Below are 288,358 nucleotides of genomic sequence, written 5' to 3'. Positions count from 1 at the left end.
TATTCTCAGCTGTATAAATCCTGTGTGTTTCCAGTGATGTGTACTAATCCAAAGTGCGTACTAATTCAGCAAAAAGGGGACATGGTACGTCTATGGAACAGACTGATAAATATGCCAGAACACAGAATCACTAAAAAAGTGTTTGACTGGGAAGGTCACATAACTATTCGTGGGCTAGAGAATTCGTATAATTTTTTTGTGAAACTGATTTGCAGTATATATTCAGGAACAAATTACCATGTGGTATTAACCAAATAAAGGACAAGCTTTTTCTGATCCAGAAGGAAAAATGGGCAGCTGATATATGGTTTAAACCTAAACTTAGAACATCAAAGAGAACTACACATCTAATCAAAGAGAACTACACATCAAACCAAACCAAATGTCCACCTGAACCAAATAAAAAGCCAAAGGTCAGTTTGTGCAGCACAACCCAGATCCGGAACCCTCCCTCTGGCTATAAAGACGGGTAGATTTAACAGAGTGCCTGAATAGGAGAGAATTTGCCTACTGTGTGATCTTGGGGATAATTGTATATGCGTATAATTTGTAAAATGTTATTTTCTTTTGAGTATGAAAATGGTATTGTGTTTAGTAGTGTCTTGTAAGCCCATGTTGGCTGGGCACCGGTAGGTGTATGACACTTAAATAAATAATATCAATCAATCAATCATCCTTTCCCACATCAAAAAATACTATAGTGTATTATGGTAGGAATACTATAGTATTCACTGTAGTGTTTGTGTGGACGTTACTGTAGTATTTACAGTTTACTATAGTATAAATACTGTAGTAAGAAAATAGTAGTATATACTATAGTAATTCCTGTAGTGTTTTAGCGGACTGTAGTATACTGTAGCATTTACTGTAGTGTTTTTGTTTTATTATCTTTGACATAGAAGTGTGTGGGGGGGGGACGACACAATACAGTGCATTCTGAAAATATTCAGACCGCTTAACTTTTTCCACATTTTGTTTCATTACAGCCTTATTCTAAAATTGATTAAATAAAACATTTCCCTCATCAATCTACACACAATACCCCATGATGACAAAGCTAAAACTGTTTTATTTTTTTTATTTTTGCACATTTATAAAAAATGAAAAACATAAATACCTTATTTACATAAGTATTCAGACCCTTTGCTATGCGACTCGAAATTGTGCTCCGGTGCATCCTGTTTCCATTGATCATCCTTGAGATGTTTCTACAACTTGATTGGAGTCTACCTGTGGTAAATTAAATTGATTGGACATGATTTGGAATGGCACACACCTGTCTATATAAGGTCCCACAGTTGACAGTGCATGTCAGAGCAAAAACCAAGCCATGAGGTCGAAGGAATTGTCCGTAGAGCTACGAGACAGGATTGTGTCGAGGCACAGATCTGGGGAAGGGTAGTGTAGTGTATTAAGATTATGACTTTGATAAGGTTTCAAGTGGAACCTGAGAGGATGTTTATTTAGTTTCAAAGAGAGCCGTTTTTAGGGTGACGCCCCATAGAAGACAGGGGATTGGACAGTAGAGCAACCCATATTTTGGGGAATATTATAAATACTGGGTTTGAACAAAGAACGTTAGAGCGGCCATTGCAATTTGGGAAACACTGCTCTCCGGGTGATCTAGACATCTGTACACTTATGCTGAAATCTTGTGATATGAATAAAACTTATGATCAAAGTTCAGTATAAGCGGACTCCTTTGTTACAGCATTATTAGCAACATTGACTCGACACTACAGTAGCAAAACATTTCTGTAGCATTGAAGGTCCCCAAGTCAAATCAAATTGTGTTTGTCACGTGCTGAATACAACAGGTGTAGACCTTACAATGAAATGCTTACTTACAAGCCCTTAACCAACAATGCAGTTTTAAGAAAGAATACCTGGAGAAAAAAATGAAATAAAAGTAACAAATAATTAAAGAGCAGCAGTAAAATAACAATAGCGAGGCTATATACAGGGGGTACCGGTACCGAGTCAATGTGCGGGGGCACCGGTTAGTCGAGGTAATTGAGGTAATATGTACATGTAGGTAGAGTTATTAAAGTGACCATGCATAGATAATAAACAGAGAGTAGCAGCAGCGTAAAAGAGGGGGGGGGGGGGGGGGGGGCATTTGATTAGAAGCCTCTTGGACCTAGACTTGGCGCTCCGGTACAGCTTGCCATGCGGTAGCAGAGAGAACAGTGTATGACTAGGGTGGCTGGAGTCTTTGACAATTTGTAGGACCTTCCTCTGACACCGCCTGGTATAGAGGTCCTGGATGGCAGGAAGCTTGGCCCCAGTGACGTACTGGGCCGTACACACTACCCTCTGTAGTGCCTTGCGGTCAGAGGCTGAGCAGTTCCCATACCAGACAGTGATGCAACCAGTCAGGATGCACTTGATGGTGCAGCTGTAGAACCTTTTGAGGATCTGAGGACCCATGCCAAATCTTTTCAGTCTCGCTCGGAGTTTGCCAAAAGGCACCTAAAGGACTCGCAGACCATGATAAATTGATTCTCTTGTCAGATTAAACCAAGATTGAACTCTTTGGCCTGAATGCCAAGCGTCACATCTGGAGGAAACCATCCACCACTCATCACCTGGCCAATACCATCCCTACGGTGAAGCATGCTGGAGGCAGCATCATGCTGTGGGGATGTTTTTCAGTGGCAGGGACTGCGAGGATTGAGGGAAAGATGAACGGAGCAAAGTACAGACAGATCCTTGATGAAAACCTGCTCCAGAGCGCTCAGGTCCTCAGACTGGTGTGAAGGTTCACCTTCCAACAGGACAACGACCCTTAGCACACATCCAAGACAACGCAGGAGTGGCTTCGGGACAAGTCACTGAATGTCCTTGAGTGACCCAGCCAGAGCCCGGACTCGAACCCAATCGAACATCTCTGGGAGACCTGAAAATAACTGTACAGCGACGCTTCCCAACGTAACAAAATGTGGAAAAAGTGAAGAGGTCTGAATGCTTTCCGAATGCACTTTGTAGTCTATACTTGGCATGTCGGTTTCTTACTTACGGGTGGCACAAATTGGGATATTGGGAAGGGGAATGGGCAGGGTATATGCAAATTAAATACTGTAGTATTTACTATGGTTAAAAAATATATAGTGTTTTTGCAGACTGTACTGTTTTTGCTGTATTTCTGTAGTATTTCCTGTTGTGTTTTTGTGTGGATAATACAGTATTATTTACTATAGTATTCTACAGTATACTACAACATTCTATACTAAGTACTACACATACTCAAATATTTTGAGAATGACACAAGTATTGGTCTTCACAAAGTTCGCTGCTTCAGTGTTATGAGATATTTTTGTCAGATGTTACTATGGTATAATATAATATAATAATATAATAATAATAATAACTAATAATAACTTCAGTATAATAATAACTTCAGTATAATAAGTATACTGAAGTATAATTACAAGCATTCCATAAGTGTCAAATGCTTTTATTGACAATTACATTAATCTTATGCAAAGAGTCATTTTTATTTATTGTTTTGTCTCTTGACCACAAGTTCTCAATGGGATTAAGGTCTGGGGAGTTTCCTGGCCATGGAGCCAAAATGTTGATGTTTTGTTCCCCGAGCCACTTAGTTATCACTTTTGCCTTATGGCAAGGTGCTCCATCATGCTGGAAAAAGCATTGGTCGTCACCAAACTGTTCTTGGATGGTTGGGAGAAGTTGCTCTCGGAGGATGTGTTGGTACCATTCTTTATTCATGGATGTGTTCTTAGGCAAAATTGTGAGTGAGCCCACTCCCTTGGCTGAGAAGCAACCCCACACATTAATGGTCTCAGGATGCTTTACTGTTGGCATGACACAGGACTGATGGTAGCGCTCACCTTGTCTTCTCCGAACAAGGTGTTTTCCGGATGCCCCAAACAATCGGAAAGGGGATTCATCAGAGAAAATGACTTTACCCTAGTCCTCAGCAGTCCAATCCCTGTACCTTTTGTAGAATATCAGTCTGTCCCTGATGTTTTTCCTGGAGAGAAGTGGCTTCTTTGCGGCCCTTCTTGACACCAGGCCATCCTCCAAAAGTCTTCGCCTCACTGTGCGTGCAGATGCACTCACACTTGCCTGCTGCCATTCCTGAGCAAGCTCTGCACTGGTGGTGCCCCGATCCCGCAGCTGAATTAACTTTAAGAGACGGTCCTGGCGCTTGCTGGACTTTCTTGGGCGCCCTGACGCCTTCTTCACAACAATTGAACCTCTCTCCTTGAAGTTGTTGATGATCCGATAAATGGTTGATTTAGGTGCAATATTTCTAGCAGCAATATCCTTGCCTGTGAAGCCCTTTTTGTGCAAAGCAATGATGACAGCATATGTTTCCTTGCAGGTAACCATGGTTAACAGAGGAAGAACAATGATTTCAAGCACCACCCTCCTTTTAAAGCTTCCAGTCTGTTATTCTAACTCAATCAGCATGACAGAGTGATCTCCAGCCTTGTCCTCGTCAACACTCTCACCTGTGTTAACAAGAGAATCACTGACATGATGGCAGCTGGTCCTTTTGTGGCAGGGCTGAAATGCAGTGGAATTTTTTTGGGGGGATTAAGTTCATTTTCATGGCAAAGTGGTACTTTGCAATTCATTGCAAATCATCTGATCACTTTTCATGACATTCTGGAGTATATGCAAATTCCATCATCAAAACTGAGGCAGCAGATTTTGTGAAAATTAGTATTTGTGTCATTCTCAAAACTTTGACCACAACTGTACATTGTGTAGTATAGTATTCTACAGTTACTACAGTTTACTACAGTATTCTATAGTAAGTACTCTAGTATTCTATAGTAAAGTGTAGTACTGACTTATGTTTATTGTTGTTTGCACCTTTTGTGCAGTTGCATTGTTATGTTAATTAGGCGATCTCTATGTGTATGTGACACAAGCTGATGTGGATGCGGTGTTGGAGTCAGGCGCAGGACACAGAAGCTCAGTCAAAACGACTTTACTAGTCAACAAGACAATACAAAATAACAGGCCTCAAACACTGGAGGCGAGCGATTACGCATACAGTGCGTAAATACACTATAAACACGAGAACAAATACCATACATCAACGGACAGGTGGACAATCACACATAACTGCAAACAAAACTAAAGGAAACTTATAGGTGACCTAATCAATACATAACACGAAACAGGTGCACTAACAAGACAAGACCAAACAAACATCGAGACATCAAGCGGTAGTAGCTAGTACTCCGGGGACGACGAACGCCGAAGCCTGCCCGAGCAAGGAGGAGGAGCAGTCTCGGCGGAATTCGTGACAGTACCCCCCCCCCTTGACGCGCGGCTCCAGCCGTGCGCTGACCCCGGGCTCGGGGACGGCCAGGAGGACGCGGAGCAGGGCGCGTGGGATGACTACGGTGGAACTCAGTCAGGAGGGAGGGATCTAAAATGTCCCTCCTAGGCACCCAGCACCGTTCCTCCGGGCCGTACCCCTCCCACTCCACGAGATATTGTAGACCCCCCATCCGACGTCTCGAATCCACGATGGACCGGACCGAGTATGCCGGAGCCCCCTCGATGTCCAGTGGGGGCGGAGGAGTCTCTCTTATCTCATTGTCCTGGAGTGGACCAGCTACCACCGGCCTGAGGAGAGACACATGGAACGAGGGGTTAATGTGATAATCATTAGGCAGTTGTAACTTGTAGCAAACCTCGTTCAATCTCCTCAGGACTTTAAATGGCCCCACAAACCGCCGACCCAGCTTCCGGCAGGGCAGGCGAAGGGGCAGGTTTCGAGTCGAGAGCCAGACTCGATCTCCAGGTGCGTATACTGGACCCTCACTGCGGTGGAGATCGGCACTCGCCTTCTGCCGACGGATGGCCCGCTGCAGATGGGCGTGTGCAGCGTTCCACGTCTCCTCCGAGCGCCGAAACCACTCATCCACCGCAGGAGCCTCGATCTGGCTCTGATGCCATGGTGCCAGAACCGGCTGATACCCTAACACACACTGGAAAGGGGTCAGGTTAGTAGAGGAGTGGCGAAGAGAGTTCTGAGCCATCTCTGCCCAGGGGATATACCCCGACCACTCCTCCTGCCGGCCCTGGCAATATGATATCAGAAACCTACCCACATCCTGGTTCACTCTCTCCACCTGCCCATTACTCTCAGGGTAGAACCAAGAGGTAAGGCTAACCGAGACCCCCAAGCGTTCCATGAACACCCTCCAGACTCTAGAGGTGAATTGGGGACCCCGATCAGACACTATATCCTCGGGAACCCCGTAGTGCCGGAAGACGTGGGTAAACAAAGCCTCAGCAGTCTGTAGGGCAGTAGGGAGACCCGGCATTGGGATGAGACGACAGGCCTTAGAGAACCGATCCACAATGACCAGAATAGTGGTATTCCCCTGAGAGAGGGGAAGGTCCGTAACAAAGTCCACCGAGAGGTGAGACCACGGCCGTTGTGGAACGGGCAGGGGTTGTAACTTCCCCCTGGGCAGGTGTCTAGGAGCCTTACACTGAGCGCACACCGAGCAGGAGGAGACATAAACCCTCACGTCCCTAGCCAATGTTGGCCACCAGTACTTAACACTAAGGCAGTGCACTGTCCGGCCAATACCTGGATGTCCAGAGGAGGGTGACGTATGAGCCCAATAAATGAGACGATCACGGACCTCGAGCGGCACGTACGTCCGACCCACTGGACACTCTGGGGGAGTAGGGTCGGTGCGTAACGCCCGCTCAATTTCCGTATCGACCTCCCATACCACCGGTGCCACCAGACAAGAATCCGGCAGTATGGGAGTGGGCTCAATGGCCCTCTCCTCTGTGTCATACCGCCTGGACAGGGCATCTGCCTTACCGTTCTGGGACCCTGGGATGTAGGTTATCTTAAAGACGAACCGGGTCAGAAACATGTTCCACCTAGCCTGACGAGGGTTCAATCTCCTAGCTGCCCGGATGTACTCCAGGTTACGGTGATCAGTCAGAATGAGAAAGGGGTGTTGAGCCCCCTCAAGCCAATGCCTCCACACCTTTAGAGCTTGAACCACGGCTAACAGCTCCCTGTCCCCTACGTCATAATTACGTTCCGCCGGGCTGAGCTTTTTAGAATAAAAAGCGCAGGGACGGAGCTTAAGAGGCGTGCCTGAGCGTTGCGACAGTACTGCCCCAATCCCGGCCTCTGACGCGTCCACCTCTACCTGGAATGCTAAAGCGGGGTCCGGGTGCGCTAGCACCGGAGCCGAAGTGAACAGGTCCTTCAGTTTACCAAACGCCCTGTCCGCTTCAGCCGACCACTGCAAACGCACCGGGCCCCCCTTCAGCAGGGAAGTAATGGGAGCTGCTACCTGTCCAAAATCCCGGATAAACCTCCGGTAGTAATTGGCAAACCCCAAAAACTGCTGCACCTCTTTAACAGTGGTTGGGGTTTGCCAGTTGCGCACGGCTGACACACGGTCAATCTCCATCTTCACCCCTGACGCGGACAACCGATGACCGAAGAAGGAGATGGACTCCTGGAAAAACAGACATTTCTCTGCCTTGACATACAAGTCATGCTCCAACAGCCTACCCAACACTCGGCGCACCAGGGCTACATGCTCGGCTCGTGTAGAAGAGTACACTAGGATGTCGTCAATGTACACTACCACACCCTGCCCATGCAGGTCCCGGAAGATCTCGTCCACAAATGATTGGAAGACTGAAGGAGCATTCATTAACCCGTATGGCATGACGAGATACTCATAATGACCTGAGGTGGTACTAAATGCCGTCTTCCATTCATCTCCCTCCCTAATGCGCACCAAATTATAGGCGCTCCTGAGATCCAGTTCTGTGAAGAAACGCGCTCCGCGTAATGATTCAATCATACTCGCAATCAGAGGAAGAGGGTAACTGTATTTAACCGTGATCTGATTGAGACTACGATAATCAATACACGGGCGCAACCCTCCATCCTTCTTCTTCACAAAAAAGAAACTCGAGGACGCAGGGGAAGTGGAGGACCGTATGTATCCTTGTCTCAGGGACTCGGCTATGTATGTCTCCATAGCCGCCGTCTCCTCTTGAGACAGAGGATACACATGGCTCCGCGGGAGTGCCGCACCTGTCTGGAGGTTTATCGCACAATCTCCCTGTCTATGAGGTGGCAATCGCGTCGCCCTAGTCTTGCTGAACACGAGTGCCAAATCCTCATACTCAGGGGGAATGTGCATTGCGGGCACTTGGTTCGGACTCTCCACTGTGGTCGCCCCAACGGAAACACCTAAACATCGCCCAACACACTGGTCAGACCACTCCTTGAGAGCCCTCTGTTGCCACGAAATGGTGGGGTCATGGGTGATTAACCAAGGAAGCCCCAGCACCACGGGATACGCAGGAGAGTCGATCAGGTACAACTGAATGATCTCCTCATGACCCCCCTGCGTCTTCATCTTTAGTGGCGCTGTGACCTCCCTAATCAACCCAGATCCCAACGGGCGGCTATCTAGGGCATGGACAGGGAAGGGTGCATCAACGGGCAGGAGGGGAATCTCTAACTTAATACAAAATTTCCGATCAATAAAATTCCCAGCTGCGCCTGAATCGACTAGCGCCTTATGCTGGGAATGAGATGCAACCTGAGGAAATACCAGAGTATACACAAGTGAACAACAGAGAGCTCTGGGTGAGTGGGGCGCCTACTCACCTGGAATGACTCCCCAGTGCGTGACCTGTTGCCCCGACTCCCTGGAGACCCTCCCCAGCACCTAGCCGCAGTGTGTCCTCCACAGCCACAGTTGGTGCAGGGGACGGCCCCCCTCGAGCTCTCTCTCCTCCTCTCTCTAGTGCCAGCACCCCCGAGCTCCATAGGGCTAGGCTCGGAGATGCTGGGGGATGGAATGGACGGCCCCAACTCGGGACGTCCGCGGGTGGCCAGCAGGGTATCCAGACGGATGGACATGTCCACCAGCTGGTCGAAGGATAGAGTGGTGTCCCTGCAGGCCAGCTCTCGTCGAACGTCCTCACGTAGGCTACACCGATAGTGGTCGATGAGGGCCCTCTCATTCCACCCCGCATCCGCCGCTAGAGTCCGGAAATCCAGGGCGAACTCCTGTGCGCTCCTCTTCCCCTGTCGGAGGTGGAACAGATGCTCCCCCGCCGCTTTACCCTCAGGAGGGTGATCAAACACAGCCCTGAAGTGGCGGGAGAACTCCGCGTAGCTGATGGTGGCGGCGTCTATTCCGCTCCATTGCCTTGCCGAAGAGACAGGAGATGAGGGCGGAAACGCTCTCGTATCCCGAGGGCGCCGGGTGTATGGTGGCCAGGTAGAGTTCCACCTGAAGGAGGAACCCCTGACACCCGGCTGCGGTGCCATCATACGCCCTCGGGAGCGAGAGCCGAATCCCACTGGACTCCGGAGCTGGTCTGGTGGGGCTGGCCGATGGTGGTGGTAAGGTAGGAGGAGGTGTGGGCACGCCTCCCCTTTCCCATCGGCGCAGGGTGTTCATCACCTCTTGCATGGCGGAGCCGCTGCTCCTGCTGACTCCAAAGTATTGGTGTGTGATTCTGTCACAAGCTGATGTGGATGCGGTGTTGGAGTCAGGCGCAGGACACAGAAGCTCAGTCAAAACGACTTTACTAGTCAACAAGACAATACAAAATAACGGGCCTCAAACACTGGAGGCGAGCGATTACGCATACAGTGCGTAAATACACTATAAACACGAGAACAAATACCATACATCAACGGACAGGTGGACAATCACACATAACTGCAAACAAAACTAAAGGAAACTTATAGGTGACCTAATCAATACATAACACGAAACAGGTGCACTAACAAGACAAGACCAAACAAACATTGAGACATCAAGCGGTTGTAGCTAGTACTCCGGGGACGATGAACGCCGAAGCCTGCCCGAGCAAGGAGGAGGAGCAGTCTCGGCGGAATTCGTGACAGTATGCTTGCTACTTTGTTGGTTTAATATTTTTTTATTGTATATATCTTCACTAGCATTTCTGTCTGTCTCTTGTGAATTTTGCTGTTATATGTTTACTATATATTTTTTTCTTATTGGACTTGCCACAGCTGAATTTCCCTATTCTAAGGTGGTCCACAGCGCCAAGGGGGACATCTGGATGACATCACTTTCTCGCCAGGCTGCCTGCTCTCGTCTACTTCAGAAGCACTGGAGACCACGCCCCCACACCCATCAGGTATGTCATGATGTCACTCAGGGTGCATCTCGATAGTCTTAAATGGTCTCCTTGTTTTCGCTCCTTCATTGTAATCTGAAAACATTCCCACTGGGAACTGATTTTTGCTTGTCTTTCACATTATGAAAGAAAGGAGAAGCGAGAGAGAACTTCGGAAGACCATTGGGACTAAGAGTGCATCCCAAGTGGCACCCTACTATGTAGGGAATAGGGTGTCGTTTCAGACGCAACATCAGTCATGGTATTTCCGTGCATAAATGACTGAGTGAACCAGCATATAAAGAATTGCTTGGTCTCCATTCAGATGACATTTCCTCTGCATTCTTCCTGTTCTTTACGAGCCAACCTTTGAGAAACGCAAGAAAGAGACAACAACGAGTACTGATTTAGCACCATTGTCACCGCGGTGCATAGCAGCTATAATTGCCCTGTCCAATTTATAGCTCCACCGTTGTATTGGGTGCCGGAGAGGAGGGGAGAAGAGGAGAGGGAGAGAAGAGGGGGGTTTTGAAGGGATGGGGAAAGCTTTGTGTGTGTGTGTGTGGCCTCTTTAAGGGACCCCCAGTCATCTGCTGGGCTGAGCTGTAGAGGCCTTGTAGACAATAGTCATGTTGTGTGCTTCTCTCTCTCTCTCTCTCTCTCTCTCTCTCTCTCTCTCGCTCTCTGTCTCCATCTTTCACTCTCTGTCTCTCTCTCTAGGACTTGCTCACAGCCACGAATGTGAATGAGAATGCAACCTAACATGCTGTGAGACTCCCAACAGGCAGGAGCATTAATGAGTCCACATTGCTTTAATGGGGTCTCAGCTAAGTGGGAGTCAGAGGGAGTCCGTGGGAGTCAGTGTGAATATGAGTATGTTGGTAATGATATGTTGATATCCAGCTAACAATATGAGATCTAACTCTCCCGCTGTGCAAACCTTGCTCTCGCTTCTGACAGTTGTTGTGTGTTTGCATTTGATGAAATGTTACACTTGTTTTCTGATTATCAGTGGGAGTTTGTGCAGAGGAGCAGTGATTCACAAAAATGTTGTGTTATGACATCACCTAAAGCTTTGAGAAGTTTCTGGGGACCCACCAAGAAAACCAAACCACGAATGGAACCATATTCAAAAGTAGTGTACTACACTACCAGTCAAAAGTTTTAGAACACCTACTCATTCAAGGGTTTTTCTTTATTTTTTACTATTTTCTACAATGTAGAATAATAGTGAAGATATCAAAACTATGAAATAACACATATGGAATCATGTAGTAACCTAAAAAGTGTTAAACAAATCAAAATACATTTTACATTTCAGATTCTTCAAATAGCCACCCTTTGCCTTGATAACAACTTTGCACACTCTTGGCATTCTCTCAACCAGCTTCACCTGGAATGCTTTTCCAACAGTCATGAAGGAGTTCCCACATATGCTGAGCACTTGTTGGCTGCTTTTCCTTCACTCTGCCGTCCGACTCATCCCAAACCATCTCAATTTGGTTGAGGTCGGGGGATTGTGGAGGCCAGGTCATCTGATGCAGCACTCCATCACTCTCCTTCTTGGTAAAATAGTCCTTACACAGCCTGGAGGTGTGTTGGGTCATTGTCCTGTTGAAAAACAAATGACGCCTCCTCCTCCATGCTTTACAGTGGGGAATACACATGCAGAGATCATCTGTTCACCCACACCGCGTCTCACAAAGACACGGCGGTTAGAACCAAAAATCTCCAATTTGGACTCCAGACCAAAGGACAAATTTCCACCAGTCTAATGTCCATTGCTCGTGTTTCTTGGCCCAAGCAAGTCTCTTCTTATTATTGGTGTCCTTTAGTAGTGGTTTCTTTGCAGCAATTCGACCATGAAGGCCTGATTCACACAGTCTTCTCTGAACAGATGATGTTGAGATGTGTCTGTTACTTGAACTCTGTGAAGCATTTATTTGGGCTGCAATTTCTGAAAGCTGGTAACTCTAATGAACTTGTCCTCTGCAGCAGAGGTAACTCTGGGTCTTCCATTCCTGTGGCGGTCCTCATGAGAACCACTTTCATCATTGCTCTTGATGGTTTTTGCGACTGCACTTGAATAAACTTTCAAAGTTCTTGAAATGTTCCGTATTGACTGACCTTCATGTCTTAAAGTAATGATAGACTGTCTTTCTCTTTGCTTATTTGAGCTGTTCTTGCCATAACATGGACTTGGTCTTTTACCAAATAGGGCTATCTTCTGTATACTCCCCCCTACCTTGTCACAACACAACTGATTTGCTCAAATGCATTAAAAAGGAAATAAATTCCACAAATTAACTTTTAACAAGGCACACTTGTTAATTGAAGTGCATTCCAGGTGACTATCTCATGAAGCTGGTTGAGAGAATGCCAAGAGTGTGCAAAGCTGTCATCAAGGCAAAGGGTGGCTATTTGAATAATCTCAAATCTCAAATATATTTTGATCTGTTTAACACTTTTTTGGTTACTGCATGATTCCATATGTGTTATTTTATAGTTTTGATGTCTTCACTATTATTCTACAATGTAGAAAATAGTAAAAATAAAGAAAAACTGTTGAATGAGTAGGTGTTCTAAAACATTTGACCGGTAGTGTACATAGGGCAGCGTTGCCTAACCCTACAGGACGGTAGCTTTCCAGGAACAGATTTCGGCAGCCCTGACAAAGGAATAGGATGCCATTTGGAATGCACCCCCATGTCTCGAGCCAAAATTACATCTTTAGCAATGACCCCAAGAGGAACTGGCCAGGATCCACCCTTTGTCCCGACCCATTGTTTAAGTAGCCCTGCAATGGAGAGACAGAGACCCATTCCAAAATGGCTCTGACGCCTGGACATAGTTGAGAAAATGGCTCTCATTTCTCTTACAATAAATATTATTTTAGGCCAGAACAATGGCAGTATACTTTAACCCTCTCATTGGACTTTTTGTGATAAAAACATACACTGGAAAATGTTCTTAAATGGTTATTCCTCAGCTCTTAAGGTTCCTTGGAGAACTCTTGCCTGATAAAGATCCTTTGAGTTAAGTGGGGGTTCTTGACCTGGAATCTAGAGTTCTTCAGAATTCTAAAACGTTCTTGAAATGTAGGGCAGCCTGCAGATGTGTCCCTTTCATAACACACAGTAAATTGGCCACTGTTAACTAGTGTAGATCTTTCAGTGAAACTTTTCTAGCGTTGATTCTGGAGTTAAATGAACACTGTAAAGAGTAAAATTAACACTGTGGTGTAAAATAACCTGAGTGTTGGTGTTAATAATCAGAGTTGAACCAAAAGCACGACCATCATTACAGTATCATATTTCCCAGCATGCTCTGTTGCAGGTTAGTTTGTTTCAATATCTATGTTTTTGCAAGTACATTCATTGATTAATTAATCTACAAATACAAATAAATACATTCTAAACTATTCCAATCTGTTAGTTGGACTTATTGCACCCACTACTGAAATGGTTGTTCCAGTTTAGATGCTTTAAGTAGTCTCATATCTTAGTCTTTCCAACCCTGGCAGTCATTCTGAATGCATGTTGCGGGTGAATAAAAATTCTAAATGTTGTATATCCCCACTCTGGCTGGATTCCAATAAGAATCACACATCACTTTGCAAGCCAGCATAATGTGATTTACAGGCCTGATGTGTAGTGATGTTACATTTGATACTGGAGCTCCGAGACGTCGAAATTGCAAAGCAGTGTGCTGATGCCTGTATCACTTTATCAGAAGCAAGTGCTCAATGACTTCCGAAGCTTCATTTCGTTGAACAACCACCTGATTGGTTTGGTATTGGTTTCAGTAGAAGACAAAAAGGCTAAGCTGCACACGCGGTCCGGCGTGTGGGACGTCATCTATAATCATTTGGCTGCTTTAAATGATTTTGACCAGCAGGTGCCACTAGTGTACACTGTGTTGATCAAAGCCTTGAGTAATTAACCAATTTTCGACACAGTTTGCTGGATAGCGTCAATGCTTCAGGATGCTTTGTTTCCCCATCACTACGGATGTGGCCTTAATGAGTGCATTAAAACTAGGCCCTCAAAATAATTTAATTTGAATGACAACATATTCACTTAGGATCTTACTTGGTGAAGGCCACAGGACTGAAAATGAATTAAAACAACAACCATGTATGTCACTAGCAAACACAGTCATGGGTGGTAAAATTCACTCGAAAGGCACCCTGGGAAATATGCAATTAAGGTTCAACACCCTACAGCAGGGCTATTCAATTCCGGTGTTATGATACTGATTATTTGTCGCCACAGATGGTTTGTTTACGTTTTTGTGGCAACAATTGACAACTGTAGCATTGTATCTAAGCCTAACCCTAACATTCTCCTAACATGCTACGTTAATTCACCTAACATGCCATTTTAATTATCCTAACCTGGCATGTTAGTTATCCTAACCTGCTATGTAAACAAATCATGTGACGACAAATCATCAGTATCACCACATCGGTCTTGGAGGGCCGAAACATTACTTGGATTTTTGTATGGATCTTCAAAGAAAATACAAAATGTTCCCCTTTGGCATTGCGCTGAAGAACCTTATTTGGTTCCAACTTGAACCTTTTTTTTAAGAGTGTACTAGATTATATTTCTTGGTCATTGACAGCACTAGAAAGGGAATAAGGACTGTTAGCACTGCATAAACGTGTAATATAGTCCGATTAGCACAACATATTCAAATACCTAATAAAATAAAATGAGATACAAACAATTGAGAGGAGGGGAAGAGCAAACAGAGAAATACAGATGGTTTGCGTACTTGCATTAGAAGACGAGGCCGCTCGTCCTTCCTCTATCATTACCCCGACATTATTATTCCATTTGGAACGAGTCAAACCCAAGGACGGCAGTCTCACAATCTCCGAGATCAATTACAAAATAAATCAGAACAGCAGTCACGTTGTTCACCATGCAAGCAAGGTCAAAGTGGCATTCTCTCTTCTTCCTTTTTAATCAATTTCTATGATTAATGAAATGCGGTTTAACTTTATTTCTCATTCTTCCTCCCCTCCTTCCTCAGGAAGAAAGTGATAGCATCAGAAAAGTTGCTCTGGATAAGACCATCTGCTAAATGACTAAAATGTAAATAAATAAAATGTATATGTAGAATTCATGCCTTTCATGAGATGCTACTGAATGAGTATGTCCGAAATGGCACTCTATTCCCTATATAGTGTACCATTACTATTTTTTTGTTTGTTTATTAACTCTTTTAAAATTATTTTTCATTAAAAAAAATAAAAAATTGGGGGGGATGGATCAGCTTAATATTGCAGATAGATTGTATCTTCTATCAATGTAATTGTCTGCATCACTTCCAATCCCCCATGTTTTTTATATATATACTCCCCTTTATTACTTTTCAACCCCGTCATCCTTTCCCTACTTGGAGTAAATTAGTGAACAACAATGCCCAGGCCTCTACTTCCGGTCTATACTTACTATCTACACCTTATGGACAGAGTTATTTTTACAATAATTATATTATATATATATATATATATATATATAATTATTTTTTTGCTCCTGAACTTCTTCTACTCTCAACCTCTCCGATCATTTTCATGATGTCCATCCGGTTTGCTTCTATATGCCATATCTTTCTAACTGTGCTCTTTCCCAAAAGCTCCCAACATACAACCTATATACTTATTATGGACACAGTATGCTTACATTATTATCTATCTTTGTTATTATTTGTTGTTATTTGTTATTAGTCCCATCCTTCAACTCTATTCAACACCTCCCATTTATCTCTTAACACCATCCATATAGGATTTCTATTTGCCATATATATTTCAACCGTACTGTGATGTTTTACAAAAGTTCTGAACCTTTCTATTCTCATTGCTTCTACAGATTGTGAATTAAAAATAAACATTTTTGCTAAAAGTATTATTATATTATTGATTGATTGACTATGACTTTTCAGATCACCCAGTAATGCTATCTGCAAGGTTAGCTCCAGGTAAATATTGCAATCCTTTAGCCATTCCTGGACCTGTGTCCAAAAACAAGCTACAAATGGACAGAACCAAAACAAATGATCTAATGATTCGGTCTCTTCACAGCAAAATCTGCAGAGCTGGGAAGATTGTATCCCCCATATAAATAACATTCTATTGGTAGCAAGAATTTTATATAATAATTTAAATTGAAAGATTCTGAATCCGGTGTCGTTTTGCGTATCAGTTCATAAACACTATGCCATGGGATCGGTACGTCAAAAATCTCTTCCCAACTATTTTGTACCATTTCTTACCATGGTGCCATTTGGTATGTACAGTAGCTTATGATATATAATGATATGTAAAACCCATGTAAAAAATGATGGAGGACGGGCCTTTTGTTGATGAAGACGGGTGATGAAAGACAATCTATTCAGGTGAGAGGGAATGGGTCAAAGTCATGTAGGAGAAACATAATCAGACAGCAGTGTGAAGGCTGGCGTTTACCGTGACAATGAGTCAGTACTGTAACAGGTCATTACCGTAACATTATTGCGGGTCATTACTGTAACAGGTCATTACCGTAACATCATTGAGAGTCATTACTGTAACAGGTCATTGTTGAGGCGAGTCTTGACAGCATATTACCCTAATCTAGGATTGGTTTCACAGACATGTCGAGTCTGTAATGGCCTCTCTTAAAGTCAAGATGAAGTGCAAAGCCATGTGTGTCTGTGTCTGTGTGTGACTATGTGTGTCACTGTGCACGCAGCACCGACCCTAGCCTTTTGAGTGCCCTAAGCGAGTTTTGGTTGGTAGCCCCCCCCCCCCCCCATTTAGCAATTTTACCCATTTTGCCAAGAGTTATGCCATGTTAATGATATCTGCATAACAAAATCAATGGGGGCCCCCTAGAGGTCAGTGCCCCTGGGCACATGTCCTGCGTCCCCTGTCGGTATTCGGCCATGATTACTACAAATTTAGATAGCTGGCTAGACTAACTCACCAATAAAGAAATTGTTAGCTGGCATGGCTAATTGAGTGACTGTCAGTGACTGACATAACAAGAGAAAAAAAACTAAATTTCGAAATTGCACCTTGTGCATTCTACCTCTCAACAGTAAATTGAGACCCCGAGCGGGCGCCCTAAGTGACGCTTATGCCTGGAGCCGGCCCTGTGCGCACGCTTGTGCTCTGGTACTCTTTCATCTGAAAATGTCATCATGTAATCATTGATTGTTATGATATTGTGGAATGAAATAGCAGGAATGCCCTGAAGCACCCTGTAATTATAATGTCACCCCTTTCTTTGTCCTCTCGATACCATCACTTCTCATGTGAACATTCAGACTAAAGCCTGAGGCCAGTTTACTGAGTGTGTGTGTTTGTCTGTGTGTGCGTGCGTGCGTGCATACAAGTGTGTATGTACGCGTGCATGTGTGTATGCGTGTGTGTCTACATTCATTTTATGTGAATCCTCCGCATTAGGCAAGTGAATCAGGAATGGAGAGTGCTTGATGTTTCAAAGGCACTGGATGTGGTTGCTCTGTGATGGTGATGAGTCATGTTGTAACACACAGCCTACCAAACAATAAACACAGATTCCACAGACTCTACTACTCCCCAACCCACCAGGTGGCGATGTCCTACGCATGGTGAGTATAGGGTTGAAGGGCAGTGGGTCATTGCAGTACCTGTGTACGGTGTCCATATTAGGACAGCCTCAGTGAAAAGTGGGGTAGGCACTAGACAATTTAGTACAGGCTCCTGAGCTGTCATATCCCATAATGATCACCATATTAAAGTCCATTAATCCTCAATTTAATCTGCACTAACGTTCAGTCTTTGATACAGAGTGTGGGAGAGATGGAGGAAGAGGTGAATAGTGGAATAAACTAGTCTTGCTTCGCTGTTATGGTAGAACATATCAGACCTGGGTTAAAAAACGATTTGAAATCTTTAAAATATTTGAGTGTTTTCTCCATCCTGCTGGGAGTGCCAAGTGGTTTGCAGTTCTGGGACTATTCTGTTTGGTCCATTAAGGCAGGAATGCTCAATAAAGCACATACACAGTATTTTAAATGATATCATACCATTTGAACCCAGGTCTGGAACATACAAGTACAATATATGGCACTGGTCAATAGTAGAGGGAATAGGGTGCCATTTGGGATGCATCCCATGTCACTGTGGTGGTAGCAGGTTCCTTTGGGTCCTGTGCACCTGAAGAAGGGGAACAAAGGATTAGGGGGAATTTATGGGGGATGTATCCCCCTTTCTTTGCTTTAATTGCTGGGACCACCCCTCTTCATCACGCCTCATCTCCCTCTCTAATATTCCCAAACCCCAAGTCTGACCCCGCTGGAATGCCTGGCTCCCAAACAGCCTAATTTCCAGCACCACGCCCCCTCCTTCTGATACAATGCCTAACTGCTCCCTCCTTTTGTCCTTCTAAGACATTGACTGAAAGAGATGCTAATGTATCATTCAGAAAGGCTGCTTACTTTCGAGGGCTTACTTTTATATATACAATGTTAATTATTGTATTTTTAGGTCTCTTTGCTCGTCTTGAATCCTGGCTATCTGGTTAAGCTCTTAGGAAGGGCTTGCTTGACTAAGTTGTGTGCATGGCGATTTGACTGTTTTGAACTCTGCTACATGTGATTCGCCCTGCATTATGAAGTCAAAGTTTGGATCATGCAGAGATGAGGTCCTGTTTCTTTACTTTACTGCCATCTCACAGCTGTTTATCTAGTGTGTGTGTGTGGTGTGTGTGTGTGGTGTGTGTGTGTGCGATAATTGCTTGGGCTTAAGACCAGAGCCAAAACAGAATCCACAGGGAATTTGCACAGCTGTTGTTTATGCACTGGATAAGACTTTTAGTTGTGTCACTGTCCTTTGTCCAGTCTGGCCCTGCTTATTACCCTAGTCTCCTGGCTGCATGTTGTAGCATGATCCATAACACGATACAGTACTAATGTGTCCCAAATGGCACCCTATTCCCTATGTAGTGCACTACTTTTGACCAGGGCGCATAGGGCTCTCGTCAAAAGTACTTCACTATATAGGGAGTAGGGTTCCATTTGGACATATGCCCAAGTGCTTGGCAGCCTGACCTTAAATACCCCCTCTCAATTGAGTGGTGCTTCACTCTACTAACGCCTGACCCCTGACCTCTACTCCTCTACAAGATGTATGGGGAAGCTGATGCATGCCAACATCATGTTAACTACACAGACCCTGACACTGCTGCAGCAGCTTCCCCTGGCTTTCATGTGCAAGCCATTCAATGCTATATAATATACTGAACAAAAAAAAACGCAACATGTAAAGTGTTGGTCCCATGTTTCATGAGCTGAAATAAAAGATCCCAGAAATGTTCCATACGCACAAAAAGCTTGTTTCTCTCATTTTGTGCACAAATTTGTTTACATTAGTGAGCATTTCTCCTTTGCCATGATAATCCATCCACCTAACAGGTGTGGCATATCAAGAAGCTTATTAAGCAGCATTCAACACAATGCCACAGATGTCTGAAGTTTTTAGGGAATGTGCAATTGGCAAGCTGACTACTGGAATTGTTACCAGATAATTGCCAGAGTTGTTACCAGATAATTGAATGTTAATTTCTCTACCATAAGCCACCTCCAATGTCGTTTTAGAGAATTTGGCAGTACGTCCAACCGGCCTCACGACCGCAGACCACGTGTAACCACGCCAGCCCAGGACCTCCACATCCGGCTTCTTCACCTGCGGGATCGTCTGAGACATGCCACCCGGACAGCTGATGAAACTGTGGGCTTGCACAAATGAATAATTTCTGCACAAACTGTCAGAAACCGTCTCAGGGAAGCTCATCTGCGTGCTCGTCATTCTCACCAGGGTCTTGACCTGACTACAGTTGGGCGTCGTAACAGACTTCAGTGGGCAAATGCTCACCTTCGATGGCCACTGGTACACTGGAGAAGGGTGCTCTTCACGGATGAATCCCGGTTTCAACTGTACCGTGCAGACGGCGTGTATGGCGTTGTGTGGGCGAGTGGTTTGCTGATGTCAACATTGTGAACAGAGTGCCCCATGGTGGCGGTGGGGTTATGGTATGGGCAGGCATAAGCTACGGACAATGAACACAATTGCATTTTATCGATGGCAATTGAAATGCACAGAGATACCCTATGAGATCCTTAGGCCCATTGTTGTGCCATCACCTCATGTTTCAGCATGATAATGCACGGCCCCATGTCGCAAGGATCTGTACACAATTCCTGGAAGCTGAAAATGTCCCAGTTCTTCCATGGCCTCCATCATTTTTAGTTATTTAGTTATATGAACTGTAACTCAGTAAAATCTTTTAAATTGTTGGATGTTGCGTTTATATTTTTGTTCAATGTAGATTGATCTTGTGTAATGCCCAATAAATGGCCTCTCACTTTATCAGTGTCTGTCTGTCTGACTGTCTGTCTCTGTCTGTCTGTCTGTCTGTCTGTCTGTCTGTCTGTCTGTCTGTCTGTCTGTCTGTCTGTCTGTCTGTCTGTCTGTCTGTCTGTCTGTCTGTCTGTCTGTCTGTCTGTCTGTCTGTCTGTCTGTCTGTCTGTCTGTCTGTCTGTCTGTCTGTCTGTCTGTCTGTCTGTCTGTCTGTCTGTCTGTCTGTCTGTCTGTCTGTCTGTCTGTCTGTCTGTCTGTCTGTCTGTCTGTCTGTCTGTCTGTCTGTCTGTCTGTCTGTCTGTCTGTCTGTCTGTCTGTCTCATGCTTTTATTTTGTATTAAAGTGTGTGTGTTGTCCCTAAGGCTGTTGTCTACAGTGTGAGAATGACTAGTGTTTCCATCCAGACATGAGCTGTGACTTCATAGACAACTGTGGTATGAAAAATAAATAACTAAATGTATGCACTCACTAACTGTAAGTCGCTCTGGATAAGAGCGTCTGCTAAATGACTAAAATGTAAATGTAAATGTGGTGACGGCACCGACGAAAAGGATTGTGGGACCTCCTGCTCCTTCGAGCACGTTCGCTGTGGTTGGAAACGCACACTTGCCAACAACGTTGATTGGACGTTGGGCGTGGGCTCGGTCCAGAATAATGAGCATGGTCGTTTATTAGTATTTTTTTTCTGCAATTTCTGTGTTATAGTCCAGGCGATATGTTCATAAAAGCATGAAACTTTTGGGGCTCTGAATATTTTGGGGCTCTGAACAATTGGAAAAACCTCCCTGGCCGTGGCGGCGATTTTTCTATTGAGACATAATTGGACAATGTAATTTCCATAAAATCTGCTGAACCGAACATGATAACATTGGATTAGAGTCCAATGACGTGCTTGGATAGATTTGAGGAAATTAATAAACGTGACCTTTTTTACATTCCCTTCCTGCTCTGCCAATACATGAAAACTCATATCCCAGAATTTGATGAGATAGTTGGATCACATAACCCATCAAATAATATTGTACACCATATTTAAATAATATACTTATCAGAATAATGTGATATTTCTTGCCTCAGGGTAGAGTATTGATAATAAAAATAACATGAGTTGTATTTATGAATCTTTGTCTGAAATGGAAATTCATAACTACTTTACAGCAGCTTTGATAAAGAACTACATTTGAACAGAATAAACCCTATGGACGCATCCCAAATGACACCCTATTCCCTATATACAGTGAGGGAAAAAGGTATTTGATCCCCTGCTGATTTTGTAAGTTTGCCCACTGACAAAGAAATGATCAGTCTATCATTTTGTGAGAGACAGAATAAGAAAGACAGAATAACAACAAAAAGATCCAGAAAAACGCATGTCAAAAATGTTATAAATTGATTTGCGATTTAATGAGGGAAATAAGTATTTGACCCCCTCTCAATCAGAAAGATTTCTGGCTCCCAGGTGTCTTTTATACAGGTAACGAGCTGAGATTAGGAGCACACTCTTAAAGGGAGTGCTCCTAATCTCAGCTTGTTACCTGTATAAAAGACACCTGTTCACAGCAGCAATCAATCAATCAGATTCCAAACTCTCCACCATGGCCAAGACCAAAGAGCTCTCCAAGGATGTCAGGGACATGATTGTAGACCTACACAAGGCTGGAATGGGCTGCAAGACCATCGCCAAGCAGCTTGGTGAGAAGGTGACAACAGTTGGTGCGATTATTCGCAAATGGAAGAAACACAAAATAACTGTCAATCTCCCTCTGACTGGGGCTCCATACAAGATCTCACCTCGTGGAGTTGCAATGATCATGAGAGCGGTGAGGAATCAGTTCAGAACTACACGGGAGGATCTTGTCAATGATCTCAAGGCAGCTGGAACCATAGTCACAAAGAAAACAATTGGTAACACACTACGCCGTGAAGGACTGAAATCCTGCAGCGCCCGCAAGGTCCCCCTGCTCAAGAAAGCACATATACAGGCCCGTCTGAAGTTTGCCAATGAACATCTGAATGATTCAGAGGAGAACTGGGTGAAAATGTTGTGGTCAGATGAGACCAAAATCGAGCTCTTTGGCATCAACTCAACTCACCGTGTTCGGAGGAGGAGGAATGCTGCCTATGACCCCAAGAACACCATCCTGACCGTCAAACACGGAGGTGGAAACATTATGCTTTGGGGGTGTTTTTCTGCTAAGGCGACAGGACAACTTCACCGCATCAAAGGGACGATAGACGGGCCCATGTACCGTCAAATCTTGGGTGAGACCCTCCTTCCCTCAGCCAGGGCATTGAAAATGGGTCGTGGATGGCTATTCCAGCATGACAATGACCCAAAACACACGGCCAAGGCAACAAAGGAGTGGCCAACTACAAGAAATGTCTGACCTCTGTGATTTTCAACAAGGGTTTTGCCACCAAGTACTAAGTCATGTTTTGCAGAGGGGTCAAATACTTATTTCCCTCAATAAAATGCAAATCAATTCATAAAATGTTTGACATGCGTTTTTCTGGATTTTTTGGTTGTTATTCTGTCTCTCACTGTTCAAATAAACCTACCATTAAAATGATAGACTGATCATGTCTTTGTCAGTGGGCAAACGTACAAAATCAGCAGGAGATCAAATACTTTTGACCCTCACTGTTGTGCATTGCACTATACACTACCGGTCAAAAGTTTTAGAACACCTACTCATTCAAGGGTTTTTCTTTATTTTTACTATTTTCTACAATGTAGAATAATAGTGAAGATATCAAAACTATGAAATAACACCTATGGAATTATGTAGTAACCAAAAAAGTGTTAAACATATCAAAATACATTTTACATTTGAGATTCTTCAAATAGCCACCTTTTACCTTGATAACAACTTTGCTCACTCTTGGCATTCTCTCAACCAGCTTCTCCTGGAATGATTTTCCAACAGTCTTGAAGGAGGTCCCACATATGCTGAGCACTTGTTGGCTGCTTTTCCTTCACTCGTCCGACTCATCCCAAACCATCTCAATTTGGCTGAGGTTGGGGGATTGTGGAGGCCAGGTCATCTGATGCAGCACTCCATCACTCTCCTTCTTGGTAAAATAGTCCTTACAAAGCCTGGAGGTGTGTTGGGTCATTGTCCTGTTGAAAAACAAATGATAGTCCCACTAAGCCCAAACCAGGTGGGATGGCGTATTGCTGCAGAATGCAGTGGTAGCCATGCTGGTTAAGTGTGCCTTGAATTCTAAATAAATCACAGACAGTGTCACCAGCAAAGCACCCCCACACCATAACACCTCCTCCTCCATGCTTTACGGTGGGGAATACACATGCGGAGATCATCTGTTCACTCACACCGCGTCTCACAAAACACAGCGGTTAGAACCAAAAATCTCAAATTTGGACAAATTTCCACCTGTCTAATGTCCATGGCTCGTGTTTCTTGGGCCAAGCAAGTCTCTTCTTATTATTGGTGTCCTTCAGTAGTGGTTTCTTTGCAGCAATTTACCATGAAGGCCTGATTCACACAGTCTCCTCTGAACAGTTGATTTTGAGATGTGTCTGTTACTTGAACTCTGTGAAGCATTTATTTGGGCTGCAATTTCTGAGGCTGGTAACTCTAATGAACTTATCCTCTGCAGCAGAGGTAACTCTAGGTCTTCCATTCCTGTGGCGGTCCTCATGAGAACCACTTTCATCATTGCTCTTGATGGTTTTTGCGACTGCACTTGAATCAACTTTCAAAGTTCTTGAAATGTTTCGTATTGACTGACCTTCATGTCTTAAATTAATGATGGACTGTCATTTCTCTTTGCTTTTTTGAGCTGTTCTAGCCATAATATGGACTTGGTCTTTTACCAAATAGGGCTATCATCTGTATACTCCCCCCTACCTTGTCACAACACAACTGATTGGCTCAAATGCATTAAGGAGGAAATCAATTCCACAAAATAACTTTTAACAAGGCACACTTTAACAAGACACTTTCCAGGTGACTACCTCATGAAACTGGTTGAGAAAATTGGTTGAGTGTGCAAAGCTGTCATCAAGGCAAAGGGTGGCTATTTGAACAATCTCAAATATAAAATATTTTTTGATTTGTTTAACACTTTTTTGGTTACTACGTGATTCCATATGTGTTATTTTATAGTTTTGATATATTCACTATTATTCCACAATGTAGAAAATAGTAAAAACTAAGAAAAACCGTTGAATGAGTAGGTGTTCTAAAACATTTGACCTGTAGTGTACAGTGCATTCGGAAAGTATTCAGAACCCTTCGCTTTTACCACATTTTGTTACGTTACAGCCTTCTGAAATGGATCTACACACAATACCCCATAATGACTAAACAAAAACAGGTTATGTGAGTTGAAATTGAGCTCAGGTGCATCCTGTTTCCATTGATCATCCTTCAGATGTTTCTACAACTTGATTGGAGTCCACTTGTGGTAAATTCAATTGATTCTGACACCTGTCTATATAAGGTCCCACAGTTGACAGTGAATGCCTGAGCAAAAACCAAGCCTTGAGGTTGAAGGAGTTGTCTGTAGAGCTCCGAGACAGGATTGTGTCGAGACACAGATCTGGGGAAGGGTACCAAAAAATATCTGCAGCATTGAAGATCCCCAAAATCACAGGACAACGACCCTAAGCACACAGCCAAGACAATGCAGGAGTGGCTTCGGGACAAGTCTATGAATGTCCTTGAGTGGCCCAGCCTGAAGCCGGACTTGACCAGATCGAACATCTCTGGCCATCCAACCTGACAGAGCTTGAGAGGATCTGCAGAGAAGGATGTGAGAAACTCCCCAAATACAGGTGTGCCAAGCTTGTAGCGTCATACCCAAAAATGTATAAAAACCTGTTTTTGCTTTGTCATTATGGGGTATTGTGTGTAGATTGATGAGGAAAAAAACAATTTAATCAATTTTAGAATAAGGCTGTAACGTAACAAAAATGTGGAAAAAGTCAAGGGGTCTGAATATTTTCAGAATGCACGGTATAGGGAATAGGATAGGACTCCATTAGGGACACATCTCCTTTGATCTATCACTTAGACAAGATGTTGAATGACCATTAATCTGCAGTATCTTGAGAAGCTTTTGAATTGACCCACCTATATGAATTATTGGACTCTTCCAGTCTGTAGATTGGGGGTTAATTCTAGAAGTTTTAGATCACTGGTTCATGTTCCTTTGCTTTATTTTCTTACTTTGGTTGTTTGATCATTGACTCGTGAAACTTTTTCTGTGCCCTCTGAAATGGCACCCACCCGGGGGCACCTGTGGCAGTGATTACACTGCCACCCACTGACCCCTCTCCCTCGCACCCCTATGACCTCACTGTAATTTGTCGCCAGCAGCAAGAGCAGACTGAGGAGGCGGCTATCAATCTGCCTCACACCTCCCTCTCTGTCTGTCCGTCTTTCTCTGTCTCTCTCTTTCTCTCGCTCTCCCAGGTCATTTTGTCTATCTGGAGGCCGATACAGTGGGATTGAAAGGTGATAAGGCTCACATGAAGAGCTCTGTGTGGAAGGACTCCAGTGGCACCTGCAACCTCACCTTCTGGTACTCATTTCCCACAAAAGCATCAGGCAATAGGTAAAGGTATGGAACATTAGTTATTTTCGGTACAGTATGTTGAGGTATGGACAAATGGAATAGAGATTGGGCAATTCCATAGACTGGTCCCAGATCTGTTTGTGCTCTTGCCAACTCTAACATGTTTGGCATGACAATGAGTGACAAGGAGTTGGCATGATAGCACCAACAGACTGACACAGGCTAGCAATTACATTGAATACAGCAGGAAATACAGTAGCTCTGTTTCCAATCAAGAGCATAGGGTGTCCACAGGATATCAGTAAAAAAAGTTAGCACATGCCATTTTACTGATGCACAGCCAATTAGGAGTCACTGCCATGGTTACCCTATTCTGTATACAGTGCATTTGGAAAGTATTCAGACCCCTTCACTTTCTCCACATTCTGTTACGTTACAGCCGTATTCTAAAATAGATTAAATTGTTTTTTTTCCCCCTCATCAATCTACAAACAATACCCCATAGTGACAATGCAACAACAGGTTTTTAGTTTATTTTTACAAAAATAAATAATAATAACTGAATAGATAAGTATTGCGACCCTTTACTCAGTATTTTGTTGAAGCACCTTTGGCAGCGATTACAGCCACGAGTCTTCTTGGGTATGACGCTACAATCTTGGCACACCTGTATTTGGGGAGTTTCTCCTATTCTTCTCTTTTATTTTTATTTTATTTTTTATTTCACCTTTATTTAACCAGGTAAGCCAGTTGAGAACAAGTTCTCATTTACAACTGCGACCTGGCCAAGATAAAGCAAAGCAGTGCGATTAAAACAACAACAACAACAGAGTTACATATGGGATAAACAAAACGTACAGTCAAAAACACAATAGAAAATCTATATACAGTGTTTGCAAATGTAGTACGTTATGGAGGTAAGGCAATAAATAGGCCATAGTGCAAAATAATTACAATATAGTATTAACACTGGAGTGATAGATGTGCAGAAGATGATGTGCAAATAGAGATACTGGGGTGCAAATGAGCAATATAAATAACAATATGGGGATGAGGTAGTTGGGTGGGCTAATTACAGATGGGCTGTGTACAGGTGCAGTGATCGGTAAGCTGCTCTGACAACTGATGCTTAAAGTTAGTGAGGGAGATAAGAGTCTCCAGCTTCAGAGATTTTTGCAGATCCTCTCAAGCTCTGTCAGGTTGGATGGGGAGCATCGCTGCACAGCTATTTTCAGGTCTCTTCAGAGATGTTCGATCGGGTTCAAGTCCGGATTCTGGCTGGGCCACTCAAGCACATTCAGAGACTTGTCCAGAAGCAATTCTGGTGGGAAGCTGCCATAGACCACCAAGTGCTAACAGTCAGTATCTGGATAACGTGTGAAATGCTTGATAATGTATGTGATATCAATAGAGAGGTATACTTTCTGGGTGATTTTAAATATTGACTGGCGTTCATCAGGCTGCCCACTCAAGAGAAAGCTTCAAACTGTAACCAGTGCCTGGAACCTGGTTCAGGTTATCAGTCAACCTACCAGGGTGGTTACAAACAGTACAGGAATTAAATCTACATGTATTGATCATATCTTTACTAATGCTGCAGAGATTTGTTTGAAAGCAGTATCCAAATCCATTGGATGTAGTGATCACAATATAGTAGCCATATCTAGGAAAACCAAAGTTCCAAAGGCTGGGCCTAATATTGTGTATAAGAGGTCATACAATACATTTTGTAGTGATTCCTATGTTGTTCATGTAAAGAATATATGTTGGTCCGTGGTGTGTAATGAGGAGCAAACAGACACTGCACTTGACACTGTGATGGGTGATTTGAAGGAGTCAGGCGCAGGAGGATAAATCACAGAATAGCAGGATTTATTCCAGAATACAGAGTACTCAGTAAAGCGTCAAAAACAGTCCAGTGCGCAAAACAGTCGCACTAGAACCTACAAGGCAACAAGGGGAAAATAACCTGGCGATACAAAATACAAGGAGCTCCACCGAGCTTCACTCTCCTCACAATAAACAATCACACACAAAGCTAAGGACGCAGAGGGACCATTCATACAGGTACTGATGAGGGGATATGAACCAGGTGTGTGTAATAAACAAGACAAAACAAATGGAATGATGAGATGAGGAGCGACAGTGGCTAGAAGGCCGGTGACGACGAACACCGAAGCCTGCCCGAACAAGGAGAGGAGGCAGCCTCGGAGGAAGTCGTGACAGACACATTTATGAAATTGCTTATTCCAGTTACTAATAAGCATGTACACATTAAGAAAATGACTGAAAAACTGTTAAATCCCTGTGGATTTATGAGGAATTGAAAAATAGTATGGTTGAGAGGGATGAGGCAAAAGGAATGGCAAATAAGGTGACTATCTGAATAAAAATAAGAAGAAACAACACTATGAAACAAGGATAAATGACATAACAAATGATAGTAAAAAGCATTGGAGCACCTTAAATGACATTTTGGGAAAAAAGGCAAACTCAGCTCCATCATTCATTGAATCAGATGGCTCATTTATCACAAAACCAACTGATATTACCAACTACGTTAATAATGTTTTCATTGGCAAGATTAGCAAATGTAGGCATGACATGCCAGCAACAATTGCTGACACTACATATCGAAGTATATCTGACCAAATAATGAAAGACAAGCATTGTAATTTTGAATTCCGTAAAGTGAGTGTGGAAAAGGTGAAACAATTATTGACAAGCCACCATCTGACAACTTGGATGGAAAATTGCTGAGGATAATAATGAACGATATTGCCACTCCTATTCGCCATATTTTCAATTTAAGCCTACTAGAATGTGTGTGCCCCCAGGCTTGGAGGGAAGCAAAAGTCATTCTGCTACCTAAGAATAGTAAAGCCCCCTTTACTGGCTCAAATATCAGAACAATTAGCCTGTTGCCAACCCTTAGCATTGTGTTTGACCAGATACAATGCTATTTTACTGTAAACAAACTTTCAGCATGCTTATAGAGAAGGACATTCAATAAGCACAGCACTTACACAAATGACTGATGATCAGTTGAGAGAAATTGATGATAAAAAGATTGTGGGGGCTGTTTTGTTAGACTTCAGTACGGCTTTTGACATTATCGATCATAGTCTGCTGCTGGAAAAACGTATGTGTTATGGCTTTACACCCCCTGCTATAATGTGGATAAAGAGTTACTTGTCTAACAGAACACAGAAGGTGTTCTTTAATGGAAACCTCTCAAACATAATCCAGGTAGAATCAGGAATTCCCCAGGGCAGCTGTCTAGGCCCCTTGTTTTTTTCCATCTTTACTAATGACATGCCACTGGCTTTGAGTAAAGCCAGTGTTTCTATGTATGCGGTTGACTCAACACTATACACGACAGCTATTACAGCAACTGAAATAACTGCAACACTTAACAAAGAGTTGCAGTTAGTTTCGGAATGGGTGGTAAGGAATAAGTTAGTCCTGAATATTTCCAAAACTAAAAGCATTGTATGGGGGTCAAATCATTCACTAAACCCTAAACCTCAACTACATCTCGTAATGAATAATGTGGAAATTGAGCAAGTTGAGGAGACTAGACTTTACTTCTTCACTCCTTGCTTTTGCAAGAGGTGTTGACAAGCTGAATGTACTGAGCTCTCTGCTTAAACTACTATCACACAGCTCGGAAACCCATGCATACCCCACAAGATATGCCACCAGAGGTCTCTTCACAGTCCCCAAGTCCAGAACAGACTATGGGAGGCGCATAGTACTACATAGAGCCATGACTACATGGAACTCTATTCCACATCAGGTAACTGATGCAAGCAGTATAATCAGATTTTAAAAAACAGGGAAAAATATACCTTATGGAACAACGGGGACTGTGAAGAGACACACACAAGGGTATAGACACATGCATACACACACATTGTGATATTGTTGTATGGTGGTATTAAACATTTTGTATTGTAGATAGGTAGTGGTGTAATAATGTCATATGATGTACTGTATTATATTTTGTTTTATATGTAATGTAAGTGCTTTAATATGTTTGAACCCCAGGACGAGTAGTTGCTGCCTTGGCAGCAGCTAATTGGGATCCCTAATAAATACAAATACAAATCATGTCCAATCAATTGAATTTACCACAGGTGGACTCCAATCAAGTTGTAGAAACATCTCAAGGATGATCCCAGCTAACAAGGAACGTAACTGAGACATTTGTAACGTTCCCTTTAAGTCTTCCAGAGGTACTGAATGTCATAGCCCGTTTGGGACATTATAGGCAAATTCATAACGTTTCTAATAAGTATTATAGATGTTATAAATATCAGGTCGCTATACAGACATCATGGGAACATTAAAAATGTTCCTTGGTAGTCAATGAAAGGTTCTGAATATCATGTTATTTTAGAGAGCTATGGTTTGTCTTCATATAACGTTAAAATCGGAATGATAGAAATACATTTTGGAACATCGTCTGTAAGTTTCACAATAACGTTATCATGACTTATGTGGGGACTAAAATAACTTGGTGGTCACATCCTGGAACGTAATTTTGTTAGCTGGGATCAATGGAAACAGGAGGGACCTGAGCTCAATTTTGAGTCTCATAGCAAAGGGTATGAATACTTATGTAAATAAGGTATTTCTGTTTTTTATATTTAATACATGTCTAAAAAAACGTTTTTCGCTTCGTCATTATGGGGTATTGTGTGTAGATTGATGAGGATTTTTTATTTATTTAATACATTTTTGAATAAGGTAGTAACGTAACAAAATGTGGAAAAAGTGAAGGGGTCTGAATACTTTACGAATGCACTGTAATGCACTACTTTTGACCTGACCCCCATGGGCCCTTGTTAAAAGTGGTTCACTACAAAGGGAATAGGGTGCCAGGTACTGTAATGTCATATTAGAGCTGCTGTCCTTTTGCCATGTTCCCTGTAATTTTTGGAGGGTCAAGGCAGACACCTGTCACTCTCCGTGCCAGTGCTCCACAGCCTGGAAATCTGAAGGGGGGCAGAGACGAGGGGGGACGGAGGGTGTGAGGGTTGTGTTTCACTATGATATGTTGGATAAAATAATTAAGACAGACACAAATGTCAAGGTCAATAGCCTTGTTCAAGCATTGTTCAAGTCCCTGCACAAGGAGTCCGGGGAACAGCCCAGCTAGTCGATTACCTATCAACTAGACTCCGTAACATCATCCTTTTCAATAGAAAGTGCAAACATAACGGCACAAAATTAAGTTCTTAACTGTCAAGTCATAACAATTGAAAAAAGCATTACATTTTCTTTTTACTTCAGGTGTCATATTCCTCTTTTTTCCTCCTCTTTAAAAATAAATAAATATAAACAGAGGCCAGGTTAACACAGTCCCTTGCTTACAGAGTATGCCTGTCCGGTGGCTTGCACAGCCGACCCACCCGTGAGTAAGTATTGGCTCTGACAGGGGTAGGATTAGGGCCAGGAGCTGGAGAGCTTGGTGGGGTAGAAGCATCACCTTCAGTTGGCTCATGTCTCAGTTCTGCGCCCCTTGCCCTTATGCCTGGACTGTGATCCAGCTCATCTCTGTGAGAGTCTGGCGTGTTCTGGTTTGTTGTCTGCTCTGCTACGCACAGATCCACCCGATTGCGACGATAGAGGGAGCCACCAACATCCACCAGGTAAGAACGTGGTGCAACTCTCTATAGACACGTGCCCAGCCTCCAAAGTCCTGTGTGGTCTCCCGCCAGCGGTTTCATCCTTATCGTTTCACCCACCTCCAGCCCTGGTAGGTCTCGAGCAGTCCGGTCATAGAAGCACTTAGCGAGCTGCTTTCTGTGGTGCAGTTAGTCCGTGACGCCAACCATGACGCAGGGTTCAAGTAGCTTGTTAGCTACGAGGATGGTAGTCTTCAGACGTCTGGACAGAAGGCATTGTGCTGGGCTGCTGTCCATGTTTTCAGTGGGTGTGTTCCTCCACTGTAAGATAGCTTTCCAGGGGTTGTTGCTGTCACGCAAGGCCCTGCTTAACAGGTTTTTTACTATCTTGACAGCTGACTCTGCTTTGCCATTTGCCTTTAGGTGTCTTGGAGAGGAGATCACGTGGTCAAACTCCCATTCTGAGGCGAAACGCTTGAATTGTGGGCCATTGTCCGTGATGACCTTGTCAGGCTGTCCTTGCCTTGCAAACTGCACCTTGCAGTGTCTCTGCAGACAAGTCAGGGAGCAGTTACATTTCCCAAAAGTCAGAGTAGTGATCAACAATGAGAAGATAGTCCTTTTGTCTGTGGCTGAATAAGTCCATGCTGAAGATTTGCCAGGCCCTTGTGGGCAGTTCGTGTGACATCATGGTTTCCTTTTGCTGTTCATGAGCGTACTCGTTGCATGTGGTACAGCTGCTGACAAAGTCTTTAATTTCTGATTGCATGTTTGGCCAGTATAATGTTTCACGTGCCTAGTGGTAGCATGCGTCACCTCCAACATGACTGGAGTGTATGCGAGTAAGCATCTCTGGACGTAGTGATTTGGGGATACCTTCTGACCTCTGAACAAGATGCCATTTTGCAGACTGATGTCATCTCGAAAGGTCCAGTATTCTCTCACTGTGAAAGGTGTCTGCTCTTTCAGGTACGGCCAACCTGTGAGAACCATGGACTTCAGTGACTGGAGGTGTTCGTCCTTTTCAGTGTGTTGCCTGATCTGGGCTAGGCGGTGATCTATGACGTTTAAGTAGTCTGCCTGATTGATCTGTTGAACATCTTGTTGTTCCTGCTGTAGCGAACAGATGGCATGTCGCTGATTGGCAGTGCCTCCGCCTGTACATTGTGCTATTGCCCTGCTCAGTGTGTCGCTGATGTACATCTCTGGTCCTGGCTTGTAGACGACCTTCAGGCTGTAGTTTTGCAGAGTCAAAAGCATGCTTTGAAGCCTCTTGGGCGTGTTGAGGAGATATTTACTGAATATGGCAATGAGTGGTTTGTGGTCAGTTTCAGCGGTGACCTGCTCTTGACCATATACAGTTGAAGTCGGAAGTTTACATACACTTAGGTTGGAGTCATTCAAACTCGTTTTTCAGCCACTCCACACATTTCTTGTAAACAAACTATTGTTTTGGCAAGTCGGTTAGGACATCTACTTTGTCCATGACACAAACAATTGTTTACAGACAGATTATTTCACTTATAATTCACTGTATCACAATTCCAGTGGATCAGAAGTTTACATACACTAAGTTGACTGTGCCTTTAAACAGCTTGGAAAATTCCAGAAAATGATATCATGGCTTTAGAAGCTTCTGATAGGCTAATTGACATCATTTGAGTCAATTGGAGGTGTACCTGTGGATGTATTTCAAGGCCTACCTTCAAACTCAGTGCCTCTTTGCTCGACATCATGGGAAAATCAAATTAAATCAGCCAAGACCTCTGAATTTTTTTTTGTAGACCTCCACAATTCTGGTTCATCCTTGGGAGCAATTTCCAAATGCCTGAAGGTACCACGTTCTTCTCTACAAACAATAGCAAGCAAGTACAAACACTATGGGACCACGCAGCCATCATACCGCTCAGTAAGGAGACACGTTCTGTCTCCTAGAGATGAATGTACTTTAGTGTGAAAAGTGCAAATCAATCCCAGAACAACAGCAAAGGACCTTGTGAAGATGCTGGAGGAAACAGGTTCAAAGGTATCTACAGTGGGGAGAACAAGTATTTGATACACTGCCAATTTTGCAGGTTTTCCTACTTACAAAGCATGTAGAGGTCTGTAATTGTTATCATAGGTACACTTCAACTGTGAGAGACGGAATCTAAAACATAAATCCAGAAAATCACATTGTATGATTTTTAAGTAATTAATTTGCAATTTATTGCATGACATAAGTATTTGATCACCTACCAACCAGTAAGAATTCCGGCTCTCACAGACCTGTTAGTTTTTCTTTAAGAAGCCCTCCTGTTCTCCACTCATTACCTGAATTAACTGCACCTGTTTGAACTCGTTACCTGTATAAAAGACACCTGTCCACACACTCAATCAAACAGACTCCAACCTCTCCACAATGGCCAAGACCAGAGAGCTGTGTAAGGACATCAGGGATACAATTGTAGACCTGCACAAGGCTGGGATGGGCTACAGGACAATAGGCAAGCAGCTTGGTGAGAAGGCAACAACTGTTGGTGCAATTATTAGAAAATGGAAGAATTTCAAGATGACGGTCAATCACCCTCGGTCTGGGGCTCCATGCAAGATCTCACCTCGTGGGGCATCAATGATCATGAGGAAGGTGAGGGATCAGCCCAGAACTACACGGCAGGACCTGGTCAATGACCTGAAGAGAGCTGGGACCACAGTCTCAAAGAAAACCATTAGTAACACACTACGTCGTCATGGATTAAAATCCTGCAGCGCACGCAAGATCCCCCTGCTCAAGCCAGCGCATGTCCAGGCCCGTCTGAAGTTTGCCAATGACCATCTGGATGATCCAGAGGAGGAATGGGAGAAGGTCATGTGGTCTGATGAGACAAAAATAGAGCTTTTTGGTCTAAACTCCACTCGCCGTGTTTGGAGGAAGAAGAAGGATGAGTACAACCCCAAGAACACCATCCCAACCGTGAAGCATGGAGGTGGAAACATCATTCTTTGGGGATGCTTTTCTGCAAATGGGACAGGACAACTGCACCGTATTGAGGAGAGGATGGATGGGGCCATGTATCGCGAGATCTTGGCCAACAACCTCCTTCCCTCAGTAAGAGCATTGAAGATGGGTCGTGGCTGGTTCTTCCAGCATGACAACGACCCGAAACACAAAGCCAGGGCAACTAAGGAGTGGCTCCGTAAGAAGCATCTCAAGGTCCTGGAGTGGCCTAGTCAGTCTCCAGACCTGAACCCAATAGAACATCTTTGGAGGGAGCTGAAAGTCCGTATTGCCCAGTGACAGCCCTATAACCTGAAGGATCTGGAGAAGGTCTATATGGAGGAGTGGGCCAAAATCCCTGCTGCATTGTGTGCAAACCTGGTCAAGACCTACAGGAAACGTATGATGTCTGTAATTGCAAACAAAGGTTTCTGTACCAAATATTAAGTTCTGCTTTTGTGATGTATCAAATACTTATGTCATGCAATAAAATGCAAATGAATTACTTAAAAATCATACAATGTGATTTTCTGGATTTTTGTTTTAGATTCCGTCTCTCACAGTTGAAGTGTACCTATGATAAAAAATTACAGACCTCTACATGCTTTGTAAGTAGGAAAACCTGCAAAATCGGCAGTGTATCAAATACTTGTTCTCCCCACTGTATTTCCACAGTAAAACGAGTCCTATATCGACATAACCTGAAAGGCCGCTCAGCAAGGAAGATGCTACTGCTCCAAAACCGCCATAAAAAAGCCAGAGTACAGTTTGCAACTGCACATGGGGACAAAGATCGTACTTTTTTGAGAAATGTCCTCTGGTCTGATGAAACAAAAATAGAACTGTTTGGCCATAATGACCATCATTATGTTTGGAGGAAAAAAGGGGATCCTTGCAACCGTGAAGCACGGGGGTGGCAGCATCATGCTGTCTGGGTGCTTTGCTGCAGGAGGGACTGGTGCACTTCACAAAATAGATGGCATCATGAGGAAGGAAAATGATGTGGATATATTGAAGCAACATCTCAAGACATCAGTCAGGAAGTTAAAGCTTGGTCTTCCAAATGGACAATGACCCCAAGCATACGTCCAAAGTTGTGACAAAATGGCTTAAGGACAACAAAGTCAAGGTATTGGAATGGCCATCACAAAGCCCTGACCTCAATCCTATAGAAAATGTGTGGACAGAACTGAAAAAGCGTGTGCGAGCAAGGAGGCTTACGAACCTGAGCTCTGTCAGGAGGAATGGGCCAACATTCACCCAACTTATTGTGGGAAGCTTGTGGAAGGCTACCCGAAACGTTTGACCCAAGTTAAACAATTTAAAGGCAATGCTACCAAATACTAATTGAGTGTATGTAAACTTCTGACCCACTGGGAATGTGTTGAAAGTAATAAAAGCTGAAATAAATCATTCTCTCTACTATTATTATGACATTTCACATTCTTAAAATAAAGTGGTGATCCTAACTGACCTAAGAAAGGGAATCTTTACTAGGATTAAATGTCAGGAATTGTGAAAAACTGAGTTTAAATGTATTTGGCTAAGGTGTATGTAAACTTTCGACTTCAACTGTAAGTAGAGATGGAAGCGCTGGCAGGAGAAGACGATTCTGAGGCACTCTTTCTCAATTTGTGCATGGTTTTGTTCGGTGGGGGTAAGCGCTCTCGAGGCAAACGCAACAGGCTTGCCATCCTGCATAAGGCAGCATCCAAGTCCACTTTGGCTGGAGTCACTCTGGATTGTAACAGGCTTTGTAACGTCGTAGTAGTGCAACACTGGCACGGATGAAGCCAGAGATTTCATCTCCTGCACTGCGGCCTCATGTTTGGGTAACCAGTGCCATGGTGTGTCTTAGTCCAGCATCTGGCGCAGAGGCTCACAGACTGCTGATAGGTGTGGCGTGAACTTTGCAAGATAGTTCGCAAAGCCGATGAGACGCTGTACTCCTTTTTGCATCAGACGGGTTTGACATGTCGAGGATCACTCTGACTTTGTCTGGGTCTGGCTTCAGGCCTTTGGCCGAGAGAATGTGGCCATGGAAGTGGATGTCTTTCACCTTGAACTGCAGCTTCTTCAGGCCATCGGCAGCGCTCCATCAGTTACAGGAGCTTCACATCGTGGTCGCGTTCTGTTTCTTCGTCTTTGTCACCACAGCCTACAATCAGTACATCATCAGCGATGGGTTCAATGCCCTTGAGCCCAGCCAGTAACTCGTCCTGCTTGCGTTGGTATACCTCAGGCGCCACTGAGACACCAAACGGGAGCTTGAGCCAGCGTTTCCGACCCCAGGGGGTCCAGAAGGTAGTCATGAAGCTGCTTTCTTCGTCCAGCTTGAATTGAAGGAATGCATCTCGGTGTCCACCAAGGTGAAAATCCTGGCCTTGGGAAGCTTGTAGAGGACAGTGTCGGCATGATGTAGTGGGAGCGTTTCAGTGCTTGGTTCAGATGCTCTGGGTCGATGCAGACCCTCAGCTTCTCTGTTTTTTTCACTATGACCATATTGCTGATCCAGTCAGTTGGTTCAGTCACAGATGTCTTGTGGCCATCGGCCTTATACTTGTCCAGCTGGGCCTTCACAGCCACTTTCATTGCAATGGGAACATTGTGAGGAGCACACTGGACTGGAGTGACTCTCTCATCCAATTCAAAGTGTACCTCCCCAGGTAATAATAATATAATAATAATATGCCATTTAGCAGACGCTTTTATCCAAAGCGACTTACAGTCATGCGTGCATACATTTTTGTGTATGGGTGGTCCCGGGGATCGAACCCACTACCTTGGCGTTGCAAGCGCCGTGCTCTACCAGCTGAGCTACAGAGGACCACAAACTGATTCAACGGGACTGTCGAATACATCGTCATATCTGCTGAGTAGTTGTTCTTTGGACAGGGGTCCATGCTGGACACGCTCCACGATGTGCAGGTCATTTGGTACGGTGAACTGCATCAGTCCCAGGCGTTCACATGTAGAGCCTGAGAGAAGAGGATGTTGACTGGTTTTCACGATCTCAAACTCCAGCTTGTGTTTGTGTCCCTGAATAGCACATTCGGTCTCAAAGATGCCCATAGAGCTCATTAGCTTTCCTGAGTACAGCTTTAGTTTAGTATCGCTAGGCAAGAGATGTGTGTCAGGTACCAGATTGATTTTGTCTTTGTAGCTCATTACATTGCACGTAGCAGCAGAATCCAGTTGACATTGTTGCAGCTTGTTGTGTAATCGTAGTGTCACAAACCATTTCTTCCCTCCTGAGTGTACAGCCCCAATGGATTCATGCATGTAAATGTCACTTTCACTGTTCTGCTCTGAACACTGAGTGACATCATCAACACAGTGAATCTTGCCCTCACTCACCCTTTTGAGACACACTTTTGCAAAGTGATTATTAGTTCCACAAGCTCTGCATGGTTTTCCGTAGGCAGGGCAGTGCTCTTTGCCTCGTGCGTGTGCATTTCCACATTATTTGCATGCTTTGGGGCTGTCTGTGTTCACCGTTCGTGGTGAATTACTCTACCTCGGTTGGTTTTGTCTGAATGTCTGCCTGGCAACAGCGTGAACAGTATCAGCGTCGGTACGTGGGGCTTCGATTTCCATTGCTCTCATTCTCATATCAGTGACTTCGGCAGTGCGGCACATTTCAATGGCAGTTACTAATGTTAAGGCTCTCTCTCTTAGTAGACGCCGGCACGTGTCCTCATTTGCAATTCCGAGTACTATTTTGTCATGAATCATGGATCTTTCAATCCCCTGTATTCACAAGTAGCAGATCTTTCTTTCAAACGGGTTACAAAGTTGTGTACTGACTCACCCTCTTCCTGTTTGCAGCTTCCAAAAAACTGCTCGTAAATGACGTTCATGGCAGGTTTGAAGTAATTCTCCAATGCATCCAGTATGGCCTTTGCATCACACTGTTGTCGTGCTGTGAGGGTGAGATTGTGCCGGTAGATATGCCTGCATTTGCTGCCCATTAAGCTCCTCAGAGTTGCCGCTTGGACCTCGTTGGGTTTCTTACGTAGACCGGTCGCCAGCGCATAGTCCTCGAATTCATCCCTGAAGTTGTCCCAATTAGTATTCCAGTCCACTGTGAGAACCATGGGATTTGGTGGCTAAATGTTCACTGCCATAGCGATGGAATTTGAGATCTCTTTGCCTTCAGCCATCGAGGTAGGTAGTGATGCTAGCTAGCCAGCTAACAACAAGTTAATCAGTGTTATGACTAACGTTAGCAGTAGGAAACGGCGTGTGTTCGTATATGGAACGTAACTGCACCTATACTGTACTTAGCTACAAAAATAACAAACGTGTGGTTTTCGAGCCACTTCTGATACCATGTTTCAGTATGATGTTGGATAAAATAATAAAGACAGACACAAATGTTAAGGTCAATAGCCTTGTTCAAGCATTGTACAAGTCCCTACACACGGAGTCTGGGAAACAGCCCAGCTAGTCGATTATCTATCAGCTAGACTCAGTAACAGGTTGTCCCGGACCAGGGCAGACCCACCCCACCATCTGGGCTGAGCTGCCAGCTCCTCTTTTAAGCTCAACCCCCGCAATTTTGTTTTTTTGACTTTGTGTTTGTTTAACTTGCAAGTTGTTGCTACGTGTTTCCCTAACCCTTATTCTAAACCTAACCATAATCTCAGCAAGCAGTTGGTTATGAACAGATAGTTTGTTGATAGTATGACCATCTGTAGAGCATCTACAGATGGACTACCCGGACTACCCAAATAAAGTGTGACCTGGCAGAGTTCTCTAATTTCTTGCTCTGCATGGTTTTTTATTCTCAAACATGATTAAACTTGGCGTACACATGTTGCTCCCTGTGTGTGTGTGAGAAACTGTCACCTCTATCACTGTGTTTGTATGAAAGGTGAGGACCAATGACATGTTTTTTCAGATTCGTGTGGGTAGTAGCTGGAATACAGGCCATGCATGTTGAGCACACACACACATACTGCTCTGTGTGTTAGCGTACACATGTGGTTTGGTTCCCTGTATGTGTGTGAACTTGCACACACAGCAGGAACCATTCTGTGCAATTTGCAAAGCAGGTCAGGAAGCGATGTGAATTCCAGCAAAGCCTCTTATTCCTCTTCTAGCCGTGAGGGGTAGTATCCCACCTACAGGAATTAGCATTTCATTAAGCTTCCCCTGATAAAAGAGGCGAATGTTATGCTAATTACCCTGATAATGCCTTATTCAAGAGGATGGGCTGCTAGCACAAGCTAGACTAACAGAACTCATGGTGAGTGTGTGAGAAGGATAGCTACAGGCAATGAGAGTAGGGTTGCGTTCCAAATGGCACCCTATTCCTTATATAGTGCCTGGTCAAAAGTAGTTCACTATTTAGGGAGTAGAGTGCATTTGAGACGCAATTTGGGAGTCCAACCCATTACAGCCTGAATCTAACTGTGTGCCTTGTCAGAGGTTGGTTGCTGAGGGGATGGTTGTTAAAAAATCATCTAAACCCCACAGCATCCATTTTAGCTCTCAATGGTGTCATCTCTATGATGTCACTGGATGACTATAATAAGCAAAGATAACAGAATTGTAGGCTATTCTCTGTTTTCACAGAAATATGTCTTGCATCATAAAGAACACATTACAGGACATAGAAACCAGCAACAGACACCATACAAAAACATATGAGAACAGGGGTTTGTACAGGGTGCAGTAACTAAAAACAAGTGATTAAAATAAGTATTCACATCACAGATCAGGAATCACATATGGGGCTGTAAAGTGCAGTAGTGCAGTTCCATGTATGAAGGTGATATGCTACATTATTCTCATTTTACTACCCTACTCATTTAACTGAGCTGCATTGATAAGATGTTGAGCCCACCACACATTTGATTGGCCTCATAGGATTATTTTTCCACATTATTGAGACAGTTATGAAATGACAGAGGGGAAGACAGGCAGTAACAGATTGAAGACTTGGAATGGGGATAAAACCCTAGTCTCTGATGTGGAGAGGAGTATACAGTGCATTCTGAAAGTATTCAGACCCCTTGACTTTTAACACATTTTGTTATGTTACAGCCTTATTCTAAAATGCATTAAGTTATAAATTTTTCCCTCATCAATCTACACACAATATCCCATAATGACAAAGCGGAAAAAAATAGATACCTTATTTACATAAGTATTCAGACCCTTTGCTATGAGACTCGAAATTGAGCTCAGGTGCGTCCTGTTTCCATTGATCATCCTTGAGATGTTTCTACAACTTGATTGGATTGGACATGATTTGGAAAGGCACACACCTGTGTATATATAACGGTCCCACAGTTGACAGTGCATGTCAGAGCAAAAACCAAGCCATGAGGTCGAAGGAATTGTCCGTAGAGCTCCAAGACAGGATTGTGTCGAGGCACAGATCAGGGGAAGGGCACCAAAAAATGTCTGCAGCATTGAAGGTCCCCAAGAACACTGTGGCCTCCATCATCCTTAAATGGAAGAAGTTAGGAACCACCTAGACTCTTCCTAGAGCTGGCTGCCTGGCCAAAATGAGCAATTGGGGGAGAAGGGCCTTGGTCAGGGAGGTGACCAAGAACCCGATGGTCACTCTGACAGAGCTCCAGAGTTCCTCTGTGGAAATGGGAGAACCTTCCAGAAGGACAACCATCTCTGCAACACTCCAACAATCAGGCCTTTATGGTAGAGTGGGCTGACGGAAGCCACTCCTCAGTAAAAGGCACATGACAGCCCGCTTGGAGTTTGCCAAAAGGCACCTACAGGACTCTCAGACCATGAGAAACAAGATTCTCTGGTCTGATGAAACCAAGATTGAACTCTTTGGCCTGAATGTCTGGAGGAAACCTGGCACCATCCCTACGGTGAAGCATTATGGTGGCAGCATCATGCTGTGGGGATGCTTTTCAGTGGCAGGGACTGGGAGACTTGTCAGGATCTAGGGAAAGAAGAACGGAGCAAATTACAGAGAGATCCTTGATGACACTGCTTCAGAGCGCTCATGACCTCAGACTGGGGCGAAGGTTCACCTTCCAACAGGACAACGACCCTAAGCACACAGCCAAGAAAACGCAGGAGTGGCTTCGGGACAAGTCTCTGAATGTCCTTGAGTGGCCCAGCCAGAGCCCAGTTTGAACCCGGTCAAACATCTCTGGAGAGACTTGAAAATAGCTGTGAAGTAACGATCCCCATCCAACCTGACAGAGCTTGAGAAGATATGCAGAGAAGGATGGGAGAAACTCCTCAAATACCGGTGTGTCAAGCTTGTCGAGTCATACCCCAAAATACTTGAGACTGTAATCGCTGCCAAAGGTGCTTCAACAAAGTACTGAGTAAAGGGTCTGAATACTTATGCAAATGTGATATTTCCAGTTTTTTTTATACATTTGCAAAAATATCTAAAAACCTGTTTTTGCTTTGTCATTATGGGGTATTGTGTGTAGATTAATGAGGGAAGAAAATGATTTAATCAGCTTTAGAATAAGGCTGTAACGTAACAAAATGTGGAAAATGTCAAGGGGTCTGAATACTTTCCGAATTCACTGTATGTCTAAGGCGGGAGCATTAATGCTTAGACCACAGACTCTGCACAGTTGGACCTGGAATTTGACTCCAACCCACTGATTGTTTGATTGACTGTCTGATTTTGAGTGGCAGACTGACATGCAGGATCTCAGGAGATGTGTTGATTACTTTACATATTGCCCTCTTTCATATAGATGGAACATGACCTTTCTGAAAGGTCACTGTCACGATGGAGATGAGGAGACAAAGTGTCACACACGAGTTCTAAGGTCACACTACAATCAGATCAGAGTGAGAGCAAAAGTTAATCATCAACAATTGTTTACAGACATTTTATTTCACTTAAAATTCACTATCACAATTCCAGTGGGTCAGAAGTTTACATACACTAAGTTGACTGTGACTTTAAACAGCTTGGACATTTCCAGAAAATGATGTAATGTCTTTAGAAGCTTCTGATAGGCTAATTGACATAATTTGAGTCAATTGGAGGTGTACCTGTGGATGTATTTCAAGGCCTACCTTCAAACTCAGTGCCTCTTTGCTTGACATAATGGGAAAATCAAAAGAAATCAGCCAAGACCTCAGAAAAAAGATTGTAGACATCCACAAGCCTGGTTCATCCTTGGGAGCAAATTTCCAAACGCCTGAAGGTACCACGTTCATCTGTACAAACAATAGTACGCAAGTATAAACACCATGGGGCCACGCAGCCGTCATACCGCTCAGGAAGGAGACGCATTCTGTCTCCTAGAGATGAATGTACTTTGGTGAGAAAAGTGCAAATCCATCCCAGAACAACAGCAAAGGACCTTGCGAAGATGCTGGAGGAAACAGGTACAACAGTGTCTATATCCGCAGAAAAAAGGGGTCCTATATCGACATAACCTGAAAGGCCACTCAGCAAAGAAGAAGCGACTGCTCCAAAACCGCCATAAAAAAGCCAGACTACGGTTTGCAACTGCACATGGGGACAAAGATCGTACTTTTTGGAGTAATGTCCTCTGGTCTGATGAAACAAAAATAGAACTGTTTGGCCATAATGACCATCATTATGTTTGGAGGAAAAAGGGGGTCTCTTGCAAGCCGAAGTACATCATCCCAACCGTGAAGTACGGGGGTGGCAGCATCATGCTGTGGGGGTGCTTTGCTGCAGGAGGGACTGGTGCACTTCACAAAATAGATGGCATGATGAGGAAGGGAAATTATGTGGATATATTGAAGCAACATCAAGACATCAGTCAGGAAGTTAAAGCTTGGTCACAAATAGGTCTTCCAAATGGACAAAGACCCCAAGCATACTTCCAAAGTTGTAGCAAAATGCCTTTACGACAACAAACTCAAGGTATTGGAGTGGCCATCACAAAGCCCTGACCTCAATCCTATAGAAAATCTGTGGGCAGAGCTGAAAAAGCGTGTGCGAGCAAGGAGGTCTGCAAACCTGACTCAGTTACACCAGCTCTGTCAGGAGGAATGGACCAAAATTCACCCAATTTATTGTGGGAAGCTTGTGGAAGGCTACCCGGAACGTTTGACCCAAGTTAAACAATTTAAAGGCAATGCTACCAAATACTAATTGAGTGTATGTAAACTTCTGACTTCCTGGGAATGTGATGAAAGAAATAAAAGCTTAAATAAATCATTCTCTCTACTATTATTCTGACATTTCACATTCTTAAAATAAAGTGGTGATGCTAACTGACCTAAGACAGGGAATTTTTACTAGGATTAAATGTCAGGAATTGTGAAAAACTGAGTTTAAATGTATTTGGCTAAGGTGTATTTAAATGTCCTTCAACTGTACCTCTTGCCACTGTGTTTGTATGAAGAAAGAGGACCAAGGACTGCTCTGTTGAGATTCAAATGTGGCCGACCATCTCTTTTCGGTCTTATATTCCAAAATTTGAAATTGTGTTTTTTGATATTGGATAAAAGTACAGACTCAGCTTCAAAATGGCATATCACACACTGTAGTTGGAGGAAACATGGATAAGTAATACTGCTTTCAAAGTTAATACATTTATAATCCCATTTAGGAGAAAAGGCATTCAAACATTTTGCTGTGATTTTCACACTTGCTCTACATTAATCCTTGGGAAACATATTTTAAAAAAGGAATACTTTCACCAAATTGCCAAAATGGATTCTCTGAACATTACCTCACCAAGTTCCCCCATTTAGGCAAACCATTAACAGTATTACATTGCCTATTGTTGAGTAATAAATGCTCTTTGTTTACGCCATTTTGCATAGTTCACATCCTCTAAAGCCTTTGACACACCCATCTCAAAGAATTCACATTCTAAAATGCTAAAATGCTAAAGCAGTGAGGTAGTGCTTAGTGCCTTAAAAAAAACACAAATATTTAATCATTAAAATACTTTATTAACTTCAAGTGCTAAAGGAAAAACTTAACACACAAACACATAAAGGCTTAGGTAAAAAACTATCTAGACCTATATCATAAGATCCTTTGAGTGACTTTGGTTCCCGGTCATGTTATGATATGAACAAAGGAATCTAGCATATTTCTGTCCTGCCTCCTGATCATCTCAAAAATATTTTTTGTTGTTGTATTTTACCCCTCGTTCGTGGTATCCAATTGGTAGTTACAGTCTTCGTCCCATTGCTGCAACCCCCGAAGGTCGAAGAGTCGTGCGTCCTCCGAAATACAACCCAACCGAGCCGCACTGCTTCTTGACACAGTGCCCGCTTAACCCGGAAGCCAGCCGCACCAATATGTCGGAGGAAACACTGTACACCTGGCGACCGAGTCAGCGTGCACTGCGCCCGGCCCGCCACAGGGCACACTAGTGCGTGATGGGACAAGGACATCCCTGCTGGCCAAACCCTCCCTACCCTGGACCAATTGTGCGCCGCCTTGTGGGTCTCCCGGTCGCGGCCGGCAGCGACAGAGCCAGAGCCTGGACTCGAACCAGGATCTCTAGTGGCACAGCTAGCACTGCGATGCAGAGCCTTAGACCACTGTGCCACTCGGGAGGCCCTCAAAAATATGTTTGTCAGGTTGTGTCCAGTCTGGGGGATGCTTTCACATCTCTGGGGGGGAAGAACATCAACATTGCACAGCAGCTGAAACCTGTTTCCATCTGAGTGAAAGCTCCTTGGCCACAACAACACCAGGCTCCAGACAATTAAAGCTGTAAAGGAGGAAAGCAGACTAAAATAGACAAGACATTATTAAAACTTTGCATACCAGAAATAACATTAATTGACCCCAAGTTCAAGCAATAACCTCAAAGTACAAAGACAAAATACCCGAAGTGTTTCTTGTTCACCCTCAATCATCTCCTTGTACAGGTTTATGCTGAAAGACAAATTCCAGAAAAATAAGTTAAAACATTAATTAATCTCCTATAGCTTGTTTTGCCTGTTGACTGCTACAGCTGTACTAAAATGCCCTGTACACACTCAACCTGCTTCCAGCCAAACAATGGCAATGCAGACACTGCAAGATAACTAGCTAGATTTAGCAAACATTTAGCTCCATAATTACCAACTGGCTAGATGTAAATAGTATTCATCTAGCTAGCTAGCTATTTGAACTGGCAAAAACCTACCTCAATCTATAATCCAATATCCAGCTATTTCGTTATTATTTCATCATGGCTAGCTAGCTAGGCAACATAGCATGTGTCCCTATCACTTAACATGGGGTTTGATTAGCTTGCTAATAGATTAGCATTCACACCACAGTGGCTATTTTCGGTAGCTAGCTAGCTAGTTAAACATGACAAACTGACAAACATGAAAAGGATTATCATATCATGCATGGCATAGCACATTAGCAATCAACATTAACAGCAAAATGCAACTGGCCAGTTCAGCTAGCTAGCTGGCTATAATGTTACCAGTAACTGTGTAGTAAGTTAGCTATACGGTGAGAGAAAAAAGTATTTGATCCCCTGCTGATTTTGTACGTTTGCCCACTGACAAAGACATGATCAGTCTATAATTTTAATGGTAGGTTTATTTGAACAGTGAGAGACAGAATAACAACAACAAAATCCAGAAAAACCCATGTAAAAAATGATCTAAATTGATTTGCATTTTAATGATTGAAATAAGTATTTGACCCCTCTTCAAAACATGACTTAGTACTTGGTGGCAAAACCCTTGTTGGCAATCACAGAGGTCAGACGTTTCTTGAAGTTGGCCACCAGGTTTGCACACATCTCAGGAGGGATTTTGTCCCACTCCTCTTTGCAGATCTTCTCCAAGTCATTAAGGTTTCGAGGCTGACGTTTGGCAACTCGAACCTTCAGCTCCCTCCACAGATTTTCTATGGGATTAAGGTCTGGAGACTGGCTAGGCCACTCCAGGACCTTAATGTGCTTCTTCTTGAGCCACTCCTTTGTTGCCTTGGCCGTGTTTTGGGTCATTGTCATGCTGGAATACCCATCCATGACCCATTTTCAATGCCCTGGCTGAGGGAAGGAGGTTCTCACCCAAGGTTTGACGGTACATGGCCCTGTCCATCGTCCCTTTGATGTGGTGAAGTTGTCCTGTCCCCTTATCAGAAAAACACCCCCAAAGCATAATGTTTCCAACACCATGTTTGACGGTGGGGATGGTGTTCTTGGGGTCATAGAAAGCATTCCTCCTCCTCCAAACACGCTGAGTTGAGTTGATGCCAAAGAGCTCGATTTTGGTCTCATCTGACCACAACACTTTCACCCAGTTCTCCTCTGAATCATTCAGATGTTCATTGGCAAACTTCATACGGGCCTGTATATGTGCTTTCTTGAGCAGGGGGACCTTGTGGGCGCTGCAGGATTTCAGTCCTTCACGGCGTACTGTGTTACCAATTGATTTCTTGGTGACTATGGTCCCAGCTGCCTTGAGATCATTGACAAGATCCTCCCGTGTAGTTCTGGGCTGATTCCTCACCGTTCTCATGATCATTGCAACTCCACGAGGTGAGATCTTGTATGGAGCCCCAGGCCGAGGGAGATTGACAGGTCTTTTGTGTTTCTTCCATTTGTGAATAATCGCACCAACTGTTGTCACCAAGCTGCTTGGCGATGGTCTTGTAGCCCATTCCAGCCTTGTGTAGGTCTAGAATCTTGTCCCTGACATCCTTGGAGAGCTCTTTGGTCTTGGCCATGGTGGAGAGTTTGGAATCTGATTGAGTGATTGCTTCTGTGGACAGATATCTTTTATACAGGTAACAAACTGAGATTAGGAGCACTCCCTTTAAGAGTGTGCTCCTAATCTCAGCTCGTTACCTGTATAAAAGACACCTGGGAGCCAGAAATCTTCCTGATTGAGAGGGTTTCAAATACTTAATTCCCTCATTAAAATGCAAATCAATTTTTAAAAAAATTTGACATGCGTTTTTCTGGAATTTTTTGTTGTTATTCTGTCTCTCACTGTTCAAATAAACCTACCATTAAAATTATAGACTGATCATTTGTTTGTCAGTGGGCAAACATACCAAATCAGCAGGGGATCAAATACTTTTTTCCCTCACTGTATATCTAACAAAAGCTATCGATCAACATTACTTTTTGAAACAGTTAAGATAAAAATGTATTCACATGTGGCTATCTTGGAATTTTAACTGCAGACTCTTACCTGTGTATGGATTATGATGATTCAAGGCAGACTGAAACACTTTCAAAATAATCCTTCCCACTCGGCTTCAACCTGTCCAGATTGATTTTGCCACAGAAGACGGAGCTGTGTTGTTACCAGCAGCTGAAGCTACACTTTGTCCATGATGAAGATATGAGTAAATCCAATGGATCTTTCTAATATCAGCGGTAGCAGACAGCATGATGTGCCATTTTGTCACGATCGTCTGAAGGAGGAGACCAATGCGCAGCGTTGCGAGTGAACATGATGACTTTATTAACTTAAAGCAACCACGAAGAAAACAACAAATGACGATACGTGAAGTTCTAAACTGAAATACGACTAACAGCAACAAAGAAACAATAACCCACAACACAAAGGAGAAAACACACAGAATATATATGGCTCCCAATCAGAGATAACGAGCCGACAGCTGACACTCGTTACCTCTGATTGGGAGTCATCGACCAATCACCACATGACACAAACAAAATGAAACTCACCCATCCCCAACACCACCAAATGAAATACACCCAAACACAAGAAAATGAACAACCCTGGCTCAATATAAACGTCCATAGAGCCAGAGTGTTACAGTACCCCCCCCTAAAGGTGCGAACTCCGGGCGCACCAACATCAGGACTAGGGGAGGGTCTGGGTGGGCGTCTGTCCATGGTGGCGGCTCTGGCCCCGGTCGTGATCCCCACCCCACCACAGTCACAACCTGCTTCGGTAGCCTCCTCCCAATGACCACCCTCCACCTAACCCCACCTGGACTAAGGGGCAACCCCGGACTAAGGGGCAGCATCGGCCTAAGGGGCAGCACCGGGATAAGGGGCAGCACCGGGATAAGGGGCAGCACCGGGACAAGGGGCAGCACCGGACTACGGGGCAGTACCGGACTAAAGGGCAGTACAGGACTAAGGGGCAGCACCGGGCTAAGGGGCAGTACCGGACTACGGGGCAGCACCGGGCTAAGGGGCGGCACCGGACTCAGGGGCAGCACCGGACTAAGGGGCAGCACCGGGCTAAAGGGCAGCACCGGACTAAGGGGCAGCACCGGACTAAGGGGCAGTACCGGACTACGGGGCAGCACCGGGCTAGATGGCGGATCCTGGCTGGCTGGCTCTGGCGGATCCTGGCGGGACGGCTCTGGCGGATCCTGGCGGGACGTCTCTGGCGGATCCTGGCGGGACGGCTCTGGCGGATCCAGGCTGGACGGCTCTGGCGGATCCTGGCGGGACGGCTCTGGCGGATCCTGGCTGGACGGCTCTGGCGGATCCTGGCTGGACGGCTCTGGCGGATCCTGGCTGGACGGCTCTGGCGGATCCTGGCTGGACGGCTCTGGCGGATCCTGGCTGGACGTCTCTGGCGGATCCTGGCGGGACGTCTCTGGCGGATCCTGGCGGGACGGCTCTGGCGGATCCAGGCTGGACGGCTCTGGCGGATCCTGGCGGGACGGCTCTGGCGGATCCTGGCTGGACGGCTCTGGCGGATCCTGGCTGGACGGCTCTGGCGGATCCTGGCTGGACGGCTCTGGCGGATCCTGGCTGGACAGCTCTGGCGGATCCTGGCTGGACGGCTCTGGCGGATCCTGGCTGGACGGCTCTGGCGGATCCTGGCTGGACGGCTCTGGCGGATCCTGGCTGGCTGACGGGTCTGGCTGCTCATGGCTGGCTGACGGATCTGGCTGCTCATGGCTGGCTGACGGATCTGGCTGCTCATGGCTGACTGACGGATCTGGCTGCTCATGGCTGGCTGACGGGTCTGGCTGCTCATGGCTGGCTGACGGATCTGGCTGCTCATGGCTGGCTGATGGACCTGGCTGCTCATGGCTGGCTGACGGGTCTGGCTGCTCATGGCTGGCTGACGGATCTGGCTGCTCATGGCTGGCTGACGGGTCTGGCTGCTCATGGCTGGCTGACGGATCTGGCTGCTCATGGCTGACTGACGGATCTGGCTGCTCATGGCTGACTGACGGATCTGGCTGCTCATGGCTGGCTGACGGGTCTGGCTGCTCATGGCTGGCTGACGGGTCTGGCTGCTCATGGCTGGCTGACGGATCTGGCTGCTCATGGCTGGCTGACGGGTCTGGCTGCTCATGGCTGGCTGACGGATCTGGCTGCTCATGGCTGGCTGATGGTGCTGGCTGGGAGACTGGCGGTGGAGGCGGACCCCAGCCTCGGATTGCAGTCATCACCTCCAGCAGGGCGGCTCCCATCTGCAGGATTTGCTCTTTCTGGTCCCGAACCCGAGCTTCCAGTCTAGTATGGGCTGCGTCGGCTCCTGCTGATTCCATAGCAGGTGTCTGATTCTGTCTGGCGGACGGCTCTGAAGGCTCATGGCAGACGGACGGCTTTGCAGGCTCAGTACAGACGGGCGGCTTATGCAGCGCTTGGCAGACGGGCCGTTCAGACGCCCTAGGGCAGACGGCAGACTCTGGCCGGCTGGCGACGCACATCGTGGACCTGGTGCGTGGAGTAGGAACAGACCGGTCCGTACCGGGAACACCCACCACTGGCCTTAACTGGGGATCAAGAACGGACCGGACCAGACTGGGAACACACTTCAGTCTCTCATGCCGTGCCACAACAACTTCCCTCCCTCTACTCGCCAATGGCTCCCGTAATCCGATAGCCTTCTCTCCAGCTCTACCTGTGGCAGCCTCCTGCTGCCCAGGCGCCCAAGCCATGTGCCCCCCCCCAAAATTTTTTTGGGGAGTCACCACGGGCTTCCAGCCTCGACTCCGCGCTTCCTCTTCATACCACCTCCTCTCGGCTGCAGCTGCCTCCAGCTCTTCACGAGGGCGGTGATATTCCTCCTCATACCACCTCCTCTCGGCTGCAGCTGTCTCCAGCTCTTCACGAGGGCGGTGATATTCCTCCGGTTGTGCCCAAGGACCCTTTCCAGCCCGAATCTCCTCCCAAGTCCAAAAATCCTTAGGAGGCGTCCATAAATCCTGCGTAGGTAGGTCCTGTTGCCGCTTGTTACGCCGCTTGGTCCTCTTGAGGTGGGTTATTCTGTCACGATCGTCTGAAGGAGGAGACCAATGCGCAGCGTTGCGAGTGAACATGATGACTTTATTAACTTAAAGCAACCACGAAGAAAACAACAAATGACGATACGTGAAGTTCTAAACTGAAATACGACTAACAGCAACAAAGAAACAATAACCCACAACACAAAGGAGAAAACACACAGAATATATATGGCTCCCAATCAGAGATAACGAGCCGACAGCTGACACTCGTTACCTCTGATTGGGAGTCATCGACCAATCACCACATGACACAAACAAAATGAAACTCACCCATCCCCAACACCACCAAATGAAATACACCCAAACACAAGAAAATGAACAACCCTGGCTCAATATAAACGTCCATAGAGCCAGAGTGTTACACATTTGACAGAGGCCTTGCGTGACAGAATGGACTCTCTTTCTCGTGAATGTCCCAGCCCCCTCATTATCTCAACCAATCATGGCTAGGCAAGATTCTGGACTTTTTCCATGTCTTCGTGATTTCATATTTACAGATTACATATGAGTTTGTTATTATGGCAAATAAAAGTTCACATGTTCAATACGTTTTTTACATTCAAATGTCGTCCGTCATACGCCCAGCTTTCTGAAACAGGTCACAAATGTGGATTGTAGCCAAGGCATGTAAATCAGCATATAGGCCATGCATGTTGAGAGGATATGTATATACACACACACACACACACACAAACACACACAGACAGACAGACAGACCATTCTGAAGGACAGTGTAAATACAATATCAACAGAGAGGCAGTCTGTCTTCAAAGGTGTTTGCAGAACAAAGGGAACTGTAATTGACTCAGGAGTCATTGATAGGTAGGGAGGGAGGACTGCATGTACCTGGCTTTACTCACTAAACACCTATCCTCTGATGTTAACTTTTACTCAATTGAGCTGTCTATCAGCTTGGGAACTTCTGAGTCATGTCATGATCACACTTGTTACCACTCTAGCAATGGCTCAGCCCATTGGGAGGTAACAGAAATACTTTAGGCAGTCTGTGACACTGGGCCCGTCCCAAATGGCACCCTACATGTAGTGCACTACTTTTGACCTCCTGAACAATCTTTTTGCCCATGCTGGCACTGCAGACGGATATATCCGTTAATACAGACTATTAAAGTCCCAATGCACTTCTCTAGTGAGATTATATATATATATATTTTTTTATATATACTCTACCGTTCAAAAGCTTGGGGTCACTTAGAAATTTCCTTGTTTTCGAAAGAAAAGCAAACAATTTTTGTTCATTAAAATAACATCAATTTGATCAGAAATACAGTGTAGACATTGCTAATGTTGTAAATGGCTATTGTAGCTGGAAACGGCAGATTTTTTATGGAATATCTACATAGGCGTACAGAGGCCCATTATCAGCAACCATCAGTCCTTTGTTCCAATGGCACGTTGTGTTTGCTAATCCAAGTTTATCATTTTAAAAGGCTAATTGATCGTTAGAAAACCCTTTTGCAATTATGTAGCACAGCTGAAAACTGTTGTGCTGATTAAAGAAGCAATAAAACTGGCCTTCTTGAGACTAGTTGAGTATCTGGAGCATCAGCAATTGTGGGTTCGATTACAGGATCAAAATGGCCAGAAACAAATAACTTTCTTCTGAAACTCGTCAGTCTATTCTTGTTCTGAGAAATAAAGGCTATTCCATGCGAGAAATTGCCAAGAAACTGAAGATTCCATACAACGCTGTGTACTACTCCCTTCACAGAACAGCGCAAACTGGCTCTAACCAGAATAGAAAGAGGAGTGGGAGGCCCCGGAGCAAGAGGACAAATACATTAGAGTGTCTAGTTTGAAAGAGGCACCTCACAGGACCTCAACTGGCAGCTTCATTAAATAGTACCTGCAAAACACCAGTCTAAACATCAACAGTGAAGAGGCGACTCCGGGATGCTGACCTTCTAGGCAGAGTAGCAAAGAAAAAGCCATATCTCAGACTGCCCATCTTAATCTTTTCTTTTTATTGGCCAGTCTGAGATATGGCTTTTTCTTTGCAACTCTGCCTAGAAGGTCAGGATCCCGGAGTCGCCTCTTCAGTTGTCAGTTTTGGTGTCCACGGGTCTGGTCTTGACTAATCGTATCTTCATTATATGTCCAATAGGCCACAAGTTATACAATGTTTGAATGATATGTCTTTTGCTGGTGAAAAAACTGAGCTGATGTCTTTTGAGACGTGTGTGTGTGTGCACGCGTCCGCGCGTAGATGCTGTGTTTACACAGGCAAGCCAATTCTGATCTTTTTTTCACTAATTGATGTATAAAATCTGATGTGATTGATCAAAAGACCAATTAGTGGAAACAATTTCAGAATTTGGCTGCCTGTATAAACGCAGCCATAGTAACACATCTGCCTCCACATTACTTTATTCATAGACCTTACTTCTCAAACACAGAATAGAAAAAAAACATAATGCACTCTGATTTGAAGGTGAGCCGACAGCCAAACAGCGGCCCCATGAAATGAAAAGGCCATGAATATAAATTGGATTTCACCTTACCAGGACATTCAATATAATAGTAAGACATAGGGGAGATTTCAATGGAATATTTATTTTAATGGCGATTACAACTTTCCCTGTCCGTTTAGGCTCCTGCGATTATCATCAAATGTAAATGTAAAGCCTGCCTCATTATGCGAAAGTGGATTCACGGGTTTCGCTGTGGAGAGTGTGAACTCTTTCAAATAAACTCTGAAATTGATCTGATAAGTGCCTCAATTGATATCGAATTGAGGCATCAAATATGAACTATGCCAGTATGATCCACTCATCAGCTGCCATGCCGAGACTCGTTTTATGGATGGAGCTCCCTTCCTATATCACACACATAAATCTAGATCAATCCTGTGGTAAGACTGGCTATTAATCTATGTTTTACCCTTGCAGTAACAAGATTATTTCTAGCAAGGACTTCTTTGGCATATAGTAGGCTGGTGGAGAGAAAACAGACTGTACATGGCTCACTCTAGGGTGCATTTGAATATGCTTTTAAACTTCAGGGTACAAAATGACATTACCTGTCATCTGTTTTGAGTAGATTAGGTCCAGGCTCTTTCATTGCAGTGGCTATGAAAACAGAGGTAACCTTTTAGGTAACCTTTTGGTAACCCAAGAAGCTACAGTAAACTGCTGTTTTGTGACTATACTGTAGCTCAGTGTTTTTGTATGAGCTTACCTCTGTCCTTGCACTGACCATAAGTAACATATCATAGGTGAGACATGTATATTTAATGAATGGCCAGCGAGAGCCTAACCACAAGATAATCACACCAAACAACCAAAACAACCCCAAACAACCTCAAAAAGGTACCCCAAACAAGCCCAAACAAGCCCAAAAAATTACCCCAAACAATCATAAACAGTTACCCCCTCAAATCGCCCCCCCCCCCCAAGCAGGTAACCCAAACAATCCCAAATATCTACAAACATGTACCCCAAACAACCACTAACAACCTCAAACAACCACAAACGACCCCAAACATGTACCCCAAATGACCCCAAACAGGTAGCCGAAACAACCCCAAACAACCAAAAACAACCCCAAACAGGTCCCCCAATCAAAAACATCTATATTCCATCTGTCTCAATCAGGGACGACAATTCAGTCCATACCACTTCCTTCTCACTCGTGTTCCAATTAGTCCATGATTACGTGGTTTGGCAGCAGACTGGGAGGTGATATATTGTGTGTTTGCTTCAGTCCAACATTTCTGCTGCCTTAAAGGGGTAATCTGGGATTGGTACATGCATTTTGTTGTTTTAAGTGGAGTGACCACTTTGTGTTTTAAATACCAGATTGTCCCTTTAATTGAAGCGCGACAAAGAAATAAGCACATAAGCAGAAAAGAGGTGCCAGAGTAGGCGTACAAGTGTCTTTTTATTAGACCCGATTGGACAACTGAATGGCTGAATCAAAATGATTATTTCTTGTTTCTCTCCTTATCTACAATTTAATGAATTATGACAGAAAAACTAGGGCCCAGAGCTGTTCCTGAACACATGACCCATTTATACCCTATAGGGCCTGGTTTTCACACACACACACACACATTTGTTTTAATATCCTTGTGGGGACCAAACAATTGATTCCCATTAAAAAATGTTTTTACCAAACCCTAACCCTTAACCTAAACCTAACCCCACTTGTCCGAAATGTCATTGTTTTACTATCCTCGTGAGGACTTCTGGTCCCCATAAGGATAGTAAAACACACACACAGTCAGGATAAACTCTGGTCCCTAAGCTAACATCAGCATGTTTCTGTCATGAATCCCGCTTCCTGAGTCTGTTTCTGCCTGTGTTGCCTGTTTTCTGTCCTGGAGTCTGTTTCCGTGAGGTTTCTGAACGCACCCTGTCTGGTTGCCGGCGACGAAGCTAGGCGGGAGATCTCTCTATTACCCGCACCTGCATCTCATCAGCTATCTGCACAGCTGGTCCTGATCATCCCCTCTCCACTTCATAAGCTTTGACCTGACATCCATTCCCTGCCGGATCGTTAGCCATGAACAGTATGTTGTGTCAGCGTATCAGCCTCAAAGTTACTAGAGTTAGTTTTGTTGTTCTGTACTTTTTGCTTGCCGTGTACTTACCTTCGTTTACTCTGTCTCCAGTCATTCTCCCGGAACATTCACCCCACCCCTGCCTGGTCGTCGGTGGCTTCTGTGACATCATTGGCTTGCCTATTCACTCCCACCAACTCACCTCCGCTGCCCGCTCCGTCTCCTGGATTATTCTGCTCCCACATTTGAATCTGTAAATAAATACTCACCTTCGTTCTACTCACCTTGTCCTGGTCTGCTTCTGGGTACTGCTTTAGAGAATCGTGACATTTTCATGACATTTTGCCCAATATTACTGGGGAAGTGTCTCTGCAACTCCACAGCATTACGTTCAAAACCTTGCAGTGAGAATCTGGCCTTTGTAATTGCAACCACATGTTCTGCACTCTTTAACATGTGATTGAATGATACTTAGCTCTTTATCATTATATTACAGGATAATTAGCAGTGCTGTAGCTTTTCATACAAGTCACTTATGAATTACATATACAGTATATAGGCTATGGAATAACCATATTAGGACACGCTCAGTAGGAGTGCCTAATATGGACACCTTACCAATGTATGCCATGGAACATTATGATTGACCTCTCATCTCTGACCCCTCCACCTCTCCACAGACAGAGAAAAATGGGTTGATGGAGGGTGGAACAAGACTGGGAACTAGGGGGGAGGAGTGGAACCCGGCCGATGGTTCTTCTGCGGAAGCTTAGGAACTTGGAGGTGATCTTTGAGGGGATCCGCTCCAGAGACATGAGTGGAGGGGCTGCTCTTGATGACCTGTAGTTCACAGACTGCGATCCCAGTAAGTGGCCCCATACACCCACAACCTATATACAGGTCCTATGGTGTCCATATTAGGACAGCCTCAGTCTCAGCAAGAGTTGTGTCAGTCTCATCAGGACTTGTCACATCGTATATATACACTGAGTATACCAAACATTAGGAATACCTTCCTAATATTGAGTTGCAGAACAGCCTCAATTCATCGGGGCATGGACTCTACAAGGTGTTTAAAGTGTTCCACAGGGATGCTGGCCCATGTTGACCGCAATGCTTCTCACAGTTGTGTCAAGTTGGCTGGATGGCCTTTGGGTGGTGGACCATTGTTGATACACACGGGAAACTGTTGAGTGTGAAGAACCGAGCAGCGTTGCAGTACTTGCACAAACCGGTGCGCCTGGCACCTACTACCATACCCCATTCAAAGGCACTTAAATCTTTGGTCTTGCCCATTCACCCTCTGAATGGCACACACAATCCATGTCTCAATTGTCTCAAGGCTTAAAAATCCTTCTTTAACCGGTCTCCTCCCCTTCATCTACACTGATTGAAGTGGATTTAACAAGTGACATCAATAAGGGATCATAGCTTTCACCTGGATTTACCTGGTCAGTCTGTCATGGAAAGAGCATTGTTTTGTATACTCAGTGTATCTTGTATTGATCAGTTTCTTATGTGCTAATACACACATGTCAGGGGTATACTGTATATCTTTCATGGCAATATCCTATCTGGATTGGATTTGTTATTCCTTGTACTAGGAGTTAGTCCTAGAGTTACTCTTAGTACGGACACTGTTCTGTACTGGACTCCTTCTTCCGTAGGGTGATTGTTTTCAGACAGTCTCTTGTCTTGTCTTTGAAGATGTTCTGGACACGGAACATGACTCTAAAAACCATTACACCAAGAATCAGGGATTAAATTGTGAAATGTACAAGTTCATTTTAAGTGAACTGAAGTTAATTGGCTAATTCCTGCAAAGCTCTCGGGATCCTCTGACAATATGGAAATAAATATATAATTCCCTCGCATGAAAAGAAATTGAATTTGAATTCATTTCAAGTCATGTCAGTTTCTATGCCTTGAAATTGGAGCTGAACCCATGGAAATCTGTAGAGAAAAGAATCAAAATCCTGGAATAGCACCTGTTTGAATAACGTGTATTAAAGAGATTCAAGTACTCCAGCAGCATTTAAATGTGCATCTCTTTTTGAGTTAGCTCTATCATTAACCTTCCAGTTGACTTTTGAGCACACAACAATTTAGCACCTTTGAGTGGAAATGCTTGTGCTGCTCTTCCTCAGTCAAAAACTGGCTTATTAAATTGTTTGCGACACTGACAGTCTAACACCAGCTGCTGTGTGAGGAATATGAGCCATTGATCGCTAACACCACACCACACGCAAACAGGCACGCACACACACATATCAAAACAGCTTAATTTTCTTAGATCCATTCTGTTATTTTGTAGCCTAGTCCTGATATGCTATCAGAGTTAATAAATAATCTAATATCTAGATTCATGTCTGGTTAGAATTGTGTGTTGGGTGCCTCTTAGTTGAAAGGGTTCCCAGAATATGGCTTGTATTCATTAGTGCACACCGTTGCAAAACAGTTTCAGCTGAAAAATGAAAACAAGCGTTTCTTATTGGACAGATTCAGGTGGGTCCCTCCCTGTTTCAGCTAGTTTGATTAAGTTTGGTTCCTACTGAATACATCCCTGTTGTATTTACTGTAATGCCAGAGCCTTCTATTTAGAGGCTCTTCCACAGACAGGTGTCCCACATTAGATCAACCTTACATTAAGCAGGGGCTGGCAGAGGGCCTTGCAGTGTGTGCAACTGGCCAGACCCCTGCAATGCCCACCTCCAACACACACACACACACACACACACACATTTTCATCAAACAAGCTTTATTACAGGTTTTCTCAATCATGTACAAGCAATTTTGGGATCAGTGTTGAAACATATCTATAGCAGAACAGCAATGATCAAATGCTCAAATATATTTACAGATCATTTTCCATCAATCAATCAAATTGATTTATATAGCCCTTTTTACATCAGCAGATGTCACAAAGTGCTATACAGAAACCCAGCCTAAAACCCCAAACAGCAAGCAATGCAGATGTAGAAGCACGATGGCTAGGAAAAACTCCCTGGAAAGGCAGGAACCTAGGAAGAAACCTAGCTAGAGAGGAACCAGGCTCTGAGGGGTGGCCAGTCCTCTTCTGGCTGTGCCGGATTATAAGAGTACATGGCCATTAAGGCCAGATTGTTCTTCAAGGTGTTCAAACGTTCATAGATGACCAGCAGGGTCAAATAATGATCACAGTGGTTGTAGAGGGTGCAACAGGTCAGTACCTCAGGAGTAAATGTCACTTGGCTTTTCATAGCTGAGCATTCAGAGGTCGAGACAGCAGGTGCGGGAGAGAGAGAGAAAGAGAGTCGAAAACAGCAGGTCCGGGACAAGGTACCACGTCCGGTGAACAGGTCAGGGTTCCATAGCCGCAGGCAGAACAGTTGAAACTGGAGCAGCAGCACGACCAGGTGGACTGGGGACAGCCAGGAGTCATCAGGCCAGGTACTCCTGCACTCTAAAAATTAGGGGTTCAACAAGGGTTCTTCAAAGAACCTTTGGGTTCTTGGCACTGAAAATTGCACCCAAAAGGTTCCTCCGAGAACCCCATAGGAGGTGGGGTTCATCGAGGAACCTCCTTAGTTGGTGGGGGTTCTTGCAGGAACCTAACTGCCCAACTGAAACATTTGGATTGGAATTTGAAAAGACAGCAGGTGCATGCACTTAACTGAAAAATGGGGTAAGGTTTGTCCCTTGTATGATCTAAATTCATATTGTTTTCTGATGACACTATCCATCTTTTCATATTCGTGCAAATCTTTCTAAAACAGAAAATTGACACAATTCAATGGATATCAATCAACAAAGAGAAAAGAATATGTACTGTAGGCTATAAGAATATGTTGAAGGCTAGCTGTATTGGATGCAGACGAATGAATTGTTCACTTTTGTGTCTGTAGGTATACAGACGAGGAGGCATACAAAGGTATGTCAATTCGTATTGGTATGTTGTGCAATTAATATCCCATTGGCCTCTGCATTATGAACAAGGTATGTGTATGAAAACCGTTATTAAAACATTTTTATTCATTCATATTTACCACAAAATCCAAGGTATGAATACTTTTGTGTGCATGTTTTGTTAATCGTCTGTGTAACTACTATTTTTTGGATTCACAGATGTCATGCTCCCTACACCTCTGACGAATATAACAGGAAACCTGTTCGATCACCATGCACTGCAAATCATTATGGCTATGGATATGGAGAACATCAACACATCAACATGCCAGACGATATACCCTTTAGACTTGTGGCTCTGCTGGGAGTTTTTCCTCATATTTTGATTTTTTTATTCTGCTTTGCTACTAAAATCATTATTCTGCTTTGCTACTAGGGTCATTGTCCTGCTGGAAGGTGAACCTCCGTCCCAGTCTCAAATCTCTGGAAGACTGAAACAAGTTTCCCTCAATAATTTCCCTGTATTTAGCGCCATCCATCATTTCTTAACTTCTGACCAGTTTCCCAGTCCCTGCCGATGAAAAACATCCCCACATCATGATGCTGCCACCACCATGCTTCACTGTGGGGATGGTGTTCTCGGGGAGATGAGAGGTGTTGGGTTTGCGCCAGACATAGCATTTTCCTTGATGGCCAAAAAGCTCAATTTTAGTCTCATCTGACCAGAGTACCTTCTTCCATATGTTTGGGGAGTCTCCCACATGCCGTTTGGCGAACACCAAATGTGTATGCTTATATTTTTCTATAAGCAATGACTTTTTTCTGGCCACTCTTCCGTAAAGCCTAATAGCTCTGTGGAGTGTACGGCTTAAAGTGGTCCTATGGACAGATACTCCAATCTTCGCTGTGGAGCTTTGCAGCTCCTTCAGGGTTATCTTTGGTCTCTTTGTTGCCTCTCTGATTAATGCCCTCCTTGCCTGGTCCGTGAGTTTTGGTGGGCGGCCCTCTCTTGGCAGGTTTGTTGTGGTGCCATATTCTTTCAATTTTTTAAATAATGGATTTAATGCTCCGTGGGATGTTCAAAGTTTCTGATATTTTTTTATAACCCAACCCTGATCTGTACTTCTCCACAACTTTGTCCCTGACCTGTTGGAGAGCTCCTTGGTCTTCATGGTGTCGCTTGCTTGGTGGTGTCCCTTGCTTAGTGGTGTTGCAGACTCTGTGGCCTTTCAGAACAGGTGTATATATACTGAGATCATGTAACACTTAGATTGCACACAGGTGGACTTTATTTAACTAATTACGTGACTTCTGAAGGTAATTGGTTGCACCAGGTCTTATTTAGGGGCTTCATAGCAAAGGGGGTGAATACATATGCATGCACCACTTTTCCGTTATTTATTTTTTAGAATTTGTTGAAACAAGTCATATTTTTCATTTCACTTCACCAATTTGGACTATTTTGTGTATGTCCATTACATGAAATCCAAATAAAAATCAATTTCAAATACAGGTTGTAATGCAACAAAATAGGAAAAACGCCAAGAGGGATGAATACTTTTGCAAGGCACTGTAAATTCACACAGGACACCAGATAAGACAGGAGAATAACACCAGATATAACAGACTGCTCCCTGGCACATACACTCTAAAAAGTAAAGGTTCCTGGAGGATCCTTTAGGCGTTCTTCAAATTGAAACTGTGGGGGAACCCCTTTAAGTTCTTCGAAGAACCCTATAAAAGCGTTCTTCAAAGAACACCTTTTAATGGATCCTCAAATAACCTTTTGAATAACCTTTTGGGGTTCATTTTTGAACTACCCCCCGTCCCCTATTATTATTAATTAATAATATTAATAATAATACACATAACAATAACAACAATAACACAATATTTTAGTTGTCAGTGTTTATTATGATTTTAGTGGCAAAGCAGAATAAAAAAATCCAAATGTGAGGTCAACTCCCAGCACACCCCCAAGTCCAATGTGTATTTCCTCTGGCGTGTTGATGTTAATGTATTGATGTTCTCCCTTACCATAGCCATAATGATTTTGCAGTGTATGGCGATCAAACAGGTTTCCTGTTATATTCATCAGAGGTGTAGGGAGGGTGAAGTCTGTGAATCCAAAAAAATGTAATTATACAGATGTTTAACAAAACATGCACACAACAGTATTCATACCTTGGTTTTTGTGGTAAATGTGAATGACAAAAACTGTTTTGATAATGGTTTTCATACACATACCTTGTCCATAATGTAGAGGCCTATGGGATTTTCATTGAATAGGTAAGGGAGGAGGATGGTACATGTGATCAGCATAACATACCAATACCAATTGACATACCTTTGTATGCCTCCTCGTCTGTATACCAGCAGACACAGACACAAAAGTGAGCAGTTCATTCATCTGCACCCAATAAAGCTAGCCGTCAACATATTCTTATAGCATACATATTCTTACCTCTTTGTTGATTGATATCCATTGAATTATGTCAATTTTCTGTTTTAGAAAGATTTGCACAAATATGAAAAGATCGATGGTATCATCATAAAACAATATCAATTTAGATCATACAAGGGACAAACCTTACCTTCAATTGAGGAGATCTTTAAACATTTAGTTAAGTGCCTGCACCTGCTATCCTTTCAAAACCAAATGTTTCAGTTGGGCAGTTAGGTTCCTGCAAGAACCCCCACCAACTAAGGAGGTTCCTCGATGAACCCCACCTCCTATGGGGTTCTTGGAAGAACCTTTTGGGGGCAATTTTCAGTGCCAAGAACCCAAAGGTTCTTCAAAGAACTTTAAGGATCTTAGAAGAACCCTTGTTGAACCCCTCTGCATCCAGTTTGAAGGAAGTTGCTAACGAGCGTTATTGCAATCACTAACGCTAGATAGCATTGGCTCACGAAACTACTTTCATACTGGACACAAAGACATAAAAATGGTACCCCTTTAACCCCAACTTTAATCCCAAACCCCTAACCCTAAACTTAAACGTAAACCAAACTCCTAAACCTAACCCTAATTCCAACTCTAATTGTAACCCTTAACCTAACGCCTAAGCCTAAAATTGACTTTTTCCTTGTGGGGACCGGCAAAATTGGCAAAATTGTCTGGTCCCGACAAGGATAGTAAAACCAAAAACACACACACACACACACACACACACACACACACAGGCATGTGCACAGATAGGAGTCTACCTGTGCTGAGCACATGCACCTTTGCCCTCCTACTCACCCTTTTGGGTATAATAAAACATTTTGTATACCGTTTTTTGGTTGTTCTTCCCGCAAGTGTGTGTGCGTTTGTGTGTATTCCTGGTGCAGTGGTGCCACCATCCTGTGCAGTGGTCACAGACTTTGTTTGCCAGTGCATCGAGTCCCACCTGGTGTGTGACAGCAAGGCCGACTGTGCAGACGAGACATACAGTATGAGGTGGACTATGGTGAGTAGAGCTGGGGAGTACTTAACTTAATACGGTTACATATGGCTTGCTCTCACAAAAGTTCTCTCTCTCTCTCTCTCTCTCTGTCTCTCTTGTCTCTCTGTGTCTGTCAGTCTGTCTCTCTCTCTCCCTCTTTCTCCCCATCTCTCTCTCTCCCTCTTTCTCCCAGTCTCCCCAATCTCTCTCTCTCTCTCTCTCTCTCTCTCTCTCTCTCTCTCTCTCTCTCTCTCTCTCTCTCTCTCCTAGGCCACATAGTACCAGGTTCCTGTAACTTTTACATGCCAGAGGACATGTGGGAGGAGACCTGCCAGCTGACTCAGGACCCTGATAATAACCTTGACTGGAGGATTGGCCAGACGAGTCACCCTTGAAACTGGACCCCCCACTGACCACAGCCCTGGTCAGTACTACCCTCCTTGGACCTTGAGGTTTTACTGACCACATGGTCTGAACAGAATAGAATATAGCCAGGGCCCTGAGTTGTTCCTGACCAAATGATGAGAAAAAATGGTCTGTAACTAACAGATCACATGCCCAGGGAAAGCTTGTGTCCTTTACCACTACAGTAATGAGATTGACCAAAATGGTACCCTATTCCCTATATAGTGCACTACTTTTGAAAAGGGTCCTATGTTCCCCGGTCAAAATAGTGCCCTACAAAGGGAATAGGGTGCTATTTGGGACATCCCATGGCAATAAGAGGATTTCCACACAGGAAATTCCGGCGTTCTTCAGTTTATTGGTAATCTTAAGGGGTTATTTACAGCTGTTTGGTTTGTGTGGTGTTAAAAACATGGCTGCTAGTGTTGGGCTGGAAGAGAGTGTGTGCATTTGTGTGTCTATGTGCCTCTCTGTGTCTGTCTGTGTGTGTTTGTGTGCTTGCTCTCAAACCAAGTAGAAAGCCGATCATTACACCATTATCTGATGTATTATATCGCAACAAATTGACCCATGAACTTTAGGACAATTGTTGTAATTGTGGAACACATCTATCCAGAATGTCTAGCATATTGTGTCCACACACTATGCCCTATATAGTGCACTACCTTTGACCACAGCCATATGGGCCCTGGTCAAACATAGTGCACTATAGAGGGAGTAGGATGCCCTTTGGGACGTAGCCAGAGTGTGTGTCCCTGTGACTGGCCACCCAGCTCATTGATCGTGGAGATGAATGTGGACACCAGGGAGTACATTGTGTCACAGGCAGACCTTATGATCTCACTGGGGAGACAGATCGATGGACCTAGCCAGCCAGATCGCTCTCTCTCTCACACACACACACACACACACACACACACACACACACACACACACACACACACACACACACACACAGTGCTTATGGACTCTACAATAGAGAATAGAGAGAATACAAAATAATGGTGATGGTGTAGGGGACTGAGGAGCCACACAGTGGAGTGGCTGCAATGATTATAAAGACAGACTTTTTTATTTTTTTATTTTTTTATTTCACCTTTATTTAATATTTTACATTTACGTCATTTAGCAGACGCTCTTATCCAGAGTGACTTACATTTACAACTGCGACCTGGCCAAGATAAAGCAAAGCAGTGCGATAAAAACAACAACACAGAGTTACATATGGACACAATCAATTCCTAATCACGCATTAGCTGCTTTACTGTTGCGCATAAAAGCTGATTAAAAGTTTAGAAAACATAATAAAAACCAGCATACAGGTCTTTTCTAGAATGAAGGAGACAGGGATGAGGAATAAAGGACTGCGTAAGATTCCGGACCATTCTCCAGGGAGATACAGTATTCCGGGTGAGAATATTGTGGTGTGTGAATCACCACACATTGAGATGCCCCCAAATCCCCTCTAGCTCATGTGGAAAACGTCCACTTTGTTCTGGCGTGGCCTCAGTGGCCTCAGTCTCAGTCTAAGAGAGTAAGCCAAGCAGAATAATCTTCTTAGCACTGCATAGCTGCAGGGAACAGGCTCATAGAGAGGAACAATGGGTGCATCCCAAATAGCACCCTATTCCCTACATAGTGCACTGATCAAAAGTAGTGGTTACTGTACTACCAAATGAATTTTGCTCTGCCCAGAGTACCCCTGATGTACCCCTCATGTGCATTTTACCAGTAAGCCTATGGTCTCATGTGTCTTCTCAAGTACCCCCTGTGGATAGGCCAAGTACCCCCAGGGGTCCTAGTACCCCTGGTTGGGAACCACTGATGTAGGGAATAGGGTGCCATTTGGGAAGCATCCACTGTCTTCATAAATGCCTTGTCTTAGGTGTTCCTAGACTGTTTCACATTTAGGGCACAGAGATTTTCCTGCCCATGTCACTTCACCAGAAAATCATCTCGGTCCTTGTTAGAACCTATAGGCCTATGTAACCAAGTTGGATTGGTAACCTCCCTCTTTAGCTTAAAATGCTACCACCCAAGCCACCGAAATCCTAGCTTTTCGGTGGAATAGCTGGCTAAGGCATTGTCAAGAGGGCTGTCATGTGTGTTTACGAGACAGAGGATGCAAGATCAAGGACCGATAATGACTTGTGAGCGAGGAAGATATACGGTGAGGCCACAATACATTTGACAAGACACAAGACATTTGAGTTGACTCGCTACTGGAGAAATGACTAGATAATATGTGTCGACATATTTCTATCCATGATCCACAGGTGGAGAAGGGAAGTTTCTGTACGTGCACTCTGCCACAGAAAGGGAAGATGACATCGCCAAGGTTATGACGCGGAACCCATTCCCAGCCAGTATTGGCCTGTGTCACCTACAATTCTGCATGGATCAGACAGGATGGGGACATTAAACGTAGGAAGAAACCTTAAAGGGAAAGTTCAGTATTTTGCAACGTAAAGTTAGATGGTTCCGCCATCACGTCCATCGATTTTTTGCTAGCTGTTTAAAGAAAACCGAACCATGGATTACAGTTTCTCCTGGCCCATAGACTACATTCAGGGTGAGGAACCATCTAACATTAAGTTGTAAAATCCTGAACTTCCCCTTTAAGTCATGTCCTAATAAATAACTTAAGTCTTGAGATGTGCATCCTTGTACTCCACACTGTGTGGTTTCCTTGTTAAGTCACAGCTAAGTGACATTTACAGTGCTGAAATCTTGTGGTGTGTCACTCAGGTCTACATGGTCAGCCCGAGTGGGACCCGCCTGCTGATGTGGGCCGCCAGCAGTAACCATGGCGATCGGTGTTCCTACGCCAGTGTGATCCTGTCCAACACGGCCCCCTTCAGAGTGACCTCCAGGCAGAAGTGGGGGGTGACGTGTAGACTGACATCGCCCTAGATGACATCTCCTTTACCACTGAGTGTGTGGTGGGAGGTAAGCCACTTTCACAGGTTCTCTCTCTCACTCTCTTCCCAAACCTCTCCCGAATTGACTCCTCTATTTTCATTCCTCTCCCCTTCCGTTCTCTCATTCTCTTCCCTCTGCTCCTTTATTCTCCTCTTCCCAATTGTACATCCCTGCCATTTCCTTGAATGATCACATCTCTCTCTCACTCATCCCTCCTCCCTCCCTCCCTCCCTCCCTCCCTCCCTCCCTCCCTCCCTCCCTCCAGTAGGGGAGAAAAGCAATTACATTTGTATTGTGTTGTTTTCACACTCCCCCCGTCTCCCCTTCCTTCTCTACCTACTGTAGGTTTTTCCACGTCCTCTCCTCTCAGCTGTTTACAGCCACCTCTCCCATGGTTTGCATCCTAAATGCGTCCTATTCTCTACATAGTACTTTTGAGTTTAGGTTATATTTCTCTTCAAGCAGCGTATGTGCATATGTACCGCGTGCGTACACACACATACTGTACATGTGTTCGTTCCCCCAGATCCCGTGACCCAGAGCCTCTAACCGTTGGCGGTAATATAATACCATTAGCATAGTAGGCCTATAATGTAACTGTTACACCAAAAACACCTCCTCATTTCTAATGAGATTTTAGGATGGTTTAAGCTGAATCGTCACATTGTTTTTCTCATGCGCCAAAACTCAACAGAGCGCGCCACTAGGAAGGATATATGCTTTGATTGAAGCAAAATACAAGAAAGGCAATAGTTTGTTAACACCATCTGCTCTGATTCGCTCATGAAATAGTAATTTAAGAAGATCTAAATGATTGAGTTTGAGATCAATTAAATGATTGGCATGGAGATGCAGTTTGGACGTATCACCGGAAAACCTTGAAGAATGATCATTCACGATTGACAGTGATGATGGCCTGTTTTGAAAATGTTGTAGCCTATGCATAACTATTTGAGGGCATAAAAAATTTACAATTTTCTTGAGACACAATTGTGTGGGTATAGGCAGACGTTGCAATTAGAGGATGCATTTTATGCATATTCTATAATGATAGGCTGGCTATTCAATTAGCTACATCTTTCAGTACAAACTTTGAGGAAATTGGTGCTCCCTCACCTAAAAGAATAGCACTATACCACTGATCAGGCCCCATCAAAAGTGTGCACTGCGAAGGGAATAGGGTGTCATTTGGGACGCAAACCTGGTCTGTGCTTCATTCAACTGGCTCTGGTTGATGAGAGAGTGATGTTGTTGAAACACATGTTTGGTCTTGTTGCAGAATGCCCTCTGAGATACTGTCTGCATCATGGAGAGTGGTATGTGGAGCATCATGGGCCAATTTGCACGTGAGTATAAATACAGCAAACATGCATTCACATGGACACACTCACCACATAACCCCCTGCCACACAACCCCCCGCCACACAACCCCCCACCACAAAACCCCCCACCACACAACCCCCCGCCACACAACCCCCCACCACACAACCCCCGCCACACAACCCCCCGCCACATAACAGACTGTGCAGTTCTGTGCCATTGCATGCTATGCTTTAGTATGGAGTCAGAGACCCCAGCATGTAGTGATGCCTGGGGGACTATGTATGTCAGAGGTTCAGACTTTGAACTAGGATCAGATCATGTTGGTCCTCTGGTCAGGATCCTCTGGGAAGCTGGACCAAGGAAAGCCCAGCCTACAGACAAGGTCAACCTGCCACAGAGACCATCCGGAATGAGAATAACACAAGCAGTGTGTTTTGTCCAAGACTGTGTGTTTTGCATTAGAACATCCCATGGCAGCGCATTAATACCCCAAAATCTAGCCATGATATTGAGCAGATGACGTATTGGAAGAGAAGTACTGGATAAAATTGGCTTAAGATAATGTAATTTTCTCCAAGACAGTGCCAGGGAGAAGTCCCCTTGATTACCCAACCGATGTGTCTGAATGCAACTCCTTGTTCTGTTTACTGGTACTGTCCATGTAGGATTCTCTCCACATAAGGACATTGTTTTCCATTGACGAGGTGCATGTATACTAACTTTCCTCCAAGCCTTTGTTCATTCACTGTGCTTCAGTGTGGAATGAGTGTGTGTAGGATTTGTTTGTGTTCCTCTGTGTTAGCTGCAGTCAGGAAGTACATTGTCCCAGGGGCGTATCTTCTCAAATGTTTTTTCCATTCCATGCTTTTTATGTTTCCCCTCCCATCTTTGTTCTACATGTTGTTCAGCTTGGCTCAGTCTGTCCAATGTCTGACAGCTTGGCTCAGTCTGTCCAATGTATGTTTGAATCCAATTAGACTGAAACATTCACTAACCAGAGGTACAGAGTGGAAGACCAAGCGTGTACTGAACAGGGGTATGTTGTAAATAGCGCCTTAGGTGTGACCGGATGATGGACGACATCGAGCGGCTGCAGAAGGACATTCGCCGGCTATCCAATGAATTGAAGCAGAAGGAGAGTCTCGTTGACGAGTTCACCAATGTGGCTTTAGCTTAGCCCAGGCTAAACATATCTTGGCGCTGAATATCTCTTTCACCCATGGTGGTGGAGAGTTGGGCGAAGTCGATCTGTCTCACTTCTCGGAACTGTGGCTTGTTCAACTCCACTTCACCACAAAGACTTGGCTGAGATGGTTAGGCGAAAGGGCCCGAGGGAGTCGCGACCTGGGCGGTCCTTTCCTGCCTTGGAGGATCCACTCCGCCTGGCAAACATCTTTGCACCGCTGGAAGCCCGCTCTGGTCCTGGAGACTCCGATGCCAGGCAAGTGATCGCCAATGTCAAACAACAGAGCAACAACATCAGTCACTCTACCCATGTCCACCCGTCAGGTCCCCCTTCAGCTGGCAGCCAGACCATGAAACCTGTCCCCAAGAGGGGACTGTCTCACCGCCGGACTTCAAGACTTCGGACCACTGAGGCAATGGAGACCCTTGTTGTCCCCTGCGATACCCCCACTTCTAGCAACAACGTTCCTCACTGCACCATGTACCCGGAAATCCATGACCTCCCCCTCCCAAGATAGCCATTGTTGGGAGTTCCATTGTAGACATTCTGCTTCCCTGGTGCCAGAGTGTGTGACATCACTCAGGTGCTTATGGTCATTCTAGACCAAAACCCAGGGCTGCACACGGTGGTTGTGCATGCTGGTACAAATTACATCAAACTGCGGCAATTAACTGAGTTGAGAAGGGACATTGAATACCTGAGAGACAGGCTATTGTCTACAGGCAAGCAAATTGTTTTTTCTGGCCCTATCCAAACACATGGTCATGGAATTTATCGCTTCTCCAGGCTATTTGCACTGGACTCGTGGAGGAAATCAGGATTTTATTGACAACTTTGATCTGTTTTGGGAGCGACCTCAGTTCCTAAAAAGAGACGGCCTGCACCCGAACAGGAAAGGAGCTTGGATGCTGAGTGCTAATATTGGAAAGGTACGAAAAAAGTGATGGGATATCAGTCCTTGATCAAAACAGGTAACCCTCACTGAGGCATAGACCAAATGGCACAGTTATAAGCAATCTTGTATCTATACCATTTCTAGCCAACCCCAAGGCCATTTCATATAAAGGGTTACCTACTGATCATATCATATCCATCTGATCTGAAATCTCGCAGCTGTGGTCTTGGACTGATTCATGTAAATGTCAGAAGTTTGATTTCGAAAATTGATCTTATTGTATTTCTGGCTACTCAAACTAACAGACATTTTGATAATTACTGAGACTTAGAAAAGTATGTGCGAGACTCTGATGTGTCTCTAAATGGATATAATGTTTATAGATCTGACAGAGCTGGGGTGTTGCCATATTCATAAAGAACAACTTGAATGTCTTGTCCTAAATGTAGGCCTTGGTAATAATGCCCAACTAAACAGTGGGAGTTTATCGCCCTCCCTTGGCCCTCCCAATTGCTCTTAGCAAATTGTCTGACTTGCTATCTAACTATACTCATTCTGAATTATTAATATTGAGTGATCTTAACCAGGATTGGTTGATGCCTGTATCAGATTTTACTCATCTAACAATTAAATCAACACACCCCAACTTAAAACACATGGGAAAATCTACTCTTTTGGATATACTGTAATTCTGGCAAACACCCCTCATAAGTATACAGCCAATGGAATCTTTGCTAACAAGCTCAGTGACCATTGTCCCATTGCCTCCATTAGAAATACTAAGCTACCTAAATCGTGTCCACGCATTATAACAAAGAGGCATTTTAGACAATCGACAAAAATGACATTTGTAGTGCTTTTAATATCCATTTTGCTTCAGCTGGCCATCTATTTGAAAGAATTGTTTCTGAAAATACCTCAAGCTCCACTAGAGGGAGTCCTTTATTCACCTCTAAACAGATAGCAGAGAATGATGCACTTCCAGGCACTCACTCTTAATTATTTTATTTATTTTTACCATTTTATGCCAATGATTTCATGCCGAGTGGCGCAGCGGTCTGAGGCACTGCATCTCAGTGCTTGAGGCATCACTACAGACCCCCTGGTTCGATTTCCAGACTGTATCACAACCGGCTGTGATTGGGAGTCCCATAGGGCGGCGCACAATTGGCCCAGCGTCGTGCGGGTTTGGCCGGTGTAGGCCGTCATTGTAAATAATATATTTTTCTTAACTGACTTGTCTAGTTAAAGAAAGGTAAAAAAAATTACAATAATTAAAATAAAAGATAAATAAAATAATAATAATACATAAAAAAAATGCCTTGCAAAAAATGTATGTTACAAAATCAACAGGAACTGATTAGCTTCATCCGTTTCTACTGTAAGCTTTCTGCCCCACTCATTGTAGAAGATTTGACCCACATATTTTATTTAACAATTGCTTCTGGTGCTATCCCTAAGATCTCGAAGGCGGCACATGTCCTCCCCCTTTACAAAGGTGGCGATCCTTCTGACCTAGATAACTACCGCCTAATCTCTAAACTATCTTGCCTTGCAAAAATATTAGAATCACTGGCAAACTATCAGCTAATAACTATTTTAACTTCACATTATATTCTTAATGTTTACCAGTCTGGTTTTAGATCTGGACATAGCACTGTTTCAGCAGCTATGCTTGTCTTAAATGATATATTAAATTGCTTAGATCTGTTGGATTCTAGCATGAAATATACTTATTCATGTTACCGTTCTAGAATTTATTGATTACTTTATATGTATAAGGAATGTATATGTTAGGGGTCAAGGAAGGGTAAAGAGGAACTTTGTGTGTAGAAAGTTACTGACTGATATGGAAAGTTACTGAGTGAGAATAGGAGAAGTGCAAAAAGTTTATTTTCTGTTCAAATAGGTTATTGTTGAATATTAATGTTACTTAGGAGGAATGCAAAGGGCAACAGTCTAGTTTCAGATCTTGATAAGGCAGGCCAGTTGCTGTGGAACCAGGACCATGAGGGATGTGGAACTCAACTTGAGATGAGGTCAACAGTTGAAAAGAGAAGATACTGCTGGAAGTGGGGCCACAGGGGCCCACATCAAAGAACATCTGATTACAGTCCTATCTCACTCGTACACACTCACTTCCACGCTCATGAGGATCCTAGACTTAGGCAAGGCCATGACAATACCAGTAAGAGGAACCTACTGTGTCTCTGCCTAACATCAAAGAAGGATTGGTTATCTTAGACATGCAAAGAGATGACTCCACCTAGTTGGAAGGTATAAAGATGTGCTTGTGTGACTTGTATGTTGCCTTTGCAGCTGTATGACTCAGTGGGTTGAATAAACTTGGTTTGAGATTTTTCTAGTCGTTTTTACTCTGTTTTCAGAACCTAACAGATCATAGGAATCACTAAGCTGCCATATTTATAGATCTATCCAAGGCCTTTGATACTGTCGACCATCCCCATCTCATTTAAATGTTGTCTGAAATAGGCCTAAACCGGGCATCTTGCAAGTGGTTTGGGAACTATCTGTCAGACTTACCACTATATTACTAATGGTGTCCCGCAGGGGTCGATTTTTGGACCTGTCTTTACTATTTATATACATAATATTGGTCTATCATCTGTAACATTCATCTGTATGCAGATGACACTGTTATGTACGCTATTGCCCCTACGGCTGACCAGGCTATGTTATAGATGCAATCTGATTTTGTTGCCTTGCAGAAAGTCCTTGTTGATTTAAAATTGGTACTTAATGCAGGAAAAATATTACATATTTATGCATTGGATGGTTCTTTCATCGATCAGGTTCCCGCCTATAAATATCTGGGCTTTTGGATTAACAATAAATGTACTTTTAAAAAACATACGGATGAGCTAGTTAAGAAGCTTAGATGTAAGGTAGGCCTATTTTATTTGATCAAAATAGATCATGCCTCTCCCTAAACAGCAAGAAAAAGATTGTACAGTCAACTTTCCTGCCAGATCTTTAGTATGGTGAAACCATTTACCAGAATGCAGCAGCTACTGCTCTTAAACCTTTGGATGCTGTCTACCATAGCGCCCTTCACTTTATCACAGGTGACAGTTTTAATACGCATCACTGCATCTTGTATCAAAAGGTTGCCTGGTCCTCATTAATGTCCCATAGGTTACTTCATTATATTTACAGCTCTACTACACAAGCTTCCGACTTACCTAACTTCATTGTTGAAGAATTAAAACATTAATTACAAAACACGTTCACAGGGTTGGTTAACTCTTGAGGCTCCTTTGAGTTTTAATGCGCCCAACTTCTGGAACAGTTTGCAGATCTCATTAAAATGTGGATGCACTCACTAACTGTAAGTCGCTCTGGATAAGAGCGTCTGCTAAATGACTAAAATGTAAATGTAATGTTCTGGTGCCGCTCAGACAGTTTAGAGTGTTAATTGAGGATCTAGTAGCTGAGAAATGTAACTTGTTTATGATTGTGTTTTTGCTTTTTGCGTATTTTTGTTTAATTTAACATGTATTTAAATAGTGTAGTATGAAAGTGTATATTGTATCTCGATGTGTATTGTGTGCACAGAGCTCACCTGGAATTGGGATCCTCTGTCTCAGTGTTGACTCCCTTTTAAAATAAAGGTTAAAACAAAAAAAAATGATACGTGATTTATTAACCCTTACCTTTCCAGGTGCCAGGATGGTTGGACAGGCAATCCCCGTTGTGAAGTTTTCCGGAATCAGGAGGGAATAAGCAAGAAATCCATGAATCCTCCAACTGGGATTTCAGGAAAACCTGGGCGCTTTGGGAAACTTACCAGAATGTTCCATCCTTTATGTACTATAAGACTATATTGTACTATATTGAATATAAATCCATAGGTTTGTCTCTCCTATAGAGGCTATGTATGCTTGCATAGCCATTGGACTGGCCCTGCTGATTCTTGGTATTACTGTCTGTATCCTGTTTGTATTCCTAAAGAGACACTCCTTGATGTAAGTCAGTGGTTAGGATGTTGATGAAGGTGATGCTGGTGATGATGCTGGGGAGGATGACGATGGTGAGGATGACGATGATGGTGATGATGCGAATGATGATGAAGGTGATGAAGATCAAGATGATTTCATGAAGTCTTGGACATCAAAAGTACTGTTATTCCAATCAAACACCTGTTACTGAGAAATACAATACTAATCTGATTACTTTGTGCTTCCACAGCAGACCTGCCCTGAAGGATTTTGGGGTAATGGATAACCCAGGCTTTAATTGGAGGACAGAGAATAGCACACCCCCTTCTCTGTCCAATACAAATCAAGCTTCTATGTAAAATGGATCATTCTAAAGGCATACGTTGTAGAATTCATTAGACACACATGTAATTAATGTGTGGATGGATGACATCTGTCTCGGACATTATTGTGATTGTGGTCATTGAATATCTGCATACCCCTTCACCTCAGCTCCTTCAATTATGTTCTGTGTGTGTGTACGCATGCGCACAATAATTCTCTCCTCTACCCCCACTGAGAAGGTACCCTGCAGGGAGTAGATACCATCAGAGCAATTTCACTCAGGAGATGGCTGTCATTTTCTGAAGTGTGTTTATATTGGTGTGTGCATGTGTGTGTGTGTGTACTGAGTGTTTAGCGGTAGTAAAAGCAAGAGTGATTGAGAGCCAACACTTTCACAGTGCTGATGATGGGGGTCAGCGACCTGTGTGTGTGTGCATGCTAGCTAGCGTGTATGCGTGAATCTCTGTCTATGTGTGTGTGCATGTGTGTGTGCGGGAGGGGGTTGATTGTTGCTATCAGGTGTTGAGGCACAGTATGTGTGGTGCATCAGCCTCTCCATCGTGCAGACTATAACAGGCTACAACACAGAGGGTACTTCAATAACACAGGCTTCACACAGCGATCCACACACCAACACTCACTTACCACAGAGAAGTGGACAGAAGACTATGGTTGCCTCCCAAACGGTGCACTTTTGCTGCGTTCCTCTATTTTTTAATCCCATGTTTTCTTTCATGGTAATCACGCTATCTCTCATCTATTTCTCTCCCTCCAGCTTCCCACCCTGGATGTGAAGCCCGGAAGTTGTCCTCAACTTAACCCCAGGAAGAGGGATGGTCCTGGGCTTGCCATCAGTGTCTATCCCTGGAGGAGGGAAGCAGAGGTAGGCCTCTAGCACCTGTTGACCCTGGTCAGTCGTCTACCTGCCTGCCTGCCTGTCTGCCTGCCTGCCTATCTGTCTCCCTGCCTGTCTGTCTGTCTGTCACGTTGTAATATTGTTACTGTGTGTTCTACACCAGGGTCCAGTCCGGAAGGATGCCAAACAGTCCTTCCCCAACCCTCTGTACCAGTACCCCTCCACTGCCAATGGGGCTGAGGCAAGGACGACATAGCTCTCAAAGAAAGAAATATGAATCAGATATCAGATCACTTCAGTTGGTGGCAGGTGTTTAGCTTCATGTGCTTTAATCTTGAATTGTTTGCTTTGGCTTTATATGAAGTATGTGTGGGTTTTGGTACAGGGGAGGGAAATTGAAGTTTTGAAAGCCTTGTGCAATTTCTGACTCCTTTCCAATCTTGAAAATGATGTCTCCACCCCATTCATAACACATGACCAAAAGCTCTGCCAATTTCACAGTGCCAGGGCATTCTGGCTGGAAATGACAGAGATATCAGTAGATAGCAGAAATGGCATTGGCATTCAGTTCAGTGATCCACCCTTCTAGATTGTTTACTGTGTATTGTACTGTTGTAAATCATCACACAGTATTCAAACTCCATCTGTTCTGCATGGTATAGTGTGCATCCCAAATGGCATAGGACTCTGACCATAGGGCTCCGGTCAAAAGTAGTGCACGATGTACACAGTAAAAAATAAAAATATATAGTTGAGTCAACTTAAAAGGTAACCAGCTGCAACACAATTTTTAGTTTACTCAAGTTAGGGGCATGAACGTTCTGTAAATGTTTTATTTAAAGTCCTCTCACCTGGTTAAATAAAGGTGAAATCTTAAAGATTTAAGGATATCATGAACTGAACTATACATTTTAAGTTGGATGAACTATAATAAACATGCTTGCTCAACTATGAAAATGATGAGTTGATGTTTTACCTTTGACTCGTCTCCAGTTTCAGTGATGATCCAATTATTGGACCAGACAGTGTTTTTTCTTTTTAAACCTGTCCTGACATACCACAGCCCAACAATCTCACTAATGGTTAGAGCGAATACTCTTACTTTTTTGCTATATCTAGTTTAATGCATCATATTTTAGCCTCAGAAATATGTTTAATTGTAAACTGGTCTCTCAGCTATTTACATTGTAAATGCACACTTCAATATTTAAGTTCACACAACATTGTTTTTCAAAATTCAGCTAGAGTATTCCATATCCCAATATCCCAATTTCAAGTCCAGCCAACTTAGATATTTAAGCTATATGGACTTTTTAAAGTTGCATTTTTACAGTGTAGGGAATAGGGTGCCATTGGCTTAGTTTTAGGATGGAAAATGCCCCCTGTCCACCGATGGGTCGTGGTGTCAAAGGCACTGGCACTGTTTTACTGTTGTTTTGTTTCGTGTTTACCAGTGCTGCTGCTACACACACTTTTGTTGTATTGGTCATCCTCTTGTCCCGTTGTATGTCTGTGTGTCTGTGTGCCTGCCTGTCTGTCTGTCCCTCTACACTGTATTTCCTTTCATGCTCCACTGTAGATTGCCGACATTCCATTCAGGTACTGCCAAACCAATAGTCTCAAGGGCACCTCTCTTTCTCTTTCTTTCTCTCTCTCTCTCTCTCTCTCTCTCTCTCTCTCTCTCTCTCTCTCTCTCTCTCTTTAGCCCTCTCTCTCTCACTCTCCCCCCTTTCACAATTACAAATAAACACCAGCTCAGCCCTTTCTCAGATGCTGCTGTTGGTTGATGATGTTTGCATTTGTTTCGTCCCACTGACATTTGACCTAACAAAACAACACAAACACCCCCCCCCCCCCCCCCCCCCCTCACATGATACTCAGCTGACTGGGAATGTGCAGCCATCTGGCTTTCTCCTTTCTCTCTCTGCCTTTTTTTTGTCCTGTGCTTCCCAGTGTCAGTCAGTCAGTCCGTCAGCTTCTGGAAGCGTGGTTATTCATTACTGTGCTGAATAGGAGAGAGGAGTGCTGCTGGAACCATGCTGCAGCAAGAGAAGCATGCAAAGCCATTGTCCGCTTGTTGACGGCTCTTTGTAAAGCAACACTAGTCAGCCTTTTTTTAAATGGGGCTATTGTTGTTCCAATTATGTTGGCAATGGAGTGAAACTAAAAGGTCATTGTTTTATTTATGCCCTTGCTCCGATACACATGCGGAATGGAACCGATTTCTAACCCCAGAAGCGGATTATAAATGATAACTTGGCTGTGTTGTACCTCTTAGCGAAATGAAGCAGAACATAATTGGATTTACCATCGCTGCATTAGTATAACTGTATAAATGGCTTGAGGGTGGCCTGGGGTGGTGGTCTAAGTCATTGCCTCTGGAGCACATGTACAATGTACTGCTGCCAGTGTGGTTTCGAATCCAGCACACTCTCCTATCTTTCACCTCTATCTCTATCCAATAAACATGAAAAAATACAGGAGGAATATGGGAAAAAATGACTTGAGTCGACAGCCATCAGAGAGACACCTGTTGTGTGTTCTTTACCCATTCTGGGCTGGAGACCTGTTGCCACTCAGTACATTACAGGCATGTCCTTCTCTAACTGTTTTCACTATGTTCGGAGTTGGTCCTCCCAGAGTTGGTCCTCTCACAACTCCAACCTGATTTTGTACACATTGTCCCTCATCTTCAACTGTGAGCCTAAGACACAGTGAAGATGGTCCAATAACAGCATTCAGGCCTAGGGTTACGTCCCCAATGGCACCCTTTCCATATACTGAAGTGCATTACTTTTGACCAGGAACCATAGGGGAATAGGGTTCCATTTGGGACGCACCCTTATAGTATCAGTATGCAGTAAATATAGATGCTTATCTGCCCAGGGGGTGTCCTTTGACCGTTCTTCACTTCTAAAGGTCCTGGTAAGACTCTGCAGGTCTTCGCTGCAGAAACTACTATATGAAGAGAAGAAAGCACTAGAAAGAGAATGCTACAGGGCTGCTTTTGATTGGAGCTCCCACTGTCTCTATCTACAAGACAGCACAAGGAATATAAAACGAGAACGAATGGCCAGGTTTCAGTCAGTACATTTTTAGGCGCTTTTTAACTGCCTCCAACAATGGATCGTAAAAGTTAATCATGCCTTCAAATGTGAATCGCTTTCTGTGATGTGCATAAACAATTACAATCCATTTCAGCGTGCCCTAAATATTGACACGGCTACGATGGTCCGCTGCACTCTCCCATTGTCCCTCGCTGCTTGATTAACTCTCTAAATAAAACACAAATAAGTCGATATACAGTATCTTCAGCCATTCCTTAATTAACGTGATTTTTAGATTTGCCGTGGTCTACCGTTCGCTGTTTTTTCAGAGGGTCCCACAAATGAGGCCTGACAGAGTGATTGAGTGGTGGGGTAATGGTCCTTTTATTTAGTTGTGCATTTATTAGACATTAAATTAGATTACTGGCCAAAGATCAATAAGACAGATGCCACAATGTGCGGCTCATTCAGTAGACCTATTGTTGTCAAATGGAATAAGGATACCATGAATGAGAATGACTTCCTATGTAATCAATTTAAAGTTTCTATCTCTACTCAAACGAGCCGAAGCGAGCTCAAACGAGCCCCAACTTGTGTTGAATGAATATTCCCTGTAGTAAGGCGGAAAAGCTAAGTAGGTCTTAGTGTTGTGGAAACCTCCATGTTTTTTTTACTGCTGATGGTGTCAGAAGTTGGGACGCTCATGAACAACCCCTGAACGCCACCCTGAGGAGCAGGCATATAGAGTTTGGGTGTTACAGGGATTCCTTTAAAAAAAAAATAATGTCATTTCATCACACTTTGTTTATTTCAAAGACTTCTCAGATAAATTCTAGCCCCGAGCAGAAGTTAATGGAGTGAGTCACTGATCTCCCTGATGTCGGAGAAAAGGAGAGAGAGCAAATAGGTTACAGGGGATGGAGAGAAAGAAAGGAGAAAGAGAGAAAGGCCAGTGGTATGATACGTGAGAGACAAAGAGGAAGAGGTGGAACAAAAAGAATGACCTAGAACCACACTGATCCATCAGTGTATTCTTCATTCTGGAACACAACGTTGGAGCGACTGTGACTGTCGCATCTCAACCATCCTGGGATGATTTAGCTACTTGAAAAGAGAAGTGATTTACAAAGTGATGAGAAAAAGAAAAAGGAGCGAGGGGGGAGAAAAGGAGAAGTGCTCACTCATCAGCAGGGAACGATAGTGCCTTTTGGGTTGAGCAGGCAGGCAGGCAGGCGTCTTCGCAACCAAGCGTTGGCCTGGGCAGCCACATTGACGAGGCCTAGATCCCATTATAGGTAGGCTACTGAGTGAAGTCACTCCTGGTATTAGAAAACATAATCTGATCTCAATCAGCTTAATGGCCTAAATACTGTATGTCCAATTTCTCATTTATTCTGGGTGAATATATTTCAAACAAACTGATGCTTATTTTGGTGATGTGATGTGTTCTGGATATGTAGCCCTTGTATGTGTAAGTGACTGCATGTTGGAATACTGTACATTTACAATGTAGCAGACTCTCTTATCCAGAGCGATTTACATGAGCAATTAGGGTTAAGTGCCTTACTCAAGGGCACATCGTCAGATTTTTTCACCTAGTCGGCCCTTAAGGTTACTGGCCCAATACTCTTAACCACTAGGCTACTGTAGAGGGGTGAGTTTCCCAAAACGTATACAGATCATCTTTAGCACTAAAATGATCTTACGTCCATTGGTAGGCATTGAACAAGGGGTTTGATCTTAATGCTAAAGATGATATTCATGTTTTTTTGGGAACTCACCACAGTACTGTAAATAACATGGCTCTAGGGTGAAGTCTCCCCTATGTACAGATCTAGGATCAGCTTTCCCTGCCCTAATCCTAAACATTATTTACCTGTGTTACCCAGAAATGGTTACCCAGAAATGAAATGGCTGCATTGGACTTTTAACCATTAGTGGGAAAAATACAAAACTGACCAAAGTTCATCATCTAGGGGCAAAATCACCCTACACCGAATGTAGGCATTTCAAAGCTGTGAGAGAGAGGATCTGAAAGTAACCTGGTCAGGAGTTCTGAGTTGACATGCACCACTCCCCTCAGCTCCAGGACTCTTACCTGTCACAGACACTTACAGAGCTTGGCACAGATCATTAGCCCCATTCACTTAATGCAGCCTTTCAGAGATAAATCCCCTTAGCACTGCTGCACTCGCTTTGCTGGCAGTCACTCATTGAGCCAGTTTACCTGCTGTGCAGCACAGTTAGATGTGGAAGTATAGATCAGCGATGTCCAGTCCTGTCATTGGTTGGTTTAGGGTGGCCTCTGGAAAATGGTGGGTGAAATGACAATGCACATGAATGGGGTAGTGTGTCATTTCAAAGAACATCTAAGTGAAAACATATAACTGAAAAATCTGTCGATGTGCCCTTGAGCTAGGCACTTAACCCTTATTGCTCCTGTAAGTCGCTCTGGATAAGAGTGTCTGCTAAATGACTAAAATGTAAATGGGAATATAGGATGACTTGCAGGCTACAATATTATACAGCATGAAAATAATGTATGTTTCACTTTACATAATTTAACTGTGGCCTAATGACTCATATGGAGAGCTTACTATAAAAGGGTGTGTGGGGAATCATGACCCGCCTAAATTATTATTTCCATGTACCGGTAAGCCTCCCAAATCACATGTAAAAGGAGCCCTTTATGAAAAAAAAATGATTTGCTCTCCATCATGCTTTTCCATGACTGCAGTAGCCTACAGTCGCACAGCCCTCTGAAATCCCATGGTGAAAATGTCTTCATTGGAAATATTCTGTGGTCCAACTTGTCCTTCCTGAATAGAATCCGAGCCAAGTACAGGGGGAGAAAAAGACGGAGAGTTCTAAGACATGGCGCACTGCCATTTTAAACCAAAAGGCTCACATGAGGCCTCTGGCAAAGGCAGGAAACAAGGCTTTCCAACCCTGCTGCCAGACACAAGTTACTGTAATAATGGCTGCCTGTTTTTTAAAAGGTGAAACGACAAACTCCTGAGGAATACAACCTTGCCCCTTGATTACAGCACAACTGCTGCTGAGATTGAAAGAAGTCCTGCTGAGAATGAGGCTGTCCTTATATGGACACCGTAAAGGTCTATATTTTATGGTGATCTGTATTGTTACCTTGAAAAGCCTAAATGTTATTGAATGATTTCCTCATGATTTATTGGAAGGGGTTGAACATATATTTGTCCTGACCTTTTTTTTTTGGGCCACTTGTTCCCCAAAAGAGGGTGCCATTACCGTCCAATCAGCTGCTAAACAGGTCCTACCTGTACCACCAAACAATAGAGGTGTGCATGGTTGGCTTAATCTAGACTGTTATGACAAAATATGTTGACACAAAATAATTATAGAAATGCATGCAAGTATTTATGAAAATACCAATTTTAAACAATCCAATGTCAGAACATTAGGCTAGGTCATTAGGAGCGTGCAACGTGAGCGTGCAAGCACAGCCCTTCTTCTTCGATGGGGTTTAACGGCGGTTGGCATCCAATGTTAATGGTGCATTACCGCCACCAGCTGGATGGGGTATTGAATAAGATACAAAAAAATCTTTGCGGGAAAGGGGGAAAACGTCATCATACAAAATAAAACACATCAACTAAGAGAACCCATCCCACTTCTTCAATCACAGTCCACTCCAAAATACATCCCTACACAGGATTTCTTGCACGGCCTCGACTGTGAAATCACGAAGACCCAAAAAACGTTCAGCGGCATTTACAATGATGCCAATTTTCTTAGACTTCTTCTCCACTTGTGCAGTACAGTTTATGACTATTGCAATAAATAATACAAAGTCCACCTTTTTAACATATTGCATTTCACTATCCCTCAGTTGATGAGAAACCTTCACTGGTCAAGGTGGTTCTACTACCATTGCTTCTTCCCCGCCACTTATTCCTTCCAGTCTTCTCACCGCCTCCAGATAGGAGACACGATAGACACTCCTTACCCTTGCCACCTCATTCTCCCTCAACCTAACAGGGCACTCCAGGAATTCAGGCGCATGTTCACCTCCACAGTTGCAGCATTTCCTTTCATCTGGCATACAATACTCTTCCCTTATTATTTGACCATGCTTGTCACTTATGAACATTTTTGAACATCTTGGCATGGTTCTGTTATAATCTCCACCCGGCACAGCCAGAAGAGGACTGGCCACCCCTCATAGCCTGGTTCCTCTCTAGGTTTCTTCCTAGGTTTTCGCCTTTCTAGGGAGTTTTTCCTAGCCACCGTGCTTCTACACCTGCATTACTAGCTGTTTGGGGTTTTAGGCTGGGTTTCTGTACAGCACTTCGAGATATTAGCTGATGTAAGAAGGGCTATATAAAATAAAATTGATTGATTGATTGATTGATTCTGCACACACTTGACACATTACCAAATATTTTACATTGATGACACTGAAGGGGCTTGTGCACAAAAGCTCTTACAGGGTATCTCATGAATCCTAACTTGATATGAGAAGGGAGAGACTCTTCATCAAAGAACACTAGCATGGATAAGTGAATTTATTTTCTCCGTCCACCATACAGGTCAGTCGACGTGCACCAACCACTCCATCGATGTCTTCAGTTATATCCTCTTCCTTTATTTCTTGAGCCACCCCAGAAATAACCCCCTTGATAGGCGCCCTGCTATGAAAATCCATACAAGAAAAGGTTACTTGTTTGTTTTTGTGTCATTTAGCAGACACTCTTATCCAGAGCAACTTACAGTTAGTTAGTGCATACATGTTTTATTTTTCTTCATATTGGCCCCCCGTGGGAATCGAACCCACATCCCTGGCGTTGCAAACGCCATGCTCTACCAACTGAGCTACATGGTCCACTCTGATTTTTTGTTGTTGTCTTAAAACACAATTCTTCTGCTCCGCAGACACACAAAAAATCGAAATAAGACCACTTCTTGTGACTCTCACCGACACTTTCCTCCAACACATTCCAGATTTTCCTGGAGACGTTAAACGGATTTCCCAAGTAGCATTGATCCAAAACCCTCACTAAAAACTAGTCTAGTGGTTTCCTACTTTCCACCACAGCTTTACTTCTATTGCTTCCCTTTTTCCTAGCCACTGTAACTCTCATTCTCACTTTCTGTACTATTAGCTTCACCCGACTCACTAGCAGTTTCAAACTAAACCTCAGTTTCCGCCATCGTCTTCTTCTTCTTCTTCTTCTTCTTCTTCTTCTTCTTCTTCTTCTTCTTCTTCTTCTTCTTCTTCTTCTTCTTCTTCTTCTTCTTCTTCTTCTTCTTCTTCCACCCAAGCACAACCCACTGGGCACAGACATCAATCAGAGAGGAAGAGGCGAAGCGAGAAGGGTAAAGGCGGCTGCGTGCTTCCCAACCGAAACAGTTCGGTACAGTTTGTGCAAACATTATGACAACATTTTGTGAAGTTTTTGTTCATTTTGGAGTTAGGTTTTGTCGGCTGTTCGGGCACACAAAATTGTTTTTTTGAAGTTCGGAAGCTGAAGTCTACACGCCTTCCTCAGTGACTGGTCAACTGTAGGAGTGACACGAGTTCTGCTTTTTGTCGATTCAGCCCGAAACTCCGTGTGGATTCAACATGGCGAACGACAACTTTGAGCATCGATTGACCGAGGAGGTACAAAAGTACCTTCACTAGCCATGTATTATATAAAGACCAGCATGTAAATGCCAATTCATGGAGAGAGATTGCGGTGACGCTGGGGTACGGGTTCATATGGGGTAGGGTTCATGACAAGTTTGTCAAGGCAAAGAAAAGAAACAAGCATTGGAACACTGAAAGCATCATGCCGTCTTCACCAAAGGATGGGGTATGTTGTTGTATTTTCTATTGTAGTCGACGAAAAGAGTAGCCATGTTTTGCTAACAACAGCTAGCGGTAGCTACTTGGCTAGCTAGTGGCTAGCTAGCCAAGAAGCATACTCGTGCAGGGAAAGCAAGCCAACCAACTAAACTCTTTACAGCTTTCAATCAAACATAATTTTGTCATAGAAAGAAAATCATAAGCTTCCCACATTGGTACAGAGGGGAAAAAAGTATTTAGTCAGCCACCAATTGTGCATGTTCTCCCACTTAAAAATATGAGAGAGGCTTGTAATTTTCATCATAGGTACACGTCAACTATGACAGACAAATTGAGAAAAGAAAATCCAGTAAATCACATTGTAGGATTTTTAATGAATTTATTTGCAAATTATGGTGGAAAATAAGTATTTGGTCACCTACAAACAAGCAAGATTTCTGGCTCTCACAGACCTGTAACTTCTTCTTTAAGAGGCTCCTCTGTCCTCCACTCGTTACCTGTATTAATGGTACCTGTTTGAACTTGTTATCAGTATAAAAGACACCTGTCCACAACCTCAAACAGTCACACTCCAAACTCCACTATGGCCAAGACCAAAGAGCTGTCAAAGGACACCAGAAACAAAATTGTAGACCTGCACCAGGCTGGGAAGACTACATCTGCAATAGGTAAGCAGCTTGGTTTGAAGAAATCAACTGTGGGAGCAATTATTAGGAAATGGAAGACATACAAGACCACTGATAATCTCCCTCGATCTGGGGCTCCACGCAAGATCTCACCCCGTGGGGTCAAAATGATCACAAGAACGGTGAGCAAAAATCCCAGAACCACACGGGGGGACCTAGTGAATGACCTGCAGAGAGCTGGGACCAAAGTAACAAAGCCTACCATCAGTAACACACTACACCGCCAGGGACTCAAATCCTGCAGTGCCAGACGTGTCCCCCCTGCTTAAGCCAGTCCAGGCCCGTCTGAAGTTTGCTAGATTGCATGTGGATGATCCAGAAGAGGATTGGGAGAATGTCATATGGTGAGATGAAACCAAAATAAAACTTTTTGGTAAAAACTCAACTCGTCGTGTTTGGAGGACAAAGAATGCTGAGTTGCATCCAAAGAACACCATACCTACTGTGAAGCATGGGGGTGGAAACATCATGCTTTGGGGCTGTTTTTCTGCAAAGGGACCAGGACGACTGATCCGTGTAAAGGAAATAATGAATGGGGCCATGTATCGTGAGATTTTGAGTGAAAATCTCCTTCCATCAGCAAGGGCATTGAAGATGAAACGTGGCTGGGTCTTTCAGCATGACAATGATCCCAAACACACCGCCCGGGCAACGAAGGAGTGGCTTCGTAAGAAGCATTTCAAGGTCCTGGAGTGGCCTAGCCAGTCTCCAGATCTCAACCCGATAGAAAATCTTTGGAGGGAGTTGAAAGTCTGTGTTGCCCAGCGACAGCCCCAAAACATCACTAATCTAGAGGAGATCTGCATGGAGGAATGGGCCAAAATACCAGCAACAGTGTGTGAAAACCTTGTGAAGACTTACAGAAAACATTTGACCTGTGTCATTGCCAACAAAGGGTATATAACAAAGTATTGTGAAACTTTTGTTATTGACCAAATACTTATTTGCCACCATAATTTGCAAATAAATTCATAAAAAATCCTACAATGTGATTTTCTGGAGAAAAAAAATCTCATTTTGTCTGTCATAGATGACGTGTACCTATGATGAAAATTACAGGCCTCTCTCATCTTTTTAAGTGGGAGAACTTGCACAATTGGTGGCTGACTAAATACTTTTTTTCCCCACTGTAGCTAGCTCTTTTTTATTTAAAAAAAGTTGTTTTAAAGTCTCCTTTACCATTTACAACAAGAAGATTAACAGTCATGTGGCATCTTGGTCACCATAGCAACAGTTGACAGTTGGCAGTTGAGGAAATGTCTGCCAGGCAGTTTAGCTAGCTAGTTCAAGTATTGCTAATATTACTATTTTTTTTACAGGTAAGGAGTCAGAGAAACATATTAAAACTACAACAAATGTTTATATGAACATGTTAGGGGTAGCATAGTAATTGTTTTATGTGTTGTGTTTGCAGAATATTTTTTTATGAGTAAGTTGACTAGCTTAGAAGAAAAAGAACAAAAAAAACGTTTTTAACTTTTGCTTCCATGGAAAGTGACAAATGAGGTTTGATATCCCTCTTGCTATGTCTCTTTAGTACTGTTGTCAAATGTTAAGCTATAAGTATTTTGAAACGGATGGTGATAGATTAGATTTTTTGAATGACTAGGCTAATGGCTTCCTGGCTAGCACTTGACGGCGGTAACCAAGTCACATGACCAATCATGACCTTTCATGTAAATAAGGAAGTGATTGCGTTTAAATATTAAAGAGGGATTTAAAACACTCGGTTTTCCAAATTGCATACTTGCGCTCTCCCGTTCTTTCAAGGGTGATATTCCAAGAACACCTGAGAGAGCATACCGTCTAATATAGGAGAACGCAGAGTGCTTAAAATCCGATAAATTTGTAATGTACAGTACTTAAATAGACCTCTAACCTAAATAAGAAACTGCATCATCACGCAACTGGTGTCAACAAAGCTAGCTTTTATGCTAGCTAGCTACGTCTGTTTACATTGTAGCCAATGTAGCAGTGTGAGCAACTAATGCTAACAATTCAGTGAACAACTGAATTAGAAATCACTGGCAACTTTAATAAATGGAACACTAGTCACTTTAATCATGTTTACATATCTTGCATTACTCATCTCATATGTACAGTGCCTTGCAAAAGTATTCATCCTCCTTGGCGTTTTTCCTATTTTTTTTTGCATTACAACCTGTAATTTAAATGGATTTTTATTTGGATTTCATGTAATGGACATACACAAAATAGTCCAAATTGGTTAAGTGAAATGAAAAAAATAACTTGTTTCAAAAAATTCTAAAAAATAAATAACGGAAAAGTGGTGCGTGCATTTGTATTCACCCCCTTTGCTATAAAGCCGCTAAATAAGATATGGTGCAAACAATTACCTTCAGAAGTTACATAATTAGTTAAATAAAGTCCACCTGTGTGCAATCTAAGTGTCACATGATCTGTCACATGATCTCAGTATATATACACCTGTTCTGCAACACCACTAAGCAAGGGGCACCACCAAGCAAGCGGCACCATGAAGACCAAGGAGCTCTCCAAACAGGTCATTGACAAAGTTGTGGAGAAGTACAGATCACGGTTGGGTTATAAAAAAATATCAGAAACTTTGAACATCCCACGGAGCACCATTAAATCCATTATTAAAAAAATTGAAAGAATATGGCACCACAACAAACCTGCCAAGAGAGGGCCGCCCACCAAAACCCACGGACCAGGCAAGGAGAGCATTAATCAGAGAGGCAACAAAGAGACCAAAGATAACCCTGAAGGAGCTGCAAAGCTCCACAGCGGAGATTGGAGTATCTGTCCATAGGACCACTTTAAGCTGTACACTCCACAGAGCTGGGCTTTATGGAAGAATGGCCAGAAAGAAGCCATTGCTTAAAGAAGAAAATAAGCAAAAACGCCAAAAGGCATGTGGGAGACTCCCCAAACATATGGAAGAAGGTACTCTGGTAAGATGAGACTAAAATTGAGCTTTTTGGCCATCAAGGAAAACGCTATGTCTGGCGCAAACCCAACACCTCTCATCACCCCGAGAACACCATCCCCACAGTGAAGCATGGTGGTGGCAGCATCATGCTTTGGGGATGTTTTTCATCGGCAGGGACTGGGAAACTGGTCAGAATTGAAGGAATGATGGATGGCGCTAAATACAGGGAAATTATTGAGGGAAACCTGTTTCAGTCTTCCAGAGATTTGAGACTGGAACGGAGGTTCACCTTCCAGCAGGACAATGACCCTAAGCATACTGCTAAAGCAACACTCGAGTGGTGACCCGATCCTGCAGGTTCATGCTCTACAACGTTTGCAGAGAACGACCCTACCTTACACAGAAAGCGGCACAGGTCCTAATCCAGGCACTTGTCATCTACCGTCTGGATTACTGCAACTCGCTGTTGGCAGGGCTCCCTGCCTGTGCCATTAAACCCCTACAACTTATCCAGAACGCCGCAGCCCGTCTGGTGTTCAACCTTCCCAAGTTCTCTCATGTCACCCCGTTCCTCCGCACACTCCACTGGCTTCCAGTTGAAGCTCGCATCTACTACAAGACCATGGTGCTTGCCTAAGGAGCTGTGAGGGGAACGGCACCTCCTTACCTTCAGGCTCTGATCAGACCCTACACCCAAACGAGGGCACTATGTTCATCCACCTCTGGCCTGCTAGCTCCCCTACCTCTACAGAAGCACAGTTCCCGCTCAGCCCAGTCAAATCTATTTGCTGCTCTGGCACCCCAATGGTGGAACAAGCTCCCCCACGACGCCAGGACAGCGGAGTCACTGACCACCTTGACACTTGAAACCCTACCTCTTTAAGGAATACCTGGAATAGTATAAAGTAATCCTTCTACCCCCCCTCCCCCACCCCACCATAAAAAAATAAGAAAAAAAGTGGTTGTCCCACTTGCTACCATAAGTTGAATGCACCAATTTGTAAGTCGCTCTGGATAAGAGCGTCTGCTAAATGATGAAAATGTAAATGTAAATGTTTAAGGGGAAACATTTAAATGTCTTGGAATGGCCTAGTCAAAGCCCAGACCTCAATCCAATTTAATCTGTGGTATGATTTAAAGATTGCTGTATACCAGCGGAACCCATCCAACTTGAAGGAGCTGGATCAGTTTTGCCTTGAAGAATGGCCAGAAATCCCAGTGGCTAGATGTGCCAAGCTTATAGAGACATACCCCCAAGAGACTTGCAGCTGTAATTACTGCAAAAGATGGCTCTACAAAGTATTGACTTTGGGGGGGGTGAATAGTTATGCACGCTCAAGTTCTGGTTTTTTGTCTTATTTCTTTGTTTCACAAAAAAATATATTTTGCATCTTCAAAGTGGTAGGAATGTTGTGTAAGCCAAATGATACAAACCCCCCAAAAATCAATTTTAATTCCAGGTTGTGAGGCAACATGTCACGTTCGTTAAGGAACGGGTCAGACCAAGGCGCAGCGTGATATGCCAACATGTTTATTAAACGAATAAACACAACGACAAAACAATAAACTAACGATACGTGACGTCCTAAGGTACACACAACAAACCTCACACGGAACAAGATCCCACAACCCACTAGTGCCAATAGGCTGCCTAAGTATGGTCCCCAATCAGAGACAACGAGCGACAGCTGCCTCTGATTGGGAACCACACCGGCCAACATAGATCTAGAAAACCAACATAGAAATACACAACATAGAACATACACACCCTGACTCAACATATACGAGTCCCCTGAGTCAGGGCATGATAGTACCCCCCCCCCCCCCCCCCCCCCCCCCCCAAAGGTGCGGACTCCGACCACGCAACATAAACATAACAGGGTAGGGGCCGGGTGGGCAATTCCGCCTCGGAGGCAGATCCGGCTCCGGACGTGATGACCTCTTACTCTCCGCCTCCCTGTTGCGCCCACTCCTTCCTCCCAAGAAGTACCAAGCCCTGTCTGGACCCTGGTTTGGGAGACCCCGAACCTGGAGAGGGGCTGACGTCTGGGTCTGGACTGGAACCGCTGACTGGAGCTGAACCCGACGACGGTGGGGCGAACTGCTCTGGCTCCGGAGTAGAGCCGCTGACCGGAGCTGGATCAGGCACCGGTGGAGCGGACTGCTCTGGCTCCGGAGTGGAGCCGCTGACCGGAGCTGGACTAGACCCCAGTGGAGCGGATTGCTCTGGCTCCGGAGTGGAGCAGCTGACCGGAGCTGAACTGGGCACCGGTGGAGCGGACTGCTCTAGCTCCGGAGTGGATCCGCTGACCGGAGCTGGACTGGACCCCGGTGGAGCGGATTGCTCTGGCTCCGGAGTGGAGCAGCTAACCGGAGCTGGATCAGGCACCGGTGGAGCGGCCGTGCCGGACTGGACACACGCACCACTGGTCTGGTGCGAGGAGCAGGCACGGGCCGGACCGGACTAGGAACACGCACCACTGGCTTGATGCGAGTTCAGGAATGGGCCGGGCTGGCAACGCGCACCACTGGCTTGGTGCAAGGAGCAGGAACAGGCCGGGCCGGACTGGCGACGCGCACCACTGGCTTGATGCGAGGGGCAGGAACAGGCCGGGCCGGGCTGGCGACGCGCACCACTGGCTTGGTGCGAGGGGCAGGAACAGGCCGGGCCGGGCTGGCGACGCGCACCACTGGCTTGGTGCGAGGGGCAGGAACAGGCCGGACCGGGCTGGCGACGCGCACCACTGACTTGGTGCGAGGGGCAGGAACAGGCCGGACCGGGCTGGCGACGCGCACCACTGACTTGGTGCGAGGGGCAGGAACAGGCCGGACCGGGCTGGCGACGCGCACCACTGACTTGGTGCGAGGGGCAGGAACAGGCCGGACCGGGCTGGCGACGCGCACCACTGAGTTGGTGCGAGGGACAGGAACAGGCCGGGCCGGGCTGGCGACGCGCACCACTGGCTTGGTGCGAGGGGCAGGAACAGGCCGGGCCGGGCTGGCGACGCGCACCACTGGCTTGGTGCGAGGGACAGGAACAGGCCGGACCGGGCTGGCGACGCACACCACTGGCTTGGTGCAAGGGACAGGAACAGGCCGGGCTGGCGACGCGCACCACTGGCTATGTGCGAGGGGCAGGAACGGGCCGGGGCCGTACTGGGAACACACATCACTGGCTTAGTGCGGGGAGCAGGAACGGGCCGGACCGGACTGGCGACACGCACCACTTGCTTGGTGCGAGGAGCGGGACTGGGTTCCTTTATTAACCCCCGCTCCTTCTGCTGCCTAACCAGCTCCTCTCGCCGTGCCTCTACACCTTCCTTCTGCTCCCTCTGAACCAATGGCCCCCGTAATCTGGTGGCCTCCTCTCCTAACCAGCAGATCCGCCCTGTCGCGGCCTCCTGCAGCCTCGTCGTCCACACCGTGTGCCCCCCAAAAAATGTTTTCGGGGATTGCCTCTCCACCCTGATCAGGGCCTCCCTCTTTCTTGCCAGATCCTCTCTCATCTCCTGCCAAGTCCATCCTCTCTGCTCCTCCTCGGCACACTGCTTGGTCCATGTCTGGTGGGATCTTCTGTCACGTTCGTTAAGGAACGGGTCAGACCAAGGCGCAGCGTGATATGCCAACATGTTTATTAAACAAATAAACACAACGACAAAACAATAAACTAACGATACGTGACGTCCTAAGGTACACACAACAAACCTCACACGGAACAAGATCCCACAACCCACTAGTGCCAATAGGCTGCCTAAGTATGGTACCCAATCAGAGACAACGAGCGACAGCTGCCTCTGATTGGGAACCACACCGGCCAACATAGATCTAGACATACTAGAAAACCAACATAGAAATACACAACATAGAACATACACACCCTGACTCAACATATACGTGTCCCCTGAGTCAGGGCGTGACACAACAAAATTGGAAAAAAGCCAAGGGGGTGAATACTTTCGCAAGCCACTGTATTTACTGTATTCTATACTATTCTACTGTATCTTAGTCAATGCCGCTCTGACATTGCTTGGCCATTTATTTATTTATATATTCTTAATTCCATTACTTTAGTTTGATTTGTGTGTATTGGGTACAGTATATGTTGTGAAATTGTTAGAGATTACTTGTTAGATATTACTACACTGTCGGAGCTAGATACACAAGGATTTCACTACACCCGCAATAACATCCGCTAAACACGTGTATGTGACCAATACATTTGATTTGATTTGACCAACTATCACCAAGTTGACCATTGCAGACATTCATTTCCCTTCACACCAATACACATAAGCTGTTCATGTGATGTCACCATTACTCTCACTCCTGTTAGAAAATATGCTTTTCCCATATTTATTAAAAATCTCATATTTTCTTTCTCCTAGGAATCATCTTTTATGCAGTGCTGGTGAAATCGACAATCAAACACGTCAGTTGTTGCTTCATTGGATAATAAAATTGCCATTCAATCTGATATCTTGTGCAATCTGTCCAATCTTTTGTAAGAAAGTGGGTTGTCCTACATTACATTTTCTGAAGGATGAGGAAAGAATCCAGCAGGTTGTCCTACGGGAAAATGGCCCTACAGTATATTCCACAGGATTTTGGGGCCAATTTGGTGTAGGACAATTCCTGCATGTAGTCCTTCAGGAAAAAATACTTCAGGATTTATTTGAGGACTATCTGCAGGATTCCTGCAGGATTGTTTTCCTGAAGAACTAACTGCATGATTCCTACAGGAAGTGTCCTACAGGAAAGTGGCCCCGAAAATCCTGTGGTATATCCTACAGGATAGTTTTCCTGAAGGACTACATGCATGATTCCTATAGGATCCTGCAGGAATTGTCCTACAGGAAAGTGGCCCCTAAAATCCTGTGGGATATCCTGCAGGACTTTTTTGTATGGGGCACTTTGGAGACTGGAAGGGCAAAGGGGGATGAGCTCTGCCCAGGTAGATCCCAATCTGTGCATGTGCCTCTTGGCTGAACATGGTGTGCAACATCCTAAATATGAAAATGGTGGTGGAAAATTATGTTTTCTCGCCTTATCGCCATTAAAGATAGTTAACGAGGAAAATGATGCACTTGCAGCCTGAATGGATGATGCTTTATGTATGAGCCGGTCCACGGCGGACACGAGTGTATTAACGGGGATGACTAGACAATTGTGCAGATCTAGCGTCCATGCACTATGGGCTGTCTAGGCTACATATAGTATAGGGTGTTTTCAACAAAGATGTTATGGTTGGTTGTAAAAAAAACTTTAAAAAACTGTCTCATAGTGTAATAAGTTATTGTCTGTCTTTTGTCACAGAAAAGTCCATTATTATCCAGTAAGTTGTGGGTAACATATTCCAGCTGCATCTGCCACGGTATTGTTGCTAAACTGGTGGTTTGCACTGACTGTAAAAAGCAAAATACTTTTGGTGGTGTTGGATTGGTGACGAGGGAGCCAGGGCATCTCACCATCCTCTCTGAAAACCCAACTCAAATTGCACCTCTTCTTTCCCGGGTAGGAATGAGACCTATGTGTGTGGAGCTGGGATGACCCCAATATTCTGAACCGTGTTGCTTTTTTGGTGGTGGCCCGGGACCTTGTTGGACCGACGAGTGTATGCGCGCATTCACGCAAACCTTCACTCACTCACGCACGCACACAAACACACACACACAAACAAACAAAACACCACACATCATATTCGGCGTCTGCAAACCAACGAACAGCGCAGACAGGTTTTGCTCCGCAAAAGGCTCTCTTGCAGACTACACTCGAGGAGAGTTACGGAGTGGAGTCTATGTTTTGGATCACCTACGATTTTTGGTGTATGAAAAAAAATTACATTCTAAAAAGAGGAGCAGTGCAATCAATCGTGGATCTCGGATATGGCAGGTGTGAAGACATTCGACCTTGTTGTTGGAGTTGTTTTAGTTTTTCTGTCTTTTGGAAATGCGTTTCAAGTGCCCGGAGGGGACCTGACGAACGGTAAGACCCCAGACTACCTCTTATATTTGCACCATGAAGATCTCTCCATATTTAATGATAACAAAATAAAACACTATGCATGATGTCTTGTATAGAGAAACGTTTACAATGCTTTATTTATTATTAAGTGTGGTGTGGTGTGGTGTAATACGGTGCAATGCTGCAATCACTTTCACGGTGTACAATAATGAAACTAGGTTTGTAGTAGACGTATTTACCGTATCTTTTACTGCCTTTATAACTGTCAAATAATAATTTGTGTGGTGACTAAATACAAACTATAGGCTACATGGTTTTCATTATTGCTGTGATATTGTGGTTATAACGGTTTGTGCGCTCCTGAGTGAGGGTTGCTGAGGTTCGTGGTGTGTGTGCGTGCGTGCGTGTACTGCGCGCTCCCGCGCTTATGAGGGGGATATTGAAGGCTGGTGGTTTTGGATGTGTGCACGGCTATTGTTCTACACTATTTCTATTTCAGCGATCGAGCCAGGCTATGTCGGAGACTTTATGATAGGCTATGTCAGATAATTTATTATCCTTACTATAAAAATGTGTATAACACAGTCTGTCCCAACGTGTTATCATACTTTTATTAATATAAGGGAATATAGTAAGAGGTGTTGAATGTGTTTTTTCTCGGTTTTCTTTATTATCACATTTAATGTTTTAAATATATTAGTTGTGATTTTGTGAATCATTAACTACTTGATGAACATGGCCATATATTTTTACATTTTAGTCATTTAGCAGACACTCTTATCCAGAGCGACTTACAGTTAGGTAGTGAGTGCATACATTTTTATTTTTTATTTTTCATACATATAGGGTAGGATTTCTGAAAATCAAATGAGAAAGATCATGTTTTGCATTTTGACTTAGCTTTGGCATTCTATAAATCAAACAGCCTGCATTCTTTGACCCAACTATTAACATTCTTTAAGAAATACGATTTTCTCCATGACAGGAAAGAACAAAGATATGATTTGGCAGTGGTGTGCCCCTTCAACCATCTGATTGAGTTTGTCTCTCTGTCAGTGCATGTACTGTCTACCAGGGCCTTGTTTTATCTGATCTGGGACCAGTCTTAAGTAGAATTATCAAAAGCTCACATTCAATCTAGAGAACTCTGTGCCTTTCAGAGGTAAGCTGTGGATTAAAGTGTCACACTGTTTCTGAAGAGGTTATGGAATAAAATAATTCCCATTCTCATCCATTCCAACCACCGCCCGTTTTTCCTCAAATGCAGCAAAGTTCTCCAACCTCAACTGTTATTAGCAAACACATGGACAGGGACCCAGCTGTCAACCTCTAAAAGGCTTGGAGAGATTCATAACTTACATTTGAGTCATTTAGCAGACGCTCTTATCCAGAGCGACTTACAGTTAGTGAGTGGATACATTTTCATACTGGCCCCCCGTGGGAAACGAACCCACAACCCTGCCGTTGCAAGCGCCATGCTCTACCAACTGAGCTACACGGGACCTTCAGAGGAGATCTTTCCAGGTGCACCTCTCTCTGCCTCTGTTCTATATAGGGCATTATTTTTAGAGTAGCTGTCCAGTGAGGTGCGTCCCTTGTCATAGCATTAACTGACCATATTTATGGTGAGTAGTGCCTCTCTCCTTTCCTAGATAGTACATTATTAATAGACAGGAAGTAAAGGACAAGAAATACCCTAACGAACGTCAGCCGTGCTGTTGGTGTGTGTGAGCCCAAAGGTTGTTCACTCTGAAGTTCATTGGGTATCTGGGACCTTGTTGTGTATAACTCACTGTGGAGACTGACTCACCCGCTCTGGTTCTCTCATTGGCCAGCATCCACAGCAGCAGAGGACAGGGAAAAGTTACATATTTTGATGCCTATAGCCACACCCCCACACACAGTCTTTATAACTAACTTTGTGGGGATACACAATTCAGTCCCATTCAAAATCAAATTTTCCCTAAACCTAACCTTAACCCTAACCTTAACCCCAAAACCTAACCCTAACCCTAAACATAACCCTAGCTCCTAACCCTAACCCTAGCTGCTAACCCTAAACCTAATTTGAACCCTAACACTAATTCAAACCTTACCCTAAACCCCCTAGAAATAACAAATGTTCACATTTTGTTTGTTTACTATTCTTGTATAGTTAAACACGTCCACGTGCACGCACACACACACGCTCACACACGCACACACGCACACACGCTTCCTCTCATAGTTATAAATGAGAGGAGCTGTGGCTTACATCTGGACGGCATTAGAAGATCTCATGGGCTAAACACATTGCTTTTAAACATTCCCGCCATGTGACTACTCTGGGTGATGCCAGGGGCACGCTCACACACTGATGAGAACAGAATATGGAGGTTTGATTTCAGGGTGATGTTGGGGTTAATTCTCACTCTGGTTCTCTCTCAGAGAGAGAAACTGTATAGGCCACTTAGCGTGTGCTGCTCCAGTCAGTCTTGATCTGCTCGCTAACGATGCGGTCTGATTTAAAAGCTTGCGTTGAGGACTGTTAATGTGCTAAGATTGTGGTTGTGTGTGGAATGCCATGGGAAAGGGGAGAGCTCTGTTGTATGGGTTTCAGGCACAGTGCTGTGCTGTACTGTTCTACACTGTGCTATGCAGAGTTTCATGGGTTCTCAGGTAGCGAGTGACTTAACCAGGACAGGCAGTTATCCACGTCCCTAGCTCTGGGGACCCTGCTTCTCATCCATCATAATGGCTGCCTTCGCTCTCACACACACTGACACACACAGATACAAGCCACGCATGTACGCACATAGACATAGAGTTGATGCAGTGGTTTCTTAGCAGCGCCACACTCAAACTTCAAAAGGCTGAGTTTGACCTTCAAGGCTAATACAGCCTATCTGACTTGTCTGGTGAAGTGTCGGGCTGTGTGTGGGTGTCAGAGGAAGACCCTCAAAATTGTCAAAGACTCCAGCCACCCTAGTCATAGACTGTTCTCTCTGCTACCGCACGGCAAGCGGTACCGGAGTGCCAAGTCTAGGTCCAAAAGATTCTCAACAGCTTCTACCCCCAAGCCATAAGACTCCTGAACAGCTAATCATGGCTACCCAAACTATTTACACTGCCCCCCCACCCCCACCCCCACCCCCACCCCATCTTTTTACGCTGCTGCTACTCTGTTAATTATTTATGCATAGTCACTTTAACTCTACCCACATGTACATATTACCTCAACTACCTCAACTAGCCAGTGCCCCCGCACATTGACTCTGCACCGGTACCCCCTGTATATATAGCCTCCCTACTGTTATTTTATTTGACTTCTTCTCTTTTTTTCTCAACACTTTTTTGTTGTTGTTTTATTTTACTTTTTTTATTAAAAAATAAATGCATTGTTGGTTAAGGGCTGTACGTAAGCATTTCACTGTAATGTCTACACCTGTTGTATTTGCCGCATGTGGCCAATTTGATTTGATTTTATTTGATTTGAAGTCTTACTGGCAAAATGGTCCACAAAAGAGCTCTGTCTGTCTGTTCTGAAAGATGAAACAGTGTTAAGTCAGAAAGAGGAGAAGTGCAGGAAGTTTATAAGCCTTCTAGGAAGGAATTCCATTCTCTCTCTCTCTCTCTCTCTCTCTCTCTCTCTCTCTCTCTCTCTCTCTCTCTCTCTCTCTCTCTCTCTCTCTCTCTCTCTCTCTCTCTCTCTCTCTCTCTCTGTCTGTCTGTGACACTGCACATTCTAACTGGTCAGAATGAAAGTCTCTTTAGTGGCTCTCTGAATTACCTCCTGAAAGAAGCTTCCATGAATGGACGGTGGATGACGGGGTTGTGGTGTGGTATGAGGGGGTGGTGGTTGGTGTTGGTCATGGTCTTGCTCTATACGTGGTGACAAGTCCTCTATGCCACACAGGACCGGGATGGTACGGTCCCGTACCACAACACGGCAACACCAGGCTCTTGTGTTAGTCACGCCTCAGATCCTGTCATCTCGGGTCCACCCCTTTGCTCTGTGAAGGACCCTTATACAGGGGGTAGAGGGTAGGGGGCATGGGGTAGAGGATAGAGGGTAAAGCCAGAAAGAGAGGGGTGAGAGGGGCTCAATAGGCACTGAGACAAAGCAAAGAGGCCAATAGTTAATGAAACCCGGTGCAGTTAAGCTGCTCTTTATGTACAGCCATTGTCTTTCATGCTGTTTTCAAGCTCTTTCATGTCCATCTCTTCCCTTTGTCTCGCACACTCATTGGGGCTTTTAGCTTTTCTTAGCTTTTTCTTAGAAAAAGTAATCACTCTCAGTGGGGTATGTTTTGTGCTTTTGTATTGTGTGTATTAGATTAAAGGTCCAATGCAGCCGTTTTATCTCAATATCAAATCATTTCTGGCTAACAATTAAGTACCTTACTGTGATGGTTTTCAAATAAAATGGTCAAAAAGAAAATAGCTTCTTAGCAAAGAGCAATTTCTCAGGCAATGATTGTGCTAGGACTGTCTGGGAGTGGTCTGAGTTGGGAGTGGAAAACTGAAAACTAGCTGTTGTCAGAGTGGTTTGGAACTCTCTTTCTTATTGGTCTATTTAACTAATTTCACCATGGAAAGGCCAAAGCTCCATTCCACCAAGACAGGCAGAATTTCTGGCAGTCTTCAAACAGCTCTTACACTAAAAGAACATCATCATAATTTTCACAATTTCACAGTATTATTCCAACCTCATAGTGTGGAAATATATATAAAACACAGGAGAATCACGTTTTTGACTGCGCTGGGCCTATTTAAGCACTTTATTAGGCCCCCTATAAAAGTTTGAGAAAGCAGGAATTGGTGGATTGGTGTTGGCTATACGTGACTTTTACTGAATAACATGCATCTGAATGGGCTTAACTGAGTGCTCTGTTAAGATAACTGAATAGGGAGAATTCAATTTACCATGCATGATAAACCCTTTAATAAACAGCCCAGCAGGGTAGGCTTATCATAGTCTATGACAACTGATCTCAGACCAGCGTCTGAACCAGAGATTAATCCACAGGTGGAGCCTTATCTGTTGTCTGGCTGTCCCAGCAGCTGTACAATGCTTCCGTTGGCTGAGCTGGAGAGTTTTAACAAGAAAGATAAATGTGTTTCTGAGAGGGAGGGATTTTCACCAGGCTTCCTTTGCCTGCAGGGCAGGGGTGAGTGTGTGATGATTAAGGAGGAGAGGAGATTTGGGGAGAGTGCACTCCCTTACTTCTCCCCCCCTCTTTTGCTTTTTGTCATGGGCTGGCAAGGGTTCTAGTGTAGAGGGGTGATAGAGTGAGTTAGGGATGGTAGTATGCAAGACCACCTGGTAATAGTATGGGCTATGAAGGGATGTATGTTACACCTGTATAGTCGGTTCTGTGTAAGGAAGGTTCACACTAAATCATGTAAGATTGCATGTTGTCGTTCTCGGTTATCAACACAACCACGGGAAGAATCTGAGCTCTCAAATACCTCATAGCTGCTGGAAATGTCAGTTAGGATAGAAACAGCACCTGATCAGTCATCGCTGTTGCAAGAAAACTGCCACATTTTGAACATACAATAATGAAACTTCAGGAGCGATTTTGAATAAATGTTCTTGGTCCTACAGTCATTACATGTTCAGTCTACATAAAGGGGAGTTACTGCTAATGTAAAAAAATAAGTATTTCTTCCGACAGTGACACATTGCCAAGGTTCAGGAAGAGAGGATGGAGACAACGTCTTAAAGCAGCCAGTCACAGAGGGATTAAAGAGTAAAGCCCTAAAACATTATACACTTCAGCAAGTGTCACGAGTTTCACTGAGTTACCCAACCTAAGAGTCAGCACAGCAGACTGTTGGGTTTTACAAGAACAGAGAGAGCTGCTCGCTGCCTCAGAGGAACTGGCTACCTGTATATAGCAGTCAGTTATGCCATGTGTGATCTACTCTGTCTACTCTGTATCAGTGGTCCCCGTTGGGTAACAGCAGTTAGCGCGCTGCATCAATGAGGTAATGGAGTGGAACACAGATGGGACGCCACAATATTTGTTATGTTTGTGTGTTCTCTCTCTCTCTCTCTCTCTCTCTCTCTCTCTCTCTCTCTCTCTCTCTCTCTCTCTCTCTCTCTGTGTTTGGTGTGTGTATTGAGTGTTCACAGTCCCCAGCGAGTGTGGAGTGCTGAAGACCCCCCTCTGGGTGTGTCGAAGGAGGGCCACAGGCCTTCAGGGGCCTTTCAGTGTGTCCAGGCATGCTGAACGGAAGACAAAGAGCCAGGGGAGGACCCTCTCACCCTAGCCTGTCAGCAGGCTTCATGTCCCCAGCCCAGCAGGAGCAGTGGCTCCCCTTTGTACCAGACCAGACTGTGTCACTCACTGGGGCTAACAACATGCTGCTAAATGCCTATGTAGCATGTGTGTGTGTGTTCGGGGAGGGGGGTGTGTGGTTAATGTGTGTTTGTGTGTGTGTGTGTGTAAGAGAGGGAGTGTTTCTCTAGGTGTGTGTTTGTCATTCACTCATATTTCCTTTTCCTCTCTCTCTCTTTTTCTCTTTTTCTTTTTTTTTGCACTGAGAAAGTTTTCTGTAAAGTTCAACAGGAACCTGTCTCCTGATCCAATGCCAACCACATCCAGATCAGTTTATTGAGTTTTAATAAAGCACTCTGGACATGACATGCAGCTTGCCAGCTTCTCACTTACAATTGTTCTACTGTTGATGCTGTAATGTACTCATTGATATTTGTGTCTGGTAAAGATGTTTTGAACGGTCTGCAAGCAGAATTATGGGATTCCCTCGCTTGAGTGCAACAACAGAGTCTTTGTTTCTGTGCCTGGAAAGAGACTGTGTCGCTGTCCAAATGTCTCTCCCTCTCCCAAACAAACTCAACCATGCCCTGCATCAACAACAGTCAATTAAGTGTCTTGGGATAAAAGAAAATACTTCACATTACTACAAGTACATTTTGGGTCAGAAATGGGGAGGACAGATCATGACTTTGAGTTGAAATCAAATTGTGTAAATCATGTAAATTGTGTTGAGTTCATTTTAAGGAGTACTAAATGCTGCAGAAATAAATTAGCTCTGATTTATTGGCGGGCTGCCTCAGCCGGAGAAACAGAGAAAGTGCCGCAGAACATGTGTATGTGTATGTGGGAAAGCAAGAGGAAAACATTGTTCGGTCATTTGTTTTTACTAATAGGCTGAATGACTGATGGGGCGGCTCTACCATTACAAAAAAATAACATGTAAGAAAAAACGAATGTGGTTTTCAGATACATGAACACACATGTATAAACAAATCACATGTGAAAAATGTAATGTGGAAATATATATACTGTATATATACAGTACCAGTCAAAAGTTTGGACACACCTACTCATTCAAGGGTTTTTCTTTATTTGTACTATTTTCTACATTGTTGAATAATAGTGAAGGCATCAAAACTATGAAATAACACATATGGAATCATGTAGTAACCAAAAAAGTGTTAAACAAATCAAAATATATTTTACATTTGAGATTCTTCAAATAGCCACCCTTTGCCATGATGACAGCTTTGCACACACTTGGCATACTCTCAACCAGCTTCACCTGGAATGCTTTTACAACAGTCTTGAAGGAGTTCCCACATATGCTGAGCACTTGTTGGCTGCTTTTCCTTCACTCTGCGGTCCGACTCATCCCAAACCGTCTCAATTGGGTTGAGGTCGGGGGATTGTGGAGGCCAGGTCATCTGATGCAGCACTCCATCACTCTCCTTTTTTGGTAAAATAGCCCTTGCACAGCCTGGAGGTGTGTTGGGTCATGGTCCTGTTGAAAATTAATTTATAGTCCCACTAAACCCAAACCAGCATACATGCATACTGACGCCACACATACACTCACACACACACAAAAACTTTCACACTCACCACATGCGCTGCTGCTACTGTTTATTATCTATCCTGTTGCCTAGTCACTTTACCCCTACCTATATGTACATAGCTACCTCAATTACCTCTTACCCCTGCACATCGAATCGGTACTGGAACTCCCTGTATATAGCCATGTTATTCTTTACTCATTATCTTTATTCGTTATTTACTGTGTTTTTATTCCTTGTGTCATTATTTATATATTTTTTATCTTTAACTCCTCATTGTTGGAAAAGGATCCGTAAGTAAGCATTTCACTGTTAGTCTACACCTGTTGTTTACTAAGCATGTGACAAATACAATTTTATTTTATTTGATCGACTTGCATACAAACATGAGCCAGCGAGCTAGTATTATAAACTTGTGGAAACTGACAAGCACGATTAGAGGAACCGCTTGACTTTCTCTTTTAGCAAGCTAGGTTTTTTTATTTTGTCTAAATTTGCACTAAGAATCTCACTAGATTTTCACTTGGTCAAAACAATTACATTTTACACTGAACAAAAATATAAACTCAACAGGTAAAGTGAGGAGGATTTCTGTCTGTAATAAAGCCCTTTTGTGGGGAAAAACTCATTCTGATTGGCTGGGCCTGGCACCGCAATGCCCTCCAAGGCCCACCCATGGCTGCACCCCTGCCCAGTCATGTGAAATCCATAGATTAGGGCCTATTGAATTAATTTCAATTGACTGATTTCCTTATTTGAACTGTAACTCAGTAAAATCTTTGAAATTGTTTGCTTGTTGCGTTTATATTTTTGTTCAGTATACATCTAAATGACCAGAAAACTCTTCACAGTTTAGTTAACATGTTATCTCTAGATTCTGAAAACGTAACCATGCGTACAAACCGGAAACAGGATAAAGAAATAAGGAGACACAGAGCGCTTCTCTGTTCTTTTCACTGGGCTTATTTTCCTGCAGTGAAATGACCAAATCACCTTCTTGTGGTCTCATGGGTGGAATATAATTAATTGTTGTTTTCAAACATAATTTTTTTAAGCACCGGAAATCCAGTGTTTCTATGTCTTACGTTTTTGTTATATTTCAGTCTTCTGTGTTGTATATAAAGTGTAATATTGGGATGAAAACTCAAAATTGAATACATTTCAACTCTATATCTGACATGGTATAGGTGTCTTCTTTTTTTTAAGGCCATAAACATGTGTGAGGTGTATACCTTTTTTTCAAAGTAGATTTTTTTAAGACGACCAAGAAACATTCTGTGTGACTGATTTAGCATTTTAACTATTATATTCAGGTAGGCTAAGTAACGTTTTTACAGAATGACATTACAGAATTAGCAATTACACATGTGGAAACATTGCTACTGCAACATGCTAACATCACCTTTTTTACGTGAGGAGAATATCACTATTTCACTATTTCTGTACAGTTACATATCGGGATATTATTTTTGAAGCTATATAATGTCGTTTTGACAATATCGCAATATTTTATTTTGTACCTGCACCAAAACTCCAGCAGTTTTCCTTCATAGCTTGTTCTCCATCTTATTTTTAAATAATGAGCCAATTAGTTTTAAGCACTTTTATTTCCATGACTGATCAAAACTAATTTTCTCATGGCTCTCTCTTGTCCCTCTGCAGCAGACATATAGTGAGCAATATGTTTGGAAAATCGAATCGCAGTAAAATCACTGTATCGAATCGCAATACATACTGTATAGAATCGTGAGAATCGCAATACATATCGTATCGGCACCTAAGTATTGTGATAATATCATATCGTGAGGTCCCTGGCAATTCCCAGCCCTAGTCATTTATTTATTTATTATTTATTATACATTTAGCAGACGTTCTTATCCAGAGCGACTTACAGTCATAGAGCCTTGTTTTCACGTTTTGTACTGTAACGATAGCTCAAATCAAATCAAATTGTATTTGTCACATGCCTCGTAAACAACAGGTGTAGACTAACAGTGAAATGCTTACTTACGGATCCTTTTCCAACAATGAGGAGTTCAAGATAAAAAATATATAAATAATGACACGAGGAATAAAAACACAGTAAATAACGAATAAAGATAATGAGTAAAGAATAACATGGCTATATACAGGGAGTTCCAGTACCGATTCGATGTGCAGGGGTAAGAGGTAATTGAGGTAGCTATGTACATACAGGTAGGGGTAGAGTAACTAGGCAACAGGATAGATAATAAACAGTAGCAGCAGCGCATGTGGTGAGTGTGAAAGTTTTTGTGTGTGTGTGAGTGTGTGTGTGTGTGTGTGTGTGTGTGTGTGTGTGTGTGGCATCAGTATGCATGTGTGAAGGTGTGCGTATGTAGTGTGTGTGTGTATGTGTGTGTTGGGGTGTCAGTGTAAGTATGTGTGAGTGTGTGGAAGGGTTTCCGTTATGAAAATTTGGCGCCAGACAACGTGACTGACAAGATTTTAATTTACCAGACATTTGAGAAATTTACCGGACATCCATATGCATTGGGTGCGTAACACATTACGGCGTCCACCCAGGGTGCTCAAAATTACATTTAGATTATTGTAATTCACCTTAACAGAATAGAAATTAGCATTTTTTGAAAAGCAAAACATTGCCTGCTATAAATCATAAATGAACATATATAAAAAGATATAATAAAAATGATGCCTAGAAGAACAAGTCGCCTACACAGTAATAAAAGACAACTTCAAAATATAATATTTGTATAATATAATTTGCGAACGATGAACATTTTAATTATTAAATAACAAAACATGGCTGTCTACGAACACCAGGGCCGGCTGGTCATGGCTAGAAGGGGTTCCAGCTTTTGTCACATTCACATCAGATTTGACTTTTCGTAGCAGGTTAGGAGAATTTACGCAGCAGGTTAGGATAATTAATGTAGCAGGTTAGGAGAATTAGGTTAAGGTTAGGAAAAGGGTTAGGGCTAGCTAAAATGCAAAGAAAATAAACCTTTGACGATAATTTGACATGACCCGGATGACCGCCCCAATCCCCATTCACGCTGGGATTCAGCACCACAGTAGTGGAAAGAGGACATTCTAGGTGGGCTCAAAATGAATAAATTATAAAACTGATGTTGGACAATCAAATGTGTTATGTAAATAAACAAAATTCGTTAAGGCTGGTTCATTGAAAGAAAGCTTATTTTACAAAGTTCCTGTGAAACGAGTCCCGCACCATGCATTTATGAAAGCACTTGTTTCCAAAGCTGAAATTATATCTCACTCTTTTCACAGTTCTACTGGATGATGTTAATAAATCTTTTGTTTCTTGTCAATTGAACTATCGTGGGGTTGTGAGTCGTGTCATGTGTGATATACGTGGCTTATTAATAACTCTGTTTCCTACTATAGGCAGTTGACTGCCTAGTGATTGCAACATTGTAACTCTCCGATGTGAATAGTTGGCAACAATGTTTTGTTTCCAAGTGCAGCTGAATAAGCTCAACTGAAATGCACCAATTGTGCGTGATACACATCATTACTCTACTCTAGTCTAGCAATCCATTCCAAATCTTTATACTTACATGACACAGGGGCGGCATATGTTGATCTTACCTAGGGCGGCAGCAGAACTGTCAGGACCGGGCCTGAAAAACACAATACTTTGCCTCTAATTTCCTTGCGTTTGCGGTGGACCTTGGCCTGCTCAAAGGAAGCCGCTGCTGTTGGGAGGTCAAAACTGTCCAACTCCTTGGAGCAGCTTGCGATGCGCATCAGCTTTGTTACCTTGTCCTAAAGAAGGCACGATCTTGAGGCCGTTACTCTGTTTTGGAGAAAGAATCCCCTCTCGGCGGGCACACTGAAAACGGGTATAATCAACACAATCTTCTGCAATTTTGTCCAGTCGGGTTACACTTAGTTGAAGTCCCTTATGAGGACCATCTTTTGCATGATTTAAAATAGAAACATACACACTTGAGGATTTATTAGCATATGAAGTATATTTCCCTATGAAGTTGGAGCACATAGACTGGTATTTCCACCAATGATTAAAAAGCATTATCCAGTGTGTGTGCATAGAAAGTTAGTGTGTGTATGTGCGTGCATGCATGCGTGTGTGTGTGACAGGTAGCGACTGGCAGGCAGCTCTGCCCAGGTAACCGAAGACTCTGTTAATCCGCTGGAATGCCCCGTGGCGTGTCTGAGAGTTAATCGTGTTCTCTTGAAAGAGCCTTCGTTCCAATAGGCACCCTATTCCCTATATAGTGCACTACTTTAGGGCTCTGGTCAAAAGTAGTGCACTCTATAGGGAATACGGTGCAATTTGGCAGACAGCCTTTGTACAGTCTAAGACAAACAAACCAACACCCCTCTTGATTTTGAGCCATAGTTTGTGGTGGAGTGCACACAGTGCAGAGACTTTTCATAATAAATTGGCTGGTCTGTGTGAGAAAAGTTGGTTGTGAAAACGTTGGTTGTTTTTCCTCGTAGCTAGCAGCTTTATTTGCCTCAGGTAATTGATGTTGTCAGCCTTGGGCATTTACTGTTGAATATGTGACCGACCACCTCTTTTCAGTCTTATTTAGCAAAATTTGAAATAGTGTTTTTTACACACCCTCTTAAGCCTTACCCCCACCCATCTCTTTAAGGATTCACATGTGAGGCCATGTGCTAAACAGAGTGAGTAAGGTAGTGTAGTTCACGTTCAAATACAATAGATGGCCGTAATCATCCCCAGACACACCTGGCTAACTTGATGGGTCATGTAATCATCTGACAAATTTGAGTCTTTTTTTTTTTTTGACATGTAGCTAGCTAGCTAAACAATTAACCATAATCCCAACACAAATGGATTGTCATAGCTAGTCACCACGCATGAAATACTGTAGTATGGAGCGAGTTTCCCAAAGGCTGGATCGTCGGCCTTCTCGCCCGCTCCAATTTCGCTCCAATTGTGCTCCAGTAGCGCTCACTTCACGAGCTCAGGGCATGCCCGGCACAGCATGCATTTGTAGTCTACTTGTGTGCTGCTATAGCCCCTTGCTTTAGCTACTGTCATCTAGTATGATAAATATTTTCATAAAGAAACTGATAAAACACACAGGTGAAAAATCAAGGTGACTTACAAAGATGAGGACGACCAAGAGCATGAGAAAGAGAATCATTGTGGAATCTGAAAAGACAGGTATCCCGAAAGCATGATGGTGTCCTTACTACGTGCACATGCTAATAGGAAGGAACGAGGTGGGTAGCTAGCTAAGTGTGTCATTGTAGCAAAGTATTTATAAACAAAAAATCAAATCTCTTAAAGGTTTTGTTCATTTTCATTCTATTATCTATATAATAGGCCATCATTGATTTTGGCCTTATAGGCCTGGCATATTGTACTGTAGATGGTGCCTAATAAGGCATTTTTCGTTTAATTTGTATTTAATTCTAAGTAAGTCACAGCCTATATGTGTAATTTATAGACTATAACGATTTAATACAACAAAATGTTGTTTAAATGCTGAGCGCTTAATGTTCCTGCCAGCCTAGTGTGTCGCACACGCAAATGCTTAACAATGTATTTATTTGTAGGCTATAGCCTTGAAATAATTGAAATAATATAGCTGAAATCATTTTTTTTGTTCCTTCTTAGGCTCCCTGTCTGGCTCCTGACCTATATAGAGTGTTTATGTGCTGCTTTATACGACATGTAGCTTATTTGAAATTATGAGCGCATCTTACAGTCACCTTTCCCTGTTTCATCTTAAAATACTTTTCATTCAAATCATATGGTTTGGTTTCAATACTTCAAAACCAAATGGTAGGTCCAGGTAGTCACAAAAATAGAAAAATAGGAGTTGTTGGAAAGGACGTGGAGTGCCGGAGCGGTGTGCATGAGCGATGAGCGGGATTTCTGACCGTTCAGCTCAGCTCACATACTCTGAGCCATATGCATGGATGAACGCTTCCTGGCAGACTGGATCCCCTTTAACTAAGTAAGACGTCACTCCGGCACACACTGATCGTGTGCAGTGCCATAAGAATCATCAGATCTTTCTCCCTCTCTGTCACAGATACAATCAAATGTCAGAATTTTCTCCATCTCCTTCTCATACTCTGCTTCCACCAGGCATTCCACTGATTTCAAAACTCGGTCAACTTCTTCCTTGACAACAAACACTGTTGCTCGCCGTTTCTTCCCCATCACTGTCATCGGAAGATTCTACAATTTCTGGTTCAATTAAAATGTTTTTACTTAAGTCAGAGATTTCCTCATCGTCTGATTCATTTTCATAGTCAGAAAGAGTAAGCATGGCACGATTGTCCTCTAGAAAGTAGTCCCTCACAATTTTTTCCCACTGATCTTTGTCAATAGCGCCTGCTAAATTAAGGGTAGCAATGTTGTTGAGAGCATTAGCAACACTTTTGCAGTTCTCCATGGCTGCTATATCTTTCAAAAATGCCACGGTAGCAAGGATTATCTACACATACTGAGTAGCTCATGTTATAGACAGAAGCATTCTATATGGCAGACCAAGCCGAACTCATCTCTTGGCATGTCCAGCCCAATCATTATCTCAGCCAATCATGGCTAGCGGGAAGATTCCTGTCTTTTTCCGTGGCTAAACCAACTTTTCTGTGGCTATACCATTTTATTCGTATTTACAGATGGCATACAAGTTTGTTATTAAGGCACATGAAAGTTCAAATTTTGCAGAAGGCATTTCTGTCAAAAACTGCATTTTGATAAAAATATGTTCAAATGCCTCTCCTGTGAAGTAGTGACATACAGTGGGGAAAAAAAGTATTTAGTCAGCCACCAATTGTGCAAGTTCTCCCACTTAAAAAGATGAGAGAGGCCTGTAATTTTCATCATAGGTACACGTCAACTATGACAGACAAATTGAGAAGAAAAAAATCCAGAAAATCACATTGTAGGATTTTTAATGAATTTATTTGCAAATTATGGTGGAAAATAAGTATTTGGTCACCTACAAACAAGCAAGATTTCTGGCTCTCACAGACCTGTAACTTCTTCTTTAAGAGGCTCCTCTGTCCTCCACTCGTTACCTGTATTAATTGCACCTGTTTGAACTTGTTATCAGTATAAAAGACACCTGTCCACAACCTCAAACAGTCACACTCCAAACTCCACTATGGCCAAGACCAAAGAGCTGTCAAAGGACACCAGAAACAAAATTGTAGACCTGCACCAGGCTGGGAAGACTGAATCTGCAATAGGTAAGCAGCTTGGTTTGAAGAAATCAACTGTGGGAGCAATTATTAGGAAATGGAAGACATACAAGACCACTGATAATCTCCCTCGATGTGGGGCTCCACGCAAGATCTCACCCTGTGGGGTCAAAATGATCACAAGAACGGTGAGCAAAAATCCCAGAACCACACGGGGGGACCTAGTGAATGACCTGCAGAGAGCTGGGAACAAAGTAACAAAGCCTACCATCAGTAACACACTACGCCGCCAGGGACTCAAATCCTGCAGTGCCAGACGTGTCCCCCTGCTTAAGCCAGTACATGTCCAGGCCCGTCTGAAGTTTGCTAGAGTGCATTTGGATGATCCAGAAGAGGATTGGGAGAATGTCATATGGTCAAATGAAACCAAAATATAACTTTTTGGTGAAAACTCAACTCGTCGTGTTTGGAGGACAAAGAATGCTGAGTTGCATCCAAAGAACACCATACCTACTGTGAAGCATGGGTGTGGAAACATCATGCTTTGGGGCTGTTTTTCTGCAAAGGGACCAGGACGACTGATCCGTGTAAAGGAAAGAATGAATGGGGCCATGTATTGTGAGATTTTGAGTGAAAACCTCCTTCCATCAGCAAGGGCATTGAAGATGAAACTTGGCTGGGTCTTTCAGCATGACAATGATCCCAAACACACCGCCTGGGCAACGAAGGAGTGGCTTCGTAAGAAGCATTTCAAGGTCCTGGAGTGGCCTAGCCAGTCTCCAGATCTCAACCCCATAGAAATTCTTTGGAGGGAGTTGAAAGTCTGTGTTGCCCAGATCTGCATGGATTTTTTTTTCTCATTTTGTCTGTCATAGTTGACGTGTACAGGCCTCTCTCATCTTTTTAAGTGGGAGAACTTGCACAATTGGTGGCTGACTAAATACTTTTTTCCCCCACTGAATGCCTAGCTTCCTGAAACAGGTCACATATTAGAAGAGAGCTGTTCAAGCGCAGTGTATTTTCTAAGCACTATAAAGGATGAGGATGTCATAGGAGTAGCCCTGTGTGCTAGGCCTTCATATGAATAGAATGTTGGTGCATTCTGTACATTCTAAGTCCATTCATTATGTCTTCGTCTCGAAAAGTGCACTACTTTTGACCCAAGCCCTATAGTGCACAATGTCGGGAATCGGGTGCCATTTGGCACACACACTATGTGTCAGTTCTGTTGTTGTAATATCCCTCTGTCTATTTCAAGTTGATTTTAAATGTGTTCTCAGGTGGTGGTGAGCCAACAATACTCCTAATTGACTCTCATTAACTGTCTTTTATCTACTCGACCCCAGATGACACTAATTGTGACGGAGAGTAAATTAATCCTGGCAGATTAATTAGGAATTCATTATTCATGCCATTACACACCAGTAATTGATGCACACTCCTCCAATGAAGGGATCACGACAGGTTGCAAACGTGACGTCACTCAACCATCAGAACTGACTGGTCTGTAGGCTGTGAGGGAAAGGAAGCATCTAAGTGGTGGCTGGTGGGTGGAGATATCGGAGGACGGGCTCATTGTAATGGCTGAAATGGAACGGCATCAAAAACATCAGACGTGGTTTCCTTATTTTTGATAGCGTTCCATTCAATCTTCAATCCATTCCAGCCATTATTATTAGCCATCCTCCCTCCCTCATCCCCACCAGCCTCCTCTGATCTGTCCCTCTAGGTAAGTCAGCCCTACATGCACCCATCAGATGAGCTGACCTGGCTGCTTCCTGTTATTGGTCCCTATGGGGACAGAGGATGACTCGTCTTTCAAATCATCCACCAGATATTGATGAAGTGTCCGCCTGACTCTCTCTCTCCCTCTTCTCTCCCTTCTGATAGCACAGATTGGTAAAGTAGCCAAGGTGCCAAAGCAATGTGCATTATCATGGCTCTGGCGTTGTGAGCTGCCAACCAAACTCCAGGAAGAGTAGCTGCTGCCTCGGCACCAGCTAATGGGATATCGTAATAAATACAAATACAAAAACAAATCTCAGCTACTTTATAAAAAAAATCAATAAATCAAAGCTAGTGGGGGGATTTAATCCGAGATCTGTCAGTCTATCAATTTCTCCTCTGTTTAGTTGTTTTTGCCCGATCTTTGAAGAGCAGCCGATAGACCTATTGGAGGCGGCGGTCAAACAGCAAGCATTTGATCCAAAGAGCTTTCTGCTCCTTGATGTATGCTTTACATGTCTTTTTTATTGATGTTGACTTTTAAAAAAATCAACAAAATGACAGGGTGAGAAGAGGAGAAAGAACAAAAATGCATTATTTGACATTCTTTTTTGCCTTTCCCTGTCAGTGAAGTGTTTTGCATATAAAAGTGTATGCTTTCTAAGCAAATGAGCGATTCTCTTTGATATCGACAACAAAATACCCGCTGTGGAAGCTATTTCCCTTTTTCTGTACCCCCAAAAATACCCGCATGCAGAGAAGTGATTTTTCTGGGCGCATTTTCCTCAATGAGTTGTTTCGGAGATGGGCCCAAACTAGAGCCTAGAGAGAAACACAGAGCCACATGCTGAGGGAAAGACTGTTTTATTGTCTGCACATTATCTCTGTTAGTAATTATGATTCAACAAACTGAATGGATGAACACACAGAGGTCAGTCTCCCTCACTCGGATGGCATTGACAGACTGTGTGTGTGTGGGTGTGGGTGTGCGCGTACGTGCATTTGTGACCAACCGCCTCGATTCGGTCTTATGAGTGAGTAGTTTAGTAAACAACCTAAGATTTCAAGACTAATAATTGTAAAAGTAGTAGCCTACAATAATGAAAACTCCAGCTAAAAATACACTTTATCTAGTCCTTGACCTACATCCTAATCTGACTTTGGTGCAGGTCATGTTGTTCTTCACATTACCGTCTCTGGTAAACACACACTATATCAAATCAAATCTAAGTTTATTTGTCACATGCACAGGATACAGAAGGTATAAACAGTACAGTGAAATGGTTACTTGCATAGTAGCAATATCACAAACAGAAAGTGTCCAGATAAAAATATTTTATAAAATGTAATAATTATTAGATCACGCTTACCCAACACACTTGTCTAAATTGATGGGTAATGTGAAGGAAATGCTATAACCACCCCACACCCACATCTAGCTAAGTGGATGGGTCACTATTTTCTACACATGTTCATGAAATACAATAGATGGCCATAATCACACCCAGACACACCTGTCTAACTTGATTGTTCATGTAATCATCTGGCGAAGTAGAGTTTTTGTTTAGACATGTAGCTAGCTAGCTAGCTAAACAATGAACCAGTAATAATCCGAACTCATACTACTACCAATACAAACATTGTCATAGCTGTAGCTAGCTAACATTAGGCTATAACTAGAAAGGCAAATGGATTTCTGATTCAAATAATATTACTACACAGATCATACACGTAAGTTAGCTAGCGAGCCAGCAAGCTAGCATTTGCTAACTAATGAACAGTACGCTTTAACTTGCAATGAAAATTACTTTCTGACACAATTAGAAACGTATAATATCTGAAAATGTAGCTAGACTCTTAACTGTATACATGGATGAACGCTTCACAGCCGACTGGAACCATTTAACTCTGTTTTGTTTGTAGCTACATCTTGTTTGGCCAGCGTTGTGTCAAGTCACTCCGGTTCACACTGACGTGGCATGTGCAGAAAGTATCATTTTCTCCAACTGATCTGTCGATACTGCCTGCTAAATTCAGGGCATCAATGTTGTTGAGAAAAGTGGCAAAACTTTTGTAGTTCTCGATGGCTAACGTTCTATCTTTCACAAACGGTGCAATAGAAAGGATTATCAACACATACTGAGCAGCTCACGTTATAGACAGAAACATGCTACATGGCAGACTACTCCAAACCTCTCTCCCGGCATGTCCAGCCCATCCATTATCTCAGCTAATCATGGCTAGCGGGAAGGTTCCTGTCTTTTTCCGTGGCTAAACTAACTAGGCTCGTAATCTTTTTTTTTATTTTTTGAATTTACAGATGGAATACAAGTTTGTTATTAAGGCACATGAAAGTTCACATGTTCCAGAAGGCATTTCTGCCCCAAAACGCATTCTGATAAAAAATTTATGTTTACGTTGAAATGCCTCTCCTGTGAAGTAGTGACGTGCCACATATGCCTAGTTTCCTGAAACTAGTCACATTTGTGTGCATGCGCGTGTCTGTACGTGTGTGTGCATACGTGCATTTGTGTGTGTTCTTGCTTATGAGAGAGAGCGACAGAGAATATTGAGCAGTCAATCTACGCTTAGACAACCACACCTGCTAAGTATTGACGCTGTTTCTCCTAACTGGTAAACTGATGGGACAGATGAGTTATTTTGGGATAATTCTTTAGAGCGATAGAGAGAGATGGATAAAGATGAGAGGGAGAAGACAGATGGTGAGAGAAAGAGATGAGAAAGCAGAGAGAGAGAGAGAAAGAGAGAAAAGGAGAAAAGGAGACTAATCGAAGAGAAACCACTGTGATAGGGGTGCTATCTCCCAATGTGTTCTCCTATCTGTGTCCCAAATGGCACAATATTCTCTATATGGTGCACTAATTTTGACCACTTTGTAGGGAATAGGGTGCCGTTTGGGATGGGCCCTCAATGATTTGACCTTGTGACACCTCTGATTCCATCTGTATGATCCTAAATAAGAGGGCCATGGTGTCACAGTCACATTCACAGTCCCGCTATACACACACCCATTCCGCAACAGTCACTCAATATCCTTGGATCAGTATTTCCATATAGAGCCTGGATCGTATTTATCAATTCAAAGGTAAAGGTAGCAAAACGGAAAACAAAAACAAGCATTTCTTATTGGACACAGTCAGGTAGTCCCTCCCTATTTCGGCCCATCTGCTTCGGTTTCATTCGTAGTGAATACGACCAGATTCAACCATGGATATTAATCAACTTACTTCAGCCCACACATCTGCAGTTAAGTTAAACCCAATGGGGTGCCCGGCCAGCCCCACTAGTTCCATTCCTTGGCTCTCCACTGTCTGAATGTGATTAGTTAGCCCACGTTCTGTTTCTGCATTAACGTTCCTGTGTCACGTGATTAGAGGTTGGCCACTCCTGCTGTTCTCTCTGTATTGACCGGGCCAGTGTGTGTGTGTGTGTGTCTGTGTGTGTGTGTGTCTGTGTGTGTGGATGGATGGATGGCTTGCTGGGGATGTGTTCTTCATGAGCTGGATGTTGGAGGAGTCATCTACTGCTGAGAACAGGGGCTGTATTGTACGGTAGACAGCGGCCTCAGTGGAGCTGCCTTACATCCAGACACAAATGGCTTTCCTCAGATGTGAACAGCATGGGGAAATACAAGAGAAATACAGGATCAAGTGCCAGATGATCAATAATAATAATAATAATCAAATCGAATCAAATTGTATTTTCCACATGCGCCGAATACAACAGGTGTAGACATTACAGTGAAATGCTTACTTACAAGCCCTTAACCAACAATGCAGTTTTTAAGAAAAGAAAAAAAGAGTGTTGAGTAAAAAATTAAAGAGCAGCAGTAAAATAAGATAACAGTAGGGAGGCTATATACAGGGGGTACCGGTGCAGAGTCAATGTGCGGGGGCACCGGTTAGTCGAGATAATTGAGGTAATATGTACGTGTGGGTAGAGTTAAAGTGACTATGCATAAATAATAAACAGAGTAGCAGCAGCGTAAAAGAGGGGGTTAGGGTGGGGTGGGGCGCAATGCAAATAGTCTGGGTAGCCATGATTAGCTGTTCAGGAGTCTTATGGCTTGGGGGTAGAAGCTGTTAAGAAGCATTTTGGACCTAGAATTGGCGCTCCGGTACAGCTTGCCGTGCGGTAGCAGAGAGAGTCTATGACTAGGGTGGCTGGAGTCTTTGATAATTGTTAGGGCCTTCCTCTGACACCGCCTGGTATAGAGGTCCTGGATGGCAGGAAGCTTGGCCCCAGTGATGTACTGGGCCGTACGCACTACCCTCTGTAGTTCCTTGCGGTCGGAGCCCGAGCAGTTGCTATACCAGGCAGTGATGCAACCAGTCAGGATGCTCTCAATGGTGCAGCTGTATAACTTTTTGAGGATCTGAGGACCCATGCAAAATCTTTTCAGTCTCCTGAGGGGGAATAGGCTCTGTCGTGCCCTCTTCACGACTGTCTTGGTATGTTTGGACCATGATAGTTTGTTGGTGATGTGGACACCAAGGAACTTGAATATCTCAACCTGTTCCACTACAGCCCCATTTTTTTCCTGTAGTCCACAATCATCTCCTTTGTCTTGATCATGTTGAGGTAGAGGTTGTTATCCTGGCACCACAGGGCCAGGTCTCTGACCTCCTCCCAATAGGCTGTCTCATCGTTGTCGGTGATCAGGCCTACCACTGTTGTGTCGTTGGCAAACTTAATGATGGTGTTGGAGTCGTGCCTGGCCATGCAGTCATGGGTGAACAGGGAGTACAGGAGGGGACTGAGCACGCACCCCTGAGGGGCCCCTGTGTTGAGGATCAGCGGGACAGATGTGTTACCTATTTCTGTCTATTTTTCTCTCTCAATCGTCCCCCCCTCCCCCTCCCTCTCCATCCCCCTCTCTCTCCCTCTGGTTAATTGGACATCTATCTGTTTTATCACTCTGACTCTGAATATCATTTTCACTCTCCCCCTCTCACTATTTCCTTGTCCCGTGTGTCTAATGTTAGCTAGGCTTGTGACAGGTTAGTCTTTGGAGAGAGTGGGGACGGCGTGTGTGTGCCTGTCACTGGTGCTCCACTCTTCCTGAACTGTTCTGAGTGCAGTTGACACAACTTTACTGGTCTGTCCTTCACCTTCTGACTGACTCACTGTGGCTCCCAGCCGTGATGAAGATCCCAGAAATCAATACAATGCTGATAACATCAAGTTCTGGAAGAAAGAGTAAACCAATCAATAGCCACACTAAACATCAACAACATGAAATCCCCACTGCACCGCCACCAATATCACACCTAACATTTTTTGGAGGCATACAGAAATCGATACCATCACTGATGAGTTGTTGGACTGAACTTTCTCACGTCATCATATCACAACGCTCTATTTAGCCTTCCAGACGACCGAAGAAAGCCAGGTGTGCGTCCCAAATGGCACCCTATTTCCTATGGGCCCTGGTCAAAAGTAGTGCAGAATAAATGGAATATGGTGCCATTTGGGAAGCACTCCAGAACTTGAGTCATCCATGGACTAAATCCCCAATGTTCAGTCAGTCAGCCCTAGAGGACAATGGATCAGTATTTGGAGCATGCAGGTGTCATAGAGTGTGGCTGCATCACCTAAACTGGCTATGGGGCTTTTATGGGATATTATTCACTGTGTTGGACACAGTGGCGTGCGTGACTCTGCAAGTGTTCTGGAGATGAATGTGCAGCAAAACACTGCTCTCCTTCTCCCTCAGTGTCTGTCAGAAACGGACTAGCCATAGGGCAGTTCGGGAAAATGGCAGATGGGCTGGTCCATCTTTAGCACAGTGGGCTTGTCTTAATTGAGGGTTTTGCGCAAAATCATTATTTGGATAATAATGGAGGCCTTGAGGGAGAAAATGGTCCAGCGTGTTAGAAATGCCAGGGCCTATTTCTGGTACCATTCCGCCCCTGGTGTCTATATTCTGTGTAGGACAAAAGCATTTCTCATTGGCTTTAATGTAGAGAGAGTGTTCATGTCCCCAATATACTCTTTGACCACTCTCCCTAGGCAATGGAAGACCCAAATCCAGCTCCCTGACACCACAGCCCCCAGGGCACATTCATCTCCCAGTTACCCCGAGAACCAACACATTACAGCATGGACACAAGGCATTGGTCAAATACCCCATTGACCAATAGGCAAACATATTACTGCCAGCAAAGACACAAGGCATTGGTCAAATATTCCACCTACCAGTAGACAAACACATTACTCCCTGGGGCTCCACCTTCAAACTCTTAAATGTATTACTGATCAGCCATAGGATCTCAGACACAAACATGAATGACCAGCAGAAAATGTAGGTACCATTGCAGGTATGATGGAACACAATCTAGCTATTACTAGATTTAAATGGCAATCTGGGCAATCTGGGATTCAAGTCCTTTATGAGGTTTACAGTAAACCTTTTTCACTCATGTTGTTTTTCACTCATGGTTGTATGTTTGGAGATGGACCATGCCAAGTGTGAACATGAGGTCTAGAATGTAGATTATTGTTTTTCCACACATTGTTAGTGCCTGCTGTAACCACAGGGTTTAGAGCGATGCAGCCATGGAGCACTCACTTGGCATATGTTAGCATTTAAAAAAAATGATTTAATCGCAGAGACTGCTTTGTCTATGAGGTAACCTGGAATGGCATTTTTACATTCTTGCTTTTTTCAAAGAGACATAAACTAATGTTTAATACAGTGTTCTGTATTTGAAGTGGGGTATTAAAACGCTTTAAAAGCTTATAAGGTCACAGGACACTTTGAGGTAATTTCAGTGCAGTTCGGATGACTGTCTCTGCGTCCCAAATAGCACTCTGTAGTGCACTACTTTTGACCAGAGCACTATGGGTTCTGGTCAAAAGTAATGCACTATATTGGGGATAGGGTGCCATTTGGGATCCAGCCTCTGTCTATGCAGCCTATGTCTATGTAGACGTAAAGCAACATGTGATGGCTGGAAGTGGATAGCAGGCTAGCAGGCTAAGGGTTAGCCATCTGTTCCAGTTATGACCATATCTGGTGGTTTTAGAGCCGTGCCAAGGGTCTGTGACCCCTGTCTCTGATGTGTTTGCTATGACTAGCTGTATTTTACTGTAATGTACCACAGGGTGCTAAATCACTAGAGCCAATGGGGGGCGTGGATGAGGAAACAGGGCCAATGACACAGCTCCCCTCACCATCTCATCTCTCCAGACCCATGGTGTGCGTGCATGCATTTGTTTGTGTGTGTGTGTGTTTGTGTCCTGTGGCAGATTCACAGTGACAGGCCCCTGCCTAGACATGACAGGCGACACATGAAGCCTGATATGAGGGCACAATTCCACTGACAGGCAGGTAATGAAGGGGGCCTCGGCTCCCCTGACACTGCGGCTGTCCCGCTACGTGCCAGCGCTAAAACGGATTGCAGGGTGATTGACGGTGATAATATGACCCTGTCTGTCACAGACCTCTTTCTACCTTGGACATTGGATTTCTGATAGCTTTTTCCTGGTCACGGGTTATTAGCTAGCATTACCCATGGACTTCATATGTCTTAATGACCTATGTTTTAAGGTCTTGCTTAAGATATGCAAGTTATGGAAACACAATGTTGTCACAATATTTCAGCCCAACTCCTTGAGATTGAGTTGGTAGTCTCGCTGCTAGGTTTGCAAAATGCTGGTAGCTTGGTTGGAGGATTCCTGATTTCCTGCTTATTCACTCAATCCTTTCAACTGGGATTTCTGGAAAAACTGGGAATTTTTGAAAAGTTACCGGAATTTTGTAACCCTACTGGCTGCACTGGGCTGTTGCTCAATGTAATTATTGGAATAGGCAGGTGCAAATTCATGCGTCAGGCAATTATTTGAGTTCCGTTTTGTTTTGGATACACCTGGAGGTTCCCACTTCCCAATAGTCAGGTGTCTCCAGTGTTATTGGAAAATCCCTGCATTCTCTATGAATGAGAGAGGGGATGGCGAGATGGAGGGATGTGGATTCCGGTCAGGACTACACAGCTGTGTTAAGGAAAACAGGTTTAGCCTTGCAAAAGAGGACAATAAACAGAAAGAAACAGAGAAAAAGAGAGAGGGATGGAGGGAGGGAGGGAGGGGAGAGTGAGAGGGCCATAAGGACAGGGCCGGTGAGGAATAACCAGAAGGTTTGATGCAGTCGACCCTCAGGTCAAACAGCTGTACCCTACACCACTACTCCCGCACCCCTCCTCCCACTCCACCCACATCTTTCTGACCCCCCTTACCCAAGGTCAGACTCATAACCATTCATTTTTTAAAAAGCCTTTCATGAACTAACACTCCCACTTAACATCCACTCCACCCCCTTCACTTCCCTGTGTTAGGTTCTCAGGTACAGACCCAGATGGAAAACGATAAAAGCTCAAACCCGATTTATTCACCCAACTGGATGCTTCAGCTGAATAGCATAGCATACAAGCACAGTCACAAAAGCATATTTTTATACCTTCCGGACTAGGCGGAGTTAATCACCTTGTATGTCTCAACTAAACACAGTCGGTCTCTGTTGCTGGGCAGAATTAGGTCTGCTCCTCTTTGTTGTCTTTGTCGTGGCACAGCCAGAACGTTAGAACTGTCTCCAATGGTTGACACCTGGTTTGACTTCCTCTTGCAACTGTTCAGCTCAGACATATGTTCCAAATGCAGACCCAGAAAAGCATCCTGTTCTACTTCTCTTGGTGTACACAACAGGAAAGCAACTTAGACAGATCACGAGTTATTAAACCCCCAGTCACAGCAACCTAAACCATAACAGAATAATCCCTAGAGCAACATTATTATAATTACTGATGCCCAAACAGCTCTGGGGAGATGGCAGCAGCTGTTATACAATAGGGTGTGATTGTGCTTATATGATCAGATGTGGTCGTGTGGTAAAGTTTTATATTAGGAATGGTAGAGGGATTCAAGGTATAGTATTTAGATATAGGCTGTGGCTCGAAAGGCACCCTATTCACCCCCCCCCCCCCCCCCATGAAACAGGTTTCCCTCAAGAATGTCCCTGTATTTAGCGCCATCCATCATTCCTTCAATTCTGACCAGTTTCCCAGTCCCTGCCGATGAAAAACATCCCCACATCATGATGCTGCCACCACCATGCTTCACTGTGGGGATGGTGTTCTCGGGGTGATGAGAGGTGTTGGGTTTGCGCCAGACATAGCGTTTTCCTTGATGGCCAAAAAGCTCAATTTTAGTCTCATCTGACCAGATTACCTTCTTCCATATGTTTGGGGAGTCTCTCACATGCCTTTTGACAAACACCAAACGTGTTCACTTATTTTTTTCTTTAAGCAATGTCTTTTTTCTGGTCACTCTTCTGTAAAGCCCAGCTCTGTGGAGTGTACGGCTTAAAGTAGTGCTATGGACAGATACTCCAATCTCCGCTGTGGAGCTTTGCAGCTCCTTCAGGGTTATCTTTGGTCTCTTTGTTGCCTCTCTGATAAATGCCCTCCTTGCCTGGTCCGTGAGTTTTGGTGGGCAGCCCTCTCTTGGCAGGTTTGTTGTGGTGCCATATTATTTCAATTTTATAATAATGGATTTAATGGTGCTCCGTGGGATGTTCAAGGTTTATGATATTTTTTTATAACCCAATCCTGATCTGTACTTCTCCACAACTTTGTCCCTGACCTGTTTGGAGAGCTCCTTGGTCTTCATGGTGCTGCTTGCTTGGTGGTGCTCCTTGCTTAGTGGTGTTGCAGACTCTGGGGCCTTTCAGAACAGGTGTATATATACTGAGATCATGTGACACTTAGATTGCACACAGGTGGACTTTATTTAACTAATTATGTGACTTTTGAAGGTAATTGGTTGCACCAGATCTTATTTAGGGGCTTCATAGCAAAGGGGGTTAATACATATCCACGCACCACTTTTCCGTTATTGATTTTTTAGAATTTCTTCACCAATTTGGAATATTTTGTGTATGTCCATTACATGAAATCCAAATAAAAATCCATTTAAATTACAGGTTGTAATGCAACAAAATAGGAAAAACGCCAAGGGGGATGAATACTTTTGCAAGGCACTGTATATTAGCATATTAGCATATGGGTTATATGCGTCTGCTGGTATGGTGTGGCTATCTTTGAATGCTTCAACGTTATTTTCTTAAACTCTTTAGGGACTACCGTGATGTGTCCAAAGAACAAATTTGGATTGAATCAGACTTTTAGTCTATGAGAAGAAAATAATCATAAAAAATCTTAATCATTAGTGTTACAATGTATTTGATGACCCTAAAAAGTGTCAAGTTGATAGGCCAATCTGGAGTGGATTTACAAAGGATTTACTTACATACCAAATTGGTATTCAAAGGTTTTCTAAAATGTCCAAGATGGAGGACAATCTATCCTGACTGACCTTATGGGTCCTTGAGGCACATTTGTTCAGCATGAAGAAAGACGCCTACATACAATGTTTCAAGTCTCTGGGTCAAACGGGGCGACGGATATGAGGGTTTAAGTGATACTGCTTAAAACAGCGCCCCCTATAGGCCAATCAGTGCCATTATTTTTGACCAAGTTACTCATGGCCTGTCATTTCTGTGTGCCAAATTAGACAAAAAGTTACCAATCTATGATTTACTTATTTGACCATGAACCCCTAAAATAACCTGTTCCTTCTCTTCTTAGAGAAACACCAATTACCAGAGTTTACTGCAGGACGTGTGACATTAAATTAAACATAGTCAATTTTGTCTTTGATGCAATTAAAATGTCTGTAGATGCATCTATGCGTCTATTCTTGCTGTTGAGGATGACAAGTGTTATTTGAATACTCAGTACTGTTATGTTGGCTCTTTTTCTCAAGTGTCAGTGTATAGTGTGGTTTCATTCTCTCACGCAGCAAAGAACTCCGATATTTTTACCCTGAACTGCTTTCGGCATTGATTTTCCTTCATGCTGATGGGATGGAATTCAAGGCAATATCCAGTAGGAGCAAACATTTTAAATGGGCCTAACTTCAAATATAAATAAATATTTGTTCGACTTGATAGAAAATCTGTGAAAATGAACTCTGCTAATTAAATCACAACAATTTTCCAATTTGGAGTAAATCCAAGATGGAGTCTCTAGTTGCTTTCCTTGCCAGCCTATAATGGTATGCTAATGCTATAACCACTTGATAAATCATAAAATACTTTTAATTTGTCTTCCTGTTTTGAAGGACAATTCCATTTTGTGAACTTACTATGGAATAGCTATTAATCTAGGGAAGCATGTGAGTTGATATATCAACACAAAAGAATGGCTATCATTTAATTGGCTACCCTTTCCCTATTGGTCTCTTGTCTGATGAGCACCTCATATGCTATACTGTAGGACTCTACGGTTGAGTCCCAAATGGCAATCTATTCCCATATACAGTGGGGGAAAAAAGTATATAGTCAGCCACCAATTGTGCAAGTTCTCCCACTTAAAAAGATGAGAGAGGCCTGTAATTTTCATCATAGGTACACGTCAACTATGACAGACAAAATGAGAAAAAAAAATCCAGAAAATCACATTGTAGGATTATTAATGAATTTATTTGCAAATTATGGTGGAAAATAAGTATTTGGTCAATAACAAAAGTTTCTCAATACTTTGTTATATACCCTTTGTTGGCAATGACACAGGTCAAATGTTTTCTGTAAGTCTTCACAAGGTTTTCACACACTGTTGCTGGTATTTTGGCCCATTCCTCCATGCAGATCTCCTCTAGAGCAGTGATGTTTTGGGGCTGTCGCTGGGCAACACAGACTTTCAACTCCCTCCAAAGATTTTCTATGGGGTTGAGATCTGGAGACTGGCTAGGCCACTCCAGGACCTTGAAATGCTTCTTACGAAGCCACTCCTTCGTTGCCCAGGCGGTGTGTTTGGGATCATTGTCATGCTGAAAGACCCAGCCACGTTTCACCTTCAATGCCCTTGCTGATGGAAGGAGGTTTTCATTCAAAATCTCACGATACATGGCCCCATTCATTCTTTCCTTTACACGGATCAGTCGTCCTGGTCCCTTTGCAGAAAAACAGCCCCAAAGCATGATGTTTCCACCCCCATGCTTCACAGTAGGTATGGTGTTCTTTGGATGCAACTCAGCATTCTTTGTCCTCCAAACACAACGAGTTGAGTTTTTACCAAAAAGTTCTATTTTGGTTTCATCTGACCATATGACATTCTCCCAATCCTCTTCTGGATCATCCAAATGCACTCTAGCAAACTTCAGACGGGCCTGGACATGTACTGGCTTAAGCAGGGGGACACATCTTGCACTGCAGGATTTGAGTCCCTGGCGGCGTAGTGTGTTACTGATGGTAGGCTTTGTTACTTTGGTCCCAGCTCTCTGCAGGTCATTCACTAGGTCCCCCCGTGTGGTTCTGGGATTTTTGCTCACCGTTCTTGTGATCATTTTGACCCCACGGGGTGAGATCTTGCGTGGAGCCCCAGATCGAGGGAGATTATCAGTGGTCTTGTATGTCTTCCATTTCCTAATAATTGCTCCCACAGTTGATTTCTTCAAACCAAGCTGCTTACCTATTGCAGATTCAGTCTTCCCAGCCTGGTGCAGGTCTACAATTTTGTTTCTGGTGTCCTTTGACAGCTCTTTGGTCTTGGCCATAGTGGAGTTTGGAGTGTGACTGTTTGAGGTTGTGGACAGGTGTCTTTTATACTGATAACAAGTTCAAACAGGTGCCATTAATACAGGTAACGAGTGGAGGACAGAGGAGCCTCTTAAAGAAGAAGTTACAGGTCTGTGAGAGCCAGAAATCTCGCTTGTTTGTAGGTGACCAAATACTTATTTTCCACCATAATTAGCAAATAAATTCATTAAAAATCATACAATGTGATTTTCTGGAGAAAAAAAATCTCAATTTGTCTGTCATAGTTGACGTGTACCTTTGATGAAAATTACAGGCCTCTCTCATCTTTTTAAGTGGGACAACTTGCACAGTTGGTGGCTGACTAAATACTTTTTTTCCCCCACTGTAAGCTCTGGTCAAAATGACTACATAGGGTATAGGGTGCCATTTGGGACACAGGTTACATATCAGACCGCTCTCTCAGTCCTGGCTGCCTCACAGAAGGTGTAGAGGGAGCAAAGCTCATATATCTAACTTTCCTCTGTGTTTCCTCTGTTGTTGACTTGTGTCCACGGCTGTCTCTCCTTTTTTTCTTCTCCCCAGAGACAAGTAGGCAAGCAGGCTAGAGCAGAAGCCTGTAATATCCCCTGCATCTTCAGGTAGCTTCAGGTCTCTCTCTCCCTCTCTCTCTCTGCCAGCTATTCACACACCGCCTCGGCCCCAGTCATATCCCCCCCTGGGGATTTTCTTCCCACATCCCTCCATATCTCTTACTGATTTCTTCCCTCTCTCGCTCTCTCTTTCATCATAACCTACTGGTGGCAGAGGCACATTGTCGGGACAATGCCGTTTGAAAGCCTGTGTCAGTGCAGTGACATTTTAGACTGCATTTGGTGCCTTATTTGTGATACACTCCAGATATACCTGTGACAGATGATCCACAATGAGGTCAGAGGGAGGTTGAGTTGAAAGGGGAGAATGTCAGAGATGTTTTTTTACGGCAAACTGCACTGCTGTTGCTACTACATTACTCCATTTTGTAATGTTTTATTAATATACTCCAGCCTCTGTATGCATTTACCTCTCAATATAGTTGGCAACTCCAAAGTGGAGGAGAGGGGAGGGGCTATTCATTTGAGTGGTACCACTACCTTTCCTTCTATTCTCTCCTGGCCGGCTGGCAGCCACGGATGTGTCTGAGAGGCCTGTGAGTTTGATCAATGGAGCCAGGGCCGGTTCCAGGCAGAAGTGACATAAGCGGTCGCTTAGGGCCCCCGGTTGGGCCATAACATTTCAAAACAATGCATTCTAAAATAAAATTGCACACACGCCTCGTAAGCTCGACTTTGGTGAGTTCAGGCCATAAGAATAGTAGAATTTCAAAATTTGGTTATGGATCAGCAGTTTTTCTCTTGTTATGTCAGTCATTGACAGCCACTGACAGTTACTCAATTAGCCATGTCAGCTAACATTTTTTAGATTGGTAGTTAGTCTAGCCAGCTATCTAAACTTGTAGTAATCATGGCCGAATACCGACTGGGCACGCAGGGCAAATGCCCATGGGCTCTGACCTCCAGGGGGCCCCCATTGATTTTATTAGTTATTCTCACTCAGATATCATATTAACATGGCATAAGTAATTACAAAATGTGTAGAACTGCAGGGAATTAACTGTAAAACTGCAAAAATTATCTGAGCTCCATGGCAAAATGTGTAGAATTGCAGAAAAAATTTAAATCTGCAACATTTTCTCTACACTCCATGGCAAAATGTGTTGAATTGCAGGAAATGAACTTTAAAACGTACATTTTTCTCTCCACAATCAAGAGGAGGGCCACTAAAATGTTTTCTGCTAGGTGGGGGGCTCCCCAACCAAATCTAGCTTAGGGCCCCCAAAAGGCTAGAGCTGGCCTTGAATGGAGCCCAGAGCGGCAGAGCCAGGGCCAAGGAGCTGATGGCAGAGAGCCCGGCGGCATGGCGCCGATGTGACACACATATTATCCCCATCAGCTCTGGAGCCTTGAGAGGTGATTGATGGGGGATGGGGTGTGTGGGTGCCAAGGAACATCCATCTCCCTAGAAGTGCTCCCCCCAGCACTCCCAGCTCTACCTTTTCTTGAAAATCTGAATGAAAGATAGAAGAGAAGGCGAGCGCGTGCTCTGAAGAGGATCGTTTTGGAGAGAAGGAATACTGGAATATAAAACCATTTACATTCTAGCCTCGTGGATTCTAGCCTACCCGGCTGTGTTTGTTCGCCTGACTGTCTATTTCTATTAAAGATTCCATCAGCTCAGTAGGCTGTGCTCCGGCGTAAGACGGATGGTGCCATCACTCCTGAAGTATGCGATTGCCTCCAGCAAGTCCTCTCCAGGGGTCCACCATTTCTGTGTCTACAGTATAACTGATTTCACCGGTATTACTACACTTTGGACTTCAAAGTAAATCTCAGCTTTGTTAGAAAATACACTCAAGAAAAACTATTATACAATAATTATCATAGTGATTCAGAAGTAAAAATCTAAACAAAATAATATGCCTCACCAACATTAGACAACTATAGAGAAAAACCCTCAAATTGCTGAAATAAGTAAATAACTAAAATAACAGTGCAAATATCACTCTTTTGTAAGTGCGGAGATGTATTATAGGTAATGAGGGGACTTCTGAGAATGCTACAGACTTTGTGGCACAGCAGAAAGATCAGCGTATTCCAAATCCAGAGATGTGAATTCAAATCGAAGGTGGGGTCATATTTCAAAGTTAGCACTAAGTGATCATGTCAAATGTAATCATATTGATTAAAGATATTTACACTATTTTAGCTGAACAGCTTACCATAAAATGACCCATATAGTGCCTTGCAAAAGTATTCATCCCCCTTGGCGTTTTTCCAATTTTGTTGCATTACAACCTGTAATTTAAATGGATTTTTATTTGGATTTCATATAATGAACATACAAAAAATATTCCAAATTGGTGAAGTGAAATAAAAAAATAACTAAATTACGGAAAAGTGGTGCGTGCATATGTATTCACCCCCTTTGCTATGAAGCCCCGAAATAAGATCTGGTGTAACCAATTACCTTCAAAAGTCACATAATTAGTTAAATAAAGTCCACCTGTGTGCAATATAAGTGTCACATGATCTGTCACATGATCTCAGTATATATATACGCCTGTTCTGAAAGGCCCCAGAGTCTGCAACACCACTAAGCAAGGGGCACCACCAAGCAAGTGTAACCATGAAGAACAAGGAGCTCTCCAAACAGGTCAGGGACAAAGTTGTGGAGAAGTACAGATCAGGGTTGGGTTTAAAAAAATATCAGAAACTTTGAACATCCCACGGAGCACCATTAAATCCATTATTAAAAAAATGAAATAATATGACACCACAACAAACCTGCAAAGAGAGGGCTGCCCACCAAAACTCACGGACCAGGCAAGGAGGGCATTAATCAGAGAGGCAACAAAGAGACCAAAGATAACCCTGAAGGAGCTGCACAGCGGAGGTTGGAGTATCTGTCCATAGGACCACTTTAAGCCGTACACTCCACAGAGCTGGGCTTTACGGAAGAGTGGCCAGAAAAAAGCCATTGCTTAAAGAAAAAAATAAGCAAACACGTTTGGTGTTTTTGCGAAAAGGCATGTGAGAGACTCCCCAAACAAATGGAAGAAGGTACTCTGGTCAGATGAGACTAAAATTGAGCTTTTTGGCCATCAAGGAAAACGCTATGTCTGGCGCAAACCCAACACCTCTCATCACCCCGAGAACACCATCCCCACAGTGAAGCATGGTGGTGGCAGCATCATGATGTGGGGATTTTTATTTTTTTATTTTTTATTTCACCTTTATTTAACCAGGTAAGCCAGTTGAGAACAAGTTCTCATTTACAACTGCGACCTGGCCAAGATAAAGCAAAGCAGTGCGATAAAAACAACACAGAGTTACATATGGGGTAAAAAAACATAAAGTCAAAAATACAACAGAAAATATATATACAGTGTGTGCAAATGTAGCAAGTTATGGAGGTAAGGCAATAAATAGGCTATAGTGCAAAATAATTACAATAGTATTAACACTGGAATGCTAGATGTGCAAGAGATTATGTGCAAATAGAGATTCTGGGGTGCAAAAGAGCAAAATAAATAACAATATAGGGATGAGGTAGTTGGGTGGGCTAATTTCAGATGGGCTGTGTACAGGTGCAGTGATCGGTAAGGTGCTCTGACAACTGATGCTTAAAGTTAGTGAGGGAGATAAGAGTCTCCAGCTTCAGAGATTTTTGCAATTCGTTCCAGTCATTGGCAGCAGAGAACTGGAAGGAATGGCGGCCAAAGGAGGTGTTGGCTTTGGGAATGACCAGTGAGATATACCTGCTGGAGCGCAGACTACGGGTGGGTGCTGCTATGCTTTGGGAGTGACCAATGAGCTAAGATAAGGCGGGGATTTGCCTAGCAGTGATTTATAGATGGCCTGGAGCCAGTGGGTTTGATGACGAACATGTAGTGAGGACCAGCCAACAAGAGCGTACAGGTCACAGTGGTGGGTAGCGTATGGGGCTTTGGAGACAAAACGGATGGCACTGTGATAGACTACATCCAATTTGCTGAGTAGAGTGTTGGAAGCTATTTTGTAAATGACATCGATGTTTTTCATCGGCAGGTACTGGGAAACTGGTCAGAATTGAAGGAATGATGGATGGCGCTAAATACAGGGACATTCTTGAGGGAAACCTGTTTCAGTCTTCCAGAGATTTGAGACTGGGACGGAGGTTCACCTTCCAGCAGGATAATGACCCTAAGCATACTGCTAAAGCAACAGTCGAGTGGTTTAAGGGGAAACATTTAAATGTTTTGGAATGGCCTAGTCAACGCCCAGACCTCAATCCAATTGAGAATATGTGGTATGACTTAAAGATTGCTGTACACCAGCGGAACCCATCCAACTTGAAGGAGCTGAAGCAATTTTGCCTTGAAGAATGAGCAAAAATCCCAGTGGCTAGATGTGCCAAGCTTATAGAGACATACCCCAAGAGACTTGCAGATGTAATTGCTGCAAAAGGTGGCTCTACAAAGTATTGACTTTGGGTGGGTGAATAGTTATGCACGCTCAATATTTTTTTTTTTGTCTTATTTCTTGTTTGTTTCACAAAAAAAATTATTTTGCATCTTCAAAGTGGTAGGCATGATGTGTAAATCAATTATTAATTGCAGTTTGTAAGGCAACAAAATAGGAAGAATGCCAAGGGGGATGAATACTTTCGCAAGCCACTGTACCATTTCATTACTCCCCTTACAAACAAAAACATGTGAAATTTCATTTTCACATGTGTAATAGCTGTTTTCACATATTTGGGCTGAAATTTGAAATGCAACTGTCATATGCGGAATTGCATTTTCACATGTGAAAATCGAATTTACACTATCACGTGAAAACTTTCACATGGAAAATCTAACTCTCAAATGTGGAATTGCATTCACATATGAAAATTGAATTTGCAGTTTTTCATTTTGAAATGTTGCTTCCCCATGTTGCCACATTTACTTCACATGAGATCATGTTTTCACCAGGGTGGGAAATTAACTTTTTTTTCCTCCAGCCATTGTGGCAGGTAGATTTAAAAAATCTACGAGCCACTCAGATTTCATACCAGGCAAAATATTTATTGCGCAAAATTATACAACAACTAACCCCCACCCCCACACAAAGTAAAAACCTGGATGAGCATGCTTTCGACTAGTAAGAAGTAATGGGGTATATTGCTTAAATTCATTTCATTTTTGTGACCTGCGTCTTTTAACCAATGTATATTAAAATAAATCATTTAATTCTGCAACTGAACATCAAGAATCAACAAAGTGCCTACCCTGCCACACAATGTTAAGTAATATGGCTTATTTATTATAATAGTTCAGGGCTCTACACTGACATTTCTTACAGTAGTTGTAGTACTTGATGTACTTGATGTGCTCCTAAGTAGTAGTGTAGAGGCACACTAATACATCTAGGAGAACAATTAAAGTATTTGAGTGTTTTAATGATAAGAAATTACTCCAAGTTTTTAGGAGTGATCCATGGATTTAAAAAGAAAAAACAGTTCCCAAATGATCTGTGTGATCACCCGCCAACATGGCTGGTGAAATTGACATTCTTACCCGCCAATGACAAAATCTACCCGCATTTGTCGGGTGGCGGGTCTTAATTTCCAACCCTGGTTTTCACATATGCTCAAATGTTTTCACATGTGTAGTTTCATACTTATCAGATGTTGCTTTTACATGTTGTCACATTAACTTCACATAAGATCACATGTGAAATTCCTGTGGGAGACCTGACTCAGGCAGCAACACGTGTTGGACTGGCTAATTTGAACTCCTCCATCATGGTGTTGACACAACTTCATTATGTGGAGAAAATAAACAAACACTCATGTCAACCTGCCTTCAGTACTCAGGCTTCGATAAGGCAGATAAGGCCGTGTCAGCACATCACTAACATCACTGACGTGTGTGGCATGTCCTTTGCCCTTGTGCTTATTATGCGTACACTGGCCACCACTGGCCCCTCTTTATAGCTGCCGTCTATGCGGCTGCTGTTGTTTTTGTCTCTCTTAGCTGAGGTAGCTAGCAGGTCCCCACCAAATGTGATCATGACACACAGCAGGTTCTAAATACCAAAACCAACAGTGAACCAACTATATTAATTCGGGAACAGGTCGAAACACAAATGAAACATTCATGGACATTAAGCTATATAACTGTTGCTAGCAGTTTGTCCTGGGAGATTAACATTGGGTTGTTATTTTACCTGATCATGATCTGCTTTTTAGCTGGTTCTTTGTAGAATGTTTTTCCAGATCATACAAAAATCGTGTGTTTCTCTACTCTGACGATTAATCGAAAGATAAAAAGGGAAACCAAGTTAGTTTTTAGTTAGTTTTCTCTGATTAATGCCTCCTCGTTCATCTTTCAAGCAACCACATGGGGTTGTAGCTTCGTGAAAACCAATAAAGAGATGGGAGATGCAGAACTTTTATAGATAACCAAGTTCTATTTTAGGATTTGGCATTGCAAACGCTCGTTCACACGCGCGAGCAGAGTGGATGAAATGATTGATTAACATGTATGTGTACAGTTATCTTGCAACACTCGCGCGCACAACGTGGCCGATGTAGTCAGGGTGTAAGGGAGACCATTGGTCAGTAAGATATAGCAAATTGTGAATCCTGATTAGTCTTGTACTATCCTTACAAACGTAGGCAATTTTAATTTAGCTAAGGTCTACAGCTCTGCATATATTAAAGGGCAATTCCCCCACTTTTCAACCTCGTATTTATCATCTCCAGCACCAAACCAGTGCCTACTTATGTGAAAACGGAGTTTCTATGATCTGTGGTTAAAAAGATAAGAAAGGTAAAACACAGTGATGAAAAAAAAAAATGGATGATGTAATCGGGTAGAATTTCTTAACAGTATTTTTTTCTACAAAACATATAAATGTGCCGTTTTCACATATGTTGACACTGGTATTGTGCTGGAGATAATGAAATCAGTTTAAAAAGTGGTGGAGTTGCCCTTTAATGTTGGCATTCCAATTACAGGAAAGTGTGCAAACAAAGTGAAAATTGGGATTTGCATAAATCGCTGACTGAATGAGGCTGATGTCGGTTTGAAGCTTGTTTTTTGTTTGTGACGTGAAACTGAAAATATATTTTTCTCTGTGTTTGGAACATTAATTAGAGATGGTGGAAACAGGAGCGCTTTGTATTTCAGTTTAATTAACCTTTTACTGTGAGTGAGTCAAGGAGTCATGAGAAAATCGATGTATTATTCAAACGACAATGCAGATATGGACAGGGCCCATTTCCTGCTGTCTCACAGTGAAGGGAAGCACGGTGAAATGTATGTCAGTATGGTTTAGTAGGGTCCTGTGTGGCTCAGTCGGTAGAGCATGGCACTTGCACCACCAGGATCGTAGCTTTGATTCCTGCTGGGGAAATTTACGAAAATGTATGACTGTAAGTCACTTTGGATAAAAGCATCTGATTAATGCATGATATTATATTATTATATTAAGTCTTCCTGTGAAACAAAAGGCACTTTTACAGTTTCCTGTCTGACCTGATCTATACTGTTTTCCCAAAGTTAATTCATTGACTGGTGTCTCTAACTGTAAAGTTCCCGGGAATACATTGCTGCTTTCCTATTGACCATGTTCAGTTTTGTTTGGAGAGTGACTGAACTGGATGCAATTATAGAGTCCATGTGAGTGGGATGTGGCTTTCTATCACAGTTTGTCAACAGACTGGTGAAATTCCACCAAAGGCTGGCTTTGGGTGCTTGACCTGGGAGACTTATCCACACTTTGTGTGTGTGTGTGTGTGTTTGTTGGTTTGTTCGTGTACTCTCCACATACAGGGCACAGTGTTTGGAAATACTTGATGCTTGTGTCTATTTTAGCTATCTTAGCTTATTGCTTCATCTGATGAAGGTATTATGTCTCAACTTAATTAAACAGATTATGAGGAATTTCATTAATAGAATCATGACCAGGTTTCTATGTGAAAATGGAACTGGCCACCCACTGGCACCAAGAGAGAATAACCCATCAAAAAAATCTATTAGTATTGACTGTGAAAAGGGAAGAGACAACCCTGAATAAACGCTGTGGGATTTAAGAGGCAGAAGCCTAGCTTGATCCAGGATTTTCCCCTAGCTGTAGGCTTGGTATAAGCTGGCTCTCCGTGTGTCTGTCTGTCACTGGGTTAGCTACTGGGAGCTCCGTGGCTTACTGAGAGATGGAAGCTGTCCAATTAAAGGAAAATACAGCTCAATTTCTTTTTCATTAGTCCGCTGTTGATACAGATATTGCATGTCAGCAGTCAATTATAGGATTTTCTTGATGATGTGTTTTGCATCATATGATGCATTTAGCATCTTCATGATGTTGTGGCAAATGACAATCTGCTTCTTGAAAGTCCAAGTGCCCTCACTGGGCCTTGGAACAACTGGCAAAACACACTGAGTCAATCAATCACCAGATACACACAGACACACACAGAGACACAGACACACACAAGCACACACACACACACACACACACACACACACACACACACACACACACACACACACACACACGACCAAACATCAATAGACTAACCGTTTTTAATGTAATAATTAGATATACCACTATGATAACATATCAAACTTGACTGCTCAATAGTTTTCTCACATTCTAACAATGGAGGGTAATGAAAAGGTTGGGCTCATGATCTTGTTCCAACTCCTGTGCTGTAGAGACGTGGGAACAGAGTCCATCTCTGGTTCTCAGGTAGATAGAATCTGTCCCTACCTGCTCTCTCACTCTAATGATCTTTATCTTAGTTAACGTAACTTCCATCAATGATGGGAATGTGTGATCTTAGTTCCCACAATGTCTCACAGTGATGGGAAAAGCAGAAGAGGGAGGAGAAATACATGCGTACACAAACACACATTAATACACACACCAACATGCACACTATCACATGCATGCACGCACACACATATAGGTGAAAGCTTAGGGGATGAAGCGACAGGTATTATCTGTGAAGTGGCGTGTCTGAATGAGAAGAGAAGAGTGAGGTCACTCAAATGAGCGATGTAGTGCTTTTATGTGAAAAGTGTGAAAAGATTGTGTGACAATGTTTGTCTTGCTTTGTCAGCAGCGAATTACAAAGACACTACGTGTGCTCATTATACTGTAGTGAATAGCGATGTGGTGTAATGTTTTACAGTTGGTGTGTAATTCTTACTTATACATTGCCTGCCAGACCTGTTCTCTCATGGTATAATTATTAAAGTGCCCCAAGGCCATGGAGCAGACCTGTTGGGTACCTCAGCTTCTGAGTTGAAATGTGGAATGAGAACCAGCACTCTGTCACACACACATGAATGCACACACACGCATACACACACACGCATACACACACACACACACACACACACACACACACACACACACACACACACACACACACACACACACACACACACACACACACACACACACACACACACACACACACACACACACACACACACACACACAGAGAACCAGTACTCTGTCCTGTACTCTATCACTCAATATGAGCCAGACACAGCAGCAGCATTACTTCATGGATGCCTGACCAGAATGTGGAATTCCACAAGCCCTCTGTCCCTCAAACTGTACAGTACTGACACCCAGGAATACACTTACACTTGTTGTTCTCCACCACATCCCTCTCTCTTTATCTGTTTCTTCTTTCTTTCACTCTTTCTTTCTGTCTTTCTTATGCTCTCTCTCTGACTACATGGAACTCTATTCCACATCAAGTAACTCAAGCGAGCAGTAAAAAAAAAATGTGGATTTAAAAAACAGATAAAACTACACCTTATAAAACTTACGGACTATGAAGAGACACACACAGGCACACGCATACACACACACGCTAACACACGCACTCTACACACACATACATTGTAATGTTGCAGTATTGTTGTATTGTGGTATTATACATTTTGTATTGTAGATATGTAGTGGTAAAGTAGCGGTGTAATAATGTGTAGTATGATGTACTGTTTTATTGTTTTTGTGATGTAATTGCCTTATTCTTGTTTGGACCCCAGAAGAGTGCAGCAGCTAATGGCGATACTTAATAAATACAAATATGCACACACACACACACACACACACACACACACACACACGCCACACACACCAGCTCCCCACACCCTCACATCCACACACCCAAACAGACTGTGACAGACCTCTTCATTGGATCAGAGTTTCCCCGGACACAGCGGACCAGAGTGTGAAAGCAACATTACTCTTGATCTAATGAGTCTCCTCCCAGCTCTTGCATGGATGTAATTAACACTTTGGACGGGTGGAGATTGTTTTCTATTTATGCCACGTTTTTCTCGCCCCTTTCTTACACTCGGCATGCGACACACTACAGTTATTTACGACAGCCCCAAACATGTTACAAGACTATTGGGAATACTTTGTTTCACTTTTAATCTTTTTATATGGACTGCATAATCGAATGTCACTCTTGATATATCCAGTCAGGTCCATAATTATTGGCACCCTTGATAAAGCTATATTGTATGCTCATACATTATAGCTCAGTATTTGTATTATTTATTTTATAGTATTTTTTGCTCATCTTTATCAAGGGGTGCCAATAGTTATGGACCTGACTGTGTATGCACCACTATTTCCTATTCCATATGGGCCCAGGTCAAAAGTAGTGCACTACATAGGGAATAGGGTACCATTTACAGGTGCTGTTTGCCCCAGGAGGACTACTAATTTGTCCATGTCTTCTCTCTGGGGTAATAACAGGTCTGTGTTTTAGGATAGAAACAGTCAAAGGACATGTTTGAACAGGTAAGCTAGCACAGCACTTTCTTCTGTATAATTACAGAGGCTGGAAGGAGTGTGCATGGCTCCCATGTCTGTGTTATTCTTAAAGTTCCTGTTTTTGTCTCCACACCTTGTGGAACAGACAAATCGGACGCGTCTACAGCATAAAACAATTATTTTCTCAGAGAACACAAACTATGGCTAATCTGAACTACTGTAAGATTCATATGCATTATAATCAAAGCCAGTAGTATAATTATAATCAACGGTGAGAACTGCATTACCCTTTCTGCACAATATCAGCTCTAACTGATTAAACTAACTGAGAGTTGGCTGTGAAGAGTGTTATCAGAGAGAGTACAGAGTAAGTCTGTGAAGGAGCTGTGACAGCCCCCTTACCTCATCTATCATCTCATATTTCATGTGAGATCAGGTCAGCCATTTTCACTAAAACTCTCTTTATGAACACATTAGTCAAATACTCTCTCTGCTTACCTTTCCACTGCCTCTGTTTAGATTGACCATGGCTGCTAAGTACGTTCATCTCTAGGAGACAGAACGCTTCTCCTTCCTGAGCGGTATGACGGCTGCGTGGTCCCATGGGGTTTATACTTGCGTACTATTGTTTGTACAGATGAATGTGGATTAACCAGACTTGTGGAGGTCTACAATTTCTTTTGATTTTCCCATGATGTCAAGCAAAGAGTCACTGAGTTTGAAGGTAGGCCTTGAAATACATCCACAGGTTCACCTCCAATTGACTCAAATGATGTCAATTAGGCTATCAGAAGCTTCTAAAGCCATGACATAATTTCCTGGAATTTTCAACGCTGTTTAAAGGCACAGTCAGCTTAGTGTATGTAAACTTCTGACCCACTGGAATTGTGATACAGTGAATTATAAGTGAAATAATCTGTCTGTGAACAATTGTTGGAAAAAGTACTTGTGTCATGCACAAAGTAGATGTCCTAACCGACTTGCCAAAACTATAGTTTGTTAACAAGAAATGTGTGGAGTGGTTGAAAAACAAGTTTTAATGACTCCAACCTAAGTGTATGTAAACTTCCGACTTTAACTGTATATAGGGAATTGCGTGCTATTTTTTACGCACTATGTTTTCCCTCTGTTTTCCTCTCGTTGTTTCCTTCACTCTGTGTCAGTATGTCCCTTGCACTTGGGTAGCGATTAGTGCTTTTTGAAAGAAATGGAATTCAAATAATTAATGAGTTGTTTAAAAACCGAAAAATAAACGAAATATCGGTTAATCGCTCAGCACTGTACTTGGGTGACCCTGTATGTTCTCATCAGGTGAGATGTTCTGCTCTGACTTGTGTAAGAGCATCAGGTCAAACCTGTGTGTCTGACAGCCCATCTGGCCCTGTGCGCATATCTGAGACAGGGTTTAAGTTCTCTTGACACAGAGCACAGGCCATTTTCACTGTTTGCCTCAGGCCATCTTTCCTCTCCTCCCTCCCCATCTCACTCTTTGGAAATAAACATCCAAACAGTCACCCACTGCTTTTAACTTCTATGCAATTATTTAACTTTATATAGTATTCGTTTTATTTCTACCAAGCAACGGCAGTGTCTGCACTCTGTGCCACGCTGGTTTTTCTGATGTGTTTTATGGATTTGTGGCCTGTAGTATAGTGTTGATCTTGTGAATCGATATCCTGGATGAGCAATGCCAGACAGACCCATGAGGAGACTCCAAAACCATACTCATAAAATACTTCAAACCTTTCTGTCACGCTCTTCTCCCTCATCACTTCTCCCCTGTCGGTTAGACAGAAAAGGTCTGTCCTTTTTTTTTTTTGCCGCATTTTCTCCACCTCTCACTCCTGCCTCTCCCGCTATCTCTCCCTCGCTCCCCTCTCTCTCTCACTCCCTGACCCAGCCTTAAGGGCCAAGCTCACTGTTTGTTTTCTTCAGGAGATTAATGAAGATTAATAAATCAAGTAGGTCTTGAAAACTCAAGCATGTGATCCAGTGTGATCACCCGGCTCTCCTGTTGTGCTCAGAAACATTAAGGAGGACAAAAGGGGGGAAGGTAGGGGAAGGTTGTTTTGCTTTTTACATCATCATCTTTTCTGGCTTTTCTGGCTCATGTTTCTACCTTTGCGGCTCAAGGCTGAGGTTATTTGCTGACATATCCCAGGCTCCAGCTGTGTCTGTGGATGGTGACAGAGCACTCTTGACAACACCACCCACTGAATGATCACTAATGAGGGGAACCTGCCGGAACAATCATAGAAATAATTGTAATTTACTCCCATTAAATTGGAATCATAATATCCTGAGTGGCACAGTGTAAAAGTATCCTGAGTGGCACAGTGGTCTAAGGCACTGCATCACAGTGCTAACTGTGCCACTAGAGATCCTGGTTTGAATCCAGGTTCTGTTGCAGCCGGCCGCGACCGGGAGACTCATGGGCGGCGCACAATTGGCCCAGCGTCGTCCAGGGTAGGGGAGGGAATGGCCGGCAGGGATGTAGCTCAGTTGATAGAGCATGGCGTTTGCAACGCCAGGGTTGTGGGTTCGATTCCCACGGGGGGCCAGTATGAAAAAAAGAATATATGTATTCACTAACTGTAAGTCGCTCTGGATAAGAGCGTCTGCTAAATGACAAAAAAATATATATATATATTTTAAGCCTCGTAATTTCAAATTATTTCACATTGTTTGCATCCCATTACGTGTGATTTCTCTGACTAGGTGTTCACCTTTTGCTGTTTTTCTCAAAAATAGTTTTCAGTGGAAAGCACATACTAAACTGTGGGAGATCCCAGGGGGACACTCCCTTGGGTTTTCTGACCTCAATGAGACTTCCTGATAGCCTGGTCAAGCAGACTGACCGCTGTGCTCACAAGATCAGTAGACCTTGTACCCAGAAGGTTGTTTATAGTGTCTTATAGGATGCTATGGCCCACCTCAGATAGGTGCTTATATGGCCAGGGTTTCTGTGGATACCCAAGGGCCCCAGGGTGGTGTCTTCAGGGTGCTTGGCAGGGGCTCCTGCTACATTGATGGAGCAGCTTTCAGTGGGAGAAGGGTTGAAAAGACACCCCTGAAAAAGAGAGTTAGACACAGCTTAGGAAACCAATGGAGCCTTTATGCCAAAAGGCTTCCCTCCAACACGCACTACTCCATCACACACACACACACACACACACACACACACACACACACACACACACACACACACACACAACACACAGCATTCCCCTCTCCAGTATCGGCCAGCCTTGTACGGAAGTGTCCTGTCAGTGCCATTGAGTCAAATAGACAGCCAGAGAAAGGGGTCAACCAGAAGCACCCAAATACCCAAACAGAATGAAAAGAAGGGGTGCAGACAACGCCTTTACACCGTGATTTTATGATCTCCTAAATGTCCTTGAAAGCTTTAGGTTAAACCGAATTACAGTTCTCCTGGTGTTTGTGGATTAGTCGTGTTGACAGGCGTGAGTCTGGCGAGCAGAGCCGCTCTTGAGAGTCACAGCGAAGGTATTCAGGGCATTCAGTGGGAATGAAAGAGGAACGGAGGGGAAAGATCTCACACAAAAGCTAAAGGAACACACTCATCCAGGGTGGAGCCTCGTCCTGCTGCGAACTTATTTGGGGTGTTCCTCAGGGGTCCGTACTTTCCACTCTGAAATGTCTAACACAGAGCATGGAGTCTCTCCTTGACAATGAGAGTTCTCTGACCCTAAACCAGTTGGGAGAATTATAGAGCCATTACAGAGAGAGTGATGAACAGACCAGAGGGCAGTTGTTTTTTCTTCATGGTGACTCAGAGAGAGAGATTCTGGGAAAAGCACAACGCATTTATTCAGGGTATCCATTTTCCAGTCATGGTGTGTTCTGAAGTATCCTCTTTTGCCAACTTTCCACCATATACATTCAAGTGTCTAATAAAGATCCTTTGGAGGGTGAGAGACAATGTATGTGTTCCTGGAATGTATAGGTTCCCCTTGGATCAGAATATACAGCACCTGTTGACAGGAAATCTCACAGCCATACATTGTCTCGGTAGCTATGGTAACTAATGAACTTGAGTTGGTCGGAGGCGACAGGGAGAGGGAGATGGAGAGTGGGGGCTTGAGAGCAAGAGAGGGAGAATGAGTGAATGCTTGGCTACAGGAGCAGTGTTAGACACCTAAGAACAAGATCATTGAGATCTGCATAGCAATTAGCAGCATGCTACGTGCTCCAAACAGACATCGCTGCCTAGACTCCATAATGAGAGGAGTGTTTTAGCAATGTGATCAGCATTCAAATTCCTTTAATTAAAGTACGTCTGGAAAGAGTTGTCGAACTGTATTGATAGTGTGACCTGTGGTTTGAAATGATTATGATTACAGGGGTCAATATACGGTTCAGTTAAGCCAGTATATGTATAGTACTGTACTGTACATTGGACTTGTGCTCTGTGTAGTGTTCTCAGGAATTCTTGCAGTTCTTGCAGCAAGTGTGTGCCTGGTTGTGCGTTGTGTGTGTGTGTGCGTGTGTGAGAGAGAGAGAGAGAGAAAAAGAGAGACAGAGAGTTGGTTAGTTAGTCTCCCTGTTCTTGTCTGTGCAGCAACTGGTCTCTGGGCTGTTTTCTCTGTGGATGCTCATTACAGAGTGAATCTGTCAGCCTCCACTTTGGGCGCATTAGCACTAGCACTCCCATCTCCCTACTCCTGCTCTCCTGGGGAACACTACTGGTCTATCTGGGGCCCAGAGAGAGAGGAGGAGGATGGAGGGGAGAGATGAGGAGGGGAGAGAGAGGAAGACAGAGAGACAGAGAGAGAGGAGCAGAGAGAGAGAAGGGGAAAGAGAGAGAGAGGCAAACACCCGCTTTTAATTAAGCCCAAGCACCTCTGTCATGAGAGAGAGAGAGAGAGAGAGAGAGAGAGAGAGAGAGAGAGAGAGAGAGAGAGAGAGAGAGAGAGAGAGAGGGGGAGAGAGAGAGAGAGCGAGAGAGAGAGAGAAAGGGGGAGAAAGAAACAGCGGTCTGTTGTGTGTTAATACAGTTAACCTCATTAGCATAGCTGGAATGACATTAATGGTCAGGCAGGCAGTCTTCGAACCAACGACAGGTCTGGGAACTTACATTTTAACTGGGAAAGTGATTAAAAGGACAAACCTGGGCTAGGCTCTAGTGATAATCTGCCTTATGTCATGTGTGTGTGTGCCTGTGCGTATCTGTGTGCCTGTGTGTGTGTGCGTGCGTATCTGTGTGCCTGTGTGTGTGTGCGTGTGTCCTGTCCTCACTGTGACCTGTTTGAACACAGGGAACTGACTGCCACCTGCAGAGAGAAAGCTGTCAGTCGGCACAGCAGTCTGGAACTGTAATCAAGTGTCTGTGTCTAAAAACACTGTTCCTTCTCTCATGTCATCAGTTTACCACCTCAGTGTATTAGGGATGATGGGGTATGACAATCGGCCCTGGGATTTCTCTCAGCACATGACCTAACCAGCAAAAACTCGCCAGCTATAACTCGGGCCCAGAGTTTTTCCAGACCAGAGTTTGTTGAGGTCAGGTCACATCGTCAGGAACAACTCCAGGTCCTCGTGTGACTATGGGCCTCTGGTGTGTCTAAAATATGCTGAGTCACTGCTTCACTGCTAATATGCATCTAATTCATCCAAAGTAGTATAATTTCTCCCTAAAGCAATGAGGAATAGTCCGTTGAGATAGTGAGTTATGAGAGTGGCAGACGATTAATGACCAGACCAGAGTTTTGGCTCCACCACTGGACCACTGCCTTATTGACCATAAAAATATTATTGTTCTATGTAATTATGCTGCTACGATCCACTGGTGTACAATATAGCCTGTTTCTCATTCCAGTCTGACTACTTAAAAAAAGGTCAATAGTTGAGAATGTCTTACAAACTATATTGAGGAGAGAGCAGAATTACTGCGTTATTAAAGGAGTTTATATTGTAATCACCTTTTCCATTTCAGAGGCAAGGAACATTTTGGATATTATCATAAATGGCTCATGGCTTTTAAATCTATGATCTTTTAATGTAATTATTTTAATATAAATTTTTTAAATGTAATTTTTGTATTTCTTTTATCTGCTGCTTCTGCAAAAGTTAATGGGGATCCCCCCCCAAAAAATATATATATACACTGCTCAAAAAAATAAAGGGAACACTTAAACAACACATCCTAGATCTGAATGAATGAAATAATCTTATTAAAGACTTTTTTCTTTACATAGTTGAATGTGCTGACAACAAAATCACACACAAATTATCAATGGATATCAAAGTCACCCTCAAAATTAAAGTGGAAAACCACACTACAGGCTGATCCAACTTTGATGTAATGTCCTTAAAACAAGTCAAAATGAGGCTCAGTAGTGTGTGTGGCCTCCACGTGCCTGTATGACCTCCCTACAACGCCTGGGCATGCTCCTGATGAGGTGGCGGATGGTCTCCTGAGGGATCTCCTCCCAGACCTGGACTAAAGCATCTGCCAACTCCTAGACAGTCTGTGGTGCAACGTGGCGGTGGTGGATGGAGCAAGACATGATGTCCCAGATGTGCTCAATTGGATTCAGGTCTGGGGAACGGGCGGGCCAGTCCATAGCATCAATGCCTTCCTCTTGCAGGAACTGCTGACACACTCCAGCCACATGAGGTCTAGCATTGTCTTGCATTAGGAGAAACCCAGGGCCAACCACACCAGCATATGGTCTCACAAGGGGTCTGAGGATCTCATCTCGGTACCTAATGGCAGTCAGGCTACCTCTGGCGAGCACATGGAGGGCTGTGCGGCACACCCAAAGAAATGCCACCCCACACCATGACTGACACACCGCCAAACCGGTCATGCTGGAGGATGTTGCAGGCAGCAGAACGTTCTCCACGGCGTCTCCAGACTCTGTCACGTCTGTCACATGTGCTCAGTGTGAATCTGCTTTCATCTGTGAAGAGCACAGGGTGCCAGTGGCGAATTTGCCAATCTTGGTGTTCTCTGGCAAATGCCAAACGTCCTGCACGGTGTTGGGCTGTAAGCACAACCCCCACCTGTGGACGTCGGGCCCTCATACCACCCTCAAGGAGTCTGTTTCTGACCGTTTGAGCAGACACATGCACATTTGTGGCCTGCTGGAGGTCATTTTGCAGGGCTCTGGCAGTGCTCCTCCTGCTCCTCCTTGCACAAAGGCGGTAGCGGTCCTGCTGCTGGGTTGTTGCCCTCCTACGGCCTCCTCCACGTGTCAAGATGTACTGGCCTGTCTCCTGGTAGCGCCTCCATGCTCTGGACACTACGCTGACAGACACAGCAAACCTTCTTGCCACAGCTCGCATTGATGTGCCATCCTGGATGAGCTGCACTACCTGAGCCACTTGTGTGGGTTGTAGACTCCGTCTCATGCTACCACTAGAGTGAAAGCACTGCCAGCATTCAAAAGTGACCAAAACATCTGCCAGGAAGCATAGGAACTGAGAAGTGGTCTGTGGTCACCACCTGCAGAACCACTTCTTTATTGGGGGTGTCTTGCTAATTGTCTATAATTTCCACCTGTTGTCTATTCCATTTGCACAACAGCATGTGAAATGTATTGTCAATCAGTGTTGCTTCCTAAGTGGACAGTTTTATTTCACAGAAGTGTGATTGACTTGGAGTTACATTGTGTTGTTTAAGTGTTCCCTTTATTTTTTTGAGCAGTGTATATACCTATGTCACTGCAACAAGCCTGTTCCTCCTACTGTATCGCTTGTACTCATCTCTCCTCTTCCTCTCTCTCTGTGCGCCCCAGGGGTCTCCTACTCCTACGTGCAAGGGCAGCCTCTGGCTAAGGAGGACGTGGCGGTGGACGTGAAGCTGTACAGTCACCGGTGGAGGAGGTGGCTGTCCCCAGAACAGCCACGTAACATGGACAGCAACAGGGCCAGCCAGGACCAGGATCAGCAGGACCAAGAGCAGGGTCAGGACCAGGGTCAAGACCAACCTGATGGGGGCTTCCCAGACCTGCTCTCAGCAGAGGACAGCCAGGACACTGACAACAGCTCCCAGATAGAGGTACAGTACATCAACAGTGTTTATCCGACCATTACTCAGGCAAAGAGGCAAGGAGGGCCCCCTACATACCTCTGTTGCCCCCTGCCAAAAAAGTGGTTAAATTGTTTTGTGTTTTTATAGATTTTTCCCACACAAGACAAACATGAACACCAACAAACAAACGTTTGAATTGAACGTTTGGTGTTTGTAGCACTGAATGTTTCTTCATGGGGCCTGGTGTTCCGCCAAGGAAAAGCTATTTAGGGGAAACACTTGGGCGCACAGAGTGAACACCTCAGATAACCCTCTGAGACAGAAAGGAAGAATGTCAGAATTTCTCTGTGAGGTTTCTATTAGAATATGAACACAGGCTAAACTGTCTTTGTTCCTTAATCCCCTTCAATCTAAAACTATTCCTAAACATATTCCCAGAGGAGAGAAAATAGACCTCCCTAGAACAGAGTGATTACATTGTGATGATGAAAAACAGGACTAGGGTTTTGGCAGATGAATACTTAATATCTAATTAACGCCCAGCACATCCCCCGGGTAGATATTCATCATAAACTTCTTTGTGCGGACTGAGGGTGCACCTCAGAGAGAGACCAGGCAACGTCAGAAATGGCACCCTATATATCTACAAAGTGCACTACTTTTGACTAGAGCCCTATGGGGCCTGGCTAAAACTAGTACACTATATAGTGCCATTTGGGATGAAGACCAGAACAACAGATGAATTTAGACCTCATTGACCTTCTCGACAGTCACAGTCACAAACGATGGAGATTAATTGCTGACTCTTGGTCTGTGTCACTGTGTCCCCATGAAACTAAATGAAAGGCCTGGGTCCCTTGTTATTGTGCCTACTAGCCCAGCTCAGCGCTGCAGCCTAGCGCTCAGGCGTTTAGTCATAACGATGGCGGCGGCGCATCTGGTCCAGACAGATCGTTAAGTCTCCCAATGCCTTCTAATCATCTCAGGTCTACAGCCCCAGCGTCGCTTCGTGTGATAACAGACGACACTTTGATCACACACATGCATGCATGCACACACACACAAATGCACCCACACACACATATACAAACACATGCATGCACATACACACACACACACACACACACTCCCTCCCTGTTTTTTTCCTCCTCCCTGGCCTCATTTGTTGTTGCGTTGAGTGTCTGGGACAGCGGTGGTTTTTAACACAAACACCCCGTCATTTCCTCTGTCATGTCGCCCCCACCACCATACAGCCTCCCTCCCCCTTCACCCCACCCCCCCTTCCAATATACCTCCCTCTCTTCAAGAGGAAGGCTAAAGTATTTTAATAAGAGGCTGCTGACACCTTCATTCCTTCCGGCCCAGCGCTGGTCTGACTAACAATACACACTCGGCAAAAACTGATTGAATCAATGTTGTTTCCACATAGTTTCAACCCAAAAAATCAGTGTGATGACGTTGAATCAACTGATTAGATTTGCATAAAGTTGTCAACGTATACGAATATCGTCTTTTTTTCACCCAACTGTTAACCTAAATCTAATGACATGGTGAATTTTTTTGTTGATTTCACTTTAAATTCACTTTATGTACTAAATGTAAATCAAAACTAGACGCTGAACTGACTTCTGAGATATGACCAGGAGGAGGAAAGTATGGTGTCTTTAGTAAAGGAGGGGAGGAATAGAGTGAGCATTCATCATGATAGATGGAAATATATTTTCGCTAATGACTGCAGGAGTCCGGCATAGCTTGGCTACACTACACTACACTAGAGCCATTCTGTATGAACTTAAGCATAAATCAGCCTTTCACTCTGTAACACTCAAACACACTCACATCTCGCTGTCTAGCACATTCGTTCACTGAGGTAAGTGATTGTACCCACAGGTAAATGTCTTCCTGGAAAATATTTCTCTAACACTTTGCTGAAATGCTTGGAACAATCTCCCAGCACGGCAATACATCTGTTAGTCAGAATCTCTTAGAGATGACAGAGACATTCTCCTTTGAGCCTTGGATCACTGCAACCGATCAAACGACCAGATAATGTGTGTGTGTGTGTGTGCGTGTGTGTGCGTGCGTGTGTGCGTGCGTGTGAGTGTGTATAAAATGTGTCCTCAGGTAAACCCAATGATGTTCAGGCGTACTACAAAGCGTTGGAACGAGCTAACATTAAAACAATTGGAATTAACTTCGTAATCCAGGTTTTCTATATGTCGTTATCAATAAAACGTCACAATACAGTGCAGAAAATTCGATTTGACTGCTGGGGGGCAAGGAGACCCACAGCTCCGCCAAAACCATTGAAAACTACGTGCTGTATTTTTCAAGGGATTGTTAAACAAATGTTATATCTATTTGGTTTTAGTATCATCACCTCTTGAAGAGGATAGTCAGAACTACACATTTCCGATTATTCCACATTTAGCTATCATCAGAGTTATACAGCAAGTAACTGCATGCTTTTCATGATCAGTAAACATCAATTTATCATGTATTTTCAGATACGTGAGGGTAGCCATATCCATTTGGCATGTAGCTAGCTAGCTAAGCAAACATGTGTCATTTAGCTTGCTTCATCAGAGATTAGGCTTTTGTAAAGTTGTCAGTCGGACTACTCTCATCACCACTATAGATGGCAAGCAAATCAAACAATATTTTGATATAACCATCTAGTTTATTCCCTGAACGTTAGATTGTTAACTAGCTATATTGACGTGATCTGTTATTAGCTAATGTTAGCTAGCCAATTTGATGTGGTCCATCAATCAATGTAGCCTATCATGTCTGTCAGCAGCAACCATGATTAAACACTTAAAACAATGTTGAAAAGGGGACAATGTTAGCTAACTTCGCTAGGTAGGCCTACGTTAGATGGAGAAAAAAGTAAATTTGGTCTACTTACCACTATGTGTAGTCAACTGTATAAAGTTTCTACCAGTAGTTTGTAAAGTAAACATTATCAGCAAATGCGCTCTTCTGCTGCTTGAAAGGCAGAGCCCACAAAGGCCCACAAAGGATGGGAAATTAACCTAAACCACACATACTTGTCAGGTATAGTTCACTTCTATTTTATATCACTCAAATATCCAATTATTGGTGGCCAATATTGAGAGATATCGTGAGGCTGCCCTACGTATCTGAAAATACATGTTAAATTGATGTTTACTGATCATGAAAAGCATGCAGTTACTTGCTGTATAACTCTGATGATAGAGTGAACTGTGCGCAATTGTTTTGCATGGAATAATTTGACATTTGTAGTTCTGACTATGCTCAATAGGGGATGATATTAAAACCAAGTCATTATAACATTTATTTAACAATCCCTTGAAAATACATGTGTAGTTCTCACTATGGTCTTCAAGGGATTGTTAAACTAATGTTATAACTATTACAACCAAATAGTTAACATTTATTTAACAATCCCTTGAAAACACAACGCAGTTGTCAGTCGTTTTATAATAATAATAATAATAATATGCCATTTAGCAGACGCTTTTATCCAAAGCGACTTACAGTCATGCGTGCATACATTTTTGTGTATGGGTGGTCCCGGGGATCGAACCCACTACCTTGGCGTTACAAGCGCCGTGCTCTACCAGCTGAGCTACAGAGGACCACGTTTTAGTGGAGCTGGGGTTCTCCTTGCCCCCGAACAGGCAAATCGAACGCTCTGCACCCTATTGTGACGTTTTATTGATATCGACATATTGATTGTGTGACGAATTTGGGAGTTGGAAAGGCTTAGCAGCCATGTGTTTGTTGTGGTGTTGTTGTTTTGACTGGTGATATTGCTGTAGCGTCGTTAACAAGGTGAATGTGGTGGTGATGATTATCACAATGACAATGCCATGTTAAATTCCACATGACATTATCAAAGACTGGAGCAGCTCATCAGTAGTACTAAACAGCAGCATGTCAACAAACAGACACACGGACAAGTCTCAGTATTAATATAATACCACTCATTGGATGTTAGATTATCTCTTATTGCCAGAAACCTTAGTTAGTTTATTTAAACGTATAAACTTCTTCCACTACCATAACATTTTGGGGGGTGATTATTGTTTTAATGTACACTGCCGGTCAAAAGTTTTAGAACACCTACTCATTCAAGGGTTTTTCTTTATTTTTACTATTTTCTACATAATAGAATAATAGTGAAGACATCAAAACTGTGAACTAACACATATGGAATCATGTAGTGACCAAAAAAGTGGTAAGCAAATCAAAATATATTTTATATTTGAGATTCTTCAAATAGCCACCCTTCGCCTTGATGACAGCTTTGCACACACTTGGTATTCTCTCAACCAGCTTCACCTGGAATGCTTTTCCAACAGTCTCGAAGGAGTTCCCACATATGCTGAGCACTTGTTGGCTGCTTTTCCTTCACTCTGTGGTCCGACTCATCCCAAACCATCTAATTATGGTTGAGGTCGGGGGATTGTGGAGGCCAGGTCATCTGATGCAGCACTCCATCACTCTCCTTCTTGGTAAAATAGCCCTTACACAGCCTGGAGGTGTGTTGGGTCATTGTCCTGTTGAAAAACAAATGATAGTCCCACTAAGCCCAAACCAGATGGGATGGCGTTTCGCTGCAGAATGCTCTGGTAGCCATGCTGGTTAAGTGCGCCTTGAATTCTAAATAAACCACAGGCAGTGTCACCAGCAAAACACCCCCACACCATAACACCTCCTCCTCCATGCTTTATAATGGGAAATAAACATGCAGAGATCATCCGTTCACCCACACCGCATCTCACAAAGACACGGTGGTTGGAACCAAAAATCTCAAATTTGGACTCCAGACCAAAGAACACATTTCCACCAGTCTAATGTCCATTGCTCATATTTCTTGGCCCAAGCAAGTCTCTTCTTATTATCAGTGTGCTTTAGTAGTGGTTTCTTTGCAGCAATTTGACCATGAAGGCCTGATTCACACAGTCTCCTCTGAACAGTTGATGTTGAGATGTGTCTGTGACTCTACTCTGTGAAGCATTTATTTGGGCTGCAATTTCTGAGGCTGGTAACTCTAATTAACTTATCCTCTGCAGCAGAGGTAACTCTGGGTCTTCCATTCCTGTGGCGGTCCTCATGAGAGCCAGTTTCATCATAGCGCTTGATGGTTTTTGCGACGGCACTTGAAGAAACTTTCAAAGTTCTTGATATTTTCCATATTGACTGACCTTGATGTTTTAAAGTAATGATGGACTGTCGTTTCTCTTTGCTTATTTGAGCTGTTCTTGCCATAATATGGACTTGGTCTTCTCCCAAATAGGGCTATCTTCTGTAATCAAATCAAATCAAATCAAATGTTATTTGTCACATACACGTGTTTAGCAGATGTTATTGCGGGTGTAGCGAAATGCTTGTACTTCTAACTCCGACAGTGCAGTAATATCTAACAAGTAATATCTAACAATTTCACAACATATACCCAATACACACAAATCTAGTAAGGAATGGAATTTAAGAATATATACATATATGGTCAAGCAATGACAGAGCGGCATGGACTAAGATACAGTAGAATATTATAGAATAGAATACAGTATATACATTTGAGATGAGTAATGCAAGATATGTAAACGTTATTAAAGTGACTAGTGTTCCATTTCTTAAAGTGGCCAGTGATTTCAATATGCAGCAGCAGCCTCTAATGTGCTAGTGATGGCTATTTAACAGTCTGATGGCCTTGAGATAGAATCTGTTTTTCATTCTCTTGGTCCCAGCTTTGATGCACCTGTACTGACCTCGCCTTCTGGATGATAGCGGGGTGAACAGGCAGTGGCTCGGGTGGTTGATGTCCTTGATGATCTTTTTCGCCTCCCTGTGACATCGGGTGTTGTAGGTGTCTTGGAGGGTGGGTATTTTGCCCCTGGTAATTAGTTCGGCGGACTGCACCACCCTCTGGAGAGCCCTGCGTACCAGGCGGTGATACAGCCCAACAGGATGCTCTCAATTGTGCATCTGTAAAAGTTTATTCAGCATCCTGAGGTTGAAGAGGCTCTGTTGCGCCTTCTTCACCACACTGTCTGCGTTGGTGGAAAATGTCAGTTTGTCAGTGATGTGTACGCCAAGGAACTTGAAGCTTTCCACCTTCTCCACTGCGGTCCCATCGATGTGGATAGGGGGGTGCACCTTCTGCTGTTTCCTGAATTCCACGATCATCTCCTTTGTTTTGTTGACGTTGAGTGAGAGGTTATTTTCCTGGCACCACAATCCCAGAGCCCTCACCTCCTCCCTGTAGGCGGTCTCGTCATTGTTGGTAATCAAGCCTACTACTGTTGTGTTGTCTGCAAACTTGATGATTGAGTTGGAGGCGTGCTTGACCACGCAGTCATGGGTGAACAGGGAGTACAGGAGGGGGCTGAGAACGCACCCTTGCGGGGCCCCTGTTTTGAGGATCAGCGAAGTGGAGATGTTGCTTCCTACCTTCACCATCTAGGGGCGGCCCGTCAGGAAGTCCAGCACCCAGTTGCACAGGGCGGGGTTCAGACCCAGGGCCTCGAGCTTATTGATGAGCTTGGAGGGTACTATGGTGTTGAATGCTGAGCTATATATCTGTAAACACACCAGCCAGCTGGTCTGCGCATGCTCTGAGGACATGGCTAGGGATGCCGTCTTGGCCGGCAGCCTTGCGGGGGTTAACATGCTTAGATGTCTTACTCACGTCTGCCACGGAGAAGGAGAGGCCACAGTCCTTGGTAGTGGGCCTCGTTGGTGGCACTGTGTTATCCTCAAAGCGTGCGAAGAAGGTGTTTAGCTCGTCTGGAAGCGAGACGTCGGTGTCGGTGACGTGACTGGTTTTCCTTTTGTAGTCCGTGATTGTCTGTAGACCCTGCCACATACGTCTCGTGTCTGAGCCGTTGAATTGCGACTCCACTTTGTCTCTATACTGATGTTTTGCCAGTTTAATTGCCTTGCGGAATGAGTAGTAAAAAAAATTGTATTCTGCCATATTCCCAGTCACCTTGCCATGGTTAAATGCGGTGGTTCGCGCTTTCAGTTTTGTGCGAATGCTGCCATCTATCCACGGTTTCTGGTTAGGGTAGGTTTTAATAGTCACAGTGGGCACAACATCACCTATACATTTCCTGATAAACTCAGTCACCGTTTCAGTGTATTTGTCTAAATTATTTTTCGCAAGCTACCCGGAACATATCCCAGTCTGCGTGATCAAAACAATCTTGAAGCGTGGATTCTGATTGGTCAGACCAGCGTTGAATAGTCCTTTGCACGGGTACTTCCTGTTTGAGTTTCTGCCTATAGGAATTGAGGAGCATGCTCAATCGTGGTCAGATTTGCCGAAAGGAGGGCGGGGGGAGGGCCTTATAACCATTCCGGAAGTTCGAATAGCAATGGTAGAGGATTTTAGCAGCGCGAGTACAACAGTCGATATGTTGATAGAACTTCGGCAGCCTAGTCCTCAAATTTGCTTTGTTAAAATCCCCAGCTACAATAAATGCAGCCTCAGGATATGTGGCTTCCAGTTTGCATAAAGTCCAGTGAAGTTATTTGAGGGCCGTCGTGGTATCGGCTTGAGGGGGGATATACACGGCTGTGACTATAACCAAAGAAAATTATCTTGGGAGATAATACGGTCGGCATTTGATTGTGAGGTATTCTAGGTCGGGTAAACCAAAGGACATGAGTTCCTGTATGTTACTACAATTACACCATGAGTCGCTAATCATGAAACACACACCTCCGCCCTTCTGCTTCCCGGAGAGATATTTATTCCTGTCTGTGCGATGAACTGAGAACCCATCTGGCTGGACCGATTTCGACAGAATATCCCAAGAGAGCCATGTTTCCGTGAAACAAAGTATGTTACAGGCCTTGATGTCTCTCTGGAAAGAAATCCTTGCCCGGAGCATGTCGACCTTGTTAACCAGAGACTGAACATTAGCAAGCAGTATACTTGGAAGCGGTGGGTGGTGTGTGCGCCTCCTAAGTTGAACCAGCAGGCCGCTCCGAGTGCCTCTCCTCTGCCGCCGATGTTTTGGGTCAGCCACTGGAATCAGTTCAGTTGCCCTGGGAGAACAAACAAAGGACCAGCTTCGGGAAAGTCGTATTCCTGGTCGTAATGCTGGATACCGCCGCTGGTTACCGCCGCTCTGATATCCAATAGTTTTTCCCGGCTGTATGTAATGATACTAAACACTTTATGAGCTAATAATGTAAAAAATAATACAAAAAAAATAAAAATACCGCAAAGTTTCCTAAGAGCTAGTCGTGAGGTCGCCATCTTCGTCGGCGCCAGGATGTATACCCCCCTACCTTGTCACAACACAACTGATTGGCTCAAATGCATTAAGAAGGAAAGAAACTCCACAAATTAACTTTTAAGAAGGCACACCTGTTAATTGAAATGCATTCCAGGTGACTACCTCATGAAGCTGGTTGAGAGAATGCCAAGAGTGTGCAAAGCTGTCATCAAGGCAAATGGTGGCTATTTGAAGATATAATATATTCTGAACACTTTTTTGATTTTATGATTCCATGTGTTATTTCATAGTTTTGATGTCTTCACTATTATTCTACAATGTAGAAATTAGTAAAAAATAAAGAAAAACCCTTGAATGAGTAGGTGTTCTAAAACTTTTGACCGGAAGTGTATGTGTTGTGATGTTAAATGCAATTTAAATAATGTTTGATTTGCTTTGATTTGAAGCAAGCGCACAATTTCTCTTCACTAAAATGACACTTTCTAGTTCTATACTGTTCCGTTATATCTTACTGGCACACAGTATAGTGAAGGCCAAGACCATAAAACCCAGTTCAAACTATTACAACTATACATCCTTCTACCTGTCATGTTTCCTCCTCTGAACTGAATGTCTGTGTATGGCCAAATAAATCAAGGAAGTGTTCAAGTTTTTAGTATGCCTCAGTGGTTAAGTATCAGATATTGTGCTATAAGTATCAGAGTTACTAGGAGCATGCAGTTCACTGTATATGTTCTGTTTCTGTGATGATGAGATTGTTTGTGTCAAATTTGCACTCACTGTGTTGTTAGCGTAGCCTCTTTCGCTGCAGAGGGAGTTGTTTGATGAAGTGCTGCTATTTGTTGTCTGTCCAACCAGGGTCATGTTCATGAATGCACATCTTAGCTAAACATTTTGTAATGGAAAACAAGTGTTTCTTTTTGGAGGAATTCAGGTAGGCCCCTCCCCGTTTTGGCCCGCGTGGTGAATACGACGCTGGTCTGTGCTGTCTGTCTGATTGCTCAAAATAATCCAGTGGAGGTTTGCATTATTACATTCTCCATGTCTGTTTAGTTGGAGGTAGAGAGAAAGGGAAAGCAATCCCTCCGGGAATATAGTGAGGAGGTCAGAGACCTGGCTGTGTGGTGCCAGGATAACAACCTCTCCCTCAACGTGATCAAGACAAAGGAGATGATTGTGGACTACAGGGGAAAAAAGAGGACTGAGCACGCCCCCATTCTCATCGACGGGGCTGTAGTGGAACAGGTTGAGAGCTTCAAGTTCCTTGGTGTCCACATCACCAACAAACTATCATGGTCCAAACACACCAAGACAGTCGTGAAGAGGGCACGACAAAGCCTATTCCCCCTCAGGAGACTGAAAAGATTTGGCATGGGTCCTCAGATCCTCAAAAAGTTATACAGCTGCACAATCGAGAGCATCCTGACTGGTTGCATCACCGCCTGGTATGGCAACTGCTCGGCCTCCGACCGCAAGGCGCTAAAGAGGGTAGTGCGTACGGCCCAGTACATCACTGTGGCCAAGCTTTCTGCCATCCAGGACCTATATACTGCTACTCGCTGTCTATTATCTATGTATTGTCACTTTACCCCTACCTACATGTACAACATACATACACATACACATATACATACATATATACAGTGAGGGAAAAAAGTATTTGATCCCCTGCTGATTTTTTACGTTTGCCCCACTGACAAAGAAATGATCAGTCTATAATTTTCATGGTAGGTTTATTTGAACAGTGAGAGACAGAATAACAACAACAACAAATCCAGAAAAACGCATGTAAAAAATTGTATAAATTGATTTGCATTTTAATGAGGGAAATAAGTGTTTGACCCCCTCTCAATCAGAAAGATTTCTGGCTCCCAGGTGTCTTTTATACAGGTAACGAGCTGAGATTAGGAGCACACTCTTAAAGGGAGTGCTCCTAATCTCAGTTTGTTACCTGTATAAAAGACACCTGTCCACAGAAGCAATCAATCAATCAGATTCCAAACTCTCCACCATGGCAAAAGAGCTCTGCAAGGATGTCAGGGAAAATATTGTAGACCTACACAAGGCTGGAATGGGCTACAAGACCATCGCCAAGCAGCTTGGTGAGAAGTTGACAACAGTTGGTGCGATTATTCGCAAATGGAAGAAACACAAAAGAACTGTCAATCTCCCTCGGCCTGCGGCTCCATGCAAGATCTCACCTCGTGGAGTTGCAATGATCATGACAACGGTGAGGAATCAGCCCAGAACTACACGGGAGGATCTTGTCAATGATCTCAAGGCAGCTGGGACAATAGTCACCAAGAAAACAATTGGTAACACACTACGCCGTGAAGGACTGAAATCCTTCAGCGCCCGCAAGGTCCCCCTGCTCAAGAAAGCACATATTCAGGGCCGTCTGAAGTTTGCCAATGAAGATCTGAATGATTCAGAGGAGAACTGGGTGAAAATGTTGTGGTCAGATGAGACCAAAATCGAGCTCTTTGGCATCAACTCAACTCGCCGTGTTTGGAGGAGGAGGATTGCTGCCTATGACCCCAAGAACACCATCCCCACCGTCAAACATGGAGGTGGAAACATTATGCTTTGCGGGTGTTTTTCTGCTAAGGGGACAGGACAACACCGCATCAAAGGGACGATGGATGGGGCCATGTACCGTCAAATCTTGGGTGAGAACCTCCTTCCCTCAGCCAGGGCATTGAAAATGGGTCGTGGATGGGTATTCCAGCATGACAATGACCCAAAACACATGGCCAAGGCAACAAAGGAGTGGCTCAAGAAGAGGCACATTAAGGTCCTGGACTGGCCTAGCCAGTCTCCAGACCTTAATCCCATAGAAAATCTATGGAGGGAGCTGAAGGTTCAAGTTGCCAAACATCAGCCTCGAAACCTTAATGACTTGAAGAAGATCTGCAAAGAGGAGTGGAACAAAATCCCTCCTGAGATGTGTGCAAACCTGGTGGCCAACTACAAGAAACGTTTGACCTCTGTGATTGCCAACAAGGGTTTTGCCACCAATTACTAAGTCATGTTTTGCAGAGGGGTCAAATACTTATTTCCCTCATTAAAATGCAAATCAATTTATAACATTTTTGACATGCATTTTTCTAGATTTTTTTGTTGTTATTCTGTATCACACTGTTCAAATAAACCTACCATTAAAATTATAGACTGATCATGTCTTTGTCAGTGGGCAAACTTACAAAATCAGCAGGGGATCAAATACTTTTTTCCCTCACTGTATATACATACAAATCCTTTAAAAATATATATATTTCCCTTTATTACTTTCCAACCCCACCATCCCTTCCCTAATTGGAGTAAACTACTGAACAACAATGCTTAGGCCTCTACTTCATGCTTATACATACTATATACATTTTATGGACACAGTCAATAATTCTATTTTGTTTGTTTTTACTCCTGAACTTCATCATTTTCATGATGTCCATTTGGTATGCTTCTATATGTGTGTTGGTATTCTTTCTAACTGTGCTCTTTCACAAAAGCTCAAAATATGTAACCTAAATACTTATTATTGAATATTTTTTACATTTTAGTCATTTAGCAGACGCTCTTATCCCGAGCAACTTACAGTTTTTTTGTGTGTTTTTTTTCATACTGGCCCCCCGTGGGAAATGAACCCACATCCCTGCCAGCCAAACCCTCCCCTACCTTGGATGACGCTGGACCAATTGTGCTCCGCCCATGGGTCTCCCGGTCACGGCCGGCTGCGACAGCGCCTGGACTCGAAACAGGATCTCTAGTGGCACAGCTAGCACTGCGATGCAGCGCCTTAGACCACTGCGCCACTCGGGAGTCAGACACAGCATGGACACAGCATGTCTTACACTAGTTATCTTGTTGTTATTAGTTGTTGTTATTAGTCCCATCCTTCAGCTCCATGAAACACCTCCCATCTATCTCTTAACACCATTCATATTGGATTTCTATTTGCCACATCTTTTTTAACTGTACTGTGATGTTTTACAAAAGTTCTGAACCTTTCTATTCTCATTGTTTCTACAGTTTGTGAATTGAAAATAAACATTTTTGCTAAAAGTATTATTATATTATTGATCGATTGACTATGACTTTTCAGATCACCCAGTAGTGCTATCTGCAGGGTCAGCTCCATGCAAATATTGCAATCCTTCAGCCATTCCTGGACCTGTGTCCAGAAACAAGCTACAAATGGACAGTACCAAAACAAATGATCTAATGATTCTGTCTCTTCACAGCCAAATCTGCAGAGCTGGGAAGATTGTATCCCCCATACAAATAACATTCTATTGGTAGCAAGGATTTTATATAATAATTTTAATTGAAAAATTCTAAGTTTTGCATACGGCGTCATTTTGCGTATCAGTTCATAAACACTATGCCATGGAATCGGTACATCAAAAATCTCTTCCCAACTATTTTGCAATCTATATGGGACGGCTGTCAATCTTTTGGTCCTTAAATGAAACTGGTAAACTTTTTTATTTATCACAATTTTGTTAAACCAAGTATGTTCTATAATTCAAGGCCGACAGACAAGTTCCTTACTTTTTCCTCCTTCCACTTTCCTCTTCCATTTTTGTGGTAATGCTGCAATTATTTGGTTGTAATTTTGGGTAGAGCAGACATTTCCATATGTTTTTGTTAGCTGTATGTGCGACATAACTCCACCATTCCTACCGATAATATCATTTACGAAGATTATACCTTTTTTTTTTTCTCAAAAAATATCTATTTTTAATCAATTAGTATATTTGAGTTTAACCACAATATTTTTTGCAATATTTGTTCTGTCATTTCTGGAGAATTAAATTGAAATTGCAACCAACTTTCTATGGCTTGTTTTAGAAATAGTGATATTTGGGAGATGATTTCCTTTTCAAATACCTGAAAGTGAGGGGAAAAGTCCCTTCTTGAACATTGGGTGAGACAATCTTACTAGTTTTCTAGAGAACCAGTTCGGATTTAAGTATAATATTTGTATGACTGAAGCTTTTAGTGATAGGTCTAATGCTTTAATATTTAATCATTTCTGTCCTCCGAATTCATATTCATTATATAAATAGGCCCGTTTAATTTTGTCTAGCTTGCCTTTCCAAATAAAATTGAAAAAAAATTTCTCATATAATTTAAAAAACTGTTCGCTAGGCGTAGGCAAGACCATAAGCAAATAGGTTGACTGGGATAATACTAAAGAGTTAATCAGGGTGATTTTTCCACAAATTGACAGGTATTTACCTTTCCATGGTAGCAAGATCTTATTTATTTTTGCTAACTTTCTATTCAAATTTATTGGAGTGAGATCCTCTATGAAGCTGTGGAGGGATTCAAGTTGTGGATTTAAAAGAAAACATGAATCATCAGCATAAAATGACACCTTTGTTTTTAAGCCCTGGATTTCTAATTCCATGATATTATTGTTGGATCTGATTTTAATAGCTAACATCTCGATGTCAATAATAAATAGATATGCCGATAGTGGACAACCTTGTCTAACTCCTCTTGACAGTTTAAAACTTTCTGAGAAATAGCCATTATTTACTATTTTACACCTAGGGTTACTATACATGATGTTAACCCAATTTATAAGAGATTGTCCAAAATTGAAATGCTCCAGGCATTTATATATAAACCCCAGTCGGACTTTATCAAATGTCTTTTCGAAGTCTGCTATGAATAGTAGGCCTGGTTTCCCAGATTTTTCATAGTGTTCTATTGTTTCCAGTACTTGTGTCACGATCGTCGAAGGAGGAGGACCAAGGCGCAGCGTGATACTCGTACATCTTGCTTTATTAAGTGTACACACGATAAACAAAACAACAAAAGATACGTGAAGTCCAACGGTACTAACACAAACCAACACGGAACAAGATCCCACAAACACTGTGGGAAAACTGGCTGCTCAAGTCTGGTTCCCAATCAGAGACAACAAGCAACAGCTGATACTCGTTGCCTCTGATTGAGAACCACACTGGCCAGCATAGAAACACAATACTAGAAATACGACATAGAACAAAAACACATAGACTCTACACACCCTGGCTCAACATATTAGAGTCCCCAGAGCCAGGGTGTGACAACTTGCCTTATATTATCTCCAATGTATCGCCCATGTAAAAAACCTTTCTGATTAGAATGAATAATGTCCGACAATACCTTTTTAATTCTATGCGCTATACATTTTGCTAGAATTTTCACAACACTGAAGTGTAAGGGGCCGCCAATTTGGAATGGATCTTTATATTTTCAACTTGTATCCTGTTTCAGTAATAATGAAATCAGACCTTCTTCTTGAGTGTCTGATAATCTACCATTTACATAGGAGTGGTTAAAGCATGCTAATAAATGTCCTCTGAGTATATCAAAAAAGGTTTGGTATACCTCGACTGGTATGCCATCCAACCATGGAGTTTTCCCGGACTTAAAGTCTTTAATTGCATCCAGAAGTTCCTCCTCTGTAATTTCACCTTCACATGAGTCTTTCATTATGGCTGTTAATTTTACATTATCAATAGAAAAAACATCTCTACAATTTGCTTCAGTAAGAGGAGATGGAGGTGACTGAAACGAAAACATATGCTTAAAGTACTTTGTTTCCTCCTTCAAAATATAATTTGGTGAATGATGGGTGACTCCATCATTTGTAACCAGTTTCAATAAATTATTTTTGGTAGCATTCCTATGTTGAAGATTAAAAAATAATTTGGTGCATTTTTCCCCATATTCCATCCAGTTTGCTTTATTTTTATAATATATTACACTTGATCTTTCTATCTTGAACTGCATTGTTGGTTAAGGGCTTGCAAGTAAGCATTTCAAAGTAAGGTCTACACCTGTTGAATTCGGCGCATATGAAAAATAAAGTTTGATTTGAAGATAGGCCTAACTTTTGAAAGTACCATTCTCAGATTCCTAATGACTTCTCAGATAAAATTATTTGCAAACAGGGACAGTTTCGTTGCAAACAAGACACACTGATTTGGCAATGGAGAAATATGATAAGATGAACACATAGGCCTATCTCGCTGTCCATTCTTAGCCTGTAATTTCGATAATTTGTGTTGTATTAAAAAGGATTCTGCTAATATATAATAACATTTTTATAAATGGCAATTTTTTCTTGGACCTGCAAATACGATGATAGATTCACGCAATGCATTTACTATAAAGGATATCTTTCCACCCCTACTCTTGTCCACGGTGGTCTGTGAACTCACAACCTTCTGGCCACCTGCCCTGTGCTCTATCAAAATTCCTGCATTCCCATGTAATGTTAACAGGATGAAAACAGTTCCTAAAACTGCATATTTAAGGCTCTGGTCTGGCCAAGAAGTGAGGGCAAACATTCTCTGCTATCCATTTTCTTTTCATTATTATTTTTGGTATAGGGGATGGTCACATGATTTTTTAAATAATTTAATAATAATAATATATAAAAAAAATTCAAGCGTTCAGATAGGGTTTAGGTAAAATATATTTTGCTGAAGGCAGGACCATCCATTTTTAATTTCAGAGGGGTCAAATTTTCTCCATGTAACCCTTATTATAAATAACATTCACTCCCTTAGTTCCCTTGGGACAATTTCACAGTTCAGGTAGGGACAATTCTCCTCATCTACAGTTGAAGTCGGAAGTTTACATACACTTAGGTTGGAGTCATTAAAACTAGTTTTTCAACCACTCCACAAATTTCTTGTTAACAAACTATAGTAATTTTTCCAACAATTGTTTACAGATAGATTATTTCACTTATAATTCACTGTATCACAATTCCAGTGGGTCAGAAGTTTACATACACTAAGTTGACTGTGCCTTTAAACAGCTTGGAAAATTCCAGAAAATTATGTCATAGTCTTAGAAGCTTCTGAAAGGCCTACCTTCAAACTCAGTGCCTCTTTGCTTGACATCATGGGAAAATCAAAAGAAATCAGCCAAGACCTCAGAAAAAGAATTGTAGACCTCCACAAGTCTGGTTCATCCTTGGGAGCAATTTCCAAACGCCTGAAGGTACCACGTTCATCTGTACAAACAATAGTATGCAAGTATAAACACCATGGGACCACACAGCCGTCATACCGCTCAGGAAGGAGACGCATTCTGTCTCCTAGAGATGAACGTACTTTGGTGAGAAAAGTGCAAATCAATCCCAGAACAACAGCAAAGGACCTTGTGAAGATGCTGGAGAAAACAGGTACAAAAGTATCTATATCCACAGTAAAACGAGTCCTATATCGACATAACCTGAAAGGCCACTCAGCAAGGAAGAAGCCACTGCTCCAAAACCGCCATAAAAAAGCCAGGCTACGGTTTGCAACTGCACATGGGGACAAAGATCGTACTTTTTGGAGAAATGTCCTCTGGTCTGATGAAACAAAAATAGAACTGTTTGGCCATAATGACCATCGTTATGTTTGGAGGAAAAAGGGGATAGCTTGCAAGCCGAAGAACACCATCCCAACAATGAAGCACGGGGTGGCAGCATCATGCTGTGGGGGTGCTTTGCTGCAGGAGGGACTGGTGCACTTCACAAAATAGATGGCATCATGGGGAAGGAAAATTATGTGGATATATTAAAGCAACATCTCAAGACATCAGTCAGGAAATTAAAGCTTGGTCGCAAATGGGTCTTCCAAATGGACAATGACCCCAAGCATACTTCCAAATGGCTTAAGGACAACAAAGTCAAGGTATTGGAGTGGCCATCACAAAGCCCTGACCTCAATCCTATAGAAAATGTGTGGGCAGAACTGAAAAGGCGTGTGCTTTGTAGGAGGCCTGCAAACCTGACTCAGTTACACACAGCTCTGTCAGGAGGAATGGGCCAAAATTCACCCAACTTATTGTGGGAAGCTTGTGGAAGGCTACCCGAAACTTTTGGCCCAATTTAAACAATTTAAAGGTAATACTACCAAATACTAATTGAGTGTATGTAAACTTCTGACCCACTGGGAATGTGATGAAATAAATAAAAGCTGAAATAAATCATTCTCTCTACTATTATTCTGACATTTCACATTCTTAAAATAAAGTGGTGATCCTAACTGACCTAAGACAGGGAATTTTTACTATAATTAAATGTCAGGAATTGTGGAAAAACTGAGTTTAAATGTATTTGGCTAAGGTGTATGTAAACTTCCGACTTCAACTGTATGTGTCCTTAAGTAAACTCTAGTCAGCATTCCAAATGGCACCCTATTCCCTTTTCAGTGCACTACTTTTGACCGGGGCTCTGATCAGAAGTAGTGCACTACATAGGGAATAGGGTGCCATTTGGGACGCACCCCTGACCTAGAAGCTGCTAAGCGAGGAGGCTCCAAACCACATGTTTATCTGCAGCACAGAGAAACCCTAAACCTCGGAACACTAGAGCTCTTCAATAACAACACTCTGTATGAGGGTGGGTGTAGGCCATAGACTAGAGGCTACTTTGGTGTTGCTGAGAAAGAACACCTCTCTCTTTTTTCCCACACATTATTTGTTCCTCCTTATGACATTCTTTGGTTTCCTTTTGATGCATTTTTTACATATTTTACAGGCTAACAAGAGTCAGCCTTGCGACAGCTTGAGTTCGTTTATAAAACAAGAAAATAAGAGACTCAAACACAAGGTGTGACTTTCTATCCATGTGTTTCACGATTTCATGTTTACCGTTGTGCTACCTATATTTTGTTGACCCGTATTTTCTTTCATACATGGATGTGTTCAGATCAGCAAGCCCTACCGGCTTCGTTAGTAAGCAAGTGCAACCCCCTCAGCTCCAAGCAATGCTGTTGGATTTCACCAAACACCACTAAAGCTGCTCCAATGGGGAGGGGATGATGCAGAGTGATGAATAATGGATATAATGGATCATAGATATTATCAGCCAATGTGAGAGCGAGAGACACACATGAGTAATGTCTTTCCTTTTAAAGAGCAGATGGTTACCAGGGCCTCTGATGTGTGTGTTTGTGTGTGTGTGTGTGTGTTTGTGTGTGTGCGTGTGATAGAAGAGATACAGGGACTCGTATACTGCATACTGTAGAGTAGGGAAAGATCTTATGATTTTAAAAATTCCATTCTTTCATTGAATGACGAGACGAGTTGTTTTTCCTGTACTTTTCTTAGTCAGTAATGCCACACCGATGTGATAGACGCTTCATTGTGACATGATAAAGTCATTAAAACTATTTACTTCAGCTGTATTGCCTTGCTCTTTTCCCAATTAAAGCAGAAGCGTTATTCTTTGTAAGAGCTGTAGGGAGATATCATGGTGCAAAATAGTTCAAATCTGTGAAGAAATACTGTAAAACTCATAATCTGACAGTGTGATTTATTTGGACACTTTTTTTAAACAATGTGCGTTAGTGAAATGTGATTATTTACCTAGAGTTTAGTAAATGGAGAAATGCATTAGTAGTGACCTTTATATAATGCACATTGCTGAAGAAAAATGACAAATTTAATCACACTGCCTGATTATAATCTAAGCTTTATTTATACAGCACATTAAGACATGGATACAACACAATGTGCTTCACATGAAAAAACAAATAGAAAACAATGAAAAAAATAAATAATTTACTACAGAACAAACATAAGAGGATAAAAAACAAAAGAATGACAATAGGCTTTGGGATAGTTAAAAGGCCAGTGCCAGAGGACCTGATGGACCTACTGGGTACATAACTTAAAAGCATTTCTGACATGTATTGGGTTGCACAATTGTGGATTGATTTGAAAACCAATAGAATAATCTTAAAATGTATTGGAAAACTCACAGGCAGCCAGTGCAGAGACCTTAAAGACGGTAATGTAATGTGTGCTTTCCATCAATGCTGTGCTTTCTGATAATGCTGCCAAGGGGTAACATATATAAACTGAACAGATCCGGACCCAAAATCAAACCTTGTGGAACGTCACATGTGATATGTATTTTCTCTAAGTTATGTTCACAAAGGGTGACAAAAAACTCTCGACCGGTTAAGTAGGTCCTACACCAACAGGTAACAAGCTGAGATTAGGAGCACACTCTTAAATGGAGTGCTCCTAATCTCAGCTTGTTACCTTTATAAAAGACACCTGTCCACAGAAGCAATCAATCAATCAGATTCCAAACTCTCCACCATGGCCAAGACCAAAGAGCTCTCCAAGGATGTCAGGGACAAGATTGTAGATCTACACAAGGCTGGAATGGGCTACAAGACCATCGCCAAGCAGCTTGGTGAGAAGGTGACAACAGTTGGTGCGATTATTCGCAAATGGAAGAAACACAAAATAACTGTCAATCTCCCTCGGCCTGGGGCTCCATGCAAGATCTCACCTTGTGGAGTTGCAATGATCATGAGAATGGTGAGGAATCAGCCCAGAACTACACGGGAGGATCTTGTCAATGATCTCAAGGCAGCTGGGACCATAGTCACCAAGAAAACAATTGGTAACACACTACGCTGTGAAGGACTGAAATCCTGCAGCGCCCGCAAGGTCCCCCTGCTCAAGAAAGCACATATACACGCCCGTCTGAAGTTTGCCAATGAACATCTGAATGATTCAGAGGAGAACTGGGTGAAAGTGTTGTGGTCAGATGAGACCAAAATCGAGCTCTTTGGCATCAACTCAACTCGCCGTGTTTGGAGGAGGAGGAATGCTGTCTATGACCCCAAGAACACCATCCCCACCGTTAAACATGGAGGTGGAAAATTATGCTTTGGGGGTGTTTTTCTGCTAAGGGGACAGGACAACTTCACCGCATGGACGGGGCCATGTACCGTCAAATCTTGGGTGAGAACCTCCTTCCCTCAGCCAGGGCATTGAAAATGGGTCATGGATGGGTATTCCAGCATGACAATGACCCAAAACACACGGCCAAGGCAACAAAGGAGTGGCTCAAGAAGAAGCACATTAAGATCCTGGAGTGGCCTAGCCAGTCTCCAGACCTTAATCCCATAGAAAATCTGTGGATGGAGCTGAAGGTTTGCGTTGCCAAACATCAGCCTCGAAACCTTAATGACTTGGAGAAGATCTGCAAAGAGGAGTGGGACAAAATCCCTCCTGAGATGTGTGCAAACCTGGTGGCCAACTACAAGAAACGTCTGACCTCTGTGATTGGGTTTTGCCACCAAGTACTAAGTCATGTTTTTCAGAGGGGTCAAATACTTATTTCTCATTGAAATGCAAATAAATTCATAACATTTTTGACATGCGTTTTTCTGGATTTTTTGTTGTTATTCTGTCTCTCACTGTTCAAATAAACCTACCATTAAAATTATAGACTGATCATCTTTGTCAGTGGGCAAACGTACAAAATCAGCAGCGGATCAAATACTTTTTCCCCTCACTGTATATATTTTCTTCGTCTTCTTTCCATCTTGTATCTGGGCTGTGATGGACAGAGTAGGAAATGTATTCAGGTTTGACTGACAGGGTTACGATCTCTCTCTCCTTTCCCTCTCCCATCATCCATCCATCTTCCAGTCACCTCACCTCAACTCATTCCTTCCAACCCACACTTCCTTCCTTCCTCTTCTCCTTCTATCTGTCAGCCTGCGGGCATAGATAATAGAACAGACAGTTCATAGGAATTCTGGTTAAAATGAATGGGTCAAATGCTCCGCCATCTTTCCTAGGACCTACTGAACCTATTCCCATACACCCCCTCTATGTACCCCCCCCCCCCCCCGTGCCTCTGCTCTCTGACCTTTGCACCCAGCGTCCCTCTTTGCCTCCCCCTGACACCCAGCTGGAGGATGGCAGCCTTCCCAACTCTCTGATCCCTCCACCCCAGGGAAGGGGAGGGGAAACTGGGGCGAGAACAGCCAGCTGGCCCCCTCTCACCTCCAAGGAGTTCCTCCCTCCATCCGTCCTCTCCTCCTCTCCAAAGATGGCCTGAAATAGCCAACACATCTTGTGCTGATTAGTCGGAAACGTATCAAGGCTCTGTATGTGTCTAGCAGTACTCGTATTATTTTGTTTTACAAGCGTCCTTGTTTCCGAACCCCCAAAACGAATCTGCTGAGTAAGCCTGACTGGCTGCTACAGGGTGTTTGTTTTCCTAACGAGCTTTGTCTGCACGTGTCGCTCGCAAATGCGATTCAACGTCTTTGGTGACGTGTCTTTAAGGTCGACCAATTAATCAAAAGCAATATCCCATCTGTGATGCCTAGCTTGAATTAAGAGGTTTTAATATGTATTAATCACACCAGGGCTAAGTAAAGCCTGAACACTCTCACTATTCTATTGTATTGTATTCAATGAATTTCTATTCTACACTCTAGTATTACATCATGGGTTGTATTGAGGCCAACACATCTTTCAGATTACTGTTCTCCAAGGAAAATAATATGAAGTGTTTAGAGTTGAGAGTTATTGATGTTGGTTTAATTCATGTAGTGTTTGTCTCACAGGTCTTTGACTAGCCCACCTCAGTGAAACACACACACGCACACACCACAATGTTTATATTATCAGAGGAAGCACACAGCTCAGCGTGTCCTACTTATCAGTCTGATAAGTTGAAAAACCTCCTCTCACTCGCCAAGCAACACAATTGAGCAACTTCCAAAGCTGCTGAATATTATCGTTCTTCAACCCACAATAACAAAGTACAAAGTAGAGATTCAGCACATTTTCTAAGATGTTATCATTTGGAGAGAGCAGTTACGGTGTCTTTGTAAACAACGTTTCACCTGTCTATAGTCTAAACCGTCTTGTTACGTCCCAAAGGGCACCCTATTCCATTTATATTACACTACTTTTGGCCAGGGCTGATAGGGAATATTTTGTATTAGGGGGTTACGAGAGGCCCAGAGAAGACGTCCCATTAAAAAACTTTCTACCAGCTGTTAGAGGTTCTGGCCCAAATGACACCATATCCCCTATATGGGGCCTGGCCAAAAGTAGTGCACTATATAAATAATAGTGTGCCATTTGAGGCGCAGGCAGAGATAGGGGTCCAGTGCAGGGCGTTCGGCTTACTCCATACCGGAAACAGTAAAAGGAGTCGTGCAGCGTCGACATCAACACATCGCTCGTAAAAGCTCTCATGAATGTGCCTTTTGCACTCCATTAGCCTATGGGCCAGGCTTTTACGAGTGCAGGAAGTCATGCTTTCTGGCTGTCCTAATTTGATTAGCAGCCATTACGACCACTGAGTGAAGAAGCCTACAGAACACACACACACACACACACACACACACACAGGCCTATACAATATAATTGTTCCAAGGTATCAAGGATACCAATACAGTTCTACAGTTTTAACTCAATTACTGTAAATGGTAGTCACACACAACTGTAACTGTTATCATTTCAGACTAGTCTTCCATGTTTTATGCAGATAATATTCAAAAGCCATGCAAGCCATGCAAGCCTACACAACCTTATTGTTCCATAGACAGTACCTGTCAACAAAAGTAATGTTCATTGAAAAGCTGAATTATCCAAATGAGATGTAGGAATAACTTCCTGTAAATGAATGCTGTATAATAATACTATTGCATGGTTGTTGAGTGGTAGTCTATATGAATGTTATATGTACTGCACAATAAAACCATTCAGAGGTTGTTGACTTGCATAGTTGCTATTCATTTAATGTATTCTGCACAATAACACTACATCCAGAGATTGTTGAGTGGAAGTCTATATTCAATTCAACTTTGTAAAGAATTTCTCTGGGTTTGGAAATTGCCTCGGACATAATGTGTGCAGAGGAGAGATTTGATTTAGTCTGATAGGGTCTGAGCTGCAAAGGGAGAGAGAGTGGAGGGGGGTAGAGAGAGAGAGAGAGAGGGAGAGAGCAAGAAAGAGAGAGCGGGAGAGAGAGAGAGAGAGAGAGAGAGAGAGAGAGAGAGGGGGAAAGAAAGAAAGATGTTCCTGTCTGGCTAGAGAATGTCGCGTCATAAAGCTGAGTTAATGCACACGGCGGAGAAGAGGCTCTATTTAAATAAGTCACCCTGAGCACAGGGTTACGTTCACTCTCATTCACTCCTATCACTCTCTACCTAACCATGTTTTAGCGCTCTGCCTTTCATAAATCCCACACTACGAGCAACAACTCTCGTGTTTTACTATCTTGCTATCGACAAATGGTCACTTATTTATTCGATGCTTTTGTTTTGTTCCAATAGAACTTCTATAGACCGTCTGTAAAGGGACACTAAATAAAGTGTAACAAATCAGTGCTTTTGTTTTCTGTCCAACAGGAGGACACAGATCACAACTACTACACATCAAAGACCTACGGCCCCACGGACCCCATGAGCAAGGACTTGTGGGTAAACGTTGACCAGATGGACAAGGAGAAGGTGAAGATCCATGGCATCCTGTCCAACACTCACAGGCAAGCTGCGGTAAGACAACCTTCCTCTCAGATTCTGATTAAAAGTGTAGACAACTGGAAGTTGTATAATATGATATAGACTGGCATCATTTGGACATGTTTTGGGGCATTGGTCAGACTCTGCAGTGGGAGATGCAAGCCTGCAACAGTAGGGTGAAGTTACCCCTAGACGCTGATCTTGGGTCAGTTTCGCATTCCCCTACTAAGGGTTAAGGGATTGGGGGGAGATCCTAGATCTGTACCTAGGGAAAACTTCACTCCGGCGCACACTACCTCTGCACGAACAGTGTGAGGTGCATTCTGCTGAGGTCTCCCAGCCGCTTTGGGCTTTGCATCACAGGGCCTTGTACAGTCAGGAGACAGAGAAAAGGGTGGCATGACAAGAGGAAGGAGGGAGGAGGGTGGATGAAGTGACTTAGAAAAACGTACCTGGGTTAAACAATGGAACAATGGCCCTACCACAACGAGTAAAGACACAAAATGAAGTTATACATTGTGTATTCTCCCCATCCACCTTCAATTACATTTACATTTTTGTCATTTAGCAGACGCTCTTATCCAGAGCGACTTACAGTTAGTGAGTGCATACATTTAATTCTTTATACTGGCCCCCTGTGGGAAACAAACCCACAACCCTGGCGTTGCAAACGCCATGCTCTACCAACTGAGCTACATCCCTGCCGGCCATTCCCTCCCCTACCCTGGACGACGCTGTAAAAATTGTGCGCCGCCCCATGGGTCTCCCGGTCGTGGCCGGCTACGACAGAGCCTGGATTCGAACCAGGATCTCTAGTGGCACAGCTAGCACTGCGATGCAGTGCCTTAGACCACTGCGCCACTCGGGAGACGAGTGGCGCAGTGGCGCACTAGATGATGGATTGAACCATACAAACTGGGGCACGGTTCCCCTTTTAACTGCTTTTCTTCTTCTTCCACAGTGAAAGAAGAGAGGAATTGGGAAGTTTTCTCATTTTGTGTCCCAAATGGCATCCTCTTCCCTACATAGTGCACTACTTTTGAACTATGGGCCCTGGTTAAAAGTAGTGCACTACATAGGGAATAGGGTGTCATTTGGGACATACAGTATGCTCAGACTTTGGATGTGTCCAGAGAATCAATATATTTATGCTGGATATAAATGCTCCCCTCTTTCCCTCCTTTCTGTTATTCGAAAGTGAATGGTCATTGAGGCAGGAGAGAAGAGGAGAGTGAGAGAAACAGGCTAAACTGAGCGCTACATCATATCAGACACGGGCCATTTGGCCTGAGGATAGTAGTGCCAGCCAGCCCAGCCGGCTGTACCCCATTCAGTCAAACAAGGACCTTCCCTGAGCAGGGGACACACAGAGGATGTATCCCAAATGGCACCCTATTCCCTATGTAGTGCACTACTTTTGTCCAGAGCCCATAGGTCAAACGTAGTGCACTATATAGGAAATAGGGTGCCATTTGGGACACACACACAGAGGTCACCATGAGGGGACTAGGGGTGGCAGAAATGTGTCTCAGTGTGTCTCAGTGTTAGTAGTGTTAATTTCTGGCACTGTGCTGTGCCAGTCCCAGCGCGTTGGAATACCCACATAGCATAATCAGCCAATATGCTCGTAAAACCAGCAAGGTCAACTTCATCAAAATAAAGCGGAGAAGCTAGGCTGTAGAATGACTGTGTTTAGTCATGGTAATTGCTGTGGTGGGCCACAGCATTACTCCCCCTGGTTTGATCATGGATCATGTAGCTGTGTTTACCATGGAGTTATGCTCTCCACTCTCTATCATACACAGCATATGCTATAGAAACAACATGCATACAGTGCCTTGCAAAAGTCGGTGCGTGCATATGTATTCACCCCCTTTGCAATGAAGCCCCGAAATAAGATCTGGTGTAACCAATTACCTTCAAAAGTCACATAATTAGTTAAATAAAGTCCACCTGTGTGCAATTTAAGTGTCACATGATCTGTCACATGATCTCAACATATATACACCTGTTATGAAAGGCCCCAGAGTCTGCAACACCACTAAGCAAGTGGCACCACCAAGCAAGTGGCACCATGAAGACCAAGGAGCACTCCATACAGGTCAGGGATAAAGTTGTGGATAAGTACAGATCAGGGTTGGGTTATAAAAAAAATATCAGAAACTTTGAACATGCCACGAAGCACCATTAAATCCATGGAAGGAATATGGCACCACAATAAACCTGCCAAGAGAGGGCCGCCCACCAAAACTCGCAGACCAGGCAAGGAGGGCATTAATCAGAGAGGCAACCAAGAAAACAAAGATAACCCTGAAGGAGCTGCAAAGCTCCACAGCTGAGATTGGAGTATCTGTCCATAGGATCACTTTAAGCCGTACACTCCACAGAGCTGGGCTTTACAGAAGAGTGGGCAGAAAAAAGCCATTGCTTAAAGAAAAAAATAAGCAAACATGTTTGGTGTTCGCCAAACGGGCATGTTGTGTAAATCAAATGATACAAACTCCCAAAAAATAAATTTTAATTCCAGGTTGTAAGGCAACAAATTAGGAAAAATGCCAAGGGGGGTGAATACTTTCGCAAGCCACTGTACGTCCCAAATGACACCCTATTTCCTACAAAGTGCACTACTTTTGACCAGAGTGGGCCCTGATAAAAAGTGTTGTAAACATTCAGCTTGTCACTATAATCAATTCAGTTACTCTATCTGACACAGTAATAGTCCCAACAATGTGCTAGAGTGTAAAATCCAACTAACATATGAATTCAGAAATCAATAAATGTTATACCTTATTAGGAACATACTTTTGTCAGCTCATTCAGTCTTTTTTTGCTTGTTGTTATCCCCCCAATAATTGGTAGTTGGTCAGGAACATTTTAGTACTAATCTTGTTTTGAACTGAAAATGTTTGTGCACATTTAATTTCACTCTGTGGGGAAACATGTTTCATCAAACTTGATGAAAGTCTATGAAACTCATAAATGCTTTCTTTTCATAACCACAATGGTGTATTTTATCCTGCTTAAAAACAATTCACAACTTGGCTTGTGTTCAAATTTATAGTCAACTACCCCAAGGACTGAAAAAGGTGGAACTTACTTAGGAATCCTCTTTCCTGATTGCCTGAGTTCCTCTTTGTTTACACATTCTTTCTCTATCTAAGACTGAAGTTTAATCCTAGTGAGTATTTTTCTGTCTTATCGTAGTTGTCTTTTTTGGAGCTCTCTTTCTGACCTGAGTCATCTGTGGGTTTTTTTCATGCAGAGAGTAAATCTGTCCTTCGACTTCCCCTTCTATGGACATTTCCTGCGTGATCTCACCGTGGCAACTGGTGGTAAGTGAACAACCTCTTCCTGAGCTACAGTGTTAATGTGATTGAGGGAGATGGATTTGATGCTAGCAGAGGTGAAAGTGTGTGTGTGTGTGTGTGTGTGTGTGTGTGTGTGTGTGTGTGTGTGTGTGTGTGTGTGTGTGTGTGTGTGTGTGTGTGTGTGTGTGCTTGGCTTTTATTTGTTAGCAGTCTGGCTTATCATTGGAATTATACATAGCATATTATTATTATTAACCTTTATTTCAACAGGGAAGTCATATTGAGACAAAAGTCTCTTTTGTAAATGAGCCCTGCACAATACAAAAACGAACACATCAATAGGCAAGTATAAATACACATAAATATATACAGTATACACATTAAATACACATTAAGATACAAAACACAGTCAAATAAAACAAACATTCTTCATTATAAAAATCCTCAGTCAGCTGTCTGAATTGCCCTAGGGACACCAAAGCATCCAATCAAAACGTATTTTGGAGATTATTCCAAACATAGGGTGCAAGGAAGTTAAAGGCTGATTTACCTCCTAACTCTGTACACACCAAAGTAGTCTCCAGAGTTAACCAACCCTGTGAACAGCCATTCACTTATTGTTCCAGGGCTGAGAAGAGTATGTAATGAGGTTAGAGAAATCATTCTCTGGTGGACAGAAGCATTTATTCTGGCGAGACTGTGGAGTATGGTGTGGATGCGTGCTTGTGTCTTCGATTCTGTATTTGTATTAACTGTTTGTGTCACTGCTGTTTGTGTTTTTGTCTGAGATGCTGTGTGTATGTGATTGAGATCAGAGTGCAAAGAAGTACAAAGGGTCAAACAGAAGGTTATTTATCTTGCCTCGTCTCAGTCTGTCGACTGGGAAGTTACTGCCAGCCCAGTCAAATGAACTGAGGGAGGTTTGAAAACCCTCGTCTGACACAGACCGCACTACAAAACCATTAACCATTAACCCTCAGCACAAGTCCTCCAGGAAGTTGGTACAAAACCACCTACAACACTCAGCATCTGTGGCCAGCCTGTTAGACTTCGGGGGGAAACCACCACCACTCTCAGTCCCCAAACACTCAGCAATACCAACCACTCCTGGGTTGCATCCCAAATGGCACCATATTCCCAACATAGTGCACTACTTTTGACCAGGACCCACAGGGGCGCGTTGGAAGAAAAAACCAGACCAGGGTTTGGACTTGGAAAATGACCTGCACTGCCAAGTGCTGTAGTAATAACCTATTGATATACAGTACCAGTCAAAAGTTTGGACACACCTACTCATTCAACGGTTTTTCTTTATTTTTACTATTTTCTACATTGTAGAATAATAGTGAAGACATCAAAACTATGAAATAACACATATGGAATCATGTAGTAACCAAAAAAGTATTAAACATATAATAAAATATATTTTAGATTTTAGATTCTTCAAATAGCCACCATTTGCCTTGATGACAGCTTTGCACACTCTTGGCATTCTCTCAACCAGCTTCATGAGGTACTCACCTGGAATGCATTTCAATTAACAGGTGTGCCTTGTTAAAAGTTAATTTGTGGAATTTCTTTCCTTCTTAATGCATTTGAGCCAATCAGTTGTGTTGTGACAAGGTAGGGGTGGTATACATAAGATAGCCCTATTTGGTAAAAGACTGAGTCCATATTATGGCAAGAACAGCTCAAATAAGCAAAGAGAAATGACAGTCCATCATTACTTTAAGACATGAAGGTCAGTCAATATGGAACATTTCAAGAACTTTGAAAGTTTCTTCAAGTGCAGTTGCAAAAACCATCAAGCGCTATGATGAAACTGGCTCTCATGAGGACCGCCATAGGAATGGAAGACCCAGAGTTCCATATGTGTTATTTCATAGTTTTGATGTCTTCACTATTATTATACAATGTAGAAAATAGTAAAAATAAAGAAAAACCCTTGAATGAGTAGGTGTGTCCAAACTTTTGACTGGTACTGTACATGTGAATTAGGAGTGATATGAACACGTGTGTGTGTGTGTGTGTGTGTGTGTGTGTGTGTGTGTGTAACAGAGCGAGTCAGACACATTAGAAAAGTGTGTGTTAGTAAATGTTCCAACAGCACTAGGGAGGAGGGAGGAGGAGGAGTATTTTCCACCGAGAATGAGGGTGAAACCACAACATCTTTAGTGGCTATTATCACATCAAAGAGTCATGCTTAAACCATACCCATCTATTCCAGCAGTGTCTGCTCACATTAAACAGTTTTAATAATGGTAGAAATATAAATCAGCATCATCATCATTATGATTATTATCATCACCATCATCATCATCATCCGAATATATAATTTTCCTGATTTATTAATGACCTTTATAGGACAAATTACTTTTATTGGGCAAAGTTAATGTTCTTCCCTAGCTACAGTATATTCCACTACCTCAGAGCTAGCCTGTCAAATAAAATAAAAATGAAGCTTTATTTAACTGTAAAACATGGAACTGCCAGAACAGTGTTGTAGTGATGAGAGGGAGGCGTCCGAAATGGAACCTTATTCCCTATATAATGAACTACTTTTGACCAGAGTCCATACTGTAGGTCTCTGGTCAAAAGTAGTGCACTATAAAGGGAAACGGGTGCCATATGGGAAACAGACAGAGGCTGTTAGCAGCTAGCAGCTAGCCCAGAAGAGATAAAGAGTCCCTGCATTCCTTCAGACAGAGACGGCGTGATGGAGGAGAGGAGGAATGGCTATCATCCCACTGCAGGACCCAGAGCTCTGCCTCTGTAAATCCCAGCTCAAACACCTTTGTTTCAGCGTCTAACCGTCCCTTCATCCCCCTCTCCATCCACTACTGTTCCCCTCTCCTCATCCATCTCCCAACCTATCAATCCATTTAGCTAGCCTTTTCCCCCTTCCGGCCCTACCCTTCTTCAACCGTATACATCTCTCCATTGTAATCGTGTTATCCTCCTGTGAATGTTAACCTTTCTGTCAGTGTGGCATGGTGTAGGTCTATGGGTGGAGACATCCTATTTTGTTGAATTACAACTTGTAATTTAAATAGATTTTTATTTGGATTTCATGTAATTTACATACGCAAAAGTGAAGTGAAGTGAAATGAAAAAAAGAACTTGTTTCAAAAAATTCAAAAAAATAAATAACGGAAAAGTGGTGTGTGCATATGTATTCACCCCCTTTGCTATGAAACCCCTAAATAAGATCTGGTGCAACCAATTACCTTCAGAAGTAACATAATTTGTTAAGTAAAGTCCACCTGTGTGCAATCTAAGTGTCACATGATCTGTCACATGATCTCAGTATATATACAGTGGGGGAAAAAAGTATTTAGTCAGCCACCAATTGTGCAAGTTCTCCCACTTAAAAAGATGAGAGAGGCCTGTAATTTTCATCATAGGTACACGTCAACTATGACAGACAAAATGAGAGAAAAAAATCCAGAAAATCACATTGTAGGATTTTTTATGAATTTATTTGCAAATTATGGAGGAAAATAAGTATTTGGTCAATAACAAAAGTTTCTCAATACTTTGTTATATACCCTTTGTTGGCAATGACACAGGTCAAACGTTTTCTGTAAGTCTTCACAAGGTTTTCACACACTGTTGCTGGTATTTTGACCCATTCCTCCATGCAGATCTCCTCTAGAGCAGTGATGTTTTGGGGCTGTCGCTGGACAACACGGACTTTCAACTCCCTCCAAAGATTTTCTATGGGGTTGAGATCTGGAGACTGGCTAGGCCACTCCAGGACCTTGAAATGCTTCTTACGAAGCCACTCCTTCGTTGCCCGGGCGGTGTGTTTGGGATCATTGTCATGCTGAAAGACCCAGCCACGTTTCATCTTCAATGCCCTTGCTGATGGAAGGAGGTTTTCACTCAAAATCTCACGATACATGGCCCCATTCATTCTTTCCTTTAAACGGATCAGTCGTCCTGGTCCCTTTGCAGAAAAACAGCTCCAAAGCATGATGTTTCCACCCCCATGCTTCACAGTAGGTATGGTGTTCTTTGGATGCAACTCAGTATTTTTTGACCTCCAAACACGACATTCTCCCAATCCTCTTCTGGATCATCCAAATGCACTCTAGCAAACTTCAGACGGGCCTGGACATGTACTGGCTTAAGCAGGGGGACACGTCTGGCACTGCAGGATTTGAGTCCCTGGCGCCGTAGTGTGTTACTGATGGTAGGCTTTGTTACTTTGGTCCCAGCTCTCTGCAGGTCATTCACTAGGTCCCCCCGTGTGGTTCTGGGATTTTTGCTCACCGTTCTTGTGATCATTTTGACCCCACAGGGTGAGATCTTACGTGGAGCCCCAGATCGAGGGAGATTATCAGTGGTCTTGTATGTCTTCCACTTCCTAATAATTGCTTCCACAGTTGATTTCTTCAAACCAAGCTGCTTACCTATTGCAGATTCAGTCTTCCCAGCCTGGTACAGGTCTACAATTTTGTTTCTGGTGTCCTTTGACAGCTCTTTGGTCTTGGCCATAGTGGAGTTTGGAGTGTGACTGTTTGAGGTTGTGGACAGGTGTCTTTTATACTGATAACAAGTTCAAACAGGTGCCATTAATACAGGTAACGAGTGGAGGACAGAGGAGCCTCTTAAAGAAGAAGTTACAGGTCTGTGAGAGCCAGAAATCTTGCTTGTTTGTAGGTGACCAAATACTTATTTTCCACCATAATTTGCAAATAAATTCATTAAAAATCCTACAATGTGATTTTCTGGATTTTCTTTTCTCAATTTGTCAGTCATAGTTGACGTGTACCTATGATGAAAATGACAGGCCTCTCTTATCTTTTTAAGTGGGAGAACGTGCACAATTGGTGGCTGACTAAATACTTTTTTCCCCCACTGTATCTCTTAACACCATTCATATTGGATTTCTATTTGCCACATCTTTTTTAACTGTACTGTGATGTTTTACAAAAGTTCTGAACCTTTCTATTCTCATTGTTTCTACAGTTTGTGAATTGAAAATAAACATTTTTGCTAAAAGTATTATTATATTATTGATCGATTGGCTATGACTTTTCAGATCACCCAGTAGTGCTATCTGCAGGGTCAGCTCCATGCAAATATTGCAATCCTTCAGCCATTCCTGGACCTGTGTCCAGAAACAAGCTACAAATGGACAGTACCAAAACAAATGATCTAATGATTCTGTCTCTTCACAGCCAAATCTGCAGAGCTGGGAAGATTGTATCCCCCATACAAATAACATTCTATTGGTAGCAAGGATTTTATATAATAATTTAAATTGAAAAATTCTAAGTTTTGCATACGGCGTCATTTTGCGTATCAGTTCATAAACACTATGCCATGGAATCGGTACATCAAAAATCTCTTCCCAACTATTTTGCAATCTATATGGACGGCTGTCAATCTTTTGGTCCTTAAATGAAACTGGTAAACTTTTTTATTTATCACAATTTTGTTAAACCAAGTATGTTCTATAATTCAAGGCCGACAGACAAGTTCCTTACTTTTTCCTTCTTCCACTTTCCTCTTCCATTTTTGTGGTAATGCTGCAATTATTTGGTTGTAATTTTGGGTAGAGCAGACATTTCCATATGTTTTTGTTAGCTGTATGTGCGACATAACTCCACCATTCCTACCGATAATATCATTTACGAAGATTATACCTTTTTTTTTCCTCAAAAAATATATATTTTTAATCAATTAGTATATTTGAGTTTAACCACAATATTTGTTGCAATATTTGTTCTGTCATTTCTGGAGGATTAAATTGAAATTGCAACCAACTTTCTATGGCTTGTTTTAGAAATAGTGATATTTGGGAGATGATTTCCTTTTCAAATACCTGAAAGTGAGGGGAAAAGTCCCTTCTTGAACATTGGGTGAGACAATCTTACTAGTTTTCTAGAGAACCAGTTCGGATTTAAGTATAATATTTGTATGACTGAAGCTTTTAGTGATAGGTCTAATGCTTTAATATTTAATCATTTCTGTCCTCCGAATTCATATTCATTATATAAATAGGCCCGTTTAATTTTGTCTAGCTTGTCTTTCCAAATAAAATTGAATTTTTTTTTCTCATATTATTTAAAAAACTGTTCGCTAGGCGTAGGCAAGACCATAAGCAAATAGGTTGACTGGGATAATACTAAAGAGTTAATCAGGGTGATTTTTCCACAAATTGACAGGTATTTACCTTTCCATGGTAGCAAGATCTTATTTATTTTTGCTAACTTTCTATTCAAATTCATTGGAGTGAGATCCTCTATGAAGCTGTGGAGGGATTCAAGTTGTGGATTTAAAAGAAAACATGAATCATCAGCATAAAATGACACCTTTGTTTTTAAGCCCTGGATTTCTAATTCCATAATATTATTGTTGGATCTGATTTTAATAGCTAACATCTCGATGTCAATAATAAATAGATATGCCGATAGTGGACAACCTTGTCTAACTCCTCTTGACAGTTTAAAACTTTCTGAGAAATAGCCATTATTTACTATTTTACACCTAGGGTTACTATACATGATGTTAACCCAATTTAATTTAAAATTGAAATGCTCCAGGCATTTATATATAAACCCCAGTCGGACTTTATCAAATGTCTTTTCGAAGTCTGCTATGAATAGTAGGCCTGGTTTCCCAGATTTTTCATAGTGTTCTATTGTTTCCAGTACTTGTGTCACGATCGTCGAAGGAGGAGGACCAAGGCGCAGCGTGATACTCGTACATCTTGCTTTATTAAGTGTACACACGATAAACAAAACAACAAAAGATACGTGAAGTCCAACGGTACTAACACAAACCAACACGGAACAAGATCCCACAAACACTGTGGGAAAACTGGCTGCTCAAGTCTGGTTCCCAATCAGAGACAACAAGCAACAGCTGATACTCGTTGCCTCTGATTGAGAACCACACTGGCCAGCATAGAAACACAATACTAGAAATACGACATAGAACAAAAACACATAGACTCTACACACCCTGGCTCAACATATTAGAGTCCCCAGAGCCAGGGTGTGACAACTTGCCTTATATTATCTCCAATGTATCGCCCATGTAAAAAACCTTTCTGATTAGAATGAATAATGTCCGACAATACCTTTTTAATTCTATGCGCTATACATTTTGCTAGAATTTTTGCATCACAACACTGAAGTGTAAGGGGCCGCCAATTTGGAATGGATCTTTATATTTTCAACTTGTATCCTGTTTCAGTAATAATGAAATCAGACCTTCTTCTTGAGTGTCTGATAATCTACCATTTACATAGGAGTGGTTAAAGCATGCTAATAAATGTCCTCTGAGTATATCAAAAAAGGTTTGGTATACCTCGACTGGTATGCCATCCAACCATGGAGTTTTCCCGGACTTAAAGTCTTTAATTGCATCCAGAAGTTCCTCCTCTGTAATTTCACCTTCACATGAGTCTTTCATTATGGCTGTTAATTTTACATTATCAATAGAAAAAACATCTCTACAATTTGCTTCAGTAAGAGGAGATGGAGGTGACTGAAACGAAAACATATGCTTAAAGTACTTTGTTTCCTCCTTCAAAATATAATTTGGTGAATGATGGGTGACTCCATCATTTGTAACCAGTTTCAATAAATAATTTTTGGTAGCATTCCTATGTTGAAGATTAAAAAATAATTTGGTGCATTTTGTCCCATATTCCATCCAGTTTGCTTTATTTTTATAATATATTACACTTGATCTTTCTATCTTGAACTGCATTGTTGGTTAAGGGCTTGCAAGTAAGCATTTCAAAGTAAGGTCTACACCTGTTGAATTCGGCGCATATGAAAAATAAAGTTTGATTTGAAGATAGGCCTAACTTTTGAAAGTACCATTCTCAGATTCCTAATGACTTCTCAGATAAAATTATTTGCAAACAGGGACAGTTTCGTTGCAAACAAGACACACTGATTTGGCAATGGAGAAATATGATAAGATGAACACATAGGCCTATCTCGCTGTCCATTCTTAGCCTGTAATTTCGATAATTTGTGTTGTATTAAAAAGGATTCTGCTAATATATAATAACATTTTTATAAATGGCAATTTTTTCTTGGACCTGCAAATACGATGATAGATTCACGCAATGCATTTGTGATTTTCTGGAGAAAAAAAAGCTCATTTTGTCTGTCATAGTTGACGTGTACCTATGATGAAAATTACAGGCCTCTCTCATCTTTTTAAGTGGGAGAACTTGAACAATTGGTGGCTGACTAAATACTTTTTTTTCCCACTGTACACCTCTTCTGAAAGGCCCCAGAGTCTGCAACACCACTAAGCAAGGGGCACCACCAAGCAAGCGGCACCATGAAGACCAAGGAGCTCTCCAAACATGTCAGGGACAAAGTTGTGGAGAAGTACAGATCAGGGTTGTGTTATAAAAAAATATCAAAAACTTTTAACATCCCACGGAGCACCATTAAATCCATTATTAAAAAAATGAAAGAATATGGCACCACAACAAACCTGCCAAGAGAGGGCCGCCCACCAAAACTCATGGACCAGGCAAAGAGGGCATTAATCAGAGAGGCAACAAACAGACCAAAGATAACCCTGAAAGAGCTGCAAAGCTCCACAGCAGAGATTGGAGTATCTGTCCATAGGACCACTTTAAGCCGTACACTCCACAGAGCTGGGCTTTACGGAAGAGTGGCCAGAAAAAAGCCATTGCTTAAAGACAGAAATAAGCAAACACGTTTAGTGTTCGCCAAAAGGCATGTGGGAGACTCCCCAAACATATGGAAGAAGGTAATCTGGTCAGATGAGACTGAAATTGAGCTATTTGGCCATCAAGGAAAATGCTATGTCTGGCACAAACCCAACACCTCTCATCACCCCGAGGTGGTGAGCATGGTGGTGGTAGCATCATGCTGTGGGGATGTTTTTCATCAGCAGGGACTGGGAAACTGGTCAGAATTGAAGGAATGATGGATGGCGCTTAATACAGGGAAATTCTTGAGGGAAACCTGTTTCAGTCTTCCAGAGATTTGAGACTGGGACGGAGGTTCACCTTCCAGCAGGACAATGACCCTAAGCATACTGCAGAAGCAACACTCGAGTGGTTTAAGGGGAAACATTTAAATGTCTTTTAATGGCCTAGTCAAAGCCCAGACCTCAATCCAATTGAGAATCTGTGGTATTCCTTAAAGATTGCTGTACACCAGCGGAACCCATTCAACTTGAAGGAGCTTGAGCAGTTTTTCCTTGAAGAATGGCCAAAAATCCCAGTGGCTATATGTGCCAAGCTTGTAGAGACATACCCCAAGATACCTGAAGCTGTAATTGCTGCAAAAGTATTTAATTGGGGGGGGGGGTGAATAGTTATGCACGCTCATGTTTTCTGTTGTGTAAAATAAATGATACAAAACCCCCCAAAATTCGTTTTAATTCCAGGTTGTAAGGCAACAAAATAGGAAAAATGCCAAGGGGGGTGAATACTTTCGCAAGCCACTGTATGGTCCTGCCTGCAGCCAGATAGTGGAGAGGACTGGGTCAGTACAGGGGGTTTCAGAGTAGAGCTGTGTCCAAGTCATCCAATTGACAAACACACTGAGGATAGAGACCTGACACATTGAAACAAATCACATGACAATACAAACCAAAGTGACAGAAGAAGTGGTGTCGTGACATGATGTGTTGCTTCAACACTTAGATATGAGTCACCTAATAACAGAAGTAACAAAAGAGGTGGTGTTGTGACATAAAGTGTTGCTAGTGCTGTCAGGGCCAAGCATTTAGCAGTGTCTGGCGGTTGGAGGTTGTAGCGGTAAAGACAGGCACTGTCTGTCAGAAAATGTGTTCCAAATGGCCCTTTCCTATATAATGCACTACTTTTGACCAGAGCTCTATGGGCCCTGGTCAAAGGTAGCGCACTATCTATGGCATTGGTGCCCAGAACTTCTTTCTAGTAGACCGCATAAAGTTTTTCAAAATGTATGCACTAAAAATAAATATTTTGGCAATTCACAGCTTTACCATCGAGTCTGCTTAAAAATAATGAGGTCTACAGTTCTGAACCACCGTATCCTTTGCTTACAGGTTAGCTTCTTTGTTGAATATTACTGCACAGCCAAAATAAATAAAAAACTGCTTAATTGACATAAAATTGGACCAACCCGCGGCACTATAGTTGCTACATTTGTTTTCCAAACTGTCGCTACCATAGCAACCGTCTGCAGTTAGTACGTTTACATTTCCACTCTTGCGAGACCTCTAACAGACCTGTAACAGAATATTCTTTGTTGTTCCAGTGGTAGTTGTTTTTTTACAGTTTTTTTCTATGAAGTAGCGGTTACATTTTTAATATGAGTGCTGGACCAAGCAGCAAGAAACCAAAAATCTACCACTTTCAGAGTGAGTGTGAGGAAGATAATTTTTTCACCACAACAAATTCAAAATGTGTGTCTGATCTACCATTCAAACGTAGCTCTTGCTAAGAAGGGAAATGTCAAGAGGCATTTCAAAACTGTTCACAAGAAATATGAAAGGGACTTTGCAGCTAAAAGGGAACTACGTAAGAGAAAAGTAAAAGAGTTGAAGTCTCAACTAGCTGCCCAACAATCGATCTTTACAAAGCCCAGCTCAAAATCAAAGGCAGCCACGATTGCATCATTCCGGGTGAGTCGCATTCTAGCAAATCTCAAGAAATGGAAAAAGAGGCCTTTTTAGAGGCAGCAGAATCATTGTTTGATGATTTCAAATATACATCAGGAATAATTTCCGCTATTAAGGATGTTCAGCTATCCAAAAATACTGTCACAAGGCACTGTGAAATGATGGATGAGGATTTGAGGGAGCATCTTATAAAATAAATAAATTAGTGCGTGTTCTTTTCACTTTATTTTGACAAGTCGACAGACATGATCGACACATCTCAGTTGTGCATTTTCATCAGAATGGTGTTTGAAGATATGACTGCCAAAGAGTAACTGCTCAAAATCATATAGTTGAAAGGAAAAACTCGAGGGGAGGACATGTTTGTGGCATTCAAGGACTTTATTAATAGCACTCAGTTACCCATTTACAAACTTGTGTCCATAACTACAGATGGAGCACCAGCCATGACTGGCCGCATCAATGGGTGTATTGCCCTTTGCAAAAGTCATTTCCTCAATGATCACTGCATAATCCATCAACAGGCCTTGTGTGGTAAGATGCTGAATATGAAAGATGTCATGGATATCGTGCTCAGAATCGTGAATTCGATTCGGGCCAGAAATCTGCAGGTCTCAACTGGAATAAAGTGAAGCTGAACACACAGACCTCTTGCAACACACGGATGTTAGGTGGCTTAGTAGAGGTCAATTCCTGCAGAGATTTAGGGATCTGTTATTTGAAATCAGTTAGTTTCTGGCCTCAAAAGATGCCGGATATGAGCAGTTGGAAGACAAAGTGTGGCTGTTAGATTTCGCTTTTTTGACTGACGACGTAACTGTCCAGCTAAATGAGCTCAATTTAGAGCTACAAGGAAAATACAAAAATATTGTTGAAATGATTAACTCTGTGACAGCTTCTGAACTGCTGTCCTCACAATTGCAGCAACACGAACTGAGGAATTTCAAAAATATGATGTCAGAGCTCAAAAGTCAGGGAAAAGCCCCTGCACTTTGTGACTGTGATCGATATGTTGAACAGGTGAACAACATTATCGCAGACTTTGACCGACGCTTTCAAGACTTTGTGATCCTGGAACCTGTGGTAACATTTGTGTGCTTTCCGTTTGGTGTGGAAGTTGATGTTGACGAAATTGCGAAAAAAATTGCATCATTGTTTCACGTGGAGACATCAGCTGTCGAGAGTGAAATTTTGACTCTGCAAAGCGACCTCCAGGTTGGAAAAAGTAGATCCTATGTAACTAAAGTCTGGTCACCCCTGATTTCGGGAATAGGGTGTCATTTGAGACACAGCCAGAGTGGTGATATGTGATCTGATCCCTCTGTAACCCCAGCTGTCAGAGAGAGCCAGGGTAGAAATGCAGCTGTGTGATGTCTTTACTAGGCCAGCACCCCTGAAAAACCAGCACATATGGACACACATTTCACCCTCAATGCCGGATTCCTCTGTACACGCGTATCGGGTTTGTCGTATCTGTTTTTCTCCAGGCACACTTTGGTTAAAGACTTTGTTTCAGGGGGATGCCACAGGGCTGATGTAGAAGCTCGCCACAGAAGCCCCCAGAGGAGTGTGTGGGATGCAGTGGAATAACAAGGCAGCCAGTAAACACACACACACTCTCAAACAGTAAACACACACACTCAAATCCTCTTCCACTCACACACACTTGCACACTAACAGGCACACAGAGGAAGGAGAGAGCGACACAGAGGAAGCAGAGAGACACAAGGTGGTCACTCGGTATGGACCCACTGGGCACAGACATCAATTCAACGTCTATTCCACGTTGGTTCGGCGTAACTTCATTGAAATGACGTGGAAACAACGTTGATGTGCCCAGTGGTGAGACAGTAGTGAGACCAGTTGTTTCTCCTCTCTTCCTGTCTGCCTATGCTACCATAGGCCTTCTCCATGCGTGTCATAAGCCCCTGTCATTATTATTACTCAGGCACAATGAGGGCAGCCACTCTCCTAATTGAAGAGGTGGTTTTCTCTGCCGCTGTTTGGAGATAAGATAAGGTAATGGCCAGATACGCGGCAGATGCTTGAGGCAGACATATGTGTGTGTGTGTGCGTACGTACGTGTGTGCATGTGTTCCTTCTATCCTGGCTGCTCGCTACTCCAGACAGCTGTTTTAAACTCTGAAATCTCTCCAGAACTAAACATAAGCTCAGTATGGAGAAACAACTGGGTTGTTTGGACAGAATGTCCAATAAAGTAGAGTGGCTGGTCAAGAGATTCTGGTAATGCTTCATATATTCCTCCGGTATATACAGAACAGTACTCCCTGATACCAGAACATATAAATAGGTCTGAAAATGGAACAATCTCTCATTGTTTCACCTCTCCCCCCTCTCTTACCCCTTCTCTCTATCTGGCATTGTCTCTGTGGCTCTCCATCTCTCTCTTACTCTCTCTTTCTCTCTTGTTCTTTCTCTCTCTCTCCCTCTATCCCGCTCTCTCCCCCTCTCTCTCTGTCTTCCCCCTCTCCATCTCTCACACTCCCTCTTTATCTCTTTTTCATTCGGCTACCAATTGTCCTGGCTGAATCATTCCTCTTCTACTGTCCAGTCCCCCTCCTTAAAGGGATGGCCGTAATGAATTTGACTGCCAGGTAGCCTAGTGATTAGAGTGTTGGGTCCCTGAGCCAGCAAGGTTGAAAAATCTGCTGTTCTGCCCTTGAGCAAGGCAGTTATCCCCACAACAACTGCTCCCTGGGCGCCGATGATGTCGATCAAAGCAGCCCGCCTGCACCTCTCTGATTCAGAGAGGTTGGGTTAAATTCAGAAGACATATTTCAGTTGAATACATTCAGTTGCGCAACTGACTAGGTATTCCGCTTCCCTATTGAATGGCTCTCTCTCTCTCTGGGTGTTTGTTCTTAAGTGTATTGAGAGACTGACTGATTTCCTCCAGGCTGTCAGATGGCTGTTTTTGTGTTTGCAATAGATTGTTAGAAAAGTCTCTCTCATTTACCCAGAGAAGCAGGCACAGAGCCAAAAGTCTCCCAACAGCTTGCATTTAACATAGAGGCGTGTGTGTACGTGCGTGTGTGTGTGTGTTTGTGTGTGTCCCTGATGGTTTTTGTGTGGCTATGATGTAGGCCTGCACTTTACTTCTTAGTCTGGGCCCCTCTGTGCTGTTTCAAGATAGAATAAAATACAATAAATAAAAATGAATGGTGGGGGAAACAAGGTGTGGCGTAGAAAAGGAAAGTTAGATAAGGTACATATTTAGGCCGCTGTTGGGTAAACACTAGAGCTGATGGAATGCAATGATTGAGTGTCAAACTCCCCAGTGTGTTGTGAGAGAGAGAGAGAGAGAGAGAGAGAGAGAGAGAGAGAGAGAGAGAGAGAGAGAGAGAGAGAGAGAGAGAGAGAGAGAGAGAGAGAGAGAGAGAGAGAGAGAGAGAGAGAGAGAGAGAGAGATAAAGAGAAAGAGAAAGAGAAAGAGAAAGAGAAAGAGAAAGAGAAAGAGAGAGAGAGACAGAGACAGAGAGAAAGCAATCATTCAAGAGCAGTTAGATGAAAGGATAAGGCTAGGTAGGCCACCATAGCCCCCCTCCCCTCCCCTCTCAATCTCCTCTCTCTCCTCTCCTTGAATGTCTGGCTCTCTCTCTCACCCCACCCTCACCCATGTTTACATAGTAGACCCACAGGTATGCCAACTGGAGACAAACACTGGCCAGGTAGACTCAACTTCCCTTCCTCCCCTTCTCCTTCTATCCCCCCTTCCTCCCTTCTTCCATGGACAGGTAGAATCAACTCCCCTTCCTCCTCCCCTCCTCCTTCTATCCTCCTGTTCTCCCAAATTTCCACAGCTCTGAGCTCTGCTGACTGCACTGGATGGGGGCACACACACATACACACACAGGTCCTTAAGGACAGGATTGATTCCTCACTGGGAGGGGCCGTGCTCTTGTCCTCTGTCGGGATGTGTTTTTTATACAGCCCATCTGCTGTTGGTGAAGACATATGATGACACAAAATGGCGGCGAATTGACTGCAGCTACGTGTGACCTTTCAAGAATGCTGTTTTGCTATTTTTTGCAGTTTTTCTCAGTGGTTTTTACTGTCAACTTTTCAGTCTCAAATCTATTTTCTAATTTTTACCCCCCTGATTTCCTTATTTTGTAGTGATTGATGGCATTAGTGTTCTATGAAGGCATACAAGGCAAGAAGGAAAGGGAAGATGAGGACATGCAGCCATTTAGATTTGATTTAATACATTTTCACAGCCGCTGGCTTTGCTATACTTCTCTGTCACAAAATAAATAAAGGTTGTTTGTTTCTGGCATCATCAATGTTAATGTACCCCTCTATGTAAATAATATTTCCTTAAGACGAATAGCCAGTACCTTTTGTTTCACAGGGGTACATTAATAACAATGGCAACTGACTGATAAGCAGTAAATGATGCAGGTCTACTTTGCATTGATTGAGTATGGTGAGGTATGCCTCTTCATTAGCAGCAAATGGTGTGTTAACTCTAACACAGTGGAAGTCTCAACCAATTGTTCACCCGTTTTGGAATACCTGACGGTCAAATGCCGACCCTTCTACCTTCCGAGAGAGTTTTCAGCTGTTATCGTGACTGCTGTATATATTCCACCTCAAGACAAGAAAAACAACAAGCTGGCACGTAACGAACTGTACGAGGCTATAAACAAGCAGGAAACCATGCACCCGGAGGCTGCTTTTCTCGTTCCGCATCATTAAGACAAGTAATGCCCAAATTCCATCAACATGTCTCCATCGCCACTAGGGGCAATAAAGACCACTGTTAGTTTACCCACAAGCAAGCATACAAGGACCTCCATCGTCCCCCCTTCGGCAAATCAGATCATGACACTATACTCCTGTTACCTGTCAACAAGCAGAAGCTCAAACAGGCAGTACCCGTGACGTGTTCCGGAGACAAATGGTCCTCCGAATCGGAGGCAATGCTAAAAGACTGCTTTGCAAGCGCTGACTGGAATATGTTTCAGGACTCCGCCAATAGCATCGACGACTTAACAACCTCCGTCACCGGCTTCATTAGGAAATGCAACGTTGACGGTTCGCTGCTTCCCCAATCAAAAGCCTTGGATTAACACAGAGGTTGGCGCTAAGCTAAAGGACAGGGCTACCGTACACAGGGCTATCGCAGCCAACCCTGAGGCTACAGCCGAGGACACAAACAAGTACAAGAAGTCCTGCTACAACAACTGCAGAGCCGTCAAACAAGCAAAAGGACAATATAGGAACAAGGTGGAATCCTTTTACACAGGCTCCGATGCCCGCCGCATGTAGCAGGGGTTACATTACGGATTACAAAGGAAGACCCAGCCTTGATCCGCCCAACGATGCCTCTCTACCAGACGAACTCAATGCATTTTATGCACGTTTTGACAAAAACAATACAGAGCTGTGCATGAGGGCCCCCGCCGACCCAGAGGACAACATCACCTCCGCCACGCTGACCCTCAACACCGGGGCCCCACAGGGGTGTGTGCTTAGTCCCTTCCAGTACTCCCTATTCACCCACGACTGCGTGGCCACACACGACTCCATCATCAAGTTTGCTGACACCACGACGGTGGTAGGCCTGATCACTGGCGACGATGAGACAGCCTACAGGGAGGAGGACAGTGACATGGCAGTGTGGTGCCGAAACAACAACCTCTCCCTCAATGTCAGTAAGACCAAGGAGCTGATCGTGGACTACAGAAAACGGGGAAAAGGGGATTCACATCGATGGGGCTGTAGTGTAGCGGGTCGAGAGCTTCAAGTTCCTCAATGTCCATATCACTGAGGAATTATAATTGTCCCCACACACGCACAGTGTCGTGAAGAAGGCGCAACAGTGCCTCTTCTCCCTCAGGAGGTTGAAAATATTTGGCATGGGACCTCAAAAAGTGTGCTTATATTTGTCCTATTTCACGTGTGAATTGGAAATGTGTTTTTGCCATATCCCAACTCTCCCTGAGACACCCGTGGAGAGTGGGGTCACGACCAGGGTCTGCCATTATCAACGGCAACCCTGGAGCAATTAGGGTTATGTGCCTTGCTCAATTCGAACTGGTGACCTTTTGGTTACTGGGCCAACGTCTAACTGCTAGACTAACTGCTAGTGTGTGTGCGTGTGTGCGTCTGGTTTGAGTGTCAGGCAGAGAAGGAAGCGTCGCCTGGGAACATGACATGACATGACATTGACATGCTGATTGTTGTGTTGTGGTGACTGTTGTATTTAATTAGTCATATCTGCTGTATGTTTCTCCCTCTCTCAGGGTTCATCTACACAGGGGACGTGGTCCACAGGATGCTGACGGCCACCCAGTACATCGCCCCCCTCATGGCCAACTTTGACCCTAGTGTCTCCAGGAACTCAACCGTCATCTACTTCGACAATGGTACATGGCATTCAATGTATTTTCTCTATGTCTTTCTTCATATTGTAGCAACCACAGCTACAAAATCCCACTTCTGACACCAATAGAGAAAATGTATGGTGTAGACAGATGCAAACCTGAAACCATATGACTCTCAAAGACAAGCTAGCACAGTACGAATTGTGCTAGCTTGTCTACCGGGTGGCCCAAAAACATGATATATCTTAGCCACACCCCTACTAAGCCACGCCTCCACTCCAGGGTTCCTCCAGGAACCCCTCAATTAACCAAAGGTGCAAATATGAACCAGTGACTAGCAATGGTTCCTTGAGGAACTTCAGGGGTTCCTTGATGATCTCCAGGGTTCCTCGAGTCACCACTAATTCTAAGAGTGTAAGCAGTTGCATAGATGTGTTTTCAAACTTTTCAAACCTTTCAAACCCATGCAGTCATCGTCCCTCTGTCGACTAGTACACTCTTTTCCCAGTGTGTCGAAAAAAGATTTGTTTTACCTAGCTGTCTGCAGCATATACTGTAAGCCATTTAGTGAAGGGAGCCCCAGATAGCTTGGCTGGTTTCCCTCTGAACAAAATGCATTTGAAGTAAGCTCAGGACTTCTACTAGGCTTACCTTATAACGTTAACTGGTGGCGCTTGCACAGCCAGTTGGCAACTAAAGAGTAGCCACTTCACTCTCCTCTACTTTCCCTCCTCCCATCTTCCTATACCTCTCTCTACCTTTATACCGCTTCACTTCACCCTCAATTGCTCCATCTCTGCCTCCCCATCCAAAACGTAGTCAAAGGAGAGTAGTGTTGCATTCCCAGCCCCCTGTACACAGCCAGGAGCCCTTCTCAATTAGATAGAGCATTCAGACCAGACAGGGTGTGCCTTGGTCAAAAGGAGTGCACTATATAGGAAATAGGGTGCCATTTGGGATGCAGTTACTGTCACAGACATATCCTGCCCCTGTCCTCTCTACATCCAGCATACAGCTCTATGCCCTGGTCAGGCCATTGAGAATCCTGCAGCATCAGCCCCATGCAGAAGCCTTCTGGAGGCCAGATGTGGATTATTATGGGGTTTCCTGTAGCACTAGAATCCAGTACTCCTAGCTGTCAGCAGAGAAACTAAATCTCCACTTTACTTTGGATGGAGAGAGGGGCTCTGGCTGTGTGAAGGAAAAATGGATTACTTGTGTTAACAAACCTTTATTGCTCTGGCTCTCTGCCAAATGACTGGCTGGTTGCACAGGAGAACGAAGGCATCATTTTCACGTCCAAAGGCTCTCAGAAGTCCACACTAAATCAAAACAGCATAGAGATGAACATGAGGCCTGCACTCGGGGGTACCTAGTACAGTACAGTGCCATGAGTTCCATGTGAGCTTCGTCCTGGTTGTTCAAAAATACTTTAAAGCAGCCTGTTATATCGTTTTGTTTATTGGAATACACTAGGCCTACATGTATCTTTATAATAAAAAAAGGTTTAACTGATCTCCCTGTAGAGTCTATGGTAACAGGGAAGACACATGTCGCAACTCATTTTGGCTACCCTGGGTGCCTCAGGCAATGTTAGAAACTTAAGGAGCCTTCCCTCCCTTTGGTCTCCCTGATTCTTATCTAACAGATCTCTATGTAGTTCTATGTGGTTCGGAAAGGTTCTTAGTCTGGTTCTATGTGGTCCTGTATGGTCCTGTGTGTTTCTAAGGGGTTCTGTGTGGCGCTGTGTGGTTCTATGTGGTTTTATGTGGTTCTGTGTGGCCCTGTGTGGTTCTATGTGATTCAGTGTGGTTCTATGTAGCCCTGTGTAGTTCTGTATGGTCCTCTGTGGTTCTACATCAGGAGCACTCAAGTACTATTTGAGACGGTCCGGGCGCACAAATTTCCAAGGTTCAGATGGATAATGTAATTTATCGGCGTAGTAACAAACCCCCACCTCACAACCCATGTGACCCCAAACTGTTCACACCCCTCTTGTTGGCGGGGATAAAATTTTGCAGTTTTAAAGCTAATTTCCCACAATTCTACACACTTTGCTTGGGGCAGAGACTTTTTTTTCTCTTTTAAAGCTAATTTCCTGCAATTCTATGCATTCTTCCATGTCTTATGTGTGTTTATATGATACCAGAGGTCGAAGCCCGACCAAGTTGTTTTATTGTTTTGGGGAGGGGGGACCTGCGGATCCGGTCCGCGGTCCGCCAGTTGAGTATGGAGGTTCTACATGGTTCTATGTGGTCCTGTGTGGTTGTCTATAGCTGTGACCGTGTCCCTCTCTCTCTCTCTCTCTCTCTCTTTCTCTTTCAGGCACTGCTCTGGTGGTCCAGTGGGATCATGTCCACCTGCAGGACAACTACAACCTGGGCAGCTTCACCTTCCAGGCCACACTGCACAGAGACGGCAGGATCGTATTTGCCTACAAAGAGGTCAGTCTCTCTCGCTCTGTTCCTCTCTAGGCTATATCTCCCCCTCGCTTTCTCTATTTCTGCTCCTCTCTCTCTTTCCCTCTCTCACTCTCTTTTAAACTCTGACTGCAAATCTCTCTGTTTAACTCCCATAGGGCTGTAGGAGTGACATGGCGTCACACCTAGCTCGTGAGAAGTAGGGAATTCTTCACACTCACCCTGCTCTCTCTCTCTCTCTCTCTCTCTCTCTCTCTCTCTCTCTCTCTCTCTCTCTCTCTCTCTCTCTCTCTCTCTCTCTCTCTCTCTCTCTCCTCACCCTCACTTCCTCTTGGTGACAGATTATTATTATTTCATTCTCTCCTTGATTGAGTTGATCAATTAAGCTCTGTGCTCTTCAACCTCTGTTTTCACTCAGGGCAAGATGTGACGCTACCGTGATCTTCCCATTCTGCTTCCATATGTTTAATATGGTTAATAACAGTCTAACTCGTGTCGCAAGTTTTGGATCACTGCAACATCTCTGCATGTGAGAGAGATTATGTTTACTAGATACTGTGACGGTGCCGATTAAAATGTCAAAATGTGAAGGGGGAGAAAAATTAACCGAATGAAAGAAAGAGTGGAATCAAGAGTGACTTCTCTGTCAGATACATTTATAAATGTGTTAGGCCGCAATTACGGAATCCATTAAATGAAATTATTACATCTATCATACATCGATCATAATCACAAGCCCCAGAAAAGTTATCTTTCAAAATAGGTATTTTTTGAGTTTTTTCTCTCTTCCATTTCAATCAGGGAGTACTTCTCTTTAACGCCACTCTTCCACTCCACTTCACCTCGATGTAAAGACAAACCTCACTGCGGCTTTTACTTCACTTACTTACTTATTTATTTCACTTACTTTCGCCACACTATAACTGTCTCTCTCCAAGGATCTCAACATTCTCAAGTTTGAGCCCGCCAGACTTGTTTTGCCGAGTTATTAATTTGCGCCTCCATTTTTATGGATTTCCTGGGAGATTAGTCCATTTTAACAAGCTCTTTGTTCTTGCCAGTAAATGAATTCCCATTGTGTGTAGGCTGCTTCACAAATGGCAACCTATTCCCTATATAGTGCACTACTTTTGACCAGGAATAGATTGTCATTTGGGAAAGATTTACCCCTCCATCAGCATCAGGAACTGTCAGCCCTCTGTCTGGTTTAGCTCTGTTTGGGTCTGTTTGGGTCCTACTCCCAGCAGGCTCAGTCAGATGGACATTCATCACCAGCCACCACACCTGTCTATCTCCCTCCTCTCTCTCTTCCAGATCCCCATCGAGGTGGCCCACATCAGCTCCGTCAATCACCCGGTGAAGGTGGGCCTCTCCGATGCCTTTGTGGTGGTCCACAGGATCCAGCAGATTCCCAGTAAGTCACGATGATGCAGAGAGTGCACTGCGTCACTGCACACAGATACACACACACACACACAATGACTCCCTGCGTCACAACACACCAGTAGTGGCCGGTGTCACTTTGGATTGGAGGACAGGGTCATTGTAATGACTGGAATGGAATAAATGGAACGGTACCAAACACATGAATTCCATTCCAGCGATTACTATGAGCCGTCCTCCCCTCACCATCCTCTCATACACCATCACAAGCAAGTTCAACTTTTGGTATTTTTCTCTTCTCAAGTCTAGCAGTTCAAGCTTTCGCTGCAGCCTCTCCAACAAAGTTTTTAACTCACAGAAAGGGTATGAGTATGGGCACAGTTCCAGATTTGTCTCTTTGCAAGAGGTTCCTTCCAATTTAGGCCAAATAAAGTCAATAGAACGTAGAGCAAAGACGAGAAACTCAGAGTATTTTCTTCCACTGCTAGACACCCTCAGGAGCTTTAAATTCAAGTCTGCGAAAATAATGAGTTATCAAAAACGATGTATTCATTAGTTTAATTGCGTGTGTTGATGATTTGTTCATAGGACTTGGCGTTTGAAGAATCTATTTTTTCCACTTAACGTTTTATAGCTAGTTATTTATCCAACAATTTCATTTTTTTTTTGGGGTGACTTTAAGAAAAAACACATGAATTTCACATGTGAAGTTAATGTGATAACACGTGAGCACGCAAAACTATGATCTCGTTAAATACATTTGACAACATGTAATACCATGAAACTACACATGACAACATTTGAAAGTTTTCCACATGTAAAAATGCAATTCCACATGTGAGAGTTAGATTTTCACAAGTGTGGTTTTTCATAAAGGTCACCCTATTCCCTACATAGTCCACTACATTTTACCAGAGCCCTATGGGCACTACATAGGGAATAGGGTGCCATTTGGGACATAGCCTAGAAGAAAGGGTTTAGGTGTTGTTATAAGGGGGAATTCAAACCTGCTGCTCAGCTGCACTGTGAGTGTTGAGCTTCCGTGGTTGTTGATTCTCTCTACTTCTCTGAAGACTGTGGGTGTAGGGGTGCTCTGGTTACAGTAGCTACAGTAGCTCTCCCATAACACTCTTGTTGACACTATTGAGGGTCCTTAGGCCTCCAAATAACTTATCTACCGTCTTTGATGCAGCCTCTGTAACATTCAGCTCAGCTGGATGAAAACAGACACCTCGGCTACATCACAAATGACACCCTATAACCTATATAGTGCACTACTTTTGACCAGAGCCCAGTGCACTGTGTAGGGAATAGGGTGCCTCAGCTCTCCTACTGCAGGTAGGGAGGGAGACACAAAGGCCTGTCTGGGGGAGGGAAGGGAGGAGAGAGAGGAATGCAGGGATGAGTGTTAAACATGAAAGATGACACCCAGGACGGTGTGTGTTTAGAACTCCCTCAGGAAGCCCTACTGTTGTAAACTGAAAGACTGCCTGCCTGAAACACTAACATGTTGAGTCAGCTTCCTCACAAACTTTTACTGGGATCACTTCTTTACTTAAGGGACATACAGTGAGGGAAAAAAGTATTTGATCCCCTGCTGATTTTATAAGTTTGCCCACTGACAAAGAAATGATCAGTCTATCATTTTAATGGTAGGTTTATTTTAACAGTGAGAGGCAGAATAACAACAAAAAAATCCAGAAAAACGCATTTCAAAAATGTTATAAATTGATTTGCATTTTAATGAGGGAAATAAGTATTTGACCCCCTCTCAATCAGAAAGATTTCTGGCTCCCAGGTGTCTTTTATACAGGTAACGAGCTGAGATTAGGAGCACACTCTTAAAGGGAGTGCTCCTAATCTCAGCTTGTTACCTGTATAAAAGACACCTGTCCACAGAAGCAATCAATCAATCAGATTCTAAACTCTCCACCATGGCCAAGACCAAAGAGCTCTCCAAGGATGTCAGGGAGAAGATGTACTCCCGAGTGGCGCAGTGGTCTAAGGCACTGCATCGCAGTGCTAGCTGTGCCACTAGAGATCCTGGTTCGAATCTAGGCTCTGTCGTAGCCGGCCGTGACCGGGAGACCCATGGGGCGGTGCACAATTGGCCCAGCGTCGTCCAGAGTAGGGGAGGGAATGGCCGGCAGGGATGTAGATCAGTTGGTAGTGCATGGCGTTTGCAATGCCAGGGTTGTGGGTTTGATTCCCATTAACTGTAAGTCGTTCTGGATAAGAGCGTCTGCTAAATGACTAAAATGTAATGTAATTGTAGACCTACACAAGGCTGGAATGGGCTGCAAGACCATCACCAAGCAGCTTGGTGAGAAGGTGACAACAGTTGGTGTGATTATTCGCAAATGGAAGAAACAAAAAATAACTGTCAATCTCCCTCGGCCTGGGGCTCCATGAGAGATCTCACCTCGTGGTGTTGCAATGATCAGAACTACACGGGAGGATCTTGTGTCAAGGCAGCTGGGACCATAGCCACCAAGAAAACAATTGGTAACACACTACGCCGTGAAGGACTGAAATCCTGCAGCGCCTGCAAGGTCCCCCTGCTCAAGAAAGCACATATACAGGCCCGTCTGAAGTTTGCCAATGAACATCTGAATGATTCAGAAGTGTTGTGGTCAGATGAGACCAAAATTGAGCTCTTTGGCATCAACTCAACTCGCCGTGTTTGGAGGAGGGGGAATGCTGCCTATGACCCCAAGAACACTGTCAAACATGGAGGTGGAAACATTATGCTTTGGGGGTGTTTTTCTGCTAAGGGGACAGGACAACTTCACCGCATCAAAGGGACGATGGACGGGACCATGTACCGTCAAATCTTGGGTGAGAACCTCCTTCCCTCAGCCAGGGCATTGAAAATGGGTCGTGGATGGGTATTCCAGCATGACAATGACCCAAAACATACGGCCAAGGCAACAAAGGAGTGGCTCACACCACAAACAATCACCCACATGCTCTTAAGGAAATTGTGAATGTCATGGATACATTAGAACTAGTAGATATATGGAGGCTTAAATATACTGATCTAGTGAGATATACATGGCGGAGATTGAATCAAGCTAGTCGTCTTGACTTCTTTCTTATCTCATTCTCGTTGGCACCAAAAGTTTAAAAAAGTGTTGATAGAGGACAGAATGCGGTCGGACCATCATATAATAGGCATATACATTACTCTTACTGAATTTCCACGTGGGCGAGGATATTGGAAATTTAATCAAAGCTTATTGGATGATATTTATTTATAATTAGAACAAAGGAATTTATAACTGACTTTTCCAACATAACATAGGTACAGCGAATCCCCTTATTGTATGGGACACCTTTAAATGTGCCTTTAGAGGCCATGCAATTCAGTACTCATCTCGAAAACAAAAGCAATTTAGGTCAAAATAGTTTATACTAACAAAGGAAATAGAAAGTCTAACAGAACAGATAGATGGCAATAAAAACTGTAACATAGAGGCTCAGAATAAATTAGAGGAAAAACAAAAAGAAATGGAGAAACTTATTCAAGAAAGATCAAGTGTAATATATTATAAAAATGAAGCAAACTGGATGGAATATGGGGAAAAATGCACAAAATTATTTTTTAATCTTCAACATAGGAATGCTACCAAAAATAACTTAATGAAACTGGTTACAATTGACGGAGTCACCCATAATTCACCAAATGATATTTTGAAGGAAGAAACAAAGTACTTTAAGCATATGTTTTCCTTTCAGTCGCCTCCATCTCCTCTAACTGAAGCTAATTGTAGAGATTTTTTTTCTATTGACAATGTCAAATTAACAGCCACACAGAAAGACTCATGTGAAGGTGAAATTACAGAGGAGGAACTTCTGGATGCAATTAAAGACTTTAAGTCTGGGAAAACTCCAGGGTTGGATGGCATACCAGTCGAGGTATACCAAACCTTTTTTGATATACTAAGAGGACCGTTATTAGCATGTTTTAACCACTCCTATGTAAATGGTAGATTATCTGACACTCAAGAAGAAGGTCTGATCTCATTATTACTGAAACAGGATACAAGTGGAAAATATAAAGATCCAGTCCATTTACAAAATTGGAGGCCCCTTACACTTCAGTGTTGTGATGCAAAAATTCTAGCAAAATGTATAACGCATAGAATTAAAAAGGTATTGTCGGATATTATTCATTCTAATCAGACAGGTTTTTTACATGGAAGATACATTGGAGATAATATAAGGCAAGTATTGGAAACAATAGAACACCATGGAAAATATGGGAAACCAGGCCTGCTATTCATAGCAGACTTCAAAAAGGCATTTGATAAAGTTCGACTGGGGTTTATATATAAATGCCTGGAGCATTTCAATTTTGGAGAATCTCTTATAAAATGGGTCAAAATCATGTATAGTAACCCTAGGTGTAAAATAGTAAATAATGGCTATTTCTCAGAAAGTTTTAAACTGTCAAAAGGAGTGAAACAAGGTTGTCCACTATCGGCATATCTATTTATTGTGGCCATCGAGATGTTAGCTATTAAAATCAGATCCAATAATAATATCAGAGGATTAGAAATCCAGGGCTTAAAAACAAAGGTGTCATTGTACGCTGATGATTCATGTTTTCTTTTAAATCCACAACTAGAATCCCTCCACTTCAATACATTTTAATAGAAAGTTAGCAAAAATAGATAAGATCTTACTACCATGGAAAGGGAAATACCTGTCAATTTGTGGAAAAATCACCCTGATTAACTCTTTAGTATTATCCCAGTTTAACTATTTGCTTATGGTCTTGCCTACGGCTAGCGAACAGTTTTTTAAATTATATGAGAAAAAAAATATTAAATTTTATTTGGAACGGCAAGCCAGACAAAATTAAAAGGGCATATTTATATAATGAATATGAATTCGGAGGACAGAAATTATTAAATATTAAAGCATTAGACCTATCACTAAAAGCTTCAGTCATACAAAAGTTATACTTAAATCCGAACTGGTTCTCAAGCAAATTAGTAAGATTGTCTCACCCAATGTTCAAGAAAGGCCTTTTTCCCTTTATTCAGATTACAACAACTCATTTTGTCACGATCGAGGTAAGGAGTAGACCAATACGCAGCGTGTTGAGCGAACATGATAGACTTTATTATACTAACGCACAAAAACCAAAACAATAGACGACTCGTGAAGTCCACAGTAACAATGACCGTAAAGGAACAAAAACCCACAAACCCAAAGTGAAACACAGACAGTTAAATATGGCTCCCAATCAGAGACAACCAGCAAACAGCTGACACTCGTTGCCTCTGATTGGGAGTCACTCAGTCACACATAGAAATGAACACAACAGAAATACCAACATAGAAATACACCCAATGAATGAACACACCCTGGCTCAACATAATGAGTCCCAGAACCAGGGTGTGACAGTACCCCCCCCTAAAGGCGCGGACTGCGACCGCGCCTCAACTAAACAAAACAGGGGAGGGCTGGGCGGGCATACCTCCTCGGCGGCGGTTCTGGCTCCGGCCTTGACCACCACCCTCCAATAAACCCCCCATAGTGCCCCTGGTCCAGTCTGTCGACTCGCACCCCTGGCTTGGTGCGTGGAGGAGGAACGGGCCTTACCAGGCTGACTTCTCGCACCCCTGGCTTAGTGCGAGTGGCAGGAACAGGCCGGACCGGGCTGGCGACGCGCACCGTAGGTTTGGTGCGAGTGGCAGGAACAGGCCGGGTCGGGCTGGCGACGCGCACCGTAGGTTTGGTGCGAGTGGCAGGAACAGGCCGGGTCGGGCTGGCGACGCGCACCGTAGGTTTGGTGCGAGTGGCAGGAACAGGCCGGGTCGGGCTGGCGACGCGCACTGTAGACTTGGTGCGGGTGGCAGGAACAGGCCGGGTCGGGCTGGCGACGCGCACCGTAGACTTGGTGCGGGTGGCAGGAACAGGCCGGACCGGGCTGACGACGCACCCCGTAGGCTTGGTGCGTGAAGCAGGGACAGGCCGGGCTGGGCTGACGACGCACACCGTAGGCTTGGTGCGTGGAGCAGGGACAGGCCGGACAGGGCTGGCGACGCACCCCGTAGGCTTGGTGCGTGGAGCAGGGACAGGCCGGGCTGGGCTGACGATGCACACCGTAGGCTTGGTGCGTGGAGCAGGGACAGGCCGGACAGGGCTGGCGACGCACACCGTAGGCTTGGTGCGTGGAGCAGGGACAGGCCGGGCTGGGCTGACGACGCACACCGTAGGCTTGGTGCGTGGAGCGGGAACAGGCCGGGCTGGGCTGTCGACGCACACCATAGGCTTGTTGCGTGGAGCAGGGACAGGCCGGACTGGGCTGGCGACGCACACCGTAGGCTTGGTGCGTGGAGCAGGGACAGGCCGGGCTGGGCTGGCGACGCACACCGTAGGCTTGGTGCGTGGAGCAGGGACAGGCCGGACTGGGCTGGCGACGCACACCGTAGGCTTGGTGCGTGGAGCAGGGACAGGCCGGGCTGGGCTGGCGACGCACACCGTAGGCTTGTTGCGTGGAGCAGGGACAGGCCGGACCGTACTGGGAACACACACCACTGGCTTTAAACGGGGATCAGGAACGGGCCGGACCGGACTGGCAATACACCTCAGTACCTCTCGCCGTGCCTCTACGACTTCCTTCCCTCCTCTCGCCAATGGCTCCCGTAACCCGGTGGACTTCTCTCCTCGTCTCCTATTTCGCCCTGTGGCAGCCTCCTGCTGCCCAGTCGCCCACGCCGTGTGCCCCCCCCTAAAAAATTATTGGGGGTGCCTCCCGTCCGTCCGACGATGGCACTGCTGACGCCGCTGCTCCTCTCCTGCCTGGGTCTCCCCCTTCATAGCCCTCCGGTACCGGACGGCCTCCTCCTCGGTAATCTGCCCCCAACCGAGGAGGACATCCACCAGCGTCACCTCCTGCGTGTGTTCCTGGACACGCTGCTTGGTCGTTGTATGGTGGGTTTTTCTGTCACGATCGAGGTAAGGAGTAGACCAATACGCAGCGTGTTGAGCGAACATGATAGACTTTATTATACTAACGCACAAAAACCAAAACAATAGACGACTCGTGAAGTCCACAGTAACAATGACCGTAAAGGAACAAAAACCCACAAACCCAAAGTGAAACACAGACAGTTAAATATGGCTCCCAATCAGAGACAACCAGCAAACAGCTGACACTCGTTGCCTCTGATTGGGAGTCACTCAGTCACACATAGAAATGAACACAACAGAAATACCAACATAGAAATACACCCAATGAATGAACACACCCTGGCTCAACATAATGAGTCCCAGAACCAGGGTGTGACACATTTGCAGTTATTTGAAAAGGAAATAATCTCCCAAATATCACTATTTCTAAAACAAGCCATAGAAAGTTGGTTGCAATTTCAATTTAATCCTCCAGAAACGACAGAACAAATAATGCAACAAATATTGTGGTTAAATTCTAATATACTAATTGACAAAAAAAACTTTATTTTTGGACAGAATGTTTAAAAAAGGTATAATCTTCGTAAATTATATCATCGGTAGGACTGGTGGAGTTGTGTCGCACATGCAGCTAACAAAAACATATGGAAATGTCTGCTCTACCCAAAATTACAACCAAATAATTGCAGCCTTACTGCAAAAGTGGAAGAGGAAAGTGGAAGGGGGAGAAAGTAAGGAACTTGTCTGTCGGCCTTGCATTAAAGAACATAATTGGTTAAGGAAAACTGTGATAAATAAAAAAGTATATCAGTTTCACTTAAGGACCAAAGGATTGACAGCCGTCCCATATAGATTGCAAAATAGTTGGGAAGAGATTTTTGACGTACCGATCCCATGGCATAGTGTTTATGAACTGACATGCAAAACGACACCGGATTCAAAAATTAGAATCTTTCAATTTAAATTATTATATAAAATTCATGCTACCAATAGAATGTTATTTATATGGCGGATACAATCTTCCCAGCTCTGCAGATTTAGCTGTGAAGAGACAGAATCATTAGATCACTTGTTTTGGTTTCTGTCCATTTGTAGCTTGTTTTTGGACACAGGTCCAGGAATGGCTAAAGGATTGCAATATTTACCTGGAGTTAACCTTGCAGATAGCATTACTGGGTGATCTGAAAAGTCATAGTCAATCGATCAATAATATAATAATACTTTTAGCAAAAATGTTTATTTTTAATTCACAATCTGTAGAAGCACTGAGAATAGAAAGGTTCAGAACTTTTGTAAAACATCACAGTACGGTTGAAATATATATGGCAAATAGAAATCCTATATGGATGGTGTTAAGAGATAGATGGGAGGTATTGAATAGAGTTAAAGGATGGGACTAATAACAAATAACAACAAATAATAACAAAGATAGCTAATAATGTAAGCATACTGTGTCAATAATAAGTATATAGGTTGTATGTTGGGAGCTTTTGGGAAAGAGCACAGTTAGAAAGATATGGCATATAGAAGCAAACCGGATGGACATCATGAAAATGATCAGAGAGGTTGAGAGTATAACAAGTTCAGGAGCAAAAAATAATAAAAAATAAAATATATATAATAGAATTATTGTAAAATTAACTGTGTCCATAAGGTGTAGATAGTAAGTATAGACCGGAAGTAGAGGCCTGGGCATTGTTGTTCACTAATTTACTCCAAGTAGGGAAAGGATGGCGGGGTTGAAAAGTAATAAAGGGGACTATATATATAAAAAACATGGGGGCTTGGAAGTGATGCAGACAATTACATTGATAGAAGATACAGATATCTGCAATATTAAGCTGATACCAGAGAGGCCCCTGCTTTGGAAGTGATAATAATATACTGTAATATAATAATAACATACTAGTTAATGAAAAGATGAAGGACCAGGAAATGGCCTAGAAACAGGTTGTCAGTTGTGAAGATTGTGACTGTCCCTGTTTGACAGTTTCCATCAATCAATTAATCAATCAATCACATTTATTTATAAAGCCCTTTTTACATCAGTAGATGTCACAAAGGGCTATACAGAAACCCAGCCTAAAATATCAAACAGCAAGCAATGCAGATGTAGAAGCACGGTGGCTAGGAAAAACTCCCATGAAAGGCAGAAACCTAGGAAGAAACCTAGAGAGGAACCAGGCTCTGAGGGGTGGCCAGTCCTCTTCTGGCTGTGCCGGGTGGAGATTATAAGAGTAAACAGCAGGTCCAAGGGACAAGGTAGCGCGTCCGGTGAACAGGTCAGCGTTCCTTAGCCGCAGGCAGAACAGTTGAAACTGGAGCTGCAGCACGACCAGGTGGACTGGGGACAGCCAGGAGTCATCAGGCCAGGTAGACCTGAGCCATGATCCTAGGGAGAGAGAGAGAATTAGAGGGAGCATACTTAAATTCACACAGGACACCAGATAAGAGGAGAATTACACCAGATATAACAGACTGACCCTAGCCCCCCGGCACATGGACTATTGCAGCATAGATACTGGAGACTGAGATGCATGTCTGCATGCATAGAAAAAAACGTTGTTTGATATACCTGTGGAACACATTTTTATAATATATTTAATATACCTAGTGAATGGTGGCGAATGTGATATGTCTATAGAGGAGAGGAGAGGAGAGGAGAGGAGAGGAGAGGAGAGGAGAGGAGAGGAGAGGAGAGGAGAGGAGAGGAGAGGAGAGGAGAGGAGAGGAGAGGAGAGGAGAGGAGAGGAGAGGAGAGGAGAGGAGAGGAGAGGAGAGGAGAGAGCAGGTTGACTGTCGGTGGGTGAGCATGGAAAAGGTGATATTTGTGATATGTCTGTGTCTGTCTGGAGAGAAAGGTCATGATTAGCATCTTTTGGCCTCTGTCGGTCAAAAGGGCGGTGGCGTGTTTACACGTGTATTTGTTTGCTTTACAACTGCACAGGACCAAGACAAAAAATCTAAACTGAAATTGAGATTTTACACTTTAAAGAAAAAAAAATGGCCTGGACTACATCATTCAAAATACTAATTAATTTGGTTGGAGGCAATGCTTTGCCTTTACTGCGTAGTTTATCTCTCCTGTGGTAAGCTGCAGGTACCTACAGGGTAAAAAGCTTGCGAGGTGTGAGCATGGCCATTAAGTTTTTGGCTAGAAAGTCCAAGCTGCTTGATAAGGACTCCATGAGAGTGCTAGCCACTGCCCTCATTCAATGCCATTTTGACTACACTAGTACTTCCTGGTTTTGGGGCTTATCTAAGGTTCAGAAGGGGAAGCTCCAGATAGCCCAGAATAAGCTGATCAGGTTAGTATTGAAGGTGAGTCCACATACTCACATCGGCAGGAGCTGCTTTCAGGAACTCAACTGGCTGCCTGTTGAGGCTAGGGTGTCCCAGATTAGACTGGGTTTGGTTTACAGGAGTATTTATGGTTCTGCGCCCAGATATCTAACTGATTAATTTCCCCATGTTTGGGTTGCACACAATCACAGCACCAGATCACCTTAGACAGGTTCAGGAGTAATGCTGGGAAAGGTACTTTCTTGCATACTGGAGCCTCAGAGTGGAATGTGTTGCCTCTGCCCATAAAAACGACATCCTCTCTGGGCAGCTTTAAAAATTAAGTAAAAAACCGTTTGATGTCTTCTGTGCCCATATGAATGTACCCTATGATGTAACTGCTATGATGAGATTGGTGTTCTTCTTCTTTGTTTTTATGTTTTATTATCTCGTTGTCATACTGTGTTCAACCATGTTGGATCTTGCCTAGCCATCATGTCTCAAGCGGACCACAATGGAAATAAGTCCCAGACTTTATTGTGTGTTATCCTCGATGATTTTCAGGTTTTATGTGTGTTTTTTTTTTTTTTATGGTCGAATTAGTAAACTAAACTAAAGTCTTGTCAGGATGTCTCCTATATGGCACCCTATTCCCTTTATACTGCACTACTTTTGACCAGGGCTCTGGTCAAAAGTAGTACACTATATAGAGAATAAGGTGCTACTGATCTGGTCCACTGGACATTAGGTAGAATAGATCCTTCTGCGGTATCGATTGCCCTGACCCAGGGTTCATCCAGCTCTGAGACTGGGCCCGTAGGGCTCTGGGCAAAAGTAGTGCGCTATATAGGGGATAGGACGCCATGTGGGATGCACACTAAATCTGCAGCAGCACTGGTTCAGATGGCTACTTTGAGCTGAATTCCTGCTGTGATATCCCAATCCCCACCACTGCATAGAACTCATGTGTCATTCTCTGGCAAAACATGTCTTATGTCTTTTGAAATGTAAATCAACTTTTTGAGGAATGCTTATTCTTTTAGACACAGGTAGTATTGAGCATGTCTAAAAGCTTCACTGCTGATACTTTTAGTGTTAATGACTGTACATGGAAATTGTATTTTAAGTCCTCTCTTATATTTTAATAAAGTTATGTATTTAGACTTGAGTGATTGCTTGGTGGCTTTAAGCTCCAGGTCTCAGAGCGTAACATAGGTTGCGTCCCAAATGGCACCCTATTCCCTTATAGAGTGCACTTCTTTAAGAAGAGCCTAGGAATCTGGAGGGCTGAGTAATCAGTGTTGAGGAGGGAACTCATTTGAGTCAATAAGTGTTTCTGCTGCCAATTACCGCGTACTGGCCTGAGCACACACAGCTAGCACAGCCGGAGAGGATCCCTCTAACCCTCTCCTTTAGCCACGCTCACGCTCAAGTTGTGAAATTAAATATCTTACATTGCTAGCTAGCTATCTCCAGGCCATGGCGTTTGGGTCTGGCCTGTGCTGCACTGGCGGCAGTAGGGGGAAGATATGTGTGTACAGGCGAGATATTTAGCAGGTCAGGTGCTAGGGTTTTATTTAGCCACCCCCGGGCTGGGCAGCCAGACTCCCAGTCACCCTCATGCATTATTCTGATGAGGTTATTAAAACTAGAAGTGCCTCAGTCGTTTTATTACCCTCTGCCTGCTGACGTGCCCTCTTAAGTCTTATCAGACTGTGTTTTCTTTTGCTAATTCAACGTGGTAGCTGCGGTACAATAGCAGGCCAACAATTAGCTCACCTCATTACTATACAGGCAGAGCTCAGCTTGAGGTCCTTGCATTTTCATCATATCCATTCATTTTGTGATATTGCTGAATTTCCAGGTCCAATGTCTGTATTTGTATTGTATTTTGGGGTGATTGCGTAGATTTCAGGGAAGAGATTTTGGAAGTAATTTGCTCAAAGCTAGAGATCTCGCCGTGTGGTGGTGAGGATTCTGAATTAATGAGATGGTGAAATGAAAGCTGCATGATTGTTATTTTGATGGCAGGAAATACACTGGCACGGAATTATAGCTTTTATACCCCATCGGCTAAGTGAATAGGAATAGAATAGGGCGTTGACCTCACTGTCAGGGTCTTATGTGATATTCTGTTCTAGCCAGTAATTATTATTATCACAGTGCTGTTGGAACAGTGTGAGTAATTAAAATCTATTATTTTCTTCCTCCCGGCAGATTTGGACACTGTGCTACAGGGCACACAGGCTACTGGCAATGAAGCACAATTTAGATTACCTCATCGGTTTTCAACTCATTGCACAAGGTCTCCATATCACATTTCCATTGATTCTCATCCAACTTGCAAGGGTGAATGAATAAGAAATAATTTTCTTGGCTGGTATTCAGATTTTTATAATAGATCATTGTTATAAAGGAGCCACATGTACTGTACACTCTTAGAAAAAAAGGTGCTATCTGGAACCTGTCCCCATAGGAGAACCCTTTTTAGTTCCAGGTAGAACCCTTTTGGTTCTAGGTAGAACCCTTTTGAGTTCCATGTAGAACCCTTTCCACAGAGGGTTCTACATGGAACCCCAAAGAGTTATACCTGGAACCAAAAAGGGTTCTCCTATAGGGACAGCCGAATAACCCTTTTCAAACCCTTTTTTCTAAGAGTGTAAGTGTGTACCAGACCAGTAGCCTATTTTTCATTGTATTTTCTATCTGGTGAGATATTGACTGGGCCAGTGCATTATTTCGCCTGAGTGTGCTTTTAATTAGATTATGGCCTAATTGACCCTTGTGTGCATAATTGATGTCACACTTCTGCAAAGCTCCTTTTGTTTGATGTATTGGAGCAGGGCAGCTAAATCCTCATTACAGCTTGTTGATGCTCAGGCTGAGACAGCCTGTAATTGCTGTGAGTTAAAGCTTCCTCCCTCCCAGGCTATGGGGTGAAGTTTTCCTGAGGTGCAGATCTAGGATCTGTTATCCCTCCCCCAATCCTAATCCTTAACTGTTTGAGGGAAAATCCAAGATCAGCGTCTAGGGGCAACTTAACCAACTCCTCCCAGCGTCTGAGGAAAATCGAGCCAGGCCACAGAGTCTGGACAACCTGTCCACAGAGGAGCATCCCCAGGCAGGCAGACAGAGAGAGACCTCCCCCCTTCTCTGGCCCATCCATGCTATCATTACATACTTTATAATCCCACTGCCTGGGGCTAGAGGAAGCCAGCCATTCGGGAGGCAAGGAGGGGGTTGTTTTTCAGACTAAAACCAGCCGGTACAGTAACTAGCTAAACTTACTGTACTGTATCTTGCCTTGGTCAGATGTTTTTGATGCCGAAACAAAGCAAGAAACACACACAGTGACTGTTTTCCACAAATTCTAATAGGGCATAATGTCTCTATAGTTCTGTATTCTCACATGTATTAGAATAATGAATACTCATGGGCTGTGTCTCAAATGACACCTTATTCCCTATATAGTGCACTGCTTTTGACCACAGCCTTAAGGGCCCTGGTCAAAAGTAGCCCAGCTAGCGCATAACGTTCTGAGAACGATCTTGGTGAGAGGGTGGTTGTCCTATGGTTATTTTGCATACAACCTTTCCACAACATTCTGGGAATGGTGCAGGATTGTTACTTGATTTTGTAACATTCTGAGCACATTTAAGAAACTTAACAAAAAAACATTGTTTTCTTGGTATTTCATTACTTTAACAGAACGTTTCCTAAAAGTTCAAACATGGTTACATTTAATTACATTTTAGGTAATGTTCTAGGAATGTTCTCCAAATGGTTTGACATTGGGAATGTTCTCGAATTGTTCAGAGAACTTTAAGAAACAAGTATATCAGCATAAGGTTTCCTACAGGTTTCTCTGCATCTGCAGATGGATAACATCGTAAGACAGAGAATAGAACAGGGGATTTAGTGGTTTTAACATTACATTGGCAGTATCTGAATGCACACAAAAGGATAAATGGCTGTGTATTCAATACACGGCGCTGTGTATTGAATTGATATTTTCTAGCTTATTTCTAAAGCAAATGCATGTACTATAGAAAATGTAATATATCGAACAATGTCATATGGCTTTATTCAATAATTATTCTCACTGATGTACGTACATTTACTGTATAAACGTCCCATTGTATTCCAGGAATTTCAGTCACTTAACATTGATTTAACCACACCAGGTAAATTACTAGAATTAAGGAATAAACTGTCAAGGGGTCTGAATACTTTCTGAATGCACTGTATTTATATAAGGCATAGCTCTACCATTGTAATCTCATAAATGTAACAGCCGTATTCTAAAATGGATTAAATATTTTATTTTTCTCATCAATCTACACACAATAACCTAGAATGACAAAGCAAAAACAGGTTTTTAGAATTGTTTGCAAATTTATTATAAATAAAAACAGAAATACTTTATTTGCATAAGTATTCAGACCCTTTGCTATGAGACTCGAAATTGAGCTCAGGTGCATCCTGTTTCCATTGATCATCCTTGAGATGTTTCTACAACTTGATTGGAGTCCACCTGTGGTAAATTAAATTGATTGGACATGATTTGGAAAGGCAAACACCTGTCTATATAAGGTCCCACAGTTGACAGTGCATGTCAGAGCAAAAACCAAGCCATGAGGTCGAAGAAATTGTCCGTAGAGGGTTGAGACAGGATTGTGTCGAGGCATAGATCTGGGGAAGATTACCAAAAACTTTCTACAGCATTGAAGGTCCCCAAGAACACAGTGGCCTCCATCATACTTAAATGGAAGAAGTTTGGAACCACCAAGACTCTTCCTAGAGCTGGCTGCCCGGCCAAACTGAACAAGCGGGGGAGAAGGGCCTTGGTCAGGGAGGTGACCAAGAACATGATGGTCACTCTGACAGAGCTCTAGAGTTCCTCTGTGGAGATGGGATAACCTTCCAGAAGGACAACCATCTCTGCAGCACTCCACCAATCAGGCCTTTATGGTAGAGTGACCAGACGGAAGCCACTCCTCAGTAAAAGGCATATGACAGCCCGCTTGAAGTTTGCCAAAAGGCACCTAAAGGACTCTCAGACCATGAGAAACAAGATTATCTAGTCTGATGAAACCATGATTGAACTCTTTGGCCTGAATGCCAAGTGTCACATCTGGAGGAAACCTGATACCATCCCTACGGTGAAGCAGCCAAGACAATGCAGGAGTGGCTTCGGGACAAGTCTCTGAATGTCCTTGAGAGGCCCAGCCAAAGCCCGGACTTGAACCCGATCGAACAATTCTGGAGACCTGAAAATAGCTTTGCAGCGACACTCCCCATCCAACCTCATAGAGCTTGAGAGGATCTACAGAGAAGAATGCGAGAAACTCCCCAAATACAGGTGTGCCAAGCTTGTAGCGTCATACACAAGAAGACTCAAGGCTGTAATCGCTGCCAAAGGTGCTTCAACAAAATACTGAGTAAAGGGTCTGAATACTTATGTAAATGTGATATTTCAGTTGTTTATTTGCAAAAATGTCTAAAAACCTGTTTTTGCTTTGTCATTATGGGGTATTGTGTGTCGATTGATGGGTGAAAAAAAAACTATTTAATCCATTTTAGAATAAGGCTGTAACGTAACAAAATGTGGAAAAAGTCAAGGGGTCTGAATATTTTCCGAATGCACTGTATATAATATTTTGATCCTTTCTCCCAGTGCATAGTGTAGTGCAATGCCAGGGGGAGATGCATGGACTGCAAAACCAAGTGGGCCATTTTACAGTGGGATTGAAAAAGCATTTGAGTTATAGGGTCCAGGGAGGGACTTCTGAGAGTCAATGATGGATCTAATCAATCTCTCCATCTTACCTTGCCTGGTGACTGCTGCAGCAGATGACTCTAGTCACTGGGCTGCGTCCCAAACGACACCCTATTCTCTACATAGTGCACTACTTTTGTAATGCACTATATAGGGAATATGGTGCCATTTGGGACGTATCCTGGAGGAACTAGGTGCTTTCAACAGGGACTCTGATTGATATCAGCTCTAGTGGGACATTGCTGCCCACCCCATTGCCAAGTGGCAGGCTTTCTGTTGGACACAAACAGAGAGAAATAAATACAAATTAATTAATGCTGTGGTAGCTCTCGTCCCTTATGGCCTGATTCTGCCTCTCCGTTCTCTCCTTATTTCTCTCTCTCGCTCCTTTCTTTGGGGACCATTTGTCCTAGTTTCAGCTCTCTGAGGAAGATTTGTGACAGGTGTTTTCTCTCTCCCTCACCACATCCAGATGTTCGTCGGAGAACGATCTATGAGTACCATCGTGTGGAGCTGACAAAGACCAAAATCACCAACTCCACAGCAGTGGAGATGACACCTCTACCAAGTAAGATGGATTCCTCTAAATAGACTTGGCTCATGATATGATATGTGATAATGACAACACAAGTAGGCCCCGTGAACTAGTCTAGATTCTAGACCTAGTCATAGGTGAAATATAGAGGGGTCTGTTCAATGTCTGCCTAATAGACATTTGCTCAGACTGTATCCCATCATTTCAGGGACATCTGTGTGTCAAAACTGCTCTCTTTTAGAAGGATCTGTTTGCATTAGCAAACTACAACATTCTAGCTATCCACATATGGATTTCTATGTTGGTGTTTAAACTTGTTCAGAGCTCTGGGCCCATATGCGTCTCAGAGTTGGTTTGCTAATTTAGCATCAGTTGCTTAGCCTTTTAGATCACAATGAATAAGATAACATGGACAGGGGAAACCTGATCCTAGATCAGCACTTCTATTCTGAAATGCTTGATACATATGGCCCTTGTTTTGCATTATCAACTACAACATTCTAAGTTGAATTTTTACTTGTTGAGAGCTCTGGACCAGTGTTGTGAGTCAGTAGACATGGGTGTGTTGTGATGTGTGTGTTGTAACATGTGTGTGTTGTGAAGTGTGTTTTGTGATGTGTGTGTTGTGACGTGTGTGTTGTGACGCGCGTGTGTGTGTGTTGTAACGTGTGTGTATCGTGTTCCCTCCTTAGCGTGTCTCCAGTTCACCAGCTGTAGCAGCTGCATCTCCTCCCAGATCAACTTCAACTGCAGCTGGTGCCACCTCCTTCGCAGGTCAGACACCTGACCTACATCTATATCCCTTTTGTCTTTGTCTCCGTCTCAAATGGCAACCTACTACCTATATAGTGAGCCCTGGGCCCTGGTCCAAAGGAATGCGTGTATGGAATATGGTGCCATTTGAGACGCAGCCCATGTCTTTTTCACTCTTCCATCCAACACTATACCTTTCTGTTTATCTTCCCCTCGATCTCCACCGCTCGCTCAGTCCCTCTGTACCCCCTCTCCCTCCTTCCAATGTTGCAATTACCTCCGGTCACTCAGTACCTCTGACATGTTAGCTAGCTACTGAGTGTGAGGTGTATGTATCGCATCTGGCTATCAAATGGAGTCTGACCCTTCCCTTCCCAGTGGACTATTCCCTCTGAGCCCTGTTACTGCATCCGGAATGGCAACCTATTCCCTGCGCTCCTTTTGACAATAATTCCTGGTCAAAATGATAGTGCACTATAAAGGGAATTAGGTGCCAGTTGGGACGAAACCAGTGAGTCCTGGTGATGCTCTGTTGTTTTCCCTTCTTGATGGTGTGCAAAGGAAAGGGAGGAATAGCATGATCAGCAGAGAGAGCGAAAAGCATGATATTCCACCCATTACTCTTGTTTTTGCGACCTAGACATCCACTCTCTTACACCTACTCTGTCTTTCGCCTCTCTCTCTCTCTCTCCCTCTTCTCTTTCACACCCTCGCACAAAAAGTTTAATATTGGAAACAGTGTAGAATGTTATTGCACAGATGGGGTATTTCCTGCCTTGTGTGAGATGTGAAGGATGTACGTTTGGACAACGTTGTGGGAGTGTTGTTGGGGTGTTGTTTAAGCGTTGGACCCAAGTTACAAGCCATTAGTTATCAAGTGCACTGAAAAGTTTGGGCCTCAGTTCTTGGAAAATGTCTGCTGAAATGATTTGCTCAGTTTGACTACTATTACTCCCCTCCTCGTATGTCTCTACACTTTGGCCACTTCCTAAATGGCACCCTATTCCCTACATAGTGCACTACTTTTGGAAAAAGTGTGCCATTTGGGATGAAGCCTTTAAGTGGCTAATGCATCCATTATTGAATGACCCCACAGTTATTTTAGACTTCTCCTAAATTAAGTGTATATATGATATGTGCCGTACACGCACCAGGGCTTCTGGGATTTGTGAGGTGCCAAAATGTCAGGGTTGAGCCTTTTCCTCTCCTCTGTTTCCTCTCTCCATCCAAATATACTACTACTACTAATAATAATAATAATACAGTCATGTGTGCATACATTTTACTTACTGGTGGCTGGGCCTGGGAATCGGCCTGGGAATCGGCCTGGGAATCGACCCGTGATCCTGGCGCTGTGAGCGCAATGCTCTACCAACTGAGTCATACAGGACCACAATGGGTCATCTATTTGTATTCTGTATCCCACAGAGCTGCGGAGAAAGTATACACCTGAATTATAATGATCTAAATATGCTGCATTTTAATGAGATATAAACGTGCGCGTGCTGCATCACACGGTTGGGGCTCGCTCCATCCTTTATATCCTTCAACAACAAACTTCCATTGAAAAGGCAAATGAATGCACATTTTAAAGAAGCTAATTTAAATGCATTGCAGCATTGTTGGGCCATGGGTTAATGAAAGAAAGACACCTATGATTGTAGAGAACGGCTGTAATGTTCTCTCTCTCTCTATCTCTCTCTGTGCCAAGAGTGTAATCATGGTCTCACCATTCCTACACACTCTGATAAGTAGCTATGTTGACCCTGTGAGCTCTAGCTTGATCTAGCTCGCCCAGCTTGCATAGGAATTGAAAAACTGAATGGTTGAAGGAGATGGGAGAAAAGAAGTGGCTAATAAGTCTGGCTGAACATCTGACTGGCTGACTCACTGCAAATTTAGAAATTATGTGACTAAACACAACAAAATGAAGAAGAAACTGTATTTTGAAGCCAAGATCAATAATATAAAGAATGATGGAAAAAAACCTTGGAGTACTTTAAATGAAATTATGGGCAGAAATACAAATTCAGCTCCATCTTTCAACGAATCAGATGGCTTATTGGTCACAAAACCATTTGATGTTGCCAATTATTTTAATGATTACTTCATTGGCAAAGTGGGCAAACTTACGTAGGAAATGCCAACAACAAACAGTGAGCCATCGTATTTATGCATTAAAAAAACTAATGATGAAAGAAAAGCATTGTACATTTGAATTTTGTAAAGTTAGTGTGCGAGAGCTGGAGAAATTATTGTTATCGATCAATAATAACAAACCTCCTGGCATTGACAACTTAGATGGAAAGATGGAAAGCTACTGAGGATGGTAGCTGACTCTATAGCCACTCTTATATGTCATATCTTTAATCTGAGCCTAGAGGAAAGTGTTAGTCCTCAGCCCTGGAGGTAAGCCAAAGTCATTCCGCTACCCAAGAATGGTAAAGTGGCAGCTTGCTGCCATCTCTTAGCAAACTGTTGGAAAGAAATTGTGTTTGACCAAATAAAAATGCTATTTCTCTGTAAACAAATTATACTGAACAAAAATATAAATGCAACATGCAACAATTTCAAAGATTTTACTGAGTTACAGTTCACATGAGGAAATCAGTCAATTGGAATAAATTCATTAGTTGAGGAGATTAAAATACTTGGTGTTACCTTAGATTGTAAACTGTCATGGTCAAAACATATTGATTCAATAGTTGTAAATATGGGGAGAGGTCTGTCCGTGATAAAGAGATGCTATGCGTTTTTGACACCACACTCCACAAAGCAAGTCCTGCAGTTTGATCTTATCTTGATTATTGTCCAGTCATATGGTAGCGCTGCAAAGAAAGACCTAGTTAAGCTGCAACTGGCCCAAAACAGAGTGGCACGTTTTGCTCTTCATTGTAATCAGATAATTTGCATGCCAGTCTCTCTTGGCTAAGAGTTGAGGGAAGACTGACTGGATCGCTTCTTGTTTGTTGGAAATTCCAAATTGTTTGCATAGTCAACTTAGACATAGAACTGACACACACACACTTACCCCACCAGACATACCACCAGGGGTCTTTTCACAGTCCCCAGGTCCAGAACAAATTCAAGGATACGTACAGTATTATACAGAGCCATGATTGCATGGAACTCCCTTCCATCTCATATAGCACAAGTCAACAGCAAACCTGGTTTAAAAAAAACAAATAAAGCAAAACCTCACGGCACAACGTCTCTTCCCCATGTGACCTAATTTTTGTGTGTATGTACTAACATGTACTGTATGTGTAACTGATAGATGCAAACACACACTACATGTTAATGTTTTTAAATGTATGTAAATTGTAAAGTATTTTGTCTGTAATGTCTTTTTAATTATGTGTCGGACCCCAGTAAGACTAGCTGTCACCATTGGCGTCGGCTAATGGGGATCCTAATTTAAAAAATAGTCATATTAAGTCTCAAACCTCTAGTAGGGAATCCTCGTATTGTCAACAAATATAGCCAATGGCCCATGGACCAAATATCTATGAATTCACCACCACTACGCTGTAAAAAGTGGGATAACGGTTTTGTTAATCTGAAGTGCTTTTACTGATTGGAATGATTGAAAATTGTTCAACCTCTTCAATTTGTCTGAAATCAAATAACACATTTGACAGATCGATGTGATTTTTTAAATTGAATGAAAGCTTGCTTTCAACACTTCATGCGCATACCCATTGAATAGCCTTGGGGGCAATGTAGCGGCGGCAGCCTGTCAGAAGAGTTGGAGGCGTGGCATATTGGGAGCGTGGCTTTCAATTTGTTATTTTTGCCCCACCCAGGAGTGTGAATAATAATAATAATAATAATAATAATGTCATTCCAGTTAATGTGGTCTATTGTATTTCATTATTCAAACTTTTGTAAGTGTATATCATATTAAATTACCTGATAATGTTAAGATATCATAACCAAGCATTGGCTATTGTGGCTGCTAAATTTGAAAGTTTTGTGTAAAGAATATGTTTGGAAAATTATTTCAACTTATTTGTCATTTTTATAATGACAAAAATAGATTTTAAGTTGGTTCAATAACTTGAAATAATATTTCCAAACACAGCCTTTTTGCCACAACTTAGGAAGTATGCTTGGGGTCATTGGCCATTTGGAAGACCCATTTGCGACCAACCTTTAACTTCCTGACTGATTCGGGTAGCCTTCCACAAGCTTCCCGCAATAAGTTGGGTACATTTTGGCCCATTACTCCTGACAGAGCTGTTGTAACTGAGTCAGGTTTGTTGGCCTCCTTGCTCGCACATGCTTTTTCAGTTCTGCCCACAAACTTTCTATAAGATTGAGGTCAGGGCTTTGTGATGGCCACTCCAATACCTTGACTTTGTTGTCCTTAGGCCATTTTGCCACAACTTTGGAAGTATGCTTGGGGTCATTGTCCATTTGGAAGACCCATTTGCGACCAAGCTTTAACTTCCTGACTGATGTGTTGAGATGTTGCTTCAATATATCCACATAATTTTCTTTCCTCATGATGCCATCTATTTTGTGAAGTGCACCAGTCCCTTCTGCAGCAAAGCACCCCCACAGCATGATGCTGCCACCCCCGTGCAGCATCATGGGATGTTGTTCTTCGGCTTGCAAGCCACACCCTTTTTCCTCCAAACATAACGATGGTCATTATGGCCAAACAGTTCTATTTTTGTTTCATCAGACCAGAGGATATTTCTCCAAAAAGTACGATCTTTGTCCCCATGTGCAGTTGCAAACCGTAGTCTGGCTTTTTTATGGCAGTTTCGGAGCAGTGGCTTCTTCCTTGCTGAGCGGCCTTTCAGGTTATGTCGATATAGGACTCGTTTTACTGTGGATATAGATACTTTTGTACCTGTTTCCTACAGCATCTTCACAAGGTCCTTTGCTGTTGTTCTGGGATTGATTTGCACTTTTCGCACCAAAGTACATTAATCTCTAGGAAACAGAACTCCTTCCTGAGCAGTATGATGGCTGCGTGGTCCCATGGTGTTTATACTTGCGTACTATTGTTTGTACAGATGAACGTGGTACCTTCAGGCATTTGGAAATTGCTCCCAAGGATGAACCAGACTTGTGGAGGTCTACAATTGTTTTTCTGAGGTCTTGGCTGATTTCTTTTGATTTTCCCATGATGTCAAGCAAAGAGGCACTGAGTTTGAAGGTAGGCCTTGAAATACATCCATAGGTACACCTCCAATTGACTCAAATTATGTCAATTAGCCTATCAGAAGCATTTAAAGCCATTACATCATTTTCTGGAATTTCCCAAGCTGTTTAAAGGCACAGTCAACTTAGTGTATGTAAACTTCTGACCCACTGCAATTGTGATACAGTGAATTATAAGTGAAATAATTTGTCTGTAAACAATTGTTGGAAAAAGTACTTGTGTCATGCACAAAGTAGATGTCCTAACCAACTTGCCAAAACTATAGTTTGTTAACAAAACATTTGTGGAGTGGTTGAAAAACGAGTTTTAATGACTCCAACCTAAGTGTATGTAAACTTCCGACTTCAACTGTACATAAGGGCAATACCAAAAGAAGTGATCTCGTGATTCTGTTTCTTCATAGCAAAATCTGCTGAGCTGAGATGGTTGTATGCCCCATATACATAACATTCTGTTTGTGGCAAGAATTTTGTATAATAATTTAAATTATTAATATTATTTATTTCAAAAAAGTTTTGAATCACGCATTGTTTTGCGTATCAGTTCATAACACCATGTGTCACGGAATCTGCACATCGAAAGTCTCTTCCCAACTATTTTGCAACCTGTACGGCGCCACGGTCAGCAGTTTGGACCTCAAGTAAAACTTACAGTGAGGGAAAAAAGTATTTGATCCCCTGCTGATTTTGTACGTTTGCCCACTGACAAAGAAATGATCAGTCTATAATTTTAATGGTATGTTTATTTGAACAGTGAGAGACAGAATAACAACAAAAAAATCCAGAAAAAGTCATGTAAAAAATGTTATAAATTGATTTGCATTTTAATGAGGGAAATAAGTATTTGACCCCCTCTCAATCAGAAAGATTTCTGGCTCCCAGGTGTATTTTATACAGGTACCGAGCTGAGATTAGAGCACACTCTTAAAGGGAGTGCTCCTAATTTCATTTTGTTACCTGTATAAAAGACACCTGTCCACAGAAGCAATCAATCAATCAGATTCCAAACTCTCCACCATGGCCAAGACCAAAAAGCTCTCCAAGGATGTCAGGGACAAGATTGTAGACCTACACAAGGCTGGAATGGGCTACAAGACAATCGCCAAGCAGCTTGGTGAGAAGGTGACAACAGTTGGTGCGATTATTCGCAAATGGAAGAAACACAAAAGTCCTGTCAATCTCCCTCGGCCTGGGGCTCCATGAAAGATCTCACCTTGTGGAGTTGCAATGATCATGAGAATGGTGAGGAATCAGCCCAGAACTACACGGGATGATCTTGTCAATGATCTCAAGGCAGCTGGGACCATAGTCACCAAGAAAACAATTGGTAACACACTACGCCGTGAAGGACTGAAATCCTGCAGCGCCCGCAAGGTCCCCCTGCTCAAGAAAGCACATATACAGGGCCGTCTGAAGTTTGCCAATTAACATCTGAATGATTCAGAGGAGAACTGGGTGAAAGTGTTGTGGTCAGATGAGACCAAAATTGAGCTCTTTGGCATCAACTCAACTCGCCGTGTTTGGAGGAGGAGGAATTCTGCCTATGACCCCAAGAACACCATCCCCACCATCAAACATGGAGGTGGAAACATTATGCTTTGGGGGTGTTTTTCTGCTAAGGGGACAAGACAACTTCACCGCATCAAAGGGACGATGGACGGGGCCATGTACCATCAAATCCTTCCCTCAGCCAGGGCATTGAAAATGGGTCGTGGATGGGTATTCCAGCATGACAATGACCCAAAACACACGACCAAGGCAACAAAGGAGTGGCTCAAGAAGAAGCACATTAAGGTCCTGGAGTGGCCTAGCCTGTCTCCAGATCTTAATCCCATAGAAAATCTGTGGAGGGAGCTGAAGGTTCGAGTTGCCAAACGTCAGCCTCGAAACCTTAATGACTTGGAGAAGATCTGCAAAGAGGAGTGGAACAAAATCCCTCCTGAGATGTGTGCAAACCTGATGGCCAACTACAAGAAACGGCTGACCTCTGTGATTGCCAACAAGGGTTTTGCCACCAAGTACTAAGTTATGTTCTGCAGAGGGGTCAAATACTTATTTCCCTCATTAAAATGCAAATCAATTTAGAACATTTTTGACATGCGTTTTTCTGGATTTTGTCTTTGTCAGTGGGCAAACGTACAAAATCAGCAGGGGATCAAATACTTTTTTCCCTCACGATATGTTATTATTATTATTTTATTTTATTGGCCAATTTTGGTCTTTAATAAAGGGCAGACAAACTAGTACCCTACCTTCTCCCCCTTCCACTTGCCTCCTCCATTTTTGCAGTAATGCTGCAATCAGTTGGTTGAAATTTTGGAAAGAGCAAACATTTCCATATGTATGTTTTTTAACTGCACATATCACATAACTCCACCTTTCCTATTCACAATATCATTGACAATGATAGTTCCATAAAAAATGTTTTTTTTTAAATCAATTAGTGTATTTGAATTTAACCATATTATTTGTTGTAATATTTGTTCTCTCTTTTCTGGAGGAGGAAACTGGAATTGCAACCACCTTTGTATGGCTCATTTTAGAAAGGGTGATATTTTGAAAAAGGTTCCATTTTCAATTAACTGAAAGGGCCATTTTTTAACAAGGGGTGAGCCATTCTGACTAATCTACTGGAGAACCAGTTCGGGTTTAAGTAACCAACTTCATTTCTTGATCTACAGGGAATTTATTTAATTGTTTGTAACCCAATTTCATGAATTTGGGTAGGTAATCTGAACAGAAAAAAATAAATAATTGGTTGTATTGACATTAAATACTAGTTTGTATTTATTCTTTATTAGGTTTAACCAAAGGGGAAAAGTAAGTTGAGTGTTGAAAGAAATAGGTTGCAGTTTTAAATATAGGTTTGGTAATAATCAAATAAAACATTTGGCATTGAATCGTATACACTGAGTGTACAAAACATTAGGAACATGTGCTCTTTCCATGAACAACTGACCAGGTGAATCCAGGTGAAATCTATGATCCCTTATTGATGTCACTTGTTGAATCCACTTCAATCTGTATAGATGAAGGGGAGGAGACAGGATTTTTATGCCTTGAGACAATTGAGACATGGATTGTGTATGTGTGCCATTCAGAGGGTGAATGGGCAAGACAAAGGATTTGTGCCTTTGAACGGGGTATGGTAGTAGGTGCCAGGCGCTCCGGTTTGTGTCAAGAACTGCAACGCAGCTCAACAGTTTCCCATGTGTATCAACAATGGTCCACCACCCAAAGGACATCCAGCCAACTTGACACAACTGTGGGAAGCATTGGAGTCAACATGGGCCAATATCCCTGTGCAAAGCTTTGACACCTTCTAGAGTCCATGCCCCAACGAATTGAGGCTGTTCTGAGGGCAAAAGGGGAGGTGTTCCTCATGTTTTGTACTCTTAGTGTATTAGGTTTCAACAAATGTCGTTTTTTTCAATTGAGAAAACCTAACTCATTTACTTGTAACCAGTTGAGGTAATTTTCTGGGGTTGATCCAAAGAGTCATTTTTTAGTGTTGAAGAGAAACCATTGAGTCTTTTAAACCCAATAAAGAAATACATCCTCTCTACCGTGAAAGAGGCAGGGGAAATGAGAAGAGCAAACAAAAATCTTCCCCAGATGTTTACATTTCTATTCAAATGAGGCAGCTCAACCCATTTATTATTAGCAGTGCGGTGGCTGAGTGGATGTTGGAAGGAAGGTCTGGAATGCGTTCCAAATGGCACCCTATATAGTGCCCTACTTTTGACCAGGACCCATAGGGGAAAGGGTTGCCATTTGGGACGCAGTTGGTCTCCGAGGCTGGATGGCATTGAGGTAAAACCTAAATGGGAAAGGTTCAGGAGGGACTGGTCGGATCTGTGTTTTTGTGATATCCTGTCTCCGACTCTCCCTCTCTTCTTCCGCGTCTCTTGGGAAAACAGAGGAAAAAAGAGGTTGATTAACTGGAGGAATCTGTCTCGACTGATTGGACAGATGAGACAGAGTTTTACCAGCAAAAATTGTGAAATCTGTGGAGCGTGGGCTGATTAGAGAGCAGAGAGAGATGGAAATGGACTCCTCTTCTTCCTCCACACGGAGAGCATTACCATAATAATATCCACCATGCAGGGCTAATGGTAGTTATAGGACCTGATGAGAATAAGGATGGAGGATAACTCGGCCTGTCTGCCAGCCTGTATGGCAGTGGTAGCTTGTGGGCGGAGATATGTAATAAATTAAATGGTATCAAACATATGGAAACCATGTTTGGTGTGTTTAAGTACCTTTCCATCCATTCCATTCCAGCCATTATGAGCCCGTAATCTGATATCTCCGCCAACCAGCCATCACTGCTCCATGTCGATTAGAGATTTGGTGGGTTTATGCTATTGTGTTTGTAGTCTTGCTTCATTGTTAGTGGGTCATAGAGGGGCAGGTTTTTTGTGAGGTGCATGAGATTGGTTTAGCATTTGTTTAACACCTCCGCCATTGGTGATATGAGCGAGCAGACGTCTTTCTCTGACTTCAGAGTATCAGGCAGATGGAGAAAACATACTGCGACGAGAGAGAGAGAGAGAGAGAGAGAGAGAGAGAGAGAGAGAGAGAGAGAGAGAGAGAGAGAACAACATTCCCTCTGTGTCAAAGCAGAAAATATGTCCCTCAAAATCCAGTGAATGAACATCTAAATAATGTCGGAGAGGGCTTACAGAATAGAGAGGAGAAGAAAAGAGAGAGTGACAGGGAAGAAAACCGAGATAAGGAAGGAGGAGATATGAGTCATTATGATCTGTGAACAAGAGGAAGAATGAGCAGTTGCTCCTGATCAAAGGCTAGCCCACAGAGTTTATTAGTTGCCTCGGGTTGGGTGGCATGACACAGTCATTACCCATTTCCCCTCACCCCTCTCTCCCCATTTCTTTTCACCCCCTCCACCAACCCCTGTACTCTGAGCAGTTTGAGCCAGTGAACTTCCTCTTCACAAATCCCCCCCATATTCTAATAATCATGGGCCGTTCCCCCTTTGAACTTACTGTATTTTGGACTCCCAGACTGAGAGATGTGGGGGGTCTGAGTGGATTATTTTGGTTTCATGGAACATCTGCAGATCTACAGAGCTAGATGTATCTGTTAGCATAATTGATGTTTTAGAGATTTATCCAATCCATTTTTGATTGTGGTTGATCCTTTTAGTGATGCATGTCTAGTGTTCATGTTCCTAAGCTCTTTCTGAATATCCGCTCCTCTGGTTTCAGGTGTTCCAGTGGGTTCGACCGCCATCGGCAGGACTGGGTGGATAACAGCTGTCCTGATGAGGTGAATATCATCCTGGCTGATGGAAATGACTAGCTATCTAATATGAATAGCGAGTGATTGGGGATATCGTGGCATGTGTGTGTGCGTGCATGTGTGCATGCGTGTATATCGGCTGTACTGTTTTTCTATGTGGCTGCCAGGATGACGGATGCTCTGGTCTGCTACATGCAGGGGGAGAGGGATGCCTCAGTTACTCCTATCGCATCTTCTGCTCTCTCTCTCACACACACACACACACAAACACACACATTCTTATATGAAAAGTACCAGTATTCCTACGTTGCTTGACAAAAATGACTCTTGTATTCTGTTTTGCAGACCAAGGACAAAAGCTGTGATATCATCAACACCACACAACTCTATCCATTCACCACCACGTTAGTTGCCAAGACAACAGGCCAGAGCAGAAGCAGAGGAGAGACCACCACAGCCGGAGCCTCCTCGTCCACATCCCAACCCCCAACCAGCGTCCCCACTGAAGGTAAGACAACTAACATATGCCCCAAAGCAAACTCCAACCAGTGTCTTGAGTACTGGTAGCACCCAGAGTCCTGGACAGGTAACATGTTCAGGAAGAACTGGGTGTTGCTCAGTTGGCACAAAACAAAGAATTAAACAATAATACGTACATGAGGCTAGGGCTGGGCGGTATACTGTATTGATGCACAGACAGGTTTGGGTTTCTACTCAACCTTCTATAACGGTAGTTTGGTTTGTTAAATGTGATATGCAACTCCGGCGCGTGTAATGTCTGTTTTTATAGTTTACGCTGTTTGCTACTTGACTCATCTTTCTCCCTCTCCTCTTGCTGTATGCCGCTAACTACACCAAGCCCCGCCCCGTCACTCAAGCAGAGAGAAGCTGCTCGACCACAGAGTCAAGAGCACTTTCTTGCCGTTCACTCTGCAGTCTGCATGGTCAGATGGATGCAACAAGATGTTGGTGACATGCTTCTTTCCACAAGCATTCTGCAATTACACTATTAGTTTGTATATCTTACAGTCTGCGAGTTTGTATTTTCTTAGCAAGTTGATGCTAAAATAAATTGTGTTAGCCGCTGATGCTAATCAATCGCTAGTTAGCTGGCTAACTAGCTTGCTAAATGTACTAAGAGTCAGAGCAAACATAGCTAGCTAGCTAATACAGCCTGGTACCTGTGCTGGTGTAAGCCTAGATAAGCATGTTGTTTGTGCAACAGTATCTTCTAAATCAGAGAGGAATAGGTGAAGCATAAATATGTTAGCTAGCTAGCTACATGAGGTATGAAAACATGTAATGTAAGATCTAATTAGGGTCACCTTAAAACACTGACCAACACTTTGGTTCCTACCCTGTCAAGAATTCCTCCCTGGCTTACTAATTCATTGTCATGTCAAACAACAATGTATTCAAGGGGCTGCCCACGATATTCCAACTATAGAATTAGAATAATAATTATATTTCCATGATTGGATTGAAACCGTATAAAACAATCAGAATGGAGAAAGACCCATTGAAATCACTTATAATGTATGTGTTGCCACCCTAGGGTCATGAACTACTCATGAAGCATATTTAGAACTTGTATTATTCAAAACCATAAACTACCATCAAATACCATCAGAAATTTGACAAATATTGTTATATGATATTTTGGCTATAACGCCTAGTCCTACATAAGGCCATATGTTATGACATTTATATCATTGCTGTGACGTGGTTATAGCCACGAGGTAAAGCCGAGTGGCGAAGAACACCACAGCCATGATAAAACTGTCATAACACATGGAGTCAAGTGTATTATTGTTTTTATACAACAGTTTACCAGCACTTGTTGTCAAGTGCACTGGTTGTCAAGTGCAATTTTAGGCGTTCTCTGGTCGTTCGTTCTTTTCGTATTGAGTGCCATGTAATGCAACACTACCCAAGCACTGGTTGATAGTTCCAAAACTTTGCAGATTGCTATGGCAAAAAAAGAATGTTGCAATGGAGGCTCTTCCCCCCTTGCTAGCTAGCCGACTACACAGCTAACACAATCACTTCAGACTGAAGCTGGAAAGACAGCAAACTACATTTCGTTTCAGTCATTTAGCAGACGCTCTTATCCAGAGCGACTTACAATTAGTAACTAGATGCATTTCGTTTTGTTTTACCAATTTTCTATTTCTTTGTACACTGAACAAAAATATAAACGCAACATGCAACAATTTCTAAGATTTTATTGAGTTACAGTTCATATAAGGAAATAAGTCAATTGAAATAAATTCATTAGGCCTTAATCTATGGATTTCACATGACTGGGAATACAGATATGCATCTGTTGGTCACAGACACCTTAAAAAAAAGGTAAGGGCGTGGATCAGAAAACCAGTCAGTATCTGGTGTGACCACCATTTTCCTAATGCTGCACGACACATCTCCTCAGCATAGAGTTGATCAGGCTGTTGATTGTGGCCTGTGGAATGTTTTCCCACTCCTGTTCAATAGCTGTTCAAAGTTGCTGGATATTGGCGGGAACTGGAACATGCTGTCGTACACGTCGACCCAGAGCATCATGTCTGGTGAGTATGCAGGCCATGGAAGAACTGGGAAATGTTCAGCTTCCAGAAATTGTGTACAGATCCTTGCGACTTTGGGCTGTGCATTATCATGCTGAAACATGATAATGCACAGGGCAATGGTGGCGGATGAATGGCACAACAATGGGCCTCAGGATCTCGTCAAGGTATCTCTGTGCATTCAAATTGCCATCAATAAATGGAATTGTGTTCATTGTCTGTAACCTATGCCTGCCCATACCATAACCCCACCGCCACCATGGGGCACTCTGTTCACAACGTTGACATCTTCAAACCGCTCGCTCACACAACGCCATACATGCTGTCTGCCATCTGCCCGGTACAGTTGAAACCGGGATTCATCCGTGAAGAGCACACTTCTCCAGCATGCCAGTGGCCATCGAAGGTGAGCATTTGACCACTGAAGTTGGTTACCACGCCAAACTGCAGTCAGGTCAAGACTCTGGTGAGGATGACGAGCACACAGATGAGCTTCCCTGAGATGGTTTCTGACAGTTTGTGCAGAAATTCTTTGTTTGTGCAAACCCACAGTTTCATCAGCTGTCCGGGTGGCTTGTCTCAGGCCATCCCGCAGGTAAAGAAGCCGAATGTGGAGGTCCCGGGCTGTGCTTACACGTGGTCTGCAGTTGAGAGGCCGGTTGGACGTACTGCCAAATTCTCTAAAATGACGTTGGAGGCAGCTTATGGTAGAGAAATGAACATTGTCAGGTGGATGGATTATCTTGGCAAAGGAAAAACGCTCACTAACAGGGATGTAAACAAATTTGTGCACAACATTCGAGAGAAATAAGCTTTTTGTGCGTATGGAACATTTCAGAGACTTTACATGTTGCGTTCATATTTTTGTTCAACACATGACCAAAAGTATGTGGACACATGCTTGTCGAACATCTCATTCCATTAATATGGAGTTGGTCCCCCATTTGCTGCTATAACAGCCTCCACTATTCTGGGAAGGCTTTCCACTAGATGTTGGAACATTGCTGCAGGGACTTGCTTCCATTCAGCCACAAGAGCATTAGTGAGGTCAGGCACTGATGTTGGGTGATTAGGCCTGGCTTGCAGTCGGCAGTCCAATACATCCCAAAGGTGTCCGATGGGGTTGAGTTCCACTTCACAATAACAGCACTTCCAGTTGACCGGGGCAGCTCTAGTAGGGCAGAAATTTGACGAACTGACTTGTTGGAAAGGTGGCATTCTATGACAGTGCCACGTTGAAAGTCACTGAGCACTTCAGTAAGGCCATTCTACTGCCAATGTTTGTCTATGGAGATTGCATGGCTGTGCACTCGATTTTATACACCCGTCAGCAACGAGTGTGGCTGAAATAGCCGAATCCACTAATTTGAAATGGTGTCCATATACTTTTGTACATACAGTGATAGTCTGAATACTAATGGCAATATGGTATTTCTATATTTAATACATTTGCAAAATGTCAAACCTGTTTGCGCTTTGTCATTATGGAGTATTGTGTGTAGATTGATGAGGATTTGTATTTATTTAATCCAATTTAGAATAAGGCTGTAACGTAACAAAATGTGGAAAAAGTCAAGGGGTCTGAATACTTTCCGAATGCACTGTATGTATGGTGTATATCCATAAAAATTATGCTGATTCATGATTTAGACTGGCTGAGAAAAGCTGCCTGTCTGTCTCATCCCGACTCCCGACACGTTCATTACTATGGGACACAGTGTCGATCGAATTTCAATATTGCAACAATGTTGCAAATGTCTGAGATAATGTCTAGATGCTTTTTACAGTGGAGATCAGGTTTATAAGTTGCATGGCAGGGCAGATGAGACAGTGGACCTGTAAAGTAGTAGTAGTAGTAGTAGTAGTAGTAGTGGTAGTGGTAGTGGTAGTGGTAGTGGTAGTGGTAGTGGTAGTAGTAGTAGTAGTAGTAGTAGTAGTAGTAGTAGTAGTAGTAGTAGTGCGTTGCTAGGTAACAACATAAACAATGGCACTTTTTATGAATGTGCTGGCCATGTGTATGTTGTCTACTATATCCTGGGCAGGATAGACTCTAACAATGGGAATTCGAAACCACCCGTTGTATAAAACGAACATCAATGGAGTCACACTAACTGAAATTGTCCAATGAGAAATGCTTGTTTTCATTTTTCCGCTGCAAAATGTTTTGCTACAGTGATTCCTAATGAACACAACCCTGACACTATCTTCGAACAGAAGGATTTGCTAAGAAGTCTTGACGGATGTGTTGTTGTGACGTTAAGTAAAACAAAGTACCCAGTACATTTCCTGTAAAAGTTCAGGTGCTTCATTACAAATCATGTATATCTTCTCCGCCTCTTTCGCTATTTCTTCGGTAATAAAACTATCCAGATTGTTTTCCTTGAGCACCAAATGCACTCTAGATGGCAACAAATGATGCAAGTGTTTTACCAAACTAAACAATGCAGATTGAATTAGGACAAAATCTCTCAAATCTTAAAGAGATGCATCCACACAGAACCATAATCGTGTTCAGTCCTTTTGGCTGGTTATCCATCTTTTATCAAATCAAATCAAATTGTATTTGTCACATACACGTGTTTAGCAGATGTTATTGCGGGTGTAGCGAAATGCTTGTGCTTCTAGCTCCGATAGTGCAGTAATATCTAACAAGTAATATCTAACAATTTCACAACATATACCCAATACACACAAATCTAAGTAAGGAATGGAATAAGAATATATACATATATGTACAAACAATGATAGAGCAGCACTAAGATACAGTAGAATATTATAGAATACAGTATTTACATATGAGATGAGTAATGCAAGATATGTAAACATTATTAAAGTGACTAGTGTTCCATTTCTTAAAGTGGCCAGTGATTTCTATAGACAGCAGCAGCCTCTAATGTGCTAGTGATGGATATTTAACAGTCTGATGGCCTTGAGATAGAAGCAGTTTTTCAGTCTCTCGGTCCCAGCTTTGATGCACCTGTACTGACCTCGCCTTCTGGATGATAGCGGGGTGAACAGGCAATGGCTCGGGTGGTTGATGTCCTTGATGATCTTTTTGGCCTTCCTGTGACATCGGGTGCTGTAGGTGTCCTGGAGGGCGGGTAGTTTGCCCCTGGTAATGCGTTCGGCAGACCACACCACCCTCTGGAGAGCCATGCGGTTGCGGGCGGTGCAGTTGCCGTACCAGGCGGTGATACAGCCCGACAGCATGCTCTCAATTGTGCATCTGTAAAGGTTTGTGAGGGTTTTAGGTGCCAAGCCAAATTTCTTCAGCCTCCTGGGGTTGAAGAGGCTCTGTTGCGCCTTCTTCACCACACCGTCTGAGTGGGTGGACCATTTCAGTTTGTCAGTGATGTGTACGCCAAGGAACTTGAAGCTTTCCACCTTCTCCACTGCGGTCCCGTCGATGTGGATAGGGGGGTGCACCCTCTGCTGTTTCCTGAAGTCCACGATCATCTCCTTTGTTTTGTTGACGTTGAGTGAGAGGTTATTTTCCTGGCACCACACTCCCAGAGCCCTCACCTCCTCCCTGTAGGCTGTCTCGTCATTGTTGGTTATCAAGCCTACTACTGTTGTGTCGTCTGCAAAGTTGATGATTGAGTTGGAGGCATGCTTGGCCACACAGTCATGGGTGAACAGGGAGTACAGGAGGGGGCTGAGCACGCACCCTTGTGGGGCCCCAGTGTTGAGGATCAGCGAAGTGGAGGTGTTGTTTCCTACCTTCACCACCTGGGGGTGGCCCGTCAGAAAGTCCAGGATCCAGTTAGTTGCACAGGGTGGGGGTCAGACCCAGGGCCTCGAGCTTAATGATGAGCTTGGAGGGTACTATGGTGTTGAATGCTGAGCTATAGTCAATGAACAGCATTCTTACATAGGTATTCCTCTTCTCCAGATGGGATAGGGCAGTGTGCAGTGTGATGGCGATTGCATCATCTGTGGATCTATTGGGGCGGTAAGCAAATTGAAGTGAGTCTAGGGTGACAGGTAAGGTAGAGGTGATATGATCCTTGACTAGTCTCTCAAAGCACTTCATGATGACAGAGGTGAGTGCTACAGGGCGATAGTCATTTAGTTCAGTTACCTTTGCTTTCTTGGGTATGACAAGTCTTTTTTTTTTTACAGACTTTTTAATGATTGATTAGTTGCTGATACACGTGTTCAGTTATCAGGCATGTGCTGCTTGCAACCAGTGGCAGCGCTAGGTATAAGGCCTACTGGAGAAAAAAAGAGCTGGGTCCTTCTGCTGATGTCAGGGGAAACGTTGAAGTTGTCCTCCCCCAGAGAAACTGGAGCTACTTAGAGCTGAAAATGCATCCCAAATGGCACCATATTCCCTATATAGTGCACTACTATCGACCAAGCCCCATCGGGACTAGGGTGCTATTTGGGGCGCAACCTGAATTGATTACAGCTATTTATACTTAATTTCCCTGACGTCAAGGGAAATTAAGACATCAAGCCATGTATGTATTGAAACAAACCGCTAATTCATCTTCATCAGCTTAACATATTACCCACACACGGTACTGACTCAAATATATTAGATGTCTGTAATTCACTTCAACTGTACCATTCATCTTCCCGATGAAAAGTAATATGTTCAACTTAATGTCCCTGTCACTATGTGTACAATCACATTATGCACTTTAATCATGACTAAAAGCCTATGCAGGGTGTATTTTCTGCCCGGAAACTGGTACATCCCGAGGTTGATAATTGACTAATGTGTTATGGGTTGGGATGCCTGGGAGATACACAAAGCCTATACTGTGCTAATGGACTATTCATGATCTCAAGTATCCACTCTTGTTAACACCCAAGAGAAAGAGGTGTTGACAGCTAGTTCTGTCTAATTCATTATAATATGTAACAGCTTGCATGGTTTATGCGTTCGGATGACTATTATAGAAATGCAACATTGTAGGAATATGCAACCACAAGGAGGAAGGTTAGATTGACGTAGGCTGTGTCCCAAATGACACCCCATACATTCATAATGGCACCCTATACATGCATATGGCACCCTATACATACATATGGCACCCTATACATGCATATGGCACCCTATACATGCATATGGCACCCTATACATACATATGGCACCCTATACATGCATATGGCACCCTATACATACATATGGCACCCTATACATGCATATGGCACCCTATACATACAGTGGGGGAAAAAAGTATTTAGTCAGCCACCAATTGTGCAAGTTCCCCCACTTAAAAAGATGAGAGAGGCCTGTAATTTTCATCATAGGTACACATCAACTATGACACACAAAATGAGAAAAAAAAATCCAGAAAATCACATTGTAGGATTTTTAATGAATTTATTTGCAAATTATGGTGGAAAATAAGTATTTGGTCAATAACAAAAGTTTCTCAATACTTTGTTATATACCCTTTGTTGGCAATGACACAGGTCAAAGTTTTCTGTAAGTCTTCACAAGGTTTTCACACACTGTTGCTGGTATTTTGGCCCATTCCTCCATGCAGATCTCCTCTAGAGCAGTGATGTTTTGGGGCTGTCACTGGGCAACACGGACTTTCAACTCCCTCCAAAGATTTTCTATGGGGTTGAGATCTGGAGACTGGCTAGGCCACTCCAGGACCTTGAAATGCTTCTTACGAAGCCACTCATTCGTTGCCCGGGCGGTGTGTTTGGGATCATTGTCATGCTGAAAGACCCAGCCACATTTCATCTTCAATGCCCTTGCTGATGGAAGGAGGTTTTCACTCAAAATCTCACGATACATGGCCCCATTCATTCTTTCCTTTACACGGATCAGTCGTCCTGGTCCCTTTGCAGAAAAACAGCCCCAAAGCATGATGTTTCCACCCCCATGCTTCACAGTAGGTATGGTGTTCTTTGGATGCAGCTCAGCATTCTTTGTCCTCCAAACACGACAGGTTGAGTTTTTACCAAAAAGTTATATTTTGGTTTCATCTGACCATATGACATTCTCCCAATCCTCTTCTGGATCATCCAAATGCACTCATCATCCAAATGCACTCTAGCAAACTTCAGACGGGCCTGGACATGTACTGGCTTAAGCAGGGGGACACGTCTCGCACTGCAGGATTTGAGTCCCTGGCGGCGTAGTGTGTTACTGATGGTAGGCTTTGTTACTTTGGTCCCAGCTCTCTGCAGGTCATTCACTAGGTCCCCCCGTGTGGTTCTGGGATTTTTGCTCACCATTCTTGTGATCATTTTGACCCCACGGGTTGAGATCTTGCGTGGAGCCCCAGATCGAGGGAGATTATCAGTGGTCTTGTATGTCTTCCATTTCCTAATAATTGCTCCCACAGTTGATTTCTTCAAACCAAGCTGCTTACCTATTGCAGATTCAGTCTTCCCAGCCTGGTGCAGGTCTACAATTTTGTTTCTGGTGTCCTTTGACAGCTCTTTGGTCTTGGCCATAGTGGGGTTTGGAGTGTGACTGTTTGAGGTTGTGGACAGGTGTCTTTTATACTAATAACAAGTTCAAACAGGTGCCATTAATACAGGTAACGAGTGGAGGACAGAGGAGCCTCTTAAAGAAGAAGTTACAGGTCTGTGAGAGACAGAAATCTTGCTTGTTTGTAGGTGACCAAATACTTATTTTCAACCATAATTTGCAAATAAATTCATTAAAAATCCTACAATGTGATTTTCTGGATTTTTTTTCCTCAATTCGTCTGTCATAGTTGATGTGTACCTATGATGAAAATTACAGGCCTCTCTCATCTTTTTAAGTGGGAGAACTTGCACAATTGGTGGCTGACTAAATACTTTTTTTCCCCACTGTACATATGGCACCCTATACAAACATTTATACACTCTCAGAAAAAAAGGTTATGTCTAGAACCTTAAACGGTTCTTAGACTGTCCCTATAGGAGAACCCTTTGAATAACTATTTTTGGTTGCAGGTAGAACCCTTTTTGGTTCCAGGTAGAACCCTTTTGGGTTCCATGTAGAACCCTTTCTACAGAGGATTCTACATGGAACTCAAAAGGGTTCTACTTGGAACCAAAAAGGGTTCTACCTGGAGCCAAAAAGGGTTCTCCTATGGGGACAGCCAAAGAACCCTTTTGGAACCCTTTTTTCTAAGAGTGTAGCAGTGTAATGCAGAGTGGTAAAGCAGAAGAATTCAGTGCGCTCTCTGACATTAATAATAGTTCATATGGTAAGGTGCTCTTTGGTTTCCCAGACTTGTGGAATTGATGAAGAAATGAAGGCTAAACCTGTAGACAGACTAAATTTTTTGTAATTGCAGTGGTGTTTAAAGGTGGTTGGAGTGGTGAGTTACAGTAGGGGTTCTGCCTGTGGGTTGTGGGTTAGATGGTTCTAGATCCAGCTCCAGTCGGTGATGATCTCTAAAGCAGATGCCCAAGGTTTTGGCTCTCAGTACCTCACACTACACAAACTCCAATGATGTCCAGCTCTACTTTTCACTGTTCTAAAGTAATCATTTTAGGATTTTCTCCTAGGATTCTGTATGGCTTTCCACTGTGAGGGCAGGGTTTCATTTCATGGATGTGAGGGCAGGGTTTCATTTCATGGATGTGAGGGCGGGTTTCATTACATGGATGTGAGGGCAGGGTTTCATTTCATGGATGTGAGGGCAGGGTTTCATTTCATGGATGTGAGGGCAGGGCTTCATTTCATGGATGTGAGGGCAGGGTTTCATTTCATGGATGTGAGGGCAGGGTTTCATTTCATTCTCCTAATCTCTGTCTTATATTTAGTGTTTCAGTCCTTGACCTTTTCCCTCTTATGCTCTTCTTGGTAGGTATAACTTCTCTCAGCCAATGTTAAAGAGGCAATCTGGGATTCAAAAAACAACAAAGCTCATGAGGCATCTATAAGTTATATTCTTCAAAAATCAATCGCTATACATCATTAATTTAAAGATCCCAAAATGGATGTACCAATCCCAGTTTGCCCCTTTAAAGACCTTCCATCAGTGAGGTGGTGATATGAACACAGATGCCTTGAATGTTGGAGAGAGGTGGAGAGGAGTGTGAGAGAGGTCCAGCTGAGAGACGAAACAAACCCCAACGATCCTGGAGGTCAGACATGCTGAGGAGCAGGGGTGTGAGCTGTGAACAGATGCCGTGTGTGTGTGTGTGTGTTAGCATGAAAAGCCTTTCATGCTAAAAGGAGATCTGTTTGTCTGTGGTATGTACACACAGAAAGAGCCTCACACTTCCTGACACCACCCCAGTCTCCTCAGCTGTAGAGGTCAGGGTCAAGTCAGACTGGATACTGGGAGGCAATGGTGGGGTGTGGGCAGCTCAGAGGCCCATGCTATTGGCAAAAAGTGAGGGGAGAGAGAGAGAGAGAGAGAGAGAGAGAGAGAGAGAGAGAGAGAGAGAGAGAGAGAGAGAGAGAGAGAGAGAGAGAGAGAGAGAGAGAGAGAGAGAGAGAGAGAGAGAGAGAGAGAGAGAGAGAGAGAGAACCCAAAATGGAAATCTCTATCTCTCTCTCTTCCCTCTCCTGTTCTCCCCCCCCCCCCCCACTTCCTAACACTGTTCATTCTTTACTACTGTAACACTGTGTCCTGAATGAGTTCAGATACTGTGTGATGAGGCATTGAGGAATCTTCACTGTCACAGTTTAATGTCAGCCTGTGATAATTGTTCATATTCATAACACTCACGCTGGCACAAGATTGGTCATCGAGTTTGATTTCCCTGCCTCGCTGTCATACACCTTATCTCATAGACCGTGGCATTTCTTAGACTAGGAAATTATTCTAGGAAATGGTTGCATGCATTAAATGATCTTTGATCTTGGAAATTGAAATGTAAAAATCCTTTGAAATACATTTACTCTGTTGAGACCCGTTTCAAGGCTCTTTCTTGTTTTGAGATGATGCAATGGCACCCATAGCATTTTACCGGCTTGTGTACAGTATGTGGAAAATTTGCATAATGTGGATCCTATGGGGTGTGTAAATTCATATCACAACTCTCACAGTGAATTTAAATGTTTCATAGTTGCTTAACCCCAGACTGCTTCTTGCTCTTGCATTATGCATGAAAGAGCACTATATCGAAAAAAATATTTTTTTCAGACATTGACTAAATTCAGTAAATGATCCAGTAATTTACATTTTAGTCATTTAGCAGACGCTCTTATCCAGAGCGACTTACAGTTAGTGAATACATTTTTTTTTTTATACTGGCCCCCCGTGCGAATCGAACCCACAACCCTGGCGTTGCAAACGCCATGCTCTATCAACTGAGCTACATCCCTGCCGGCCATTCCCTCCCCTACCCTGGACAACGCTGGGCCAATTGTGCGCCGCCCCATGAGTCTCCCGGTCGCGGCCGGCTGCGACAGAGCCTGGATTCGAACCAGGATCTCTAGTGGCACAGTTAGCACTGCGATGCAGTGCCTTAGACCACTGCGCCACTCAGTAATGAAATATAAACGGTTAATTTGTCAGTAAACCTGTGTAATAATCGCTAATGATTATTTCTGAATATCTGATTGACATTCTTTACCCGTATTGAGGTTAATAGTGGTTGTTGTTGTCAGGCAGCTCTGAGCTGTGGGCATAGAGATCCTATAATTCATATAATAGACATAGGGATTCTGTATGTAATTCTATGGCTGTGGGGATATTCACGAACCACAGACAAAATTGAGGTCATAATGTGGAATTCTCTCTCTCTCTCTCTAGATGACACCAAGATTGCTCTGCATCTTAAAGACAATGGAGGTAAGCCTCTGTTTTCCATTTGATATATTCCCTGTTCCTTTGACTGTTCAGTTGTTGTGTTTTTCTGTGCGGATGCATGTTGTCTTTATATCTGAGGCGCTGTTAACTTCCAAGGCTGCTGTCTGTGTATTTACTGCTGACAGATTGATCTGCTTTCTGGGGAGGACAGGCCAAGGGAAGGAGCGGCTCATTGAAGCAGTGTTGAAGCACCTCATCCAGAGGCTGATTGAAATGGCTAACTGTACCAAGTTTCTGGATTGGACTGATCAATCATGGTGTCTATGTGTGTGTCCCAAATGGCACCCTATTCCCTTTATAGTGCACTACTTTTGACCAGGGCCCACAGTAGTCCACTACATAGGGAATAGGGTGCCATTTCGGGATGCAGACATTGTGGGTGTAAGGGAGGGAGGATGAGGGGGAGGGGGTCAAGAGCGTGGATACGTGGGAGATAGCGTCATGGTTGCCTTAGGGACACTAGAGCTTCATAGTTGAAGGAACGCTATCTCAGTGTGTTGGTGTAACATAACAGCAGACTGAAGCTCAGTGTGAATGTCAGCAAGTTCTTGAAACCACTGCTCTCAGAACTGGTGCGTTTACCAAAATTAAAACATCATTAATTTGCCCTCGTTGCCTCCAAATGAAATAAATAGCACTTTAAGTGCGGACCCTTGACAAATTAACTCAATGTCAGTAGGAATTTGAGGGGGATTCCAGTATGAGGGGTATTTCAGAAGAGGCAGGTGTGGTCAACAATCTCCCACACATTTCCATTTCAACAGGATGTAGGTACTACCGGTATATGGTCGACTCTGCTACCCACACACCTCAACACAGAAGGGTATCTATTTAACAAAAATAAATGGTTGAATAACATTTTCTGCTGATTAGCTACACCCACACTGTGTTTAGTTTGTGTGTGTGTGTGCGTGAGAGAGAGAGAGAGAGCGAGTGTGTTAGACTGACATTTGAATTCCAAAATGAGTCTCAACTCCATCACTTCCAGAGTGAACCATACAAATATTGTATTTCCTGCCGGAGAGGCATTGGAAATCTGTGTCTCTTATCGTCCTTACCCAAACATTGCCTATCTCACTTGCTGGTTCGTGGCACAGCCTCTTCCCAGATGTCGGACAAGACTAAATCTCTGCGTGCCCATTTTCATTTTGGAGAAACCAGCCCTGTTTCACAGGATGCGTCCCAAATCACACCTTATTCCCTGTAGAGTGCACTACTTTTGACCAGGGCTCATAGGCTCTGGTCAAATATAGTGCACTATGCAGGGAATATGGTGCCATTTGGGATGCAATCACTGTGTGGGAAGCGTGCTGGGAAGGGATTTGGGCCTAAGGTGAAAGCCAAAAGGGATGGAGGGAATGAGCCAATGTGATCATCTTGAGATCATACTGAAACCACAGAGCCAAAGGCTGCTACAGCCCAAACCACACCATGTCTTTAGGTGCACACTGAGCATGGGACAGATTACAACCACAAACCAGCCATGTGACTATATGGAGAGGCTGTCTAAAAGGGCTGTGGCCTGGCTGGTCTAGCGGTAATGCCACAGACTCCAAAACACGTCTACGTTGTCGGTATAGGTTGTCTACTGCCCTTTGACACAACCTCTATCTTTTCCCACTCTCATCCACTCTCACCATCTGTTCAATCAAATTTGAAAATACTACACAAAATGTATACAGTTTATTTCAACGTTAGCTGTGTATTTAGTATTTGATATCTGGTGCATCTCATCCACTCCACTTAGGACCCATAGTCTACCTGCATCGTCGCCTAGCTTTGGGCTTGGACACAGATTCACATTTTAGTGTAATTTCTATCAGATCCAGCAGTGTGCGTGTCCTTTAACCTTGGGAAACACGGAGCACGGCAGAAAACGCTAACGCGATTAGCCTTGGCTAAGTGATAAGATAAGGGACAATCAGGATGTACCGTACTGTCTCACTGCAGAGGCTACTCGAAGAGGACAGGACACTCCTTATCCTCCAAGCAAGTTGAGAAATAGTCTCTCTCCCTTTAAATCTAGCAGAATGAATTAGGTTGCGTCTCCAAAGGCACCCTATTCACTGTATCATGCACTATTGGCCCTGGTCAAAAGTAGGGCTATATAGCGAATACGTTGCCATTTGGGACACAACCTGTCTATGTGTTGATTAGCTTCGCTAGGCACATTAGCCAGGTGAGAGGATGGCTGTGGCCCTGTGACACTGTACTGTCAGTAATGTGGCGCTAAAAGAGTAGCGTGGTCTGGGTCCACAAGGTCATTCAATTCATCTTCTCTCCCCAAGCTCTGTGTTTTGCTGTCTGAAGGCTCAGTAAGTACAGCAGATTTATGTGGTGAGAACGTTTATGAGGAGAATGCTGATTGGTTGATTATAGTGAGATGGTTCAATGTTGGCCTCCAGCCATATCAGCCATGACCCCCACAGTCCCATTCATGTAGCTGATGTGACTTTGCTTCATTATACTGCAGAAACAAATGTAACCTTCATTCCAATGGCTGCTTTGCAAATAGCACCCCATTCCCTATATAGTGCACTACTTTTGATCAGAGCCTATGGGATATTAAGGGAATAAAGTGCCACTTGGTATGCAGCCTATACCTTTCAAAGCCATGCATGCAGTGTTAAAGGCATAGTCATCCACTTTCAGGATTGAGACACTGTGACTATGTTTTTCTGGCTATTGTTTTTGCCAGCTTTCAGCTGTGGGACCCAATTTGAATAACATGTGTATTCATCCACACCCCTGTCTCTGCAGCCCAAGTAAATCTCCCTCCACCCCACTCCACCCCTCCTACAGATGAGATGAAACTGTCAGTCAGATTAAACTAGGTATGCGTCCCATATGGCACCCTACTACCTATATAGTGCACTACTTTTGACCACAGCCCTGTGGAATGCCCCTATGGGCCTTGGTCAAACGTAGTGCCCTATATAGGGTGCCATTTGGGACACAGCGCAGCAGTGTTTTCCACAGCAGTAGACTGGTCTGTGAGGTTGTTATGGTGTTGTTGGTTAGCCACACTAGGCTGTTCATTTCTATTCCCCTCTCGCTCTGAGCACTGGGCGGGTGACCCCTGCAAACACTTCAGACCAACAGCCTAGCCTAGCCACTACTGTGGAGCAGCTGCCTCTAACTGTGTGAGGCTTGGCAGATGGACTCTGTACTTTTCTCCCAAACACAGACAAATTGCCTTCCAGTTTCCAGCTCTAGTTTCACTGTTGGTGGTGGTGGTGTTTTTGGGACGTCTGTTAATATTTCTAGACAGTTTTGGTTTTATGATGTAGTTGAAAGGGGATTTGTGCTTGAGCCAAACGGGTCATATACCTCTGCTAATGAGAAGGGGATGAATTAGAAATTAGTCAAGGAGGGACTGATGAAGGATTTGATTCATTCTAACACAGTGGCTAAGACATGTTGTACAGAGAGCTTTTGAGTAGTGCTGTGGTGGGGGTGAAATCTTTATGCTCTGAGACAAAGGGCTCACACGAACACTGAGACTCAAGCTCTCTTTCATGCATGCACACACACACACACAGTTATCCATCCACACACGATAAAAGTCCCAATCCCAGGCACATATACATTGCACATATACACTGCCCTTGAGTACAGTTTCTGTTAATGTAGGCTACCTGCTGTTCTATAAGGCTAGCATAGTTCCTAAATAAATAGTGTATTTGGATGGTCGGGGCAGCGGTGTTAGCACTGAACAGCCCCATAAAATCCCTGTTCAATCACAATAGACCCATTTAACACTACACTCTTAGAAAAAAAGGGTTCCAAAACGGTTATTCGGCTGTCCCCATAGGATAACCCTTTTTGGTTCCAGGTAGAACTCTTTTAATAATAATATAATATATTATGCCATTTAGCAGACGCTTTTATCCAAAGCGACTTACAGTCATGTGTTTGGGCTCCAAGTAGAACCCTCTGTGTAAATGGTTCTACATGGATCTCAAAAGGGTTCTACCTGGAACCAAAAGGGTTCTACCTGGAACCAAAAAGGGTTCTTCAAAGGGTTCTCCTATGGGGACAGCTGAAGAACCCGTTTAGGTTTTAGATAGCACCTTTTGTTCTAAGAGTGTAGAAAGGCAGAGTGAGTCAATTTGACCCAACATGAATTTAACATTGAAATATCTCTTCCATTTCTTAAGTCATGCCCCCCTCCATCCTTGACTTTGCCTAAATAAGTATTTTAACACATTAGTTGTTAGAATTTTGATATCACAAACATAATTTGTGTTATAAGCAAAAAGTGACTTGTTGTAATCCTCCTACGGAGTCACATACAGGTAAGACATTTTAATTTCCATACATACTGAACAAATATATATATATATATATATATATATATATATATATATATATATATATATATATATATATATACACACTGACCAAAAACTATCAACGCAACATCTAAAGTGTTGGTCCCATGTTTCATAAGCTGAAATAAAAGATCCCAGAAATGTTCCATAAGCAAGCTTATTTCTCTCAAATGTTGTACATTAATTTGTTTACATCCCTGTTAGTGAGCATTTCTGCTTTGCCAAGATAATCCATCCACCTGACAGGTGTGGCATATCAAGAAGCTGATTAAACAGCATGATCATTACACAGGTGCACCTTGTGCTGGGGACAATAAAAGGCCACTCCAAAATGTGCAGTTTTGTCACACAACACAAAGCCACAGATGTCTCAAATTTTGAGGGAGCGTGCAATTGGCATGCCGCCTCCGTCGTTTTAGAGAATTTGGCAGTACGTCCAACCGGCCTCACAACCGCAGACCACATGTATCCATGAGAGCCCAGGACCTTCAGATCTAGCTTCTTCACCTGTGGGATCGTCTGAGACCAGCCACCCAGACAACTGATGAAACTGTGGGTTTGCACAACCGAAGAATTTCTGTACAAACTGTCAGAAACCGTCTCAGGGAAGCTCATCTGCGTGCTCGTCGTCCTCACCAGGGTCTTGACCTGACTGCAGTTCGGCATCGTAACTGACTTCAGTTGGCAAATGCTCACCTTCGATGGTCACTGGCACACTGTAGAAGTGTGCTCTTCACGGATGAATCCTGTGAAAAGCGTCATGTGGGCAAGCCGTTTGCTGATGTCACACCACATACTGACTGGTTTTCTGATCCACGCCACAACTTTTTTTTAAAGGTATCTGTGACAAACAGATGCATATATGGATTCCCAATCATGTGAAATCCATAGATTAGGGCCTAATACATTTATTTAAATTGACTAATTTCCTTATATATTTTTGTTTGGTGTCTTATCAGGAAGAGCATATTCTGAGGTTTCCAAAACACTTACCATTGACAAATAACTCTCAAAATTGAAGAGATCAGCTCTATTTCAAAATATACCTTTTTCCAAGACTTACTCCCACTCCATATCCCTGAATGGAAATTATATTTGCTACCAGCTGCTTTGACTATACGAAAACCCCCACAAATACAGCAACACTGTAGAAGATGTAATATCAGATCATTCAGAATGCAAATTTGGTCGGTAGATACCTGTAGTACTTTGCTTTCCCTTTGCTCTCAACCCTAAACCTGCCACTTTATTGTTCCTTGCATGGTTGAATGTGATTACAGGTTAACATTAGATTAGTAATATCGTTCACAGAAAATGTACATTATGAGATAAATACATCAAGACGTGATCTATCACTGTAAAAAAAAAAAAATAGTTGTTTCAACTAAATATTATGAAGTAACTGGTTCCACAGCCTTTTTCTTTTCGGTCAATACCTGAACTTTTTTGTTGGCCCAAACATAGCTCAAACATGAGAAAACGTATGCAAAAATTCAGTCAATTTCAAATTATGTGTCAACTATAAATTATTATTTTGGTATCTTACCTAAAAAAAAAAAGGCTGTGGAACTGGTTACACACACAAATGTTTTCTCATGTTGGAGCTAAGTTTGGGCCAACTAAAAATGTTACATTCAGGGGAACACTTTGACCGAAAGTTGAGTAAACTAAAAAATGCTGTGGAACCATTTACTGAATAATAATTAGTTGAAACTAGTTCATTAGTTGATTTTTTATTTTTTTTACAGTGCATGTTAATCCACAATTATTGGCCAGACATTAGCAAACAGGTTTGATTAGCACTCTGGACCTCCCTGTTTTCCTGTGCAATTATAGAGATCAATAAAGCAGAGAGCCAGGAGAGGAGCTGGCTGGGGCACTTGTGGGTGGCTAGTCACTAATTAAACCAAGAAAGAGAACAGAAAAGAAAATAAGAAAAATACCGTAAATGTATAAATATATGAGCGCAATAAATAAAAAGATCCAGGAAGGAATGTTGCCATAAATCTGTGGGAGATGAGAGATCAAAGCTGTGGCCGTTTGTTTTGTAATAATTTCATTAGCTCACTCCTGCTATGATCAATGGGCCAGCCGCCGTGACTCTCTCACACACATACACACACGGGAATCAGACATAAGACTATAGAACGGGGTGTTCCAATGTACTTGTTCCATTGCCATGTGATGCTGTGACTGAGTGCACTGCATGCCAATGTTATCTTATTATCAGGTTTTCAGCTTTGATTGTTGGAGTGCTGGTTTCAAATGACTACTACTACTACTAGTAGTAGTAGTAGTAGTAGTTGTTAATTAAGTGATAATGCCTGAGAAGCCGGTGTTTGGAGGATATATTAGCACGGGTGTTCTTAGGCCCGAGACGAAGTCAAACCGTGCCAATATATCCTCCAAACACCAGCTTCGAGAGCATTATCACTTTTATACAACGGGTTACCAACATATTCAAATAATGATTTACATATTTTCATAACATTTTTTATTTTGATGAATTTATTCATACAATTTCATCCTTCCACGAGATATAGACCCGACACAAATCTAGGGTTGCTACCTAAACTGGCTGGTCGGGCGTTCGTTCTATCGGTTCGGTTGCCAGAGACACAACCCGGTCGTTAAGACTTTTTGTTCCAAATCTATGAACACGACCCAGTCGTTCGTTCTAAATGTTCCGTTGCCATGATGGCTGACAACGTTCTTATCCCTTGCTTGCTAGCTAGCCAACTTTGGCTAACACAGTCACGTCAAACAGTGCAGTCAGAATAAAAGCAAAGTAGCTGCATTTGCGTTTCTTTAAGCTGTTCCGCGATTTCGCTTGGCATAGAACATTCGCTCTCTGGCCAGGCCACTGTTCAGAAAAGATAGCCAACTGACGTTACACACCTAACACAAATACTTCAAACTGAAGCTGGATTGACAGCAAAGTAGCTGCATTTCGTGTTTTTCTATTCACATTTCTTTGTATGTATGAAGCCAATTCATGATTTCGACTGGCTGAGAAAAGCTGCCAGCCTGTCTGTCTCATCCCGAATCCCGAAATGTTAATTACCATAAAACAGCTGGAGATCGAACTTCAATATTGAAACAATGTTGCAAATGTAGGAGACAGAAAGCAAGGTTATAACAAATCTCCGCTGTTGAAAACTAGTCTAAAAGAAAAGGGAGATCATGTTTAGATGCTTTTTACAGTGTAGATGTAGTACATAAATTGCCTGGCTGAGCTGATGAGACAGTGGATTGAGCAGTCAGATGGAACAGAGTAAATAGGCATTTTAACATCATAGATTCAGACAGTTTTAATTTGTGGAATAGACTAAGGAATGCGGTTTTAACCAATCAGAATCCAGCATTAGACCCACCCATTGTATAAAACTTAAAAAAATAACCACAGATATAACCCAGCTAGCGCATAACGTTCTGAGAACCATATGTTTCTTAGAGCTTGGTGAGGGCGTGGTTCTCCTATGGTTATTTTGCATACAACCTTCCCACAACTTTCTGGGAATGGTGCAGGATAGTTGCTTGGCTTTGAAACGTTCTCAACACATTTAAGGAACTTAACAACAATTGTTTTCTTGGTATTTCACTACCTTAACAGATTGTTTCCTAAAAGTTCAAACATGGTTACATTTCATTTCAATTTTGAAAGTGTTTTACGAACGTTCTCCAACTGGTTTGACATTGGGAATGTTCTCAAATAGTTCAGAGAATGTTAAGAAACAATGTTCTTCAGTGGGAATTTCAGAACTTCCACAGAACATTCCACACAAGTTCCCATGTGGTTCTATTTAATGTCATATATACAAAAAAATTCAAACGCAACATGTGAAGTGTTGGTCCCATGTTTCATGAGCTGAAATAAAAGATCCCAGAAAATTTCCATACGCACAAAAAGCTTATTTCTCTCAAATGTTGTGCACAAATTTGTTTACATCCCTGTTAGTGAGCATTTCTCCTTTGCCAAGATAATCCATCCACCTGACAGGTGTGGCATATCAAGAAGCTGATTAAACAGCATGATCATTACATAGGTGCCAACAATAAAAGGCCACTCTAAAATGTGCAGTTTTGCACAGAACACAATGCCACAGATGTCTCAAGTTTTGAGGGAGATAATGTTCATTTATGTACCATAAGCCGCCTCCAACATCGTTTTAAAGAATTTGGCAGTGCTTCCAACCGGCCTCACAACCGCAAACCACGTGTATCCACGCCAGCCCAGGACCTCCACATCCGGCTTCTTCACCTACGGGATCATCTAAGACCAGCCACCCGGACAGCTGATGAAACTGAGGAGTATTTCTGTCTGTAACAAAGCCCTTTTGTGGGGAAAACTCATTCTGATTGGCTGGGCCTGGCTTCCCAGTGGGTGGGCCTGGATCCCAGTGGGTGGGCCTTGCTCCCCAGTGGGTGGGCCTTGCTCCCCAGTGGATGGGAATACAGTGGCTTGCGAAAGTATTCACCCCCCTTGGCATTTTTCCTATTTTGTTGCCTTACAACCTGGAATTAAAATTGATTTTTGGGGGGTTTGTATCATTTGATCTACACAACATGCCTACCACTTTGAAGAGGCAAAATATTTTTTCTTGTGAAACAAACAAGAAATAAGACAAAAAAACTCAAAGCTTGAGCGTGCATAACTATTCACCCCCCCAAAGTCAATACTTTGTAGAGCCACCTTTTGCAGCAATTACAGCTGCAAGTCTCTTGGGGTATGTCTTTATAAGCTTGGCACATCTAGCCACTGGGACTTTTGCCCATTCTTCAAAGCAAAACTGCTCCAGATCCTTCAAGTTGGATGGGTTCCGCTGGTGTACAGAAATCTTTAAGTCATACCACAGATTCTCAATTGGATTGAGGTCTGGGCTTTGACTAGGCCATTCTAAGACATTTAAATGTTTCCCCTTAAACCACTTGAGTGTTGCTTTAGCAGTATGCTTAGGGTCATTGTCCTGCTGGAAGGTGAACCTCTGTCCCAGTCTCAAATCTCTGGAAGACTGAAACAGGTTTCCCTCAAGAATTTCCCTGTATTTAGCGCCATCCATCATTCCTTCAATTCTGACCAGTTTCCCAGTCCATGCCGATGAAAAACATTCCCACAGCAAGATGCTTCCACCTCCATGCATCACTGTGGGGATGGTGTTCTCGGGGTGATGAGAGGTGTTGGGTTTGCGCCAGACATAGCATTTTCCTTGATGGCCAAAAAGCTCAGTTTTAGTCTTATCTGACCAGAGTACCTTCTTCCATATGTTTGGGGAGTCTCCCACATGCCTTTTGGCGAACACCAAACGTATTTGCTTATTTTTTTCTTTAAGCAATGGCTTTTTTCTGGCCATTCTTCCATAAAGCCCAGCTCTGTGGAGTGTACAGCTTAAAGTGGTCCTTTGGACAGATACTCCAATCTCCGCTGTGGAGCTTTGCAGCTCCTTCAGGGTTATCTTTGGTCTCTTTGTTGCCTTTCTTATTAATGCTCTCCTTGCCTGGTCCATGAGTTTTGGTGGGCGGCCCTCTCTTGACAGGTTTGTTGTGGTGCCATATTCTTTCCATTTTTTTTATAATGGATTTAATGGTGCTCCGTGGGATGTTCAAAGTTTCTGATAATTTTTTTATAACCCAATCCTGATCTGTACTTCTCCACAACTTTGTCCCTGACCTCTTTGGAGTGCTCCTTGGTTTTCATGGTGCCGCTTGCTTGGTGGTGCCCCGTGCTTAGTAGTGTTGCAGACTCTGGGGCCTTTCAGAACAGGTGTATATATACTGAGACCATGTGACAGATCATGTGACACTTAGATTGCACACAGGTGGACTTTATTTCACTAATTATGTGACTTCTGAAGGTAATTGGATGCACCAGATCTTATTTAGGGGCTTCATAGCAAAGGGGGTGAATACATGTGCACGCACCACTTTTCCGTTATTAATTTTTTTGACGTTTTTGAAACAAGTTATATTTTCATTTTACTTCACCAATTTGGACAATTTTGTGTATGCCCATTACATGAAATCCAAATAAAAATCAATTTAAATTACAGGTTGTAATGCAACAAAATAGGAAAAACGCCAAGGGGGATTAATACTTTTGCAAGGCACTGTATGCAAAAAACACTCTGGAGAATCTGTTATCATGTGGCAAAAGGTTTTGTGGTCTGACGAAACTAAAATTGAACTTTTTGGCCTAAATGCAAAGCGTTACGTTTGGCACATCACCCTAAGAACACCATCCCTGCTGTGGCGGCATCATGTTATCAGGATAGAAGGGGAAATTAATGGAGCAATGTACAGAAAAGTCCATGAGGAAAACCTGCTGCCCTCTGCAAGAAAGCTGAAACTGGGACGGAAGTTCACCTTTCAGCATGACAATGACCTGAAGCACACAACCAAATCTACAGTGGAGTGGCTAAGGAATAAAAAGGAAAATTTCCTTGAGTGGCCCAGTCAGAGCTCCGACCTAAATCAAATCGAAAATTTGTGGCATAACTTGAAGATTGGTGTCCATCTACGCTCCCCAACGAACTTGACAGAGCTTGAACAGTTTTGTAAAGAAGGTCAAATATTGCCAAATCTAGGTGTGCAAAGTTGGTAGAGACCTATCCCAACAGACTCACAGCTGTAATTCTGCCAAAGGCGCTTCCACCAAGTATTAACTCAGGGGGGTGGACACTTATCCAATTATGATATTTCTTTTTATATAATTTTTCACAATAAAAAATAATTACAAGTGGAGTATGGTGTGTAGATAAGTGGAACATCCTTATTTAAATGCATGCAACTGAGGCACTGACACAACAAAATGTGAAAAAGGTTCAAGGCTGTGTAGACTTTGTATAGGCACTGTATATAAGTTATTGGCAATATTCTGGAAATGTTCTAAAAATTTTATTTGTACACATTAACATCATGAAGAAAACTTTCCATAAAAACCACAAGAAAACTAAACATTCAGAGAATGTTCTAAGAATGTTACTTAAAAACATATACAGTGGGGAAAAAAAGTATTTAGTCAGCCACCAATTGTGCAAGTTCTCCCACTTAAAAAGATGAGAGAGGCCTGTCATTTTCATCATAGGTGCACGTCAACTATGACAGACAAATTGAGGAAAACAAATCCAGAAAATCACATTGTAGGATTTTTAATGAATTTATTAGCAAATTATGGTGGAAAATAAGTATTTGGTCACCTACAAACAAGCAAGATTTCTAGCTCTCACAGACCTGTAACTTCTTCTTTAAGAGGCTCCTCTGTCCTCCACTGGTTACCTTTATTAATGGCACCTGTTTGAACTTGTTATCAGTATAAAAGACACCTGTCCACAACCTCAAACAGTCACACTCCAAACTCCACTATGGCCAAGACCAAAGAGCTGTCAAAGGACACCAGAAACAAAATTGTAGACCTGCACCAGGCTGGGAAGACTGAATCTGCAATAGGTAAGCATCTTGGTTTGAAGAAATCAACTGTGGGAGCAATTAGTAGGAAATGGAAGACATACAAGACCACTGATAATCTCCCTCGATCTGGGGCTCCACGCAAGATCTCACCCCGTGGGGTCAAAATGATCACAAGAATGGTGAGCAAAAATCCCAGAACCACACGGGGGACCTAGTGAATGACCTGCAGAGAGCTGGGACCAAAGTAACAAAGCCTACCATCAGTAACACACTACGCCGCCAGGGACTCAAATCCTGCAGTGCTAGACGTGTCCCCCTGCTTAAGCCAGTACATGTCCAGGCCCGTCTGAAGTTTGCTAGAGTGCATTTGGATGAAGAGGATTGGGAGAATGTCATATGGTCAGATGAAACCAAAATAGAACTTTTTGGTAAAAACTCAACTCGTCGTGTTTGGAGGACAAAGAATGCTGAGTTGCATCCAAAGAACACCATACCTACTATGAAGCATGGGGGTGGAAGCATCATGCTTTGGGGCTGTTTTTCTGCAAAGGGACCAGGACGACTGATCCGTGTAAAGGAAAGAATGAATGGGGCCATGTGTCGTGAGATTTCGAGTGAAAACCTCCTTCCATCAGTAAGGGCATTGAAGATGAAACGTGGCTGGGTTTTTCAGCATGACAATGATCCCAAACACACCGCCCGGGCAACAAAGGAGTGGCTTCGTAAGAAGCATTTCAAGGTCCTGGAGTGGCCTAGCCAGTCTCCAGATCTCAACCCCATAGAAAATCTTTGGCGGGAGTTGAAAGTCTGTGTTTCCCAGCGACAGCCCCAAAACATCACTGCTCTAGAGGAGATCTGCATGGAGGAATGGGCCAAAATACCAGCAACAGTGTGTGAAAACCTTGTGAAGACTTACAGAAAACGTTTGACCTGTGTCATTGCCAACAAAGGGTATATAACAAAGTATTGAGAAACTTTTGTTATTGACCAAATACTTATTTTCCACCATCATTTGCAAATAAATTCATAAAAAATCCTTCAATGTGATTTTCTGGAATTTTTTTTCTCATTTTGTCTGTCATAGTTGACGTGTACCTATGAGGAAAATTACAGGCCTCTCTCATCTTTTTAAGTGGGAGAACTTGCACAATTGGTGGCTGACTAAATACTTTTTTTCCCCACTGTACATTCCGTTCTCAGCGTCACCAAAACTCTCACTATCCTCTATCTTGTTAAGTGTTCAGGTGTGTTGGCCGCACCCACTAATTGGCCACAACTGATCTTAATGAGTGCTTGTTTCCTTTGAAAATGGGGTCTGTTTGAATAGACTAAAATAAACAGCTAGCTCCATCCTGGTGGCACAGTGGACTAATTCCATGGATAGAGAACCGAAGATCAGAGGTTGGAATTGATCATAGGTCATTGATGCCGTGTCTCACTAAACAAGACATGTGTTTGCATGATTAATGCCTAAGGAAATCTATTTCCATGTGTCCCATCTGTGCTTGGAGTTATAGAAAGTTCATTTCTTATTGAAAAAGTCAGTGAAAGTTAAGTTATTCGAATACTTCCAAATAACCTATAATTTCCATTCTCAGAGCGTTAATAAAACCTCACAGTAAAACTTAAGGAACGAGAGTAAAACTTTCTCAGAACCTCCCTGCAACCAAATAAGAAATATTCCGAGCACAGGCAAAATGTTCACTTCTGTTATCAGAACGTTTAAAAAACGTTTAGTTTTACCGGTCAGGAAACGTATGGCTTCGTTCCCACAACCAATGTGAAACCAAAAAGATACAGTACATTCCCACAACTTCCAACTTGCTAGCTGGAAAGGGACAGAGTTGGAGGTGTGTGTTAAGCCTTGTTCACACTGCAGGCCTTAATGCTCAAATCAGTTTTGTTTTTCAAATCCGTTTTGGAATACTGACTGTCCAAACAGCAAGTTACAAGTGAACAAATCGGATTTGTGTGTGTTCAGACAACAGTCATTTGCTGACATAGAGTGAGGGAAAAAGGTATTTGATCCCCTGCTGATTTTGTACGTTTGCCCACTGACGAAGACATGATCAGTCTATAATTTTAATGGTAGGTTTATTTGAACAGTGAGAGACAGAATAACAACAAAAAAATCCAGAAAAACGCAGTGGTCTAAGGCACTGCAGCGCAGTGCTAGCTGTGCCACTAGAGATCCTGGTTCGAATCCAGGCTCTGTCGTAACCGGCCGCGACCGGGAGACCCATGGGGCGGCGCACAATTGGCCCAGCGTCGTCCAGGGTAGGGGAGGGAATGGCCGGCAGGGGTGTAGCTCAGTTGGTAGAGCATGGCGTTTGCAACGCCAGGGTTGTGGGTTTGATTCCCACGGGGGGCCAGTATTAAAAAATAATGTATGCACTCACTAACTGTAAGTCGCTCTGGATAAGAGCGTCTGCTAAATGACTAAAATGTAAATGTAAATGTAATGTCAAAAATGTTATTAATTGATTTGCATTTTAATGAGGGAAATAAGTATTTGACCCCTCTGCAAAACATGACTTAGTACTTGGTGGCAAAACCCTTGTTGGCAATCACAGAGGTCAGACGTTCTTGTAGTTGGCCACCAGGTTTGCACACATCTCAGGAGGGATTTTGTTCCACTACTCTTTGCAGATCTTCTCCAAGTCATTAAGGTTTCGAGGCTGACGTTTGGCAACTCAAACCTTCAGCTCCCTCCACAGATTTTCTATGGGATTAAGGTCTGGAGACTGGCTAGGCCACTCCAGGACCTTAATGTGCCACTCCTTTGTTGCCTTGGCCGAGTGTTTTGGGTCATTGTCATGCTGGAATACCCATCCACGACCCATTTTCAATGCCCTGGCTGAGGGAAGGAGGTTCTCACCCAAGATTTGACAGTACATGGCCCTGTCCATCGTCCCTTTGATGCGGTGAAGTTGTCCTGTCCCCTTTGCAGAAAAACACCCCCCAAAGCATAATGTTTCCACCTCCATGTTTGACGGTGGGGATGGTGTTCTTGGGGTCATAGGCAGCATTCCTCCTCCTCCAACCACGGCGAGTTGAGTTGATGCCACAACACTTTCACCCAGTTCTCTTCTGAATCATTCAGATGTTCATTGGCAAACTTCAGACGGCCCTGTATATGTGATTTCTTGAGCAGGGGGAACTTGCGGGCGCTGCAGGATTTCAGTCCTTCACGGCGTAGTGTGTTACCAATTGTTTTCTTGGTGACTATGGTCCCAGCTGCCTTGAGATCATTGACAAGATCCTCCCGTGTAGTTCTGGGCTGATTCCTCACCGTTCTCATGATCATTGCAACTACACAAGGTGAGATCTTGCATGGAGCCCCAGGCCGAGGGAGATTGACAGTTCTTTTGTGTTTCTTCCATTTGCGAATAATCGCACCAACTGTTGTCACCTTCTCACCAAGCTGCTTGGCGATAGTCTTGTAGCCCATTCCAGCCTTGTGTAGGTCTACAATCTTGTCCCTGACATCCTTGGAGAGCTCTTTGGTCTTGGTCATGGTGGAGAGTTTGGAATCTGATTGATTGATTGATTGATTGCTTCTGTGGACAGGTGTCTTTTATACAGGTAACAAGCTGAGATTAGGAGCACTCCCTTTAAGAGTGTGCTCCTAATCTCAGCTCGTTACCTGTATAAAAGACACCTGGGAGCCAGAAATCTTTCTGATTGAGAGGGGTTCAAATACTTATTTCCCTCATTAAAATGCAAATCAATTTATAACATTTTTGACATGCGTTTTTCTGGATTTTGTTGTTGTTATTCTGTCTCTCACTGTTCAAATAAACCTACCATTAAAATTATAGACTGATCATGTCTTTGTCAGTGGGCAAACGTACAAAATCAGCAGGGGATCAAATACTTTTTTCCCTCACTGTAGCTACGCCAGTAACGACAGGTGATTGGTGGTGCTTCCTATCACTCAGAAGTTATGTAGCAAGTTAAGGTGACAACAATGCCTGCAATGGACGTTTCCCAGTTGCTTTGAATGTTCAAAATCATAGTGTAAGAACACTTTTAAAGCCTCAAAGGATAAGATTATCTAACTCTCAAAACGAGTCATTTTCCGCTAGCCACAGCAGTCAACTAGCCAGCTAGTTAGCAGTTTAGATTTCTAGCACAGTCATTCAGTAATTTGTTGTGAGGGGCGCGAGCAAGATGGCGGTCAGGGCAGATGCGGTTTTTTGGTAGTTGAAGGAATTATTGGATTTCCTCACCCAAATATGACCATTTGGTCATTTCTAAGGTCATAAAACCCCGTATGAATATGGTTTAGTTTGTTTATCAAAATAATGTATTACTTTCTGCAAGTTATTCACCTCTAAAACTATTAAGTTAGCAACAACACTAGATAGCCAGATCAGCTAGCTAACTCAAAAACTAGCTTGTCTACATGGAAACTTCCACGACCAAAACCAAAAGAAAAGAAATGGAGAAATCATCAGTTGGACAATTAGCAGCAAAAGATGGTATGGTTTTGGGTACTCCTCTTCAGAATGTAACTATGGGTGGAAATACTGCTGTGGGTGATAAAAATTTGGTGAGCACGCACAACAATGCTGACAACCTGCGCCCATCCAGTCCCCAGCTCAGGCTGTTACCTTACAACCCCGACACTCCAGTCAAGCCCCAGGGGAAAAATATGAGAGGGCAAGTGGGTATGTCACTTCTTGAGATGCAAAACATTATTGTGATGCTTTTGACAGTAAAAATAGATTAAAGGGCAGATGGCTTGGAGGAAATGTTTAGGGGGAATACGATGAAAATTGAGGCCATAAAAAAATATGTTGACTTTATCTCTGGACAAGTGAAAACCCTCAAAAGTGACATGAAGAATCAAATCAAATTGTATGTGTCATATGCGCCGAATACAACAGGTGTAGACCTTACAGTAAAATGCTTACTTACAAGCCCTTAACCAACAATGCAGTTTTAAGAAAGAATACAAAAAAAAAGAATAGAATATAAAATAATTCAAAATAAAAGTAACAAATAATTAAAGAGCAGCAGTAAACATAACAATAGCGAGGCTATATACAGGGGGTACCGGTACCGAGTCAATGTGCGGGGGCACTGGTTAGTCGAGGTAATTGAGGAAATATGTACATGTAGGTAGAGTTAAAGTGACTATGCATAGATAATAAACAGAGAGTAGCAGCAGCGTAAAAGAGGGGTGGGGGGGCAATGCAAATAGTCTGGGTAGCCATTTGATTAGATGCTCAGGAGTCTTATGGCTTGGGGGTAGAAGATGTTTAGAAGTCTCTTGGACCTAGACTTGGCGGTCCGGTACCGCTTGCCGTGCAGTAGCAGAGAGAACAGTCTATGACTAGGGTGGCTGGAGTCTTTGACAATTTTTAGGGCCTTCCACTGACACCGCCTGGTATAGAGGTCCTGGATGGCAGGAAGCTTGGCCCCATTGATGTACTGGGCCGTACGCACTACCCTCTGTAGTGCCTTGCGGTCGGCGGCCAAGCAGTTGCCAAACCAGGCAGTGATGCAACCAGTCAGGATGCTCTCGATGGTGCAGCTGTAGAACCTTTTGAGGATCTGAGGACCCATGCCAAATCTTTTCATTCTCCTTGGGGGAATACGTTTTGTTGTGCCCGCTTCATGACTGTCTTGGTGTGCTTGGACCATGTTAGTTTGTTGGTGATGTGGACACCAAGTAACTTGAAGCTCTCAAGGTAGAAGTTATCTGCCAGGAAAATGAAAAGAAGGTGGCTGAATTCGAGCAAAAGGTGAATGAGGCAGAGAGATACCAGTGCAGGTGGAACCTGATGCTCCATGGAATTCCAGAGCAGGCGGGTGAGGACATCAAATACAGAGTTGTTGACATCTGTGGAGCTGTCATTCCCGAATCAAAAGGCACATTTCAGGAAACTGTGGACATCGTTCATCGTTTGGGAAGACTCAAGGATCAAGACCGAGGACAACCATCATCCGGTTCACCAACAGATCTACACGGGATCTTCTCTGGAGGCGAGCGAAGAACTGTGAGTTCCTCATCAAGCAAATATGGAGGTTCACAGAGTTTCTGACCTCAGCGGACAAAGTGACATGGGAGAAACTGTGGCCAACGGTGGCTGCAGCTTGAAAGGCAGAGAAAACTGCATTTTTTGTCATTGCAAGAGTGATTATCGATGGGAAAGTAATGTGGCCAAATCAGAACATTTGAGAGAGAGCCAGAGTCTAACTCGGACAGAACAGGTAGGCCTAAACACTGCCTAATTGCCAGGTGAAAAGAAGCCTTTTATTGTAAAGAATTTACACTCTCCTATTGTAGAGAACATTGGAAAGAGATTTAACTCCTGGTTATTAAGAGATCTTTCTTTATCTGGACGTGTACTTTTGTCAAAATCTGAAGGTCTGTCCAGATTAGTTTATACCGCCCTTGCTTTGGATGTTCCTCTCTCAGTAACTAAAATGGTTGATAATAAATTATTTAACTTCATATGGAGGAATAAACCTAATTATTTAAGAAAAGCGGTAATATGTAGCACCCAAGGGGAGGGAGGATTGAATGCTCTGGATTGTAAAACGTCTAATATAATATTTAAGATCAAATGGATACAAAACCATTTAAGAAATAAGGATTGCATTTGGAATTTAATCCCTAATTTAATATTCCAACAGATTGGTGGTCTAGAATTCTAACTCAAATGCAACTTTGATGTGGTTAAGATCCCTATTAAGCTTGCTAACTTCCATAAACAAGTACTTCTAACTTGGAACCTCATCTACAAACATTTTCCCCCACATAGATTTGCAATCTGGAATAATAAAGACATAAAATACAAAAATAAGTGTTTGTTTTTCCAGAACTGGTTTGACAACAGCATTATCTGGGTTAAACAATTATTGAATAATGATGAACAACTATATGACTATCCAGAATTCATGAGAACACCACAATGTTACATTCACTCCTGAGGACTTTCAAATAATTTTGTTGTTAGAGCTGTTTCTAAAGGTGCTATTCTTCTTTTAGGAGAATATAACAGTACTCCAAGTGCAACTGTTGAGGATTTTGTAGCCTCAAAACAGCTAGAAGGAAGGGACATTTTAAACTATAAATGTAATAACATGTATATAAGAAAACTATGTCAAGATGTTACTATTCCCTCTGCTACAATATACTGGAATGCAGCCCTAGGACAAGTGAACTGGAACAAAGTATTGTTGTTGTCTGGCAAATATTGTATATCAGTAAGCGTAAAAACAAAAAAGCAATAAGTACCATAAAACTTTTTTACAAATTTGAAAATGTATCTCGATATGTAATACCCCTGTCTGTTAGGTTTATGTACTCTTGTTTGTATATTTCTGTTTTTGTATTTGTAGCTCAGTTGGTAGAGCATGGCGCTTGCAACGCCAGGGTTGTGGGTTCGATTCCCACGGGGGGCCAATATGAAAAATGTATGCACTCACTAACTGTAAGTCGCTCTGGATAAGAGCGTCTGCTAAATGACTAAAATGTAAAATGTAAAATAAAAAATAAATACAATATATCAATTTTTTTCCACTACCAGTCAAAAGTTTGGACACACCTACTCATTCAAGGGTTTGTCTTTATTTTTACTATTTTTTACATTGTAGAATAATACAAAACTGTAAAATAACACATATGGAATCATGTAGTAATCAAATAGCCACCCTTTGCCTTGATAACAGCTTTGCACACTCTTGGCATTCTCTCAACCAGCTTCATGAGGTAGTCACCTGAAATGCATTTCAATTAATAGGTGTGCCTTCTTAAAAGTTAATTTGTGAAATGTATTTCCTTCTTAATGCGTTTGAGCCAATCAGTTGTGTTATGACAAGGTAGGGGGAGTATACAGAATATAGCCCTATTTGGGAAAAGACCAAGTCCATATTATGGCAAAAACAGCTCAAATAAGCAAAGAGAAACGACAGTCCATCATTTCTTTAAGACATGAAGGTCAGTCAATACGGAACATTTTAAGAACTTTGAAAGTTTCTTCAAGTGCAGTCGCAAAAACCATCAAGCACTATGATGAAACTAGCTCTCATGAGGACCGCCACAGGAATGGAAGACCCAGAGTTACCTCTGCTGCAGAGGATAAGTTCATTAGAGTTACCAGCCTCAGAAATTGCAGCCCAAACAAATGCTTTACAGAGTTCAAGCCACAGACACATCTCAACATCAACTGTTCAGAGGGGACTGTGTGAATCAGGCCTTCATGGGTCGAATTCCTGCAAAGAAACCACTTCTAAAGGACACCAATAAGAAGAAGAGACCTGCTTGGGCCAAGAAACACGAGCAATGGACATTAGACCGGTGGAAATGTGTCCTTTGGTCTGGAGTCCAAATTTGAGATTTTTGGTTCCAACCCGCCGTGTCTTTGTGAGACGCGGTGTGGGTGAATGGATGATCACCGCATGTGTAGTTCCCACCGTAAAGCATGAAGGAAGAGGTGTTATGGTGTGGGGGTGCTTTGCTGGTGACACTGTCTGTGATTTATTTAGAATTCAAGTCACACTTAACCAGCATGGCTACCACAGTGTTCTGCAGCGATACGCCATCCCATCTGGTTTGGGCTTAGTGGGACTATCATCTGTTTTTTAACAGGACAATGACCCAACACACCTCCAGGCTGTGTAAGGGCTATTTTACCAAGGAGAGTGATGGAGTGCTGCATGAGATGACCTGGCCTCCACAATCCCCCGACCTCAAACCAGTTCAGATGGTTTGGGATGAGTGGGACGGCAAAGTGAAGTAAAAGCAGCCAACAAGTCCTCAGCATATATGGGAACTCCTTCAAGACTGTTGGAAAAGCATTCCAGGTGAAGCTGGTTGAGAGAATGCCAAGTGTGTGAAAAGCTGTCATCAAGGCAAAGGGTGGCTATTTGAAGAATCTCAAATATAAAATATATTTTGATTTGTTTAACACTTTTTTGGTTACTACATGATTCCATATGTATTATTTCATAGTTTTGATGTCTTCACTATTATTCTACAATGTAGAAAATAGTAAAAATAAAGAAAAACCCTTGAATGAGTAGGTGTTTCCAAACTTTTGACTGGTACTGTATATTTGTTTATTAAATTCAATAATTTGTTACTAAACAATTAACAAGCTAGTTATCTACCACATGTTCTTGTCAAACTGTCAACAGAATAGCTAGCAAGAAACAATATATGCCAAATAACAGTCTAAAAACCACTTGAGGGCAAATAAACCAGATTTGACCGTTCAGAAATAAGTCGCATGGCCAGGAATCAGATTTGTATCCGACTTCAAACCACCTAATAAGGTGGTTTGAAATGTGGCTTGAAATATCCGATTCCATGTGCTTTTTGTCAGTTCAGTCTGCAGGAAAAATAACAGATTCGAATCGGATATGCAAAAATTTTAGATTTGAGTCCCTTCAAACTGCCAATGTGAACAAGGCTTTTGTGATTAAGAACACATGAATTCACTGGTAGCCAATTAGGCCTGGTTTGACTCTGTCTTGTCCCACAGCCTTCAAGATGACAGTGCACATTCCTTAAGGCTCTCTGTAGGACAGCCAATCATTATGGAGTCTCCTCTCCAAACACCCATCTTATCAAACTGGACTGTCATTACTGAAGAGTGCCTAATAACTTTCGATATCTCCATCCATAGACGCGTCTCTCCTCCTATCCAACAACACCATGTGCTAACCTTGGTTTGGGATTATCTCATGCCTCTGCTGTAGCACGCTGCTCATGAATAGCTAGACAGGCTATGCCACAACGATGCTAACCTCCTCCTTCCAGACACACACACACACTGTCTGCTAACGGCTGAGCTGGATCCGGAATGTTCCATCTTTTTCAGAAAGAAAGAACATCTAATTTTAGTTGACTGTAAGGCTTGAAGAATAATATTCAGGGTTGTTTTGTTTTTGGAACAATAGCAAAACACAATTAACTTTTCTGGGGGTTGAACCTGGCACTTTTCGTTTCTTGCATGGTTAAATGGTTGAACGGTAATTGCCACTAGAGTAATTATGATTAGACTGTGAGGCTGAACAAGGCCGTGCATCATGACATTTGGTCAACTTAATTTTTTATCACAAGCTTCAGGCGTGTTTACTAAGACAGAAGTCCTAGTGACAACCGCAGAAAGAGAGACCAGCAGCACTCATGAATGATGAGTGTCCCCTACTGTTCAATAGGAGAAATGCAGTGAAAGTCTGTTCAATCTGAGTACCTGGTAGACGGATTGTGCACAACACAATTGTGTGTGCGTGTTTACATGCATGTGTCTGAGTGTTTGGGTCTGTGTTCAAGAGAGAGATTCTAAAGTGTGTTTTGCTGTGTTACTCCAGCGATGCCAAAGGAGAGTGCTGCAGAGAGGAAGGGCACACACCCACTGCACACTGGCCTGATCCTGGGCATCCTCATGGTCATGCTCATCATGGCAGCCGCAGTCCTGGTCACCGTTTACATCTACCACCACCCCACATCAGCCGCAAGCCTTTTCTTCATCCAGGTGAGTCTATAATACCACTCTATGTGGCTATCTCAACATTCAAACTGTGTGCAATTCAATCCCTGTGTGCTCCCTTCTCACTGTATCTCCTCTTCACCTGTCTCTAATGGTGTCTCGTCTGTCCATACAGCATACAAAATATGAAAGAAGAGTCATCCACTCTCCCCCCAAAAATGACAATCAAGCTTATATACACTGCTCAAAAAAATTAAGGGAACACTTAAACAACACAATGTAACTCCAAGTCAATCACACTTCTGTGAAATCAAACTGTCCACTTAGGAAGCAACACTGATTGACAATAAATGTCACATGCTGTTGTGCAAATGGAATAGACAACAGGTGGAAATTATAGGCAATTAGCAAGACACCCCCAATAAAGAAGTGGTTCTGCAGGTGGTGACCACAGACCACTTCTCAGTTCCTATGCTTCCTGGCTGATATTTTGGTCAATTTTGAATGCTGGCGGTGCTTTCACTCTAGTGGTAGCATGAGACGGAGTCTACAACCCCCACAAGTGGCTCAGGTAGTGCAGCATCTTCCAGGATGGCACATCAATGCGAGCTGTGGCAAGAAGGTTTGCTGTGTCTGTCAGCGTAGTGTCCAGAGCATGGAGGCGCTACCAGGAGACAGGCCAGTACATCAGGAGACGTGGAGGAGGCCGTAGGAGGGCAACAACCCAGCAGCAGGACCGCTACCGCCTTTGTGCAAGGAGGAGCAGGAGGAGCACTGCCAGAGCCCTGCAAAATGACCTCCAGCAGGCCACAAATGTGCATGTGTCTGCTCAAACGGTCAGAAACAGACTCCATGAGGGTGGTATGAGGGCCCGACATCCACAGGTGGGGGTTGTGCTTACAGCCCAACACCGTGCAGGACGTTTGCATTTTCCAGAGAACACCAACATTTGCAAATTCGCCACTGGCGCCCTGTGCTCTTCACAGATGAAAGCAGGTTCACACTGAGCACATGTGACAGACGTGACAGAGTCTGGAGACGCCGTGGAGAACGTTCTGCTGCCTGCAACATCCTCCAGCATGACCGGTTTGGCGGTGGGTCAGTCATGGTGTGGGGTGGCATTTCTTTGGGGGGCCGCACAGCCCTCCATGTGCTCGCCAGAGGTAGCCTGACTGCCATTAGGTACCGAGATGAGATCCTCAGACCCCTTGTGAGACCATATACTGGTGCGGTTGGCCCTGGGTTCCTCCTAATGCAAGACAATGCTAGACCTCATGTGGCTGGAGTGTGTCAGCAGTTCCTGCAAGAGGAAGGCATTGATGCTATGGACTGGCCCGCCCGTTCCCCAGACCTGAATCCAATTGAGCACATCTGGGACATCATGTCTCGCTCCATCCACCAACGCCACATTGCACCACAGACTGTCCAGGAGTTGGCAGATGCTTTAGTCCAGGTCTGGGAGGAGATCCCTCAGGAGACCATCCGCCACCTCATCAGGAGCATGCCCAGGCGTTGTAGGGCGGTCATACAGGCACGTGGAGGCCACACACACTACTGAGCCTCATTTTGACTTGTTTTAAGGACATTACATCAAAGTTGGATCAGCCTGTAGTGTGGTTTTCCACTTTAATTTTGAGGGTGACTCCAAATCCAGACCTCCATGGGTTGATACATTTGATTTCCATTGATAATGTTTGTGTGATTTTGTTGTCAGCACATTCAACTATGTAAAGAAAGAAGTATTTAATAAGATTATTTCATTCATTCAGATCTAGGATGTGTTGTTCAAGTGTTCCCTTTATTTTTTTGAGCAGTGTACAAAGACAGGTATTGCTTTGACTTGTCAACAGTCCATAAGTATCCACTGGATTTAGAAGTCCCTTTGCTCTGGACTGTCTTTACCGGTTGGTCAGTCATGTCACCTGAAGTACTTTAGAACAGCAGGCAGAGACCCATGCTAGTCTAAGGGTAGTACAGTACTACAACAACTTGTGAGGGAGTCTCTCCGTCTCTCTCTGCCTGTCAAGTTTGATTATGATGTGTGCTTTCCTAACCTACCCCAGCAGATACTTCATTCCAAGGTCAGGCAATATGTCTCCAACCACTAGACGCCAGTATGTCAGGGTGGAATAACAAACTACTCCCACTGTGATTCTCTGTATGGGTCCCAAATTGCACCCTATTCCCTATTTAGTGCACTACTTTGACCAAAGTCGATAGGGCTCTGGTCATAAATAGTGCACTATATATGGAATAGGGTGCCATTTGGGACTCAAGCTCTGTCAGGCCCTCCCAAAAAAAAAGTATAGTCATAATCTGGGCAGCGTTTATTACACTTTATCCTTGTTTCTCCAACTCATAAATATGCATGATTACTTTCACAGGGCGCAGGCAGTGAAACAGGGCTCCACATGGTTCTTTGATGATAAATGCCTACAAACGCTTTGGCAATGAATTGGTTTTGGTTTCATTTGTACCGTTTGGAGAACGTAATGAGACTGATTGATGTATAAACATCAAGAAAATAAATGACAAATGCATAATCTTCAAGGTCAATATCGCACAATGAGCCAATCCCTCATCAAGGAACAATTTTCTCGGAGAGAATTCAAATGCTTCTCTCTCGGAGCTCTCATCACTCACTGAGTGGTTTAGTACATGGCATATATCAAACGGCGAGAGCGTGTCAATTAATGTCATAACATTTATGCTCCCAATACATCTGTTTCAATCACGCATACCTAAGAGGTTATTAACTCCGGAAATGTCATATATTATATCTCACTGTCTGTGATACAATGTGCTCGCTTATTTCTACTGCTATCCTTCCATATGTAGCTCCTCTGTGAAGTTTTCCCTAGGTACAGATCTAGGATCAGCTTCCCCCTCCCCTAATCGTAACCATTAGTGGGGGAAATGCTAAACTGACCCAGGATCAGCGTTTAGGGGCAACAAGAAGAACGTGATAGCTACAGATAGAGCTCAGCTGACAGAGAGGGTAGCGCAGTGACCTAACCCTGGGCACAGGTCAGTGGCATTGCAGATCTTTGGCCTTTGACCCTAGTCTGTCACCTCAATGACCTCTAACCCCTCTCCCCTTCTCCAGAGGCGTCCCAGGAGGTGGCCGGCCATGAAGTTCCGCCGAGGGTCCGGTCACCCGGCCTACGCGGAGGTGGAGCCCGTGGGCCAGGAGAAGGAGGGCTTCATCGAGTCTGAGCAGTGCTAAGGGGCATCCACCGCTCCCCCCCATTGCGACTGATTGACGCTGGTCTCTTGTTTTGTTGATTCAAACACTCACTGTCAATATTGTGAAATGAGATGAGAAAATCGTGGTGGTGTAACTTTTAAATCCCATGCTTTTTTCTGGTGGTCTGAGTGTGGGCCTTGTGTTTGGTGGACTACCATGGTGAACCTTCAAACCTGGATTGTCCAACAGAGAGCTGATCTGAGAGCTGCTGAGGGAGGGTCACTGCCAGAGGGACTGTGCTGTGGGAAAACCTTAAACTGATCTCAAGTCAGCTCTTCATCCAAAGCCTCAAAGTCTGTGAACACTTCACACTCACGGTGGTGAAAGTGACTGACTTTTTGGGGACAGAGGGAAAGTAACAGTGTAATTGAGTGTGACTGCCCTACACTGGTGGTGTGTGATGTGAGGGGGGAGTAGTAGGAAGAATTATACAGTATATTTTTCAGAATCAATACAGAGTATGTGAACAGAGATCTTGACTTTAAATGTTGGTGAGATTATATAGGCCTTTATATATCCTTTGGGGTTTTGCAAATTTACTTTTCATCTGTTACTTTTTTAAACTGGGGTTTTATTGTTCTTAATCAGTGAGGGGATTTTGTCTTGCTTTCCACTACCATAATAAGGCTTCTTTACCATAGCTTTTACTCCATAGTGTGGTTCAATAGTGTGATATGCTCCTGCTACGGCCACTCATCCCACCCAGGAGTAGCAGGATTTTTTTGGGGGGGGGTTTACAGTGATTTCAGTACTGCCATTATTTCCCTGACTGGAGTTTGCTCAACATTTTTTTGCACAATGTTTTTCATGCACATACATCTTTATTCATTTCACTTGTGGTACAAATGCAAAATTGTGAGACAGGCGCGTGTGTGTGTGGTTGTGTGTATGCATGGTCTATATGTGAGTGAGCGTGTGTCTCTCTCTGTGTGTGTGTGTGTATGTATGTATGCTTGTTCGCGCATGTTTGTGTGGTTTTTGTGTGATTGGATCTCAAAGTGCTTGTAGGTTGGTCAGTTTGAGCTGGTTCTGTGTAATTGATGCTTACTGGTTGACCTGAGGTACTTTTACATGATTTTATGATAAGTTTGGGACATACCTGACAATGTGGTTTCCAATAGCAGTTTCACCCAGGGGCGTCAATTGGGTATGGCAGAGTATGGCAGTCCCCATACCCTAGCTCAATACTAACAATTTAAAATAATTCCAATGCAAATGCAGCAAATGCAGTTTAGCGGGGTGGCTTAGTATTAGCGGGGTGGCTTTAGGACCATGTGGACGGGCAGGCTGTTTAGCAGTGGTAGAGAGCATGTTTTGGAACCATGCGGACGCCTCGGAGCGGGATGGTGAACAGCGCAACTTTTATTTTAAAACAGTGTAGAGGTAGAAGATTGCTGTAGATGGCTAGGATGCTAGGTAACTGCCGTTTGACTTGAAATGAAACTAAACTAGAGTTTTTCATCCCGGTTCTGAGATAGGGTGTAGCAGGTAATTGCTGTATGCCATGTGTTTGAGGTGAATGAAGCTACAGCAGCTACCCTAGGTTTGGCTGAAATTATGCCCCTGGTTTGACCTGCTGCTGTTTCAACCTGAAGAATAATCTGATCTTGTACAGGACTGGAGGATATGTGTTACTATTCTATGGAGTGAGAAATCTGCCAAAATATTAAACGAATGTAACATTAGAATCGTAAATAAGTTTGGGTCGATATTTGGCAGATATCTAACTCCATACTGTTCCAGCTCTTGTTCTATATTAATGGATGGCTAGTCCATGTCATTTAACCCTAGCATAGCATAGTGCCTTCAGAAAGTATTCACACCCCTTGACATTTTCCACATTTTGTTGTGTTACAGCCTGAATTTAAAATGGATTAAATTTAGATGTTGTGTCACTGGCCTACACACAATACCCCATAATGCCAATGTGGAAATATGTTTTTAGAAATGTTTACAAATTAATTAAAAATTAAAAGCTGAAATGTATTGAGTCAATAAGTATTCAACCCCTTTGTTATGGCAAGCTTAAATAAGTTCAGGAGTAAATATGTGCTTAACAAGTCACTTAATAAATTGTATGGACTCACACTTTGTGCAATAATAGTGTTTAATGACTACCTCATCTCTGTACCCCACACATACAATTATCTGTAAGGTCCCTCAGTCAAGCAGTGAATTTCAAACACAGATTCAACCACAAAGATCAGAGAGGTTTTCCAATGCCTCACAAAAAAAGTCACCTATTGTTAGATTAAAAAAATATATATATGCCTTTGAAGTTATTAATTACACTTCGGATGGTGTATCAATACACCCAGTCACTACAATGATACAGGCATCCTTCCTAACTCAGTTGCCGGAGAGGAAGGAAACCGCTCAGGTATTTCACCATGAGGCCAATGGTGACTTTAAAACAGTTAAGAGTTTAATGGCTGTGATAGGAGAAAACTGAGGATGGATCAACAACATTATAGTTACTCCAGAATACTAACCTAAATGACCGAGTGAAAAGAAGAAAGCCTGTACATAATACAAATATTCCAAAATATGCATCCTGATTAAAATAAGGTACTAAAGTAAAACAGCAAAGAAATGAACATTATGTCTGTCCTGAATACAAAGCGTTACATTTGGGGCAAATCCAACACATCACTGAGTACCACTCTTCATATTTTCAAGCATGGTGGTGGCTGCATCATGTTATGGGTATGCTTGTCATCGGCAAGGACTAGGGAGTTTTTTAGGATAACGCAGGCAAAATCCTAGAGGAAAACCGGGTTTGTCTGCTTTCCAACAGATACTGGGAGACAAATTCACCTTTCAGCAGAACAATAACCTAAAACACAAGGTCAAATATACACTGGAGTTGCTTACCGAGACGTAATTGAATGTTCCGGAGTGGCCTAGTTAAAGTTTTGTCTTAAATCGGATTGAAAACCTATGGCAAGACTTGAAAATGGCTGTCTAGCAATGATAAACAGCCAACTTTAAAAGGAGTAATGCACGAAAATTGTACAATCCAGGTGTGCAAAGCTTTTAAGAGACTTACCCATAAAGACTCACAGCTGTAATCGCTGCCAAAGGTGATTCTAACATGGAATTCATTTTCAATAACTTTGCTAAAATTTCTAAAAGATGTTATCACTTTGTCAATATGGAGTATGCGTGTAGATGCGTGACCAGAAAAATCTATTTAATCCATTTTGAATTCAGGCTGTAACAACAAAATGCGGAATAAGTCAAGGGGTATGAATACTTTCTGAATGTATTTCAGGGGCTTAAACCTTTGTAGATTGCCTCAAAACATTTGCAGATTCAGGTTATTAATGATAAAGCATACATATATTAGATTATTACTACTTTGTCTTTCTTTTTGAGTGGCCTTTCTCTTTTTTTATTCAAATGTGAAATAATGTATCAGTCATTGCATATCTGCTGTTGCTGATCGATATACAGGACAAGGCTTTCACGCATTGATCAAATCAAACAAAATGATGTTTTCTTTGTTGCTTCATACTTATGATTTGTATACTGTACCAAGACTGACTGGACAAACAAAATGAAATGTATTTCAACATCAATTGTAGATTGATCTGAGAAATATGCCTTGGGCTACAATAGGACACACTGTACTATTTACAATTACAAAGAAGTGTTCTACAGAAAATAATCTCAATGTGCAATATAACATTCATCTAGTTTCATTACGCATTTTTAATTTTCAAAGGTTTAGTGATATCATAAATGGAATTATTTAGGGTTACATAATTGATTATGAATGAATTCCCCATTGCACTGAGACCAAAGACCGATCACAATGTTCATTTTGTCAGCATACTAAAATGTTCTCTACCATGTACCGTGAGAGCTTCTCTGTGTCCCAATGTTCACAATCTCTCACTTCATTCCCCACCAGCCAGAGTCCAAATGATATCTCACCACTTAACGTTGAATCAAACCACTGCATCTCCTACAGCACTCACCACTTTGAACACACCACCACAGACCTATATTCACTCAGACAAACACATGTAGAGACACACGTAGACACACGCAGAGAAGCATGCACACACACACACAATGAATGATTCATCAGCTGCTCCAGAACTCAACCCCTGCTTTATTCATAACTAGTCCATCTACAGCGGTTGAGTGACTGAGCACAGCAACCCACTACACTCTACTGAACATTACTGTAAGACCCAAGGGCTTTCAAGCCTCCTGCACGAGAGCAGCCCTTTCATGACGCCCTATAAAAATTGGATTATTTTCCAAAACAGTGTTAAAGAGTGGATGGGATGGAGGGAGTGGACGTGATGATCCCAATGGCTTTTCCATGCCTACAGACATTATTTTTTTTACCATATTCCCTACATAGTGCACTATAAAGGGAATAGGGTGCCATTTGGGACGTATACTTTGCTTTGAGATTGGCTCTGTTTTCCCCTGTGGAGAAATGCTGTGTTATTTGGGCTCTCTGGGACATCTGCTTGTTAAACCCTGCCACCGGAAACTGCTAATGTTTTTTTTATAGCCACTCGAAGTCTGTGTCCCAAACGGCACTCTATTCCTTATTTAGTGCGCTAGTAAGACCAGGTCCCATAGGGCTCTGGTCAAAAGCAGTGCACTATATAGGAAATAGGTTGTCATTCAGTAGACCTGAGCGTTAAGTCTGTGTTACACAGTGATTGCAACAGTTTCAAACTAGCTGGTCTGTGATAAGAAAGCTATTCGTGTTTCTCCAGTAATGACTTGCATCACTAATTTTACACTGATTGCTTTCACCCAACTTGCTCTTAACATGCTTTTTTAGATTGAGAAAAGCAACATTGTGCTGTTGTTGAGATAGGGTGCACTCTACTGCAGAGTGCTGTTACTTTTTTCCCATACAAATGAGGTGAAACGAACAATGTAACTCAATAGTGATTGCCTGAACTCAAAATGGAGGACAGAGGATTCAAATTTCTTCTAAACTGTGACCCTGTTTTGTTCCGATCTCATTGCAAAACTCTTTAGGAAACGACGACTCGACACTAGAGCCTCAAAATCACACAAAACCCTAGCTGTCTGTAATTTCTGTAACTAGTGTCATTTTGATTACATTTTAAATAATAAAGAATGTTGTTTAAATCATGTTTTCCACTCTTTTGTTCACATCTAATATCTGACCTTAGTTACTGTTGTGATATTGGGGAATTGTACAGTACAAGTATAAAGACCCATGGGGCGGCGCACAATTGGCCCAGCGTCGTCCAGGGTATGGGGAGGGAATGGCCGGCAGGGATGTAGCTCAGTTGGTAGAGCATGGCGTTTGCAACGCCAGGGTTGTGGGTTCAGTATGATTATTATTATTTTTTTATAATGTATGCACTCACTAACTGCAAATCGCTCTGGATAAGAGCGTCTGCTAAATGACTAAAATGTAAATGTAAATAATGAATCATTTATACCTAAATAGCAACACAAAAGAGACTGCCCTGGTGGCTGTGCTGCCCCTCTCGGTCTGTCTCTTATTCTCCTCTTCCTAACGTGCATTTTCCTTCCCTCCAGCAGAGTCTCTCCTCTTCCCCCTTTGAACTCTGTTGGTTCTTCCTGCTGTGTGAGTGCTGACAACTCTCCATCTCTAAGGAGGAATCAGCAGGGACAGTATTTTACTGGGCCGTTCCCCATCGATGGCAATGTCTCTAGTAAACAAACAAACCACTCAGTGGAGTGTTAGGGTAGCCGATATTTTTAATTTGCCGTTCCTTCTGGTCCTTCTTGCAGCATTGATGTAAAAATATGTTTTTAAAAAAGGAAAAGGATGAAATTACTATGTCTGGGTAAAGTAGTGTAGTCTGCTGGGTTTAGCCTCTACATCAATGTGTTTTGCAAAGCAATTCAGCCAAAGCAGTGACTGCAATCTCCCCGGAAATTGAGTTTTCGATAGGCGTTAAGAGGAAATATTCTGGGGGTAGTCTGTACTATCATTCAAACACCAAGCTTGGTCCGAATTATTCAATTGCAAACACCCGCCTAGCATCGGCAAAACCTGTCCCATTCAGCCCATATTCACTGTTGACTATTCTACTTCCCTGCTGTTGTGGATAAATAAATGAATGGCACACACACACACACACACACACACACACACACACACAGAAACAGATGGAGGATGCTTGTAGTAAACGTTAGTATTCTGTACCCCCAAGCCACTAGACCCCATAACAGAGATGATTAATTGAAATATCACACCAAAAACAACTCAAACACCTTGGACCCACTCCAATTCGTATACCGCCCTATCAGATCCACAGATGACGCAATCTTTACTGCACTCCACACCGCCCTCTCCCACCTCGACAAGAGGAACATGTGAGAATGCTATTCATTGACAGCTCAGCGTTCAACACCATAGTGCCCTCCAAGCACATCATTAAGCTAAGGACCCTGGGACTGAAAACCTCCCTCTGCAACTGGATCCTGGACTTCCTGATGTGCCGCCCCCAGGTGGTGAGGGTAGGCAACAACACATCCGCCATGCTGACCCTCAACACAGGGGCGTGCTTGGGGCCCCTCAGGGGTGCGTGCTTAGTCCCTTCCTGTACTTCCTGTTCACCCACGACTGTGTGGCCGCGCACGACTCCAACACCATCATTAAGTTTGCTGACGACATGACGTGGTAGGCCTGATCACCGACGACAATGAGACAGCCTATAGGGAGTTCAGACACCTGGCAGTGTGGTGCCAGGACAACAACCTCTCCCTCGACGTCAGCAAGACAAAGGAGCTGATCGTGGACTACAGGAATCGGACGGCTGACCATGCCCCCATTCACATCGACAGGGCTGTAGTGGAGTGGGTCGAAAGTTACAAGTTCGTCGTTGTCCACATCACTAAGGAATTAACATGGTCCACACACACCAACACAGTCATGAAGAGGGCACGACAACGCCTCTTTTCCCTCAGGAAGCTGAAAAGATTTGGCATGGGCCCTCAGATCCTCAAAAAGTTATACAGCTGCACCATTGAGAGCATCTTGACTGGCTGCATCACCGCTTGGTATGGCAACTGCTTTGCATCCGACCGCAAGGTGCTACAGAGGGTCGTGCGTATGGCCCAGTACATCACTGGGGCCAAGCTTCCTGCCACCCAAGACCTCTATACCAGGTGGTGTCAGAGGAAGGCCCTAAAAATTGTCAAAGACTCCTGGCACCCAAGTCATAGACTGTTCTCTCTGCTACCGCACGGCAAGCATTACCGATGCAGCAAGTCTGGAACCAACAGGACCCTGAAAAGCTTGTACCCCCAAACCATAAGGCTGCTAAATAGTTAGTTAAATAGTTAACCAAATAGCTACCCGGACTATAGCATTGACCCTTTTTGCACTAACCTTTTTGACTAATCAAATACGCTGCTGTTACCGTTCATTGTCTATCCGGTTGCCTAGTTACTTTATTCCTAGTTATATGTACATATCTACTTCAATTACCTCGTACCCCTGCACATCGACTCGGTACTGGTACCCGTGTATATAGGCAAGTTATCGCTACTCATTGTGTATTATTACATGTTATTACATTTTTATTATTTCTGTATTTTTCTTTCTCTCTGCATTGTTGGGACGAGCCCGTAAGAAAGCATTGCACTGTTGGTCTACACCTGTTGTTTACGAAGCATGTGACAAATAAAATGTGATTTAAAGATTTCAGTTGAGCTCGGCATCCCAGGGTCTGACAGCTAGGTTACACCGGCGCAGCAGCATGTGTGTGTCTACCTGGATGTGTCTCACTGAGGCTGTGATTGACTTTGTAAACAGGAGTTTGTTCGCTGTTTCTTCTCTGAACGTGACAGATCTTGGGTGTAAATTGAAAGCAGGTTTCATCGAGCTGATGTTGGGAGATTTGAGGGTCTCTTTGACTCTCTGTCAGTCTGAATGGGGAATTCACTGCTGCTAGACTTGTTCAAGGAATACAATTGTGTGCTTTTAGGATCAGCACCTACAGCGATGGACCGGTGGAGTGTATTAGGTAGGGCCAGGAGCTTTCTGTGCGCACACACACACACACAACTGTGAACACACACATGAACACATGTGCATGCACACATACAACTGTTATCCCATTCTTCCGAATAAATCATGTGGTACAATAAATAACAGCAATAGCTTACTTGTTTTACAAGCATTTTGTAACCATCCTCATAGAAAACAGTAAGAATAGCCAAAATAAAGAAAATTACAACAAGCCAGAAAAAGCTTCCTTTAGGGAATACTTACCATATATCCTGTCACCAGAACCTGCTTCACACAAACATGAGTCTACCCCTGGAGGAATACACTAGACAGGAGTAACACTCCACAAAGAGGCAGAGAGACACACAGAAGAAAGCTTCAGGGACTCAAACAATAACATTGTGTCCATTTCTCCATATCCCACCTCAGGTGGGCCACTGAAGGAGGGGACTGGGGTTTAGGTAAAGGTGGGAATGGAGAAGTGCACTGCCAAGAGGATTTCTCTATACTGTCAGTGGTTTGTAGTGGTGTCAGTGGCCAGTCCAACAGTGTAGTGTACTATAATATTATACATATAGTATAGTAGTATTATAGTATATTAAACAACATGCCTGTAAGCATAATAATCTGGTAAAACCAGCCTGGCAACCACCCCTCTAAAATGAGCAGAACAGTAGGTATGGATGGTCCACTGAGTGGTGAGTTTTATCAGAAAGTGCATATATGATGTCTTATTGCCATCTAGTGGTAGTGAGTGGTACTCATGGAATACAGGTGCATTTGGAGTAGTCGCTTGCTATCCGCGTTGCCTCAGACATTTTCAAACGCTACGGTTGCCTAGGGTCTGGTTTTCGAGACTACATTTGGAATAGGATGCAATTTGAATTCACACGATAGTCTAGATAGAACTACCCAAATGGTTGCCATTTTATTAACTTTTCAGTAGCTTTTATATCAGCAGCATTTCAGCTTAAAAGCACGTTCTCCAAATATACAATTATTTGTCATGCCAAGTTTTGAAATGCTTTGTCACAGCAATTTCACAGGATGACTCAACAAATCTCTCTCCATGTTTAGTGTTGGAATTGACTTCACAGTGTGTTTTGGAGACAAATAGCTCAGAAATAAATACACTATACATGGTCAAAAGTATGTGGACACGTCCCAAATTAGTGGATTTGGCTATTTCAGCCACACCCGTTGCTGACAGCTGTATAAAATCAAGCACATAGCCATGCAATCTCCATAGACAAACACTGGCAGTAGAATGGCCTTACTGAAGAGCTCAGTGACTTTCAACATGGCACCGTCATAGGATGCCACCTTTCCAACAAGTCAGTTAGTCAAATTTCTGCCCTGCTAGAGCTGCCCCGATCATCTGTAAGTGCTGTTATTGTGAAGTGTAAATGTCTAGGAGCAACAACGGGTCAGCCACAAAGTAGTAGGCCACAAAAGCTCACAATAGAGTGCATTCGGAAAGTACTCAGACCCCTTGACTTTTTCAACATTTTGTTACCTTACAGCCTTATTATAAAATGGATTAAAACATTTTTTTACAAATCACACAATACCTCATAACAGGTTTTTAGAAATATTACATTTACATAAGTATTCAGGCCCTTTATTCAGTACTTTGTTGAAGCACCTTTGGCAGAGATTACAGCCTTGAGTCTTCTTGGGTATGACGCTACAACCTTGGCACACCAGTATTTGGGGAGTTTCTCCCATTCTTCTCTGCAGATCCTCTCAAGCTCTGTCAGTTTGGATGGGGAGTGTTATTTTCAGGTCTCCCCAGGGATGTTCGATCGGGGTCAAGTCCGGGCTCAGGCTGGGCAACTCAAGGACATTCAGATACTTGTCCCGAAGCCACTCCTGCGTTGTCTTGGCTGTGTGCTTAGGGTCGTTGTCCTGTTGGAACGTGAACCTTCGCCCCAGTCTGACGTCCTGAGTGCTCTGGAGCAGGTTTTCATTAAGGATCTCCTTGTACTTTGCTCCGTTTTGGTACCCTTCCCCAAATCTGTGCCTCGACACAATCCTGTCTCTGAGCTCTATGGACAATTCCTTCGACCTCATGGCTTGGTTTTTGCTCTGACATGCACTTTCAACTGTGGGACCTTATATAGACAGGTGTGTGCCTTTCCAAATCATGTCCAATTAATTGAATTTACCACAGCTGGACTCCAATCAAATTGTAGAAACATCTCAAGGATGATCAATGTAAACAGGATGCACCTGAGCTCAATTTCAAATCTCATAGCAAAAGGTCTGAATACTTATTTAAATAAGGTATATATATATATATATATATATATATATTTTTTTAAACCTGTTTTCGCTTTGTCATTATGGGGTATTGTGTTTAGATTAATAAATAAAAAAATACATTTTAGAATAAGGCTATATAACGTAACAAAATGTGGAAAAAGTCAAGGGGTCTGAATACTTTCCGAATGCACTGTATAAGAAAGCTCAGGAAATATATATATTTTTCATGCATATTTAACCCCTTATTTTTGTTTGCACAAAACTACCTCCATACTTCCATTAATTTTTATGGGTTACCTTCAGACGAGTCCCGTGACACTCTTTCCATAGAGTGGTCATATTAGTTTGTAGGCCAAACCCTTCAGACGATTTCGTGAGAAGACTGAATTTCAGGATGTCTCTTGGTCTGACAAACACCGCCGTAGCTCGACCACCTTCCACCACAGATGCGGAAGGCCGTGGGTGGATTGAGACGCAGCCCATGCGAGAAAAAACCCCAGATATCTATAGCTTTAAGCTGCAATATGTAACTTGTCATTCTCTTTGACAGCAAGTCTAAGAAGTTATTTCTATGCTTCCCGTTCTTACGTCTTTTACTTCCGGTTTTGTACACCAGCTTGAAACTATATTTTCAGTTATGGAAAATATATTTCACAGCGGTTTAGATGGTACAATGACTCTCTACACCAGGGCTGCCCAACCCTCTTCCTGGAGATCAACCGTCCTGTGGGTTTTCAGTCCAACCCTAATTTAACACACCTGATTCTACTTATTAGCTGCTCAACAAGACCTTAACTAGCTGAATCAGATATGCTAAATTAGGGTTGGACTGAAAACCTACAGGACGGTAGCTCTCCAGGAAGAGGGTTGTGCAGCCCTGCTCTACACTATACATGTTTGTTTTGTCACAAACTGAAATTAGACTATTAGAAAAGGAAATAGTGGAGCAATTTCTGCATATCACAGCTTAAACTGACAGATTTTGATGGGGATTTTTTTATTATGTTACTTAGATTGACGTGTCGGTGCGTCAATAGGCTTAAGGAAAAGGGATAACCTATACTTGGAAAATGATCCTGAGGAAAATGTTGAATAACCAGCAGGCCCTACACTTGTAGTCCACACATTGACCAGGAGATGGCAGTCTTGAAACACGCAATCTGCCATCATCAGCACGTGCCTCTGTCCCAGTTAGTCTTTCTGTGATTCCTATCTCCTTGCCTCCTTCTTAACCGTATTGGAAGAGAAGGTCGATGGTCCCTTCCCTATGACCTTCTTTTCCAATAGGTTTCAGGAGGAGAGAGCATGCAAGGAATTGAGAAAATATGAATTGAGAAAGAGCCTGTGGCTGTTGTTCATGACCAATGCTGCTACATTTTTGCTTCAGATACTAACAATGACAATACTGGCGGTCAAAAGTTATCAAAATGTTAACTTTATTTGGATACATTATAAAGATAGAGTTGCCTACTATAGCAATAGACAAAATATAGAAATCAGTTTGTTCACACAAACAAACAAAACAGCATTCATTATATATGGAAACAAAAGACAACTCTGACTAGAGAAGACACCTACCACATCTCCCCTTAATAAATCATTAAACCAGCGGTAAGTCGATATTTCTGTGCTGATCATTTTCTTGACTCAGAACCCTTACAGCATATGTGCATTCATGAAATTGTAACTCACAGAATACTATGTAACCCCAATACAAATCAACAATATGAATATGTTTGTATACAATATCAACATAGAAAACAGTCAGTGTTATACCAAGCATTGGATGCTAGTTAGTGAATGTAGCTACTACTAGCTAGTATTGATTCTCAGAATAGGAAGCAATTATATGAGTAACAGTATATCATAATAATATAATGATGACAATAGTAAGATAATAATAAGACATCCTGTACTCACAGTATTAAAGGGCGACTGCACTTCCTGATTTGGCCTCAATTTAGATTTTGTTCATTAAGAAATGCAAGTGGCCATGACTGAATTCAAATGTGAGTTGGTTGTGGATTGATGTGGGTGTCTCGTGTGTTCGCAGGTGGGAACAGTTAGCCAAATTATTTGACCAATTAGCTTCAGCCGGCTGGTGTGCCACAGTGGCAAAGTTGGTTTGACTTTGGATAGCCTACCTCTGGGGATAGTTAGGGACCGTCAATAAATTACACAACGTAAATGGGACAATATTTTCATGTTGCACATCTTTTAGTTGTCTCAAATGCTTTCAATATTTGTATATGGATTTCTACAATTCATAGTTGGTTTGAGGTTAAGTCATTGAAATGTAGAGCTATTGACCTTTTAAAATATTGTCCTATGTACATTGTGTAATTTACTGATGGTCCCTAACTAGCCCCACAGGAATATCGAATGTCAAACCAAATTTACCATTTGCATTATGATGGTGTTGCATGCAGCTGCACTCCGAATTGATTATTATTTGGGTGCTGCCAGCTGTAGGCATGTGGGCAGGAATAAAATAAACACAACCCACAGAAAACTATTACGGTAACTTTCATTCCGTGACATACGATTCTTTCCCCATCATCTCCCAAATCTCAGTTTTGGACGAGACTGACTATCTGACCAAAATTATCCTATTTACACTTTGTAGTCAATTTTCACACTATATAAAATGTTTGACTCATATTGATGGCCCCTAGGCCATTTCCAAAACGAGAAGTTGCTTTTTAGGGCCAGTTGCTCTTTAAGCCTATTGCAATACTATCATCATGGGCCACGTTGCAATACTGCATCAGATTAGTAATTAATGTTTAATTCCTAACTAATCTGAATAATTAAGAGACCTTACTCAGAGAGTTATGGAAGCATATAGCTGCCAAAAACAATAATATTGAAATGCAATATGTTATTGATTTATCATTATCCAATTTGCGTTTTAATTACATTTTCAGCAGTTTACAAAGAAGGTAGGGTTTGATACATACAAATACAGTTGAAGTCGGAAGTTTACATACACTTAGGTTGGAGTCATTAAAACTCGTTTTTCAACCACTCCACACATTTCTTGTTAACAAACTATAGTTTTGGCATGTCAGTTAGGACATCTACTTTGTGCATGACACAAGTACTTTTTCCAACAATTGTTTACAGACAGATTATTTCACTTATAATTCACTGTATCACAATTCCAGTGGGTCAGAAGTTTACATACACCAAGTTGACTGTGCCTTTAAACAGCTTGGAAAATTCCAGAAAATGATGTCATGGCTTTAGAAGCTTATGATAGGCTAATTGACATCATTTGAGTCAATTGGAGGTGTACCTGTGGATGTATTTCAAGGCCTACCTTCAAACTCCGTGCCTCTTTGCTTGACATCATGGGAAAATCAAAAGAAATCAGCCAAGACCTCAGAAAAAAATGTTTAGCCTCCACAAGTCTGGTTCATCCTTGGAAGCAATTTCCAAACGCCTGAAGGCACCATGTTCATCTGTACAAACAATAGTACGCAAGTATAAACACCTTGGGACCACGCAGCCGTCATACCGGTCAGGAAGGAGACGCGTTCTGTCTCCTAGAGATTAACGTATTTTTGTGCGAAAAGTGCAAATCAATCCCAGAACAACAGCAAAGGACCTTGTGAAGATGCTAGAGGAAACAGGTTCAATAGAAAGTATCTATATCCACAGCAAAACAAGTCCTATATCGACATAACCTGAAAAGGCCACTCAGCAAGGAAGAAGCCACTGCTCCAAAACCGCCATAAAAAAGCCTGACTACGATTTGCAACTGCACATTGGGACAAAGATTGTACTTTTTGGAGAAATGTCCTCTGGTCTGATTAAACAAAAATAGAACTGTTTGGCCATAATGACCATGGTTATGTTTGGAGGGGGTTGCTTGCAAGCCGAAGAACACCATCCCAACCGTGAAGCACGGGGGTGGCAGCATCATGCTGTGGGGGTGCTTTGCTTCAGAAGGGACTGGTGCACTTCACAAAATAGATGGCATCATGAGGAAGGAAAATGATGTGGATATATTGAAACAACATCTCAAGACATCAGTCAGGAAGTTAAAGCTTGGTTGCAAATGGGTCTTCCAAATGGACAATGACCCCAAGCATTCTTCCAAAGTTGTGGCAAAATGGCTTAAGGACAACAAAGTCAAGGTATTGGAGTGGCCATCACAAAGCCCTGACCTCAATCCTATAGAAAATGTGTGGGCAGAACTGAAAAAGCGTGTGCGAACAAGGAGGCCTACAAACCTGACTCAGTTACACCAGCTCTGTCAGGAGGAATGGACCAAAATTCACCCAACTTATTGTGGGAAGCTTGTGGAAGGCTACCCAAAACGTTTGACCCAAGTGAAACCATTTTTAAAGGCAATGCTACCAAATACTAATTGAGTGTGTCAACTTTTGACCCACTGGGAATGTGATGAAAGAAATAAAAGCTTAAATAAATAATTCTCTCTACTATAATTCTGACATTTCACATTCTTAAAATAAAGTGGTGATCCTAAGACAGGGAATTTTTACTAGGATTAAATGTCAGGAATTGTGAAAAACTGAGTTTAAATGTATTTGGCTAAGGTGTATGTAAACTTCCGACTTGAACTGTACATGAGCCTGATTACAAATACAAATGCACATTTATCATTTCACACCCATAAACAAAACCCAGACAAAAATACTTATATTCTCTACTAGTAGAGTAAAACAGTATCTGCACTTCAAGTGATTGATAAAACACTATACACTTAAAGTGTAATGATCACAAATATGTCTAAAATTGTTTGTTCACAATTGGGGTAGCTTTCCACAAACAATTTCCTGAACAACATTAACAAATAATTATTAAAAATGTAGAAAATATAGTAGTGCAATCTAGTATGTGCTGTACACATTTGGTTAAGTGACTTCCTTGTCTCTGTCCCAGCCTCAGAGACTTGTCATGTACAGTCGTTTTCCCATGATCCTCCCTTCATGAAGCAAAGAGTAGATATACAGGGCCTATTTCGGTACTGACCTCTAAAGTCATGTTTGTTTTTTCCTCACCCTGTATAAATATATGTGATTTGTTTCTTTGTTCTTGGTCATTTTTCCTTCTTTTTTTTTTACTTCATGTGCAAATAAAATCAGATAAAATCCCCAAATATATACATTGCATCAGAACTGTCATAAGTAGGAAGTAGGCTTAACAGTCTCAGACAGCCAGAACAGGATCATCAGTGATCTTGTTAGAGTTCAGAAATCACCTGCGTTTTATATTAAAAGTAAAGAGTGTTTTTTTTTTGCTTCAATAGAGTGATCAGGGGCGTGCAACTATAGTTTTCCTTCACAGAAAATACATTAGTGCAACACATTCGGCAGAAAATAGCTTCATTTTCATCAAATGATAACAGAAGTGCAACGCTATTTGGCTAGCAGCCACAAGTAAATTAGCTTACAATAAAAAAGCAAGGTACGTTTTGCAAAAACGATGCATGACCATCATATTTCTAATGTTTATCATAGAAAGAATGTAGCTACACATCAATCAGAGTGCTGTCTTCTGATAGAATGCCGTTCGTGAATTATCATCGGAGTGTAGAATTGCAACTGAAGCACAAAATAAGTCTGATGCCGAACATAAATTACAATAAGAAGCATTTTAGATCTGCATTTAAAATATACATCTTATGCGTTTAATCTTTTATTTTCCTGCGTGAAAAACACAGAATTCTGCATTAACGCGACCCCTGATCATGTTAGCCTACATCCAGTTACAGATAATCTTTCTCACCTTAATATAAATAATAGTTAAATCTTAAAAGGTCTAAAATAATCTGGGCCTGTATTCATAAAGCATCTTAGAGTAGCAGTGCTGATCTAGGATTGGGACCCCCGTCTCATTCATTATGATCTAAAAGGCAAAGTGATCGTAGATCAGACGCTTTATGAATACAGGCCCTGAGGTTGGGGTAATGTATGGACATAGAGCTTTCAAATCAGTACTGTGGTGGCTCACCATCTGTCCTTCAGTCAGTCACAGTCCATCAACTGAATCTGAAAAAGGACACATAACAACAGATAAGGATTAGTACAGATGTATATGTAATATCATTGGTATAACTATCATTGGCTTCATGTCTATGTGAAACTATCTTGTTAAAGACTAGTTAACTGAAGTGTTGTTATTACTACAGAAGAATATTGCCCTGTCCGGGCCAATCGTCATGGATTCTTCTCTAATCCCACACATGAGGGAAGAGGAAAAGGGAAGGAAATGAAGGAAGAAATGTAAGGAAGGGTTGAGGGGAGAGGATGAGTCCCAAGTAGTGGGACTAATTCCACACTACTTGGTACAATGTACATAACTATTACATGAGTAATTGAAATACAGTTACCCTAAGTGGAATAATACAACAGTAATGCAAGTATTAGTTTTGCAGTGAAGAGCAAGGATTATGAATTTCACCCAGTGAGAGGTTTAGCCTATGAGACTGCTGTTTCCTGGTACCAGACTATGTCTGAGTTGTCAGTAAAGCTGTCACTCACTGTGGGGTGGGTCCATGTCCATTTTGGCCAATCCTACGGCAGAGTTCACTTTGGGCCTTGCCCCAAGCTCCCGGTTTTGGGTTTGGTTCTGATTCTGGCCCAGAGGTTTCTTCTCCTCTACCTCCTCTGGGTTATAGATGCCCTCCTCCTCCACCACCTTCTCTATCTTCTCCATGAGCTGCCGTAGCTGGGGGTGCTCCCCAAATATGTAGTTACTGATGACAATGTACCTCCTCTTGCACTTTTCCAGCACCCACTGCAGATCCTTCCCCTCTCGCTTGATGTGCCTCTCGATGGACATGTTCCTCAGCACCTCCGCCCAGGTGAACACCACGATGGTATGCTTCCACACACGCTGCCCGAACAGGGCCAGGTGCTCCTCGATGCGGGCCCGGTCCACCTCGGTAAACATGTCTACGGGGATGACCAGCAGGAAAGCATGGGGGCCTGGGGGCCCACACATGGAGGCGCCCCGCACCATCTCCTGTTGGTAGACCGGCGGTGTGGCCTGGGTGGAGTACCAGCCCGGCGTGTCTATTACCGTCACCTGGCGCCCCTCCACCTCTGTCTGACGCTTGACGCAGAATTCTGCCGCCCGCTCCTGGCGGAACTCCTCACGGCCCAGTATGGTGTTGCCTGTCAGGCTCTTCCCAGGCCACCTCCAGCCCAACAGCACCAGCCTCAGCTCAGATAGATGGTTGGCTTCCCGGGCTGCTGCCGCCAGCCTCTTCTCTTCCTCCTCTGGGTCAGGGACATCCTCTCCTGGGAGTACAAACATCAAAACTCATTAGCAAGGCCTTTTTGGCTAATATTGTTTTAGTCCCTGTCTCTGCAATGAGGTGGTGATAATAAAGGAAGCTTGACGCAACAAGGCATACCTCCACTTTAACATGTTTATCAGTAAACAAATATCAAAGCAGTCCCTCTGTATAGACAATATTGGCAACTATATTTGTTGCTAACTAAATAGATAGACTAGTTACACTGACATGCCAATTAAGGTCACATTATGATTGACAACATAATTCTAGGCTTGAAACTTTACAACTACACCAGAAGTGAACCACGCAGGTGAGCTACAGACTCTTTAGTTGGTGGTGCATATTCATTTTTATTAAGTTCAAATCCCTTATAGAAAAAAATTATCCAGCCAGTTTAGAAACGAGTCATTGCCTGCCTGACCTACTGCATTGAGATCAATGAGTAGCTCGTTACTGTATCACTTTCAGATTCGTTCGTTTGTGTCAACATTCAAATCCAGCCAGCTAATCTGACTGTGTGGCTCTGTATCACCCAAGTTATTCTAACATTTGACTCAGTGCATAACGACTCGGTCTGAAACAGTAAACTAGCTATAAGTGACACTGGCAAGTGAAACGTGTCACATTCGGTTCAGAGTTAGCTAAACTGCCTAGCTAATGTAGCTAGTTAGCTTACGTTAGCGATGTTGTTACTGTTAACCTTTTGTGAACTATCGATAACCTGCTCTTAATACGTTTTGTTCGATGAGTTGTATCGATTGACTAAATTGAGACACCATTTGTCTTTTTAGGATACCCACCTGTTGATTGCACTACTTTCTCCGATTCCATGTCGCTGTTTAGTTATTCTAAAATGTAATCCACCGAAGAAGGATTGCCTCCTTGTTTGACAGGCAGCGCCGAACTTCTTCGTGTGGCTTTCCGGAAGACTAGATGCTGTGTTGCGTATTGCTGCCTTTTGCAGGTCGGAGTGCGGATTGCACAGTTTTGTCCCACTACCATCTAACCAGCATCTATACACTATCAGCCAAAACCCATCACCCCATCCCACTAAACGATCCTACCCCAGGCCATCGGCCTGCGAGGATGGAACTTCTGCACTACAATCTCTCAAACCCAAAAATGTTTCTGCTGCTGCAACTACCACATCTATCTTCATCTTCTATTATTTCTGCTCCATCAGTGCAGTGCAGTTGATCACCATGGCTATAAATGCAAGAAATCCAACCATACTAAAAGTCATCCTCCCTGGCTCTCTCTCTTCAGGTCTACGCACTTCGGCCGTCCCAGGCAACTCACTCACCCTTGGGCTATCCTCTACTCTCTTCACTGCCTCAGCATAGGAAACGTTCTGCCCCATTCGAACTCTGGCCATCTCAACCAGGGATCTTTGGATCCCCAGCTGCATGGGCACCCCCACAGTTGACAGACAATGCTTTCTCTATACCAACTATACCAAGTGCCCGCTTCCTCTGGAAGGCAGATACACAAACATCTTGGAAATGTTCCTCATTTTGTAGCTTTTTGTATCCAGTTAAAGTAACTTTTCAAATGACACTCGCTAGGTCAACTTCTAGGGAAAATGTGGCAGCAGGTGTATGTAGCAATTCATTCAAGTCCAACAGCTTCCTTCAATTCAATTTAAACCTAACCTTAACCACAGTGCTAACCTTATGCCTAACCCTAACCCTAAATTAAGACCCCAAAAATAATAATGTTGTAGCAGATTTTGACTTTGTGGCTGTGGAATTGGACTTTGTGGCTATAGAAGCTAGTGGAAACCCACACAGCTGAGTGACACTTCCTGAAATGTGACACCAGTGGCTGACAGTGGAAAATAACAATACACTTTTATAATGGCACAATGGCCTAGCTATTATGAAATAATTTAATTTTGTATAATTATTAATAAATAGGTCCCTATGAGCAAAGGTTGACAATAATGGATAGGCTTTAGGAAATAATTACAATCAATTATCTAATCACTGCATGTCAACATAATCAACACAATGATCATTTGGAAAACAATAACATTTACAGTGGAATAATTCACCTATAATGTAGGTTTATTTACAATGTACTCATAGATGTATCATTACTAGCTGTTACAATGTATCCTGGACCATGGACTAAGATTGAATTATAGTCAGTCATGTGCTTAAGTTGCAGGGTCAAAGTTGATGTTGACATCAGAAAAATCATAGTAACATAAAGTCCTGCAATCAGACTGGTTTTCTTCAATGTTTTACTAGAATTATGTGATCGAAATAATTAATTATGTTGCTTAACGTTAAATGTTTTGTTAATGTATTTGTACCGTTTGTTTAACAGCTTTCTAACTGGTTAGCGAGATATATGGCTATGCTAATGCTAGCTAACTATACTGAACAAAAATATAAACGCAACATGTAAAGTGTTGGTCCCATGTTTCATGAGCTGAAATAAAAGATCCCCGAAATGTTCCATACGCACAAAAAGCTTAATTCCCTCAAATGTGTTTACATCCCTGTTAGTGAGCATTTCTCCTTTGCCAAGATAATCCATCCACCTGACAGGTGTGGCATGTCAAGAAGCTGATTAAACAGCATGATCATTACACAGGTGCACCTTGTTTTGTCACACAACACAAAGCCACAGATGTCTCAAGTTTTGAGGGAGCGTGCAATTGGCATGCTGACTGCAGGAATGTCCACAAGAGCTGTTGCCAGAGAATTGAATGTTAATTTCTCTACTATAAGCCACCTCCAACGTCGTTTTAGAGAATTTGGCAGCATGTCCAACCGGCCTCACAAACGCAGACTCTGTGTAACCACGCCATCCCAGGACCTCCACATCCAGCTTTTTCACCTGCAGGATTGTCTGAGACCAGTCAACCAGACAGCTGATGAAACTGAGGAGTATTTCTGTCTGTAATAAAGCCCTTTTGTGGGGAAAAACTCATTCTGATTGGCTGGGCCTGGCTCCCCAGTGGGTGGGACTATGCCCTCCCAGGCCAACCCATGGCTGCGTCCCTGCCCAGTCATGAAATATATAGAAATAGTTACATGTTGCGTTCATATTTTTATACACAAACAACATACCTAACACGGAACATGATCCCACAACCCACTAGTGCCAATAGGCTGCCTAAGTATGATCCCCAATCAGAGACAACGAGCGACAGCTGCCTCTGATTGGGAACCACACCGGCCAACATAGATCTAGACATACTAGATCTAAACATAGAAATACAACATAGAACATCACAACAAGGAATATACACACCCTGACTCAACATATAAGCGTCCCCTGAGTCAGGGCGTGACAGTACCCCCCCCCAAAGGTGCGAACTCCGACCGCACAACATACACATAACAGGGGCCGGGTGGGCATTCCGCCTCGGAGGCGGATCCGGCTCAGGGCGGGACGACCTCTCACTCTTCGCCTCCCTGTTGCGCCCCTGGTCTGGTCTAGACCTCGGCGCGTTGCTTCCCCTCTCCTTCCTCCCACTATACTCCAAGCCCTGTCTGGACCCTGGTGTGGGAGACCCCGAACCTGGAGAGGGGCTGACGTCTGGGTCTGGACTGGAGCCGCTGACCGGAGCTGGACCGGGCACCGGTGGAGCGGACTGCTCTGGCTCCGGAGTGGAGCCGCTGACCGGATCTGGACTGGACCCCGGTGGAGCGGACTGCTATGGCTCCGGAGTGGAGCAGCTGACCGGAACTGGATCAGGCACCGGTGGAGCGGACTGCTCTGGCTCCGGAGTGGAGCCGCTGACCGGAGCTGGACTGGCGACGCGCACCACTGGCTTGGTGCGACGCGCACCACTGGCTTGGTGCGAGGGGCAGGAACAGGCCGGGCCGGGCTGGCGACGCGCACCACTGGCTTGGTGCGAGGGGCAGGAACAGGCCGGACCGGGCTGGCGACGCGCACCACTGGCTTGGTGCGAGGGTCAGGAACAGGCCGGGCCGGGCTGGCGACGCGCACCACTAGCTTGGTGCGAGGGGCAGGAACAGGCCGGACCGGGCTGGCGACGCGCACCACTGGCTTGGTGCGAGGGGCAGGAACAGGCCGGGCCGGGCTGGCGACGCGCACCACTGGCTTGGTGCGAGGGGCAGGAACAGGCCGGGCCGGGCTGGCGACGCGCACCACTATCTTGGTGCGAGGGGCAGGAACAGGCCGGGCTGGGCTGGCGACGCGCACCACTGGCTTGGTGCGAGGGGCAGGAACAGGCCGGGCCGGGCTGGCGACGCGCACCACTGGCTTGGTGCGAGGGTCAGGAACAGGCCGGACCGGGCTGGCGACGCGCACCACTGGCTTGGTGCGAGTGGCAGGAACAGGCCGGGCCGGGCTGGCGACGCGCACCACTGGCTTGGTGCGAGGGGCAGGAACAGGCCGGGCCGGGCTGGCGACGCGCACCACTGGCTTGGCGCGAGGGGCAGGAACAGGCCGGGCCGGGCTGGCGACGCACACCACTGGCTTGGCGCGAGGGGCAGGAACAGGCCGGGCCGGGCTGGCGACGCGCACTACTGGCTTGGCGCGAGGGTCAGGAACAGGCCGGGCCGGGCTGGCGACGCGCACCGCTGGCTTGGCGCGAGGGACAGGATCTAACTTGTGTATATGTGTTTACCTAAACTCTAGCGCTCGAAAACCCTTCTCTCTGTAGGGTTTTCGGTAGTTAGCTTCGCCCATGGCTGGCCGTGTGAACTACAATTCCGATGCTGTGTTTTAACGTCAGTAATCATCACTTTTTAAAGTTATTTTTTTTAACATATGGCCCTTATCTTTCATATCAGCGAGAAATAATCTTTCAAATAAAAGAGATATGCTTAATATAGCAGATTTGCACAGATCCATACACCGTGTGTGCCTCCAGTTGAGGAACTACACTTCCTCCCCAGTTACGCTTACACACAGATGTTCTAGATAGCTAATTAGCACAGGTGGTGCTGTCTATCTTCCGGTAAACAAGCGCTGTAAAATGGAGATATGGCAGTGTGGGAACACTAACCCTATAAAGGTGTATAGTAATTTAACCTTTCAATTTTTAAAAAATGATTTCTCTCTGATATGAAAGATATGTTCCTTGTGTTTCCAAAACCGTACCGCAAGCGATGTGTGTTAACTTTTAGAACAAGTGTTGGACCTCTTAACAAAAGTTCCCCGGGAAGAAGATACCTTCATCAACTCTTGTTCCTGGGTGTGAATATGATTGACTAGACATATCTTTTAAAACTTTCCTTCAAGCCTTGAACACAGAAATCGAGATCTGCATGCTTGTCCTGTGGTAAGTAAGAAACTCTGTGTCCAAAATGGCAACCTATTGGTATTTAGTATTTTATTAGGATCCCCATTAGCTGTTGCAAAAGCAGCAGCTACTCTTCCTGGGGTCCACACAAAACATGAAACATGACATAATACAGAACATTAATAGATAAGAACAGCTCAAGGACAGAACAACATAAAAAATTGTTTTAAAGGCACACGTAGCCTACATATCAATACATACACACAAACTATCTAAGTCAAATAGGGGAGAGACGTTGTGCCGTGAGGTGTTGCTTTATCTGTTTTTTGAAACCAGGTTTGCTGTTTATTTGAGCAATATGAGATGGAACGGAGTTCCATGCAATAATGGCTCTATATAATACTGTACGCTTTCTTGAATTTGTTCTGGATTTGGGGACTGTGAAAAGACCCCTGGTGGGATGTCTGGTGGGGTAAGTGTGTGCGTCAGAGCTGTGTGTAAGTTGACTATGCAAACAATTTGGGATTTTCAACACATGAATGTTTCTTATAAAAATAAGAAGTGATGCATTCAGTCTCTCCTCAACTCTTAGCCAAGAGAGACTGGCATGCATAGTATTTATATCAGCCCAATGATTATAATGAAGAGCCAGCCCGGCCCGGCCTGTAAGCTGCAGCTTAACTAAGTCTTTCCTTGCAGCACTGGACCACATGACTAGACAATAATCAAGATTAGACAAAACTAGAGCCTGCAGAACTTGCTTTTTGGAGTGTGGTGTCAAAAAAGCAGAGCATCTATTTATTATGGACAGACCTCTCCCCATCTTTACAACCATTGAATCTATATGTTTTGACCATGATAGTTTACAATCTAAGGTAATACCAAGTAATTGAGTCTCCTCAACTTGTTCAACAGCCACACCATTCATTACCGGATTCAGCTGAGGTCTAGAATTTAGGGAATGATTTGTACCAAATACAATGCTCTTAGTTTTAGAGATTGTTTATTATTTTATTTTGAGCAGACACTCTTATCCAGAGCAACTTACAGTTAGTGAGTGCATACATTTTCATACTGGCCCCCGTGGGAATCGAACCCACAACCCTGGCATTGCAAGTGCCATGCTCTACCAACTGAGCTACAGGGGACTATAAAACAAAGTTAAATTACATAAAAGAATGATAGTAAATAGCTTTGGAGCACCTTAAATGACATTTTAGGAAAAAAGGCAAACTCATCTTCACAAAATCGACTGATATTGCCAACTACTTTAATAATTTTTTCATTGGGCAAGATTAGCAAACACTGACACTACACATCCAAGTATATCTGACAAAATTATGAAAGACAAGCTTTGTAATTTTGAATTCCGTAAAGTGAGTGTGGAAGAGGTGAAACAATTATTGTTGTCTATCAACAATGACAAGCCACCGGGGTCTGACAACTTGGATGGAAAATTACTGAGGATAATAGCGGACGATATTGCCACTCCTATTTGCCATATCTTCAATTTAAGCCTACTAGAAAGTGTGTGCCCTCAGGCCTGGAGGGAAGAAAAAGTCGTTCCGCTACCTAAGAATAGTAAAGAAAAATACACCTTATGAAACAGCAGGGACTGTGAAGAAACACAAACATAGGCACAGACACATGCATACACACACACGATAACATGCGCACTATACACACACATACACATGGATTTTGTATTGTAGATATGTGGTAGTGGTGGAGTAGGGGCCTGAGGGCAGACAGTGTGTTGTGAATGTATTGTAATGTTTTTAAAATTGTATAACTACCTTCATTTTGCTGGACCTCAGGAAGAGTAGCTGCTGCCTTGGAAGCAGCTAATGGGGATCCACAATAAATACAAATACAAAACCTATTCTACTGTTATCATCACACAAATATGAATCAACATTCAAATCAACATTTATTAAAAAGTGTAGTTTCACTTTGTCTCAATACATTTTACAACAAAAGGAGTCCTGACTCGCACACAGCACTGATTGTCTAGATCTACTAGTCATTGGAATACTATGAACATGTTTTTTTAAGAATGTATGCTAATAAAGCGTTGATTTACCACAGTTTGACGTGCTCTTCATTTACTTAGACAATAAAATGTGGATTGTTTTGTGAAGTACAGGGCTGGCAGTCTAGTCATGATCTGGGAAAGGGGTTCCAAATGTCACTTTTCTAGCACCGTTTTCTCCTACTATTCACGAATGCCTCATTCATTTGGAATTCACTATTTACAAATGCCTCAGGCAATTGGGAATTTAGTACTGATAGTGATTAAAGCTACCAACATGCATTTAAATTAATGTGAGCAGGCAAGGGATGGGGATCTTAGTGAGAACCACTCTGTAACACAGTAGTGAACTCATGTATGTCCATTGCCCTGATGCACAGTGGTGTTCTGTGCTACTTAATGAAAAACAAGCTGATTCCAATAGACCCAGGTGGGACTTGAACCCACAATCCCCAGCTCCGGAGGCTGATGCCTTATCCATTAGGCCACTGGGCCACTGATGCACTAGAGAAAAATATCCATAGATATTGTTGTTTTCAAAGGGAAGGGGCACCCACTGCTACTCTGTTCTCTGCCTCGGCCCTGCAACGAATATCAAGTGGTACATCAATGCATAATCCTTGTAAAAGCAGGTACACTCTCAGTACCTGTTCAGACTGATCTCATTTCCAACATTATTTTCATCCATCAAGCAAGCTAATTACACTACCCACTTTTTTGTCATTTAAAAAAACAATCTTTTATTGATCTTTTTTTTAGTAGTTCTAGACTAGTTGACCCCTACAGTTATTACATTGTGCCCATGAAACATAAGGTTCCTGGTCAAATTCAGACGGAAAATAATACCAACGCCAGCTCTAGGGGGGTGCAGGGTTGCTCACCCCAAAATATAATGTTGCCCTAACAATTGATTATGTCTGAGTCATGTTAAACGATTAAAATTGCAGTAAGCAAGCTTTGAAACAATGAAAAATACGTATCATCCTAGAACAGGCCCTGATTATTAAAGCTAGTCTCAAACGTAGTGTTCGCACATCCAATAACTTGCAGGTACTGGGTACAAATAATAAACTCATGAAATAAAGATTGATACCTGCACACTGATGCTGCAGTTTATCTATGCAGGTATTTATATTTATTTCTAAAGGATATTAATAATACTACATGGTGCTATGGTGTTCGAGCCATCTTTATATTTGTAATAGTTTTAATATGTCAATAAACTGTATGTTTGCCATTTTCCTGATTTAACCTACAGATATGACACACAAATGTGCACAACTGTAATCTCTCAGCTATTTTTGTGTATTTAGTCCGGGATTCAATTCGATCGCGCATTGTCGAAAACACACAATTTAAAGGTAAGTTCTGATTGAGCCAACATATGCAGCCATATCCTTAATTCCCACCCTGCATGCACTATCCCAGCCACCATCCCAGGAGGACTTAGGCCCGGATTCGATCCAATCGGCCCTTTTAGGTTATTAACATTTTAAATGCGATTTTCCTGCATTTTGTAGACCATATTCACGGTAAATGGTGCAAATGTCAGCTCAAACCGAAATTACCTTTAAATGTCAAGTGTGCTATTGCGCAGATCTACGGCTGATCGGATTGAATCCCGGCCTTAGCAGCATGACTTTCAAGCAAGGAGCAGTTTCTTTATGTTTTCAATCACACCAGACCATACACTCTAGTGCTGTTTCCATACCTTTTAATATCCTGTTCAATCTCACCCACCAGCACCCCCACTTAACAAACAACACCTACTTCAGTTAGCAGCAGATCATTGGTAATTGAACTGACTGCAGGAAAGCTGCCATTCTAGACTGGGGAAACCAGAGAAGATCAATGGTGGACCTCTGCCCACTCTCTGTGTAGGCCGCGATTTATGACCAGTCTCATTAACAAAAACACCAACGGTCAACACTGTTAATCATCCTGCAAGCAAGGTTTCCTCAGTCAATGAAGAAATTCCTGAATTGTACGGTGTCCATATTAGGACAGCCTGCCTCACACCGTAATAGTGGAATTCAACAACAGCTTTAGATTCCTTAGATGATTTCTTGGCGTGGACAAGATGAGTGTTAACCTGGATTTGTATGTCTCTCCTTCTCTGTCTCACTGCACATACAGACATGTAGATGGAGGGAGCCAATAGCATGTTCATGTTCACCTCATACTTGTTGAGATCACACTAATGGGCAAAGAGTCCCCCATGGGCTCTGGTCAAAAGTAGTGCACTATAAAGGGAATAGCGTATCATTTTCACTCTCCTTCCACAGCTGTAGCCTCTCTTATAGCGTTGTCAGACACACAGCATAGGTTAACGAGACTGCTATGTGACGTTCTGACTTCATTCATGTGCAATGAGTGTGTGGTAGAACTCGCCGACGCAAGATTTTGAGGATTTCACCAAACGTTGAGAAAGGCCTATGACGTCTTTAGCCCAGATTGGGAGAGGAGGAGGCCAGTGGCGTTGGATGATCAGGGATCAACCTCAATATCCATCTGATCTAATGTTTTAATGCCAAGCACACACATTTTAAGGGGCACAACATAATCTATGGGGCACAACATGTGTCATCATATTATGTGCATATGTTCTTTTGAGTTGTTTGTGTGGTTGATGTTTTTGGACATAGAAAAAAATATTCCGCTGCTCTTATTATCTGACATTTGTTTGTAAAATTGATGGCCTCATATTTTGGGAGCAAAAAAATATGAATTATTAGTAGCAGTTCAAATACATTTTGGACATGACTGCACAGTTGCTCGAACCTTGGGCAAAATCTGATAGTGGTTGAGCATCTGCTGGAAGCGTCTCATATTTGTCCTGTTGCAAATGAGAGCTCCTCGTCAGAAATCAATAACATGCAATATGCATCTTCAAGCATTAAGCCTCTATCTTGTCTCCGGCGCCAAATCCGAGCCACGATTACACATCCTCGGGTAGCAAATTGGTCATTATCACAGCCATCCTCTCTTGTTGGGTGAGCTCTTACTTACATCATAGCATCTGATCCCCTTCAACAGGGCAATAATGGCTGTCCTAATCTATGGAGGAGAACCAAACTGCTTTCCCCCCAAGTGAACAGTGCATCACCCATACTAAACAGGCCAATGAAGTACTACAATATCTAACAAGAGCTTTGAATTAAGAGCTTAGAATTATAGATAATGCCACTGTCTCAATTATGTGCTTATGAATTCTGACAGTTTTTTTTACAGTTTTTTTGGGGGACTGATTTATTCTTACAAACTGCACCAATAATATTTAATCAAGGAGTGACCAGGTGTGTCTCTTTTTTTAAAAATATAATCTGTATTTAGACATATCCTCTCACTGGACCTAGTCATGGGCCTGAGGCCAAAACTACCATCACCTTTTTGACATTTCAGTTTTACTGTGAACATCTCCTCAACCGGACTGCCACCCGTGACTCATCTCTCTCACCTAGCTGTGCCTTTGTCACCACATTGTGTCATCATGTCACACTATGTTTGGACCTTTGCAAACTCATTGACACCACACTCAAGAGAATCTCACTTTATTGACCACTCACGTTTTGCATTCATCAATTTGTTAATGTGCAGTATGTGAATCATGCACATCACCAAAGAATGTAGGCCTATGATAGGCTATAACCATTTACCATGTTGCATTGAAGTAACTGTCCAGTGCTCCAGATTTCAGTTACCTATAATTAATTACAATATGAGGGAATATTATTAGACATACACAAGTTCATTCACTGAAAATGATACTCATTGATCAGTTTTCCACTATCTGGTTGGTGCTATGACAACAGTAGGACTTGTCAATACTAATCAAGATGATTGAGGCATACCCACCTCCACAGCTCTGGGCCACTGTCTTGTACTTGAAGTGAAGGTCTCCAACGCGGGCAGTCTACTAAGTTAATGTTGTCCACATGTCATTGACTACCTGATGGAGTGCACCGCGGCGTGCCATGGGCGAAGAAAATTCCAACCCAAAAGCCCCATTAAATTAAATGTGTATTCTTAAAGGAAAGAAGAGGCAAGAAGGAGTGGATGGGGTGGAAGTGGTGGGCTGACTTTATCCACCGGAGTATCCTATGTGACGTTCTTGATTCATCATCTAACATGGGCAGTCCGGAATATATAAACTCGCGCTCACACCCTTCCCGCCAATGAAGAACCTGGCAGAAGGAAACCTTCCACCGACCCACCTCTACAAGCTACAAAAGTTTACGGTAAGTTGAAGCTAGTTGTGTGCCGTTCACAAACCGCTAGACTTTTATATATAAAAGGTGACCATATATTTAGGATTAGAACTTATTTATTCAGTTATTAGGTAACCTTGTTTCAGAGTAGATCATTAATTGGTAGGCCTATCTGTATTTTCTAAGATTACGCAATCGTGCGCAATTACGCGCAAAATACGCTAATTGAAAGATAGGACCAGACTACATTGATACAAGTCTAAAGTCGGGTTCAACCATTTATCTTTACCTTTATGTCATTTTAAAACAAAACGGTCCACGTGCAGTGCCTTGCTGTCCATCTACAATGATTCCTGAGACTAGAGTGGTGTGCCCGGTGACCGTGAGAGAGTGCGTCCTGGGGAAGCGCTGGCTGACGGCTGCGCTCACGGTGCTGCTGCTGCTGTCCACGACGGTCACCTGTGTACACAGTACCACAGTGGAGCACGACTTTCACATCGTCCACAATGTCGACAACAGAAGTAAGTTGACACTTGTTTTATTATCGAATAAAGTGAATGATTTGTCTCCTATAGGCTTTTGATCTTGAAATGTGACTTTGGTGACAGCATGGATATTACACATGGATTGCACATTTTCTTTCATACAAAAATATAATTTGATGTTCATTAATATAAATAATATTTCAGATTTCAAACCTATTACAAATGGTTTATAAAGGGTTTGGTAAAATGTGTTAATAAACTAATACAATCATAATAAACAAATCATTTTGAATGGGTAACACACTACTGATAATGTGATATGATTTACAATGATTCTAAAAAAATAAATGTAATATCATAATATTATCTATAAGGTTTTTAACAGACTTATGGATTTAATTATTGATATGGTATTTATAAATTAAATAACCACAATGTAACTGTTTTATAAACCTTAAAGCCTTCATAGAATAATTTAATGTAAAGTGTTGCCTAAAAACTGCTCAGAAAAATCCAGTAAATGGACATCCACTGCCTTATGAAAAGGTGACATCCACTTTCAGATTATTGTTCATAACCTAAATGGTATTGTTCATAGCAGGTTATTGTTCATACCAATAGCCTAACAAGAAAATGGTATTGTTCATACCAGGTTATTGTTCAAACCAGGTTATTACCCTACCAAGAAATGGTATTGTCCGTACCTGGTTATTGATCATACCACCTTATTGTTTATACATGTTATTGTTCACACCATGTTATAGTTGGTCCTCTGTAGCTGAATTGGTAGAGCATGGCGCTTGTAATGCCAGGGTAGTGGGTTTGATCCCCGGGACCACCCATACGTAAAAATGTATGCACACATGACTGTAAGTCGCTTTGGATAAAAGTGTCTGCTAAATGGCATATCATATTATATAATTAATACCACGTTATTGTTCATACCAAAACATTGTGTCCTTTAGAACATTATTACTAGTTCTGGAACAGCAATATGAGGGGTTATTAGGTGTGACTATCAAATGTTACATACTGTTTATGCATAACGGTACAACTGTGTAGGCTACTTTGTGGACAGGCATTTGTGTGTGCTTGTAAGAGCATTTGAGTGTGTGTGTCTGTGTGTCTGTCTGTGATTGCGAGCACATGCTTATATGTGTGTATATATATATATATATATATATATATATATATTCAAACCTTAACTTGATGCTTCCACTCATCCCGCGTCTTTGTCAGGTCCAGAGATAGATCCATTGTGGTACGTGGGGCGTGGGGTGAGGCCCATCGGGCGCTTTGGGAAGAGGCAGAGCAGAGGAGGGGGCAGCGGTGGGCTCAGACACCCTGGGTCTGTGGCAAACACTCTGGAGCTTCTCCTCAACACCATCAGGAACCAGGAGAGCCTCGGGAAGACGCTGGGAGGGGAGGACGCTGACTGGTTACCGTGACAACATGCCCACCTGGCCGCTCGCCACCCACCGTCTGTGTCTGTGAACGTGTCTTTTTTTATTTAGTCAAGGATTGTCCCTTTCTCTGTCTCTGTCTCCTTTTCTTTCTTCCTTCCTTCCTGTGTCTTTCTTCTTCTCAAGGTTTGCTCTCAAGCCTGTCTTACTCGAAGGGACCTCTAAACTGGCTGACCAAAAAAATCTGTTGTATTCTGTACATACAGAGAAATGCAATCTATATTGATGAATAAATGAAGATGTCTCTAACTATGTTTTTGGTAGATTGGTGATGTTACCAGTTATTGTTTAATGAAAAGCAGGAAGTATATCAAGAGAAATATAAAGATGCTCAAATTCCGATATGAATCTTTCTGTGAATTAGCGGGGGTTTCTTTTTTTTACCATGAGGTATTTATATTGCTGATAAAGGGATTTTCTTTGTAACATAAGATAATACGTTATTAAGTTAGGAATGACAGGAAACTCCAGAGGTTATTCAGGTATGCAAACTTTTATTCATTTAGTATTACACTTTTTCTCATTCAGAGCAATTTGGCACAGAGAATCTATTTTTTGCTTCTTAATATTTTTCCCCAACACACGATATCGATTGCAACAAACGATTGCACATATGAGTGAATAGTCCATCAGAGCTGTGCGTAGTGAACTCCACTACAGTCATTCAGTCGTGATGGCAGCTAGGTTGCACAGTCTCTCACAGACAACACAGAAGGATCAAGTTTATGATTGGGCAATTATATCTTATAAGTCATATCCATTTTTTACATATATACATAAACAAATTCTGAGGTGAGATCAAATATTTTTTTTTACAATAGAAAAATACAGGACATTGATAATAATGAACCCCGTGGCTGTGCTTCTCATGAGAATTTTGTACATCTATTTAACATGCGTTTAGACACACACAACAACACACTTCCAGGAACAACGACAACATACAGGAACGATCTGCAAAACCTGCAAAATGTGATCATGGGATGAATAGATGGACTCACCAGTGGACAGTGTTCAAATAGAATCTAATTGAATCCAACATAATCTAATTGAATCTAATTGAATCAAATAGAATCTAATTGAATCAAATAGAATCTAATTGAATCCAATAGAATCTAATTGAATCCAATACAAGTGCCAGCAGTCCATATGTATGGGAATAACCCATGTTATCAAAGAACAACTAGATGACACTTTATACTAGTTCTGGTCCAGGGCGTTATGTGCGGCTTGAAAAAGGCTCAGGCCGTACATAACACCACGGACCAGAGCAAACGTCATGCTATTTTACCTGTAATTACCGAGCAGTAGATAGGAACAGAATCCTACTAAGCCTTGTATTTCATATCCTCTATATTAATACTATCTGACTTACTCATTATAAAGAGCAGGGCCTGTATTTATAAGCACCTCAGAATAGAAGTGCTGATCTCTGATCAGTTTTTCGTTGTAGATCACAATGAATACAGTTACATGGACAGGGAAGACCTGATCCTTCAATGAGATGCTTGATAAAAACAGGCCTAGCCCTCAAGACTCTCACCCTGGTCTTTGGAGTAATGCCACACACTGCATCAACTGCTATTTAAAGCATCTCCCATTTTATCATGAATATGAATACCATTATCACCTTTAAAATCACAAATTTCTAGACAATTAATGCAGCCATACATGTAAAGCACTTTGAAGGAGGAAACATGACACGCTTTCAGACATAACTGATGAGAACATCTTTCAGAGGGGGAGAATACAACCTACACCATTTTCCGCCCACTTTGTTCTAGTGAAAATAATAACAACCTTGAAAAGTCAAAAATTGAATTGCTTGTAATAACATCATGGTCTTCATGGCATTTTGTCATACAGCCCAGTAGACTTCATTATGCATAAATCTTTACAAGATATTTAACACAATGTACAACTCATTACTGGAGCCATACAGCACAGGAGAGAAATCAGGATCTATGCCAAATAAAGGCCACAAAGCTGAAACAAATGAAACATAAAAATAACAACAACTAATGACTTAGAATGGTGACAATTTCATAGACAGGTGCTTTTGTTTGGTAAGAAACACGTGTTCATTTCGTCAATTCATGGATTCTTTGGGTTCATAAATGTTTTACAGATAGGTAGCCTATTTGTGTGATAAATGCTTCATTATTTGTAAATGCAATTCAATGTAAATGTTGCATTACATTACTAGCAATATAGCAAAACTTTCTCAAAATATGGTAACTTAGCACAAGAGTAATTAGGTAATCACAAAATCACCTCCTTCAAAAGGTTGAGGTGTGTTCACTTGTTATCTTAATGTCAATTCTTAAGGAACAGGAGAGGACACCAGATGTTTTTTCAAGTAACCCTCTTCTCTAAAATCTGAAAAACATCAGACCATATCTTAGTGAATGAGGATTGTTATTTTCTAGTTTCAAGGAAATTATTACTTCTGAGTCTTTACACAGAAATAATAATAAAATGACAACATTGAACAGGTTCTGCAGGTGCTCTGCAATTCATGACATTTCATCGATGAGCAAAATGAAAACAGTAGTAGTTGAGCCTCTTTAGGGACATGTACCACAGAAGTTTTCACATGTTTTTTCACATCTTCATTGTACGTTAGTTCAAACACCTACAATACTCTTGCAAACAGTTAGAAAAAAGACT

General features: G+C 43.0%; 2 protein-coding genes and 1 pseudogene across 4 annotated transcripts; 2 read left to right on the top strand and 1 right to left on the bottom strand.

The window, feature by feature from the left end:
• The first annotated feature begins 92,657 nt into the window (after nucleotides 1-92,657).
• Nucleotides 92,658-256,829, top strand: LOC311109110 (plexin domain-containing protein 2-like). Of its 2 annotated transcripts, XM_084151919.1 has the most exons (14): nucleotides 92,741-92,998; nucleotides 141,437-141,699; nucleotides 165,095-165,241; nucleotides 168,471-168,540; nucleotides 185,409-185,531; nucleotides 187,815-187,933; nucleotides 189,224-189,323; nucleotides 205,753-205,848; nucleotides 206,508-206,589; nucleotides 216,975-217,035; nucleotides 217,354-217,516; nucleotides 229,250-229,288; nucleotides 251,377-251,540; nucleotides 254,602-256,829. In XM_084151919.1, the coding sequence occupies exons 1-14, from the start codon at nucleotides 92,899-92,901 to the stop codon at nucleotides 254,719-254,721; spliced, it is 1,647 nt and encodes a 548-aa protein (XP_084008045.1). In that variant the 5' UTR covers nucleotides 92,741-92,898; the 3' UTR covers nucleotides 254,722-256,829. The 2 variants fall into 2 exon arrangements, with proteins under 2 accessions (XP_084008046.1, XP_084008045.1); XM_084151920.1 differs by lacking the exons at nucleotides 251,377-251,540; nucleotides 254,602-256,829 and adding an exon at nucleotides 229,432-229,959 and having other exon boundaries at nucleotides 92,658-92,998.
• Nucleotides 256,830-270,091: 13,262 nt separating this feature from the next.
• LOC311109089 (GTPase IMAP family member 9-like) lies at nucleotides 270,092-273,166 on the bottom strand. Its single transcript, XM_084151894.1, has 3 exons — nucleotides 273,074-273,166; nucleotides 271,513-272,274; nucleotides 270,092-271,020 (listed from the first exon to the last, which is right to left on the bottom strand). The coding sequence occupies exons 1-3, from the start codon at nucleotides 273,102-273,104 to the stop codon at nucleotides 271,001-271,003; spliced, it is 813 nt and encodes a 270-aa protein (XP_084008020.1). The 5' UTR covers nucleotides 273,105-273,166; the 3' UTR covers nucleotides 270,092-271,000.
• Nucleotides 273,167-283,707: 10,541 nt separating this feature from the next.
• On the top strand, nucleotides 283,708-285,673 carry LOC311108986 (annotated as a pseudogene). The gene is made up of 3 exons: nucleotides 283,708-283,770; nucleotides 284,067-284,261; nucleotides 285,465-285,673. The product of its transcript is annotated as an uncharacterized misc_RNA (transcript).
• The last annotated feature ends 2,685 nt before the right edge of the window (nucleotides 285,674-288,358 follow it).

Source organism: Coregonus lavaretus (assembly GCF_964263955.1).
Source record: "Coregonus lavaretus genome assembly, chromosome: 34".
NCBI classification, from domain to species: Eukaryota; Metazoa; Chordata; class Actinopteri; order Salmoniformes; family Salmonidae; genus Coregonus; species Coregonus lavaretus.
The sequence above is the reverse complement of the archived record's forward strand: the minus strand, read 5'-3'. Positions and strand labels throughout refer to the sequence as shown.

Bases quoted from the DNA above. Each gene is read 5' to 3' on its own strand.
- LOC311109089 (XM_084151894.1), bottom strand. From the start codon at position 273,104: ATGGAATCGGAGAAAGTAGTGCAATCAACAG. The intron at 272,275-273,073 runs GTGGGTATCCTA...TTGTACTCCCAG, and splicing joins GAAAGTAGTGCAATCAACAG to GAGAGGATGTCCCTGACCCA. The intron at 271,021-271,512 runs GTGAGTGACAGC...GTCCTTTTTCAG, and splicing joins GGACATGGACCCACCCCACA to ATTCAGTTGATGGACTGTGA.
- LOC311109110 (XM_084151919.1), top strand. From the start codon at position 92,899: ATGGCAGGTGTGAAGACATTCGACCTTGTTGTTGGAGTTGTTTTAGTT. The intron at 168,541-185,408 runs GTAAGTGAACAA...TCCCTCTCTCAG, and splicing joins TCTCACCGTGGCAACTGGTG to GGTTCATCTACACAGGGGAC. The intron at 187,934-189,223 runs GTCAGTCTCTCT...TCTCTCTTCCAG, and splicing joins TCGTATTTGCCTACAAAGAG to ATCCCCATCGAGGTGGCCCA.